The sequence below is a fragment of the Geotrypetes seraphini genome, chromosome 4, assembly GCF_902459505.1.
Source record: "Geotrypetes seraphini chromosome 4, aGeoSer1.1, whole genome shotgun sequence".
Lineage (NCBI taxonomy): Eukaryota > Metazoa > Chordata > Amphibia > Gymnophiona > Dermophiidae > Geotrypetes > Geotrypetes seraphini.
This window is the reverse complement of record NC_047087.1, coordinates 256,062,139-256,348,283: the sequence shown is the minus strand read 5'-3', so window position 1 is coordinate 256,348,283 and position 286,145 is coordinate 256,062,139. Positions and strand designations below refer to the sequence as shown.

Sequence of the window (286,145 nt, the reverse complement as noted above, 5' to 3'; positions counted from 1 at the left end):
ATTTGTACTCCCCTCTCTTTCCATCTCCACAGACCTTTTCTTATTCCCCATCCATTATCGTTCTCTCTTTGTTTTCCCCATCTCCATCCCTCCCTTTTTTTTTCTCTCCTCCGCGGTTCACCTTCAAGCCTGCCTTCAGCTGAACAGCCACAGTTATACAACTAACAGTTATACAAGCTACCTCCCACCAGCATCGCAGCATTCCCTCGGCCAAGCTACGCCCCCTTTTGATTCCACTTCCTGTTTCCGGCACAGCTGGATGTGGCATAGGCAAAGTAGTGGTGCCAGCGTGGGTTAGTGTTTGCTGTTTGCCGGTGTCCGCTAGAGGTAAAGGTTTGAAGGTGAACCGAGGGAGGAGAGAAACCGGTTCCTGCGGTGGGATGGTGGCAGCTCGGTTTGGGAAGTGGCGTTCTCGTTTATCGAGACAACACTCGTTTTGCGAGTTAAAATTTGCTGGAGTGTTTTGCTCATCTTGCAAAACACTCGCAAACCACTTTACTCGCAAACCGAGGTTTGACTGTACTAGTGTAAGTGGGCCTTGGTTAGGGTTACCAGACGTCCGGATTTCCCTGGACATGTCCTCCTTTTGAGGTCCGGACGTCTTTTCAAAACCCAGCATTTTGTCTGGGTTTTGAAAAACCTCCTCAAATCGCATCGGGCAGGGCGGAAATCTGCGCATGCATGGATGCCACATGATGATGTCATGCGCGGATTTTATTTTCTCCCTGCCTAACAAGAGCAGGCAGCAGGGGGTGGGACTGGGGGCAGGATTAGGGCATTACAGTGCGGGGATGGGTGGGCCTGGGCGGGCCTGGGGGTGGGTCTAAGGGGTCTGGATTTTCCAATTGAAAAATCCGGCAACCCTAGCCTTGATACACATAAAGTTAGGTGCCTACAGTTATACAAAGTCAATGACAGCTGTATCGGCGCATAATCATATCTTGAAATGCATGTAACTTATAGTATTCTATGTTGCATGATGAAATCGGTTAGCTCAGTGGGGTTTCATAAAGGCTTGGATATTTTCCTAAAAGAGACGTCCAAAGGCTATTATGGAGATGGCTTGGGGAAATCCACTGCTTATTCCTAGATTAAGCAGCATAAAATCTGTTTAATTACTTGGGATCTGGGTTGGCCAAGATTGAAAACAGGATACTGGGCTTGATGGACCTTCAGTCTGTCCCAGTATGGCAATTCTTATGTTCCAGGATAGGCCTGTGACCCATACTCCACTTACAGTTTGCACTCCTTCACATATGCATGATAAGTGATTATATGTGTATGTTATAGAGTAATATCTAGAACTTACATGTGTAATGGGCAATTAGTGGCACCACAAAAATGGAGTGGGGAAGGGACACAGAGTCAAACCGCTGTGAGGACAATCAGTTTATTAAAACATCATATATTCATATCATATATATATATATATATATGTCATGTACATAAACTACAGCAGGCATAAAATCATAGCATGCATAAAAATATAAATGTATAAACTGGACCTCAGCACGGTTCCTTTGTATTGTGTGATACACAATTAGTGGCACCAATCATGCTCATATGTGCTAGTTTATAGAATTGGCCTTCATGTATTTTGTGAAATAAAATGTATGCATTTATTCAGATGGATTCCATTTTTTTACATGACCTTATTAAAAATTTTAAATTGGTGGTTTTTCTCTGTCTTCCTCATTGTCCCCAGTACTCACAATCCCCATCCAGTCTTTTTCTCTTCTCTCATTCCTCCCACTTCTTTCCTCCCTTTCGTACCCATACCCTGCAGTCTCTCTTTTTAGTCCTATATCATATCTCCCCTCGGCAGTCATACTTTCATTGTCACAGATCCTCTCATCATCACTTGTGGGTAGTTTTTCTCTCCATCACCCATCCTGAAAACGCTCTCGCAGTATCGCATCGCCCCTCACTGATCCCAGAACTCTCCCCCGGTGTCTTCCTCCTGTGTGGTTGTACAGCAGCTGCTACTTCCAATTTGGCATGGCCACAGCTTTTTCTGCATCTGACCGTTGCCAGGAAGAAAGACTGGTCTCACCGATGATATTATCCAGCAAAAATGGCTAGAGCCAGATGACATCATCAGAATGCAGCAAGATAGGGAGATTTTGTATAATTTATTTTTTTAGTTTATTGGTTAGAATCAGAAAACCCAATTTCCCCATCAGGGAAGTTTTATTAGAGTTTTTTTGTTATGACTGTCAACCAGAAGCCCTATCTATAACCCTCAGAAACTAGCATATTTTTTTTTTAAACACCCTGGCTAAGGAAATAAAGACATTAGATCTGTGCCTTTATAGCAGCAGTTTAATTGTCCAGACGCATGGTAAGGTATGGAACGATGACTCTGTCAGCTACAGTAAGTCCTTTTAAGGAGAAAGGGATTTTGACTTTATTTCTACCACTGCACACTGATAATTCAGAACTGCTTTCTGGTGTTCGAGACTCGATTAGAAGCTAGAACAGAGTACTGTATTTTCAAGCAGACACAATCAGAGCTGAAGTATTCCTGCTGCAATAATCAACTCAACTCTGAAATGCCTTGATGCCAGAGTGTTTTTATAGCTGGTATCAAATATTTTTCTTATGCCCTGTGTTTTAGGAATATGCTGTACAGACCATTCCTTGCTTTGTCCTTTTGTCATAAACAAAACCCAGCTCAGCTGATCTAGGGGTTTCTATTCATAAGTAAAACACGTTTTTTTCTTGCCAAGCATTTTCTTTCCTCAGAAAAGAAAATTGGCTCAAGTCCTTTGTATTTTCAGCCAATCACTGCAACCTTACCATAAATGTAGATGTGTTTCCCTCTGAGGGTGGGTGCTGTCTTCTTGTGGCATCCTTATTTCAGTCATGGTCATGGAACTGCAGCAAGTAGAATATCGTGCTACATGCTTTATCTTGGAAAGCATTGCATTTGGAAAGTGTAGGGGAAATGGGTTTCTGATTTGATCTAAAAGCTTTTATTTATGTTGGCCAGCAGATTAATACATGGTAGTTGTGAATGTTGACTATGTCTGCAATAATAATGGCGTTCAAAGAGGGAAGGTTTGTTTTAGATTGTACTTTTTCCAACTTGTGAATGTAAAGTCAGTCCTACTCCTGCCCCTCACTGTGCTCCTGCCCCCAGTGACCCCCACTGAACCACCAGGGATAGAAGTAGACCTGGGGGGAGGCCTACCTGGATGGTTGAAGGTTTGGGGGCCAGGTGGCGTTCTGGGGGAGGGGAACTTGCTTCCTGGCCGGGGGCTGGGGGAGGGGAGGACAGGAAGGGCTTTATCAGAGGTGGGGTGGGTGGAAGCTCAAATTTGTTTTTAAAAATTATGCAGGTTCCTGCCTGATAATCAGCCGGGGCCCACATAAGCCCAGCCCACCCACATTAAGCCCCTAATATAGGGCTGATGACCGGACAAGACCTGGCATTGACTATTGGAGGTTAATTTAGCTGGTGACGGTAAGCTAAAAAAAACAAACCCATTGACCGTCGCCGGCTTAAAATGGAGAGGATTGAGCCTATTTTACAAAAACCAACATACTATCTATATGATTTTCATGCCTTAGTGTTTGTCACTAAATTCCCTTAAATTCCCTTATTCTATAATCTTTCATATCCAATTTTACGCTTAGCATGCTACGATATATGTATAACTTAATTTTCTAATTAGTTACTAATTGGCACTAAGAACCAATTATTGGTCATAATTGATGTCAATTGACACTAATTGGCCATAATTTGAAGTTAAATGCATAACTGCACTTGATATTCTATAAGCTCAGTGAGCAAATTCTATAGTGTGTAACTGCAAGGGGGAGTGAACATGAGAGAGGCATGGGCGGGTCAGGGGCATGCCTGAAATTTATGCAATAAGGTTATAGAATACCAACACTAATGCCCATAATAGTAACATTAATCGCAGATGTTTACATCAGGGATATAGCCAGACCTGTCATTTTGGGTGGGCCCAAGGTTAAGATGAGCAGGCCTTGCAAAATTCATTCTCCTTTATCCTGTATCTCTCTCTGCTTCTCCTCTGCCTTCAGATCCGGCATTTGTTCCCTACCCCTTTCCACATTCTGACAACTCCCGTCATCTCAGAACTCTTCCCCTCCCCTCTCGACACCTTCATCGGTGGCAGCAGCAGCAACGCACATCTGCTGCCTGTGCTGGCCTCGCAGGCTTCCCCCTACCACATATTCAGGTTGCAGTCAGTGCAGAGGCATTTAACACCTCCTATTTAGGAGATAGTAAGTAGTCCAGTGCTCATTTTTAGCCAGTTAGTGCATGCTACTACTACTACTACTACTACTATTTATCACTTATATAGCGCGGAAAGGCATATGCAGCGCAGTACATTTTGACATTTAATAGACGGTCCCTGCTAAGAAGAGCTTATAATCTAACTTGGACAGACAGACATGGGGCATGGGACAGACAGATATAGGGTTAAAGATGTAGAACCCAAGGAGAGGAGTTAGGAGTTGAAGGCAGTCTCGAAGAGGTGGTTTTTTTAACTGGGCCTTGAACACTGCCAGAGGCAGAGCCCTCTGTAGGGATTCAGGCAACCTGTTCCAAGCACAAGGTGGTAAAAGGGACGGAGTCTGGAGTTGGCAGAGGAAGAGAAGGGAACAGACAGGAGGGACTTATTAGCTGAGTGGAGCTCGTGAGGGGGTGGACATAGGGGGAGATAGTATAGAAGGTTAATTGCTGTACACTCTTCACACCCATTCTCTGTCCATTCTTTGCCTAGTTCCAGCCCTTAACACAAAATTCCCTTAGCATGCAACTTAGCATGCAATACCCCTAAAAATAATGCAACAGTGGATGGTGTGTTTGCGTGTTAGCTGTGAGCTAAACCACATGTTAATAGTTTAACATTCTTTAATAAAAGGACCCCTTAATGACTACCTGAATATAAATAGAGTGGAGTAGAACAGGTACAAGTGGATTGATTTTTCACTCCGTCAAAAATGACAAAGACTAGGGGGGACACTCGATGAAATACTTTTAAAACCAATAGGAGGAAATATTTTTCCACTCAGAGATGCATTGCCAGAGGTTATGGTAAAAGTAGATCACGTAGCTGTTTTAAGAAAGGTTTGGACAAATTCCTGGAGGAACAGTCCATATTCTGTTATTAAGACATGGGGGAAGCCTCTGCTTGCCCTGGATCGGTGGCATGGAATGTTGCTACTCTTTGGGTTTTGGCCAGATACTAGTGCCCTGGATTGCCCACCGTGAGAATGGGCTACTGGGCATGATGGACCATTGGTCTGACCCAGCAAGGCTATTCTTATGTTCTTATGTTCAGTGCAATGCAATAAACATAGCAGATGGGCACACCAAAATTTCCCAGAGTAATACTTTTAAAACCAATAGGAGGAAATATTTTTTTCACTCAGAGAATAGTTAAGCTCTGGAATGCGTTGCCAGAGGATGTGGTAAGAGCGGTTAATGTAGCTGGTTTAAAAAAGGTTTGGCAAGTTTCTGGAGGAGGAGTTCATGGTCTGCTTTTGAGACAGACATGGTTTGGTGGCATGGAGTCCTGCTACTGTTTTGGTTTATGCCAGGGACTTGTGACTTGGGCTGGCCTCTGTGAAGACAGGATACTAGGCTAGATTTTTGCATGTGGAACTTGGCTCTTTAGCCAGGGCAGGATTAATTCTTCGAGTGCCCCTAGGCACACAAGTACACTGGGTACCCCAGGCCCTGCCCTGCCCGACCCGCCCATACCCTGCCCTGCCTACACCTCGCCCCTGCTCTGCCCCCATTTATCTGTTTTCTTATTTACTTCCACCTGTATTTCTTTTTTAAAAAAAATTCAAAACAAAAGATTAGCATATCAATGCACAGTTTTTCTTCTATGAAACCCCAAACATCTCTGAACCCCTTCCTTACCACCTACTTACCTGGGACATTAACTCTGAACCCTTTCAATACATATATAAAAGTGTTCAAATATATTGTAAAGCAGTAATACTATCCGAAATATAAGTCTATATTAATAACCAAGTTTACAATGCCTCTCAACTGCCTCACTCTACATCAACCAACTGTAACCCATATGTATGTATAAACAACAAAATCTGTAACTCCTCTAGTACATTCCAATCCATGTATGTTAACTTGCAACGAAACAACAAGGCAAGCAGTCCACCAAAGAATCCAATATGAAACAAAAGAAGATCGGCAGACAATAAGGAGCTTCAAATCAGGTTTATTCAAGGTGCTCCCATAAACCATGCTCAATGCATTTCGCCAAACAAGGCTAGTAAACGCTAACAGAAAAACATGTCTTTCATACACACAGAACACAGATACACCCTCACCCAGTATGGAATAAGTAATCACAAACTAAAAATAGAAATATGTAAATAAAGAACAAGAAGTTGCAAAAGCATCAAAAGGTTTCAAAGGTTTTAGGAGTGTACCTCTTGATCTCAGAGCATCTTTCAAGATCACACATCTTTCACTCTTGATAGACTTTTGCCTCTCTCCTCATTATCAGTCATTCAGTTATATTCTAGCTTCTGGGCATAAACCAAGACCTAAACTCTCCTCTCACTATATTTCGAAAGCTCCAATCTCTCTCTCTCTCTTTCTCCATCTCCTCCTCATTTCCCCATTCCCCAGTGCTCCTTTTCACTTAGACTATGCACATCAGGCAGCACCCAAGACTTGGACCCCCACCTCCTCTCTCTTTCAGCAGCATCCAGTCCTTTTCCTGTAAGGACCGTAGGCCAGAAGTAGCTTTGCTCGGTTACTTTCTGTTTTCTGAAACTCAGGATCAGGTCTCCCTATTGAGCTATCCCCAATCAGTTTAGTTTCTTTGCAGACCTCTCTCCTTACTCTATACACTTTCCAGGATAGAGCCCTGTGGTGCCCAGCAAGTAGTGGAGAGGGAAGTTGATGGGCACTAGGCGGTGTGGAACCAGGTGAGAACAGCAACAGATATCCCCAAGTCCTGTAGCCTGGAGTGAAGACAGGTCACAACATCTCTCTGTCATTCAAAGTTACACGCACACACACTCATTCACTCATACTCACTCTCCTCCAGTACAGACCCTCAAACCTTTCTCATAGACACATATTAAGGATGGGTAGCCATTCACTTCATATCATTATCTGTGTCTTCTAGGGGAATGTTCATTTTGTTTGGGGAAGGTGGGGGTTATCTGCTCTTGGAAGGGGGACCCTGAAAATTATTTTTGGCAACAAAAGGGTGGGGGGGCCCTTAGTCCTGCACCCTCCACACTCCACATAGGTCCTCCAAGCCTACTTGAATCCCTAATGGTCTAGTCGGATGTTGGGACAGGAACAATGCTCATTCGCTCCTGCCTATGGCTGCAGCCACACTGAATAGGGTGGCCACAATAGTCTCATGTTACTCCCAAGACCCCTAGTGGTAAAATTTGCAGCTGCCATATTGGATGCAACTGTGGCCATAGGCAAGAGTGAATGGGCATCACTCCTGCCTCAATTATACCTTCTAGATCATCAGGAATTTAGGGAGGGAGGGGGACTGGAATAAGGGGCCTAGGATGGTCGGGGAGGGCTTTGGATTGGAGTGTGTGGATCATTGGACAGCCTCCTGTCACTGGCAAACAAAACCTTGCCCATTTTCATTTGTTGGCAGTTGCAGAAGATTGCTTTTAAGGGAAACATACCTTCCATCCCCATGATCTTTTATTTTCCCGCATCTTTCAGTTAAAGATCTTTTCCCCGCGCAGATCCGAACCGGGAGCCCCAGCAGAGCAGGAAGGCGAGTGCACTGGAGGACTGGAATCCACGAGAGCCAGTGGGGATGGGTCTCGTCTTTTCTGACCTGAGCGGGGGCACGTACAGTGGAAGCGCAGGCAGCATCGTTTGGGAGGTTCATTTTCAGAAGGGTCCGACATGGCAGCATTTCCCACAAGCTGCCGACGGCTGCTCCGAAGTTTTCTCTCTGCCACAACTTCCTGTTTCCGACAGGGCAGATCGCTGCAGAGAGGGAAAGCTTCGGTGCAGCCGCCGGCAGCTTGTGAGAACAGCTGCCGTGTTGGGCCCCTCTGAAAAGGAAAAGGTAGCGTTTTAATAAAGCACTTCAGTCCACGGGGCCCCCTGGATCTGTAGGGCCCAGGGAAGCTGCCTTGTTTGCTCCCTATAACGCTGACCCTAGGGCCCCCCTGACAATGTCAGGCCCTAGGCATGTGCCTCTTGGGCCTATCCTTTAATCCGGCCCTGTCTTTAGTTTTAATCTGCATGGTATAGGAAGGAACTCCAGCATACGTTTTGTGATACTGGAAGTCCAAAGACATGCCTTGGAATTCGTTCCTGCACCATGCAGCAGCAGAGGTAGAAGACAGTGGCAGACAGTGAGGTGCATCAATCTCTAGTTTGCAAGGAAAGGGGAATAAAAACTGTGAACATAATGTTGCCAACTGACTCCAGATTTTCAAGGCAGGCTGATCCTTTCCTGTAATTATCCCACTGCCTGATTGTACAAGATGTGGGTCGTCACCAAAGGTTAGATGCACAAAACATGGTCACTAAGACCATGCTGGTCGCTGTGGACCAATTGTTGGCCAATTCTGAAACAGTGATCGATGTTCTAACAAGTTTGCATGCAAATGATTTGCGTGGAGGTTTGCCGAAATTCCATCTAAATGGTCGCTGTGAGAGCAACTTTGACACATGCGCAGATCCGGTTTGGTGAAGCCTGAACAGCTGAGTAGCAGGGGAAGCCCCAAAGCAGCCTTCTGTCACTCAGCTGTTGGGGCTTTTTCCTTTTTTTTTTAATGGCACAGATATTGTGCGTGTGTTACACATGCACAATATCTGCCCCATTAAAAAAAAAAAAAAGCGAGACGCCCCTGACCCCCAGAACTAAAATAGATGCAGGAGGAATGCCAACTCCTTCTTGCTGCTGTGAAACCCACCAATGCCAGCTAAACTGTCCCCCCTCCATGCACTTCAATAAAAATTGACAGGAGGGATACCTACTCCCTCCTGCCAGCCGAACTGCCCCACCCGCCCTATCGGGTTTTTTTGGTCGGTATTACCAATCCGATTCTGGCATGCAATGTTAAGCCTTCTTTCAGATGGCTAGTTTTAATATTAATGACCTCATTTGCACACCAGAATTCTCCCCCCTCCCCCATCAACTTAAAAAATGCCTGGTCAAGGGAGATCGCTCTGAGGAAAGGAATGTTACCAGTGGTGTGCTTCAAGGTTCAGTTCTTGGGCCTGTTCGTTTTAACATTTTTATAAGTGATATTGTTGAAGGGCTGTCAGTAAAATTTGCCTCTTTGCAGATGAAACCCAAATCTTCAATACAGTAGACACTCCTGATGATGTGAATAATATGAGGAAGGACCTAGTGAAGCTTGAAGAATGTTCTGAAATTTGGTAGCTAAGATTTAATGATAAGAAATACAAGGCAAAAATATGAGGGAATGATACATTTTAGGGGTGAAGAGCTTTTGTGCCTGAAAGAGGAGCAGGACTTGGGTATGATAGTATGTGATGATCTTAAGGTGGTCAAGCAAGTTGAAAAAGCGATGGCAAAAGTTAGAGGGATGGCTTAGGCGCATAGGGAGAATAATAGCCAGTAAGAAAAAGGAGGTATTGATGCCCCTGTATAAGACTTTGGTGAGACCTCATTTAGATTATTGTGTACAATTCTGGAGATTGCACCTTCAAAAAGATATAAACAGGATGGAGTCGGTCCAGAGGAAAGCTACTAAAATGATTGGTGGTTTTCATCATAAGGCATATGGGGACAGACATAAAGATCTCAATATACAGTATATACCTTGGAGGAAAGGGAGATATGATAGAGCATTTAAATACCTACATGGCATAAATGAGCATGAAGCAATTAAAAGGAAGCTCTGGAATGAGAGAGGGCATAGGATGAAGTTAAGAGGTGATAGGCTCAGGAGTAATTAAAGAAATACTTTTTTACAGATACGGTGGTTGATGCGTGAAATAGTCTCCCAGTAGAGGTGGGAGCTTGGGACAGGCACATGGGATCTCTTAGGGAGAGGAAGATATAGTGGATGCTGCAGATGGGCAGGCTGGATAGGCCATGTGGCCTTTATTTGCCATCATGTTTCTATGTTTCAGTGTTTTTGGCACCACTGGGGGAGATCTTCAGCTGGCAGGGCCTGGGATCTCCACCAGCTTCTGCTAAGGGTGCACCACCCACTTGGACCTAGCCGTTGGTATACAACTGGCCTGTACTGCTAATCTAGCTGGAATAAGATAGGATCATATCACTTCTATACTGAAAGAGCTACATTGGTTGCCTTCTTGGTTTGCATTAGCTTTATGATATTGTGTATGGTTTTCAAGGCTTTCCATTGAATATCTTTCAAGTATATTAGCTAAACTAGATTAATGTTTTTTCTGCGTTCCTCTCAACAGTGCATATTGAAGCTTCTGGCTCTTCAAATGGTCAGGTTGACTTCTACCAGGAGGCAAACCTTTTGCTATTTGGGTCCTTCATTGTGGAATATGTTACCAGCTATAATATTTTATTTATTTATATTTCTATCCTGTCCTCCCGTGAGTTCAGAATGGGTTACAAAAGCACATTCATAGTAGATTACAGTAGACACACACAGTCAGTTATATTAGACATTCACAATACATTACATAGGTCAACCATGGTAGCTTAAGGACATGACAGGTTGCAGAGAGATGTTCAAAGCACTCACAGGAGATGTTCCCTGTTAGTTAAGGATATGACCGACTGTATAACAGCGTTCATTGGAAGATGAGAGTATAGGGGAACTGTTTGCTGAAAGTAGTTCAGTTGAAAAGGAAGGTTTTCACTGCTCTTCGGAAGCTCATCAATGAGTTCAGTGATCTGATCTGTGCAGGCAGTGTGTTCCATGGCCGTTGTACAAAATGGCTATAGGAGCGTTTACGGGCAGCTTCCATCTGGAGAGATCTTCCGGGGGGGGGATCCATAGCCACCTCTCTGCCTCGGAGCAGAGGGGGCAGACTGGGGTGTACTGCTGTAGTTTAGAGTTAATGTAGACTGGTGTGTAAGCAGCATTATAAACTATTTAGGCTTTGTAAACCACTAAAGGCATGGCTGTGGGTTCAAAGTGTCCAATTCTCATTGCCATCAGAAAGCCTCAGGGTGTGTCCAGGCCAACAACATTTGTAGGACTCCAGCCATTGATATATTCTTGATCCAGTTGCATCTCCTCACTGTAGCCTGCCTCAGTTTCTTTCACTCTACTCCTACTACTATCACTGGTGCTTCTGATCTTTTCCATCTGTGCCCATGGGAAAAAAAGCTTAATAGGTCAGGCTCAAGCTGAGGTGAGTTTTGTCTGTTTACGCATTGTGCTCCTGGCAATGTGCCGCCTGTATCTGTGAAGAAGACTGTTTATACCAAAGAGACATTTCCTTGTTTTATTTTCCCCATATGAAAATAGTCTGTGAGAAGAGCTGGTGTGAATGATATCTTACTGTCTTCATTTCTTATTTTTATGAGATTGCAGAAAATAGTTTTCCAGTGTGATATCTCCTGCAGTCACAGATAAACTACTTATGTTCTCTAAAGCCGGTGTTAAATCAAATGAGCAGATTCAAGTTCAACTCAGCATCAGTATTCCCTCTAAGCTGAGCGGGAGTCCTCCAACTGAATTGCTGCCAGTGGGAGGTGGTAGTTTGCTTGTGTTTTCAAATGCTAGGGAGAGGCAGGTTCTCTGGAGTCCCCGTCTCCACCCAGTCCCCACAAGCTCAGTCCCTGTCCCTGCCCTGTCCTTGCGAGCTTGGTCCCCATCCCTGTCCCGTCCCTGCGAGCTCAGTCCCCGTCCCTGCAAACCATCTAATCCCATCTGCACAAGCCTCAAATAATTTTATACTGAACTTTGGTATTATAGTATAAAAAGAAACAATATTCTGTACAATTGTCATTTTATAGAAACATAGAAACATGACGGCAGATAAAGGCCAAGTGGCCCATCTAGTCTGCTCATCTGCAGTAACCATTATCTCTTTCTCTCGCTGAGAAATCCCACATGCCTATCCCAGGCCCTCTTGAATTCAGACATAGTCTGTTTCCACCACCTCTTCTAGGAGACTATTCCATGCATATACCACCCTTTCTGTAAAAAAGTATTTCTTTAGATTACTCCAGAGCATATCACCTCTTAACTACCATTGCAGAGTTTCCTTTCAAATGAAAGAGACTTGACTCATGCGCATTTACATTATGTAGGTATTTACTGCTCGATTATCTGTCCGGCGGTCGAAGATTTTCCTGCAGACCTGGGACCCCTACATTTCCTCGCTTTCCCCTAGGGCCAGAAGTCTGGTCTTGAATTCACTCTGTTGTTGATACCTTATGCTCTCAGCTGTTTTCCCCGGGTTGGTGGGTGGATGTTTGGGAGAGTGTGAATGGTGGGTATGAGTGGTTGGACGTATGTGGAGTTCAGGGGGTAGGGTGGGATTACACATTGTGGGTGGGAGGATGGGATTTGGTTCTCTTGTTTTGTTTGATCTGTGCTGAGCGGCATAAGCAAACAGCTTGCTCAGCATAATCCTTTCTTGCTGGGGGTTTTTGGGTATGGATTGGGTCTCATGGTGTGGGTTTGGGTTGGGGTGGGGGTTTGGGCTTTGGAGTGGGTGGGGATTGGGGGGATTCTTTGGTTGGGGTGAAAATGTGTTTGATGGTACATTTGATGTTCGCGACCTTGTTGTATGGTCGTGTTGTATTGTGTATTTACTGATGATGTGCCAATAAAACATGATTTATACTACATTATGTAGGTATTTAAACTTCTCTATCATATCTCTCTTCTCCCGCCTTGACTCCAGAGTATTGCCCAGTGTCCTTATCACCATTTTCCAGTATTGCCCCCATATCCCCTTCTCCTCTTTTTCCAGGACTGTCCCCTTTTATCCCTAGCATTGCCATCACCACAATTTTCCAGCACTGCCCTCTATGTCCCCATCGGAATAAAAACGTACATACCTGCCTCCAGAACATCAGCACCTGGCATAGGAAAGCCTAGTAGAGTTGCACAAAAGTGGCTTAAGTAGTCTGGGGGTTGAGCTAGTGAACCATAGAGAGGCCCATAAGCCACTCTAACCACTGCATTCATGGCGGAACATGTACACCCACCAACCCCCAATCCCTCCCCCCAAAAAAACCCATATAGGTGCCACCTGCAGTCATAAGGGCTATTGGGGTGGTAGACAGGTGGGTATAGTAGGTTTTGAGGGTGAGGACCTATAAGGGAGTTCTGGTGAGATGTTTATGTGGCACCCTTTTTGTGAAGTTCACTGCAGTGCCTTGTAATATGCTTCACTACTCTGGGTGCCAGTCCATCACTTTGCTGGTCCCTCCCATGTCCAAAAGGTCTTTTTCTAGGTATTTGGGACTTGGACGATTTTTTTGGATGAGAATACAGTATAAAGATAGATGACTTAGTGGTCTGGATAATCAAACGGCTGGACGTAGAAGTAGACGATTCTCTAAAAAAAATATTTTAAATGTACTTTTCTAGAATGGACTTTAGACACTGCCGACTTTGGATTACTAGCGCCCTAGGCCTAAAACGGACTTAGATGTTTTTATTATGCTGCTTCACATCTTTAAGGGCCTGATGCTAGTGTTCAAATCCTTGCACAACTTGGCACCAGGTTACATGACAAACCAAGCTTCCTCTACACATGCTGAACAGGCTACTCCACTCCAAGGGAAAAACACGCCTCAAAATGCCCCTGGTTGTGTCTTCAACTGCAAACCGCCAAACGACGTTCCTACTCCCACTTCATACCAAGCCACTGGAATCAACTGCCCCCACAGATCATATCCCTTGAAGGACTTCTGAACTTTAGGAAAGCAATAAAAACTTACCTCTTCACCTAACTCCCCTGCCTACTGCCGGTGGATTACAAATAAATGTATATTAGTACTAGATTCTCAGTATGTGTCGAGATAGGATAATATTGTAAAAACTTGTATGTAACTATGGCAAGTTGTAACTTGTTAACTGTATATTATGGGGCTCATAATCAAAAGAGAAAAACATCCAAAAACTGGCCTAAGTCGGCACTTGGATGATCATCAGTCAAAAACGTCCAAGTGACGATGAAACCAGGTTTGGGATGTATTTATAAACGACCTAGGCCTTCATAGTGCCACTGAATGACCATAGCTAAACGGGGCATGTTAGGAGGAGTGTCGAGAGAGGGATTTGGGCGGGAGTTGGGCAGGCTTAGACTTAGACTTAGTCGTACTGCATGTATAACCGAAAGTTATACAGCACAGGATCGACGGAACTTGGACGTTGTGACTTAGACCATTTAAAACATGGTCTAAGTCACAAAAACCCACCTAAAGTCACCAGATAAGCACTGCAAACACATAATACAGACCCTCACATACTACCCCAGTGATCACTGGCTTCCCACCCCTATAAAAATAGTAATCACAACTTGAAAATTGTGCCTCCAGAACATCATCACCTGGCAGCCTGGCATAGGAAAGCCTAGTCGTGCTGCACAGAGGCATCTTAAGCCGTCTTGGGGATGGGTTAGGGACCCATGGAGAGGAGGACCCATGGCCTTAAGCCCCTGTAATTACTGCATTGATATTGAAACATGTGTACTCCCCTAAACACCCCCAAAATCCTTTTTTACTAGCATATAAGTGGCTCTTGCAGCCATAAGGGCTATTGGGGTGGTAGATACGTGGGTCTAGGGGATTCTGGAGGTAGTATGGGGGGGCTCACCATGACCTATATGGGAGCTGTAGTGAGATGAAGACATGGCACCCTTTTTGTGAAATTCACAGCAGTGCCCTGTAAGGTACCCCACTATTTAGGTGCCATGTCTGGGTGTTCAGTCCATCACTTTGCAGACCCCTCCCACGTCCAACAGGGCTTGTTCTAGGTGTTTTTGACTTGGCTGAAAAGTTGGATGAAAATGTGGTATAAAGATGGATGATTTAGCGACTTGGATGATCAGATTGGCAGGATGTATACTTGGATGATTTTCGAAACGAAAAAATATTTGGACGTATTTTTCGAAAATGTGTCCTAAGCTGTTTTTTACTTTGGACAACTTGTGACTTGGATGAAAACAGACTTAGACATTCCTTTCAATTATGCCCCTCAACGTATGTTAACCTGTAACCTGTTCCAAGTTCATTGGGGAGAACAGGCTAGAAAATGGATTAAATAAATAAATAGATAAATAATTTGTGCAATGCAAGATAAGACAAATCATTATGGAAAATCTCCTAGACTACATAATTTAACTGCTATTTTTTCTTTTGCTGAGCATGAGCAGCGAAGACAGTTTTAGTTTCTTTGTTTCTAGAGCTCTGAGGGGGGACCTTTCCTTTTGAGTACCTTGGAGGGGAGGGGGAGGGGGATTGCATCTTATCCCTTGCCTCAGGAATCAGATTGCCTTGAGCTGCTCCTGGGGAAGAGGAACATAAGAACATAAGAAGTCGCCTCCACTGGGTCAGACCAGAGGTCCATCGTGCCCAGCAGTCCGCTCCCACGACGGCCCATGACCTGTGAAGTGGTTTCTGACTATTTCTATAACCTAACTCTACTTTTATCTGTACCCCTCAATCCCCTTATCCTTTAGGAACCTATCTAGACCCTCCTTGAACCCCTGTATCGTGCTCTGGCCTATCACAACCTTCGGGAGCGCGTTCCATGTGTCCACCACCCTCTGAGTAAAAAAGAACTTCTTGGCATTTGTTCTAAACCTGTCCTTTTTCAATTTCTCCGAGTGCCCCTTGTACTTGTGGTTCCCCACAGTCTGAAGAATCTGTACCTGTCTACCTTCTCTATGCCCTTCAGGATTTTGAAGGTTTCTATCATGTCTCCTCTAAGTCTCTGCTTTTCCAGGGAGAATAGCCCCAGCATTTCCAACCTGTCAGCGTATGAGAAGTTTTCCATACCTTTTATCAGTTTTGTCGCTCTTCTCTGGACTCCCTCAAGTACTGCCATGTCCTTCTTGAGGTATGGCGACCAATACTGGATACAGTACTCCAGATGTGGGCGCACCATTGCCCAATACAGCGGCAAGATGACTTCCTTCGTCCTGGTCGTGATACCCTTTTTAATGATGCCCAACATTCTGTTTGCTTTCTTGGCGGCTGTCGCACACTGTGCTAATGCTTTCAATGTTGTGTTCACCAAGACCCCCAGGTCTCTTTCAAGGTTGCTCATCCCGAGCAATGATCCCCCCCATTTATAGTTGAACATTGGGTTCTTTTTCCCTACATGCATGACCTTGCATTTCTCAATGTTAAAACTCATTTGCCATTTTCTTGCCCACTCTTCCAATCTCATTAGGTCCCTTTGCAGGTCTTCACAGTCTTCCGTGGTTCTAACCCTGCTGCAGAGTTTGGTGTCGTCCGCAAATTTAATAACCTCACAGTTCGTCCCCGTCTCCAAGTCGTTAATAAATATATTGAACAGGAGCATGGCTAAGGCTTACCCAGAGCATCAGTTAACCCTGGGCTAGCCCTGATCCCAGAGCTCACAACCTTTATTAAGAACTTTATTAGAACAGTTTATAACTGGACAATACCTATGCTGCATTACACTCTACTTTTTCATTTTTGATATTGTAACCACCTTTCTGTGGTTACAATCAAAGCAGTTTATACATTATATACAGGTACTTATTTTGTACCTGGGGTAACAGAGGGTTAAGTGACTTGCCTAAGTCACAAGGAGCTGTAGTGGGAATTGAACCCAGTTCCCCAGCCCACTGTACTAACCATTAGGCTGCTCCTCCGTCTTTCAGCAAGACATAAATATAAAAATAAACAGCAGTCTTATGATGTCTTGCTTCTACATCACTTTCAACGCCTGAAGGGCACCGACCGCAACTGCATTTGAGTTTGCTCTCTCTGAAAACAAAATCAAGATACTCTCTCAATCTTAACTCAAAATTTCTTTACTAAAGTCCCCCACATTGCCTGAGATTTCTCACATTTATTGGAAAAAAAAGTCAAATATACCACTTAATATTTCTGGTGGAAAACCCCAATCATACCTCTTTGTAATTTCTTGCTTTCAGACATGTAAGCTTGGGCTTATGTATTCCCTCCTGTGAGGAATTCCCCAGTTCTAAAACTGTATAGTATAAAAACAAACATCTACTGTAGAATTTCAGCACCAAAAGGGAAAGTCTTTCTTTTAGACTTTCCTGAGTTCTTCAGTTAAGAGATACTCAATACTATACAAAATGTATTATTTTTTAGATATTTATATACTGCCTATCAGTGTTATATTAGCATCTTCCCTCACAATGTTCTTGGAGCAATGGAGGATTGAGTGACTTGCCCAGGGTCACAAGGAGCAGCTTGGGGTTTGAACCCACAACCTCAGAGTGCTGAGGCTGTAGCTCTAACTACTAGGCCACTCCTTCTTCCCCTGATACTGCAGTGTCTCAAATTATTAATAACCATTCATGTTAAACTACAGGTTAGTTTAAATGTCTCTTTCTGTTTGGGGTGGGGTTGTTTGGGGGGGGTTCCTTTTCATATCTAAGGAACAATTAAGACTTTCTTCAGAAAGATGGCAAATAAATCCTAATTAAATAAATGAATAATTTAGTAATTAACTTTGCATCTTAATTCTCTTTTTTTCCTTCGGGTCAGAAAACTCAGCAAGATGGGTGTCTTAGCTATAGCTATCCTTAAGCCAGATCTGCAAGCTGATTACTCATACTGTAAGCAGCTGCCCTCAGGCTGGCTTTCTGTTTGATTAGCAAAGACAGCAGAGAAAAGAGGTACCCACACTAACCACTGACTGGGCTAAGTGGACCATTATATTACATTATAATGTTTCCTATATAATATATAATGTTTCCTATATAATGCTACTTTCTTATTCAGGTTCTAAGAAGATTATATAGCAAGAGAACTTGGGCAATACCCAGGAAATACCCAAATATAATTAAACTAGTCTTTAAACCCGCTACATTAACGGGTGCTAGAATAGATGTGTCTGTCTGTCTTTCTTTCTGTCTCTCTCTCTCTCTCTCCTTGGCCACTGTCTGTCTTTCTTTCTGTCTCTCTCTCCTTAGCTGCTGTCTGTCTGTCTTTCTGTCTCTCTCTCTCTCCTTGGCTGCTGTCTGTGTGTCTATCTTTCTGTCTCTTTCTCTCCTTGGCCGCTGTCTGTGTGTCATTCTGTCTTTCTGTCTTTTTCTGTCTCTCTCCTTGGCCGCTGTCTGTGTGTCTTTCTGTTTTTCTGTCTCTTTCTCTCTTGGCTGCTGTCTGTCTGTCTTTCTCTCTCTCCCCTTGGCCGTTGTCTGTGTGTCTTTCTGTCTCTTTCTTTCTCTCTCTCTCTTTCCTTGGCCGCTGTCTATCTGTCTTTCTGTCTCTTTCTCTCTCTCCTTGGCCGCTGTCTGTTTCTGTCTGCCTTTCTGTCTCTTTCCCTCCCCCCCCCCCCCCCCCCGTGGCAGTGCCACCAGCCTCCAGCGCAAATAAACAAATGCTCATCCTCGACCCGCCCAACGAACAAATTCAGAGGTAAGGGGTGTTGGTTTGTCGACAGGCATGCAGAGAGCGTGGCTCCTGCGAGCTGCAACGGTGCTCTGACCTAGAGGGGAGAGTGGAGGCAGAGGAGAAGGCCGTGCGACCAGGGAGCGGCAGTGGTTGTGGCCTTTCCTCCCCTAGCTCTGTAGCTCGGTCACCGCCGCCTCCTTCTCTCCCTGATGTCAGCCCCGAATGTGCGCTTGCACCGCATCCTTTAACATTCTGCTGGCCACGGAGCTACAGACGCATGGAGCCACGAAAATTGAAGTGCGCATGCGCGCTAAGGAAATTGTTATAGCAGATGTACATATTGCAAAATGACACATTCTTACTTCCTTGTCCTTGAGACATTCACATAGGAACATATAAATAGCCGAACTGGGTCAGTCCAGTGGTCCATCTAACCCAGTATCCTGCTTCCAACATTGGCCAATTCATATCACAAATACCTGACAGAAACCCAAATATTAGCAACATTCCATGCTAACAATCCCAGGGCAAGCAGTGGCTTCTCCCATGTCGGTCTCAATAGCAGACTATGGACTTTTCCTCCAGGAAGTTGTCCAAACCTTTATAAAACTCGGAAGTCTCTCATGAGGAACTTTGTCAGAAGCTAAATCTAGATTCACTACATCAACCATTAATCCCCCATTGCCCCAGGAACATTAGATAGAGTGTGAGCTCACTTGGACAGATAGGGAAAATGCTTATGTACCTGAATGTAAACCACTTAGGCTATAAGTGATATATAAATAAATTAAAGAAAGAAAAATAAATAAACTAACTCACCTTTAACCACATGTTTATTCACGCATTCAAAATCATGACACAAATTGATGAGGTAAGACTTCTGGCTGAATCCATGCTGAATCTGCCCCATTACACCATGTTTATCTATGTGTTCTGTAATTTCCCCCTCCCCCCTTTTTTTTTTTAACAAAACTATAGTGTGTTTTATAGTGCCGACCACGGCAGTAACAGCTCTGATACTCATAGGAAATCTATGAGTGTTGGAGTTGTTACCGTCACGGCCGGCGCTAAAAACCACACTACGGTTTTGTAAAAGATTTTAAAAAAAATTTTTTTATAATAGTTTCCACCGTTTTGTCCAGCACTGAAGTCAGGTCTGCAATTTCCTGGATCCCTTTTTAAAAAATGGTGTTACATTGTCCACCCTCCAATCTTCAGGTACTATCCATGTTTTTAACAACAGATTACAGATCACTAACAGCAGATCAGTGGAGTAACGGACCCTTTCATATCTAGCTGCTAAATTTTCTATAGTCTACAGTTTCATTATGATAGAGCATCCTGGTCTGATCCAACAAAGCGCTTCTTAGATTCCTTTGATAAAACATAATTTATTGTTTGTTTCATTTATTAAAATTTTCTACACTGTCTGTTGTCTGTAAAAAAAAGTTTTCTTTCTCTATTTCCATGTTATATTGTAGGGGGGGGGGGGTTTCCTGGATTTCCATGGTTTCGTTGTAAATCACTTTATTCCCGTATTGAAAGGTGGAATATCAAGTGTTTAATAAAATGATCACAGTGCTTTACAAATGTATAATATAAAAGCAGGAAAAGAACTCCATCAAATATTGGATAGGCCTAAGCCATTCATTCAAACTTATCAACATCCTATCAAACAACTAAATATAAACAATATAGGTAAGAATCATAGGTCGTCTGTTCCTCTGATTTCTGAAAACATCAAGTACACCAAATGCATGGATGAAAAAGTGGGTCTTCAAATGTTTTCTGAATCTCCTTAGAGATTCAATAGCCCTAAGATCAGCTGGAAGTTGACTCCAGAGTGAGGGCACAACCCAAAAGGACACACTTGCACTCATAGATGTTCAATTACACTGCACAACAATTTTTTGGTTAAGTCTTGATTCCTGAAAAGTTTTTGGTGATTATGACAGGTACCAACTTGGTATGCTCAAATATGGTTTTGGTTTTACTGCATCACGTAAGAACTATGAGAAATAGACATTTTTATGTTTACTGACAATAAAATATATAGTCAAGTTTACGTTTCGCACAAGCGACTAAATGAAACAGAATTAAAAGTGTTTTGCTCCCGAGTTTCTTTTATATTCAGTGTCTGGTGCATCACGTTGTAGCATCCAACAATAGTCGGCAAGCATTGACGGATTCCAATTGCCCTGGTATCGTTTCTCCATCGTAGCTATGTCACCGTGCTCGTCACTCACAGCACCGAGATTTGCGGGGAAGAAGTCCAAGTGTGAATGGAGGAAATGAATCTTGAGTGACATATTGCACTTCATTCTCTTGTATGCTTTGAGAAGTTTGTCTACCAGCTGAATGTAGTTTGGGGCTCTGTAATTGCCCAGAAAATTGTCAACAACGTCTTTCAAGGCTTTCCAGCCAATTTTTTCCGGCCCAACTAACAGATCTTCAAATCGCTTGTCACTCATAACATGTCTGATCTGGGGGCCAACAAAAATACCCTCTTTGATCTTGGCATCAGTTATTCTTGGGAACATCTGTCTTAAATAACGAAAACCTTCCCCTTCCTTGTTCATTGCTTTCACAAAATTCTTCATGAGTCCCAGTTTAATGTGAAGAGGAGGCAAAAATATCTTTGTCGGGTCAACAAGCGATTCATGTGCTACATTTTTCTGTCCTGGAACTAACTTTTTACGGAGTGGCCAGTTCTTTCTAGAATAGTGCGACTCTCTGTCTCGGCTGTCCCATTCGCAGATGAAACAGCAGTACTTTGTATAGCCAAGCTGCAGTCCTAGTAACAGAGCAACGACTTTGAGGTCTCCACAGATATTCCAGTTATACCTGGTATACTGGACATACTTTAGTAACATTTCCATATTCTCATATGTTTCTTTCATATGTGCTGCATAGCCAACAGGTACTGAAGGATAAACGTTGCCATTGTGCAACAGAACAGCTTTCAGGCTTAACATTGACGAATCAATGAAAAGACGCCACTCTTCCGGGTTGTGATCACCACCAAAGACCGAGAACAATCCTTCAATGTCACAACAGAAACAGAGACTGTCGACTTGTGCAAAAAATTTGGTTATATCATGATGCCGGTCTCGAAACACAGAAATTTTCGTACCTGGTGATAGCAAACACCATTCCTGCAGTCTCGAACCTAGCAGCTCAGCTTTTGCTTTTGACAGACCCAAATCTCTGACCAAATCGTTCAATTCGGACTGTGTTATCAGATGTGGATCGCCTGATGAGGATGGTTCAAAATCCGGGTCAATGTCACTGTTAGAACCCTGCACTGCAGTTTCTTCATCTGGTTCGTCTAAGGTCCAATCCTCTGGTGGTTTCGGAACTGGAAGACTGTCATCATGTGGCATGGGTCTCATTGCTGAAGGCAGATTAGGATATTCAATTGACTTCTTGTTTTTGGCAGAGAAACCAGACACATTAGTCAAACAGAAATAACAGTCCGTCACATGGTCTTTCTGTTCTCGCCATATCATCGGAACAGCAAATGGCATCGTCTTTCGAGTACCTCTGAGCCAGGCTCTCAGACTAACAGCACATGTCGCACAGCAAATGTGAGGCGCCCATTGCTTGTCTTGATCACCTATTTTGCAGCCAAAATACAGATGATAGGCTTTCTTTACAAGGGCAGTCATCGAACGTCTCTGAGGCGTAAGTGTATATTCCCCACAGATATAGCAGAATGTGTCGCGGCTGTTACGACACCGACGAGACATATTGCCCGACACCAAAACGTCTATAGCATCAAGCTTACTTACTGTTATATTGCTACAGCTACTATACTACTATACTTTACTATACTGATACTATATACACACACGGACTATCTATATTAACCAAATGAGCAGGATCGGTGTATGGAAGCCACCATTATAGCATGGTGAGACAGCGCAAGCTCGTTCAGACCTGCCCAGACATGCCCAGGATGTCATCTTCCATAAAACAGCTTCCAACCTGGCTAGATTTTATGCATGGACATACCCAGGCGGCACAAACCGTTGTTGATAAGACACTTATGGGAGAAAAAATTGTTTGCATCCAAATATAAGAAAAAATCACGACAAAATTGAAGATTTCTCTGAAATGGTACGTGATGGGTAATTTTTGATGTAATATTCATGATCAGCACCCAAAATTCTATAAGAAACACCCAGCAGTGTTCAGGAAGCAAAAACTTTGTTGTGCAGTGTTATTGACAAAGATTCCTTCCTCGGCTATGCCAGTTTCTCAGGAAGCTATTGCTTGGACAGCCCGGGGAATAGGCCAAGTCCTACTACAGCTCATTTTGATCCTAAGCATGTCAGATAATCTTGCATTACCCTTGGAACAAAAAAACCAAACAAACCCAGATTGTGAGCTCACTAGAGACAGAGAAAATACAGTACTTGTATGTAATATAAAAACCACTTTGGTTTTACCACAAAAGGGCAGTATATCAAGAATCAAACAAACAAAACTAAAAAAAAAGCAACACTGACAGCAGGAAATGCTCAGAAGGAGCACTAGGAATAAAGAGACACAAATGAGACTCAAGTTGGCATAATGCATTTAAAAATGTCTCTGGGCAGAGAGAGGCAGGAACCAAGCCCCACCTGACCTGCAAATTTCCCTACTTGATGAAAATTGCAATCTTAGTAGTTCTATGGAAAGATCCAACCTGGTTAGCAAATTCAACACGAACAATTAGACAGTAGATTGCAAGGTCAGTCAATAGTTAGAATGGGAACTATCCATATAGAGAAGTGTATCTCAAACTGTGTGCCTCCTGAGATTCCAAGTGTGAAGAGAGGCGCCTGCCAGCTGACTTCCCTATGCGGTACAGCGCCAGCGCTGCCAAGGCCTGCATGTTTTCTCCTTCTCTCTAGCATCCTCCGGCTTCCCCCCGACCTCCAGGTCTCACCTTTATAGCTAATTACAGCAGCCTGCAGAGGATTGCCGGTAGGTAAAATGATTTTATTTTCAATATAGTGATTGAAATGTGTCAGTTTTGAGAATTTGTATCTGCTGTGTATATTGTGTGTATATGAAAAATGAATGGAAAAAATTGCATTGCATTAGTAAAGGGGATGGATCTGGGGCAGAGCTTGGGTGGGCTTATGGAGGTCTGTGGTTGGGGTACTCAGTTGATAGTTGTTAGACTTAGGGAGTACTTAGCTTGAAGTAGTTGAGTAGGCCCTCTTCCCTGCTGGCACCCCCTACTGGCGTCTCAGGGCTCGTCTGGAGGACCTCTGCACATGCACGGATGTCAACGTGATGATGTCACGCATCTGTGTGATGTTATCATGGCAACGTCCGCACACTTCTGGGTGCCTCAAGCCGTGGCCACTACCTTTAGTGTGCCCTGGCTTGAGAAAGTTTGAGAGACACTGATATAGAGCCATTGATAATTCACAGATAGGACACTTTTGTCCATGTACATGGCAAGTCTCTAACAGGGTGCCTACAATTAGACACTTTTTTTCCGTTATATAATACCAGTGTAAGCGAATAAATACGCAAATAAATATCACAGAACTGGTACGAGGGTTCTTCAAAAAGTTTCTGCATTTTCATATTTTCACGGCAAATGTTTGAGGTGGATGAAGTGGTAAGAGAGCATATCGTAGAGTGTCATGTCAGGCAACAGGATGATTATGTGGAAAAGCGATGTAATTTGCTTTTGAGATATTTAATAAATAGGGTTTAAAAAAATAAAAGAACGGAAAGTTTTTGAAGATCCCTCATATAAATACTTGCACTTAAGTGCCTGAGATACCGTGTTTCCCCGAAAATAAGACCTAGTGCCTTTTTTGGCCCAAAATTAATATAAAAGAGTCTTATTTTCGGGGATGTCTTATTTTTTTTTCTTGTACAATGATCATCTCTCCCTTCCTCTCCTCCACCCCAATTTTTCCTATTTCCTTTCTCTTCCCCACATATATATCTTTCCTCCCCTCTCATCCATCCCCTTGTGCAGTATCTTTCTATCCCTCCCTCCCATCCCTTGTGCAACAGAATCCTTGCAGTTTCTATCCCTCCCTTCCTTCCATCCCCCATGTAGCATCTTTCTATCCTCCTCCTCGCTGCTGCGCACCCCCCCCACCCCAACCGACCAATCTCTCTCTCTGACCACGAGACAGAAAGAAATGTACTATATAACAAACCAGCAGCGTCGGCAGCAAGCTAGACAGGCTCCTTCACGGCCTGGGCCGTTCCTCTGTTGCATCACTGATGACATCGTCAGCAACGCGGCAGAGGAACGGCCCAGGCCACGAAGGAGCCTGTCTAGCTTGCTGCCGACACTGCCAGTTTGTTAAAAGGTACATTTCTTTCTGGCTCGCGGTCGGAGGGAGAGATGGGTCGACGAGAGGGGGGGAGCGCTGCCGGCGACTTCGGCTTATTTTTGAAGTAGGTCTTATTTTTGGGGAAACACGGTAAATGCCTAACATAAGTTACATATGTAAGTGGGAGCTTCATCCATGCCCTGACCAGGCTTTGCCCCTGCTTATACTGCTTGCAAATACACAGTATCAAAAATATGCACGTACTTATTGAATAACACTTGGGAGAAGTATGTACCGTATTTTCACGCATATAACGCGCGCGCTATACACGATTTTACAAACCGAGCATAACCATGCGCGTTATATGCGTGAGCGCGTTATACAATTATTTTCTGTCTTGCTGGCGCCCTCCTTCATCTTCCTGCAGCGTTCGCTGAAAGCTGCAGCAGCAGCTTCTATGCGCCTCCTGCGGCTGGGAAGCGTTCCCTCTGACGTTGTGATGTCAGAGGAACACTTATGGGTCAGCCGCAAGAGGCACATAGGATCCGCTGCCCGTGGCTTTCAGCGAACGCTGCAGGAAGATGGAGGAGGGCGCCAGCAAGACAGAAAACACACATACAATAGAATAGGCATTACAATAGAAAAACCTGGGAAAAAAAATTACTTCATTGGTAATTTCCCTGCTGGCGGCATTTGCTGATAGTTAAAATAGCTCAGCTAATATTTCTTGTGAAGTCATTTTGCATACGAAGCAACAATTAGATAAATAGGACTTAAACGCTGGCATGGATTATGAAAGTTCAATGAGGAGCATGCGCGGTATACGCGTGGGCGCGCTATACCAAAATTTTCTTACATAAATTCCTTGTTCCCGCGCGCTATACCCGTGTGCGCGTTATATGCGTGAAAATACGGTACATGTGTATATGCTAGTATTCTAAATATTTACATGTGTAACAAACACATACATTTTAGCCCCTCTGTTATAGTATTGCCCCCCTTTCCCTAAATAGATGAGTGCTCAGGGAGAGTAGGAGAAAGCCAAGTTTCCAAGTTTATTATAAAATTTGATTTATCGCCTATTCAAAATTGTTTTAAAAAAGTAAGCGCTGGAAGGCATCGTAATCATGTCTACAGGAAGCCGTCTAACAACACATTCGTAAAATCTGGCAACTCTACTTATACACCACCACACAACTTCACCTTGCAATTGGGAGACTACACATTCTATCACCCTATGACCTCTCTTTTGCTAGGTAGACATCAGCAGCGCTGTAATTCTCACCATGCCACATGCTAATAACTGGAACAACACTAAAACACTATGGGCTCCTTTTACGAAGGCGCGTTAGCGGCTTTATCGCACGCACCTTTTTAGCGTGCACTAACCCCGACGCTGGCTGAAAAACTACCGCCTGCTCAAGAGGAGGCGGTAGCGGCTAGCGCGGCCGGCAAATTAACACGCACTATTACGCGCTTTAAACCGCTAAACCGGCTTCGTAAAAGGAGCCCTTAGCTTCCTAAACTGTCTTATATGCAGCCTTATATATATATTGTTGCTGTTGTCTTCTTACAGATCCATCAGTTCACTTAAAGCTATTCTTCGTGCTATGTGCTATGACTCATAGACGTCTTGTATGCTATGACTCAGAAACCTCTCTGCAAGCTACACATGAAAGTGAGAACATGGTTTAAGGGGCTCTTATCTCACTTCACTTCTACCGGCAAAGTTTTATATTTAGAAACAACATCAAATCGTGCAAATTTGTATTCATAATCGACAAATTTCTGATGCTATAGATCTCTGCACTTCTTCCCCAGCTTAGTATAAGAAAGGAAAATGCAAACAAATTCATCTTGGAATGGATTATATAGGATGAAGACAAAATATTCCATTACAGTGGCAGTTGATCGTTCCGTTGAAACACTTAATGGCCACAAGCTCTCAGGAATCAACGTGCACAATGCGCAGCCAAAGTATTTTCATTCGGAGCAACTCTGCAAACTGGCATCTAGAGATATGTGCCACTTACACGGTCAAAGATGCCATTATTAGAGAATGACACCGGGACAACTTTGGTCCTGTCCCCGCAGGAACTCAACTTTTCCGTCTCATGCCTGTGAGTTTCGTCGCTGTCCCTGCCTCATTCCTGTAAACTCTGCCTGAACCGCACAAGCCTTGATTTTAAAGTGTTTGAGGCTTGTGCAGATAAGGGCAGAGCTTGCAGGAATTGGGCAGGGACAGGAAAAAAAACTCACCAGGACAGAATAGGAAAATTAGTTCCTGCAGGATGGGGAAAAATCTGTCCCCGTGTCACTCTCTAGCCTTTACTACTACTATTTATTATTTCCATAGCACTACCAGATGCACGCAGTGCTATACATTAAACACACTAGAGATGGTCACTGCTCGAAAGAGCTTGCAATCTAATTATGAAAGACACACTGGATAAAAATGGTGAATTAATATATGCTGCTCATGTGGGAGAAATACAAAGGGAGAACATAAGAATAGTCTTTCTGGGTCAGACCAATAGTCCATCTAGCCCAGTATCCCATCTTTATGGAGGCCAATCCAAGTCACAAGAACCTGGCAAAACCCAAAGAGTAGCAATATTCCATGCTACCAATCCAGGGCCAGCAGTGGCTTCCCCCATGTCTTTCTCAATAACTGACTATGGACTTTTCCTCCAGGAACTTGTCCAAACCTTTCTTATAACCAGCTACGCTATCTGCTCTTTACACATCCTCTGGCAATGCGTTCCAGAGCTTAACTATTCTCTGAGTGAAAAAAAAAATTTTTCCAATTGGTTTTAAAAGTATTTCCATGTAACTTCATCGAGTGTCCCCTAGTCTTTGAAATTTTTGACGGAGCGAAAAATCAATCCACCTCAGGTAGAGAGAGTAGGGGGCTACAGAGGGAATGGTAAACAAATGTGTTGCTTTACAAATTGGTAGGGTTAACACAGTTCATTGACAGGTAGGCCCTTTTGTGTACTAAAAACATCCAAATCCTGATTTTGGAAAATCAGAATTTGGATTTTCACACTGCATTTCATCCAAATACAAAGGGGCATATTGTAGGTATGTTTTAGGTAGGGCTAAGAAGGACCCTAATGTAGGACGTCTAACATGGATTTTCAAATGGGAAGAAACATCCATGTCTAAAAAGAAGGACATTTTTATCTAGACGTATTTCAGTCATGTCCTAGTCACAAAAAGTTGCCCTAATTGAGCAACTGACCACAGGAGGGATGAAGGCATGAATCGTCCAGTGGTTGCTGTCCCCACTCCCTTTCCCCTGAAAGTGAAACTGGAAAGGAAAGCCAGGTCTATGTGGCAATATTGAAAATGATGCCAGACAGACATTCATGTTTCTGTTTTGTTTTTTCATTCAGAAGATAGAAGTTTCACTTTGGAAAATGGCTATTTATTTTGGATGTTTTCAGTATAAAAACATCCTTCTCACTGCCATAATCAAACTGGAAATCTAGACATTTCCTCATTTGATTATGGCTGAGAGATTGGCTTTTTTTTAAAAAAAAAATGTTATGAGCAGGACTTTGTTTTGTGGTGTATTTGATGACTAACATACTCTCTTCTGCTTTACAGTATATGCTCATCTATAAATTGATCTCATGTATAAGTCATGGGCATGTTTAGGACTAAAAATGGCTAAAAATGCTTTGACCTAAGTATAAGTCGAGGCTGGGTCCCACATTACTTTCTCTCTTTTCCTCCCCTCCACATCCAGGTCCAACATTACTCCCTCCTCTTCAGCATCTCCCCTGCCTTTTCTAGCTCCCTCCCTCACCATAGCCCACAGCTTCAAAGATTTCAACAGGGTCAGAACAGACTTAAACTAAGGCTGCCAACTGGATCCAGATTCGCAGGACAGGGTTGATCCAGGCCTAGGTTTACCCCAGTGCATGTTGAGACTTGTAATCTTGCTTTTCGTAAGGCATGCAAGGGGGAAATCAGAACTACAAGTCCTTGCATGTAACAGGGTAAATCCATGATTGGAACAACTCTGTTCTGTGAATCTGGATCCTGTTGGCCACCTTAGCTTAAAGCAGGTGTGTCAAAGTCCCTCCTTGAGGGCCACAATCCAGTCGGGTTTTCAGGATTTCCCCAATGAATATGCATGAGATCTATTAGCATACAATGAAAGCAGTGCATGCAAATAGATCTCATGCATATTAATTGGGGAAATCCTGGAAACCTGACTGGATTGCAGCCCTCGAGGAAGGACTTTGACACCCCTGGCTTAAAACCAGGAGGAAATAACTAATCATCAGATTTCAAAGGATTATATATTTATTCCTCACTGATAAGTCTTTCACTCTAAACTTTGGCAAGTTTACAAAAGCAAAATATATTTTCACAATTCACAAATCCTTCCTATTCAAGCAGAATGTTTTCTTCAGGAATTAGTATTTCTTAGCACCCGCACACACCTAGCTCTTTCAACACCATCTCAACTAAACTTCCTCTTTGAACCTACTGCTTGAGAAGCCAATCCTTTTAGCAGTAGCTGTCTCTCCAGGTCACCTGATAATTATGTACACTTTCCTAGAGGCGTGCCCTCTTCTCAGTGTGCATGCTCATAACGAGCTTTTAACCAGTCTCAGTTGCGCACCTCCCTCCAAACCTCTTCTCTTTAATGTGAACACTGTTCAAGCTTATCCTGACGTTCTTCCCTTACCAGGGACATATTAGATCTGGTTGTATCCTCTCAAGTAACTTCAGCACAGCCATAGTATCTTTACCATATTTGCATGAAGCTAGTACTAATGAGTGTTACTGTTTATTGAAAGCTTCTATACTGCTTCTAATGACTGGGTTGTCAATTCAGAGCGGTCCACATTCGATGACATTGATAAGCATAACCTATAGATAAGATGACCCTAGTGCTCATATATTGATGAGATTTTGAAGTCAAAATTTCTCAACTTATAAAGTATATTAGGTAATTAGGATAATTGACTATAAATTAAGAAATACAGTATGGGGCTCATAATTTAAAAAAACCCCAAAATGTCTAAAAAGTGGCCTAAATGGGTACTTGGACGATCGAAAAGCCTGATCGTCCAAGTACCCATAACCAAAGCTGGTTTTAGACATTCTAAAACCAGTTTAGGCTTTTCCCCTGCCTCTAAATGCATAGAGCGAAAAGAGGCGTTTTTAGAGGAGGGGAAAGGGCGGGAGGTGGGCTAACCTAGACATAGGCGTACAGCAGGTATAACCAAAACTTTAGGCAGGTTGCCTAGTCAGCACTTATACGTTTTGACTTAGACCAAGTCAAAACAAGTATAAGTGCCGAAAAAGGGGCTGCTGAGTTGATTGCGCTGCCACGATGAGCTCAGCAGCCCCGGCAACCTGCCTATCACCCCCCGACAACGATCGGTGCAGGAGGGAGCCCAAGCCATCCTGCCCTGCCAAAACCCCACCCACCTGACATGACCAGGGCAGGAGGGAGGCCAAGCCCTCCTTCCCCAGCGACCCACCCCCATTCGATTGGGGCAGGAGGTAGGCCAAGCCCTCCTGCCCCAGCGAAACCCTCTATCCCCCACCCCCACTAAGATATGGGCAGGAGGGGGGTTGGCGGGTGGAGCCGATCGGGGGTTCGGGGGGGGGCAATCGTGGGAGGGGGGTACGCTGAGGGCAGGAGGGCCTGGGATCTCTCCTGCCCATATCTTAGTGGGGATGGGGGATAGGGGGTTTTGCTGGAGCAGGAGGGCTTGGGCTTCCTCCTTCCCCAATCGTGTCGGGGAACGTGGCGGTTCTTCGGGCAGGAGGGCTTGGGCTCCCTCCTCCCCAGGTCGTTTCGGGGGGTGATGGATTGTGACAGGAGAGATTGGCTATCTCTCCTGCTGTGATAGCGATCCAAAGTGCCGCGGTTGATGGCACTTCGGGATCGTTATCACGGCAAGGAAGATGAGCCATCTCTCCTGCCGCCATCGTTGCTGGGGTGAGGGTAGGGGTGGATTCTGTAACCAATGTTTTTGACAGATACTAATTACAGAATCCAGCTTTTAGGTGAAGGACTGGCTCTTCCTTCGCCTAAAAGCTCTTGTGTTGAGCGTTTGGGACTTAGGCTTTTTTGAGATTCATTACATGTAATAAGTGTAGACGTAGTGGTGGTCTGGGCATTTAAACAGCTGAACGTAGAGGCAGGCAATTATTTTTTTTAAAAACCACCCTCCTTTTGGATTTTTTTTGATAATGGACATTTTCCCTGCTTCTAATTCAACGTTTAGGGCCTTAGGCCAAAAGGGGACTTAGACCTTTTTTAAAAAATTATGCCCCTCCACGTGTGTGAGGGAAGGTAGGAAAGAAGACTAAACTGATGCAATAGAATTTAAGAACCTCTAATAACCTACCCATTAATATTCTATGGCTGTAACAACTACATTACATTTTAAATGAGGCAAAAGAATTTGAGACCCTATCCCAACCAATCTAATGCTTACTTTTAATATTCTAGGGCTGTGACAATTGGAATTATGCTCAGGCAAAATAATATTAGCCTCTTTAAACAAGCTAATGACTAATTTTTACTTTTCTGAAATTAATAATTTTATCAATAACCAATAGGTTTTCTTCTATCCCAAGCTTTAAGTCACCAATGCTCCAAGTCTATGTTCATTTTTAGAATACTAGCACAATTTAAATTTATAGAATTTAGATGCAATCATTTGCCCCAGCCATAGAGCTATTATAAGTGAAAATACTTAAGCGCAGCAGCAACCCACATAACATACAGAGTATCCTGTAAGTTATGCACCTAAGTGGGAGCCCCTCCATGCACTACCCATGTTCTGCCCCTGTGTATGCCCTCCTTGCAAATAAGCGCTATATAAGTTATGCGGATACTTGCAGAATAGTGCTTAGGTGGCAAGCTAGCATGTATGCACAAAGGCAAGCACCTATGCACATAAATGCAGGAATGTCATTTATCACACACTAGCTGATGCCCCGGCGTTGCACGGGTATTTAATTATAGCAATAACACTGTAAATGGATTCAAATAAAGATACTTTATAATGGTGAATGAAATTATTTTTTTACAGTTTTATAAAAAGTACAATATTCAAATTATAATGTGAAATATTTGACAAAATGAATACAATACAACTAACACAAAACTTGATTATAAACAACATTTTTAGTTTCACCTCCAGGAGCAAGAACATATAAATTCTTGGGTGAAGAGACCCCCAGAACATATCACCCCAGTTAGTGAGGGATCTGCATACCAAGTTTCGTTCAAATCGGTCAAGCCGTTTTAGATTTACTGTGAGAATGGCAGCTGTTTACATTTTTTCCATTGACATGAATGGGTGAAATCTGATGTTCTGTTTGTAGCTCCGCCCACGTGTGCAGTTGGGCCGCGAGACCCCCAGGACATATCACCCCAGGTAGTTGGAATTACTGTGAGAATGGCAGCTGTTTACATTTTTTCCATTGACATGAATGGGTGAAATCTGATGTTCTGTTTGTAGCTCCGCCCACGTGTGCAGGTGGGCCGCGAGACCCCCAGGACATATCACCCCAGGTAGTTGGAATTACTGTGAGAATGGCAGCTTTTTACATTTTTTCCATTGACATGAATGGGTGAAATCTGATTTTCTGTTTGTAGCTCCGCCCACATGTGCAGGTGGGCCGCGAGACCCCAGAACATATCACCCCAGGTAGTGAGGGATCTGCTTACCAAGTTTCGTTCAAATCGGTCAAGCCATTTTTGAATTACTGTGAGAATGGCAGCGTTTTACATTTTTTCCATTGACATGAATGGGTGAAATCTGATGTTCTGTTTGTAGCTCCGCCCACGTGTGCAGGTGGGCCGCGAGACCCCAGAACATATCACCCCAGGTAGTTGGAATTACTGTGAGAATGGCAGCTTTTTACATTTTTTCCATTGACATGAATGGGTGAAATCTGATTTTCTGTTTGTAGCTCCGCCCACGTGTGCAGGTGGGCCGCGAAACCCCCAGAACATATCACCCCAGGTAGTGAGGGATCTGCATACCAAGTTTCGGTCAAATCGGTCAAGCCGTTTTTGAATTACTGTGAGAATGGCAGCTCTTTACATTTTTTCCATTGACATGAATGGGTGAAATCAGATTTTCTGTTTGTAGCTCCACCCACGTGTGCAGGTGGGCAGCGAGACCCCAAGTAGTGATGGATCTGCATATCAAGTTTCGTTCAAATCGGTCCCACAGCTTTTTACATTTTTCCCATTGACTTGAATGGGTGAAATCAGATTTTCTGTTTGTAGCTCCGCTCACGTGTGCAGGTGGGCCACGAGACCCGCAGAACATATCACCCCAGGTAGTGAGGATCTGCATACCAAGTTTCGTTCAAATCGGTCCCACAGCTTTTTACATTTTTTCCATTGACTTGAATGGGTGAAATCTGATTTTCTGTTTGTAGCTCCGCCCACGTGTGCAGGTGGGCCGCGAGACCCCCAGAACATATCACCCCAGGTAGTGAGGGATCTGCATACCAAGTTTCGTCCAAATTGGTCACAGTGAGAATGGCAGCTTTTTACATTTTTTCCATTGACATGAATGGGTGAAATCTGATTTTCTGTTTGTAGCTCCGCCCATGTGTGCAGGTGGGCCGCGAGACCCCCAGAACATATCACCCCAGGTAGTGAGGGATCAGCATACCAAGTTTAGTTCAAATCGGTCCCACAGCTTTTTACATTTTTCCCATTGACTTGAATAGGTGAAATCTGAAGTTATGTTTGTAGCTCCGCCCACGTGTACAGTTGGGCCGCAAGACCCCCAGAACATATCATCCCGGGTAGTGAGGGATCCGCATACCAAGTTTCGTTCAAATCGGGCAAGCCGGTTTTACAGAGGCAGTTTTTTCCATTGACATGAATGGGTGAAATCTGATTTTCTGTTTGTAGCTCCGCCCAGGTGTGCAGGTTGGCCGCGATACCCCCAGAACATATCACCCCAGGTAGTGAGGGATCTGCATACCAAGTTTTGTTCAAATCGGGCAAGCCGTTTTTGCGTTGGCAGCTGTTTTACATTTTTTCCATTGACATGAATGGGTGAAATCTGATTTTATGTTTGTAGCTCCGCCCACATGTGCAGGTTGGCTGTGAGACCCCCAGAACATATCACCCCAGGTAGTGAGGGATCCGCATACCAAGTTTTGTTCAAATCGGGCAAGCCGTTTTTGCGTTGGCAGCTGTTTTACATTTTTTCCATTGACATGAATGGGTGAAATCTGATTTTCTGTTTGTAGCTCCGCCCACATGTGCAGGTGGGCCGTGAGACCCCCAGAACATATCACCCCAGGTAGTGAGGGATCGGCATACCAAGTTTCGTTCAAATCGGGCAAGCCGTTTTTGCGTTGGCAGCTCTTTACATTTTTTCCATTGACATGAATGGGTGAAATACGATTATCTGTTTGTAGCTCCGCCCACGTGTGCAGGTGGGCCGCGAGACCCCCAGAACATATCATCCCGGGTAGTGAGGGATCTGCATACCAAGTTTCGTTCAAATCGGTCAAGCCGTTTTTGCGTGATCGCGGCACATACATACATACATCCGATTTTATATATATAGATTGGTTCTATTTTAATTTATTTTTTTTTCTAAAGCCTCTGCTTCTCCTTTGTACCTCAGAAAGCCTACCCTGCGTGGGTTTAGGACCACAGTACAATTTAGAGCCCAGTAGGGAAAAGAAGCCTGAGGGTTTAACTTTCTGGGAGGGCCTTTTATTTGTCACCATCCTCACAAAGAATACCATTGGCAGTGCAGGCAGTGGGTCCTGTGCCCTTAGGTGTGTTTACATATCTGTCTATAAGGATCAGGGCCAGTGTAAGAGTATTAAACACCCTAGGTGAACCTTTAGCTTTGTATTCCCTCAATGCACTTTTAGGCACTAAAAGGGAAAATTTTATACACAGTTGCCTTAACTTAGGTGCCGGTAAGCACCCTACGGGTGCCTAAGTTAAAGAGGGAAACAACGTTATAAATGCAACTTAAATAAAAATTCAAAGTGCCTAATGCCACTGTAGGCGTGGCTAATGCCAGAAGTGGAATTAGGCATTGTAAAGTGCCTACATAGGTGCAATTCATTTCAAAGGCAGGCCCTAGAAATGTAGACCTTGAAAACCCTGGCCTACATTTCTGGCACCTATCTTTGCCGGAGGTGCGATTCTCTAAACAGCACCATTGTGTGATTGACACAGGCTTGGCCATTGAGAATGGCGCCGTGTAGAGAATCCAGCAGCAAAGTCCTCTTCTGCTCAAGATTTTGTTAATTTAAGATTAATTTAATTTACACTGCCCCCCTCCCCCCCCCCCCATCTGCTAATCTGGAGGATTACAAATAAGATTGTCAAGTGATTAATTAATATATTTCTGAGTGATTATTGTACACTTGTTGTAATTTCTGAAAATGAATAAAGATTTTTTTTTTTAAAAAAAAGAAATTACATTAGGCTTTTTTATCACCAGCTATGGCAGTAAAAACTCCGATGCTTATAAAATTCCTACAAGCTTCAAGAATTTTTACTGTTATGGCTGATGATAAGAAAAGCCTAACATGGCTTCATAAAAGGGGGAGAGGGTTAATGTAATTTATTTCAGTAATTATACCTGTAACCCGTTCTGAGCTCTATAGGAAAAGCGGGATAGAAAAAAAAAAATTAATAAATAAATGTCCCACACCACACCCTGAATGAGCTCTTTGAAGGTTATAGACATATACAATAATACAAATAAATCACAAAATGAAACACAAAGTATCAAATATACAAATAACAAGTAAAGATAAATCTAGTAACCTCAATACCACCCCTACAAAAATGATCCTATAGAAATGCATTAAAGTATGAAAATACATGATGATTCTTTGAGTCTGTGTGGCTTCAGGATCTATTGTTTGGCTTTGACTGCAGTTGTTTTTTCTCCCCTCTCCCCCATAAGCTGTTGCCCTAGGCAACCATATATTCTGCCTAATGGCCTTGAAAAGGAGTTTTCCCCATTCTATACCTATGGAAACAATGTTTATTGAATAAGGCCCAAGTCCAGTATCTCCAGTGTACAGTTTTAAATGGTGTTTTGATTTCTTTTTAATTTTCACATTACCTTTTAAACTAGCCTTAACCTTATCCATGCACTTGCCCATATTAACAGTACAAGGGATCAGTAGTAGAAACCAGTGATGAAAGTGGCTCTGTTGACAGCGATTCTCTGAATGGGCACCGTTTCTGCTCCTCTAGGTAACTTGAAAACATATCGGGTAATAAAAAAAAGAAAGCCACAGATTCTTTGGCTTTTCAGAGTTAGATTAGTAAGTGAACTAAAACATTCCCAGGGGTTCTTAGATTTTACAATAAAGGTATAAGTCTCCTGAGAGTACTGGTGAATTGTATCCTCATGGGAGCTGGAGCGATGCCTTTTGTAATCCATCCCATACTAGCATTTTTTTTTTTTTCTAAAAATGCCACTAACTGCTCTTTTTGTGTTACTTTTTCATAACACAAGGCTTTTCTATATAAATAAATACAGCCCTTAAAGTAATTCTGCCATCAGTCAATTTGTTATATGTCACAGCAAATGGATGCGGAAATGGCTGTTTTCAGCGATTTTGGTGCACCATTAATTTTATAACAATCTTCCCTTTAAAAGTATAACGAGCAGGTCACTAAGCCTCTGGCAGATCTGTGCACGCCATACCCACAGTTGACCACTAGTCTTCATTACTGTGTACTGCATTTGCACCTTGAAATACTACCTTTTATGCTAGATCAAAAGCTCATGGGTCTTTTGCTAGAATGTGCATCCTTTGCCAAAAGACTGACTATCTGTCAGGAGTACAGTATTGTCAGTGTATTTTAGCAGCTGTCCTGAAGTTTTAATGTGTTTATGTTCCACAGTCGAAGTCTTCTCCTCCAGTTTCACGAGTACTACAGTGGAATGCAATGGAAGAGACCCAGACCCTTGTCCACCCAGAAGAGAGGTTTTTGTGCTGAGGTCCCTATATGGTTGCGTTGAAATGGGAGATGGAGTTGAAGTCTGTCTGTGCTCCTTGTTTGGGAAGCCGGTGGGAGGAGAACAGGGCAAGGGGCTATATAATCAAACAACTTGCAGATTCACGGTGCACCATCCGGAGCAGCTAACCCCAGCCAAGTGCTGTCAGGGTAAGTGAAACACAACGGCACTATAACAACAGAGATGACATGCTAGGCAAGCTAGACCACAGTGAGGAAAGCCGGATGATGCAGGATGCTATTGTAACTTTGATTTTCAGTTCTGTATGAATAATGTGTATTTGAAACTGCTATATTGAAGGCTAAAATCATGGAACTACAGGATTATCTATAATAGTCACAACAAGATTTAATGAAAATGATAAATGCAGTTCTATAGAACACATTGTTTGCTGCGAATGATTTGATATGTGGCTGTGATCATAAGTCTGTATTGTACAGGGACATTTGGCACCTTTCTGGTAGTAGATGCAGAATGATTGCTGCCCCTTGGTTTTTGTAGCTCAGATCTGAATGTTGTTAAAATGCTGCATGCAACGGATATATTTTGAGTTCCTTCCCATGCTGTTACCTGCTTTGAAATGAGTTTCACCCTGCTCCATTAAATATTCTAAAACAGGGCTAAAGTTTTGTCTGCAAGCTCTGCTGGGGAGGGACTTAGGGCTCCTTTTACGAAGCCGCGGTAGCGGTGTAATGCGCGTAATAGCGTGCGCTAAACCCCCGGACACGCTAGCCTCTACCGCCTCCTCTTGAGCAGGCGGTAGTTTTTCGGCTAGCGCAGGGGTAGCGCGTGATTAAAAGTCGCGCGCGTTGAAGCCGCTTCGTAAAAGGAGCCCTTAGTGTCCCTAAGCGTTAGCATTCTCACCTAGTACTTCTTTCTGAGCTGAATGTCTCTATAGTCTTCTTGTGAACTCTCAGGGTGATTCTAAAGAAGGTATATTTCTAAGGGGCTCTGTTAAGCAATAAAGAGGCAGGAGAGAAGAGGGGTTTGGGGTTAATCGACCCTTCCCTCAATAATCATCCAGAGGGAGCAGGATTACAATCCATGTCTCAAGCCATGTGGGGAAACTCTGCGCCTGTTTACACTAATGTATAGTGTTCATTCTGGAAAGTACAGATTACACGCTGCAGAAATCACAGCTTGGCAGCAGAGGGCTCCGCCTGACTCTTCAGACTTCAAGTTTCCTCCAGTTTTGTGGCTTATTACTAAATATGGTTCTTGTTGGAGTCCAATGAGCTTTGAACTGTGGTTTTCTTTTCACCCCTCCCCCTACCAGTCATTTTTGGCAGAGTATGAGCTTGAATTGGTGCTTGAACAAAAGCCCTGACCTAGAATTCTATTCCAAAAACAGACATTGGAGAGACTATTTCCTAATTAGGAAATGGTTTATGCCAGACCAGGCTGTTCATTCATGTTGTGAAGCAGCACAGTCCCTGTGGGGGGAATAATCACCCTAGTGCATGAAAACTCTCTCAGTGGTACTTTTAACCAAAATCAGTGTAGATGCTGAAATATTTTCTTGCATTTTACAACTTGGGACTGCATATAAAGAGACATGGGACTAAATATAAAGAGATTACAAATTTGATTTAAAAACGCACTTTTTTTTAAATCAATTTTGTTTTAGCTTCAGGAAAAATCAACTGGGTTTCAAATATAATTTCTTCTGTACACCTATGCTGGACTATTTCTGAACTAGAAAGATTAACACTGAACATTATCCTCCCTTGCAATAATTTCTTCTGAAATTAGCAGATTTGGCATACCAGACAACAGATTTCTGTCTGGTTTCTCTATCATTTATTTAATTTCTGTACCTTTTTCTTGGCAAAGCCATTCAAGATGGTTTACAAATCGAAGCAAAGCAAAAAGTCTAAACTATATTAAAACAACTGCAAAGAACATCGCATCATAGCTGTTATTACTTGATTGGTTTTAGTTGTGCTCCCAATAATTTGTCTCCCTGGATTTGGAGAATTTACCATGGAGGAGAGTGTGGTGGAGTGGGTAGAGCTACAGCACCCTGAGGTTGTGGGTTCAAACCCTGCATTGCTCCTTGTGACCCTGGGCAAGTCACTTAATCCTTCACTGCCCCAGGTATATTAGATAGACTGTGAACTCGCCAGGACAGATAGGGGGAATGTTTGAAGTACCTTTATGCAAACCGCTTTGAGTGTGGTTGTAAAACTACAAAAAGGCAATAGACAAGCCTCAATCCCTTTTCCGCACTATGGTCTGTCACAGAACAGTAGGAAAGCTCTAATTATTCCACTTTGTTCCCTTTTAGGAAGTTTTGCTTGTGAGGGGGGTTGAGGAAGTTGGACTAAGAGAAGATGTGTGACGAGGAGGACACTACTGCACTGGTGTGTGACAATGGCTCTGGTCTCTGTAAGGCTGGCTTCGCCGGGGATGATGCTCCGAGAGCCGTTTTCCCTTCCATCGTGGGACGGCCGAGGCATCAGGTGAATAACACTGAATATTTCCTGGAGTTATGCCATTGTGGCAGTTTTTTAATAGACATATTGCACAAGAATAAATTGGGCATGGGGGTAAGAAAAAAAAAAGCTGGTACAGCAGTGTGGTGCTGCAGCCAAATGTCAAAGCAAATTCTTTGCTGTAGTAACTGCAGTTGAATTCCAGTCTTCATTTGCTTAATTTGAAGAGATTATGTGTTGGCTTTTGTTAGTCTGTTCTGTATAGTAAAGACAAAAAGGGGATGGGCAATCTTGTCCTCAAGAACCACAACCCAGTCAGGTTTTCAGGATTTCCCCAGTGAATATGCATGAGATCTATTTAAATGCACTGCCTCCATTTGTCCTATTTATCTACTATATTGCAATTTATTATTTAGATGGGGGGGGTCTCATGGAGGTATGTGGTCTGCTATTTAATGTGTGGTACGAATATGCTTTGTGATATGTGATAATTTGTTATTATTACACAAGTGTGCAAATATGGAAGGAATTTAAAGTATTAATTTAATAGCTTCATGCATATTCATTGGAGAAATCCTGAAAACCTGATTGTGTTGTAGCTCTTGAGGACGAGGTTGCCCACCCCTGTGTTGCAGTGACAAGACTGCCCTTCAGTAGATTGCCTTTCCTCGCCTATAGCTCATAGCTGGTGATTGTTGCACACAGCTGGCACTTCTGCAGGGGTGTATAAATTATGATAAAACAAATATATGAAAACCAAGTTACTTACCCCCCCCCCCTCTTTTACAAAACCGCGATAGCGGTTTTTAGCACAGGCCGGCACACGGAATGCTCTGCGCTGCTCCCAACACTCATAGAGTTCCTATGAGCATCAGGAGCAGCGCAGAGCATTCAGCGTGCTGGCCTGCACTAAAAAACGCTATTGTGGTTTTGTAAAAAGGGTAGGAGGGGTTTAGAGAGTTCCAAAACCTAGATCAGAATGATCAACCATTGGGTGAAAATACTATATATACCAAAGAGGTGATAATGCCATTTTGGAAAGTACTGGGATAGAAATGCGAATACATTACTGATTTCCTATTGAGTTACTATTGAAATTTATTGAGTTGCTATTGAAATCTATTGAGGGCTTAGTGACTCTGGCCCTACCCAATTAATTTGATATTCTTTTAGTTAAGTTCACTGCTGAGTTCTCCATATTTCAATATGCATCAAATCAGTGTTTAGCTGTAAATATGTATTAGGATTTCTGAAGTGTTCAGACAAAAATTCTATTGCATCTCTTGACTAGTTAAGATTTTCATGTAGAGGTTCAGTAGATGGTGGTAGGAAACATTTGCTTTTTTAGGATATTATTAAACTATGGTACTCTGTTGCCTTGTCCATCTAATCTACGAGGGGCCGCTGAAAAGTTCTCAGCCCGACCAAGAAAAGAACGGTGTGGAGCCATGAAACTTACGAGTTATTCCACGCTTTTCTTGACACTTTTGAAATGAAACAAAAAGTGTCAAGAAAAGCGTGGAATAACTCGTAAGTTTCATGGCTCCACATCATTCTCTTCATGTACTTGAAGGTTTCTCCCTCTTTCTGTCTATACAGGAAATGTTTACTTCATAAAACCCTAGACTAGCTAACTTTCTACCCTAGTTTCACCACCACAAGTAAAAATGAATATTTCCAGTCATGGGCCTCACCTTTCTCTTTTTTTCTTCCCACCGTCCACATTATCACAGTTCCTAAAATTAATTAAGAATTTATATGTCAGGTTTTGGAGGGATTAAATCATCCAAAATGGTATACAACCACTATTTCCATAAGTTTTTCATGAAATTCTCTCTATTTCTTCCCGAATGAAAAGTATCACTAGACAGTTCTTTCTATAGAAGGTTACACTAAAGTTAGAAGGAATCTTAGACATAGTAATATTGTAAATAGTGGTAGGTATAGACCAATTGACCCATCGAGTCTGTCTAGAACTTTTAAATCACCTGCAATAATGTTCTAAACATAAAACCCTATACTTTGGTAGCAATGTCAGAAATGCTTGGATTTACTTTAGTCCAATGTCAGGACCAACTTGGCCAGTCAATATAAAGAATTTGTAGAACATCAAGAGCTCTGTACTTCATACGTTCAGTGTAAAGGCAGAAGATGCTCCCTACTTCATGTACCACTTCTGCAAACAAATCTTGATCTTTTTGGCAGCTCTTTAAATTGTGTTAGCTTGCTGCTTACAAATGTGTATCCATGTCTTTAAAATATTTCTTTATATTATAACACACATTTGTTTCTTTCAACGGAGAAGTAGCCTAGTGGTTAGAACCAGTAGGCTGAAGCCTGGTTCAAATCATGCTGCTGCTCCTTGTGACCTCGGGCAAGTCACTGATCCCTCCTTTGCCTCGGGTACAAGTTTAGACTGCATGTCCTTCTGGGATAGGATGTACTCGAATGTAGTTCATCATGACCTACATCTGATAAAACTGCGAGTCAAATCCATAAGTAAAAATAACTAACCTTACATCTGCCACTAGAATAAAGCAATGATGAATCAAAAGGGATAAGGCTCACATAGCTGGTCCTAGGATGGACTGATAATAATTATTTCCTACTGCAGATCTGGCGCTGCTAAGCTCGGTCACTTAGGATTTACAAAATGAGATAAGCGATGTCATTTCCAAGCCTTTGTTTTTCAATATCCAGCTCTATGAAACTGAGGTGAGTTTTGTTCTCTGATCCAACAGGGTGTGATGGTCGGAATGGGTCAGAAAGACAGTTACGTGGGAGATGAAGCTCAAAGCAAGAGAGGAATCCTGACCCTGAAGTATCCAATAGAACATGGCATCATCACAAACTGGGATGACATGGAGAAGGTACAGTCACAGTGCTTGCAGCCATTGGCATAGTTGGGGGGGTGGTCTTTCTGAAGGGCAAAGGCACCCGTCCTTCTCTCTGCCCCCTCCTTCCTGACCCCCTCCCCCCGCTGCACACGTGCGCCCCTTCCCTTCCCTCGTACCTCTTTCTCCCTGCGTGAGCAGCATTACGAACTTGCCGTCCGCGTCGGTGTCGCCTCTCTCTGACGTCACTTCCGGGCCCCGCACCTAGGAAGTGACGTCAGAGGGATAGCCGACATGACGCGGGCAGCAAGTTCGTAATGCTGCTCACGCAGGGAAAATTAAAGAGGTACGAGGGAAGGGAAGGGGGGGTGCATGCACATCAGGGGGGGTTGGGAAGGAACTGGGGTGGGGGTGGGGGAGGGACGCCACTGCTCTGGGTGCCACTTACCTTTGCTACGCCACTGCTTGCAGCTCTGGCCTTTGCATGCTTTTACTTCACTCACAAAATCAAAGTGTTATGTCTAATTTAGAACCTGTTTGCTGTTGTCGTTTAATTCCAGGAATGTTCACTATATTTGAAATTAATCTCTGGCAGGGCAAGAAGAGTTACTGTAGATACGAGTGCAGATGATGTAGGAATTTTTGCAAAGTTTTACATAAAAGAATGTTTGCCTCTGAGTTCATATCCTTCTCACTGTTCCCTCTTAGCTGAGCAGGAGTCCTCCAACTGCAATTGCTGCCATTTCTACCAATATGGTGTTTCAGTATTGTATTGTGTATTCAATCATTAGAGACAGGCAGGTTCCCTGGAGTCCTGCAGAGCTTCCTTGTCCTTCACTATTTCAAATGTGATAGCGAAACATCCCCCCCCCCCGCCCGCAAAGCAGAACTGTAAGTACAGGACCCCCGTTCAGCTGAGTGAACAGTGCTTCTAGGTTATATGTAAGATTATCTAAGCCCAATTACTCTAATATTTGCAAATGCTCTCTTGGGGGCCATTTAATATAAGTACCCATTGCTTCTAATGCTTTAGTACCATCTGAAAAGTATGCGGCACTGTATTATGACTTCTTATTCCTTTTGAAAGTGATAAGTAAAATCGTAGCCCTCCTGATATAGTACTAAACTTTAGAATGTAGAATGCATTAGTTCTGGGATACAAATTGCATATCCTGATGGCTGGAAGACGCAATCAAATGGTTTTTATTCTAGTCAAAGTACAGCATCATGCCCTGAGCTGACTGTATGTGGCCCAGACTTCAACTTTCATTAGAACCTATCGATCTTTTCCAGATAAGCCCCGCCACTAATGGAAAAAGTGGACGCGCCGAAAGTTAAGCCCCGCCACCTTTTGCCAGCGCACGCAACCTTAACCAGTGAAGTTCTCAGCACAACGGCCCCACAACGCGGCGCGATGTGTATAAAGTAAAGTGGGGGGGTTCCCCCCCACGCCCCCCCGTCGGAGCACCCAAAAAAGATTATAAAAAAGAGGATATGAAACTTAACATTATAAAAAAATAGGATAAACTGTCGACCATTTTTTTAAGGGCTCCGACGGGGGGGTGTGTGGGGGGAATCCCCCCCCACTTTACTTTCTACAGATCGCGCCTCTTTTTTATAATTTTTTTTGGGTGGCGGGGGTTAACTTTTTGGCGAGGCTTATCTGGAAAAGATCCTTACCTATGACAGTGGTCTCAGTCTGGTTCGATACAGCACATGCATCTCATGTACATTCATTCTGGAAATCCTGAAAAGCCAACTTGCTGGGTGGATTCTGAGGACTAAACTGAAACTGGAATAGGAGAGAGTAGGGAACATACTACTTGTTTGCTCAGCAGGAGATGCTACAGTCATAAATGCATAATCTAATCTTTAGTTTTATATACCGATTCAACAAAATATTAATAAAATATACAAGGGATTAGAACAAAACTTTATCTTCTATAGTCATTAGCTTGAAGAAGAGGAGTCAATAATAAATTTCTGAAATAAGTATATCTTCAGTCTGACTGTAGAAGGAAGATCATTCCAAATTATTACAAATAAAAAGGAAAAGGATCGACAGAAATTGGCCATAGTTTTTATTCTCTTAACAGTGGGAAAGCCAAGTTAAAATTTCTGAGAACTCCTGAGATTAGAATATTTTTCTTGAATTAAACAAGACAGGGACCAAAGAGTAAAAAAAATCCCATATAGGATTTTAAAAATTACAGTTTTCAGAATTAAATAGTAAAACACATAACCAAGGGCTTAGGTGTTTTACTGAGCTGAGCTGGGCTACAGCACACAGAGGGGCACCAACAGAAAAGAAAGGCATGGCCTGTGGAAGGAAGGATAATTCCCAAACCCCATAAGAGTCACTAAACATCAGTGGAGCTAAACACTCAAATGACATAACATGGAAGCACATACCTCCTAATTCTGCATAGAGCATCAAAAGTTAGATGCCAATTAGGTGCCTGACTTATGGCACTGAAATAAAGACTTTATGCCAAAACAGGGTAAAACAGCATTTAGGGGTCCTTTTACTAAGGCGCACTAATCGATTTAGGGTGCGCTAAATGCTAAGGCGCCCATTATATTCTATGGGTGCCTTAGCATTTAGCATGTGCTAAATCGATTAGTGCACCATAGTAAAAGGACCCCTTAGATATCTAAGTGCACTCAGTGGGTGCTTAAGTGTTCTCTGTGTGTAATTGCCATGGAAACTTTCACATGAGAGGGGCATTTGCAGGTCATGGGCATTCCAACTAATCGACTCCATGCTTTATTGAATACTGTCAGTAAACACCTAACTGCTGCATTCAGGTGCTTACATTTATACTTGCCAAAGAGCAGGGCTAATTGCCAACTTATGCTAATATTCTATAAGAGATTGGTTGCACAAATTTGCCATTACAGAATACTAGTTTAGCACCTAGATTTTTGGCATCGATCTTTTAGAATTTCCCCCCGTAATGTAGAAAGGAACTCTTCCCTAGTATTTTTTAGTCGTACATACTACTATTATTACTGCTATTAATTATTTCTATAGCGCTAGGGGACACTCGATGAAGTTACAGGGAAATACTTTTAAAACCAATAGGAGGAAATATTTTTTTTCACTCAGAGAATAGTTCAGCTCTGGAACGCATTGCCAGAGGTTGTGGTAAGAGCGGATAGCATAGCTGGTTTTAAGAAAGGTTTGGACAAGTTCCTGGAGGAAAAGTCCATAGTCTGCTATTGAGAAAGACATGGGGGAAGCCTCTGCTTGCCCTGGATCAGTAGCATGGAATATTGCTACTCCTTGGGTTTTGGCCAGGTACTAATGACCTGGACTGGCCACCGTGAGAACAGGCTACTGGGCTTGATGGACCATTGGTCTGACCCAGTAAGGCTATTTTCATGTTCTTTTTGCCACATGGCTCCGGTATCTTCTGAGTATTCTTGTGCATACTTTATATGGGTTTTGAGGTAGGCTTGTTGAATAATGGGCTTCTTTCTTGCCATCCTGCCACACAGTCCAGATTTGTGAAGTGCTTGAGATATTGTTATTACATGTGCATTTTTACTAGTCTTGCCCTTGAAAACCTGCAGCTCTTTCAAAGTTGTCATTTGCCTTTTGGTTGCTTTCCTGCTCAGCCATTCAGTTTGCAGGGATGTCCTGATCTAACGTGTCATCGATGCCATACACTTTCCACTTCTTAAAATTTATCCTAATCACGCTCTGAGGGATAATTAAAGACTCTGCAATTCTTTCATATGCATCTCCTGATCTGTTCTTTTTCACAACCTTGGTCCAAGGTTCTTATACCAGCTCTTTGATGCCCATGGTTGGATCTTTGCTTTGAAAAGCACTAGCCAACAAAGGAATTCAATGGAAACTGGTGCTCTGTCAATATAATTTAACACAAATTGAGTCCATTTGGATATTCAAAGCCAGGTCTAATCCATGTTCTGCCCCTGAATATCCAGGTCTTGCCTCGCCACCAGAACTTATCCAGGTACTAGTCAGTATCCAGCACTGGTCTTCAGATAATTATTTTGGAAGGTTGGGGCCAGTGACATAGGCATAGGTGGGCACAGACCTAGGGTTACCAGATGGCTCCAGATAAAAGAGGACTGATTGAGACATCTTGGTTGAAAGCAATGGAAGTAAAACCCGGATGTCTCAATCCATCTTCTTTTTGTGTAGCCATATGGTAACCTTTCACAGGCCCACCCATTTTTCTTCAGGCCCGCCCAATCTAATTGTTCATGAAGTCCCTGAGACACCTTAGCGGTGGTGCCTCATTCCTCTGCCCAAAACAGTATCTGCTCCTCTGGAGGGGAGGGCTGTAGCCCGGCATCTGCCTGAAACACCTCCCTCAGAGCTGTCACTGGTGGTGATTCTCTTAGGCAGCCCGCACCAGCCCTGTAGGCTTCCCTCTACTGTGTCCTGCCCTCGATGATATCACTTTGTGTTTCCACCTCCAAACCCACTCAAAAGCACTAACTAGAGAGTGTAACAGCAATCAGAACAGATATTCAGCTGCACTGTCCAGTTAAGGGCTGCCGAACATCTACCAATCCTGTCTCTTTAAATTAGTTTATATATTGGGCCTTAGGTTCTTTAGCACTTTGGTATAATTTTGCTTTAGTTGATTTCTTAGGGATTTTGTAGAAACTGTATTCATTTTGTGTTACATGTGTTGTACTTTATTAGTGTTCTGAATTGTACACTGCCCTTGTGTGACCTGGTCTGAACTAATTCAATTGAATTACTTCACGTTTCAAGGATGATGACATCATATTTAATAATAGTAGTTTATTGCATTTTTTCTCATTTGCTTTCAATTCTAGATCTGGCATCACAGTTTTTACAATGAACTCCGTGTCGCGCCTGAAGAGCATCCAACTCTACTTACAGAAGCTCCACTAAATCCTAAGGCCAACAGAGAAAAAATGACCCAGGTAGCCAAGTTCTTCCCTGAATGTAGTTTATTTTCAGGGTTTTAGAAGAATTAGACTGAAATCATAGTTTATTATTAGGCTAATTTTGTTTTACTTAGCATTTAGATGAGAATAGTTGGGTCAGTTTTCATTTCATTTTTAAAATTTGTTTATTGAAATTTTTGAAAAAAAAAAAAAGAAAACCAAAAGTAAAGAAGGAAATTGTACATCAAACATGATACATATAACAGTAATGATGCAACAAAGGAACAATAAGCATCCAAAGATAATCAATCCATACAAAATATATATATGTAGCTATATAAGTGGAGAGTAACATCAAGCACACACAGATTGACCTTCGGTGTTCATTTTCATACAGGCTTTAGTTTGTTTGCAGTCTCACTTGATTCCTTTTCCAACTTGGGACCCCTGATGAAGGCGTGTTACCGAAACACAGATTGTATTGGGTCTCTTGGTTTGCCTTTAAGGTGTTGTTTTTAACCGCACTCAATAATTTTGATATAAATAAACTTTGCCTGCATCATTGTATGTGTGTCTACAGTCTTCGTTTTGTCTTGGTGACCTTATGAATTTGACATAGCTGAGTAAAAAACAGCTATGCTAAAAGTGAGAGAAAAGAAAAATTTTTTTGTTAAGCCTTGAAGGTCAATTTTGCAAAGGAAGTTATATATTTACCTTTGGCAAATAAACTCACAACATCCCTATCCATCAAAAGACCTGGATTTAAGATGTTGGCACCCACAGAGATGTGGGGAGGGTGTAGATCAGGGGTGTTCAACCTTTTGGCTTCCCTGGGCCGCATTGGCCGAAAAAAATGTTTCTGGGGCTGCGCAAATGCTGCAGCAAGACAGAGGAGGGAGCCAGCAAGACGGTAAACACCCGGGGGAAGCAGAGGAAAACCCTGCATCGCCCTCGACCAGGGCTGCACAAAATACTTCAAGGGGCCGCATGCGGCCCTTGGGCCGCAGGTTGGACACCCCTGGTGTAGATCATTGCTTACTAAACACTCTGTAGCTGTCACTCCATTATCACAGCCACAGAAGGCACACGACTCCTAGAGGTTGTCTCTATGCAGGGCGCACCCAGGTCATGAACCCAAAAATGGATTTTGTGATCCCATTTCGGGTCATAACCCAGATTGGAAAGCTCTGGTTTAAACTATAAATGCTGAAAAAGAGATTGACTTACAAACTAGGCTAGGATAGGTGGGAGAAAAGGACTGACATGAACATGGCTGATATTTTTAAGAACATAAGCAGTGCCTCTGCTGGGTCAGACCAGAGGTCCATCACGCCCAGCAGCCCTCTCACGCAGCAGCCCATCAGGTCCAGGACCTGTATAGTAATCCTCTATCTATACCCTTCTATCCCCTTTTCCTTCAGGAAATTATCTAATCCCTTCTTGAACCCCAATACCGTACTCTGTCCTATCACACCCTCTGGAAGCGTATTCCAGGTGTCCACCACCCTTTGGATGAAGAAGAACTTCCTAGCATTGGTTCTGAATCTGTCCCCTCTGAATTTTTCCGAATGCCCTCTCGTTCTTGTAGTCCCTCTCCACTTTCTCCATGCCCTTCATGATCTTGTAAGTCTCTATCATGTCCCCTCTAAGTCTCCGCTTCTCCAGGGAAAAGAGCCCCAGTTTCTCTAATCTTTCAGCATATGAAAGGTTTTCCATACCTTTTATCAATTGTGTCACTCTTTTCTGAACCCTCTCAAGTATCGCCATATCCTTCTTAACGCACGGCGACCAATATTGAACGCAGTACTCCAGATGTGGACGCACCATTGCCCGATACAATGGTCCTATTTTTTTTTCCAGTTTACTATTTTTGATCACATCAGTTACTAATATTTTTGTCCTAGGAAAGAGCAACCGATATAAGTGAAATTTAAGTTCTTAGTGTTTAGAGCTTTGGGTGTCCTTCAGTATGTACTGTATGGAAAACTAAATATGCTGATTAACTGTCTTTGCTCATGCAATATTCCGCAAGTCTATTTCTCTGGTTTAATTGCAAAATAAATAGGGCTGCACACTAATCGCGGCAAAAAATTTAATCACAATTTAATAATTAATCATGTGCAGCCCTCCATTGTACATGGTTGATCTGGCATACCTTCTCTTGGACCAAGCACTGCTGTTCTCTCTTCCCCCCTCCCCCCCAACCTCCATTCGAAGATGGCCTGTCATTGACTGTCCAGGAATAACTCCAACAGTGGCTAAAAAAAAAAAAAAACCACTCACTGCTGCTGGCTGAATATTGACACCTGAGTATTGTACTTTTTCCTATTCTATACTTCTGAGTATAATCTTTATTAAATAATGCCACCAAGTAATTGAGAGGATACAGTATGGAACAGTTTACTGTGAATCTGGTGCCACAGATGCTTTCAGTCTCAAGTTCATTCTTATCATTACCCTTCCAGCAGCAGATTAGTAGAATTTAAAAGTAAAGGTGCATGCTCAATAAATGGCTATTTTCATAACAAATTTATGATTATATAGCTGATCTTATGGTTGTTAAATGCTATGTCTTCCTGTCCTATTCAATATTGTATTTCTCTCCTTCTACCTTCTGAATCATGCTATAATGTCTGTGCCATCATGTAATGACTATTGTTTGTATATCCCTCCATTTTTATAAATTTTACTACTGTAAGCCACTTAGAAATCTGATAAGCGGGATAACAAATTTTAATAAAACTTGGAAACTCGGTGTCCTCAGCAATATTTCTGATTACCTTTCAGATAATGTTTGAAACCTTCAATGTACCAGCTATGTACGTGGCTATTCAAGCGGTGCTCTCTCTCTATGCTTCTGGGCGAACAACTGGTAGGTCTCTTTTTGATTAAGGATTGGTAGTTGTGGAAGTGTGTGACTCAGTCATTTCTCCCACTCCTTTGGGTTTCCAGACCAATCAACATTAGGACTGGAATCTGGCGCATAAGCCTTCATTCACAGCTCTCATGGATCTTTTTACCTCTATTTTATATACCGTCCCAACTTAGTCTAGCCCAACGATTGCAACAACAGTCCCCTGTTAAAAGCCATGTACCAGGGTTCCTTCCAGATCCTGTAATCATGTACCTTAAATCCAATCAGAACTGAAGCTACTGCATAAGTAATAAGTATATAAGCACCATTAGGGTTACTATATTTGTGAAGACAAAGAAGATGGCACATGACCCCCACCCATACTCCACCCACACTCCACCCATTTCCTCGGTCCCCCTTCCCATCCTCTGTACCCTTTTAGTACTTCTCTCTCTCCCTTCCTCCAACCCTCAGAGGTGCTTTTCCATCTCTCACTCTCTCTCTATCCTTTCAACCCCCCTCTCCTGTGGGTCTTTCTTTCTTTCTCTCTCTCTCCTTCCAACTTCCCATCCCCGTGGGTGCCTCTCTCTCTCCTTCCAACCTCCCCTCCCATCCAGCACTACCCTACTCTATGGTCTTTTCTCCAGTACTCTCTCCTTTTTATAATGCTTCTCCAGCCCTCCATTCATGCTGTTTCTCCAGCCCCCTCCCCTCCCCTGAAACTGTTTCACTTCATGGCCTCTCTAGCTCCCAATTCCCCCACTTACCTCCTCCCCACACCAGCCACTGTAATTGAATCTTCAGGCAGCCGGCAACAGCAATGAAGTAAGCCTACTACAGCCGGCCTGCCCTTTAAGCTACCTCTTTGCAAGTCCTGCCTACATGGGAACAGAAAGTCGCTGCAAAGAGGCAGCTTCCAGGGCAGGCTGGCAGTAACAGGCTTTATTTCATTACTGCTACCAGCTGCCCAAAGATTAAGAACATAAGAAGTTGCCTCTGCTGGGTCAGACCAGAGGTCCATCCTGCCCAGCGGTCCGCTCCCGCGGCGGCCCATCAGGCCTATCACCTGTGCAGTGGCCCCTGACTATTCCTATAACCTACCTCTACTCCTATCTGTACCCCTCAATTCCCTTATCTTCTAAGAACCTATCCAAACCTTCTTTGAAGCCCTGTAATGTGCTCTGGCCTATCACAGCCTCCGGAAGCGCATTCCATGTGTCCACCACCCTCTGGGTAAAAAAGAACTTCCTAGTGTTTGTTCTAAACCTGCCCCCATTTAATTTCTCCGAGTGCCCCCTTGTTCCCCACAGTGTGAAGAATCTGTCCCTAACATAATGTTAGGCACCTATTTTGGAGGCGTTCAACTAGATAAGCGCCTATCTAAATTGAATAACAAGCTCAATTAAGCTTATTAATCAGCAATAATTGAAACCTAGGCGCCTGCCAAGAAAGAGCGATTCTGTAACAAGGCGCCTCTAAAAATTTAGGCGGCCTTCAAAAAAATAGGCGCTATGCATGTTAGGCGTGGGCGTGGCTTTGTGTTAGGCGCCTTCTTACCAGACACAATTACAGCGACTGACAGAATCCACCATTTTTTAAAAACCGTCTGGGCACCCGGACGGTTAACAAAAGAGAGGACATGTCTGGGTTTTCACAGACATCTGGTAATGCTAAGCACCGTCATACTGGAACAGACCAAAGGTCAATCAAGTCCAGAGGCCAATCCTAAAAGAGTAAGAGATTTTATGCTGCTTATCTAAGGAATAAGCAGTAGATTTTCTCAAATAGATCTTGATAATGGTTTATAATAATAATAATAACAGCTTATATACCGCAATACCGTGAAGTTCTAAGCGGTTTACAAAGATTAAGCAAAGGTACAAATTGATTGACTTTAAGAGGGGAGGAAGAAAGAGGGTTAATAGGACAGGAAATCCATTTTTGAGGAGAAAGTGATCAATAGAACAAGTTAATCGCTATAGAGGGGAGAGAGAAGAGAGGATCAGTTGTCTAGATACTTTAGGAACAAGTGTGTTTTCAGACGTTTCCTAAATTCCTCATAAGTAGTGGGCGAAAGCAATTGTTCTAGGTCTTTACCCCATGATGCTGCTTGGTGCGATAATGATTTATGAACTTTTCTTTTAGGAACTTGTCCAAACCTTTTTAAAACCCTGCTAAGCTAACTGACATGATGACTAACTCACTGTCTCTGAACCATTTCCAGCTCTGGCCAACCTAGGGGGATGTAAGACCTGAAATGGGAATTGAATCCCCGAGTGCTTCTGCTTGGTACAGCACAGCACTAAACTCCCTGGCTACCCCCGTGTTTCCAGTTTAAAGACCCACACAACACTGAAGATTCTTTGACTAAAATCACACTTGTTCCTTTTCCCATAAGGTATCGTGCTTGACTCTGGTGATGGTGTCACCCACAATGTGCCCATCTATGAAGGCTATGCCTTGCCCCATGCCATCATGCGTCTAGACTTAGCAGGCCGTGACTTAACTGACTACCTCATGAAGATCCTGACTGAACGTGGCTATTCTTTTGTTACTACTGGTAAGATCATTGAAACTATGAATGTGATAATAGAACACTTATGAAATGTGTCAGACGTTCTATGAAGCAATATAACGAGATAGTAGATTGAACATTCAGATTCTGATCCAATGGACTTCAACTCTGAGCTTTTGGAAGGAAGTATAAAATCCAAGTCCAAATCTTTCTTCTTTTAGAGGGAATGCAGCTAAAAGGATGTAGAGGAGCAGTAAGTGGGGAACCCCTAGGATCTTAACTACCTGCTCGAAGGACTAAGGGAAGAGTAGGAGCTGTGCCCTGGAACCCCAAGGAAGAGACTGAAGTGTTCCATGTAGCAGTAAACTGTTCAGAGAAGCCAGTTTGAGTCACAGATGTACCTCTGAGATGCAGAATGCCCTCTGGTTATGGGGGAAACTGGCTCTTATACCATAGTCAGATAAGAGCAAAGGTTGAAGCTGAAGATATCAGTAAGTCCCAACTAGAGAAAGAACTGAAGGCTGAAAGTAGTGCCAACTTCCTAACAGTGTTGGGGTTAATTCGTCTGTCCAAGGGTTTATCCTTAACTTGTTCCAGTAGTGCTGCTGGAACGGTGGTCAGCAACATGGCAGCTAGGCTTCAATGCTAAAAAGTGTAAGGTAATGCACCTGGGAAAGAGAAACCCGCACAGAACTTACATACTAAATGGTGAGACCTTGGCCAGGACCACGACGGAACGAGATCTAGGGGTGATCATTAGTGATGACATGAAGGTTGCAAATCAAGTGGAGAAGGCTTCCTCCAGGGCAAGGCAAGTGATGGGTTGTATCCGTAGAGGTTTTGTCAGCAGGAGACCTGAAGTCATGATGCCGCTATACAGGTCCATGGTGAGGCCTCATTTGGAATACTGTGTTCAATTCTGGAGACCACACTACCGGAAAGATGTGCTGAGAATCGAGTCGGTTCAGCGTATGGCCACTAGGATGGTCTTGGGACTCAAGGATCTCACGTATGAAGAAAGACTGAATAAACTGCGGCTGTACTCACTTGAGGAACGAAGAGAGAGGGGAGACATGATTGAAACGTTTAAGTATATCACGGGCCGTATCGAGTCGGAAGAAGATATCTTTTACCTCAGGGGACCCTCGACCACCAGGGGGCATCCGCTGAAAATCAGGGGAGGGAAGTTCCATAGAGACTACAGAAAATACTTCTTCACTGAAAGAGTAGTGGATCATTGGAACAAACTCCCACTGCAGGTGATTGAGGCTAACAGCGTGTCAGACTTTAAGAGAAAATGGGATATTCACATGGGATCCCTAAGGGAGTAATTTAAGGGGGGCGGGTATTTGGAATGGGCAGACTTGGTGGGCTATAGCCCTTTTCTGCCGTCTTTTTCTATGTTTCTATGTTTCTACTCAGGGAACCCATAACATCTGAAGGACAGTTAACCACTAGCACCACTGGGATAAGAGCACTAGAGGCTCAGTAATTGATGTAACTAGAATATCTCAAAGAGACTTGGAATTTTCTTATTAATGAGTAAGGAGCTCTATCTATCCCCTATTAAAGCTATGAAATATGCTGGAGCTGGGATTATGTGAAGTTTCTTCAAGGAGACTTTTTAATGAAGGGTTATGACCAATATTGCAACCAATTTACCCTAATCCTATGGGCAATTTGCCTTTTTACTTTTTATTACTATTATACTGTTTATATCTTTTAAAGAGACTTTTTAAAGTCACTCTGGTCTTTACTACTCTTTTTACATGCCTAACTCGTTTTGGCTGTTACTATAGTAATTTCACTAATTAGGGGGTGAGGGGATTTTTTAACGCTCTGTGAGCTGGAAATTGAAATTAAAAGGGAAAGAGATGTATAATATATTTGGCCATAGACACTAAAAATGGATTGTGTATCTGTTTAGTGGTGATTCTCATACTTACACAGTTCAAAATGAAGTATTATCTCCTTTAAATACTATGAAATGTTAATCTTAGCAAACAATAATGCTAAATGGGGAAATATGTATATTCTTTCTTCATATTCTGAAACCTGACTCTTGTTTCCTAACAGCTGAACGTGAAATTGTCCGTGACATTAAGGAGAAGCTGTGTTACGTGGCTTTGGACTTTGAAAATGAAATGGCCACTGCTGCCTCCTCCTCTTCTCTTGAAAAGAGTTATGAACTTCCCGATGGTCAAGTTATTACCATTGGTAATGAGCGTTTCCGTTGTCCAGAAACCCTCTTCCAACCCTCCTTTATTGGTGAGTCTGCCTTTGGTTATATTTCTCTTTTTTGTAGGAAGCTGCAGTTTGTGTGTTTCTCAAGGTGCACAAATAATAGCACATTTGCAGAGTAAGAATGTGCTGTCTATACAACTGGCTTGTAGTTTGTGAGCTAATTTTCAAAGGGAAACTTTTTAGAAAATTTGGGGGCCAGCAGGGACCACGGTACAAAAGTGTGCAGGACTTCATAAGCAAATCCTTGCATGTATTTTCCCTTCTCTACTTTAATCATGTCTTTCTTAGCTGTGGCTGTGAAACCACACAAGCACTTTTAGGTAGTGGCATAGCAAGGGAAGCTGGAGTCCAGAGAGGAGGCATCTGGCATATTGCACCATACACCTGTACCTCTTCAAATCTTCATCAGCCATGAGTAGCATCTCACAGGCCTCATCCTTCCCTCTGACATCACTTCCTGATCCCCATGAACAGGAAGTGGCATCAGAGATGGGGATGAGGCCAGTGCAAACAGCAGGTAAGAAGTGATGCTTGTGGCCAGCGAAGATTTGAAGAGATAGGGGGAGGAGGAAGAGGAGAGGTGTCAACGCCCCCCCCCCATTACTATGCCAGAGTTTGTAGGCATCAGGGGGGAAGGCAACCTTCTACCTGGAGTGTTTCCCATATAATTCCTTTTCACCCAGGCATATTCTTTGGAAATTACCATCAAAATGTGCTGCCTTTGTATTAATTTATCTGTTCATAGTGGGGAGAAATAATCTTTATGGTTTCAGTTGAAGCTGCAGGGGATCAGAACTAAACCAGATACCGTGCTTTAGCAGAGTTTACTCCTAGTGGAATTCTGTGCAAAAGAAATTAAAAATTCTACACAAAAAAATTTCAAAATTCTGCAAGTTTAGTTGTCAAAATTTAAACAATATTTTTGCTAATTATTGTCCATATTCCATTTAAAATAAAATGGGTTTCTTTTACCTCTACCTATATGCATCTCAACCACAGTGCAGCCCCCCAAGCCTCTCCCACACTTGGTTGGATTCTCCTACTCCTTCTCTTGCTCTCTGCTGGAGACATCAATCCTAATCCCGGTTCTCCCAATCATCCCTCAGCCTACTCATGGGAATCACACCACAACCTAACCAATCATTTCTGTTACTCTCCTCCCCATTCCTCCCTACACCCTGTGGAATGCCCACTCCGTCTCCAACAAACTTACTTTCATACATGACCTCTTTATCTCTAGAAAGCTCCACCTTATCTCAGGACAAGCAGGCAGGTATTCTCACTAGTGGGTGATGTCATCTGACAGAGCCCCGATACGGACGTCTCACAAGCATGTCTTGCTTGAAGAAACTTAGAAGTTTCGAGATGCCCGCACCGCGCATGCGCCAGTGCCTTCCCGCCCGATGGTCCGGGCGTGTCTCCTCAGTTCTTTTCTTTCCGCGGAGCTGAGAAGTTTTACTTCAATTCTGCGCTGACTGAATTCCCGTTTTTGCCTTCTAATTGCCGCGATTTTGGGTTTATTTTACTCTTTATCGTGTATTTTCTTTCTTTTATTCTTTTAAAAAAAAAAAAAAAAATTTTTCTTCCGGCGAGTCGGCCGGGTCGGCCACGTGGCTCAGGCCCAGCTCCTTCGATCTTGCGGCGGAGCTTTTTCAGCCTATGTCCCGGCCAATCACCGGTTTTAAAAAGTGTAGCAAGTGCCAGCGTGCAATTTCGTTGACGGACCCGTATCAATGCTGCCTGCAGTGTCTAGGTCCAGAACATTTCCCGAAATCGTGCCAGCCTTGTTCCACTCTTACAGCATGGGCGTTTAAGCGGCGCTGTCTGTTGTGGGAGTCGATGTTTAAGATGGAAGCTGCTAAAGAACCTTCGGCTTCGACATCATCGGCCGCTTCGCCTGTCCATGCGAAGCCAGCTGCTGCTCCCGCTACTCCGGGCCTTCTGAAGCCGGCTTCGTTTACTCCGGTTTCGGCCCCGAGTTCGGCGCCGGTGCCTGTCCCCGTCTCCTCGACTCAGGTACTGCCTTTCACTATCCCACCTGTGGTCATTAAGGTGCTGAAAGCTTCCAAGCAGAAGCACTCGACCACGAAGGAGCGCGAAGACCGTGCTGGGGGACCCCCTTTCGGTGCGGAACCCCCCATATCGGCTTCGCTTCGGTCTCTGCTTTAAGCTCAGTTTGTCGAGCTCATGCAAACCATGGGACCCAGGTTAATCGCCTCCATCCAGGGTGACCTCCCGGTCCCGGTCCCAGGGGGCGGACCGCCCCCTCCTCCTCCTCCTCGTCGATCGATCTCGTTGCTTGACGAGGAGGAGCGACGAAAGGCGGCCGGTCCCTCGAGGCGGGCTTCCATTAGCGACATGCCTCCTTTAGAGCCCATTACGCCTCCGCGCCAATAAAGCGCTGTCCCCCCGATTGGTAATCGAAGTCCTGGGCATAGTAAATCTCAGGAAGAGTTCTTCCGCACTCCATACCAGGCCTGGGCTGCATCACGTGAGGCGGCCTCCATCCCGCCCCTTTGCTCTACTGCTTCCAGTCCTATTCATTCACTGGAAGCTTCAGGGGACCATGCGAAGTACCGCCATTCTCGCTCTCCCTCCAGGCACCGGGAGGGGCATCGATCCAGGCACTCATCTCGGCACTCCTCGCGCCATTCTGAGGTTTCACCACAGAAGAAGCTGCCACGTCTGGGATACTCTTCCTCTGATTTGTCGCCCCCAGAGGGGCCGGAGTACGAGGAACCATCTACCTCTTATTCTCCTTGTCACTCCCAAGTCTCTATGGATCCTGAGGCTTCCACTTCATCCAGTCCGTCTCGGAGGCCGGTACTGGCAGACCAGTTGTCTTTTTCTTCCTTTCTCCGTCAAATGGCAGATGACTTGGATGTTACTTTGGACACTGGGTCTCGGTATTCGAAGGAGTATCTCGACACCATGCACTTGCCTCATCCTCCTGCTGAGTCTCTTCGGCTTCCTCTCCATAAATTGCTGGATCAGACATTTATGAGATGTTTTGAGACGCCGTACTCAATTCCTGCGGTCCCGAGCAAATTGGATGCAAGATATCACATTGTCCATCACAAGGGGTTTGAGGGGGCTCAACTCTCCCATCAATCCCTGCTGGTCGAATCCTCCCTGAAGCGTTCTCATCCCTCCCAAGTCTATGCCTCTGTGCCACCAGGACGAGAGGGCAGAACAATGGATAAGTTCGGTAGAAGAATATACCAGAACTCGATGATGGCTTCGCGAGTTCTCAATTATAATTTCTTCTTTTCTTCATATTTGGAGTTCTTCTTGCCGGTGCTCCGAAAGTTTACTCCCTTCATCGATTCTCAGGCTCGATTCGAGTTCGAGGAAGTGGTAGCCTCACTCTCCCAGCTGCGTCTTCAACTGATGCAATCCTCGTACGATGCTTTTGAACTCTCGGCACGTGCTGCCGCCTGCTCCAAGGCCATGCGTCGCTTGCCATGGCTTCGAACGATTGACATGGATCCGAACCTCCAGGACAGGCTTGCCAATGTGCCTTGTGCGGGTGCGGATCTGTTTGATGAGTCAATCGAGACTGTTACCAAAAAACTTTCAGACCATGAGAAGTCTTTCCAATCTATCCTTCGGCCTAAGCCAAAGCCTCAACAGTCTCGACCTTCTAGGCCGCCCTTGATCAATCAGCGGCACTACACTCCACGGCAGACTCCTGCTGCGAGGCAACCGGTGAAGAGACAGCCTCCCCAAAAGGCTCAGCAGAAACCCCAGACGCCGGCTGCACCGAAGGCTACTCAGCTGTTTTGACTCTATTCCAGGGAGCATAACCGACCTCGTTCTGCATCCTCCTGTTTTTCCCATCGGGGGTCGCCTCCACCATTTTTATTATCGATGGGAGGCTATTACCACCGACCTCTGGGTTCTTTCCATCATAAGAAAAGGATACTCTCTTCAATTCCATCAGGTCCCTCCAGACCACCCTCCAAGAGAGTATCCTTTCAACTTGACGCAGACCGCCCTTCTTCTTCAGGAAGCTCAGGCTTTGCTCCGGCTTCGGGCCGTTGAGCCGGTCCTGGTGGACCAGCACAACCGGGGTTTTTACTCCCGGTACTTTCTCGTCCCGAAGAAGACGGGCGACCTCCGTCCCATTCTAGACCTTCGGGTCCTCAACAAGTTCTTGGTCAGGGAGCGGTTTCGCATGCTGACCCTTGCTTCTCTATACCCCCTACTCGAGCAGAACGACTGGTTATGCTCTCTGGATCTCAAGGAGGCCTACACGCACATTCCCATTCATCCGGCCTCCCGCAAGTTCCTTAGATTTCGGGTGGGACATCTACATCTGCAGTATCGAGTGCTTCCATTCGGCCTGTCCTCGTCTCCCAGAGTCTTCACGAAGTGTCTGGTGGTGGTGGCCGCTGCACTTCGGAACAGGGGTCTTCAGGTGTTTCCCTACCTCGACGACTGGCTCATCAAGGCCCCGTCTGCCCCAGAGGTCATTTCGGCAACCTCGGCCACGATTTGCTTCCTGCAGAATTTGGGCTTCGAGATCAACTTCCCCAAATCTCATCTACAGCCTTCCCAGTCTCTCCCCTTCATCGGGGCGGTCCTGGACACCATTCAGCTTCGAACATTCCTTCCTCCTCAGCGCCTGGATGCTCTTCTTCATCTCTGCCAGTCTGTGTCTTCTCGCCAGACCATCTCAGCGAGACACATGATGGTCCTCCTGGGCCACATGGCCTCTACAGTTCATGTGACGCCCTTTGCCAGACTCCATCTCAGGATTCCTCAGTGGACCCTGGCTTCTCAATGGACTCAGGTGTCCGACTCATTGTCTCGACACATCGTAGTCACTCCTGCTCTTCGGCAGTCTCTACTTTGGTGGATGACCTCTTCGAATCTATCCAGAGGTTTGCTGTTTCACACTCCGCCCCACCAGAAGGTTCTCACAACCGATTCCTCGACCTATGCCTGGGGGGCTCATCTGGATGGGCTTCACACTCAGGGATTCTGGACCGATGCGGACCGACTCCATCAGATCAATCTTCTAGAGCTCAGGGCCATCTTCTATGCTCTTCAAGCTTTTCAACATCTGCTTCACGACATGGTGGTCCTCATTCGCACAGACAACCAGGTCGCCATGTACTATGTGAACAAGCAAGGGGGCTCGGGCTCGTCCTCCCTCTGCCAGGAAGCTCTCAGAGTCTGGGATTGGGCGGTTCGCCACAACGCCTTTCTCAAAGCTGTCTACATTCAGGGGAAGGACAACGTCTTGGCGGACAACTTGAGTCGTCTCCTCCAGCCTCACAAATAGACCCTCCATTCCAACCCCCTTCATCAGATCTTTGCACATTGGGGGACGCCTCAGATAGACCTCTTTGCGGCCCCCCACAACTTCAAACTGCCTTAGTTTTGCTCCAGGATCTACACCCCTCTTCGCCTCGAGGCAGATGCCTTTCTACTGGATTGGGGGAATCGCTTCCTGTATGCGTTTCCTCCATTTCCTCTAATTCAAAAGACTCTGGTCAAGTTGAGATCCGACCAGGCCACCATGATTCTGATAGCTCCTCGGTGGCCCAGGCAACCTTGGTTCTCCCTTCTACTTCAACTCAGCAGCAGGGAGCCGGTCCTTCTTCCAGTGTTTCCTTCACTGCTTACTCAACATCAAGGATCACTACTTCATCCCAACCTGCAGTCTCTTCACCTGACAGCTTGGTTCCTCTCAACGTAACTCCTCACCAGTTTTCCCAGGCGGTGAGGGATGTCTTGGAGGCTTCCAGGAAGCCTGCTACTCGTCAATGCTACTCCCAGAAATGGACTAGATTTTCTTCCTGGTGTGTTTCCAATTCCAAGGAGCCTCAGCGAGCCTCCCTATCCTCTGTATTGGACTATCTTCTACACCTGTCTCAGTCTGGTCTCAAGTCTACATCTATTCGAGTCCACCTGAGTGCTATTGCGGCTTTCCATCAGCCTCTACAAGGGAAACCTCTCTCTGCTCATCCTGTGGTTTCCAGATTTATGAAAGGACTTTTTCATGTCAACCCTCCTCTCAAACCTCCTCCAGTAGTTTGGGATCTCAATGTTGTCCTTTCTCTGCTTATGAAACCTCTTTTTGAGCCTCTCAACAAGTCTCCTCTTAAGTTTCTCACCTGGAAAGTGGTTTTTCTGGTGGCCCTCACTTCTACTCGCAGGGTCAGTGAGCTTCAGGCCTTAGTGGCGGATCCACCTTTCACAGTGTTCCATCATGACAAGGTAGTCCTTTGCACTCATCCTAAATTCCTGCCTAAGGTGGTCTCTGAATTTCATCTCAACCAATCTATTGTACTTCCAGTGTTTTTTCCAAAGCCTCATTCTCATTCTGGAGAATCAGCTCTTCATACTCTGGACTGTAAACGTGCTTTGGCTTTCTACCTGGATCGCACCAAACCACACAGAACTGCCCCTCAACTTTTCGTCTCCTTTGATCCAAACAAGTTGGGACGACCTGTATCGAAGCGCACCATCTCCAACTGGATGGCGGCTTATATCTCTTTCTGCTATGCCCAGGCTGGATTATCCCTTCCCTGTAAGGTCACAGCCCATAAGATCAGAGCAATGGCAACCTCTGTAGTCTTCCTCAGATCGACACCGATTGAGGAGATTTGTAAGGCTGCCACTTGGTCCTCGGTTCATACATTCACCTCTCATTATTGTCTGGATACTTTCTCCAGACGGGATGGACAGTTTGGCCAAACGGTGTTACAAAATTTATTCTCCTAAGTTGCCAACTCTCCCACCATCCCATTGAGGTTAGCTTGGAGGTCACCCACTAGTGAGAATATCTGCATGCTTGTCCTGGGATAAAGCAATGTTACTTACCGTAACAGTTGTTATCCAGGGACAGCAGGCAGCTATTCTCACGTCCCACCCACCTCCCCTGGGTTGGCTTCTCTGCTAGCTACCTGAACTGAGGAGACATGCCCGGACCATCGGGCGGGAAGGCACTGGTGCATGCGCGGTGCGGGCATCTCGAAACTTCTAAGTTTCTTCAAGCAAGACATGCTTGTGAGACGTCTGTATCGGGGCTCTGTCGGATGACATCACCCACTAGTGAGAATAGCTGCCTGCTGTCCCTGGATAACAACTGTTACGGTAAGTAACATTGCTTTCTAGCACTAACTGAAACCTGGATCTGCCCTGAAGACTCTGATTCATCTACCGCCCAATGTCATAGAGGGTACCTTTTCTCACATACACCTGCCGGGGGTGTGTCGGTTGGGATGGAGATATTGGGCATCTCTCCCGCTGCTGGGGAAGTGTGTCAGTTGGCGGCGGGAGACATTGGGCATCTCTCCTGTTGTCGGGGGGGGGGAGGTGGCAGTTGTCAGCGTGAGAGATTGGGCATCTCTCCCACTGTTGTTGTTTTGGGTTTTTTTGTTCGTTTGTTCTATGCATGTGCCCATCACAATAACCAGTGATGAGTATATGTAAATTTAGCGAGTCTTCGCTACTCTCCACCAACCTCATTTGCATGAGTGTTTTTTGGAGAATGACTCACTTTTATAAAATTGCTACTATAATTGCTGTCAGTTTTTTACACAATTTTTTGAAAATCTAGGCCTAAATCCAGTAAAAGATCCCTTTTATTAACTAGTTCACTTTTAATTCTCTAACCTTATCTTACAGGTATGGAATCTGCTGGTATTCATGAAACCACCTACAACAGCATCATGAAGTGTGACATTGATATCAGAAAGGACCTTTATGCTAATAATGTGCTATCTGGTGGCACCACTATGTACCCAGGCATTGCAGACCGGATGCAGAAGGAAATCACTGCTCTGGCCCCCAGCACTATGAAAATCAAGGTATGAGCTTGTGATTTTTGATTCTCTGAAAACGATCAATAGCCATTCTTCTTAATAACAGAAAACAAGTTGTAACCAAGGTATATGTATTAAGTAACATCCCAAGCAAATTAGAGGAATATTTGGTTTTCAGCATCCTTTTGTTCTTCTATTATCGTACATTCTGCCCAACAATTGCATCATATAATCTGACTTCCCAGCTGACAGATATCAGAAAAGAAACCTCATACAAGCGTTGTTCCCACACGGAAACAAATTTGTCCCTGTGGGATCTATCTCCATCCCTGTCCCGTCCCCTGAGTTCTGTCCCTGTTTCTGCCCCATCCCTGCAAGCTCTGACCTCATGTGCACAAGCCTCAAAGACTTTAAAATCATACATGTTCGAGGTTTGCAAAGATGAGGACAGAGCTTGCAGGGGTTGGGTAGGGGCACAGAAATGGGACGGGGATGGAGATAAGATCCCACGGGGACAGGGACATATGTGTCCCCGTGTCATTCTCTAGCCCAGTGATTCCCAACCCTGTCCTGGAGGAACACCAGGCCAATCGGGTTTTCAGGCTAGCCCTAATGAATATGCATGAGAGAGATTTGCATATGATGGAAGTGATAGGCATGCAAATTTGCTTCATGCATATTCATTAGGGCTAGCCTGAAAACCCAATTGGCCTGGTGTTCCTCCAGGACAGGGTTGGGAACCACTGCTCTAGCCCACTAAGCAGCTGGAAGCAGCACTGGAGACCTCTGCCAGCTTTCCTGCCACTGAAGCGTAGTGTTAAAATATTGTGATTGCAATCATAAAGGACAGTCAAGTCTTGATACCATCCCTACTAGGAAGGAATACCAGCAGAAGACTTCAGCATACCTTCTGGTTGCTGAGCAAAAACATTGCCTAGAACAGGGGTAGGCAATTCCGGTCCTCGAGAGCCAGAGCCAGGTCAGGTTTTCAGGATATCCACAATAAATATGCATGAGATAGATTTGCATCTCAAGGAGGCAGTGCATGCAAATTCATCTCATACATATTCATTTTGGATATCCTGAAAACCTGACCTGACTCCGGCTCTCGAGGACCGGAATTGCCTACCCCTGGCTTAGAAGGTTGAACCTCTGATCTTGGTACTCTACCATTAATATGACTCCTCCTCCATACCATTTGTATAGCACTATTTATTTATTCATTCATTCATTCATTCAGTTTTCTATACCAGAAAACTCAGAACAGTTTAAGCATTTTTCCCTGCCTGTCCCAGTGGGCTCATAATCTATCTGTATTTGAAGTTGTCAGGGTGGAGAAGATTTAAGAGTGTATTGCAATCTGCTATATGCTACATGCTGTATTTTATGGGTTGTGTAATTTTGTGCATTTATGTTCATATTATTCTGTATGGTTTGTTGTACTCCGCTTTGGAAAAAGCGGACTATAAGCAACTAAACTAAACTATCTGCTAGACAGATGCAGTGTTGTTCCCAAAACACGTAAAGCTCGTGTGTGTGACATCGCTACGTCACATCCATGCATGCTCGGAGGCCCTCCAGATGCAGTGCAGAGCTGGGACTGTGCAAAACCCATAGTGTTGTATTTGCAAAATCCATCCAGACACCTGGACAGTCCTCTAAAAGGTGGACATATCCAGGTAAATCCAGACATCTGGTAGCCCTATTAATAATGCCTGAACAAAATCAGAGCCAGCTTGGCCATCAGATGGACCAGGTACCTGCTTAGGGAAGCAAAATTTGGAATGGGAGGGGGGTGTAGCAGCTCCGTATTTTAAAGCTATTTTCAGTGCTGGGACTTTCAGCACAGGTCCATGCTCAGGTATTGACGTCTTCAACAGGAAGTTTGTATTAGAATGTAGGAGGCCTTAAGTGAGGGCCTGTGGTCAAAACCTTGTGCAGCAGCAGTGAATGATAGAAGGCAATGATAACAGGGTGACAGCAGTGGAGACAGAGGGAGGAAAGAAAGGGAGAAGATTCTGAACAGGAAAAGAAAGGACGGAGAAATAAGATTCTGGACACCTTGGCAGGGGCTAGAGAAGTGGAGATGAAAATGCTGAACACCTTGGGGGTGGGGGGGTACTAGAGAAGGGGAGATGAGATCCTGGTTAGGGTTGCCAGACGTCCGGATTTCCCCGATCATGTCCTCCTTTTGAGGACATGTTCAGGGGTCCGGATGGCTTTTCAAAACCTGGTACTTTCCATGCCCATTTCCCCCATGTCATGTCTCCTCTCAAAAATATTTTCCAAAAAATAACATGCGATTAACACACAGAAACAGGCAAAATACAGCGCAACACATTTTGAGATAGCCTATTTTGATGCACCAAAAAAGCATTAGGGCTTGAACACCCCTTAGAAAAAAAAGGCCCTCAACCTTCTTGTGCTTTCTCGGTTTCTCATGCCCAGAGGAGAAAATGCTTCTAAACCTGTAATGCTCAATAATTGCTTCAAAAAATTAGAGCACAACACAAGTAAGTATTGTCCAGTTAGCTCCATGAAAAGGCAAATACGGTGTACTGTTATTTAATAACTAGTTTTTTAGCCTGTTACATTAACAGGTGCTAGAATAGATGTGTAGACTTAGGCATTTCTTTATTTCTCTCTGCCCCCTGTCTGTCTGTATTTTTTTTCTTTCTTTCTCTCTGCCCCCTGTCTGTCTTCCCTTCTCCCTTACTTTTACTTCCCCCATGTCCAGCAGCACCCCTTCCCTGCTCCCCCTGTCCAGCAGTAGCCCTTCTCCGTTCCTTTTACCTCCCCCCTGTCCAGTAATACCCCTTCTCCCTTACCTGCTCACTGTCCAGCATTTACTAGGCCGGACAGCCTCGAGGCTGTTGCTAGGCTGGCCTGCTTCGCATTATCGAAATGGGTCGGCCTAGCAAATGCCCCGAGGCAATCCCATTCCTTAATTATGGCATCAAGTTCCCCCTCACCTTACCCCTTTTGAGTTGTAGCATCAGCCAGGACTGTACAAGCTAATGATGTCACTGTTCTACATTTTTGGTGATGTAATAGCTGGGGGGTTATTATTTCTCTCTTTCATAGGGGGTTCAGTACTCAAGCAGGTATCAGAAGGACTTACTTTACAGGTGTTTGTTTTTAATATCTTTGGCACATATAATTTTCATGTTTCTTTTTACTATAACAGATCATTGCTCCTCCTGAACGGAAGTACTCTGTCTGGATTGGTGGATCCATCCTTGCTTCCCTGTCTACCTTCCAGCAAATGTGGATCAGCAAGCCAGAATATGATGAAGCTGGCCCGTCCATCGTTCACCGCAAATGCTTTTAAACTTCCGTATATTTTATGTATATTTACATTTCAGCATATAACTGTGAATGTACTTAACAGTACTTTCCAAAAATTTCATTCCAAAATTACTAATAGCTCTAATTGGATACAATGTATTTTTAAATAAAGCTTAAATATGCTACCCATATGGTAACTTATTTAGCCAAATGGAATCCTTTTGTGTCATTCTGTTTGAAGTACTGAGCTGGTACTGCTCTATATTGGCTCTTCCTGGCCTATAATGGAGTATGTATGGTTAGGAATGAGCCTATCCACTCCCTCACTTTCTCTCTCAGGACTTCAGAATAAGCAGTAAGGCTAGGAGGCACAGCAGCAATCGAGGTTGTGTCAACTTTATGTTGAGGATGGGGAATGTTTCTGTATTTGTATCGGATTAAATATTTTGCTTTTATATTCTGTTAATACACTTTGTTAGTGTTTATTTCATCTTCATATCCTATATTTCCAGAAGTCAGTTAAGCTACAATATAAAAATCAGAGTATGCGATGGCAGAAAAAAATCCAATTACTCCATCCTTGTAACTATGCAGTGTGACTTCTTGTGAAATATTTTTCTTTATTCAAGTCGGTTCTCATCTTTTTCTTCTGTAGTCCTTTGTATGGGATGGATGAGTGTGCAAAATCCTCTGTTTAGTTCAGCACCAGCACCATGTCAACCACAAAGTTTACCATAATAAATAGCTGCCGATGCTTCTTTTTTCCCCAAAATTTCCCTGCAAATTCCTAATCAGCTAAGAGAATAACCATTATGTTTTTCTAGAGCCCAATCAACTTAAAAACCTTTTCAGTTAGTAAGCCCATTATTAAAAATAGGTTGGATGAGCGAATATTTCTTTTGTAGATGAAGATGGAATAATTTAAGTTTCTAACATACTGATTTGCCTGCCGCCTTTTTCGTTTAGATTTTATATTATTTTTCTTTCATCTTCAGATTTTAGGTTTAACATCCTCCTTGAAGTGGGCTTGAAATAATTTGAAATATCGGAATATTTTCAGTTTCATGTTTTTGCTGTACATGTATTAGTTTTTCTGTATTATTTTTTTAATATTCTAATAAATCCTAATTTTAAAAAAACAAACTTACCAATGCTAGCATCACAGTTGCCCTAGGTCCCTGTAGCCTTTCTGGATAGTTCTATCAATTCTCCCCTCCAAACACCACAAAATGACAAAGTATGTGTTATCCTGCCAAACAGACCCAGATACATGAGTGCCTCCATTTTTAGTAGGATTTATACTTATTACTGTACTTGTGTAAGGACAAATGTATTTGTCTAGCAGTTAATTCAATCACTACTGCCTGCCAGACAGCTGAATGAGTCCATGGGGTTTCAAGAGCTCATGCACAGTAACATTTCTGACCAGATCTTATATTGGTCTAATAAAAGGAACCACTGGCTGAACTACATTAATCTACATTATGGGGGCAATTCTACAACTGTGTAGTGGGAGCCGCACAGGTTGCAGGTTCATGGTGCTGCTTGCACTGGGAGAATTAGGGAGTTGCAGGGGGGAGGGAGCAGGGGTGGAGAAGAGGGCGGGGAGGGGTGCTACCGCCCTGGGTGCCACTCACCCTCACTATGTAATTATGTTTTATTTATGCTATATGTGTGTTAAATTTATCTTGTTTTACCGAGCATCATTTTTTACTATGTTAATACACAACCATGTAGCATAATTCTGCATCTCATTTTCACTCCATCAAAAATTACAAAGACTAGGGGACACTCAAAGAAGTTTCAATGGAATACTTTTAAACTAATAGGAGGAAATATTTTTTCACTCAAAGAAAGGTTGAGCTCTGGAACTTGTTGCCAAAGGGTGTGGTAACAGTGGTTAACATAGATGGGTTTCAAGAAGGTTTGGACAAGTTCCTGGAGGAAAAGTCTGTCTACTGCTATTGAGACAGACATGGGGGAAGCCAATGCTTGTCCTGGAATTGGTATCATGGAATGCTGCTGCTATTTGGGTTTCTACCATGTACTTGTAACCTGGATTGGCCACTGTGGAAACAGGATACTGGGCTAGATGGACCATTGGTCTGACCCAGTATGGCTATTCTTATGTTCAAAAGCCTCTGGGCAACCAGACTCCATTATAGAATACTAGCATAACCCATTATTGATATGCCCAAAATGTACATGCCCACAGTTTCACAAGAATCCCATAAACCTGGCATACCTGTGGACCTGTAAATGTGGCAAGGACATGTGCAACTTACAAGCTCACCCTTGCTTTGTATTTACCTACTATGTAAGTTACACAAACTGTTATAAAATGGCACTTAGGCGTCCCAAAGGCATTTTCGCCAGTTAAGTGTACATTTGCACAAGTGCTGGTATTCTATATATTTACATGCAGAAGGGGAATGTAACTGAGGACACATGGTTTATAGAATTGTCCTTTATATGAGGAATATCAGCTCCTTTTGCCATGCATTATGGGAATATATTGAGCCCCTGCAAGTCTGTGTTTGTAACCGTTGGCTAGTCATTTTTTTGTCCCTGTAATTTCCTCCAGTGCCAGTAGATTATGAACTCAACTGGACTGGTCTTCTTTGAGCACCCAAGGATTTCTTATTTTATATCCCTCCCAAAGCCATCCTTAGGTGTTTTGAATCAGGCCAATTGTCACAGGCCATCAGGGAAGGGCTGATCATGGTGGATGCCGCCTACCATGCCCTTGCTGGTATTTCTGGGTTCGCTAGCTGGCTCCACAGCTCAGTTGCAACCTTTCTTTCATTTAGCCTCCCGTTGGGTTCTTCTTTCTGGCAACGTGATACAGCCTACTGTACACTTCTGGCTTTGTAGCAGTTACTGTCCTCGCCACTGATCCTGCTTTTCTTTTAAATCTTCTCCAGCAGCCAACTGGGAATAGACATTAGGGACACCAAGGACTTGCTGTTCCAAAGATCACTATTTCCAACAATATAAATAAATAAGGGCTGGCTGGTATTGCAGCCATGGTGGTTGCCAAGGGACAGTGTATAAGGCACTGGCCATCAGTGTAAGTGTTGCCCCTATCTGCTGCTCCTTAACTTATAGAGGGCGAGGAAATTCCCCCATTCTACAATCTGCTTGAGGTAGTGTGAGGGGGTTCTACTGAAGAAGATCCACCCCAGGTCCTGTACCCCATAGTCAGTCCTGATTCCACTTCATCTAACCTAGCTACTGCAGTAACATTTCTCAGCCATATTTAACAGCTGCTCCACACAAGTCTATCCCACGCTGTTAACTGATAAATGCCAGTGCTGCACTAGCATCACACTGCCAGAAAATGAGTTGTTATACTGGGTCAGACCAAAGGATAATCAAGCCCATTATCCTGTATCCAACAGTGGCCAATCCAGCTCAGAGATACCTAGCAGAATCCCAAAATGAAGCAAGAAACCATGCTAGTAGCAGTCTCTTCCCCCCAAATTTACCTTAATAGTTTCTGGACTTTTTCTCCTTTTTATTAAAGACAGCTACATACCTGTTACACTAATTGCTTGTTTCATCCTATTATAGTTTTGGTCTCTCTTCTCTGTAACTTTTCTAATTCTGCTATATCTTTTTCAAGATGCAGTGACAGGAATTGTACACAGTGCTCAAGGTGCAGTCATACCATGGAGCAATACAGAGGCATTATAGTATTCTTTACTTCTCTATTCCTTCCTAATAAATCTTAACCATCTGCCATTTAGCTTGGAAGTAATAGGAAGGGCTGGAGGCAGTGTTATTACTTGGATTAAAGAGCCTTGGTAGGATGACTATACCTAGGGTTAACAGATGTCTGTGAAAACTCAAACATGTTCTCCTTTTAGAGGAATGTCTGGGCCTGGAAGGATTTCCAAAACCCAGCAGTTTGTCTTGAGTTTTGGAAGGCCCTGAGCTCAGGGCCACATCTGGAGGGATGCACCAGGGAAGGGCCTAAGGCACTGATTGGCCCAGGTGCTTAAGCCTCTGCTGGGGGGGAGCCTTTGTCAGGAGGGGTGGGGATCACCAGCAGCAGGAGGGAGTGGACCTGCTAGGAGTGTTGAAGGAGCTGTCAGATGGTGGTGGGGGTGGCAGCAGCAGGGGACCACAGTGGCGGCGGTAGTGACAGAAGGGAGTAGGCATCTCTCCTGCTGATCTTGATCAGTGTGTTAGGGGGGGGGGGGCCTGGGCAGAGGCAGGGGAGGGTGTCGGCATGAGGGGAGACTCTTCTTTCTGCTGCTCTCCCTGCTGGTTAATCAGCTGAGCCTCCAGGACTTGGGGAGACCTTTGGTTCTGTTGACCAGGGCAGGGAGAGCAGCTTTAATAGGAGGGAGGAGCTGTGCTTAGTGATTGCTCTTCTGAGCAATCGCTAGACACAGTTCTTCCCACTCTTTACTGGCGATTCTCCACACAAATAGTGTGCAGATAATTTGCATGCTATTATGCTGAGAATCACACATAAAATAAAAGTCGCTCCCACTATGGGCACTATATCGACTCGCTGGATTTTACCAACAAGTTTTGAGAATCTTCTTCTCAGTGTTTTAAATTCCTTATAAGTGCATTGTTATTCAGTACAATTGTGAAAAGGCGGCTTGCTTTGGCACAATGAGTTATAGTATATACAAAAAATTGATGCTGTTTTATTTTAAAATAATTTTTATTGGTATTTAAAGAAAAAAAAATCATACATATGTAAATCTCAAAACAATACAATATAATATAGATCATATGTATGAACAAAAGATAAAACCAACCAAAACAAACAAATTAAACAGTAGATTAACATTTAGGGCTCCTTTTACTAAGGTGCGCTAGCGGTTTTAGTGCGCACTTAGCGTGCGCTACAATACCACACACGCTAAATGCCAACACCTCTATGGAGCTTGCATTACTATTTTTCATTTAGCGCATGGTTAGCGCACGCTAAAAACGCTAGCACATCTTAGTAAAAGGAGCCCTTAAATTTGTTAATAATCATTAATACTTCCATAAATATATCAAAAAGGACAGTATGGATGTACACCTTAATCAAACAAATCATATGCTGTAATTCCTGAAAGGTTAACCACTTATCTTTTCTTAAATGATAAATTGACCATATGCCAGCACATTGGCACAATGACCGCTCCATCTTTCCTTGAATTCTAAAAAAGCTTATTCCATATAGGTACATGTAAAGTGGTTTCCAATGGCGTGGTGAGACATTTCTCAATTATCTTCACAGCTTGAGATGAGCTATTAATAAGTACGGTACATCTTGATTATAAATATTATTATTATTTGATAAGAACAGGAGATGATGTAATGGACAGTTGCTCGATATTGTTAGCTGTATATTCAACCATTCAGGATAATCTTTTATATTCTCACAAGTACCAAACCAACTGGAAGTTTGTTTCAAAATGTGCGCAGTATGGTATTCAAAAAAACTAGGAAAGTTAACTCCTCCAGCAGTAACATTAGCCTTCAGTTTTTTAATGGCAATGCGTGGTGGCTTATTGTTCCATAAGAAAGATGTAAGGATCTTTTCTAGCTTACTATAGACTCTGGCATTAAAATAAATGGGCAACATCTGAAGAATATAATTAATCTTGGCCATTATCATCATTTTGATGGTATCCAACCTTCCCCACCAAGAAAGTCGCAACGATGACCATTTTTTTTTTTCAAATCAAGTGTTGATTTAACAAGAGCTTCTTCGTTCAATGACATTGTTTCTTCAATAGTTGACCCAAATAACAACCAAGGTACTTTAATTTGGAGGTTGCCTTATTAAACCTATAACCCAGTATCTCAGTGTTTATCCCTGGACAGTTGAGAGGCATGATTTCCATTTTGGATCGATTTAATTTATGTCCAGAAAATTCAGAATATCCTGTAATAGTCTGAAGTATATGAGATATGGAATCCATAGTGGTGTACAGAAGGACATCATCTGTATAAGCTGAATACAGTGGTACCTTGGTTTACGAACATAATTCGTTCCAGAAGTATGCTCGTAAACCAAAATACTCGTATATCAAAGCGAGTTTCCCCATAGGAAATAATGGAAACTCGCTTTGATACGTTCCCACCCCCCAAGGCCAGCGGCGCTGCTCTATCCCCCCCCCTAGAACCGGCATTGCTCCCCCCGAAGGCCCCCCTGCGATCTGGCACCCTCCCCCCCGCAATCCAGCACCCCCTCTGCCACGATCTGAAGTCCCCCAGACCCACCCGAACACGCTTACTTTCATCTCTGCCTCGGCACCAGCATGTCCTGTGCGTTGGTGCCGGTGCCCGAAGATCGGCCTCCTCTTCTTTGCTGGGCCTTGAGCATCTGCGCATGCTCAAGGCCTGCAAGTTCACGCTCTCTCCAAGATCTCCGAGAATTTCGGAGAGAGCGTGAACTCGCAGGCCTTTAGCATGCGCAGATGCTCAAGGCCCAGCAAAGAAGAGGAGGCCGATCTTCGGGCACCGGCACCAACGCACAGGACATGCCGGTGCCGAGGCCGAGATGAAAGTAAGAAGCGGGTTAGGGTGGGTCTGGGGGAGTTTAGATCGCGACGGGGGGGGGGGGTGCCGGATCGCAGAATAGAGAGTGCCAGATCGCGGGGGGGAGGGGGAGGGGGAGGGGCTCGTAAATCAAGCCACGCTCGGTTTTCGAGGTGCCAATTTTGCAAATGTTTTGCTAGTCTTGCAAAACACTCACAAACCAGTGCACTCGTAAACCGAAGTACCACTGTATTTGGCTATGCATTCACCAATCTGAATTCCTTAAATGGATTTATGTTGTTGGATAGCTATTAACAAAGGTTCCAAGGCAATATTAAATGACAATGGCAACAAATGGCAGCCTTGCCTCATACCTCTAGATCGGGGGTCGGCAACCTGCGGCTCCAGAGCCGCATGCGGCTCTTTTCCACCTTTGCTGCGGCTCCGGTAGTGTGTCACGCAGGCATGCACCTTACAAGTCCAGCGTCACGGCGGGAAATAGCCATGCTGAGCAGTGAGCTCAGCACATACACAGATGAAAGCCTTGCTTGCTGATTGGTCCGGCGGCGCCGTGCCGCCAGACCAATCAGCAAGCAAGGCTTTCATCTGTGTAGTGCTGAGCTCACTGCTCAGCATGGCTATTTCCCGCCGCGACGCTGGACTTGTAAGGTGCCTGAAAAAGAAATCATCCTGGCCGGGGTCGGTGTCATGCTCCGGAGATCTACAGCCTTCCTATCTCCCTCTCCCTTCTACCTGCTTCCGGCCACATCCCCTGCTCCGCGGCTCTCTTCGGCAACTCAGCAGCAGCTTCTGACGTCGGGGCCTACCCTCTGCGAGTCCCGCTTGTTTCAACTTCCTTTTTCCACAAAGGCGGGACTCGTAGAGGGAAGGCCTCGATGTCGGCAGCTTGTCTTGATCACTGCTGCTGACGAGTTGCTGAAGAGAGCCGCGGAGCAGGGGGGTGTTGTCAGGTGCAGGTAGAAGGGAGAGGGCCAGATGCAGGACTCGTGGGTGAGGGAGGAGAAGAGAGAGAGAAAGAGAGAGGGGAGGGAAACAAAAGGAAATATTTCATACTGGGCTGGGCCGGAGTGGAGGGAGGGTGGAAAGATTCTAGCTACAGGGTGCAGTAACAAAGGAAAAGGGGGGAAAGCTGAAAATGGAGATAGTGACACAAAGAAGAGAAAGGGTAAGCAGGACCTACTGAATAAGGATAGAGATACAGAGGGGACATGAAGAGGAGGTGAAATAGAGACATAGAAGTAATGCTGAAAAAGTGGGGGGGGGGGATAAAGACATTGAAAGGGCAAATGGTGAACATGGGGTAAAGACAAGGATAGAGACAAATGAAGATTCTGAAAAAGTGGTGAGATAGGGATATAGGTGAGATGGACACAAAGAAGGGTGATGCTGGAAAATAGGTGGAATGGTAATTCTGACAGACACAGAAGGGAAATGCTGGATCAAGGAGAGATGGGGCTCAGGCTGGATGGAATGAGGAGAAATGCCTTGTTGGCCCGGAACTTCCTCTCCTACGTCAGAATTGACGTCAGGGAGCGGAATGCTGGTCAGCGCAACACTTCTGCAAGGAAAGCTTGGGACGGCGGTGGCTTGGGGGCTGTTCCCCGATTGCGGTGGCAGCAAACCGAGTGGCTTGGGGGAGGGCACGGAGACAGAAAGAAGGGGGAACAGGGAGACAGAAAGAAAAAGTTGGGGAGAGAATGGGGTCTGGAGGAGAGGAAACATACAGGAGGCTGAAAGGAAGAAAGATTGGATGCACAGTCAGAAGAAGAAAGTGCAACCAGAGACTCATGAAATCACCAAATAGCAAAGGTAGGAAAAATGATTTTATTTTCAATTTAGTGATCCTGTATATAGCATTAAGATAAGAAACAATATATGCAGTGTTAGATTTGTTTTATAATGGTTTTGCGGCTCCAAGTTTTTTTTTCTTTTCGAAAACGGGTCCAAGTGGCTCTTTATGTCTTAAAGGTTGCAGACCCCTGCTCTAGATGAATTAAAGACAACTGACATTTATATATAACCTGGTAGTAGGCTTGGTGTAGAGAACTTTGATCATATTAATCGCATTCTGTGAAAAACCAAACCATTTCAAAACACCAAATAAAAAAAAAGACCACTCACCTCTATCAAAAGCTTTTTCTGCATCCAAGCATATGGCCACGTGTTGATCGTTGGTCTTTGGTATATTTTGCAAGACCTCTATTAATAATCTAGTATTGTCACTCGACATTTGACCATTCATAAAAGCATTTTGATATTTAGAGAGAATGTAAAACAAATTTTCTTGTTATCTATTAGCTAATACCTTTGCATAGATCTTGGCATCAACATTGATCATTGCCAAAGGTCGATAACTTTGCACTAGCGTGGCATCCTTATTACTTTTAGGCAGAACAATTATTGTGCCCTCCGTAAAAGTGACATTAATATTTTGTGACCCCATAAAATAAGTAAAGATGCCAACTTAGGAACTAATTGAGACTGGAATGCTGCATAAAATTCAACAGTAAGCTCATCTGGCCCTGGAGTTTTATTTTTAACCATTTCCATGAGAGCCTCAGTCATAACAGATTCAGTTATTGGCATTGTGAAAATATTGTTTTCTCTATCAGTGATGACAAGATGTGAAAGTTCTTGAAGAAAAGATGTGCAGTCATCAATCCCTAGTATAATGGAAGTATAACACTCACTATAATAGTTGTAAAAACAATTCAAAATCTCCAAGTTTTCAACACAAGTAGTATTATTAGGTCCCTGAATAGTAGTTAAATATTTTCTCTCAGATCTTGCTTTGAGATAATTACTAGCTAATGTGTCCAGTTCTGTTTTGATCCATGTAATATGTTGCAGACCTTTAAAAAACAAAATTTCCATGAGATATTATGCAATGATACTATGAAATGCTTTTCCAATGGAGTATTCCAATGAAACGTAACATACATCAAATAGATTCAATTTCGTTAGAGTCAGGATTGTTGGAAGGGGCAGGTGACAAAAAGAGAAAGGAGCACACCATGCTGTCACTATTAACTAATGCTGCCCGATTCATGATTCAAATTTATTCACTGATTCAATTTGGCTGGATCGATTCGATTCAATTCATTTTGAAAAGAAAAAAAAAATTGGACTCTCATCACCAATTCAGGCCTGCCTTTGGGCTTTCCCTCTGCGGGAGTCTTTTATCCATTCACCGATTCCATTTGGGTGGATCAATTTGACTCAATTCATTTTGAAAAGAAAAAAAATTTGGACTCTTCACCAATTCAGGCCTGCCTTTGGACTTTCCCTCTGCAGGAGTCTTTAAAATTTTAAATACTAAATTGGCAAGTAGCATAACTTTTTCTGCTCCATGAAACTACAGTACTAGGAAAAGCATGCAGATCATATCTCATGGAATTAAGCAAGGGGATATGTATTTTTGTTTCTTTAACTTGAAAGTGTGAAGGGAAAGCACTTCAATGCAGTAGTACCCAAACATTTTCTTGATTTGGAAAGAATTAAACCAAGTGTGATAATGTCTCAATGGATTTCAAAGGATGGATTTTAAAATTTAGTCTGCCACTATCCCATGGCCAGAGCCATACTAGCACTATATTGAGAACTAGGCAAACATACGTTTGTGGGACCCATTAACTTCTTTTTTATCAGTCAGTCTTGGGCACTCTTTTCTTGACTTTCTTCCCCAGGTCCCAGCACATCAGGATCTTTGTTTATAACTCCCTAACACCAAAACTTCACTTCTCCAGAAGCAGCATATGAAAATTGTAGGGCTTAGTTCTAGGTGTGGGAGAAGCAGCAGGTTGTGTTTGAGCATAGGATTTTGCACAAACACATGTTTTGAATAGAGTGGCCTGGTGGCTATGGTAATGAGCTGAGAAATAGGGAAATTAGACAAGTTGTTTTCATTCCCCAATGCCTTTAAAAGCAAATGTATGCCAAGAACTGTCAACCCCAAAGAGTGAGATTAAAGGCCAAATTCAGAAATCTAGAAAAATGTGTCAAAAAGGTCAAAATGAGGGAGGGGGAACAAAAGAAAATATGGGTTTTTTTTGTTTTACTTTTCTTTGAGCCTCTGAAAGGGTATAGACAGAGTAGAGGCCATATTAGGGCATTTTTTAAAGGAAATTGCCCAAGTAATTAAAATGACTTGAATAACTGTATATTATACAACTCTCCCTTCATATTCGTGGAGGTTAGGTGCAAAGCAGGCCTGTGAATAGGGAAAATCATGAATAAGTTTTTGGGCCTGCTCTGACCTACCCCCGCCTCCCTCCCGGGACCTTACCTGGTGGTCTAGCGGTGACACGGGGCAGGATCGATCTTCCTAGGCTCCTGCTCCATGCAAAGCCATCATCTAAATGGCTGCTGTGAGTTCCTGTTGTAGTCTTAAGACTACAATGGGAACTCATGACAGCCATTTTGATGACGGCTCTGCACGGGGCAGGAGCGTAGGATGATTGATCCTGCTCTGCGTTGCCACTAGACCACCAGGTAAGGTTCAGACACCAGGGGAGGTTCAGACACAGCCTTCAAAAAGAAGAAAAAAAAATTGTGAATAATTGAATTTGCCATTAGGGAAGCCACGAATCTGGAGGGAGAGCTGTATATGTTTAACCTGTATCCTGTTCTGAGTTCTTTGGGGAAAACAGGATAGAAAAATGAATTAAATAAATAAATTCCCCAGACTTTACACTTCCTTCCACTTAGTATGCACAAGCAGTGGACTTCTCCAGCCCAAATTTTCAAAGGGATACTCATATATGGCATTGGATTTACCAGAGAAACACACATACTGCAACACTTTTGGTGTGGTGCAGCTGCCTGCTGCTTATGTGCTCACTGACTGCCCTACCCATCATCACCAGCTTTATCATCCTGTAAAGTTCTTGCAGTTGCCAACTGCTTTTTTTTCCCCTCACACTGCAGCAGCTCCTCCCCTCCCTCATTGCTCTCCCATTCATATACTTTCACAGCAGCCTCCCCCCAGCATACTCACTGACACCAACATCAGCCTTGTGCCCCACTTAGAAGAATGAGTCAGCATAAAAAGATGGTCAGAAACTCATTTGTGATCTCTAAATAGTGTAAATAAACTCTGTGGACATCCAAACAGAAACACTCTTTCAGGCATGCGTGCAGAAGGGAAAAACTACAGGTGGTGCTAGAGCTCCCAGTAAAGTAGAGGAGAGTTAAAGAAAAAAATCCGAAGAGGATTCATTCTGCATATGGCACGCGACCACTGGGAGATAACCCACATTCCTAGAATGTCTCACCTATTGCAATGGAACATGTAATAGGACGGTCCCTTCTCAGAAGAACTTACAACCTAGTTTAAACAGACAAACAGTACCATAATTTTCATTGCTCTCTGCTCAGCCATACCATGAGTAACTCGAGGATTTTGGTCAGCTCTACCTCCTTGTAAATATATACCATTCCCCCTTGTAAACCCCATTGTCACCCCTCTTACCTAGATATGTTGTAGCTCACTGACTCTGGTCAGTTTTACCTCTTTCTGTAAACCACTTAGAACCAAATGGTTTTACGATATATAAATAAAAATGTATGTTATGTTATATAGGGATTGGGGAGTTTCTCACAGGAAGAATGGTAAGATGGGCATAGGTATCTTATGGGGAGTAGAAGTTAGGAGTTTAAAGCAACCTCAAAAAAGTGAATACTGCTAGTGATGCAGCTTGATGTAAAGACTCGGGCAGTCTGTTCTAGTGTGCAATTAGTGAGGATGTGATGGCTGTTCAAAACACTGGCCTGTAGAAATTGTTTAAACTAACATATGATGATTTGTGGATTATCTGCTTTCAGGTTCTGAAAATTCAGCTAAAATACATCTGAATCAAATTTGAAACAAAGCTACATGCACGTTCTTGTTATATAATATACATAGAGCTTTGAAACAAGTCAAACACTGCACTACCACCAAAGTTCACCTGTGTAGTATAAAGGTTCATTTATTCTTAGATCACATGATCACATACATACAAATTGTGAATAGGATTAATAGCATTGCGACACCTATCTGTAAAAAAAAAAATGCAAAATGTGCAGCAATAAATATCAAACAATACATTTAAATCTATAAATATAAAATGTCAGTCATTATTTCTGTAGGAAATATGGCAGCCCCTTTCCCCTTGTGCTTGGTCTTCACTCATATCACCTTAGATCCAGTACAGTTATTTTTATGTCTTTTATAGCCACATGTGTACATATCTGCAAAAGAAATAAAGCAATTAGTTATACTAATATCTGTACACACCATTTATTCTAGCACTGCAAAAGCTGGATCTTTAAGGCTTTCAATGATAAGTTCAGCTTTGCTGAAGATATTCCTAAATCCTATGATTTGTCCAATTTCTTTACAACATGGGTTATTATGTTATCAAACAGGATAAAGTCAAATATATAACCTTTGAATCTGTTATGGGAGCTCAGCTTTAATCCTTCTGAACATTAACACTTTCTCATTAAGGCTCCCTTTTATCAAGCTGCGTTAGGGATTTTTATAGCGGGTCATTGTAGTAAAAGCTTCAGCGTTCATAGGAATTCTATGAGCATCGGAACTTTTACCGCAGTAGCCAGAGATAAAAAAAATCCTAACGCAGCTTGATAAAAGGGGGCCTAAATGTGACCAAAATAGGAAGCACACCTAAAAACACCAGACTGCTCTGTTTACCAGTAGCAAATAAATCAGGAACTACACAGAAGGGCAAAAGAGGAGACTAGATTGGCAGTCATCAGGCAGGACACGTTTACAGCAAGCAAAAATAGCAGGCACATCATAACTCCATTTCAGGATAGCAGCGCATAATAATCCAAATCTATGTTGCTTCGGTTATGCTACTGGTGACACCCGAGATGACTCGTGCTTTTGAAAGCTCATACCTCGATGATTTGGTAAGTCTATAAAGTACCACAAATCTGTCATTATTTATTAGTCTTTTTCCCCGGAAAGGCATAAGATAATGTTTCATATAGCATTTGGAAATGTTTCCCCAGAGTCCAACCCACATCTTGTTCTCTTTTATTATGCTGCTACATAATTAAATTGGAAGCCAAGGACAGGCCTCGACGATGGGACGGAAACACACAACGAGGGAGTAGTCGTGAGGGCAGGATGTCAATAGATCCGCCAAGGGTGTATTGTTCAAAATAACCACTTCATTGATGAATATGCTGCAATGGCTCAATAGACTCGACATTGGCAGTGTTTCGGCATCTGTGCCTTTATCAAGAGTCTGGCTTGAAAATGGCACTGTGCATACGTGCACTAGGGTAGACGCGCTGTGAGGAAACAGACAGGGTTTTCCATGGAGATCTTAGTTTTTATGTTAATTGGTTTCTGCTATCTTAACTGAAGAACTTGTGTTCCACCTTTTCTAATGATCAATGGTACAAAGCAGATTACTACAGTAAAAATACATGACATACATAAGAACAATAAGATTCTTCCCTGATTGGTTCTAAGAATTTTGATGTCAGGGGGGTGTATAATAAGATTGCAAAGAATGCCGCAGCCATATTTAGTTGTCTGAATGGTCGCTGGATAAGTAGAGCGGTGGAGCTTAAAATGTTGGTATGGTATGTTTGAAAAGCTTATGGAAAGAGAATAGACACTTTTGATAGATACTTTTGAGAGTGTAAGGTGATGAAATGTGGTTGTTGTTTGATTCAGTTGCAGCATTATCCCCATCATGAAGAAGAGTTGAAACGCGTTGGTGGGGAGCAGTGCAACTACACAGCTGAATGAAAGCTAAGTTTATCAATGAAAGTCTATCATTGAAAGTCATAGACTGATAAGTTAAAAATGATAAGTTAAAAAACAATAATGAATTTGAAAATATGAAGAGATTGGGAGACATAATGAATTAGAAAAAAAGAAGTATATTATATAAGTATGGAACAGATAAGAAACTTTATTTATATTTAATATAAAATAAAGAGTTGCAATAGTCTTGATATACACAGGGTGAATCAGTGAGGAGTGCTGCTACGCTGATAGAAGCTCATCAGAGTAGCGTTCTGAGAAATCCCCAGTGTTCAAATATTCTTGACTAGTTCTTTGCAAACTTGATTTTATATGGCAAGAGAGACTTATTGGGACTTTAATTGATTGCTTGCCATACAGCCCGTCGACAGTTAAATACATAAGAACAGCCATCTAGTCCAGTATCTATGATACAGTATAGACAATTCATCACAGCATCTAATCTATACATTGAGTAGTACTAATTCATATTACTGAGAGCATGGAACTTACAAATCCCAGGAGGTATGCAGCCCCCAAAAAAGTTGTTTCCCATGACATTTGCAAATTTTAAATTTTTTTCTTAAATTTTTGTTCTTGTGCAGTTTTGTAAATAGTGTGTACTACTGCTTGGTAATGTGCCTTATTTAACAATGAGTGCTTTAATTTTCAACAGATGCCTATGGAAACAATGGGTGCCTACTGAGCATGTAATAGTGCATGCTATTGCTCAACATGTGCCTATTTTTTCTTCTAGTCATTTAAGCTTATGAGGTCTGTTCAAAACAATCTTACAACTTATTCCATTGGGTCCCCTTCAAAATACTCCCCTTCCCTACATATATACTTTTCCCAACGTCATTTCCATTTCTGGAAACAGTTCTTAAACGCTTCTTCAGGACTTGCCAAAAGTTGCTGAGTCAAATTTTGCTTTGTCTTCAATGATGTTGAATCACTTTCCTTTCAGTGTAGATTTAAGTTTAGGAAACAAGAAGTAGTCAGCAGGGGCCAAGTCAGGAGAGTAAGGTGGCTGGGGAAGAACGGTCATCGCATTTTTTTGTGGTTGTTCTTCTGGTCATCGGTCATCAGCCATGGAACAAACTTTGATGCAACGCAGCATCCCTAACTTCTCTGTTGTGGCATGAACCAATGGAGATGTTGCATTCCTCTGCCAATTCTCTAACAGTTAATCACCGATTGTACAAGAGCCCTCACTTGATCAACATGATCATCATCAGTTGACATTGATGGTCTTCCAGTTTGCGAATCGTCTTCCACTGATTCATGACTATTACGACTACTATTAATTATTTCTATAGCACTACCAGATGCACGCAGGGCTGCACAGAGTCACAATGAGTAAAAAACAGTCCCTGCTCGAAAGAGCTTACAATCTAAACAGGCAAGACAGACAAACAGGATGTCATGAATACAGTTAAGGGGAACGATTAATCAGCGGGCTGGGTTAGAGGGCAGAGGAGTAGGGTTAATCACCGATTGTACAAGAACCCTCACTTGATCAACATGATCATCATCAATTGACATTGATGGCCTTCCAGTTTGCAAATCGTCTTCCACTGATTCAGGACTATTACGACTACTATTAATTATTTCTATAGCGCTACCAGACGCACGCAGTGCTGCACAGAGTCACAATGAGTAAAAAAAAGTCCCTGCTCGAAAGAGCTTACAATCTAAACAGGCAAGACAGACAAACAGGATGTCATGAATATAGTTAAGGGGAACGGTTAATTAGCGGGCTGGGTTAGAGGGCAGAAGCTATATTAGAGAATGACACAGGGAAAAAATTTGTCCCCGTCTCCGCCCTGTCCCGTCCCTGTGAGCTCATCCCTGTGAGCTCGGTCCCCGTCCCGTCCCCGCAAACCATCCAATCCCATCCACACAAGCCTTGACTAATTTTATACTGAATTTATTTTCGTAAAGTATAAAAAGAAACAATATTCTGTACAATTGTCATTTTATAAATCAAAGTTCTGGCTGCTGAACTAGAGAAAGAGATGTTCTGCTGGCAGGGCTTTGTTTATAAATTTTTATCAACACAACTAATATACTACAGAATGAATACACTTGTAGGCCAAAATTTTTAAATAGATAAATAAATATATTTTATTTTGTCCAGTTTCTAGTGGCATAAATGAAATGATCCAGCACAGCCATGTTTCGATATGAAGATGCCTGCATCCAGGTATTACAAGAACAATTAGGCATAAAAGTCCTGCCTTGCCAAAGCATACTTCCCTCCAATACTGATTGATTTGTTCTTCAACCAGCATCATAATTTTCTACACCTTGCTTCTTCATTATTCACAGTACTCTAGGGTCATGCTTTCTTTCAATTATCTAAGGTATTTTTATTTCCCAACAATTATGAAACAAAGTGTATATACTAAATTTATATATATATATATATATATATATATATAAATGATTTTGCTTATGTACTCATTGAACACAATTTTATGGCATTTTATCTTATCTGAAAATCTGTTTTCCTTTCTTGCTGCATGACACGAAATGCAAAACACACTCAGGATTTAGTAATACCATCTGAATAAAGATACATGTATAGCAAAGAGTGCAACCAAGCCAACACAAAGTATCATGTAGATTTGAAATACATGGTCATTTTCTTTTCCATTTCTACCCCAAGGGAAAGCTTAAATAAATCTAAGAAACTGTAATGACCATACAAACTGTATAGTGTTCCCTTAATATTTAGAAAATAGAAAAATTCAGATGTAATAGAAATTTTAAAAAATTAGCTTCCCCTTCTGTCTCTAGAATAACATACCCTTTCTGTGCTTACATTAAATTGCTTGGGATCCTTGCTGTGTGGATGAAATCCCTTTTTCTTGCAAGCAGAAACTTCAAGCATCCCAGCATTAGTAAGTCTGAATATCCCAGTCCTGGAAAGTGCAGACAAATAATGGCGACAATTAGAGATTTAAAGACTTCAGTCTTTATTTACTAAAGTGTGCTAAAGTTTTGTAGTTGGCATGAGATAACTGCAAAAACCTCTGTGTATGCTATTGGGGTGATCCCAGCAATTTCCCATTCAGCTAATACAGGAAGATTTTTTAGCGATGGTTAACTGAAGACAACGCAATTCAGTTAACCACTCCTATTCAGGGGGTGTTACCTACATCACTTTATCTACCATTTAAACAACACAGTAGCTTACCACACATTAACTGTAAGTCCCTAGGCAGAGGCATTCAACAATTTAAACTTTCCTTTCCTTCCAGGAAAGGAATTAAAGGAGTCAAGAACTTTAGCCTTTCTTTGGCTTTTAAGTTTTGTCAATTATGGAATGAACTCCCTTTAACTTTGAGATGCCCTAGTCCTTTCCAATTCTTCCGCAAATCATAAAAACTTTTTTTATTTGCTAAACAAGAAATTCCTGCAAACGACTTAATACTGCTAGCTCCTTCCCACTTCCCAATACCTTCCCGATTCCCCAAAGCAACCTCATCTACTCTTTATCTCCTCTAGAAATTACCAAATATCTTCTTCTTGTAATACGTTTTTTGTAATTCTTTTGTAATCCGCCTTGAACCGTAAGGCAATGGCGGAATAGAAATCTCTAATGTAATGTACTTACTGTAAGTACTCTGCAATTTGCTTTCTCTTCAGCATACCTGAAAACTGGTTTCTAACTAGTTGCACATATTGTATATTCCTTTTGGTTACATGATCTCCACATTTTAATTTACAACTAGCATGTACACAATTGGTTTAAAACTGGAAAAAATTAAATTATGATTATACTGTCAATTCTCTAAATAGATAAAATAGAAGTTAAATAATAAATATGATAAAGTACCTGAATGTAAACCACTTAGGATATAAGTGGTATATAAGTAATAAGAAAATATAGTAATAAATATAATAAATCAGTTCACACTAAGAAATGCCCTACCATTTTTAAGGGGATCTAGATACAAAAGATAGGTCTGAGAGAGGAAGAATATGTAAAAGGCAGTAACTTACTCATTATGTTTTGGTGAACACACAATAGCAATGGCTTCTGGCAGCATTAGTTGATATGAGCAATGTGTGTGAAGATCAACACTGGATAAGAACGCAGTCTGTGTGGGGTGTGTCTGCAAAAACAATGGGAAAATTTCTATAGTATGAACACATAATCAAAAGTAGGACAACAGCACAGTTCAGCAAACAGACGTGACCATTCTCCTGGAGATCAAGTTGATTCTCACTTTTTAAACTACTGTACAACAAAGAACTCAGGCTTGCTCAGCATTCAATCTACAGAGTAATAATATAAAAGGCACCTTTATAAAACAGCACACTGGAAACTTGCACACAGTCACAGCTGCTCTGAGACAAAAATTTGTGCGTATAAGCTCTTGTAGATAATTAGCGCATGTGTGCATATCTTATGATACACAAATACTGATCTTGCCCCCCACCCGCCCAATTCTGCATCACTGGGAACACCTTCACATATACTACACAGAAGATAGGCTATCTTTTCTGGGATCTTCTTAGGATCCCTTTCCTAGGCTCAGAAGGTTGAAACCTGCTCAGTAGATAAAGCTTCTTCATGTTCAAGGCAAAAGTCCACTTACAAAGTTCTAATTAATCCATTGTAGTGCCATAGGGGTAGCTGAATATTAGTGCCATTTAGCACAGTTACTTACCGTAATAGGTGTTATCCAGGTACAGCAGGCAGATATTCTCACATATGGGTGACGTCAACCACGGAGCCCCGATGTGGACAGCTTCACAAGCAGACTTGGTTGAAGAACTTTTAGCTTTTAACATGCGTGAGTGCCTTCCCACCCGATGTAGTGCGTGCATCTCCTCAGCGTCTCCTCAGTTCAAAGAGCTAGCTAAGAAGCCAACCAGGGGAGGTGGATGGGTTGTGAGAATATCTGCCTGCTGTCCCTGGATAATACCTGTTATGGTAAGTAACTGTGCTTTATCCCAGGACAAGCAGGCAGCATATTCTCACATATGGGTGACCTCCAAGCTAACCAGAATGGGATAATGGGAGTACTGGCAATTCAGGAGAATAAATTTTGTAATACTGCCTGGCCAAAGTGGCCATCCCGTCTGGAAAAAGAATCCAGCCAATAATGAGAGGTGAAGGTATGAACCGAGGACCAAGTGGCAGCTTTACAGATTTCCTCAATAGGAGTGGATCTAAGGAAAGCTACAGATGTCTCATGGCTCTAACTTTATGGGCTGTGACTCAACTTTCTAGATGCAGTCCAGCCTCAGCATAGCAGAAAAAGATGCAAGCAGCCAACTAGTTGGAGATGGTTCTCTTGGAAACTTGATGTCCCAACTTGTTTGGATCGAAGGAGACAAAAGTTGAGGAGAAGATCTCTGCAGCTTAGTCCTTTGTAAGTAGAAAGCCAAAGCACGCTTGTAGTCTAGAGTATGAAGAGCTGTTTCTCCTGGGTGAGAATGAGGCTTTGGAAAAAAACACTGGAAGTACAATGGATTGATTGAGATGAAATTCTGAAACAACTTTTAGAAGGAATTTAGGATGAGTACGGAGGACCACTTTGTTGTGATGGAATACTGTGAAAGGTAGGTCTGCTACTAAAGCTTGTAGCTCACTGACTCTGCGAACAGAGGTGAGTGTAATGAGGAAGACCACTTTCCAAGTGAGAAATTTCAGATGAGACAAAGACATTGGTTCAAATGGAGGCTTCATCAACTTAGCAATAACCACATTGAGATCCCAAATTACTGGAGGCGGTTTGACATTAAAAAGTCCTTTCATAAATCTGGAAACCACAGGTTGAGCAGATAAAGGTTTCCCCTCCAACAGCTGATGAAAAGCAGCAATTGCAGTGAGATGGACTTGAATGGATGTTGATTTGAGGCCTGATTGAGATAAATGAAACAGGAAATCCAGAACTAAAGACAAGGCAGTAGACCTCGTTTGAGGCAGATTTTTGAAGATTATGCTATAGTGTCAGGGTTTAAAATCAATTTAGACAAAACAGACAAGGAGGTAGACTAAGCTCCTTGTGATGAAGAGCGCACCAAGCAGAAAACCTAGTCCATTTCTGGTTGTAGCATTGTCTAGTAGTAGGCTTCCTGGAAGCCTCTAAAATGTCCTTAACAGATTGAGAAAACTGTAGATCGGCAGTTACGTTGAAAGGTACCATGCTGTCAGGTGCAGAGACTGCAGGTTGAGATGAAATAGAGAACCCTGACTCTGTGTAAACAGAAATGGAAAAACTGGTAGAAGTAGTGGCTCCCTGCTGCTGAGTTGAAGTAGAAGGGAGAACCAAGGTTGTCTGGGCCACCGAGGAGCAATGATAATCATGATAGCATGTTCATGTTTGAGTTTGACGAGTGTTTTGAGAATGAGGAAATGCAGGAATTTGTTCATCCATTCCAGGAGAAAAGCATCTACCTCTAGGCAGTGAGGAGAGTAGATCCTGGAGCAAAACTGAGACAGCTTGTTGCTGTGGGGAGATGCAAAGAGATCTATTTGATGGGTTCCCCACTGAGAAAAAATGTGATGGAGAGGCGATGAATTGAGTGTCCATTCGTGATGTTGTAGAAGATGACTCAATTTGTCCGCCAGGAAGTTTTTCTCTCCTTGAATGTAGACAGCTTTCAGAAAGATGTTGTGAAGAATTGCCCAATTCCAAACCTTCTGAACTTCCTTGCAAAGGGGGAGAGATCCTGTTCCTCCCTGCTTGTTGACACAGTACATGGCTACTTGATTGTCTGTACGAATAAGGACTACCTGATCATGAAGATGTTGAAAAGCTTTGAGAGCATGGAAAATTGCTTTGAGTTCCAACAGATTTATGTGACTCCAACGATCTGGACCAATGCCCTTGAGTAAGGAGACCATCAAGATGAGCCCCTCAAGCATAGGTAGAGGAATCTGTCGTGAAGACCTTCTGATGAGGGGGCGTTTGGAAAAGTAAACCTCTGGATAGATTGGAAGAGAGCATCCACCAGTGGAGAGACTGTCTCAACAAAGGAGTCACTTCCGAGTGGATCGGAAGCCTGCGCCCACTGAGATGCCAGGGTCCACTGAGGAATTCTGAGGTGAAGTTTGGCAAAAAAAGTCAAGTGAACTATAGAGGCCATGTGAACTAGGATAACCATCATGTGTCTCGCTGAGAGTGAAGTGAGGGACGACACCTTGAGACAAAGCTGAATAAGAGCATCCTAATGCTGTTGAGGAAGGAATACCCTGAGTTGTACAGTGTCCAGTACAGCTCCAATGAACTGTAGGTTTTGAGAGGGCTGTAGCTGGGATTTTGGAAAGTTTATTTCGAACCCCAAATGTTGGAGGAACCAAATAGTCCATTGAGTCGCTACAATAACCCCCTGAGATGTTGAGCCAATCGTCCAAGTAAGGGAAAACCTGAATACCATGGCTGCGCAGAGCTACTGCTACCACCTACTAGGCACTTGGTGAAAAGTCTGGGATATGATGCCAGGCCAAAAGGCAGCACTCTGTATTGAAAATGATGATTTCCCACTCAAAATCTGAGAAACTTGCGAGAAGCTGGATGAATGGGAATGCGAGTTTAAGCCTCTTTGAGATCCAGAGAGCATAACCAATCATTGTGATCCAGAAGGGGATACAAGGATGCTAGAGACAGCATCCAAAATATTTCTGACAAGAAATTTGTTGAGAGCTCTGAGATCCAAGATATGTCGCAGATCCCCCGTCTTCTTTGGGACAAGGAAGTTACGGGAGTAAAACCCTGTGCTCTGCTGTTCCAGAGGAACTGCCTCAATGGCACGGAGACAAAGCAGAGCTTGAGCTTCCTGAAGAAGAAGTATGGTCTGTGACGGATTGGAAGGATACTCTTGGGGGAAGATCTGGTGAAACCTGAAGGAAGTGAAGAGAGTAACCTTCCCTGATGATTGTGAGGATCCAGAGATCGGATGCAATTAGTTCCCATCGATGATAAAAATGATGAAGACCTCCGATGGGAAGAGGAGAAGACAGAGGCAGAACGATTGAAGTTATGCTTTGTGTTAGATCAGGGCTGCCCAAGTTCGGTCCTCGAGATCTACTGGCAGACCAGGTTTTCAGGATATCCACAATGAATATGCATGAGAGAGAGATTTGCATACCAAGAAGGCAATTCTCTCTCATGCATATTCATTGTGGAAACCTGGCCTGCCAGTAGATCTCGAGGACCGGACTTGGGCAGCCCTGTGTTAAATGGTCAAAAAGGCTGAGTAGACTTGGGCGCAGCAGGAGTCTGAGGCTTATGCTGCCATTGTTGTTGCTGCTGCTGTTTCTTAGGAGGCGGCCTTGAATAAGGTGCTGCCTTCTGAGGATAACACTTCTGATAAAATGGAGGTCTGTAACTCTTAGCAGTAGAAAGCTTCGGCTGAACCATAGAGGCAAACGATTTCTCATGCTCAGACAAGCGTTTTGTAGCTGTCTCAATCAAGTCATCAAACAGCTCATTTCCTTGACATGGGATGTTGGCCAGTCGATCCTGCAAATTTGGATCCATATATACGGTGCAGAGCCAGGCTAGATGACGCATCACCACCGAGAACGCAGTGACCTTGGAGGACATCTCAAAAGCATCATATGCAGCCTGAACCATATGCATGCGAAGTTGACCTAGAGTGGAATGCATATGCTGGAACTCTGGTAGGCGATGTTCGGGAAGATACTTGAAGAAAGTAGGCATAGTGTTGACCTAATGCTTGAGATATGATGTAAAGACAAAATTGTAGTTTAAAATCCTATTTATCATCATAGAATTTTGATGGTCCTGAATCTTGATGTCTATGGTCCTGCCCTCTCGGCCAGGTGGGACTGTGGCATAGACCTTGGCCGGATTGGTTCTTTTTAAAGATGACTCCACAAGCAGAGATTGATGGGATAGTTGAGACTTCTCAAATCCTTTACAGTGGACCATCTTATATCAAGATCCCAGTTTTGCTGGCACAGCAGGAATGGAAGATGGTGTATCAAGATTCCATTTAAAAGTTTGAGAAAGAATACCATTCATGGGTAATTTTAAGAAATCCCTAGGAGGATTAGGCATACCCAGTTCTTCCAAATACTCCTTAGAGTATTTTGAATCAGACTCCAAAGTCTTTACTCCAAAGATCTTTACTCATCTGACATAGAAACTTTGTAAAGGACACCGGATCAGAAGAGGGGTGGCCATGTTGAGGTGAAAGTGAACGAGAGCTCCTCAAAGTACCTCTCATAGCAGAGAAAGAAGGTGAAGCCTCTCTTGAATATTGATACCGCAGATCTGAATTCAAAGACAAAGAAGCAGAGGAAAGACCACATCTGGAATAAGCCGGAGAAGCAATGTTTTCGTTTAGAAGAACCAGCTGGTGAAGAAAACCTCGCAGGAGAATGCTGTGGTTTCCTCGACAAGGAAGTTGGTTTCCTCGACAAGGAAGTTGGTTGTCTCGAGGAGTCTCGATGCCTCGATAAACGAGGTCTGTCTCAAGAAGAGGACCTGGGCCTCAATGAATGTCTCGACAGATGGTGTGGAGGTGAACTGTGCCTCAGAGAACAAGGTAATGATTTTGAATCCAGCCTCAATAAGGAATGTCAAGGAGTCCTCGAAGAAGGCAATGCCTTATGTGTAGAGGTAGGACTGGAAGTTGGAGATCTAAGTCGAGACACTGATAAGGACTCAGTTCCTTGTGCAGAAGTATGTCGAGGCACTCTCAAGGACTCAACTCCTTGAATAGTGTGTGTAGATTGATCTCAAGGCACTCTTAAGGACTCGACTCCTTGTATAGAGTGTGTAGGTTTATCTTGAGGCACTCTCAAGGACTCGACTCCTTGAATAGAGTGATTAGGTTGAACTCGAGGCACTTTCGAGGACTTGACTCCTTGTATTACTGCTGAGTGCTCAGGCTGGACTGCAGCAAGCAGGGTCGAGGCAGGAGTAAATTTGGCAAGCATGTTACCAAACTCCTGATGCAGAATAATCTCCAACATAAGGACTCGACTCCTTGAATAGAGTGATCAGGTTGAACTCGAGGCACTTTCGAGGACTTGACTCCTTGTATTACTGCTGAGTGCTCAGGCTGGACTGCAGCAAGCAGGGTCGAGGCAGGAGTAAATTTGGCAAGCATGTTACCAAACTCCTGATGCAGAATAATCTCCAACATATTCTGCAAAGCCGGCACCGAGACCAAATGGCACTGGAGCCATTTGGTGTGGCTATGGACTCCAAAGAAGATGACCTCAAGGAAGAGTGTTGCCTCGATTTTGAGACACGCTTCCTAGGAAATCTCTAAGTGACCGGGTCCACCAGTGTCGCTGTTGAAATAGCCTGCAACTCCTGAGGGGTTGGCTTGGATAGCTTATCTGATGGAGACACTAAGGATAACAGCCACTCCGGAGAGGATTTAGCTGACTTCCCCGAGGATGAGGACTTCCCCATCGAGGAAGGTTTTAGCGAGGTCGAGGTTGAAGCTTTGGGCCCCACAGAACACTTCAATGGAATCGGGGTCGAGGCTTTTGTTGAAGAAAGATCCATTCCCCCAAAGACTTTTTCAATCTGAACTCGACAACGTTTAAGGGCCCAATTTTGAAGTGTAGCACAGTGGGTACATGACTCCAGACGATGGTCAGGTCCTAAACACTACGCACACTACTTATATGGGTCAGTGATGGAGATCGCACGTTGACACCGGCTACACTTCTTATATCCTGTGACCGGCTGGGACATGGAATGAAACATGGCCACAGTGAAATCGAAGCCCGCAGGCTGAGGCCATGAACCAGGATCCGCCGTGATACAATTGAAAAAATTTAAACAAACACTCTTTTTTTTTAACACGCGCAACACAGCGGCTCTATAAATATAATAGACGAGCTGCAGTGAGAGAAGGCACGAGTAGAACTAACTTTCGCACAGAGCCTTGAAACAAGGGCTTCTCAGCTCCGCGGAAAACTTAGAACTGAGGGAAGGCACTCACACATGCGTGTTGCAGCAGTCGCAAACTTTCTAAAAGTTCAAGGAAGTCTGCTTGTGAAGTTGTCTGCATCGGGGCTCCATGGTTGACATCACCCATATGTGAGAATATGCTGCCTGCTTGTCCTGGGATAATAGTGAATATTAGTGCCATAGGAGTAGTTGTATATAACATTAGATTTAATACAGATAGCCAGCCTTTTGACTATTTTAGGATGGTTTTGCTTAACTGTAGTATGACCAGATATATACACTTTAAAGAAGAAAATTGTGGTAATTACACTGGGTCACTAATAAAGCTTAGATAATTTTAACCAGACTTTCTATGAAAAGCTCCGAGGATGAGAACATGTCTATTACTGTTGAAGAAATATCAGTACATACATGGATCCAGCCTAGTGTGAGGAGATCATGTTGATCTTGAACACTGAATAATTCTTCCACATTCTCCATATCACAGTAGTCTGGTCCAGCAGACTGCTTTGGCACTATTACATGGGTAATAGTAAATTCATTATGCATCTGTAAAACAAAAACATCAGACAATTCCATCAGAGAGAACAAGGTTTGGATTATGAAGCCATAAATAAATACTGACTCTGAGTCTTCTCAAAATGTGGCAGTGTTGTACTTTTCCAGGAAGAGTTGCAAGCCTAGACTCTGATTATTTTGCCATACAGAGCCATGGATGCTGTGAAGACAGTGTTCATGGCCCAAGGGGAGGAACAGCAACATCTAATTGTCAGATATGGTTGCATGCGTACTATGCTCCAGAAAAAGCCACAGCCCCCACTATATGATCATCACTATAATGAATGGCCTAGCTAAAAACAGGGGTTTAAAATGGTGGGCAGTCCCTAAGCAATTGTAAGTAAGCAAAGGTTCCAACTGATCTGAAACCCAAAAGGTGCAGCAAGATACCCTGTCGTTACCTCCCCCCCCATAAAAAAGAAAAAAATACAACCAACAATACAGACAAAAACTATAATTTCAAAAGTATATGTAACAAAGTTGCTCTGGGATTTTCCTGTTAAAATTGTTCCATGCTTTTTGATTAAGAGCTGGATTTGTTCATGATGCATACCATGTAAACTGCCTAAAATGTTTTCAAAAGTGTGGCTATTTTATAAGGGGAAAAAGTGAAGTTATTTATTTATAACAAGAATTTTCCATAAATAGCAAAGAAATGCATCTTAATTTCTGCTGACATCTCATGTAGCCAGGGTGCCTGAACTTCTGAAGCCCTCTTCCAGATTGAATGTTTCATATTTCCCCTCTTGTTTCAGTGAGTCTACACGGAGAGTACCAAATAGCCCTCAGAAGCTTAAGGTGATTCAGAGCATAACCACAGGGGAGCCTTGGGAGGGCTGGGTACCCCATCTTTGGGCTCAGGACCCCTCCAAAATAGCAGCTCCTCCCCTTACTTCACTGTGCAGATCCAACTTCTCTCTCTGCTTCCCCCAACCCCCAGCAGTCAATCCTCCAGTTATGGTATAAGACCAGTAGAGGCAGTGAAACGGACTGCCTGCAGATGGTCCTGTTAGAGCCTTTCCCCCATCATATTTGCCCACAGAAGTTACATCACAGGAGGCAGGATGCAACAGAGGAAAGGCCCCAGCAGAGCTAGCCATGTCCAGGACTGGAGGACCACTAGAGGGAGGAAGAAGATAGGAAATACATGACCTCCCTCCAAATGGACTGCTGGTTACGCCTCTTAGGATTTGTTTGTCTGTCTGTGTGTGTTTTTAATAGGGAGAAAATGTATGGCTGAATTTCCTTGCTCTCTACAGAGAACTCCTGCTACAGATAAGCAACTCTGCTTTCTCCATAAGCAAGCAGGCAAATGCAGGCACACTTTCTGATGAATCCAAAGCTAAGAGTCAATGTGTTTTTCTATGATAATGAAGCCCACAGAATGAATGGGATGTGACAAAGAAAGGATATTAATGAATATATTGTGTAAAATAGCTTGACCAAATGCCATGTTTTGGGCTACAGACTAATCTAGACAGTGCTTTAAAAAGGTGAATGTAGAAGTCCAAGTGGCTGCCTGATGGCTGCCTGATGGCTTCTATTACTTAGAATAAGTAATAGAAGCTGCCTTAGCCCAGAGTTGATGAGGGCCGATGTGCTCAGGCAGCTGTAAACCTGACTAGCAAAGCCGGAAAAATGGTCTGAGAGTTAATGCTAAGAAATGAAAGGTCATGCATTTGGGCTACTAAAACCCAAGGAAATGAAGAACTTTAGTGCTCAAAAAAGGAGCGGGACTTGGGTGTGATAGTACATGATGATCTTAAGGTGGCCAAACAGGTTGAAAAGGCGATGGTGAAAGCTAGAAGGATGCTAGGTTGCATAGGGAGAGGTATGGCCAGTAGGAAAAAGGAGGTATTGATGCCACTGTATACGATTCTGGTGCAATTCTGGAGACTGAACCTTCAAAAAGATATAAACAGGATGGAGTTGGTTCAGAGGAAAGATCATAAATGCTTGGTGGTCTTCATCATAAAAACTAGAAGAACCAACCCCACGTGGAATCAAGCAAAGGGAGAAAAAAGTTGGGAGCGGGATAAAACACATCAAACCAACAGATTTTATTCATATAAACTTAAGTCAAAATAAATGCATGTATAAATACTATGAATACAGAGTCCTTTGCCTTTGGTGACTCGACCCGTGTTTCGGCCTCCAATCGGAAGCCTGCCTCAGGGGTGTGGGAGTTGGTCCACTAGATGGAGCTATTATGCTGGAAATACAAACTCCAAACTTGTATATGCACTTATACGGAGTAGAACTGAAAACTCAGGAGGAACAAAATATAAAGCAAACTTTTCAAGCGCTGAGCGTGAAAGGTCTCGATAAACTCGAAAAAGTAGTAGTCTATAACAAAAGTTGAAGATCCCAAGGAATATGATATCCTGATAATGCAATATTTTCTTTAGGTGTGCCACAGGATTGTAGAATAGACTGAAAGACCTTGTTTGTTGCTTGGAATACAAGTTGATGAAAAAGGTTTTGGAGATCTACTGCAAAAAAATTTTGGATATGAATACCCATCTGCCTGCTGTTCTCAATGATAGAAGCTTCTTGACACAATGGTGACTTATGTAGACTAAGAGTGTTCTCTTCTACTGGGATGGTTTCCCAACTATGAGAACAAGCATAAGGGAGAGTGAGGTTGCTCCTTTTGATGGGCAGATGTCATGCAAGCAACTGTCCCAAGGGGGAATGAGGGAAAGGGAAGGTTGAACAATACCCAACTGGGATTGAGTTACTTGTGGCTGATTTAAGGGAGTTGGGTTCGAAGTAGTAATAGAATCCCTTGCAAAAAAGCAGCAATGTCCTGCACAAACCTGCTGAGGAGCTAGATTAATGCTAACTGGTCAGGCTGTTGGACTGGGGTATCAGCCAAAGGCTGGGGTGAGAACATAGCTACTGTAAAGCCTGCATCATCTCTCCTTGTTTAGCAGGAATTTAAGTCTCGGATTTCATTAACCAAGGTCCATGTGTGTGAAGACTATTTTGCTTGAAGATAATATATGGTCTTTCATTATCTAAAATTGTATTCTGACTTGATAGTTTTTGGGCAATTCTAAAGAATTTCCAAGCTCTGTTGGCTATTATGAAGATGCAGCATTTTAATCAAACTTGTAGCCTGCAGAAGCTAGAGTCTATGAGAGAAGAACCTGCAGCGATTGTTTTCAAGCACAAGTACTCCTCAGCTTATAGTGTTAGTAGGGAAAGCAAAGAAGGAGAGTGTGGTGTAGTGGTTAGAGCTAAAGCCTCAGCATCCTGAGGTTATGGGTTCAAATCCCGCACTGCTCCTTGTGAGCAAGTCACTTAATCCTCCACTGCCCCAGGTACATTAGACAGACTGTTAGTCCACCAGGACAGATAGGGAAAATGCTTGAGTACATGATTTGTAACCTGTTCTGAACTCCTTTGAGATAGGCTAAAATATCTGAATAAATACATACTTACCTGTAGCAGGTGTTCTCCTAAGACAGCAGACATATTCTTGCATGTGAACGACATCATTCATAGAATCCAATATGAACACTACCAAGTGCACTGTCACTTTAAATCTTTAAGTAGCTCCCATACCGCGCACGTGCCAGTGCCTTCCTAACCAATGTTGGCTGAGGGGGCAAGGTCTGAGAATATATGCCTGCTGTCATCAGAGAACACCTGCTACAGGTAAGTAACTTTGCTTTCTTTGAGGATAAGTAGGCATTACATTCTCACATGTGGGGCTCCCACACTGCCAGGATCATAGCTCTGGATGAAGGTAATAAATATAAGGAGCATTCAATAATTTATCTACCTCACAAGGAAAGAAAAGATTTTTCAAAAAAATTTTGTTCCATTTTTCAATATAGTCAAGCTCTGTCCATCCAGTTTTCCGCAATGACTTTAACCCCTTTGAAAAGAATTCTTCTGTTTAACCTTCAAACTCGGATGTCACAGCTTAATGATGTCCACAGAGAGATTTCTCTTCAAAACTCAGAACAGGAAACAATCCAAGGGAGCCAGGTCAGGACTGTAGGGTGGATGGTTCAGCTGCTGAAACCCACATTCTCGGATGGCAGCCTGTGATTGTCATGACATGTGCACCGGTGCATTGTCGTGAAGAAGCAACATGCTGCTGCGAGTATTCCTCATCTTTGCTTCTTGATTGACTCCCACAAAGTGATCATTGTGTTGGCAAAATTATCCCTGGTTATGGTTCCTCATCATCCCAGAAGACAGTTGCCATGACTTTTGCCTGCAGGTTTTTCTGTCTTTGAACTTTTTTGGGGTGGGGTTGACTTGTGCTTCCACTGCATCGACTCTATTTTGGATTCAGGATCTCTGTGATAGACTCAAATCTCATCTCCTGTCACCAAAAGATGAAACAAATTCACTTTGTCTTCATGGAGCATCTCCAAGTTCTCCAGACAGCAGTGGAGCTTCATGGCCTTCTGACATGGCATCAGCATTCTTGGAACCCATCTTGTACTAACCTTAGACATGTCCTGGCTGACCTCTAAAATCTACTACTTATGTTCTTGTGCCAAATTTGCTGAACATCTTTGGCTCAAATTGCGCACTGACCTCATTCCAGTCTGCTCTTTCACTTGCCAAACAAGACTACTGCAATCATGACTAACTCTCTCAGCTCCAACCCTTGCCGTCTCTTTGCCACACTGAACTCTCTACTCAAAATGCCCTCACCCCCAATCTCGCCATCACTTTCCCCAAGCCTATGGATGAGTATTTCTATGATAAATGAAATATATCTGACCAAGTGGTCAAATTAATACTATCTGTAAATATAATCCCCACTATCAGGTTGTAAGGTGTCTTAGCTCATAAATTTTAGTAAATTCAATATATACATATTTATTTCAAAATTCTTTATTCATTTTTCATCTTACATCAAGTACACAATATTACATCATTTGAAACTTTTACACATTACTTGAAATTCATTCAATTATATTAATATATTAAAATATTAATATTTTCATGACATTGGGGAAAAAAGCCTGTTTGGAGCTCGCATAGTTTGCTGTACTACTCCATTATACAGTCATTGGCAACCCCCCCCCATTGATTTGAGCTAATTATTTTTTCTTCTTTTTTATTTCCTATTTTTAGTTAATTTTTCAATATTCTCTTAAAATCACTCTTATCTTAACTTTTCTTATAGCTTAAAGAGGCCAATACAGCCTATAGCTATCAGCAATGTTTACTGTTATTCAATACATAGTTTTAGAAAGAACATTTATCTTACAACTTTATATCCAGAAAGCTTCACTCTCTGACAGAACATGGTCTCAATTCTCCAATATACAATGGTCTGAAATGAATTCAATAAACTCTACAAAAAAGTACAGCTGACAGAACATGGTCTTCCGAGATATTTGGAGCATTGAGATTAAGCATCAAATTACTGCGTCTCAATGGCCACGAATTTGGTCTTGGAGGATGAGGTGTACAGTGTCAGTATCTATGAGACAAACTTGGTATTTAGTGTTGCATAGAGCATTCTGGACCCCGGTGCGTTTACAAAAATTAGATTGCTCCAAGTCTAATAAATGTTGGCACTGTCATCTTGAAGCTGGTACAGGATCATTTATTGTCTTTTGTCCTCTAATACATAATTTTTGGAAATCTATTTGGAGTCAAATTAATAATTTACTTGAAAATCCAGTAGCGCTTTCATATGACACGATATTATTTGGTACATCAATGAGGAAAAAGAGTCAAATATCCTCTAAAAACACTAAATTATTACTTATCATGACAGGAGTTGCCATTCAATAAATTACTAAAAACTGGAAAAATTATGATAGATTAAGTTATAATTTCTGGTGGAATTCATTGTGCCATATTTTTAAAATGGAAAAAATATTAGCTATTCAACAGGGATGGTATAAAAAATTTATTGAAGTTTGGGAGCCATTAACAAATTATTGTAAAGATTGATTATAGTTAATATATTTATAGCTTCCCCTTTTATTAATTGAAGTATAGGGGGGGTGGAAGGGTTCAATTTCAAATTATCTGAAACTATACTGATATATGGTAGGGAGGGAGGGATAAATTATATTACGATTTAATAAATGTATGATTAAAAAGTGATATTAAAGTGGATATGATTGTATTATAACTTGCTTGTTGAAAGTTTAAAAATGAATAAAGAATAAAAAACTTAAAAAAAACCATGGTCTCAATTCCCCAACATACAATTGTCTGAATTCAATAAACTCTACAAAAAGTACAGCCACGCATCCTGTGACCTTAACCACTGCCCATCATATCTCCTTACAACCTCCAGCACAAAATTCCGTACTCTACTTCTGCAATAGATACAAACCATGCTCACTGATGGCCTTTTCCCAACTGACCTCAGCGAAATCATCATCACCCCAATCCAAAAAGACCAACAGACCAACCATCCAACTACAGACCCATTGCCTCAATACCTCTGTGTGTCAAACTGACAGAAGGACTAGTAGCCAAACACCTCACCAACTATCTAGATGACCATAATATACTTCACCCCACGCAATCTGGCTTCAAATCCAATTTCAGCACAGACATTACTAGGCTCCCTCATTGACACAGCCAGGCAACACCTCAGCACAGGAAAAAAAATGCTTCTCATAAAACTAGACCTTACCGCAGCATTTGACCTGGTAGACCATAACATCCTACTGCAAATTTTGGATGCAATAGGCATCTCAGATAAAGTATACTCTTGGTTTGAAGGCTTCCTAAAATCCAGGACATACAGAGTAAAATCAGATAAAGAAAAATCTGAACCTTGGTCCAACCCTTGCGGCGTACCACAAGGATCCCCACTATCCCCTACGCTCTTCAACCTATACACTGCATCTCTCGGAACATACCTGGATAATCTAGGCATCATCACCTACAGTTATGCAGATGACATTACCATTCTCATACCTTTTGATCAACCAAAGACCACCATGACAAACACACTACACCGAACACTAGAAACAGTAGCAACCTGGATGAAAGATCACAAACTGAAACTCAACACAGACAAAACTAAATTCATCCTCCTAGACAAAACTAAATTCATCCTCCTCGAAAACGACAAAGTCCCAACCATAACCAATATAAAAATTAACACAATCAACTATCCCATTCAAACTACCATAAAACTACTAGGAATGAATACAGACCGATGCTGAACCATGCAACCGCAAATAAATAAAACAATACAAAAATCCTTTGCAGTTATGAGAAACCTAAGACAAGTTAAGAAATTCTTTGAAAAAACACAATTCCAGCTTATAGTACAATTCCTAATCCTAAATCTACTAGATTACTGCAACAACCTCTACCTCCCTTGCCCTGCTACAATGACTAAACAACTACAAACAATCCAAAATACAATTCTGAGACTCATCTACTCATTGAGAAAACACAACCATATTACAGAAGCATACATCAACTCACATTGGCTACCAATCCAAGAAAGAATACTATTTAAATTCTACTGTATGTTATTTAAAACCTTAAACGGAGACAGCCTAACCTACCTGAACAACAGCCTCATCCAAACCACCTCAATCAGACATAGAAAAACACACACCCCTCGATCAAAGAAGTAAAACAGAAAAAACTATACGATGGCCTCCTGGCCACTCAAGCAGCTAAACTAGATAACCAAATCTCCAATCTACTGATAATGACACCAGACTACAAGACATTCAGAAAAGAAATAACTATACTCTTCAAGAAATTCCTGAAACAGCCATAACTTCAAACTTAGCCTTCTTCCTCCCTCCCTCTTCCCGCCACACAGAAACTACATAACTTACTCTTTACCTCTCTAGAAAGGACAAATGTTCTTCCATTGTAACCCACCGTTTTTTCTCTCTTTTGTAATCTGCCTTGAACTGCAAGGTAATGGCGGAATAGAAATCTCTAATGTAATCTTGGACCGAGCTTCTTGTGTCGTTTTAATCAGAATGGGTTAACTGTGCCGCTCACATCAAAGGCCAATGCGGCAGTGAGTGTGTGTGTGTTTTTAAATTAAGAGTTTCGATGAGTTACATACAAAACACAACAACAAAACAATCAAATAGCAGAACCAGTAAGGTATTCCATGTTAATCCTTCACAAAGACCTAAAGGATCCAAACCCCTCACCAAAAAGACCCCCTAACCCCCTACCCCTCCACCCCAGCATTCCAATGTCAAAAGTTCAAAAGAGAACTTCTAACTCTATGGGACAGTCCCTTCCAAACACCCCTGCTTTATGGCCTAGAGGTTTTGATTATAACAAAGTATTTGCAAGGCTTAATTGCAGAATGAGGACCCTTTAACCCCCCCTCTTTTCCCTTCCCCCTCATGCACCAAAAGTGCCAGCCTTGAAGAGAATTTACAACAGTGTAGTCTAGCTCAGTGGTTCCCAACCCTGTCCTGGAAGAATACCAGGCCAGTCGGGTTTTCAGGCTAGACCTAATGAATATGCATGAGAGAGATTTGCATATAATGGAAGTGACAGGCATGCAAATCTGCTCCATGCATATTCATTAGGGCTATCCCGAAAACCCGATTGGCCTGGTGGTCCTCCAGGACAGGGTTGGGAACCACTGGTCTAGCTAATGACAGGGTAAAATTCAGCACTGGTAATTAATGCAGGGACCTGTCATCTGAGTATTTGCAGACATTTTCACCGACTTCTACCAAGCTAAGACAAAGAGGCCAAAGAAACTATTTAACCATACAGCAAAAGGAATTTTTTTGAGTAGGACAGATCAGAGACTATCACAAGTCTGTTTTTAAGTTTTTGAGTTGCTCTACTCCCTCAAAATTTCTTTATATTCATAAGAAGCATTTATGTATTATTTACCTTGAGTTTTTTTAAAATACTCATATATGCTTAAACAAGGGGGGAAAAAAGACAAAATAAAAAATTAGTGAAATTGTGAGGTTTTCTAAATTCTTGATGGGGAGAAGCACCTTATGACTAAAGAAGCATGGTGAACATGTGTTTTATAAAAGTACATTCCTACATGCTGGCACCATCCAAACACCAATGAACAGTGAAACACAGAGAAAACAGGGGAATTTAGATCCTGGAAAAAAAAAAATCATCATAGGTCAGAGTAACTTTATTGCTGCTAAACTGTTGTTTGCTCTTCAGCACCGTGATTGGCAGCCGCCCACAAAAGCAGCACCATAGAATTGCAGCTACATCACAGATAGGTGGCTGAAATGTAGGCAAGGGTTTTCAAGGCCTACATTTCTGATGCCATCTGTGACAAGAATCATAACTAAGGAGGCACCTGACAATGCCTAAGGATACGTTTGTCATTAACCACACCTATTTTATTCTTAGGCGCCAGTAGGCACCTTCATAAAGCACAGTTACTTACCGTAACAGGTGTTATCCAGGGACAGCAGGCATATATTCTCACATGTGGGTGACGTCATCTACGGAGCCCCAGCGCGGACAGCTTTTCAAGCAAACTTGCTAGAAGTTTCAAGTTTGCACACTGCACCACGCATGTGTCTGCTTCCTCGCCCACTAGAGGGCGCGTTCCACCTCGTGGTCCTCAGTTCCATCACTAGCAAAGAAGCCATCCCCGGGGAGGCGGGTGGGTTGTGAGAATATATGCCTGCTGTCCCTGGATAACACCTGTTACGGTAAGTAACTGTGCTTTATCCCAGGACAAGCAGGCATGATATTCTCACATGTGGGTGACCTCCAAGCCAACCAAAAAAGGGCAGGTGGGAGGATGGCAATTTATGAAAACAGATTACGTAACACCGACTGGCCAAACCGGCCATCGCTTCTGGACAAAGTGTCCAGGCAATAGTGGGAGGTGAACGTATGAACCGAAGACCAAGTGGCAGCTTTACAAATGTCCTCCATGGGAGTAGATCGGAGGAAAGCAACCGAAGCTGCCATCGCTCGGACCTTATGCCCCGTGACACGCCCCGAGAGCGGGAGACCAGCCTGAGCGTAGCAAAAAGAAATGCAAGCAGCCAACCAGTTGGACAAGGTGCGCTTGGAAACCGGATGTCCTAGACGATTAGGATCAAAGGACAAAAACAATTGAGGAACCTTCCGATGAGACTTGGTACGTTGGAGATAAAATGCCAACGCCCTCTTACAGTCAAGAGAATGGAGCGCCGTCTCGCCAGGATGGGAGTGGGGCTTAGGAAAAAACACAGGAAGGATAACGGACTGATTCAAGTGGAAATCCGATACAATCTTTGGCAAAAATTTCGGATGTGTGCGCAAAACCACCTTGTCATGATGGAACACCGTGAAAGGTGGATCCGCAACCAAAGCTTGCAACTCACTAACTCTTCGAGCCGATGTGAGAGCAATCAGAAAAACCACCTTCCAAGTAAGGAATTTGAGAAGGGATACGTCCATAGGCTCAAAGGGAGGTTTCATCAGTTGAGCCAGGACAACATTCAAATCCCAAACAACAGGAGGAGGCTTCAGAGGGGGACAAACATTGATTAGCCCCTTCATGAACCGTTGCACCATAGGGTGAAGCGAAAGAGCACGACCATCTAAGTGCCGGTGAAAAGCTGAAATGGCACTGAGATGTACCCGGACAGATGTCGTCTTCAGGCCTGATTTAGACAAATGTAACAAGTAGTCTAAAACCGAAGCCACCGGGACAGAATCAGGAGTCAGATGACGCGAGGAACACCAAGATGAAAATCTGGTCCACTTCTGTGAATAACAAAGCCTGGTCGAGACCTTGCGTGAGGCTTCCAAAACCTCCCTCACTGACTGAGAAACCTGGATTGAAGTGAAGGGGAAAGGAACCAAGCAGTCAGGTGTAAGGACTGAAGATTGGGATGCAACAGCGAATCCTGACTCTGAGATAGCAGAGAGGGAAACACAGGCAGAAGCAGAGGTTCCCTGACACTTAGTTGAAGAAGCAGGGAGAACCAATGCTGACGAGGCCACCGAGGCGCAATGAGAATCATCGTGGCCGTGGATGACTTGAGACGTACCAACGTTCTCATGATCAAGGGAAAAGGAGGAAACGCATACAGGAACCTTCCCTCCCAGTCCAGAAGGAAGGCATCCGCCTCCAGACGGTCCGGGGAGTACATCCTTGAACAATATAGGGGCAGTTTGCGAGTCTCCGAGGAGGCAAACAGGTCCACTTGCGGAGTCCCCCAGCGGTCGAAGACCTCGCGCAGGACTCTGGAGTGGAGAGACCACTCGTGCGGCTGAAGAAGCCGACTGAGCTTGTCTGCCAAGCAGTTTTGGTCTCCCTGAATATAGACCGCCTGTAGGAAGATGTTTCGGGAGATTGCCCACTCCCAAAGGCGAAGCGCCTCCCTGCAGAGGGGCCAAGAGCCCGTCCCACCTTGCTTGTTGACATAGTACATCGCTACCTGGTTGTCCGTGCGAACTAGGACTACCTGATCGCGAAGAAGGTGGTCGAACGCACGAACCGCCATGTAAATGGCTCGAAGTTCCAGCACATTGATGTGACATCGACGGTCCTCCGACGACCACAGACCTTGGGTCCGCAGCCCGTCTAGATGGGCCCCCCACGCATACTCCGAAGAGTCCGTGGTCAGGACCTTGCGAAAGGGAGGGGCCAGAAACAGCAACCCCCCGGAAAGATTGGAACAGTCGGTCCACCAACGGAGCGACCGTTTCAAAGAAGGAGTGACCGTAATGAGACGGGACACCGGATCGCAATCCTGACGCCACTGGGAGGCCAGGGTCCACTGAGAGATTCTCAGGTGCAGTCTGGCAAATGGGGTGACGTGGACCGTCGATGCCATGTGGCCCAGAAGCATCATCATGCGCTGGGCCGATACCACCTGCAGCTGCGAGACCCACCGCCCCAGCCGAACCAAGGCCTCCAAGCGAGGCTGCGGGAGGTACGCACGTCGGCGCACAGTGTCCAGCACTGCGCCTATAAATTGAAGGGACTGGGCCGGCTGTAACTGCGACTTGGGGAAATTCACCTCGAACCCCAGTCGTTGAAGGAAGGCGATAGACTGTCGGGTCGCTGAGATAACCCCCTCCCTGGTCGTGCTTTTGATCAGCCAATCGTCCAGGTAGGGGAAAACCTGAAGGCCCCGATTTCTCAGGGCCGCCGCGACCACGACCATGCACTTCGTGAAGACTCGAAGGGACGAAGCTAGGCCAAAAGGCAGGACCCTGTACTGAAGGTGCAAGTCCCCCACCTGGAACCTCAAGAATTTCCGGAAGGCAGGATGCACCGGAACATGAGTATATGCCTCCTTCAGATCGAGGGAGCACATCCAGTCCCCTTCCTCCAAGAGAGGGTATAGAACCGGGAGAGACAGCATTCGAAACTTCTCCCGGACCAGGAATTTGTTGAGCTTCCTGAGGTCCAGTATAGGGCGTAGGTCCCCGGTCTTTTTCGGGACCAGAAAGTAGCGGGAGTAAAACCCGGTCCCCCGCTGATCCGCGGGAACCGGTTCGACCGCCCGAAGCTTCAACAGGGCCCGGGCCTCGGCCAGCAGGATGGGAAGCTGGCTCCGATTGAAAGTGGAAGGTCCCGGAGGCATATCCGGTGGCACAGACAAGAAATTGAGAGAGTAGCCCTCGGAGACGGTCCGGAGCACCCAGGCGTCTGATGTAATTTCGGTCCAGGCTGGGTAAAAGGACCGAAGACGCCCCCCTATAGGCAGGGATTTCTGAGCGGTCGCGGAGGGGAACCTGCCCCATCCGCTCAGCCCGTCAAAAAGAAGGTGCGGGCTTGGAAGGGCCCTGCGCCGGGGCTTGCGTTTGTCCCCCTCTGCCCCTCTGAGCCTGGCGTCTAGGTGGCGGTCTGGAAAAGGCGGGAGTAGATTTTTGGGGGTACCGCCTCGGGGGAGGGCGGAAGGGTTTCTGCTGCGGGGGTCTAGGCTTGGGCCGGACCAAGGAGGCCAACGAGCGCTCCTGCTCAGACAACCGTTTGGTCGCCGCCTCTAATGACTCGTCAAACAGTTCGGACCCCACACAAGGCAAATCTGCAAGGCGATCCTGCAGGTTTGGGTCCATGTCGAGGGTGCGAAGCCAGGCCAGACGGCGCATGGCCACCGCGAAGGCCGACACCCTCGAAACCAGCTCAAAAGCGTCGTACAAGGCGTGAAACAGGTACAACCGCAGTTGAGACAGGTTGGACATGAATGTATCAAAACCTGCCTTCTGGGAGTCCGGTAGGGAGTCACGAAACTGAGGGAGGTCCTTCACCATACCCCGAAGATAGGAGGAAAAAGTGAAGGCATAATTTAGCACCCTGGTGGCCATCAGGGAATTGGAATAAAGGCGACGGCCAAACTTGTCCAGGGTTCGGCCCTCCCTACCAGGTGGGACCGCCGCAGAAACCCGGGAAGGCTGAGACTTCTTAAGGGCAGATTCCACCAGCAAAGACTGGTGGGAGAGCTGCGCCTTGTCGAACCCTTTAGCCGGCACCGTCCTGTATTTGCCCTCCATCTTGGACGGGACTGACGTGACTGTCAGAGGGTTTGACAAATTTTTTAACCAAGTCTGCAGGAGGACCTTATTGTATGGGAGCCGAGGAGCCTCCCTAGGTGGAGTTGGAAGGTCCTGCTCCTCAAGGAACTCCTTAGAATATTGGGATCCGACCGAGAGGTCCAACCCGAGGGCCTTGGCCATGTCCTGCACAAAAACCGAAAATGAGGACGGTTTAGCAGGCGGGGAAGGAGATCTCGACTTCCTCGCCGAGGAAACCGGAGAGGCCTCGTGCGAATAATACAAGGGATCTCTCCCTGACCCCGAGCCCCACGATGTCCTCTCCACAGGCCTCGAGGGGGTAGGAGAATGAGTCCGCCTCGACGAGGCCCGGGGCGAGGACCCCGGGGTCCGGGGGACGAGAGCCCCCTCCCGTTTCCTCGGTGAGGAAGAACGGGACACCCGACGCGCCGGGGAGCGGAGAAGCTTCGGATTGTCAATGCGCAACTCCGACACCCGCAACGCCTCGCCCCCGATCGGGGAAGACCGACTGCGCCCTCGAGGCGAACCCCGTGAGCGCTTCGGCTTCCTCGGCCGGCGCCTCGAGCGAGTCCGAGGCGAGGGCGAAGACCCCCGGGAGGACCTCGAGGACGACGACGAGGAAATGCGGCGGACCCGACGCATCCTGTCCCGGGGCCGCACGCTACGCTCCGGCTGATCCCCCGCGGTCGATGGTAAGACCGAAGCCGAGGCCGAGGCGGGCGGAGCCTCGACAGCCGAGACCGAGGTCGGAGGAGCCCCGGTCTCCGAGGTCGAGGGAGCCCCGGCACCCGAGGCCGAGGTCGCCGAGGCCGAGGCCACCAAGGCAACAGCCGCCGGGGTCGAAGCCCGTTGCAGCTGTTCCAGGGCCCCCGACAGCTCCGTTGATATGAGCGCTCTGAGGAGCTCCTGGAAAGCCGGGATCCCGACGAAAGTCGGGAGGTCCGAATCCGGGGCATGCTCCCTGGAGGGCGACCTCGGTCTCGAGTGTTCCCTCGGGGCTTGCACGGGCGGGGCCCGAGGCGGGGCCGAGGACGACCCACCCGCCTTGGTCGAAGCAGAGGACGGCTTCTTTGCAGACCCTGTAGGGGATGGAAAGGAGGACTTACCCGAGGTAGTCTTCGTTCCCGAGGTCGACTTGGAAGTCGAAGGGCGAGGAGAGGCCGAGGGCCCCGAGGTCGTCGAGGCCGAGGTCGAGGCCGGGGCCGAAGCCGAGGCCGACGTCGAGGCCTTCACCACGGGGTCCGCCGTAAACAACTCTGCCATTCTGGCCCTCCTGCGACGGAGAGCCCTGGGCTGAAAGGTGGAACAGCGATCGCACGAGGTGGTAGGGTGTTCCGGGCCCAGACAAATGATGCACCACCGGTGGGGGTCTGTAATAGAGAGCAGCCTCTCGCACCGGCTGCACTTTTTGAAACCCGTTACAGGACGGGACATCAACGACGAAACTGGCCGGGAACGATCGACGTCCCGCGGCCACGGCTGCCGGGAGCCCCCGGAGCCCAACGAGAAGAAAAAAATATTTTTTTTTTTTGAAAAGAAAAGAACAGAATAAAAACGACACAGAAAATCGAAAAGCACAGCGACCGAAATAATCAGACGCGGTGTCAGGAAGCAGCGACACAAAAAAGATTAGGAGCTCACAATCCACAGGGCTTACTGGCTCCGCGGAAAAAAATGAACTGAGGACCACGAGGTGGAACGCGCCCTCTAGTGGGCGAGGAAGCAGACACATGCGTGGTGCAGTGTGCAAACTTGAAACTTCTAGCAAGTTTGCTTGAAAAGCTGTCCGCGCTGGGGCTCCGTAGATGACGTCACCCACATGTGAGAATATCATGCCTGCTTGTCCTGGGATAATTCCAGTGCCATTTGTGTAGGCACCATTTTTTAAAATGACATTTTAATTGCTTTTAAATGACACAATCAATTATCATATTGATTAAAGGCAATTAAAAATGGCACTGTTTATAGAATTTGAGCCAAAATCTTCAGTCTTACAGTCACTTAATTTCTCCACATATGCTCTCTAAGCTATGTATTGTTTTAGCATATTTTTGTATGTTTATAAGCCTTAATTGATTTATGGACATTGGTAATATGGGTATTTTAAGATCCATATAACTTATGTAAACAATTGAATTTTTCTGGCCTATGATGGTAATTTTTTGCAGGGTCTCCCTGTTTTATCTGTATTTGTCACCAATGTCTTTTCTCCAACAGCACTGAGCAGAGGGAGTTTTCCTCTCTTTTTTATACCTACTGTATTTTTTGCTCCATTAGATGCACTTTTTCCCCCCAAAAAAGTGGGTGGAAATTAGGGTGCATCTTATGGAGCGAATACCCAAAGCGCGCCCCTCCTCTCTGTTACCTTATTCTAATGCGGCCGCCCTCCCTCGCTGGACGCGGCACACAAGGCAGGCCCTGGCCCTCTTCCTCCCGCACGTACCTTCTTCTTTTTTAAACTGCTGGATGCGGCGCCTCACTGAGAGTGGCACACCAGGCCGGCTGCCTCCTCTTCCATAGCGACACACCAGGTTGCCTGCCTGGTCCCGCGAGAACAGAAGAGGAGGCAGCCAGCAGTTCTCGGAGGAAGTGGTGGGAACCAGGCAGCCAGCCTGATGCGCCACTCTCAGCAAGGCGCCGCGTCCAGCAGTTAAAAAAAAAAGGTACGCGAGGAGGAGGAAGAGGGCCAGGGCCTACCTGTCACCTGCCTGGGGGGTGAAGAGGAAGAGGCCAGGGCCTTCCTGCCTGGGGGGTAGGGAGGAGGGAGAAGCTGGGACCTGCCTGCCTGCCTGCTCTGCCGAATTAAAAATAGGGAGCAGGGAGAAGCTTGGCCTGCCGGGGGGAGGCCTGCTTGCTTGCCTGGGGGGCTGCCTGGGAGAGGGGAGGCCTGCTTGTTTAGGGGGGGCTGCCTTGGAGGGGGAGTACTGCTTGCATGCCTGGGGGGATGCCTGGGAGGGGGTGAGTACTGCTTGGGGGGGGGGAGGCCTGCCTGCATGCCCTGTCCCTACCTTCCTGCCAGCCACTAGGCCTGCCTGCTCTGTCCCAGCCTACCATTAGACCACCAGAGGGGAGACAGGGTACAGAGCCTGGCAGAGAGGGGGAACAAGGTGCAGAGCTTGGCAAGGAGTGTGGGGTTGGGTGCAGAGCCTGGCAGGGAGAATTTAGTTCAGAATGGGGTTTTTTCCTTGTTTTCCTCCTCTAAATCTGGGGTGTATCTTATGGAGCAAAAAAATATGGTATATTGGACATGACATATTTCTGAAACTTTACTAAAAGCAGAGAAGCAAGCAGAGGAGATGAGAATTTTACTCTACAAACTGACTTATAACATCCACAATCTGTCTGATATTCTAATTTACCCTCTGTCTACACAAAAACAGCCAAGTACCACTGAAGATTGTAAATTAATCTGAGAGATTTATATGCTTAACTTCAAATTTAGAAGTTCATTAGTGACACTACTTATTGTAGCTCATGTTTCTTATTTTCCAGTATCAAATAATCATGATGATGAAAGGATTTTCAGATTTATATTAGCATTGTTAAACAAAGATTTAGCCCTACCAGTTTTCCACAGAGAATGCCACAAGTTTCTATTTCTTGTGCTGTGTTTACATCTGCCAGCAGCAGAAACCTGGGAGACAGATCTCTTGGCAATACTACACTTCGGAGCCCTTCGACCATCTGATCTGTTTTTTAAAATAGAAAAGATCAAGACAAAGTCAATGGCAGTTTCTTTCCAGGAAATAAAAGAAAAATCAAAGTGGAACAAGAATTGCAGACAAAAAAAAAAAAAGAGGAGGATGAGGATGTTAGGATAGGCTGAGGTGGTTTTTAAGGGGGTAATTTACAAACTCTTTGTGTGTATATAAGGACTGTAATAAAATTTACTTCAGTTGATACACAAGTCACAGTACACATGGCGATAAGGTAGAATGTTCTATGTGATCTGCATGTAAGCATATTCTGGGGAAGAATTTGGGCCATATATTTCTGATCTTTGTGCAACAATGATATCTAAGCACAGATTTAAACACAACTTGGTTTATCTAATAAGGCAGTGATTTGCAAACCTGTCCTGAGGGAACTCCGGCTAATCAGCTTTTCAGGATACCCACAATGAATAATCATGAGTTTGGGCAGAGTGCTTGAGGAGTCGCAATTTATGTGCATTTGAGTATACCTTACATCAGTATCTCGCAAACTTTATGAGCCATGTCACACTAAACTGACGGCCAAGGCTCGAGGGCACTCGGAAGTGAGGGGACGTCGCCACAATGATGAAACATGCATGTGTGATGTCATCATGTCGACATCCACGCATGCGTAGAAGCCTTCCGGATGGGTTCCTGAGCCACCAGTGGGGGTCCTGACAAAAAAGAGGCACGGAGAGGAGAGACACCAGGGAGGAGGAAAGGCGCTGACAGCAGCTGACTGCCTATAGGATGTGCCTCTCACCGTGAGAGGCATGTCTTGTAGGCAGTCAGCCGGCGCTGGTGCCTCTCCTCCTCCCCGGCGTTTTGCAGCACACAGTTTGATGATACACTACCTTACATGCTAATAATTATGCCCACTCAGGATGAGGCATAAACACCCATGGTTTCAATCTAGCCATAACTGCTGCAGGTTTACATCTGGCGTTTTACAGACACACACTGGGGCCTAGATGTCTTTGTAAAATGAACGCTGAAAGGGCAATTGTCTCTCTTGTACTAAAGATAAAAATAATGTCCTATTTCTATGCATAAAACATTGGCTTTAACTATGTAAACATCTTATAAAATTTGCCCCTACATGGAAAACCACACTTGCAAAAGAAGTAAAAAGAGATTAATTAGGTTCTTACCTTGATAATATCTTTTCCAGTAGATAAGGATGGTATGCTGAACCAAGGGTATTCCATCCATTCCTGCGAGTCCTTTGCAGGATATAGTGATCACCTTTTTCGGCACCTCCTCCTTCTCCCTGCTCTCTGCTGCCTACAGTCAGTTATGTTCAAAGCAGGAAACAAACCTACAGAAAAAAAACAGGAGGAGAACGGGGAGACTCCCCCCCCATCAAGACTGCTCACATAATAGAACACAAAGCTCATAGACATGACAAGGAGAGGACGGAAACAAAGACAAAAATACATACTAACGACACTTGTATCACCTCTTGACAAGAGGAGAAATGTCTGCACACCCTTGACCAATTACGTAGAAGATGACTAGTAGAAGTGGAAGGAGCAGGAATACTCTAGGAGTTGATGGTAGGCCAAAGGGTAGAACCAGGTTCTGAAGATGTTGTGATCCTCTGGAAGCAGAGGTATGTCCTGTCAGCCGGGAGAATGGGGACAGGTATGTGGTTTTTCTTGAGATCCAGAGAGATAAGCCAGTTGTTCTCCTCTAATTGGAGATAGAAAACGCCTAGGAATAGTATGTGAAATTTTTATTTATTTAAAAAATTTCTAACCTACCTAGACCTAAGCAATTTACAAAATTACAAACTATCATTGTATAACCAACATACAAATAAGTAAACAAACATATCTAAAACATCTTCAATCAAGATCCTAGGTCAATCAAGAGAATGCCTCCACAAACAAAGTTGTATGAAAACTTGATAAGGGCTCAGAGGTCGAGAAACAGGTGCAGTCCACCTGTCTTCTTGGAGTAGAACCCCTGGTCACTCTGCTTTGGAGGTATTGGTCGATGAAAATCAGTTGCAGAAGGTCCGAGAATTCTTATTGAAGAAGGGAGGTCTGCTGAGAATTGATACAGAATCTTCTGAGGCCTGTGCGGAGGTATTTTGCGAAGATGAAGCAGAGCTTTCATTGAAGACCTGGAAGGCCCAATTGTTGGTGGCGATTAGTGTCTAACAAGGTTAATAATGAGACAGATGATCCCCGATGGGAAGAGGAGTAGGGTGGAATGGCAAAACTGTGGCCAGACTCTGGATAAAGAAGGAATAGAAACATTGGTAACTCAGTGGCAATTTGATTGCTGGAGGTAACGATGTTTTTGTCATCAGAATTTCAAGCAGAGAAACAGATTAACTATGTAAGAGTGGAGCGGTGCAGGCAGGACAACTAAATACTGCACAACAGTTTATATGCCAAATCCAGGCCAAAAAGTAGTGCTCTATGTAGAAGGTGAGTTGGCCTACGCGGAAATCACAAGTATTGTGTGTGTCCTTCAGGAGACTAGAGAGCACTGCTCTTGAAGAAGTATAGTTATTTATGTATTTATTCTTTTCTTTTTTTTAATGGGAAGAGCATGGAGGTCGAGGATTAGCAGATGACCTCCTACCTTATTCAATATGAGAATGGAACCCCTCAATAGTGTTGATGTCAGAAATCGATACTTTCCTTGTTTGAATGGAGTTCTGGAAATGGTAGAGTATATTTTTAGTCCACCCCAGTCAAGCTGATGAGCATTAGTGGTATAAGGGGAGTGCACCACCAGTGGATGTGGATGGAGGTTGTAGGGTATTGATTAGGTATTGTAGGATGGCAAGAAACTGAATGAACTTTTACCAAGTAGGAGTTTGAGATATTTTGTAATGTTGACTTCTAGGGCATCTTGGAGCCAGAGTTGTGGAAGATATTGATGGCATAGTGCAACACCTTATTTAAACAATCTAGTCAGCTATTTATGACCATGCGACTTGGAGGCTGAGGGAGAAGCCATAAAGCATCCCTGCCTGGTGATCTTCTGCATAGTTTTTTCAATGCACCGAACCATTTGTTTGTCTTCCATGCAAGGGGAATTTGCAAGGTGGTCCTGAAGAGCAAGTTCCAAACCTGATTTATGAAGCCACGTCTGCCGTCTCTATTTTACAATAGACAAGGCTGATGCTCTGGAAGTGACATCAAATGCATCAAAGATTGATCTCAACATGAATGTCCTGTTCCCAAGGAGATCATGTGAAGTTTGCTAAAAGTCAGGAAGCTGGTCTACTGGAATGAATTGCTCAAAATGAGACAAGTGTTGAACTAAGTGGCTAAAACAGAAAGCATAGTTGAGAAAGCGGCTAGTAAGCGTCATATTTTGAAATAGCTTACGACCAAACCTGTCCAAAGTACGAGTTTCCATACTTGGAGGTGCAATGGCACATGATCTCATTCTGAAAGACTTCAAAACAGATTCAATCAGAAGAGGATGATGTTGCACTTGTGGCATATTAAAGCCAGGAAATAACTGCACCTGTTAAAGGGAATCCAATTTGGAAGGAACTACTGGTATATGTAGGGAAGTCTCCCAGTTATTCAACATGAAGTCTCTTATAAACATAGAAACATAGAAATAGACGGCAGATAAGGGCCACGGCCCATCTAGTCTGCCCACCCCAATGACCCTCCCCTACCTTTCTCTGTGAATAGATCCCACGTGTCTATCCCATTTGGCCTTAAAATCAGGCAAGCTGCTGGCCTCAATAACTTGAAGAGGAAGACTATTCCAGCGATCAACCACCCTTTCAGTGAAAAAGAATTTCCTGGTGTCCCCGTGCAGTTTCCCGCTCCTGATTTTCCACGGATGCCCCCTTGTTGCCGCGGGACCCTTGAAAAAGAAGATATCTTCTTCCACCTCGATGCGGCCCGTGAGATACTTGAATGTCTTGATCATATCACCCCTCTCTCTGCGTTCCTCGAGTGAGTACAACTGCAGGATTGGATCATGGATTGGGAGTTTAAAATATTCCCTTGGGAGCTGCTCAAAGTCAAGTGCACGAAAAAGTGCAGCTCTTGCTGTGGTTCAGATTCCATATGCACAGAAAGATCTTGACCCATTTGCCTTATGAACATGGCAAAGGAAAGGCTCTCCGGAGGCGATGTATGTCTACATGGAGGAGGAAATGTATCCAACAAAAGTCCATAGGCCTCTGGTGCAGAATATTGTGGGTCAGAGAAATCCTGAAGGAATAGATTGGAGTCCTTGTATTATAAATGGCTATGCTACCGATGATAGCACCAGGATTGACTCCTTAGTCTGTCAGTACCGGTCCGATATCGATGAGGAGGAAGTGCTCTGATGATGGGACCTGGAGTTGCATCAAGGAGACTGAGATGTGGTACAGTGAGGCCTCAAAACCATGCTCGGGCTGGGCCAGTACTGCAGGAGTCGGTGCAGCAGTTGCCTTTGATTGGCCTTGAAGCATCACTACTAGCTACAGTTGAAGAAGCTCTTGTAGTTGACCTTAATTAAAGGTTGCAATACCATGGAAGGTACCGATGGTATAGGGCAGGGGTAGGGAACTCCGGTCCTCGAGAGCCGTATTCCAGTCGGGTTTTCAAGATTTCCACAATGAATATGCATTGAAAGCAGTGCATGCAAATAGATCTCATGCATATTCATTGTGGAAATCCTGAAAACCCAACTGAAATACGGCTCTCGAGGACCGGAGTTCCCTATCTCTGGTATAGGGTGTCAAAGCGTTGGTGATCCTGATGTCGAGGTACATCTCAGAGATGTTACTTCCTGTAATGATGGAGAGTGAGACTGCTGTCAACGCCATTTGTCATGCATCGACTTACTCGATGCTATAGATGTCGGCATCGTTTGGCGAGGTGAGGCATGGGAATCCTTGTTAGCCTGTTGTCCTGATTACTTTTTATTTTATATTACGCTCTGTATAATTTTTACATATTTTACACATTGAATCCAATGTAAACTGTTTAGGTACCAGTTTGATAAACAGAATATCAAAGAATAAAGAAACTTAGAAACTCATGTTGGCGTTGGTATCGAGACAGTTGACACCGAATGTTGCGGTGACTGTGGTGCTGACTTCGACATCAGTGTCGAGGACATCCGTGATGAATCTTGGGGTCCAAAAAAAATTCTCCTGTTGCAGATGTCAAGCCTTCAAAGAATATTTTTGTAATTTTGAACAATGTTGACAAGAGTCTACCCGGTGCTCAGAACCAAGGCACCAATGTATCGTGTGTATCAGTGACTGATATGGCCCTATTGCACCGAGAATATCTTTTGAAATCAGTAGAAGCCTTTGACATCAAATGAAAAAAACCACCGATATGAGAACAAAGGAATCAATTTTTCCTCCGATGGTTGAGTAAATCTGCAACCGAAAAAGATTTGATGCTACTGGCCAAAAAATAGTCTGAAGGGGGGCTGAAGGCCAGAAAATGAAAAAGTAAAAAATTTGGAACAAAAACTCCAAGAAAATAAAATAATAGCAAAGAAAAGAACTTTGATGATGAAAATCGATATGGGAAGGCCCCAAATAAGGGAGCAAAAAAAAAAAAAAAATAGCGCACATAGAGACCGCAATGACATGTTTTTTAAACTCCGCAGAAAACTAAGAACAGATGGTCCTGCGAGCTGACATCAAGTGGGAATGCACTCACACGTGTGGTATGGGACATTTTGAAACTTCTAAGAAGTTAAAGTGACAGTACACTTTTGCTCTATCCATACTGGGCTCCGTGGATGATGTCACCCATCTGTGAGAATATGCTGCCTGCTTGTCCAGGGATAACCCCAAAACCAGAGTCTGAAAGGCCACAAACCATTCTGTTTTCAGGATTTCCAGAATGAACATGCATGTACAGCCTCTATTGAATGCAGACTACAGACATACCTTATACATATTCATTATGAAAATCTTAAAAACCCATTGGACTGCAATCTTCAGGGACCATATTTGGATAGAGCTGGTCCTATGGTTTCCTACTGCCCTTAATATTGCCCTGAAAATCCAGAACAGTAACTCACATTTTTGTCAAACCTAAGCTAACTCACCAGATGTCCTGTAATTGCTGTGTATTTCTTAACATAGAAGCAAGTCATTCTAACATTTGGATGCATTTTCAAGCCTGCAGCAGAAGTCCAAAATACAGTATCTCTTGATAAGTGGGATATATGTTAAGCCAGAACACAGTACTATATTAGTTTAGGAGAATTACATCATGGGAATTTATTCAAAGAAATCAGGTTTTTGTATTTTTCTCACTCTATATTCTCAACAGTTACTGTGTTGTGGATTTTCAGGGCAGAATGTTCTTGGATTATGTTAATGATCTTGAAATAAAATGCTGGATAGAAAGATGGTTTGTAATCATGAAGTTTTCAGCTGCTGGATTTTTCTCCAGGCCATGTCAGCAAACAACCAGCCCCAACCTATAATGGTGACAACCTAAACTATCAATGAAGAGTCAAGGTTATTAATATTTATATACTCTTTTGTAAACAACCTTGGATAGACTTTTTACACAAAGGGCAGTTAAAATGTTATTACTTACTCTGTATGGCACTTAAAGTGGCTGCAGGCTTTAAAGCTCTGTTTACTGGAGGAGACTGTCCAGCATACATAGTTGCATCTCTCTTATGGATCTGATCAGAGATTACATTAGACAAGGTGGTATTTTTAGGCATGGAAAAACAGGACATGTTCTCCTCAATCTGCTCAGATGCCTTCAAATGCCCTTTAATGTTCATCTGATCTCGGGCTAAATCTTGCCTCTTGAGCTGATCTTCAAAATAGTTAAACTGTTGCGTTTCAATCTGTTGCTGCCGCATCTGTGCAATTCGCTTCTTTTCTTCTTCAAACATTTGCTGCTGCTCAAATTTCTTTATGTATTCGGTCTGCAGTTTGTTCTAGAAATGTTTGGAAGAGAAGATGCTCATAATCCAAACATATCACAATAGACAGCTTCTGATCTATAAACTGGCCATTTTATTGGTGGTTAATTGAAGATTAGTATAGATCTCATTTGGAAAGCTGGTAAAAAGGCACATTTTAAAGCACTGGTCTCAAATTCAAACCCTTTGCAGGGCCACATTTTGGATTTGTAGGTACTTGGAGGGCCGCAGAAAAAATAGTTAATGTCTTATTAAAGAAATGACAATTTTGCACAAGGTAAAACTATCATTTATAAATCTTCCCCTCCCCCCAAAGACCTGCATGTTCCCCCCTGGTCTTAGTTTCAGCTAATTACTGCAGCCTGCAGAGACAATCGCCGGTGCTGTAGCGTTCTTTGCAGGCTGCCATCGGCCTCTGAAGCACGTTCCCTCTGCCGCAGTCCCACCCCTCCTCTGACATCAGGGGCAGGATCGTAGCAGAGGGAACATGCTGCTGAGGACGGCAGCCTGCAAGGATTGCTACAACACCAGCAATCCTCTCTGCAGGCTGTGGTAATTATCTGAAGGTAAGACCGGGAGGCCAGGGGGGAAGCTGGAAGACACTGCAAAAAAGCAGACAGCACTAGTATAGACTGCGGGCCGCAAAAAAGTATCTGGCGGGCCACGAGTTTGAGACCACTATTTTAAAGTGATTGATATACTGTAGCAATCGCTAACATTACTCTTGGGGAGAAAGAAAACACAGCAGATCACAGAAAGATCTATAACTTGCACATTTTTCTCTCTCAATAACCAAGGATGAAAAAGCTCTTATAAGGCCAACAGTCTACAATGCAATGGCTAGGTGATGCTTCAAACAAGTATCAGATATGTGTTCTGATCCTAGAAAGCCAAACATTGTATTTTATTCTTTTGCGTTAAACAGATGAAATGTGGATGTTTGCAAGTCAGGAAATACACGCTAGCACAGTGGATAAAGCCATTCCCTCCCAAAACTGGGCAACAGAATGGAGCTATGGTACTGTAGAAGCAATGCAGTTGGAATGGTTGGATGTTAAGCTGAGGAATTGTAAAGTACCTGCTCAATGTAGGAGTGTGGGGTTCTCAATGGACTGGAAGTGTGTTGAGGGTAGAAGTGAGTGAAGAATGTGAGATGGTAAAAGTATGGCTTGAGAGAACGGATACTTGGCTATTCAAAAGGATGCAGGACAGATGCTGTAAATATTAACTTTGAGCACAGTGATCTAGTTTGATTAAAGATGTGTTATACAGTTGCTGATCAAAATGCAGTTTTTAAGATCAATGTACTGATGTCTGCTGTGCATCATCAAGAGAAAGCAGACATCAAAATCAAGCTGATATTCTGCCAGGGTGGACAGCACTCCATATATATCTTTTAAGCATACTCGCCATGGCTGAATTACGAGTACATCCAAATATTAAATATTCCAAATATGATTTGGAGAAGAAAAGTCAGCCTACTATGCGGATAGATACACAGATTAAAGTTTTTTTAGCTATCATATTTCATCCAGATAGCTACCTGGTAAGACCGAATATCACTGCTAACCAGTAACTGTAAACTCTACCCCAGCTCTATCCACTGACCACCCAGCACTAACCAAGTAGTACCGAGATGGTATAAAAATATTCAGCAGCATTTTCTGGACACCAGTGGCAGTTATCCCGATAAATGGCTTTGAATACAGACTGAATAACTGTATGATCTGATAACTGTGGGGAATCATTTTTGAACTACTCATATGATCCACAGGTCTCCAAAACCTTTTTATCAACAGAAAGCAAGTTACATGTCAAAGAGAAATAATGTTGCCCTTCCCATTAAAATTAAGCCCTATAAACACTATAGAAACAAAAAATGTCCACAGACTTTGCACATGAATTACCATAAGTGCAAAGTACCCATGGAAAGCATACATGGGTGTTCCAAAATAGAAACATAGAAACATGATGGCAGATAAAGGCCAACTGGCCCATCTAGTCTGCCCATCCGCAGTAACCATTAGTCTCTTCCTCTCTCTAAGAGATCCCAGGTGCCTAACCCATGCCTTCTTTAATTCAGACACAGTTTCTCTGTCTCCACCATTTCTTCTGGGAGACTATTCCACATATCTACCACCCTTTCTGTAAAAAAGTATTTCCTTAGATTACTCCTGAGCCTATCACCTCTCAACTTCATCCCATGTTCTCTCATTCCAGAGCTTCCTTTCAAATGAAAGACTCGACTAATGCGCATTTACGCCATGCAGCTAGTTAAACATCTCTATCATATCTCCCCTCTCCTGCCTTTCCTCTAAAGTACACATATTGAGATCTTTAAGTCTGTCCCAATACGAATTATAACGAAGATCATGCACCATTTTAGTAGCCTTCCTCTGAACAGACTCCATGCTTTTTATATCTTTTTGAAGGTGTGGTCTCCAGAACTGTACACTATATTCTAAATGAGGTCTCAACAGAGTCTTATACAGGGACATCAATACCTCCTTTTTCCTACTAGCCATACCTCTTCCTATGCATCCTAGCATCTTTCTAGCTTTCACCATCACCTTTTCAACCTGTTTGGCCACCTTAAGATCATCACATACAATGACACCCAAGTCTCGTTCTTCTGTCTTCACCCCTTAAACCAGTGTTTCTCAACTTCTTCAAGCCAGGTACCCCTTAAGCCTAACAAATACCAACCTAGTACCCCTGCCCAAGCTCCAACCCAGACCCACCCAAGCTCTGAACCTGACCCCACCCTCATAATAATAGTACTAATTGTAATGTAGTTCATTCCATCCATTTTTCATATACACACAATATAATCTTAATAATACATAATGGTAACCACAACATTAAAAAAAAACAAAGCACACTGTACACAGAGAGAATGTTAATTATCATTTATATTCCGGGGTTTTTTCAAAGAGGTCAAGGCAGATGACTTTAAAATATGCAATGTCACCTCAGTAACAACCATAGAAAAATAGACAAATATAGTGCAAAATATAGGCAGCAGATATAAATTCTCAAAACTGCCACATTTTGATCACTAAATTGAAAATAAAATCATTTTTCCTACCTTTGTTGTCTGACGATTTCATGAGTTTCTGGTTGCACGTCCTTCTTACTGTGGATCCAATATTTCTTTCTCTCTGCCTCCTGCACACATCTCTGCTCCAGTCCTCATTCCCTCCCCCAACCAACATCTCTCTTTCTCCCTCCATGAGTTCAACTTTTTACTCTCTGCACTCTCCCCTTATATTTTTATAAGCGATATTGCTGAAGGGCTGTCAGGTAAGATTTGCCTCTTTGCGGATGATGCCAAAATCTGCAATAGAGTAGACACCCCGGATGGTGTGAATAACATGAAGAAAGACCTAGTGAAGCTTGAAGAATGGTCTGAAATTTGGCAGCTAAAGAACAGGCCCAAGAACAGAACCTTGAGGCACACCACTAGTAACATCCCTTTCTTCAGAGCAATCTCCATTAATCACTACCCTTTGTCATCTTCCACTCAACCAGTTCTTGACCCAGCCCTTCACTTTGGGGCCCATCCTGAGGGCATTCAATTTATTTATTAGATGTCTGTGTGGAACACTGTCAAAGGCTTTGCTAAAATCTAAAAATACACCACATCTAGCACACTCCCTCTACCCAATTTTCTGGTCACCCAGTCTAGTCCTGTAATCCACCAGATTCCAGAAACTTATTATTCTCTCATTTAAAAGTGTTTCCATTAATTTGCTTACCACAGAAGTCAGACTTACTGGCCTGTAATTCCTTACTTCTTCCTTACTTCCATTTTTGTGTAGAGGGACCACATCTGCCCTTACCCAATCCTCCAGTACCACTCTCAACTCTAGAGAAGCATTGAAAAGGTCAGTCAGCGGAGCCACCAGATCTTCCCTAAGTTCATTCAGCACCCTCAGATGTACACCATCTGGCCCCATTGCTTTGTCTACCTTTAATTTAGCTAGCTCCTCACGACCACAACCCTCTGAAAATCGATCAGGGTCTACTACTCCTCCATCCTTATTTGCATTTGTCTTCTGCGGTCCCGGTTCCGGAGCTTCAGCCATGAACACAGAACAGAAATATCTGTTAAGCAATTCAGCCTTTTCTTTATCAGCTTCTACATATTCCTCCCCTTCACTTTTGAGTCTCACAATGTACTTCTTATCACTGATATATTTAAAAAAATATCTTGCCCCTTCGTTTTACCATTTTACCTACTCAGAAAGAAAACTTTTCACCTGCAGGAATATATCAGGGTAACTTCCTTTGCTAACTATACCATAAATTTGAAAGACATTTGTCCAAAGTTCTCATGATGTCTTCAAACAAAGGACACCATATAAATAATATACTATCATTAACACAATTATTCAGAGATATTAGTGTTTATGAGATTTGACTCTCTAAACAACCTTTGACTAACTTTGCACCCGTTATCAGTCATTCATACAGCTGAACCAACTGGAGAAGTCAGACATATTGGCCTGGATTCTGTAAACAGCGCCTACATGGCTGGCGCCTCCAAAAACAGAGCCGACCACATGTCAATCACGTGTAGGAGCCTTTAAAAGAATTGTAGGTACTGTCATACTTAGGTGCTGGTAATGTAGGCCAGGATTTTAAAGGCCTATATTACCAGTGCCTATGTTTAACAGAGAATCATGTATAGCGGTGCCTAAGTTCAACTCTGCCCCTAACCATGAATATTTTGACCTTAGGTGCAATTCCGGCACCTACTTCTTTTTTAAGTAGTTTTAAACAGTGCTCAATTATTGCTCCAATTAAAGCAATTAAGTTAGGCAGTAGTAGGGTGCCTACCACCGCCCAACTTACAGCACCATTTGTAGATTCCAGGCCACTGCAACTAAGTTTGGTTACTCTGCATTCATACAGGTACAAACTTTTTATACTTTTTGCAGATAAAGTTTAATAAGCAAGGAATAGTCTAAAGACATTTAAGCTATGCATATGGTTTAAAATTTTACTTGGAGAAAAAAAAAAGATTCTTAAACATCTTAAATGCTAAATTGGATTAAAATTCGCTACCAAAACTAATCTGTGGAAGATTCAATGCAAAATAAATTTACAAATTACTTTCAGAAAATGTACTACTTTATTTTTCAGATACTCTCAACCAGGATACCCAACAAAATATTTAGATGCACATAGACTAGATAGTTATCAAACACAACAAAATTGGGAGTAATACTAACTGGATACCTCTGTGTCAGTTGAAACTTTCTCTCACAATTTTTTACAGATTACACATTATAAATCAAACATATCAATTATATTTCATAACTTAATTTTTAATGACGTGCTCAGACCAACCATCCCAGTGCTCAATAGGTTCGAGCAATGGTGGCTCACGGGACCATCATGGCACTCAAATAGTCCCGAACCACCTGATGATAGATAACTAAAAAATGCCACTTATCTTTTTCTTAATGTTGACGGAGGTGTCACTTCACTTTCTCCCACCTCTTGCTTTTCACCTGTGTGCTGTTAAAACATACTACACTTTACTGTTAGTAGTATGTTTTAACAGCACACAGGTGAAAAGCAAGAGGTGGTGGAAAGTGGAGTGACACCGCCATCAACATTAAGAAAAAGATAAAGTGGCATTTTTTAGTTGTTATCTATCATCAGGTGGTTCGGGACTATTTGAGTGCCATGATGATCCCATGAGCCACCATTGCTCGAACCTATTGAGCACTGGGATGGTTGGTCTGAGCACGTCATTAAAAATTAAGTTATGAAATATAACTTATGTTTGATTTATAATGTGTAATCTGTGAAAAATTGTGAGAGGAAGTCAAAGAATAGCTAGAACATAAGTGGCAGATGGTAAAAAAGTACCGTATTTTCGCGGATATAACGCGCGCGTTATACGTGATTTTACGTACCGCGCATACCCCTCGCGCGTTATATGCCTGAGCGCGGTATACAAAAGTTTTTAAACATAGTTCCCACCCCGCCCGACGCCCGATTCACCCCCCAGCAGGACCGCTCGCACCCCCACCCCGAACGACCGCTCGCACGCGCTCCCACCCGCACCCGCATCCACGATCGGAGCAAGAGGGAGCCCAAGCCCTCTCGCCCGGCCGACTCCCCGACGTCCGATACATCCCCCCCCCCGGCAGGACCACTCGCACCCTCACCCCGAAGGACCGCCGACTCCCCAACAATATCGGGCCAGGAGGGAGCCCAAACCCTCCTGGCCACGGCGACCCCCTAACCCCACCCCGCACTACATTACGGGCAGGAGGGATCCCAGGCCCTCCTGCCCTCGACGCAAACCCCCCTCCCTCCAACGACCGCCCCCCCCCAAGAACCTCCGACCGCCCCCCCAGCCAACCCGCGACCCCCCTGGCCGACCCCCACGACCCCCCCACCCCCCTTCCCCGTACCTTTGGAAGTTGGCCGGACAGACGGGAGCCAAACCCGCCTGTCCGGCAGGCAGCCAACGAAGGAATGAGGCCGGATTGGCCCATCCGTCCTAAAGCTCCGCCTACTGGTGGGGCCTAAGGCGCGTGGGCCAATCAGAATAGGCCCTGGAGCCTTAGGTCCCACCTGGGGGCGCGGCCTGAGGCACATGGGCCAAACCCGACCATGTGTCTCAGGCCGCGCCCCCAGGTGGGACCTAAGGCTCCAGGGCCTATTCTGATTGGCCCACGCGCCTTAGGCCCCACCAGTAGGCGGAGCTTTAGGACGGATGGGCCAATCCGGCCTCATTCCTTCGTTGGCTGCCTGCCGGACAGGCGGGTTTGGCTCCCGTCTGTCCGGCCAACTTCCAAAGGTACGGGGAAGGGGGGTGGGGGGGTCGTGGGGGTCGGCCAGGGGGGTCGCGGGTCGGCTGGGGGGGAGGGGGGTTTGCGTCGAGGGCAGGAGGGCCTGGGATCCCTCCTGCCCGTAATGTAGTGCGGGGTGGGGTTAGGGGGTCGCCGTGGCCAGGAGGATTTGGGCTCCCTCCTGGCCCAATATTGTCGGGGAGTCGGCGGTCCTTCGGGGTGGGGGTGCGAGTGGTCCTGCCGAGGGGGGAGAAGAATCGGACGTCGAGGGGGGAATCAGGCTTTCAGGATGGGGACAGGACTTCAAGGGGGGACAGGCAGATCTTCAAGGGGGACAGGCAGACCTTCAAGGGGGACAGGACTTCAAGGGGGGACAGGCAGACCTTCAAGGGGGGACAGGACTTCAAGGGGGACAGGCAGATCTTCAAGGGGGACAGGCAGATCGGGGCAACCAGAGGAGAGTCGGGGCAGTGCACCGAAAGTCAGGGTGAGTCGGGGCAACCAGATGAGAGTCGGGGAGGGCGAAAGGAGAGTTGGGGTGGCCAGAGGAGAGTCGGGCAGCATGCGCGTTATATGCCTGAGCGCGGTATAGAAAAGTTTTTGTACATATCATCGTGATTTCTGCGCGCTATACCCCTGTGCGCGTTTTACAATGGTGCGCGTTATATCCGCGAAAATACGGTAGTGGCCCCAAACAGTAAATGAACTTCCTAAATGTCAGCTCAATAAAACTGGGTCTTTATCCAGAATTAAACTTAATCCTAGATGTTAGGAAAGTTTGTTTGATACACAAAAAGAGAGAGAAGACCCAAACCAAGAGGCAACCTGATTGATGATAGGCACACAAAGAAAGCTCCATGACATGGGCTTAGATTTTGAAGGAAAGAAATAGAGAAGAACAAAATTCTAGATAAGTTGCAAACTTACCCTGCCTTGGATGTGTTCCTGGTATTCCATTCCATACTTCTTTAAAAGAGTTTTCTTTAACTCATCTGTTCGGGGAAAGGCCACATCCTTCAATTTCTTTAAATAAAAAGTGCCAGTTAGGGAGGGACAGTATTTTATGAAAACTATGAGTTTTGTAACTTTCTAGGATATTTATTGTTCTTTTAAAAGTTCTACAACTTTTCTGAATATTCAGCTACGTGCTATTGTACGTATGATTTTCTTACATTTACATTGCAGGGAGCCAGCAAAGAAACAAACCCTAACAGTGAAGGTACTGAAAATATCTTGTAAACTTTCTGTACTATATTTCAACTCAAGAAATACTGACCAACTGTTTCCCAGTGAAGCAAAAGGATGTTAGCATTGACGATCATGTTAACATGTTAGCTGCTTCATATAGTGCACACATTATTAATGTGTATATTAGTGATACTGCTAGTTCCCCGACTGTAATGCTAATATGAATATGCTAATATGAATACAAATGACCTAAATGCAAATGGTCTTTGCAGGACTTTAATAATGACAGAATTATTACCTTTGAGGCATAAGACAAACTTAATTTAGGCCTCTTGCGCCCTAACCCACTGAATCCCATTCCCTGAATCACCACAGAGGTATCTGGGACCAACCCTCTCCAAAAACATTAATGCAGCCTCCCTGATCAAAACCCTCTCCCTGAACTACCCCAAAACATCAGGCAGGTCTCCTGTCCTTGACCCTCCTTCATTCCCATCCCCCCTAAAAACTAACACAGTCCTCCAGTCTACCCTTCCCATCCCAAAACATTAAATTTTTCCAGGCTTGAATTCATCTGATCCCCACTGACACCTACGAGTTCTTCCATCTCCAAGAATTAAGGGGACATTTTTAAACTGGGCAATAGGTGCCCTGGAGCAGCATGGTATGAGCCTATTCTAGTCCAAAGGAAAAGAGCAGAGCATGCAGACAGGGGGCATTTCTTGCACTATGTTTTGGTAGAAACACTTTGCGATACAGATGCTCTCTAACCTGGACTCCTGACAGAGGCACTATAGCCGAAACATGGTCCATGTCAGTCCATAATTTGCCACGTTTTTATGACTGATGAGACTGCTCTGTACATGGATTTTATCATTGGTTGATAATGAAGAGAGTTTTGAAGACCAGGCCCGCTCTGCTCTTTTCCTTTGGAACCAAGGAGTCTTCTATACTGAACTTCCTCCATCCCTCTGAATACCAATGAGGCCTACGAGACATGAAAATTGCACCCCTCCAACAGATCTTCAGAATCATTACAGGGAGGAAGCAGCTGGCTTCCTTCCTGGTAGGAATGGTGCTACATTCATAAATGATGCTGACAAAATTGCCTCAAAGGTCAAACATTTTCATGTCACAGAAATGGAACGGGGTGGGGTGGGGGGACAGAAGACATAATCAGCCTGAATGCCTTTTGATATTCTGGGGGAGGAAAGAAGGTTTAGAAGGGCAAAGGATAAAAGTTTTTATGTTTCTCTCAAAAGGAGGGAGAGCAGGGGTTGAATTTTCTACATTACTAACTGGCTCAAAACGAAAAGGGCCAAATAAAGGCAAATCTCAGCTGACTAACATGAAGCCACACTTTAATGCATCCATGTTTCTGCATACTCCATTTTACAATTTTTGAACATCAGGTATTAGAGCCAGATATAATGTCAGTGTCAAAACTGCCAAACAGGTTAAGTTGAAATGCCTGGTTTTTTGTTTTAATAATTTTTATTAGCGTGTGCAACACAGAGTGTACAGAAATCCAACAGTACAAGGACACAAGGCCCATAAGAGGTACAAAACCGAGTGTGAATTCAAACTGGCAGTATACAGAAAAGAAATAAAGGAACAGGATATTGCCATACACTCCAGTCGCAACAGCCTAAAAGCTTAGTACACAGCCATTTATTTTTTCTTATAGGTGGATTTAAAATTTTTAAAGGTGCTCTTTTTATATGCTATCTTACTAAAATAGTTAACTATGGTAGAAAAAGCAGCTGCAGCATTTAAGGACTGTTTTATGATTTCTTTGATATTTAATGTTTTTCCCTTAGAAAACTGTGCAAAGATATTAAGGATTAGAAACACAAAGGACATATAACATTCCTTTTGCAGTAGGTAGGGACTACATTAATCTCTAATATTCTACTAATACCAATTAGTTCAAAGTGGATAACATTAAGAGAAACTGGGACAGTAGTCAGAGGTGAAACAGCATGCACTATGGCCCTGATTCTATAAGTGGTGCCTAGATCGGTAACGCCTAGCCGAGTTCCTCACAGAATCCAAGATGGCCGCATGCTAGGATGTCTGAGCTACACTCTCTCCGAAGCACCTTTTGAATTTTTCTGGTTTTGGTTTACCTGCTTGAAGTTATGCCGAAGAGGAGAGGACGCAGCGCTGTTGGAGCCTCGCAGCGTTCTAGGACGACCGTCTTCGGCAATATTGAGGAGCTGGTGAGGAGAATGCAGGATACGCCAAGATTGTCGGGGAATCCCCTGCATGAGACGCACAGTGGAGGCGAATCTGTGCCGTTCTCTATAGGGTTGGAGACATTGTTGAGCCACGACGTGAGAGCACCTCCCCCACGCCCTCAGTCCACCAGTTCCCCGCGAGCGGAGGCACTTCCGGAAGTCGGAGCTTGCCCCATCCCGGAGGCTAGAGAGAATGAGAGGGGGACTGTACTACCGATTCCCTTGCCGGTGCAGAGGAATTTGGGAGCAGAGACTGAGGAGGAAGCGGTGGGGGATGAAGGAACCCAACATGTCGTTAGAAGAGATATCTTGCCAGTGGGTGAGCCAAGTACACTTAATTTACACTCATTTCAAATTGAGAAACCCCGGGAGGTAACATTGGACTCTCTGTGGGATCTTGTGGCCAATTTGGCAAGGTCTGTAAATCCGCAATTACAACAAATGGAAAAGAAATTGAATGATCATGATACTGAGATTAAAAATTTGAAGATTGGAATTGAGGATTCTAAGACTTCAGTACAGAATGTCTATCAAGAATTAAAAGTTTCAAAGCAAATTACTGAGACTTCAATTAAAGACAATACTAACTTAAGAAGGAAGACGGAGGCAATGGAAAACTTCTCCCGCAATAACAATCTTAGACTGATCAACTTTTCTAGGGCTCCTATGGTAGCTCCTAGAGAAATGTTGAAACGTTATATGACGGAAATTTTGGAGCTCTCAGAAGAGACACTGCCTCCACTTACACAAGTTTATTATCTACCAAGTAAAATACAAGACTAGCAACAACAGGAATTAGGACAAAAACAAATGAATATATCTGATATTTTGGAAATATCTGATAAAGAAATAGTGACCCCAGCAACTTTACTTCTGACAGTAGCTCTCGCACCAGATAAAAACTGGTTGCTGAGACTTTTCTTTAAAAAGAAGCAAAAAGAATTTTTAGGCTGTTAAATACAGATGTTTCCAGATTTGGCTAAGGAAACCCAGAGGAGGAGACGTGAATTTTTGTTAAGGAAACCTGGTGTTATAGCTCTAGGGGCGACATTTTACTTGCGACATCCTTGTAAATGTGTAATTATCTATCGTTCACATAAATTTGTTTTCTTTAAGCCATCGCAACTGACAACTTTTCTCTCAACTTCATGTTTGGAGAAAGAGGGAACATGAGTGCTCAATTTAAGTAAGAAAGGTGTATTATTCTCAGTTAACTACCTATTTTTGAAATAATTTTACTTTGTTTGTTATTATTCGCCTCTTATCCATCTTGGATCTATTAGAGGACTTGAGCTGGAATTCAAGCTTATTATTGTTACCTTATATAATGTTTATCCTTATATTTTGTTTTTCTTGCTGAATTTCCTTTCTGTACAAGTTATGCTTGATTATATTGAAAATTCAATAAATATATATACAGATAATTAGCTTAATTTGGTGTGATTATTGACCATGCCATTAAAATAATTTAAAAAAAAATTTAAACACAATTACGAGTTCCGCATGGAACTCGGCATGGCACGGCACGCAAAGTAGGTATGGTTAGGGGTGAAGAATAGTTGTGGTTTGATTTAAGTGTTGATAAGTGTCTGTGTTAGTGCTGGTAAATCAGGTCAGGAAAACCCTGGCCTAACATACCGGTGACTAACATTACGACACCTACTGGTGTCTAAACTGAGTTAGGCACCGCTAGGCACGATTCTATAAACACCACCTAGCTGTTGATTGACAATCTCACTGAATGGTGCTTAGGAGTTAGGTGCTGCTAGGCACCATTTATAAAACCAGGCTCTAAGTCCCTAAATCCACTATAAATAGCTCAGACCAGTGAACTTCAAAATGGAACTCAATCCAAATGAATCATCAAATCTTCATACTTCCATTTAAAAAATCTGAGAGATTTGCATCAGTGGAAAGAATTGTGGGAGCTGGCTGAAGTCCAAAAACAAGGCAAGAAAAGCAATAGAAGGGGGATATCTCCTAGTACCTGAATGAGAAGAATACACCCTCCAGGCCCAAGCTGTACAAGACTGGCATATTGGATGCGATACATATACTATACAATATGGAAAAACGATAAAAGATACTCAAAACAGGAGGGCCATTTCAAAAGACAGTGCAGACCATAGTAGAGCACAGCGGATAAGCAGGGGTCAAAAGATATGATAGCTGCATTAGAAAATCTGGATCCAAAACAGTAGAACTTAGCGGTATCAGGAAATAACTGGATATGCTAGAGCAGTGGAGGGCCAAGCTCTGAAAAAGGTGGCAGGATGAGGCTAAGAAACCAGTTATCTGCAGTTTCATAAAAGGGTTAAATCTTAGTTGTTTCCAGCACAGAAAATTCTTTGATAGTAGTGAATAAGGCTGGTAGCAGTATCTCACAGGCATGTTGAATAATATTTATCCGTTGGCAGACTAAGCCTGTTCAAAAGCCATTCAGTGGCTCCCAGGATTCTGTCATTTAAAAACTATGAAATACTGATGACTGAAAATATACCTGAATCCTGTATTTAACCAGTCCTATGTCTCATGGCTCAAGTTTACAGAGAATCAAATTACAGAACAATAAGAGGCAGCAGCAATATCAGAGAGAGAAAAAAAAGAAGAAAAAAAAAACTAAAACTAAATCAGTAGACTTGTCTACTGACAGGTCTGTACCAGTTGGCTACAGGTTGGTAGGAGCAACCGCTATTTTGTGTGGTATTTTAAGGCATCAATTGGTGGGCTAGTTTGCATGGGATTTTATTATTAATGGAGTAATTTGCATGGCTGGATCGGAGGACAGTGTTGGAGGAAGTGAGAGAGGTCTCCTCTACTGGTTCCTAAATATTTGGATTGACTCCTAAATTTAATACAAAATTTGTCAAAGCCTATTTACCCTAAAGAAACGTTCTGCATGCAGAACTGGGGGAATAGAAACATAGAAATATGATATCAGATAAAGGCCAAATGGCCCATCCAGTCTGCTTGTATCCACAGCATCCACATTCTCCCTAGGACAGTGTCTCTCAAATTTTCTCGAGCCGGGGCACACTAAAGGTACTGGCCATGGCTTGAGGCACCCAGAAGTGTGCTAATGTCACCATGATGACATCATGTATATGCATAACATCATCACATCGACATCCACGCATGTGCAAAGGTCCTCCAGATGGGCCCTGAAACACCAGTAGGGGGTGCCAGCAAGGAAGAGGGCTGGAGAGGAGAGGTACTGGTGCCAGCTGATTGTCTACCGCAGTGTTTCTCAACTACTTCAAGCTAAGTACCCCCTAAGTCTAACAAATATCAACTGAGTACCCCAACCACAGACCTCCCTAGGCCCACCCAAGCTCAGCCTCAGATCCCATCCCCTTTACTAATTGTAATGCAATTTTTCCCATTCATTTTTCATATACACACAGCAGATATAAATTCTCAAAATTGACATATTTCAATCACTATATTGAAAATAAAATAATTTTATCTACCAGCGATTCTCTGCAGGCTGCTGTAATTAGCTTTAAAGGTGAGACCGGGAGGTCGGGGGGGTTGGGGTACTCAGTTGATATTTGTTAGACTTAGGGGGTACTTAGCTTGAAGTAGTTGAGAAATACTGCTGTAGGCAATCAGCTGGCGCCAGTGCCTCTCCTTCTCTCCAGCACTCTTTCCTGCCGGCAATCAGCTGGCGCCAGCGCTTCTCCTTCTCTACAGCACTCTTCCCTGCAGGCATCCCCTACAGCGTCTCAGTGCCCATCTGGAGGGCCTCTGCACATGTGCGGACGTCGACATGCTGATGTTATGCATATGCGTGATGTCACCACGGTGACATCCACGCACTTCTGGGTGCCTCAAGCTGCAGCCATTACCTTTAGTGTGCCCCGGCTCGAGAAAGTTTGAGACACTGCTTTAAAAATGGAAAAATGGCCTGAATTAAGAAAATAAGAAGAGACATAAGCACTGACAAGTTAGATGCAAAGCATTGATAAAGAAAGCTAAGAAAGAATATGAAGAGAAACTTGCCAAAGAGGCAAAAACTCATAGCAGAAAACTTGCAAGGGAATCCGTCAAACTTCTGGATGATCAAGGAGCAAAAGGGACACTCAGGGAGGATAAAACCATCGCGGAGAGACTGAATTAATTCTTTGCTTTGGTCTTTACAGAAGAAGATGTAAGAGATCTACCTGAACTATAAATTGTTTTCAAGGGCGATGATGCAGAGGAACTGAAAGAAATCTCAGTGAATCTGGAAGATGAACTAAGTCAAATTGACAAGTTAAAAAGTGATAAATCACCTGGACTGGATGGTATACATACCAGGGTATTAAAAGAACTCAAACATGGAATTAGTGATCTGTAACCTGTCACTGTTAGTGATCTGTGATCTGTAACCTGTCGCTAAAATCATCTGTAGTACCTTAAGATTGGAGGATGGCTAATGTTATGCCAATTTTTTAAAAAGAGGTCCAGTGGAGATCTGGAAAATTACAAACCGATAAGCCTGACTTCAGTGCCAGGCAAAATAGCAGAGAAAATTATAAAAAATAAAATTGTGGAACACGTTGACAAACATGATTTAATGAGATGGAGTCAGCATGGGTTCAGCCGAAGGAAATCTTACCTCACCAATTTGCTTGACTTCTTTGAAGGTGTGAACAAACACGTGGATATAGGTGAGTCAGTTGATGTAGTGTATCTAGATTTTCAGAAAGCTTTTGACAAAGCTCCTCATGAGAGGCTCCTTAGAAAATTAAAGAGAGTCATAAGATAGGTATCAAAGTTCAGTTGTGGATTAGGAATTGGTTATCGGATAGAAAACAGAGGGTAGGGTTAAATAGTCATTTTTCTCAATGGAGGAGAGTAAACATTGGCGTGCCACAGGGATCTGAACTGGGGCTGCCGCTATTTAATTTATTTATAAATGATCTGGAAATTGGAACGAGTGAGCTGGTTAAATTTGCAGATGACACTAAAATGTTCAAAGTATGCAGATTGTGAAAAATTGCAGGCAGACTTTAGGAAATCGGAAGACTGGGTGTTCAAGTGACATGAATTTTAATGAGGACAAATGCAAAGTGATGTACATTGGGAAGAATAACCCAAATCATAGTTACTAGATGCTAGGGTTCACTTTGGAGGTTAGTACCCAAGAAAAAGATCTAGGTGTCATTGTAGACAATATGATGAAACCTTTTGCCCAATGTGCGGCGGCAGCCAAAAAAGCAAACAAGATGCTAGGAATTATTAAAAATGGGATGGTTAACAAGACTACAAATGTTATAATGCCTCTGTATCGCTTCATGGTGTGACCTCATGTGGAGTATTGCATTCAATTCTAGTCTCCTTATCTCAAGATATAGCAGCACTAGAAAAGGTTCAAAGAAGAGCGATCAAACTCCTCTCGTATAAGGAAAGACTAAAAATGTTAGGGCTCTTCAGCTTGGAAACGAGATGGCTGAGGGGAGATATGATTGAAGTCTACAAAATTCTGAGTGGAGTGAAATGGGTACAAGTGGATTGATTTTTCACTCCATCAAAAATTACAAAGACTAGGGGACACTCGAAGTTACAAGGAAATACTTCTAAAACCAATAGGAAGAAATATTTTTTCACTCGGAGAATAGTTAAGCTCTGGAACGCATTGCCAGAGGTTGTGGTAAGAGCTGATAGTATAGCTGTTTTTAAGAAAGGTTTGGACAAGTTCCTGGAGGAAAAGTCCATAGTCTGTTATTGAGACAGACATGGGGGAAGCCACTGCTTGCCCTGGATAGGTAGGATGGAATGTTGCTACTCTTTGGCTTTATACCAGGTACTAGTGACCTGGATTGGCCACCGTGAGTATGGGCTACTGGGCTAGATGAAGCATTGGTCTGACCCAGTAAGACTATTCTTGTGTTCTTATATCTCCCCTCTCCCCCAAAGTATACATATTAAGATCTTTAAGTTTGTCCCCCATATGCCTTATGATGAAGATCACCGACTATTTTAGTAGCCTTCCTCTGGACCAACTCCATCCTGTTTATATCCTTTTGACGCTGTGGTCACCAGAATTGTACACAATATTCTAAATGAAGTCTCACCAGAGTCTTACACAGCGGCATCAATACCTCTTTTTTTCTACTGGCCATACCTCACCCTATGCACCCTAGAATCCTTCTAGCTTCCACCATCATTTTTTTACCTATATGGCTACCTTAAGATCATCAACATACTATCACTCCCAAGTTAAGAACATAAGCCGTGCCTCTGCTGGGTCAGACCAGAGGTCCTTCATGCCCAGCAGTCCGCTCATGCGGCGGCCCATCAGGTCCAGGACCTGTATAGTAACCCTCTATCTATACCCTTCTATCCCCTTTTCCTTCAGAAAATTGTCCAATCTCTTCTTGAACTCCAATACCGTACCCTGTCCTATCACACCCTCTGGAAGCACATTCCAGGTGTCCATCACTTCCTAGCATTGGTTCTAAATCTATCCTCTTTTAATTTTTCCGAATGCCCTCTTGTTCTTGTAGTTGTCGAAAGTTTGAAGAATCTGTCCCTCTCCACTTTCTCTATGCCCTTCGTGATCTTGTAAGTCTCTATCATATCCCCTCTAAGTCTCCGCTTCTCCAGCAAAAATAGCCCCAGTCTCTCTAATCTTTCAGCGTATGAAAGGTTTTCATACCTTTAATCAAATGTGTCGCTCTCTTCTGAACCCTCTCGAGTATCGCCATATCCTTCTTTAGGTATGGCGACCAATATTGGACGCAGTACTCCAGATGGGGGCGCATCATCGCCCGATACAACGGCAGGATAACTTCTTTCATTCTGCTTGTAATACCCTTCTTGATTATTCCCAGCATTCTATTCGCTTTCTTAGCGGCCGCTGCGCATTGTGCCAACGGCTTCATTGTCATGTCCACTATTACCCCCAAGTCCCTTTCTTGGGTACTCTCACTCAATAACAGCCCTCCCATCGTGTAGCTGTACCTCGGGTTTCTATTTCCTACATGTAAGACTTTACATTTCTCTACATTGAACTTCATCTGCCATCTCGTCGGCCACTCCCCTAGTTTGTTCAGGTCCCTTTGTAAATCTTCGCAGTCCTCTTTAGTCCTAGCCCCATTAAATAGCTTGGTGTCATCTGCATATTTTATTACTTCGCTCTTCGTCCCTGTTTCTAGATCGTTTATAAATACATTGAATAGCAGCGGTCCAAGCACCGACCCCTGCGGAACACCATCGTGACCCTCCTCTAGTCCGAGTAGTGGCCCTTCACTCCTACCCTCTGTTTCCTGCCCGCCAACCAATTCCTGATCCATCTGTGTACGTCTCCTTCCACCCCATGGTTCTTCAGTTTCCGAAGTAGGCGTTCATGGGGTACCTTGTCAAAGGCTTTTTGGAAGTCTAAGTATGCAATGTCTATGGGGTCCCCTTTGTTCATCCATTTGTTAATTCCTTCGAAGAAGTGCAATAAGTTCGCCAGGCACGATCTTACCTTGCAGAAGCCATGTTGGTTTGTTATCATAAGTTTATGCCTCTCCAGATGCTCTTCGATGCTATCTTTTATCAGCGCTTCCGCCATTTTCCCCGGAACTGAGGTCAGACTTACCGGTCTGTAGTTCCCCGGGTCACCTCTCGACCCCTTTTTGAAGATGGGCGTAACATTGGCTATCTTCCAATCCTCCAGGATCACGCCTGTTTTCAGGGATAGATTACAAACCTGCTGTAGTAGTTCCGCTATTTCCTCCTTTAGTTCTTTCAATACCGTCCGGGCCCGATGATTTGTCAGTTTTTAATTTTTCTATCTGCCTGTATACGTCCTCAAGGCTTGCTTCAATGGATGTTAATTTTTCTGCTTGGTCTCCTTTGAAGATATGTTCAGGTTCCGGTATGTTGGATGTGTCTTCTTTTGTAAATACTGACGAAAAGAACATGTTTAGTCTTTCCGCCACTTCCTCCTCCTCCTTCACCACTCCCTTCCATTCCTCTTTTGTGCACAAAAGTTCTTCAACTCCTAAACTGTACTATCCCTTCATGTTTTTGCAGCCCAAATGCAAAAACCTTGCATTTCTTAGCTGCCAAATTTCAGATCATTCTTCAAGCTTCATTAAGTCCTTCCTCATGTTATTCACACCATCAGGGGTGTCTACTTTATTGCAGATTTTGGTATCATCCGTAAAGAGGCAAATCTTACCTGACAGTCCTTCAGCAATATTGCTTACAAAAAATGTTAAAAAGAACAGGCCCAAGAACTGAACCTCGAGACACACCACTGGTAACATATCTTTCCTCAGAGAGATCTCCATTGACCCCCTACTCTCTGTTGTCTTCCACTTAACCAGGTCCTGGCCCAGTCTGTCACTATGGGCCCATCCTGAAGGTACCCAGTTTATTTTTCAGATGCCTGTGTGAAACACTGTCAAAGGTTTTGCTAAAATCTAAATACACCACATCTAACACACTCCCCTCTATCCAATTCTCTGGTCATAAAGCCATGGAAATAGAATGTTTCAAGTGCCGGCGCCTGAAGCAGAGAACCCAAGAGGATCGGGGGTGGACCTTGGAGTCACCCTGGAGAATGCTGGATTGCATGGCTAGTTTAAAAAAAAAAAAAAAAAAAATCAATTTTTGTGCTGTTGTATACAAGCAAGCCTGTTTTATATCACATACTCTCCATTTTTGCCATAATAAAGTTACACATTGATAGTGCACAACATAAACTCAGGAAAACGTTACCTTCATAATATCTTGTTTCTCTGGTACAGCACACTGTCGATAGTCTCGATGATTAGGGAGTTTTTCTACAAACAAGCTAAAATGAAAGTATACATAAGAAATAAAAATCTATTAGAAGGATTAAAAACTTGCAAAACTGAAAACTTACGAAGGGGTGCTGTAAAGTTCTTAGCTCAACCAAGAGAATGTTGTTTTTATGCTTCAATCAATGATCTGAAACAATGTCAAAACACAGAATTTCATTTCTGCAACTTGGCACTTAATGAAAACACAGTTACTTACCTGTAACAGATGTTATCTGGTGACAGCAGGCAGATATTCTCACATGTGGGCAACGTCATCATGGAGCCCAGTACTAACATTGTTAAAGTGTACTGTCACTTTAAAAATTTTCAAAGTCTCGAGACTGCTTGTACCACGCATGTGCCAGTGCCTTCCCACTCGTTGGCTCAATCAATTCCATAAAAAATGTAAGATGCCAATTAGGGAGATGGGAGGGTTATGAAAATATCTGCCTGTTGTCCCCACATAACACCTGTTACAGGTAAGTAACTATGTTTTATCCTAGGACAAGCAGGCAGCATATTCTCATATGTGGGGCTCCCTAGCTGGAGCCATAAGAACATAAGAATTGCCAATGCTGAGTCAGACCAGTGGTCCATCATGCCCAGCAGTCCGCTCATGTGGCGGCCCTCTGGTCTAAGACCAGCACCCTAACTGAGACTAGCCCTACCAGCGCACGTTCTTGTTCAGCAGAAACTTGTCTAACTTTGTCTTGAATCCTTGGAGGTTGTTTTCCCCTATAACAGCCTCTGGAAGAGCGTTCCAGCTTTCTACCACTCTCTGGGTGAAGAAGAACTTCCTTACGTTTGTACGGAATCTATCCCCTTTCAACTTTTAGAGAGTGCCCTCTTGTTCTCCCTACCTTGGAAAAGGTGAACAACCTGTCCTTATCTACTAAGTCTATCCCCTTCAGTACCTTGAATGTTTCGATCATGTTCTCTCTCAATCTTCTCTGTTCGAGGGAGAAGAGGCCCAGTTTCTCTAATCTTTCATGAATCTAGTGACCAGAGAATGCACTGACAAAGGCTTTTTATCCACAGCAGCATAAAATGCTGGAATAGTACCAAGGTGTGCTCTGACTGAGGAAGTGTTAAGACCAGAATCCAAGAGGTGTAATACAATAAATAATCTAGAACTGATGGGAGAGGACAGGATATTGTATCCAAAGAGCTGAGGTGACACCACATTATGAAGCGAATCAACTTAAAGTAATAGCAGCATTGTGTAGAGGATTTTATGGAAGCTTCAAGTGTACCTGATACTGGAGTCAAAAGGGCAAAAGCATCTAGCTGTTAGGAGAGATATCACACTGTAAGAGTCAATGAGTATAGATTGGGATGAAGGGAGCCCTCATTTTGAGTCAAGAGTGCTGGAAAGGTCTGAACTAGAAAGAGGTCTCATACGCCGAATTGTAGAAAAAGAGGAAACCATGGTTGCCATGGCCACCGAGGTGCTATAAGGATCATGGTGGTGTGCTGCTTGTGAAGTTTGAGTAGAGTTTTCCCGATTACAAGCAGTGGAGGGAAAGCATACAGAAACCTGTTTGTCCAGTCGAAGAGAAAGGCATTAGGCTCCAAGCGATTGGGAGTGTAGATCCTGGACCAGAAAGCTGGGAGCTTGTGATTGTGGTGGAAAACAAAAAGGTCCACTTCTGGGGTCCCCCACTGTACAAATATTTGACACAAGACAGCTGAGTTGAGTAACCATTTGTAAGGTTGTAGTAGCCTGCTTAACCTGTCCACTAGGATGTTCTGTTTTCCTGCGAGATATACCACTTTGAGGAATATGTTGTATGGGATTGCCCAGGACCAAACCATCTTCATTTCCCGACAGAGGAGGCATAGTTCATTGTCACCTAGTTGCTGTCCGAATAAGAAGATAACAATTGCCATACTGGGACAGACCAAAAGGTCCATCAAGCCCAATATCCTGTTTCCAACAGTGGTCAATCTAGATCCCAAGCTAGATTCTAGTAAAACCGATTCTATGGTGCTTATCCTAGGAATGGACTGATGGACTGTATTATTCATAGGCAGACAACTTCTGTAAGAGGGATTTCATATAAAAAGAAATGTAAAAATTATAACTCAGGATTTTGCTTGATGACATCGTGCTCTGGAAGATTCTACAACCAAACCTATCCTAGGTTTTCCCTTCTCTTCCAGGTGGATTGCTGGCATAAGTTCTGGAACTATTAGATTTCTTTAATGCTGACTCAACTAGAAGGGACTGATGTTGAAGCTGAGGTCTGTTAAACCTGGGACAGGACTGAACTCTGTAGAGAGTGCCAAATTTCCTGGGAGCTACTGGAATTAGCAGAGGTGTCGCCAAGTTCTTAAACATAGTCTCCTTCATTAGATTGTGAAATGGAAGCTTAAGACAGTCTTTTGGCTATTCTTCATAATCCAGAGCATCCATCAGTTCAGCCCTGGGCTCGGCTTCAGATTCCATCTTTATTGGCAAGGTATTACCCAACTGTCTTTCTCGTGGTGAACTCCTTCGAGGAGGAGGTGGAGATAGGTCTAAAGGGATAACATAAGAATCCCGATCCCCATGATCTGAGGAGTATCAAGACAGATCAGAGTCATAATGATCAATGGCATATCTTGGGGATTGAGATGATCATCAAGGCGACGACATGAGAATGGAAACATCGAGGATTGTTCTATAATGTACTTTGAGATGTCCTTTGTGCAAAGTGTCAGTACCAAGAACTAGAGTGCCTGCAGTGTGAAGATGAACTTTGCTCCCTGGATGATCTTCAAGGAGCTGATTGATGACGATGCAGAGTCTGAGACCTAGCCCTAGATAGCAGTTGAGAGCTCTGCTCGGACTGGGCTGGTATTGAAGGTGTAGAGACTGCCGACTTCTGCAGCATCTCAGCCAACTCCTTTTGGAAGCGTTTTCGAATTTGCTCTTGTAGGGACAGCGCTGGTACCACATCAGCTAGCAGTACCGATGGCACAGGTTGTAAACAGTGTAGAGATGTTGGTGACCTTGATTTTGAGGCATGTCTCAAGGGAGACACCAGTTGCATGGATAGAGACCTTAGTTTGGTATGTCATCACTTCAAATGTGTCGAAGATGCACATGTCAACACCGAGGTAAGTCTGAAGAGAAAAGGAGGTTTATATTTTAAGGTACTTCTCCTGATGGAGGCAATGTTGGTGAGGATGTCTGGCGAGGAGTGGGTGTCGCTGGTACCAAAGCTGACACTGAAGGTTGAACATTAGTACTGGAGTTTGAATCAGCAGACATAACTGATGTTTTCAATGTCGATCCAAACAATTTCTCAAACTGCAATTGGTGAGCTCTCGGGGACTGCTTTTGTAGGGTGGAACAGCAAGCACAGGAATCTGGTTGGTGCTTGAGACCAAGGCATTGAATACATAAATTGTGTGGATCAGTGACTAATGCGGTCTGGTTATACCAAGTGCACAGCTTAAAACTACTCAAGAGCACTAGACATAAGAGGGGAACATCGCTCCAGCTAAATCGAAGGACTCAGTGGTCCCAGGGAGGTCAAGTAAAACTGAAAAAAACTCAATGCTTCCAGCCTGAAAATAGGCGTGAGGGGGGTCAAAATGCCCAAAATGAAAACCTTGTTCAAATTAAATAAGATTTACTTGTGATAAAGGAAAATGAAAGACACTGTGGAAAAATGAAAGGGAAGGCAAAAAAGAAGGGGAAAAATTCAACGCACTTGGAGAGATTCCAAGAAAACAGATTCTTAGCACTGCAGAAAATGAAGAACCGATGGTCCCGCAAGTCAATTTTGAGTGGGAATGTATCAGCACATGCGCCGTTATGAGCAGTCTTGAGACTTTGAAAATTTTTAAAGTGACAGTACAATTTAACACTGTATGTACCAGACTCTATGGATGATATCACCCACATGTAAGAATATGCTGCCCACTTCACAGGATAAATAACACTTTTCAGCTAGAGAGGCAAAAAACACTCAGAATTTAGAAAATTAGTTGGTTAGGCCGAGAACTTTTCAGCATATCCTCTTATCAGACAATTCAGGCAAGCCTGGTGGCTGCGTTCCACATTTCACATGAGAAACCCAGGTTTGATTTCCAAGCCAGACTTCCGATAGATAGGTTAGCCAGGACTAGGGATGCTGAAGAGGCAGCATTTATAGACCTTCTCTCTTCCTGTGAAGAGTCACTTGCAATGCCACCTAATGACCAGATTCAGGCTCCAGAAGTAACCACTCAAAAAGAGGGAAAAGCATTGCAAATGAAGGTTCAGGGTGCTAGAGCTCCACAACTAGAAGCCTACAGAAGCAAAAAAACTAAACAAACCCCCCCAAAAAACCAATAGCTAACAAATATAACATTTTGTTATTTATTTTTGGATTCAGCAAGTTCTTTCTGCTCCTTTAAACTTTCAGTTCACCTTCAACCCAGGCTGGAATCTAATGCCCAGCATCTTCCTATTCCCAGATAATTGAAAAATTTTCCCTATTTCATATCCTACTCCATTTAGTCATGTTATAGCGTTGACAGTCACTGGTCAGGGTCCAACCACCAGAGGGCCTTTCAGGACCCTGAAAATCAAGGACCTTAAAACTAGCCTCTAGATGTCTTCAAAGCACAATGAGTAGGATTCCCTCTACTCCTCTAGATGGAAACATTCCCAGTCCTGACTGGGAATACAGTGCAATGCCAACACTGAACCACCAGATCAAAAAGCTTTTTGTATCTCTTCCTCTTGTAAACATACTCCACTGCTTTTAGTACTAATCACAACACAGCAACTCTATCTGGAAATAGGATATATATTCTGTGACCTATTTTAAATTCATACTTTCTCAATTTCTACTAGTAAAGGAAATATTGTATATTCACAAGTACGAAGTGTATAACAAAAGATCTTTGCCAGCTAACATAAATAGAAAAATTACCTTCCATACAAAATAACTCCTAGGTGAAGTGTGGGTATTTGTTAAACACATTATGTTTATTCATTTTAGTGAAATGAGCCATATAATTTGGATACAAGGAAGAATTCTGGCTTTATTTAAAAAATATCTTATTCCAAAATTTAGTAAGGGCTTTCTATTATATTTTCATGTAGTAAATCACGAGATGGGAAATCACTAGTCTCTGAGGGCCACAAACGGAGAAGAGTTATCAAACTAATCCTAATGAATATGCATGAGATGAAGTTTCATATCATTGTGACAGAAACAGTATGGGACATCCCCTATGCCTCCACAAACTCAAAATATAAAGCTGGAATGACTCAAGAAATGCCTTAGCAGGTTGTAAGGTCATTTTTAAATATTTTTAATCAAGTAAAAATATTTTAAATATTTTTAAATAATACAATGTGTCTCAACTGTTTAAAAGAATCATTCAAGCTTATTTCAGAGCACTTCATTATGTACAAATTCCTGCCACTGCCAGTATTCCCATAAACTAACATATCGACTCACTACCACATCATCATCGGGTCGTATACTCACTGAAGTGCTCTGGATAATCTTGACACTCCAAAAAGGCCTTAGAACATTGAATTTTACACTGTAAAATGAATGTTAATTTCCCAGTTATTCTGAGTGTAGATTGTGCTTTCACCCTGGCTTCACTTGGATTCCCTTCAAAGCTTATCGGCCAACTGTGTGCCAAACTAGAATCCTAAGAGCCAAGGTATACAGAGCCCAAAAGCGAGAATGTGTACCTGAATGGGCACAGCTGCAATAGCTTTTGAGCTTGCACTCAGATTTAAAATAAATTAACCTATGCACCCCCTGGATATCATTTCACTGAATTTTTAAAACATGCAATGTACAAATGTCTCTTTCAGCAAACACACTTAAAAACTCTCTCTCTCTCCAGGCATTTCTTCCTATACAAGTAAATACTGTCAAAGTCAAATAAGAGTCCTAAAGATACTGCTGAAATATACAACAAGTCTTTAAAATTGGCTTTTACACAGCAAAAGCTCAACAGTGGACATGAGGGGGAAGGGGCTGTTGATATGACTATATTCACTGTGCTCTGATTGCTCTAATCACAGCTTATCAGTGGGCCTGTTCCTGGATAATTCTGCACAATGCTGTATACATTTAATTGAACTTGCATTTATAGATCGCTTCTAGCTCATAAAGGACTGAAGTGAATGATAAAAAAAATTGATGTGTAATATGAGTTTTTAAAGGCTTTACTTAGTCAATATATAGTCATCCTAATTATTCTTTATTCTGAATGTCAGGGAATGCATCAAAGAAAAAACAAAGAAAAACTGTAGACAAACGTACAAGGATGCAGGCTAAATTTATTATAACAAAACTATGAATGTGGTTAATATTACCACCTTAAAAAATTAAAAAAAAAAATATTACCACCTTAAAACAAACCAAAGGACCTGACACGGTCCATGTTTCAGTTAACAAGCCTTCATCAGGGGTTCCAGGTTGATAAGGTATCAAATAAATCCACAAACAAAAACTTGGCTACGGAGTAGTTTACACAGAGACCGTTCTTCAGTTATCGACTTTTACTTGCACAGGCTAAGTTTTTTTGTTTGTGGATTTATTTGATACCTTATCAACCTGGGACCCCTGATGAAGGCGTGTTAACCGAAACATGGACCGTGTCAGGTCCTTTGGTTTGTTTTAAGGTGGTAATATTAACCGCATTCATAGTTTTGTTATAATAAATTTAGCCTGCATCCTTGTACGTTTGTCTGCAGTTTTTCTTTGTTTTACCTTGTGTTTTTGTTCACTGCAGACCTTGTTGGTTATTCCTTTGTTGTTAGGGAATGCATCAAGACATTAAGAAAAATGCATATTGTATAGTTTCTGGTCTTTAAAGCAAGTTTCACATTGTTTCTGGATGATAGCAGTAGACATAAATAGAAGAGCTTAGTCTGTGTCCTAAAGCAGTCCAAATATGTTCTCTGTTGTTCAAGCACTGAGAAGAGTCCAGACATTGCTTCCATGAGCAGAATGCTCATGGTCACACTATTCAACAAAGTCATGCCACCACCATTGCTCTGAATGCACATCAATCCAGTCTCACTGTGAGTTGTTTTAGTTCTTCTTTGAAGATTTTGGGTAAATAAATAAATTTTAAAAATTGTAATTTAAAGCTCGCCACGGTTTCGTTTACATGGGAGGCAGACTTCCATTTACAAATGTGGACTCAAACCTCCACTGGGCTAGATATCTGACTTTCCTCATAAGACATTCCCCTCAAGTGCTGAGGTTTTCCTTTCCACTGGCAGAAGCTGCTTTCTGTGTTCTCGTTTTATCACAATAACTTCCTTGTCGCATCACATTCTGTCCCTTCTCACCTGTCATTCCACTGACACACACCAAACGTGGCATTCATGACAGTCTTTAACTTAGCATAGAAGGGAAACTCAGCAAATCTATTTAGGCAGATAACATATCATCATTTAGGAAATAGTAAACAATTTCTTACATTATAAACTTGTTATAAAGAACAAATGCATTTTCCAGGTTTCCCTCCTCTAAATATACAGCTGCCATCCGTTCCATCTCTACCCCGGATCGGAAGTAGCGGCGTGGAGTAATGTCCTCGTTGATTGTGACATTGCAGCCAAGTTTACTTAAAGCGCGTACCCGCTCTTCAGGACTCAAGGATATATCTGTATGGTCAGGCATTACTGCCAGTTTCTTCTGTAAATTCAGCAAAATACAAATTAGTTTTTTTATTGAAGAAATTCAGTCTTAGCCATTGCGTTCCTTCCCAACCCTCCCCCATTCATTACATGCCTTATTGGCAACAGAAAGACTAACAGAGGCCATTCTTTCAGAAATGTATTCATGTGTAAACAGCAACACCAATACACACATTAATCACACAGATATGTCAACACAATACCAAATTTCAGAGAGCTGCTATTTACATATAGAGATCAAGTACCGTATTTTCGCGGATATAACGCGCGCGTTATACGTGATTTTACGTACCGCGCATACCCCTCGCGCGTTATATGGCTGAGCGCGGTATACAAAAATTTTTAAACATAGTTCCCACCCCGCCCGACGCCCGATTCACCCCCCCAGCAGGACCGCTCGCACCCCCACCCCGAACGACCGCTCGCACGCGCTCCCACCCGCATCCACGATCGGAGCAAGAGGGAGCCCAAGCCCTCTTGCCCGGCCGACTCCCCGACGTCCGATACATCCCCCCCCCGGCAGGACCACTCGCACCCTCACCCCGAAGGACCGCCGACTCCCCAACAATATCGGGCCAGGAGGGAGCCCAAACCCTCCTGGCCACGGCGACCCCCTAACCCCACCCCGCACTACATTACGGGCAGGAGGGATCCCAGGCCCTCCTGCCCTCGACGCAAACCCCCTCCCCCCAACGACCGCCCCCCCCCAAGAACCTCCGCCCGTCCCCCAGCCGACCCGCGACCCCCCTGGCCGACCCCCACGACACCCCCACCCGCCTTCCCCGTACCTTTGTGTAGTTGGGCCAGAAGGGAGCCAAAACCCTCCTGGCCACGGCGACCCCCTAACCCCACCCCGCACTACATTACGGGCAGGAGGGATCCCAGGCCCTCCTGCCCTCGACGCAAACCCCCCTCCCCCCCAGCCGACCCGCGACCCCCCTGGCCGACCCCCACGACCCCCCCACCCCCCTTCCCCGTACCTTTGGAAGTTGGCCGGACAGACGGGAGCCAAACCCGCCTGTCCGGCAGGCAGCCATCGAAGGAATGAGGCCGGATTGGCCCATCCGTCCTAAAGCTCCGCCTACTGGTGGGGCCTAAGGCGCGTGGGCCAATCAGAATAGGCCCTGGAGCCTTAGGTCCCACCTGGGGGCGCGGCCTGAGACACATGGTCGGGTTTGGCCCATGTGCCTCAGGCCGCGCCCCCAGGTGGGACCTAAGGCTCCAGGGCCTATTCTGATTGGCCCACGCGCCTTAGGCCCCACCAGTAGGCGGAGCTTTAGGACGGATGGGCCAATCCGGCCTCATTCCTTTGTTGGCTGCCTGCCGGACAGGCGGGTTTGGCTCCCGTCTGTCCGGCCAACTTCCAAAGGTACGGGGAAGGGGGGTGGGGGGGTCGTGGGGGTCGGCCAGGGGGGTCGCGGGTCGGCTGGGGGGGAGGGGGGTTTGCGTCGAGGGCAGGAGGGCCTGGGATCCCTCCTGCCCGTAATGTAGTGCGGGGTGGGGTTAGGGGGTCGCCGTGGCCAGGAGGGTTTGGGCTCCCTTCTGGCCCAACTACACAAAGGTACGGGGAAGGCGGGTGGGGGTGTCGTGGGGGTCGGCCAGGGGGGTCGCGGGTCGGCTGGGGGACGGGCGGAGGTTCTTGGGGGGGGGCGGTCGTTGGGGGGAGGGGGTTTGCGTCGAGGGCAGGAGGGCCTGGGATCCCTCCTGCCCGTAATGTAGTGCGGGGTGGGGTTAGGGGGTCGCCGTGGCCAGGAGGGTTTGGGCTCCCTCCTGGCCCGATATTGTTGGGGAGTCGGCGGTCCTTCGGGGTGAGGGTGCGAGTGGTCCTGCCGGGGGGGGGATGTATCGGACGTCGGGGGGGGGGGCATCAGGCTTTCAGGATGGGGACAGACCTTCAAGGGGGGACAGGACTTCAAGGGAGGACAGTGCACGGAAGTCAGGGGGGGTGAACGGAGAGTCGGGACAGCGCACGGAAAGTCAGGGCGGGCGAAAGGAGAGTCGGGCAGCATGCGCGTTATATGCCTGAGCGCGGTATAGAAAAGTTTTTGTACATATCATCGTGATTTCTGCGCGCTATACCCCTGTGCGCGTTTTACAATGGTGCGCGTTATATCCGCGAAAATACGGTAAATGGGACTAAAATCTGCACATGTATTTCCCATTTACTAAGGGAATACACGTGTATGGAGAAAAATTTTTATGTTGGGTTTTATACCTGTTCAAAAGGCAAGCGCGAATATATTTCTTTTATTTAGGGCTTTAAAAAGCGATCATCGGTACAGGGCTTTGCACAAGGGATTAAGAGAGTCATTCTCCTTTAACCCATGTAGTTAATTTCCACCTCCAAAATGAAACCAAGCTAAAATTGCACCTCACTATATTGGCGATACACATGTAAGTCTGTAAAATGGGGCAGCTATATGCTTAAGTGGTGCCACTTAACATGTGGAAATTGTAAAATCACTTTTTCCATGCCTAAGTGCTAACAAATCCATATGGAAACTGCTGGGTTTGTGCTGTTCATTCCCCCCCCCAAAAAAAAAAAAAAAAAAAAAAAAAGTTTTCTGTACAATATCTGCTTCTGCTGTAAATGCTAGTAAAATATAAATGGACTCCTGCAGGTTATTTCAGGAAAGGCTCTGCATAAGCAGATCCTTTTCTAAAAATGTCACCGGAATTGAGCATGTCCCAGCCTGGTCATCTCTATTTCAATTTTCATGTAAAATTGAGCTCAGAATGCTCACTCCCAGACTGTCCCGATATTCACAGGCAAATACAGGCACCCTAGTCCCCCACCTCAGCCTATCCTGATGAAAACCATTGAAATACCTGCCACAGGTAGCAAAGTTCACTGAAGTTTGCAGGTATGTAGGCCTGTAAATTTAAAACCTTCTAGGAGTTTCAACACCCGCACCTCTCCCTCCTTAGTAATGCTATGTTCCCCATTACCCAAGATTATGTATGCTAGCTTGTAACCCATTCTGAGCTTTCTGGCAAGGCGGAATATAAATCTAAATAAATAAAATGTTGTCTAAGCATTTGCCTCTGGTGGAGTTTGTGAAAGCATATTCTGTGTGAACTTTCTCAAAGAAAATGTCTGAAATTCAGTACAAGCTCATGGATACATAAGCAGCAGTGATAAACTAGAAATGAACTAAAAATTACTTTTAGGTTACTTTTGCAGCATGGACTTTACCGTGCTCTGAAGAAGGGGGACCAAAATGCAAAGAGAAGTAGTTTATGATTTTAAGCAGAAATACTCAAAAATTGTGTGTTGAGGTAACAACCCATTTAGTAGGATATTTAATATTTATTTGGATTGCTCCTTACGTTGTATTTTTTGAAAAAGGAGTCATTGTAATCTCTCTATCTGCCTTTATTTAAGAGAGTGAAGTCAAACAGAAGAAAGGGAAACAAAACCAGATGTATATTTAATTCCTGGGTAAGCTCTAGAGTGCAAGACTTCTAACAACATCTCAGTCAAAAAAGGAGGAGGGGTAGAGAGGAGGCAGGGCTCTGCCACATCTTTGCAGAAACCCATGCAGACCAGACTCAGGGAAGGAGGCTAACAAAAAATGGAAAAAAAAAAAAAACCACCAGGGGCCTTGCAGTGCCTTAGGTTTAAATAAGTAGATATACAGCTTAATTCTCTGAGATAGAGTTTTAGAACCTGAAACACGGCCATGTTAGGGATGCTCAGAATTTCCAAGCACGTTTTTATGCTATTTAAGAGTTACATAATAAAACAGCTGTTTAACTGTTTTAATTACTTTCTGTGCAATCATGCTTTCTAGCTAGGATTATAATTACTGAGCTATGGAAACTTTCCTTGTGCCCTCTCCCTATGTTGTATTTATAGAGTACATCACAATAAATAATGCACCAATAAAGATACAAATACACTACACAGGAAGACCAGCTCACTATGAATTTCTAGTTTTAGGAAAAAACAAACAGCATTTCAAAGGCTTGTGCTTTAGCAGATTCACAGGGCAAACCAAAGGCTGGTATAAACCTGAAAGTTTATCCAGGATGGACTGGAGTGGATGGACAGTAGTTAATAAATAGCAAGGCCAATGCCAGGCAGTCAAACAGTAAGACATCTGAAGAAGACCAAAAAGCAGAAAACAGATAATATGGTAAACAATCTAGGGATCCTTTTATTTCATTTTAAAATCTTTTCATTGAAAATTTTGTGATAATTGTTACAAACAGAAGTAGATTATTCAGCATAAATGTTACAAATAAATTCACCCCGCTGTCGGGGTGGTGTGTCAGTTGGCAGCGGGAGACATTAGGCATCTCTCCCGTTTCCAGTGGTGTCGGTTGGCAGAGGGAGAGACTGGGCATCTCTCCCGCTGTTGCGTGTGTGTGTGTGTGTATGTGTGTAGTTCGTTTATTCTGCGCATGTGCCCATCACTGTAACCAGCGATAGGCACATGCAAATTTAGCGAGTCTTCGCTATTTTCTGCCAACTTCATTTGCATGAGCGTTTTTTGGAGAATGACTCTCTTTTTTACAATAGCTAGTATAACTGCTGTGTGGTTTTTTGAAAATCTATACCTCTATATCTAGCTATAAGAATTTACTACACTATTTGTTTTAAGACATATTCTTGCTCAACTCATCACTATAATCCATAAATAGAAAACATGAATGTGCAATCCTTGCATTTTCCATTAGAGAATGACACGGTGGTTGTTACCCATGGGTAACCCGCCGAAACGGTGACAAAACGGTGACAAAAAACAAAGTCACTGTGAATACAGGAACAAGGCCATTCACCGCCCCATGGAGCGGTGAATGGTCTTGTCTCGGCAGTTAAAGGAGTGAGCACACGCGGTGAACCAACGTGCGGTCCGGCAACCCCCTCTCTCCCGCCGGCTGTCTGGCCATGCATCTCCCTCCCTACTTTCCCTTACATTCTCTTTGTGGCGATTTCTATAAGGCTATGCGTTGTATTGCAGCTGGAGCCTTGAAGTCGCGTCGCGTGTGGCTGCTATAAAAGTCTCCTCTGACGCAACTTCCTGTTTACAGTTGCATTAGAGGAGACTTTTCCAGCAGCCAACGCGACGTGACTTCAAGGCTCTGGCTGCAATACAAGGCATAGCCTTATAGAAATTGGAAGAGAAGAAAGGAGATGCACGGCTGGCCGGTGGGAGGGAGCTGCTAGACCGCGTGAAGGGTGCTGGGGGGTGGGGTATGGAGAGGAGAAGATGCTGAAGCAGCCTGAAGGGAACTGGGGAAGAGAGAGTGGGGAGATGACGCTGAAGGGAACTGGGGAACAGGGAGTGGGGAGAAGACGCTGAAAAGAACTGGGGAACAGAGAGTGGGGAGAAGACACTGAAAGGAAATGGGGACCAGAGAATGGGGAGAAGACGCTGAATGGAATGGGGAAGAGAGAGTGGGAAGAAGACGCTGGAAGGGAAGAGACAGAGATGCCAGATTATGGGGGGAGCAGAGGGAAGAAGATGGGTGCCAGACCAATTGGGGGTGTGTGTGAAGGGAGAGGCACAGTAACAGAGCAAATATGGTTTTCAGCAGGGGAGACAGGAGAGGGCAGCCAGAGCAGGAGAGAGCAGCCAGAGCGCCGGCGAGTGAAGGAAATAACTCGCGGTATGTTCTGACCGCCTCTTCCTGCACTAAAGTCGGGCCTCACCAATCAGGAGCTATGTGTCAAAACAGCTCCTGAGTGGTGAGGCCCGACTTTAGTGGAGGAAGAGGTGGTCGGAGCATACCACGAGTGATTTCCTTCACTCGCCGGCGCTCCGGCTGCCCTCTCCTGCCCGGTCATTCGCGGTCAGAAAATACCGTGAATGACTGGGACCATGATTGACCAGGGGAGCACTATATATTAATTGTGTTTATAAAAATTTATAAACAAAGCCCTGCCAGCTAAATATCTCTTTCTCTAGTTCAGCAGCCAGAACTTTGATTTATAAGGAAGAAATAAGCTAAATATTGTAGTACTGAGGCTTGTATGGATGCTGCAGGGACGGGGCAGGGACAGTGGTCATGGGGACGGGACAGGGACGGTGGTCACGGGGACGGGGCGTGGACAAATTTTTTTCTCCGTGTCATTCTCTATTTTCCATGACACATCACCTTGCCTGCTTTTAGTAAAACACATACTTAGGACATACCAGTGAGCCAACAGAAAAAGGCTGCTCCTTATTGTCTTCTCTCTGCATATTTTCATATTCACGTCGTCTTCCCAATCCTTCCATCTACACTCAAAAACAAATAAGGGGAAAAATAATTAATACATGTTCATAGCTATTAGCAAACCAGTTCTTTGCCAACAGGTTATTAGTTAATATGAAAATTCTGGGTCAGACTACACTTACACACTCATTATCAAGTAAAATCACTTGAACAGAAACATATACAAACCAAATAGCTAAGAAATTTATAAAGGAAATATGTTCCACAAGTTCCCTAAAGGCTTACCCATTGGAGGTATTTGGCTTAAATGGTGGCTTACACATACAGCAATGTTACTTACCGTAACAGTTGTTATCCAGGGACAGCAGGCAGCTATTCTCACTAGTGGGTGATGTCATCCGACAGAGCCCCGATGCGGACGTCTCACAAGCATACTTGCTTGAAGAAACTTCAGAAGTTTCGAGATGCCCGCACCGCGCATGCACGAGTGCCTTCCCGCACGATGCTCCGGGCGTGTCTCCTCAGTTCAGGTAGCTAGCAGAGAAGCCAACCCAGGGGAGGTGGGTGGGACGCGAGAATAGCTGCCTGCTGTCCCTGGATAACAACTGTTACGGTAAGTAACATTGCTTTATCCCAGGACAAGCAGGCAGGTATTCTCACTAGTGGGTGACCTCCAAGCTAACCTCAATGGGATGGAGGGAGAGTTGGCAACTTAGGAGAATAAATTTTGTAATACTGTTTGGCCAAACTGTCCATCCCATCTGGAGAAAGTATCCAGACAATAGTGTAAGGTGAAGGTATGAACCGAGGACCAAGTGGCAGCCTTACAAATCTCCTCAATCGGTGTCAATCTGAGGAAGGCTACAGAAGCCGCCATTGCTCTGACCTTATGGGCAGTGACTTTACAGGGAAGGGGTAATCCAGCCTGGGCATAGCAGAAAGAGATGCAAGCCGCCATCCAGTTGGAGATGGTGCGCTTCGATATAGGTCGTCCCAACTTGTTTGGATCAAAGGAGACGAAAAGTTGAGAAGCAGTTCTGTGCGGTTTGGTGCGATCCAAGTAGAAAGCCAAAGCACGTTTACAGTCCAGATTGTGAAGAGCTGATTCTCCAGGATGAGAATGAGGCTTTGGAAAGAACACTGGAAGCACAATGGATTGATTGAGGTGAAATTCAGAGACCACTTTAGGCAGGAATTTCGGATGAGTGCGAAGGACCACCTTGTCATGATGGAATACTGTGAAAGGTGGATCCGCCACTAAGGCCTGAAGCTCACTGACCCTGCGAGCAGAAGTGAGGGCAACCAGAAAAACCACTTTCCAAGTGAGAAACTTCAGCGGAGCCTTGTTAAGAGGCTCAAAAGGAGGTTTCATAAGTTGGGAAAGGACGTTGAGATCCCAAACCACTGGAGGAGGTTTGAGAGGAGGATTGACATGGAAAAGTCCTTTCATATATCTGGAAACCACAGGATGAGCAGAGAGAGGTTTCCCTTGCAGAGGCTGATGGAAAGCCGCAATTGCACTCAGATGGACTCGTATCGATGTAGACTTGAGGCCAGAATGAGAGAGGTGTAAAAGATAGTCCAAACAGAAGACAGGGAGGCTCGCTGAGGCTCCTTATGATTAGAAACACACCAGGTAGAAAATCTAGTCCATTTTTGGGAGTAGCACTGTCTAGTAGCAGGTTTCCGGGAAGCCTCCAACACATCCCTCACCGCCTTAGAAAACTGACGGGGAGTCACGTTGAGAGGAACCAAGCTGTCAGGTGGAGAGACTGCAGGTTGGGGTGGAGTAGAGATCCTTGTTGCTGAGTAAGCAGTGAAAGAAATACTGGAAGAAGGAACGGCTCCTGCTGCTGAGTTGAAGCAGAAGGGAGTACCAAGGCTGTCTGGGCCACCGAGGAGCTATCAGAATCATGGTGGCATGGTTGGATTTCAATTTGACCAGAGTCTTTTGAATGAGAGGAAATGGAGGAAACGCATACAGAAAGCGATTCCCCCAGTCCAGCAGAAAGGCATCTGCCTCGAGGCGATGAGGAGTGTAGATCCTGGAGCAGAATTGAGGCAGTTTGAAGTTGTAGGGGGCAGCAAAGAGGACTATCTGAGGCGTCCCCCACTGAGAGAAGATCTGATGAAGGGGCCTGGAATGGAGGGTCCATTCGTGAGGCTGGAGGAGACGACTTAAGTTGTCCGCCAAGGCATTGTCCTTCCCCTGAATGTAGACAGCTTTGAGGAAGGTGTTGTGGCGAATCGCCCAATCCCAGACTCTGAGAGCTTCCTGGCAGAGGGAGGCCGAGCCCGTGCCCTCCTGCTTGTTGACATAATACATGGCGACCTGATTGTCCGTGCGAATGAGGACCACCATGTCATGAAGCAGATGTTGAAACGCTTGAAGGGCATTGAAGATCGCCCTGAGTTCCAGAAGATTGATATGGCACAGCCGGTCCGCACTGGTCCAGAAGCCCTGAGTGCGAAGACCGTCCAGATGAGCTCCTCATGCATAGGTCGAGGAATCGGTCGTGAGAACCTTTTGGTGGAGAGGAGTGTGAAACAGCAAACCTCTGGATAGATTTGAAGAGGTCATCCACCAATGTAGAGACTGCTGAAGAGCAGGAGTGACTAAGATGTGACGAGTCAAAGGATCTGACACCTGAGTCCATTGAGAAGCCAGGGTCCACTGAGGAATTCTGAGGTGAAGTCTGGCAAAGGGTGTCACATGAACTGTAGAGGCCATGTGGCCCAGGAGAACCATCATGTGTCTCGCTGAGATGGACGGGCGAGAAGACACTGACTGGCAGAGATGAAGAAGAGCATCCAAGCGCTATGGAAGAAGGAATGCTCTGAGCTGAATAGTATCCAGAACCGCCCCAATGAAGGGAAGAGACTGGGTAGGCTGTAGATGAGAATTGGGGAAGTTGATCTCGAAGCCCAAACTCTGCAGGAAACAAATTGTTGTTAGGGTTGCCGAGATGACCCCAGGAGCCGAGGTGGCCTTGATGAGCCAGTCGTCGAGGTAGGGAAATACCTGAAGACCCTGGTTCCGGAGTGCAGCGGCCACTACCACCAGACACTTCGTGAAGACTCTGGGAGACGAGGACAGGCCGAATGGAAGCACTCGATACTGCAGATGTAGATGTCCCACCCGAAATCTGAGGAACTTGCGAAAGGCCGGATGAATGGGAATGTGAGTGTAGGCCTCCTTGAGATCCAGAGAGCATAACCAGTCGTTCTGCTCGAGGAGGGGGGGTAGAGAAAAGCAAGGGTCAGCATGCGAAATCTCTCCTTGACCAGAAACTTGTTGAGGACCCTGAGGTCCAGAATCGGACGCAGGTCGCCCGTCTTCTTCGGAACAAGAAAGTACCAGGAGTAAAACCCCCGGCTGTGTTGGTCCACAGGGACCAGCTCGACGGCTCGAAACCGGAGCAAAGCCTGAGCTTCCTGAAGAAGAAGGGCAGTCTGGGTCAAGTTGGAAGGATACTCTCTTGGAGGGTGGTCCGGGGGGACCCGATGGAACTGAAGAGAATATCCTTCCTTGATGATGGTAATAGCCGTCCATCGATGATAAAAATGATGGAGGTGACCCCCAATTGGAAAGACAGGGGACGGCAGAACGGTGTTGGTTATGCTCCCTAACAGAGAGTCATAAAGGCTGAGGAGCCTTAGGGACAGCAGAAGGCTGATGTTTTTGCTGAGCCTTCTGTGGAGGCTGTCTCTTCGCTGGTTGTCTCGCAGCAGGAGCCTGCCTGGGAGTATAGCGCCGCTGATAGATCAAGGGCGGTCGAGAAGGTCGAGACTGAGCAGGCTTAGGCTTGGGACGAAGAATGGATTGAAAGGATTTTTCATGGTCCGACAGCTTCTTCGTCACGGTCTCAATAGATTCATCAAACAAATCAGCACCCGCACAGGGAACGTTGGCAAGCCTGTCCTGGAGGTTCGGGTCCATGTCAATGGTTCGAAGCCAGGCTAAACGACGCATGGCCACAGAGCAGGCAGCAGCCCGTGCTGAGAGTTCGAAGGCATCATAGGAGGATTACATCAGTTGAAGGCGCAGCTGGGACAGCGAGGCTACCACCTCCTCAAATTCAAAACGAGCCTGAGACTCGATGTAAGGTGTAAACTTCCGAAGCACAGGCAGGAAGAACTCCAAATAAGTTGCAAAATGGAAAGTGTAATTGAGAACTCTGGATGCCATCATCGAGTTCTGGTAGATGCGTCTCCCGAATTTATCCATAGTCCGGCCCTCTCTGCCCGGTGGCACCGAGGCATACGCCTGGGACGGATGAGATCTTTTGAGGGAAGACTCGACTAAAAGGGACTGATGAGAGAGCTGGGAGCCCTCAAACCCCTTGTGATGCACCGTGCAGTACCTGGCATCCAGCTTGCCAGGGACGGCAGGAATAGAGTACGGTGTCTCAAAATATCGCATGAAGGTCTGGTCGAGGAGCTTGTGCAGAGGGAGTCGAAGAGACTCGGCAGGAGGATGAGGCAGATGCATGGTATCCAGGTATTCCTTGGAGTATCGGGACCCGGAGTCCAAGGTGATGTCGAGATCATCCGCCATCTGTCTGAGAAAAGACGAAAAAGACAATTGGTCCGCCAACACAGGCCGACGGGACGAGCTGGATGAAGTCGAAGCCTCTGGATCCAGGGAGACTTGGGATCAACAGGGTGAGAAAGAGCCATAGGGATCCTCGTACTCCGGGCCCGGAGGAGGGGAGACATCCAAAGAGGAATATCCCACACGAGGAAGTTTCTTCTGAGGCGAGACAGTAGAATGCCTAGAGGAATGCCTTGAAGAATGCCTGGAACGATGCCCCCTCCCTGTGTCTCGAAGGAGATCTGGACCGGCGATGCTTAGACTGGTCCCCAGAGGCCTCCAAGGAGTAGATAGGGCTGAAGGCCGTAGAGCGAAGAGGAGGATGGCTCGATGCTTCTCGAGCCGCATTCCATGATTGATAGGGAGTGCGGAAGAACTCTTCCTGGCGATGCCCAGGGCTTCGACTACCCGAAGGAATATCCCAAATATCCTCGCCCGGAGGGGGAATGGGTTCCAGAGGTGGCATGTCACTAAACGAAGCACGCCTCAATGAACCGGCTGCCGAGCGCCGCTCCTCCTCCCCAAGCAGCGAGCGGCGAGGGGGCGGCTCACCCCCTCAAGGAGGGACAGCTTGCCCACCCTGGATCGTGGCTAGCCACTTGGGCCCCATGGTGGTCATAATATCAATAAATTGGGCCTCCATGATCGACCGCAGCGAAGCCGACAAGGAGGGAGCCGCACTCGAAGTGGGACCTCCTGAACGGTCTTCGCGGTCCCGAGTGGTCGAGTGCTTAGGCTTAGAAGCTTTCGGCACTTTGATAACCACCGGGGGAATGGTCTGAGGAGGTACCTGATCTGAGGAGACCGAAGGAGGCACCGCAGCAGGAGGCGGGGTCGAAGTCAGGACGAAGGAGGCCGGCTTCAAGAGACCCGATGCAGCAGGAGTAGAAGACGACTTCGCAGGTACAGGCGAAGCGCTGGTCGAAGTCGAAGCCGAAGGTTCCTTAGCAGCTTCCATCTTGAACATCGACTCCCACAAGAAACAGCGACGCTTAAAAGCACTTGCTGTGAGAGTGGAACAAGGCTGGCACGATTTCAGCTGACACTTGCTGCACTTTTTAAAACCGATAATCGGCCGGGACATAGGCCGAAAAAGCTCCGCCGCGAGATCGATGGAACGGGGCCTCAGCCACGCGGCCAACCCGGTCGAATTCCTGGAAAAAAATTTTTTTTTTTTTTTTAAATAAGAAACAAAAGTAATAAACACACAATAAAGAGCAAAATAACTCAAAACCGCGGTACTAGAAGGCAAGAACACGGGTTCACTCAGCACAGAGAATTGAAGCAAAACTTCTCAGCTCCGCGGAAAGAAAAGAACTGAGGAGACACGCCCGGAGCATCGGGCGGGAAGGCACTCGCGCATGCGCGGTGCGGGCATCTCGAAACTTCTGAAGTTTCTTCAAGCAAGTATGCTTGTGAGACGTCCGCATCGGGGCTCTGTTGGATGACATCACCCACTAGTGAGAATACCTGCCTGCTTGTCCTGGGATAAAGGCAAATATGTCTAAACTTCATTTTACTTTAAAAATAAAGGGACTGAACTTAACCATTATTGGAAATCTGTGAATATTAGATGAATTATTAACTAGTTACAGTTTACATTTTAAAAGCAATGTTAATTAAAAAAGGGTGAATACTATACGAGTTCTGAAATCCAGTTTGACCTGTTTGTCAAGGGTTAGGATAAGAGCAGCAGAGGGGCGTTAACATGTAGTTTATGCCTATATAGTTTCTCTTCAAGGTCTCTTTCAGAGTAGATTGACCCCAATAACCCTTACAAACTTTCATTGGCAAATATTAAATTGTGTCTCTGCCAAAAAAAGTAATACAAGCCAATTCACCGTACCATTTTGCAATCCTATATTTACTTGATGTAACACAAGTATATAAAAAAAGAGTATAGAAACAATCAGATGGCCAACCACTTCCAAAAGGTTAAATAAGAAGCTTGACTGCCAGCTCATAATAACCAAGGTTAATCACACAATTGATAAGAACATGCATTTATTACAAACAGGCTTACACTGTATATTCTGTAAATTAAATGGCACCCATCCTGCTGCTTGACCTCTATCTGCATCTTATTATGCGATGCAGCATGACCCTGAAGTGGTCACCAGCAGTGGATTGATGACTGCGTCGGAGGATCTCCTGTGGCCTGCCCTCTCTCCCCCCCTCTTCTCGGCAGACTTGCACTCCTGCAGCTGTGTTGTTGGACACATTGAAAGGAAACTGGTCTTCACTTCAGAGGTCTGCTGTTTGCAGGGCCTGGTCTTGCCTGTCCGGTGACTGATGTCATGATGGTCTTCATTGGCATGGTTCCTGGTCCTGCAGATTGAACTTACTATCAAACTGCCTCAGAGACTTTTCTCTCTCAAAGTTATTTTATTTCATTTTAATTTTTTATCTTCTTTCATTATTTCTATTTTCTATTTCTTTGATTTTTGATCTTACAAATGTATTACATATTTTTATTTTAATCAGGTATTTTAGCTACATTGTGAGCCTTCAGGACAGATAGGATAGTTTTTCTCAAGTACCTAATTTCATTTTAGTTTGATACATTGTAAACCACTTAGGTAAGTAAAATGCAGGAGCAGTATATCAAATCTTAAATAAACAAACATTATTGAGCTGATTAATTAAACCTTATTAAGCTACTAGGAATATATTAGACTAGTAAAGAGAGCCTTAGGATTATATTATATGCTTTATTTAGTGTTTTGACAATGGAGCTAATGTTAAGGCTGCTCAACAATGGACATCATGCACTTGAATATTGTGTTGGTTCATGAACTGAAGCACAATGATGATTCTCCAGTTGCTGATATAAGTGGGCTGATAACTCTCACACATGTCACACATGTCAAGTGTTCAATAATGTATCACAAGCTTGAGACTAGCCTTAAGCAGGCTGTTCCAACAAGATGGAAGAGCATCTATAAAATGCTGGAATCATCTCAAAACCTACCATAATTTAAACAACTGGCTATTGAGTATAGTGATACTAACTGCAGAGGCTGCTTTAGGATTTGAATGAAGCACTATTTAAGTCAGGGGTGCCAAAATGGTCGACCAGTAGATCGCAAAGGCAACGCGAGTCGATCGTGTTGCCTTTGCGATCTTGTTCTTCCTGCCTCCCTGAGCCAGGCCAGGCCAGGTGCATACAAGCGCCGGACCCACAAGCTTTCATCTCAGATGTCAATTCTAACATCGGAGAGGAGGTTCTGGGCCAGCCAATCGCTGCCTGGCTGACCTAGAACTTCCTCTCTGACGTCAGAATAGACGTTGGAGGTGAAAGCTTGTGGGTCCGGCACTTGTACATGCCAGGCCTGGCTCGGGGGAGCAGGGAGAAATCGGCGTGGTGGCTTGGGGGGAGGACAGAGGAAGAGAAAAAGACAGGCAGGCAAGAGGAGAGAGAAAGAAAGACAGCTATAAAGAGGGTGCAGGGGGAGAGAGAAAGACAGGCAGGCAGGGGGGGGGGGCAGAAAGAAATGCAACCAGAGACTCATGAAATCACCAGACAGCACAGTTACTTACCGTAACAGGTGTTATCCAGGGACAGCAGGCATATATTCTCACATGTGGGTGACGTCATCTACGGAGCCCCGGCGCGGACAGCTTTTCAAGCAAACTTGATTGAAGTTTCAAGTTTGCACACTGCACCGCGCATGTGCGTGCCTTCTTGCCCACTAGAGGGCGCATCCCACCTCGTGGTCCTCAGTTCCATAACTAGCAAGGAAGCCATCCCCGGGGAGGCGGGCGGGTTGTGAGAATATATGCCTGCTGTCCCTGGATAACACCTGTTACGGTAAGTAACTGTGCTTTATCCCAGGACAAGCAGGCATGATATTCTCACATGTGGGTGACCTCCAAGCTAACCAAAAAAGGGCAGGTGGGAGGATGGCAATTTAGGAAAACAGATTTTGCAAAACTGACTGGCCAAACCGGCCGTCACTCCTGGATAAAGTGTCCAGACAGTAATGAGAGGTGAATGTATGAACCGAAGACCAAGTGGCAGCCTTACATATGTCCTCCATCGGAGTGGATCGGAGGAAAGCTATCGAAGCTGCCATCGCTCGGACCTTGTGCCCCGTGACTCGACCCGGGGGAGGAAGGCCAGCCTGAGCGTAGCAAAAGGAAATGCAAGCGGCCAACCAGTTAGACAGAGTGCGCTTGGAAACTGGATGCCCTAATCGATTGGGATCGAAGGACAAAAACAATTGAGGAACCTTCCGATGAGGCCTGGTGCGTTGAAGATAAAATGCCAACGCCCTCTTACAGTCAAGCGTGTGAAGCGCCGTCTCGCCAGGATGGGAGTGGGGCTTCGGGAAGAACACAGGAAGGACAATGGACTGATTGAGGTGGAAGTCAGAAACAACTTTAGGTAAAAACTTAGGATGGGTGCGGAGGACCACCTTGTCGTGATGAAAGACAGTGAAAGGGGGGTCCGCAACCAAGGCTTGCAACTCCCCGATCCGCCTGGCGGAGGTGAGGGCAATTAGAAACACCGCCTTCCAAGTCAGAAATTTCAAGAGGGACTTGTTGAGTGGCTCAAACGGGGGTTTCATCAGTTGAGCCAGAACCACATTCAAATTCCACACGACAGACGGAGGCTTAAGAGGGGGACAAACCCTGAGTAACCCTTTCATGAAGCGTGTCACCAAGGGATGGAGTGACAGAGGGCGTCCCTCCAGAGGTTGGTGGAAAGCAGAAATCGCACTGAGATGAACCCGCACCGAAGTGGTTTTCAAGCCGGAGCGCGACAAATGAAACAAATATTCTAAAACCGAGGATACCGGAACTGATACCGGATCCAGGTGAAAAGACGAGCACCAGGTGGAAAACCTGGTCCATTTCTGCGCATAGCAAAGCCTCGTCGAGATCTTGCGGGAGGCTTCCAACACCTCCTTCACCGATTGAGACAGGTCCGGAGGAGTCAGGGAACAAGAAACCAGGCTGTCAGGTGCAATGACTGCAGATTGGGATGTAACATGGATCCTTGACTCTGAGACAGCAGAGAAGGAGAGACAGGCAGGGGAAGAGGCTCTCTGGCACTGAGCTGGAGCAGCAGGGAGAACCAGTGCTGACGCGGCCACCGAGGTGCTATGAGAATCATCGTGGCCGTGGACGATTTTAGGTGTACCAACGTTCGCATGATCAGAGGGAACGGAGGGAATGCATACAGGAACCTCCCTTCCCAGTCGAGTAGGAAGGCATCCGCTTCCAGACGGTCCTGCGAGTACATCCGAGAACAATATAGTGGTAGTTTGTGTGTCTCCGGAGAGGCAAACAGATCCACCTGTGGCGTTCCCCAGCGAGCGAAGACCTCGCGTAGAACTGCTGAGTGTAGAGTCCACTCGTGCGGTTGCAGAAGTCGACTCAGTTTGTCCGCCAGGCAATTCCGTTCTCCTTGGATGTAGACCGCCCGGAAGATGTTCCGGGAGGCCGCCCACTCCCAGAGGCGAAGAGCTTCGGAGCAGAGGGGCCATGACCCCGTTCCTCCCTGCTTGTTCACATAATACATTGCCACCTGATTGTCCGTGCGGACGAGGACCACCTGGTCCTGCAATATGTGAACGAAGGCTCGAAGTGCTAGGAAGATGGCTCGCAGCTCTAGCAAGTTGATATGACACTGACGGTCTTCTGACGACCACAGGCCCTGCGTGCGAAGACCGTCGAGATGGGCTCCCCACGCGTACTCCGAGGAGTCCGTGGTCAGGACCTTGCGAAAAGGCGGAGTGCGAAACAATAGCCCCATGGACAGATTTGAAGAGTCTGTCCACCAACGCAGCGATTTCCGCAAGGGCGGAGTTACCGAAATGAGGCGAGACACCGGGTCGCACTCCTGGCGCCACTGGGACGCGAGGGTCCACTGAGGGATCCTCAGGTGTAGCCTCGCAAACGGCGTGACATGTACCGTCGAGGCCATATGGCCCAGCAGCATCATCATGCGCTTGGCCGACACCCTCGATAGTTGGGAGACCTGGCGGCTCATCCGTACCAAGGTTTCCCCCCGCTGGGTCGGCAGGTAGGAGCGTAGGCGCACCGTGTCCAGCACCGCACCTATGAATTGAAGAGACTGCGACGGTCTCAACTGAGACTTTGGAAAGTTTATCTCGAACCCGAGAGTTTGCAGGAAGGCAATAGACTGTCGGGTCGCTGAGATAACCCCCTCCCTGGTCGGGGCTTTGATGAGCCAATCGTCCAGGTAAGGGAACACATGGAGTCCACGTGACCTGAGGGCTGCTGCAACCACCACCATGCACTTCGTGAATACTCGTGGGGACGCGGCCAGGCCGAAGGGCAGTACCCTGTACTGGAGGTGGAGGTCCCCCACCTGGAATCGTAAGAATCTTCGACAGGCGGGGTGCACCGGAACATGGGTGTATGCTTCCTTCAGGTCGAGGGAGCACATCCAGTCCCCTTCCCCCAAGAGGGGGTACAAAACCGGGAGAGATAGCATTCGAAACTTCTCCCGGGCCAGGAATTTGTTGAGCTTCCTGAGGTCCAGTATGGGGCGCAGGTCCCCGGTCTTTTTTGGGACCAAAAAGTAGCGGGAGTAAAACCCCGTACCCCACTGGTCCTTGGGGACCGGCTCGACCGCCCGAAGCTTCAAGAGGGCTTTGGCTTCGGTTATAAGGGTCGGTAGCTGCGAACGGTTGCAGGGGACTAAACTTGGGGGACTGTCCGGCGGCGAGGACACAAAGTTGAGCGAGTAGCCCTCGGAGACGATCCGGAGCACCCAAGCGTCTGAGGTAATCCCGGTCCATGCCTCCCGGAAGAACCGAAGACGGCCCCCGATAGGAAGGGGTTCCTGAGAAAGTGCGGAGGGGAACCCGCCCCGTCCGCTCAGCCCGTCAAAAGGAAGGCGCTGGCTTAGAAGGGCCCTGCGCCGGGGCTTGGGGTTGTCCCCCTCTGCCTCGCTGAGACGGACGTCTCGGAGGCGGTCTCGAGAAAGCCGGGGTCGACTTCTGAGGGTATCGGCGCGGCGGAGGCCGAAAGGGTTTCTGCGGCGGGGGCCTAGGTTTGGGGCGGACCAGGGATGCTAGAGAGCGCTCCTGTTCCGACAAGCGCTTGGTCGCCGCATCCAATGACTCGTCGAATAACTCGGACCCCACACAAGGCAAGTCTGCCAGGCGTTCCTGCAGGTTTGGGTCCATGTCGAGGGTGCGAAGCCAGGCCAAGCGGCGCATGGCCACCGCGAGGGCCGACACCCTCGAAACCAGCTCAAAGGCGTCGTACACTGCATGGAATAGGTACAACCGCAATTGAGACAGGTTGGACATAAACTTGTCGAATCCTGCTCTTTGGGAGTCCGGTAACGAGTTTCGATATTGAGGAAGGTCCTTCACCATACCACGCAAAAAGGAGGAAAAGGTGAAGGCGTAATTTAGAACCCTGGTGGCCATCAGGGAATTTGAATAGAGGCGACGGCCAAACTTGTCCAGGGTCCGCCCCTCCCTGCCTGGTGGAACCGCCGCAGAAACCCGTGAGGGCTGTGATTTTTTAAGAGCAGACTCCACCAGAAGCGACTGGTGTGAGAGCTGCGCCTTATCGAACCCTTTAGGGGGAATCGTCCTATACTTCGATTCCATTTTTGAAGGCACAGACGTGACTGTAAGAGGGTTTGACAAGTTCTTCAGCCAGGTTTGCAGAAGGACACTGTTGAGAGGGAGTCTAGGCACCTCCCTAGGAAGAATGGGGAGGTCCTGTTCCTCCAAAAATTCTTTGGAATACCGAGAGCCTACCATCAGGTCAATCCCCAGGACTTGGGCCATGTCCTGAACGAAGGATGAAAATGAGGACGGCCTAGCCTGGGGAGAGGGGGTTCTCGACCGCCCCACCGAGGAGAGGGGGGAGGCCTCATGGGAATAATGAGGATCCCTAACCGATCCCGAATCCCAGGATCCCCTCTCGAGGGCCCTCGAGGGGGAAGGGGAAGTTATCCTCCTCGCAGAACCCTTGGGTGAGGACCCCGGGGTTCGTGGGACACTCTCCCGTTTCCTCGGCGAGGCGGCCCGGGAAGACTTCCCATGGGGTGAGCGGAGGAGCCTCGGGTTGTCGAGGCGCAACTCCGACACCTGCAACGCCTCGCCCCCGAACGACGAGGAACGGTCGCGCCGAGGCGAGCCTCGGGGCCGCTTAGACTTCCTCGATCGACGCCCCGTCCGAGGTCGCGTCGAGGGCGAGGCGTGTCTGGAAGACCCGGAGGAAGAGGAGGAAAGACGGCGCACTCTGCGCAACTTTTCTTTGGGCCTTACACTCCGCTCAGGGGGTTCCCCCGAGGTCGAGGTCCGGGGCGGGGCCGAGACCGAGGTGAACGGGGTCCCAGTACCCGAGACCGAGGTCGCCGAGGCCGGGGCTCCCGAGGGAGCCGAGGCCGGGGCCTCCGAGACCGAAGGCGTCCAGGCCGAGGTCGAGGCCGCCGGAACCGCAGCACGCTGCAACACTTCCAGGGCTCCCGACAGCTCCGATGAGATCAGAGCTCGGAGGAGATCCTGGAAGGCCGGAATCCCCACGAAGGTGGGGAGTTCCGAGTCCGGGGCACACTCCCTGGAGGGCGACCTCGGTCTCGAGTATTCCCTCGGGGTGTGCGGAGTCGAGGTCCGATGCGGGGCCGGGGTCGACCCACCCGCCTTGGCCTGACTCGAGGATGGCTTCTTTGCTGAAGGGGATGGAACAGAGGACTTACCCGAAGCTTGCTTCACTGACGACGCCTTCGAGGAAGAGGGCCGAGGCGAGGCCGAGGCCGAGGTCAAGGCCGGGGCCGAAGCCGAGGCCGACGTCGAGGCCTTAGGCGGCACGTCGACGGCGAACAATTCGGCCATTCTTGCCTTACGGCGACGGAGGGCCCTGTTTTGGAAGGTAGCACAGCGATCACACGAGTCTGTCGGATGTTCGGGCCCAAGACAGACAATGCACCACCGGTGAGGGTCAGTGATGGAAAGCAACCTCTCACACCGGCTGCACTTTTTGAATCCCGTAACAGGACGGGACATCCACGAAGAAAAAGAAGAAGGCCGGGAACGTACCGACGTCCCGCGGCCACGGCTTCCGGGAGCCCCCGGAACCCGACGAAAAACGAAAGACTTTTTTTTTTTTTTTTTTTTTTTGAAAAGAAACGAAAGGAAAACAATACCGCGAACTAATTCGAAGGGAAAAACAAACTAAACGCGGCAGCTAGAAGGCAAAAACACTGGAGCTCAGATCCACAGGGCTTTCTTGCTCCGCGGAAAAATTTGAACTGAGGACCACGAGGTGGGATGCGCCCTCTAGTGGGCGAGAAGGCACGCACATGCGTGGTGCAGTGTGCAAACTTGAAACTTCAATCAAGTTTGCTTGAAAAGCTGTCCGCGCCGGGGCTCCGTAGATGACGTCACCCACATGTGAGAATATCATGCCTGCTTGTCCTGGGATAAAAAAAGGTAGGAAAAATTATTTTATTTTCAATTTAGTGATCAAAATGTGTCAGTTTTTAAGAATTTATATCTGCTGTCTATATTTTACTAAACTGCGATAGTGATTTTTAGCGCAGGGAGCCTATGAGTGTCGGGAGCTGCGAGAGGCATTCAGCGCAGCTTCCTGTGCTAAAAACTGCTATCGAGGTTTAGTAAAAGGGGAGAGGGTATATGTGTCTATTTTTGTATAGTTGTTACTGAGGTGACATTGCATATTTTAAAGTCATCTGCCTTGACCTCTGAAAAAACCCTGAATACAAATGATAAATTAACATTTTCTCTGCATTCAGTGTGCTTTGTGTTTTTTTTTAATTTTATTGTTGGTAGATCATTTTGACTTGGTCATCTTAAAAGTAGCTTGCAAGCCAAAAAAGTGTGGGCACCCTTGATTTAGGTGATACAATTTGTGTCTTGCGCAACTCTGATGCGGAAACAACTGTCTTGTCTGCTGATAAGATGCCTACCCTCTGCAATGTCCTTCCAACATGTGATCAGTTGTTCAAACATCTGACTGTTACTGCAACAGATTCATCAATTGTTGCTGCCATAAAGAAGCATTTTGAACAGTTACTTAACACTTATTTCCTGGTTCATCCATTAGACAGCATTGCTTCCCTTTTACACCCATGTCTGAAAAATAATCCAGTTATTTTTCCGGAGGACATAAAAACATATACAATCAAATCTTTGAGGAAGTTGTACCAAGAGATTGAAATGGAAGGCTCAATTTCATATCTGGATCAACATTCCACGTTCCCAGAAAGCATTACTGTGGAAGAGTTCCCGAGGCCAGGACCCTCCAAAAGAATGAAAATGGATGCAATTGTTGGTTTCCTGAGTGATTTTTATGAAACAATGTCTCCTCAGAAGACTATTAATGAGGTGGTTAGCTCATTTTCTCAGGGATTGTGAGCCTTTTACTAAACTAATTATTTTTTAGCTTAAGTGTGAACATGTTTTGAGATTTGGGAAAAATAAGCAACAAAGCTGGTCAAAACTAGCAAAGGTTGCACGGGGGATCCTGTGCATTCTACCTATCAGCACATCTTTGAAAAGGACATTCTGTATTGTGAGAAGGACTGTGGAAAAAAGGAGAGACAGACTGAATCCAGATTGTGGATGATTTGTTGTTCATCCATGGATTTAAAAAAATCAGGACAGTTAAAAAGTACAGGTTGTGCTTGTATAGGCTGGGACAGTTAACTTGTAAAGAATGCTTTTTACATGTTAATAAAAAAGACAAGTATACAAAATCATATCTGTTTCAGGCTTGTATGGATGCTGCTGGGGTTGGAGCTCATGGGGACGGGGCGGGGACAAATTTTTTCCCGCATCATTCTCTACTTGAGGCACACCTAGCCATAATGAATATGCACGAAAGAGAAAAGCTAAGATATGGGCTAAGTTAAAAGGTAAAACAAAAGAATGAAGGAGGAGCAGCAGCATACAAAAGGGATGGAAACAGGAGAAAATGAGTAGAAGAGAACAATGAGGATGTGTGTTTGTGAAAAAGAGACAAGGGCATTTGGAGAAGAAAGAATAGGAATGTGAGCTGAAAGAGGTGATCTCCCAGCCCTGCTGGAGCTGCATAGCTATAACCTGTATTCACACTGTGCCCATTCCTGCATCAGTCAGTCTCCAGCTACTTATAAAAAAAACCCTGAATATTTCCAAGAGCTGCCTGCAAAGATCATCTTACATCTGCATCTATTCAAGAACTCAGAAAAAGTCTCTCAACTATAAAAGCACATGAGCATCACTTCCATGGAAAATCCTGGCATGTTCTTTTTACTCATCTTGAAATATTAATTTTTATAAATAAAAGTCTAACTACAAGTGGAAGAAATGAAACAAACCTTCCTGAACAAAAAAAATTACTCCATCTAAAAATAGGCTAAACATTTAATTCATGGAATTTATTAATAAAATGGAAATCCTGTAATCTCTAATGATCCACATATATCTAAGGCAGAAAATCAGAAGGGATGTAGAAAAAAACAACAACCCTATATACCATTGACAGTCACATCTATTATGATTATAGCAACAGAATGGATTTTTAGACCCTGATTCTATAAACGAGACCTAAGTTTCGCCTAACACTGAGCGGGACTTAGGCTTCCAAACTAAGTGGTTAATGAGCCATTTAAGGGTCTTAACAAGCGAAAATTGCACATTGACGTCCAAAGGATGTGGACGTCACTTTGTAAGTGCGTCCACAATTTCATGGACGCCCACTGAGAAAACTCACACCTAACGGAATAGGCGTGGGCATGGAATGGGCAAGGCTTCAATATGGGCGTCCTTTGATTCATTTGCAAAACGCTGAGCGACCTAGGGCATCCATCTTATTCCTACATTGTAGGCAAATGAAAACCAGGTCTACTTTTCAGAATAGTTTGGGCTTCAGATAGACCCAAGTTCTATGGACGGAACTTAGATACAGTTTGGACGTCCTTAATGCGATCTGCTAACTAGCTCTCTGGGTTATTTTTTATTTATTAAGCTCAAAATACATTTAATAAGACACTACAAACAGGGCACATCAAAACAGATATATCGATGCAAAACCTTCTATTTTTGTGGACAAACCGCAATGCTATTTGCTAATTAGAGGAAAAGATCCATTAACTGCTCCAATCAGCTCACTCTTGAAAGCAAAGAATGCACATGAAAAAATATATAGACTGCATACATAACTTCATTTTTAAAAGCTTAAAAACAGAAAACACAGATACAGACCTTAGCATGGCTTTTACTTCATTGCAAATGGAGATGTGCAGCTACATATTGCTGACCTCATTGTGAAATCATCAAGGTGCACCAGCAAGGTAGAATGCCCCAATTAAAATATGTGCTGGGATTTGAGCCTATGACCTCTGGAAGATGGGAACAGGGCTTTTACCCACTGAGCCACAGCCCACCATGAGAGCTTAGTGATCCTAGACATGTGAAGGTGAAAATGCCTGAGATCATACGAGATCCCTAAGCTATCATATCAGATGTGAGGAAGAAAGACTTTAGTGGAAGCTGCTGTGGCTCAAGTGTCACCAGATAAAGGCACATCTTCCATCCTCTGAAGGTCAGGGGTTCAAATCCCAACAATGGTCATATACCCCAGCACATGTTCCCTTTTTTGTGACAGTCTACCATCTAGGTGCATCTCGATGATTTCATAATGAGATCAGCATTGTGCAGCTGCACACCTCCATTTGCAATGAAGTAGAAGCCATGCTAAGGTCTGTATCTTGGGTTTTTTTCAGTTTTGTTAATGAAGTTATATATGCAATCTATATATTTTTTTCATGTGCTTTCCTTGCTTTCAGTAATGAACTGATTGGAGCACTGTTTAGTCAGAAAAAAAGGGTAGCTTTTTAGCAAGAAACCTAAAGCTGTGTTTTTTTCATATGCTTTCCTTCAGTTAATGGATGTTTTCCTCTAATTAGCAAATAGCATTGCTGTTTGTCCACAAAAATAGGTTTTGCATGCAATAGATCTGTTTTGATGTGCCCTGTTTATATAGTACCTTATTAAATGTATTTTGAACTTAATAAACCAAAAATAAAAACCCAGAAAACTATTTAGCACATCGCATTAAGGATATCCAAACTATGCTCAAAAGTAGACCTCCTTTACAATGCCTATAGGGCCTAGTTTTACAATTGCTATGCAACTTGCTAGCTCACTGTGTAGCACACTGGTTAACCCTATAGCCTTCTACCTGACTATTGCTGGTTCGAATCCCAGTCACTCTTGCTGATAGAAGAGAAATAAATAAAAGCATTAAACTGATCCAACTCCCAGTATCACAATTATAATGAAAAACACCATAAAATCACCATTCTAATAAAGTCATGATAATAAAATATTATAACATTAAGGGTATACAGAGGGAATGACAAACAATGCAGTACTTTACAAATTGGTAGGGTTAAGACAAACAATTTTGAAAAAGTGGGCATTCGGCCTGGACTTGAATGTGGAGCCCAACATACTGAGTCAGGCAGGTTGTTCCAGGTGTATGGCACAGTAAGGCAGAAGGGACAGAGTCAGGAGCTGGCTATAGAGAAGGGTACAGACAAGAGAGACTTACTCGACAAACGGAGTTCCTGGAGCAGAGTATAGGGAGACATAAGAGGAGAAATATTGAGAGTCGCAAAGTGAATACACTTGTAGTTCAGTAAAAGGAGTTTGGCTCCCTGTCAGCTTCCACATGCAGTTCAATGAAGTGACTTGAGGAGGGGGGTTATGTAAGCATAATGACCTTGGCGGAATACAAGTATGCAGCAAAATTCTGAACAGATTGAAGGGGAAAGAGATGACTTAACAGAAGACCCAAGAGAAGCACATTGATGTAATCTAGGCGAGAGGTGACGAGAGCATGGATAACGGTCTTAGCAACACGTTCAGAAAGGAAGGTTTGGATTTTAGTAATGTTGTATAGAAAGAAGCGACAAGTTTTGCCAGTCTGTGGGATATGCAAAGAAAAGAAGAGAGATAAGTCAAAGATGATCCAGAGGTTGCGAGCTGTTGAGATGGAAAAATTATGTCCTTACCTGATAATTTTCTTTTCTTTAGTCACAGCAGATGAATCCAGAGACTAGTGGGATTACATCCATCAACCAGCTGGTGGAGATAGAGAGCACCGAGTTGTCCTCAGGTATATTGGATGCACAGCCTCCTGGCCAACTAGTATAGGTCTTCCTAGAGCAGTTTAAACAAAGCACATAAAAGGCATGAAACATATAAAACTCCTTTTCCCCAAATGTGCTACATGAACCATTAAAACTTAAACCGAGAATGCAACCTGAAACTCCAGCCGAAAAAGCATGCAAAAACCACACCTAAGAGTGACAAACACTTAAACTGAAACAGGGTGGAGCTCTGGATTCATCTGCTGTGAATAAAGGAAAGAAAATTATCAGGTAAGAACATAATTTTTCCTTCCTTGTCATCAACAGCAGATGAATTCAGACACTAGTGGGATGTAACAAAGCAGTCCTAATGTAGGAAGGGAAAACACATCACTATCCCAAGCCCAACTCCATAAGTAGCCCCACCCCAAACCACTACTGTGGACACCTAGAGAACAAAAAATAAGCTATTGTGAAATCCTTCGCTTCCAGATCATGCCCTGCAGCAAATGTCCAAGGAGATACAAAAACACAGAGTGTATGTATCCCACAATTATACAGAGGCTAACCCTCAGCGCACATGTGGGCCGGAGCAATAATCGCCTGAGAGCACTATGCAGTGGAAATTACAGCTGCAGTGCTCCTCCACAAATAGAATTACTGCAGAGCACCAGACTTTCGTGACACCAAGGCTCCATACAAAACTCCTGTTGATTGAATCCGCTAAATCTGGCAATAGTCCTTAACCTATGGCAAAGCCATGATATTCAGAAAAAACACCTTATTTTACTTGAGATCTTTATTTGTACTGTACAGCATTCACACTATATGCTTCAAAAATATAATGCTCTAATGCTTCTTATTTTTTTACGCTTTCTTAATGCTCTGTATCCACAACCTTTGTTAAGTGAAAGACTCTACCATGTGCTCAGTGCTTCTCCACCCAGGTCATTAGCAAAATGCGGAAACCGTATGTGTGACTGCTGGGAACCATCACCACACATGCATGTTTCCATCCGTATATCTATCCAACTTCACAAAACAATCAGCTTTAAATTGATACTTATCTTTAGCATAGATGTTCCATGGTTATGATGTGCAATGAGGATCTGCAGTTCACAGTTTTTTGTTTATACAAAAGTGCTTGTGCAAAATCAGGAAATTCAATAGGGTAAGGGACCTGCGGGGAACAGGTGTTACCCTGAAGAGGGTGAGGTAGGGAGCTGGAAGGGTCCAGGTATTACCCCGAAGAGGGCGAGACCTTAACAACAAACAAACACTCACCCAAACTTATTTCATTACTCTTTTTCTTAGTTCTCAGGAGAATAAATGTGAAAGAAGCAGGATTTGAACTCAGGTTCTCAGTCTGCTGCTCTAATAAGTAGCAGTTCAATTTCCAGTTCTTGTGTGGTGCAGTGATCATAGCAACAGCCTCAGCCCACTTGAATTCAATTGAACATGTTTTGTGTGGGCTGACAGTTAACTTGGAAATGAATTTGCTTGGTTCAAGGGTACCGACTACCAACCCATTGCCCCTGCAAAAGTATATCCACAAATCATCAAAGATCCGGTCAGCCTACAGCCTGCAGCTGCTCGTCTATACTAGTACCAATCCAGCCGACAAAAATTCAGTTTAAGACTGGGAAGAGCAGGCAATAAGCCTCGCCTGAGATGCACCCTAATGCCATGCCTTGGGAAAATTATGAGCAATAGCAAACGCTCAGAAGCCAATTGCATGTTCTGACCCCTGCAAACAACCCAATAGAACTGATTACCAGGAAATGAAAATAACTGCTATACTGGGCAGCTCCTGCAATCCAAAATACACACCCATGCTGAAACGGTCTACCCGGACTGACACCAAGACCACCCAAATGTACCAACTGGGTATGCCCCCCAAAAAAAACCCACAGTCTGCCAGCACACAAGAGGGAAGATGTAGACAGTAACCAATTTCCCCCACTACGACCACAAACCACCGAGGCAGCTTGCAACAAGCACATACCCGCAACCATGCCATGCTCAAAAAAGTCCCTCACCTAGCCGTTTCTCAGACTCAAAAATGGTGGCAAGCAGCGGAGATGAAAACTGGCCTCAGCTGATCTGTGCGGGAAACCCCTGTTGCCGCTCTCACCGGTGCCCCCTGTAGCAGAAAGGTTACCACGAGGCTCCTTGCACCAAGTGCACTGGGGCTAGTGACTGGTGGGCTACTGAACATGCTGCACCCAGGTCATGGCCGCTCCCTCCCCCACGAAAGTGTGAACACCTAAACAGGGGAAGAAACCAACACTTACCCACAAGCAAGCAGTAACAGAGCCTAAGCTTCCTACGGAGCAAATAGTTGGTAAAATCTAGTACAGTGCGCCCGCTTCTCTTTTTTTTTCATGTGGGAAAGGAGAAGTAGAGAAGGCACCATGTTCAATAGGGTAAGGAACCTGCGGGGAACAGGTGTTACCCTGAAAAGGGTGAGGTAGGGAGCGCCCAGGTATTACCTCGAAGAGGGTGAGACCTTAACAACAAACAGACACTCACCCAAACTGCAGGAGCCGGTCTCGTGAAGCAACAGAATCTGAGCCTTCAGAAGGTGTAAGCAGCTGTGGAAATCCGCCACTCCTTACAGATAAGGTCCCATGTCAGAAAGGGAAAGGGTCCTGCAGTGAGCAGGTATTACCCTGAAGACAGTGAGGTAGGGAGCTGGGAGGGCCCAGGTGTAACCTCTAAAGCTGGCGCCATCAGCCAGAACACTCCTTTTTCCAATAGCCAGTCCTGGCCTGAAATCCACAAGCAGAAGCCAGGAGCTGTGAGGAACACATCCATTCATCCTGCTGGAGATAAGAGTATACTGGTTGGCCAGGAGGCTGTGCATCCAATATACCTGAGGACAACTCAGTGCTCTCTATCTCCACCTGCTGGTTGATGGACATAATCCCACTAGTCTCTGGATTCATCTGCTGTTGATGACAAGGAAAGGGAGGATGAGAGTGTTATTGACTGAAAAAGAGAACGGAGGAAGGGGAAGGCAGGTTTAGGAAGGAAGAAAGATAAGGCGTTCAGCCTTGGCCTTGTTTAATTTTAGATGGCAGCGAGACATCCAGGTAATAATGTGAGATAGGCGGGCCGAGACTCGGGTCTGGATTCCCGTAGAAATTTCAGGAGCAAAGAGGTAGATTTTTGCAAGTCATCAGCATAGAGATGGTACAAGAAGCCATGGGAAGAGATTAGAGCGCCAAGGCTACAATTTCAAAAGCCAGCACCAATTGGTCAAATGTCACAAAGAACCTCAAAAAGTTAGTATTTGTGCCACTTCAATCTGTAATGACCTTTCTAGACTCACACCAACCAATAAAATGATTTTAGCTCTGCAACCAGAGGCTAGAACTATCTTACACACACTATTTCAGCTCTGCCTCCTAGAACGCTTGCTTATTAATTTCCAGAAGAACACGTTAATTTTTTGTCAGGAACTCATGAATGAACTTGCCACCTTATATACTAAATTAATATGGCTTTAAAAAGCAACCTAAAAAATAACCAGACGTTCCTCCGCAGGATAGATTCTAGATTTGTCAGACATCTACACGAGTCAATATTTATTATTAATACACACCATAAAGATTTAAGGAACAACTAAAATGATAAAGTATTCAGCAATCTTATGAGAATTCATTCAAATTCCACAAACCTAAAAAGCAGCCTGTTCAGACTTTCAGAACATCACACCTACAGTGAGCCAAAATAGACGCTGACTCAAAATATTTAACTTCTTAAATATCCTCAAAAAATTGTGAAACACACAAAACAACCTAAAAAGGCTAAATCATAAGTAGAAAGGGATTCTACTCAGAGCTCAAGGAGAGTGTTTTTGAAAGGGTCTCAAGTGCTCTGTTTGAGTTAACAAGAGCGAAACGGAGATCTTCCGTAGCCACTATGACATCTTGCTATTGAAGCTAAGTAATTTAAGACCTATATATGGAAGTTATTAACTCCGACAGGTCACTTTGATATCTTGCTATTATAGCTAAGTGAAGTTCAATTCCGACAGTTCTATTTTAGAATTTCATAGAAGTATTACATTTAAATAAATAAATATAAAAAATTTTTCTGAATATTAAAATTAGCTATAGAGGGTTTCTGATACTACAGAGCATAAATTGGAGTAGTGAATAAAAGATCGATGATAGCTCACCTGAAGGTTATTAGCTTGTAAGACACATCGAGCTCTTAACCGTGAGCACTTGAGACCCTTTCAAAAACACTCTCCTTGAGCTCTGAGTAGAATCCCTTTCTACTTATGATTTAGCCTTTTTAGGTTGTTTTGTGTGTTTCAAAATATTTAACTACAAGCACTCACTAACCAATTTACCAAATAAATTCTCTCCGACACGGACAGCCGCCAACTCACATCTGTCCTGCACAAATCGTCCTTCCCAACTTCCAACACCTGCTATTTAAGAACCTTTAGAGCAGCTACTGATATCTGCCTCGAGAGCCCATGGCAGAAATCAGCTACTGAACTTCTTAAACAACCCCACTCTTTAAATAAACCTCCACTTTAAATCCCTTTACAAATAAACTATCTTTTACCAGACATCTCCTACCCTTGGAAGTATTATTTTCTGGGTTTTTCCCTTTCTTGTCAAAAGCCTGGTGTGAGGCACAGGATCCTGCACGCGACCGCAGAACAGCTTTGCCTCGAGCCGTTTTTTGGCAAACCGGGACGCTCCTTCAGCTCCCGGGCCTTCCTTCCTGGAGTGCTGACGCGACAGATGGCGCCAGCACGTTTCACGTCATCACACATGCGCCCGGACCCTCCAGGAAGGCCGTATTCTTCCCCGCACGCCCGGTGATATGAGCTAGGCCTGGTCCGGCCGGTAATTCCCGAGCCGTCTTCCGATGCTATAGCATACTGCCGCCCAGCCTCTTGCGGCACGACGTGGCTAAGTCTCCTGGCGAACTCCTCACGCGGCTGCGTGCCACCCCAACAACGGACCTGTGGCTGCCCGACACCTCCCGGGCCCCAGGTATTTTAAAATTATTTAACCTTTTAGGGGAACAAAAGTAGAAAAGGTTATTTTCCTCTCCCCAGAAGGTTTACGGTCTAAGTCTGGTACTTGAGGCAGTAGAGGGTTAAGTGACTCGCCCAGGATCACAAGGAGTGTCCTTTCTCAGTGGGATTTAAACCCTGGATCTTCGGTTCTCTTAGATCACTACTCTAGCTATACAGCTTTTCTTCCATTCATTCTTTGGTTGTTGTTTTTCTAAATCACTACTCATTTTGCCTATTGTTTCTGGGGTGTCTATTTCAGGCTTTCATGTCATCCATAAAATGGCAAATCTTTCCTTCTAACCCTTTGTCTACAGTGCTCACAAAGATATTGAATGTCTGTAACTCCAGGACTGATCCCTAGGGCAATCCACTACTCACTCTTCTCTCAATGAATTACATTTATTATTACCCTCTATTCTCCTATTAGTCAATTTCCAAGATAGTTCAACACCACCTTCTAGTGCAAAGAGTGCAGAAGTTTTGACCAGTAAGTTATTCTCTCCTAACTGTGAGTTTTGTACAAGGTATCATCTACCCTTTTGGCTCCACTTCCTTCATCACTAGGCTGTGCTTTAGCTCCTCAGTTTCTGTTGGAAGATGTCTTTCTGATCTGCTCTGGCTTTAGTTTATTGTTTTGGGTTTTTTTTTTAAAAATCTGGAATTCAAGGTTTTCAACACTGCAGAGCGGGGAAGCTCTGACTGCAAGAAGACACAGACTCTCAGAGCAGAAGTCTGTAGTGAGCAAGGCAACCCCTTTTGCAGGGCACCAGCTTAGCCAGCCTGCCAGCGGTGGTATCTGGAGCTTTAGCGCAGGTTGTTTGGCCCCATGCCAGTCCTGAGGGTTTATCTGGTGTTTCCCTCTCCCTGATGATACATGTGTTGCTGTGAGGTTCTGAGGTCTCAGCCCACCTTTTGATCTGACTGGCAGCCTGAAGATACAAGCATCTAGACTACTTATGTGCTTGTCTGGGGCAGAAGTCTTCTCTGTTTACCAGTTGCAGCAAATAACTGTGAGTACAGGCTATTGCAGTGTATGGGAGACAGGCTGTTTTTTAGCACCAAAATGTTGCTGTGATGGCCATCTTAGATTTCCTGATATTGACTAAAAAGCCTCTATCTGCCTCAACACTTTGACTTTGCTTTAAATCAACCAAGATGGACTCCTCAGGAGATTTTAACTCTGATTCATGCCAGATTTGCACTGAATGGCCAACTGAGAAGCGTCCAGGTGCTGTGGGACACATGGAGGGAGGGGGTGCTTCCTCTGATCTCTCAAGGGCAGCAAACTGCATACTGTGAGACACTGGAAAGGAGGAGAGTCGTCGGCGTCAGCTGACTGCCTACAGGATGTGCCTCTCAGGGAGAAAGGCACGTCCTGTAGAAACCGACACCTCTCCTCCTCCCTAACACGTTTACTGCTCTCCACACCTCTCCTGTTGACCCCTCCCCCCCTTTTACCGGCTGAAGGCCCCATCTGCAAGGTCTTCGCACAGACATCGACATGATGATGACATAAATGCATGACCACCTGTTTAGTATTCTGCGGCTGGAAATAGTTTGCAAGACACTGCTTAAGGGTGATGAAGTTGCAGGTTGCTCAGTTTGTGGTTCAAACCTCCCTCCCAGAGCCCTCGAAGAGCAACTCGGCATCTATGGCAAAGAGCTTCCATGCAGACGTCTCTAGGCCCATGAGGAGAGACTTGTAGAGAAGGACATGAGGACAGAATTTGTCCCCACCCCCACAGGAAACCATCCCTGTGTCATTCTTTAAGGAGAGAGGGAAGAATCAGAGTATGAATGGATACTGCCACTGACCTGCAAGCCTTGAATTGAAGAATGCTAGTGTAGAAGGACTGAGGTTGAGATAGACACTAAAGAATGACATGGGATGGTTTCCATGGGGACAGGGACAAATTCTGTCCCCGTGCCACTCTCTAAGGGCATCCTGTTCAGGGCTTTACTCCTGAGTTTGTGTGTCTGATGTTTGAAGTCTACCTGAATTATCAGGGTCTGTCTATACCAGGGGTCTCAAAGTCCCTCATTGAGGGCCACAATCCAGTCGGGTTTTCAGGATTTCCCCAATGAATGTGCATGAGATCTATGTGCATGCACTGCTTTCAATGCATATTCATTGGGGAAATCCTGAAAACCCGACTGGATTGCGGCCCTCAAGGAGGGACTTTGAGATCCCTGGTTTATACCATCTGGGGACTTGCTAGTGGTTACACATGGGGGTTTACCTTCAACGAGCACAGTTCCTCTAAAGCAGGTTCATTCACAAGAACCAGAGGTCCAGTTGGAAAAGGACTAGGAGGACTGAGGTTCAGAATCAATGCCTTTACTCTCTCACAGTGAATCCTCAGTTTTGGAGGAATTAGATTCTTAGGCAGAGGATGTCAGACAGGAATCTATAGCAGCCGTGGACTTGGGAGAAGATTTAGCCCCCAAGGCCACATTGAGCAAGCTCTCACTTAAAGGGCTGTTGCTCTTTGGCAAGGGCCTCAATGATCTAATAGTCCGTGCGGAAGATCTTAAGCCAAAGACGCTCCTAGACAGCAGACCTTGGGTCCCAAGGGGATCCGGGTGGGGAAATATTTGTGGCTTGAGGCACTTTCACCAGTTCTCAGGGGCACCGGCCAGTCAGAGGGCTTTTCAAGGCCCAAGACAGAGATTCAGGAGCACCATTCACTTAGATCTCGTCCCAATTACGCCCCCGAAAAGCAATGACGCCAGGCCAATAACCTTCCCTCCACATTTGGGGGGGGGACTGGCGGATTACTGGGAGACTTGGATAGATTTCCTCAGACAATTGGGTACTAGAAATCATTTAGGAGAGGTAAGCCAGAATTCTTTTGGTCCCTCCAGACCTGCTACTTTCCTACAGTCCAAGAAGAAGACAACCTTGGCTACCTATGCGAAGGTCTGGAAGTGCTTCCAAGGCTGGTTTGCAAAGAAGAGTGATGACCCGATTATGGCTCAGATTTAATTGGTTCTAGCATTCCTTCAAGAGGGGCCTGAGAAAGGTCTGGTGGTTGGCTCCCTCAAAGTGCAGGACTTTCATGCTTCAGGCCCCAGTCTAATAAAAAGACATTGACCTCTTCATCCAGATGTCTCCAGGTTTTTGAAGGAAGCATTATGCTTGCATCCTCCAGTACATTGACCTTTTCTAATGTGGAATCTTAATTTCATTCTATGGTCTCTTTTTAATGCTCCATATGAGCGCTTAGAGATAGTGTTGATGATGGACCTGACAGTTAAAACAGCGTTTTTAGTGGTGATCACATCTGCTCTATGGGTGTCTGAACTGCAGGCTTTATCCTGCAGAGAACCTTTTCTCAGGTTTTTATAGACTGGGGTTTAATTACATACAGTCCCCCTCCTTCTTGCCAAAAGTGGTCTCGCTTTTTCACATCAACAAGAAAGTGCAGTTGCCTGCCTTTCAACCCTTGGGATCCAAGAAGAGTGACAAAGTTCTACAATTGCTGGATGTCTGCAAGGTGTTGCTGAGTTACCTAGACATGGCAAATAAGTTTCAACTGTTAGATCATCTCTTTGTGCTGACGGGTACTAGCCATTGAGACCAGCCAGCTTCAAAAGCATGACCATTTCTTCAGCTTATATCGGAGACAGCAACCTCCTGTATCCTTAAAGGCACATTCCACTAGGAGCATAACATCCTCCTAGGTGGAATCTAGGGTGATTGCTCCTGAAGAGATTTATAGAGCAGCTACATGGTCCTCTCTCCACATTTTCACGTAGTTTTACAGGGTGAATGTAGCGTCCAAATTGGCTACCGCATTCGGATCCTCAGTGTTGTCAGCAGGCTCATCTGTCCCACCCTATCTTAAGGAGACTACTTTTCATATGTTCCTATTTGCACTAGACGGGAAGATTAGATACTTACTCAGTAATCTTCTTTTTAGTAAATAGGCACATAATTCTTAAAGTCTGCCCTGTCAGATGTACATTAGCCTGCTTTTTTGTCTCAGCCCTACCTGGATTGCCAGATATTTCGTTTCTTCCTCTGTCCTGTGAGATTGAGGGTAGGGGAGATACCTCTATTAAGAAGTAACAAGGGTTAGTGTAGGTTGTGGGTGGCTTGTTCCACCTTATTATGCGTTATAAATGGGTTCTAATAGTTTCATATTGCAATTTTATATGAGCAAAACAGACTCGTTTCTCGGGGAGTGCCCCCATGTTTTCTCTAGGGCTGACCATCTGCTTTGATACGAATTGAGGAGATACAGGACAGCTCAGAGTGATGGAAGGCGGAGCAGAAAAATGTAAATGAGTCTCTCTATACAGGATCTCGTGATCAGGGATTGACTACCCACAGGTTCAAGAATGATGTGCTTATTTACTAGAAGGAAGATTATCAAGGTAGGTACCTAATCTTCTCTAATAAGAGTTTCTGAGCAGTAAGGATTTTCTATCTTGAGATCTTTGGATGTCGTTGTATATCTCCCTTCATCAGATTCCATGTACAATAATTATGGAGCATATAAATTTTTCAGTGCATCAGGTGTTTTGTAGGGATGTCACTTTTTGTGGAGTGGGTAGGTATCTGTGTTACATTTGTACCCTACTAGAACCCATTGTGACACATCTGTTCTGGGATGTTTTAATTCTCTATGGGAGTACATTGGATGACGCATAGTCTTGGAGATTCTTTTTAATTATAGCTAATTCTTTTTTTAGTTAACTATTTCCATAGCAGAGAACTAGAGACAGATGGGGGCAAGCTCTAAGCCTTCGGAAGGACAGCCTAAGGATAATAATTTATTTGTATGATTTAAGAGAACTATAAAATGATGAAGAATAACAAATAGCAAATGACTATACCACATTGGGGGAATATTTGTTATGTATGATTGGAGTGAAGCTTTGCATGTTTTGTTAATGTGCATATTCTTTCCACTTTGCATTCCTGTTTGTAGCCATCCTTCTAGTTAAGCCCAAGCATCACTATGTAAATCATATGGCCTCTTTTACAAAGCTGCGTGGCAACATCTCCGAAGCCCTTTAAATCTCTTATGGGCTTCGGGGCTGTTAGCGCAGCGCAGCCACTAGCGCGCCTTTGTAAAAAAGGCCGATAGTGTAGGAGTATGTAAAGCATAGTGTAGGTCTGGATACATAGTTACCTTTGAAAGGATGACTTGGATTATGAAGTAGGGTGTCAGACTACCTAGTTTTCTATGATGCAACCTGATCTCTGACACCAGGTCCACAAGAAACATTGTATGTGCTGGAGTTGACAATGTGCTTTCTTTCACAGAAGGAACTGGTCGCAGGCTTTGTCTGTGATAGAGAAGTCAGCAGCTGTTTCCTGGTATTGCCTTGGACACCGAAATGACACTTTTTCATTTTGGAAACTGTTTTGCTCTGGCTTATTTTCCCTACTTCATCACTTACAAGTGCAGTGGACTGTGAGTACGGAAGACAAACTATAGGATATTTGTATTATTGCAAATAAACCTGCTTTCTTTGGGGTGGGGGGAGGGGAAAGCACAGTTACTTACATGTAACAAGTGTTATCCAGGGATAGCAAGCAGATATTCTCACATGTGGGGTGACAGTTCACTTTAGACAGTATGTGCCAGGTTCCATGGATGACGTCACCCTATATGTGAGAATATGCTGCCTGCTTTTCCTGGGATAATAAGCATTTTGTATGGCTTATCACAGCACTGGCTGACATACTTTAGATTTGTATGTTAAAATGCAAGTAAAGACCCCCAGGCCCATCTGGTCTCTTAAGTTTTTCTTCCTCCTGTGATATTACAAACTTATTTCGATCTTTGGCTTTCCTATCACTTCTTCCTACTGGTTAAGTGGAAGACAACAGAGGGTAGTGATCAATGAAGATGGCTCTGAGGAAAAGGTTGTTAATAGTGGTGTGTCTCAAGGTTTTTGTTCTTGGGCCTGTTCTTTTTAACATTTTTATAAGCGCTATTGCTGAAAGGCTGTCTGGTAAGATTTGCTCTTTGTAGATGATACCAAAATCTGCACTAGAATAGACACCCAGGATGGTGTGAATAACATGAAGAAAGACCTGGTGAAGCTTGAACAATGGTCTGAAATTTGACAGCTAAAATATAATGCTAAGAAATTCAAGGTCACGCATTTGGGCTGCAAAGACCCGAGGGAACGGTACAGTTTAGGGGGGTGAAGAACTTATATGCATGACAGAAGGGTAGGGCTTGGGTATGATTGTATATGATGATCTTAAGGTGGCCAAACAGGTTGTAAAGGTGATGGCAAGAGCTAGAAAGATGCTAGGAAACATAGGAAGAGGTATGGCTAGTAGGAAAAAGAAGGTATTGATGTCCCTGTATAAGACTCTGTTGAGACCTCATTTAGAATATTGTGTACAGTTCTGGAGACAGCACCTTCAAAAAGATATAAAAAGCATGGAGTTTGTTCAGAGGAAGGCTACTAAAATGGTACGTGGTCTTCGTTATAATTCGTATTGGGACAGACTTAAAGATCTCAATATGTGTACTTTAGAGGAAAGGCAGGAGAGGGGAGCTATGATAGAGATGTTTAAATAGCTACATAGTGTAAATGCGCATTAGTCGAGTCTTTCATTTGAAAGGAAGCTCTGGAATGAGAGGTCATAGGATGAAGTTAAGAGGTGATAGGCTCAGGAGTAATCTAAGGAAATACTTTTTTACAGAAAAGGTGGTAGATGCGTGGAACAGTCTCCCGGTAGAGGTGATGGAGACAGAGACTGTGTCTAAATTTAAGAAAGCCTGGGATAGGCACGTGGGATCTCTTAGAGAGAGGAAGAGATAATGGGCAAACTGGATGGGCCTTTCTGGCATCATGTTTCTATGTTTCTAAAAATATATCAAACCAATTTAAAGATCATAAAAAGAGGGTAAAGAAATAAAAAGAGATAAAGGCTACAATAATATATAATAATCATCAATTCTATAAAATTATTATCTCATAGCCCACATTATGAGGAAATAATCTTGACAAAGATAACCAACTTTATCCCCTATCAGGTCAGAATACAACGCCTTCTGGAGATGTGTGCAGGCTGGAGCCACCTACCTCTTTGTGCAGTTGTGCAAGGTAAGGATTAGGAGAGGATTAGCATGGGTTATGCATCTTGGGGGCCACAATTCCTTCAACATAGGCTAGAAAATCAGACATCTGTTGTGTGTAAGCCACATGCAATGTATCATTTTTCCCCTATATAAGTTACCTTTTCTACAGCTCCAGCTGCTGCTTTTGTACACTGCTATGCAGATTGCTTTTTTGGGCTGCTACAGATGTTCATTATAGTTCCGCAGATGTTACTCTGTATATCATTGCAGGTGTTGCTTTTTAGTGATTCTTTTTTTTGTTATCTTTCTACATACTTTTTAATACTAAATTCTTGTTTTACTGTTCTAGATGTTGTTTTTAGCCACTTTTTTTCCCACATGGGAAGGCGGAGTTGGGGTGTATGATTTTGTTGGGGTAAGTTAACTAACTATATTTACTTATGAATTTGCCAATCAAAGCTATCTAGTCTAGGGTAATCTATCTTTCCTTGCAGTAAAACATGACTGAGGTAAAAATTTTCTCAACTGTACAAAATAAATATTTAATACATTATCACTTTATAAAGAGGTAGATATATTAAATGATATATGTACTACATATGAATTAGTAGGGTTGGGAGGGAGGCTTTAAATATTATGATTTAAGTTAAATTGATAGAGAATCAAGAGAATATGTATAAGTTTAAATGTTATTTTATGATACTCTTGTTGTAAGATGTAAAATGAATAAAGAATTAAAAAAAAAGATGTAGATATGTTTTTAAAAGCTCATGTCCATCAATGTCTTGGTGATTAAATATTAACATTATTATTTATTTAGATTTTGCTCACACTTTTTTTTTCCAATAATAGCTCAAGCTAAGTTACATTCAGGTACAGTGAGTGTTTCCTTGTTCTTGGAGCGCTTAAAATCTAATTTTGTATCTGAGATAATGGAGGGTAAGGTGACTTGCCCAAGATCACGAGGACCAGCAGTTGGATTTGAACCGAGCTCCCCTGGATGTCAAGCCCAGTGCTGTAACCACCAGGCTATTACTCCACTCCATACTGGACATATGGCACAAACTTTTAAAGGAGATTATAGTAGCCAAAACAGTGGCAGAACTTGAACCTGCATGGTTCATAATTTAAAAGGAGCTTAGTAGCAGAGAGGCAAGGAGGGAGATGGGATCTGTGGCTGAACTGTGGGCTCAGTTAAATCAAGCTGTCCTTATCTGATGACACCTTTCTCATTTTTAAAGAGTCTAATACCTTAATCATGTCAAAAGAATCAAAGAAATAACAGCTTTGTCCAGGGCCGCTACAGCTTCCAGAAGCCTGCATCAATGTATTTAAAAGTGAGAAATAACTTGAAGCCCCTTTTATTTTGCTACGTTTTTAGCACCATGAGGACCCTGTAGTTACCACTCTTGTCATTCCTGCTCAGGGACATTTAGGACCTGATGTTACAAAACAATTTACCTGGTCAGGAGCAACTCCTGGCTTGTTAAATCGTTTATGCATGGCTATCCACAGATATTCAGCTACACTTAAACAGTTAGTGACACTGAATACCAGGACTAACTGCCAAACACAATGCCAACTATTTTTGTGGGTGGTCCAGTTAATAAACAGCAATATTCAGCAATTAACCACATAAGTGAACCACATAAAGCACAGTCCTGTCTTTATGCGATTAAGTGCTGAATATTGCACTTAACAGGATAGCCGGCCACATAAACCCGCATATTCAATGCTGGAATCGGGACATGACCTAGCACTGAATATCTAGGAATAAGGCCAATAGCAGTTATAAAATAGTGACTGCCACGGCTGAATATTGGGCCCTTAGTTTCCAGAGTTCATAAACTTGTATATTAAACTGTGGTACTCTCACTAGCCTGCAAACCACAGATTCACACATATTTGTTGTACTTATCTCATTGCAGGAATTCATGAAGGCCACAGTGGACCTGGCAGACTTAGTGGGACTTCACCTGGTGATGTCGAGGAATGCTGGCAAGGGTGAATACAAAATCATGGTGGCAGCCACAGGCTGGGCCACGGCAGAACTTGTCATGTCTCGGTGAGACTTGAGAGGGGATGGATTATTGAATCATTATGTTCTAGTGAGATTGAAGACTAATGGCCTCTTTTACAAAGCTGTGCTGCAATAGCCCCGAAGCCCTTTAAATCTCTATGGGCTTCGGGGCCGTCAGTGCAGCCACTAGCGCAGCTTTGTAAAAGAGGCCGTAAATGATGAGGTGCAGGAATTGATATGTTCACCTGAGAAGATTTGGTACTATGGGGAGAGGGATGCAAGAATAACATTCCCTAATGAGACTGGGAGTAGCTGGGGGGTAAGATGCCAGGTCTAAGGTGGCACTGGAAATTCTTAGAAGCCTTTCTGTATCCAGAGATGAAATCACTTCTTCGATATGAATATAATGTAAAGCTGTGGTCTCTGCATGATTAGCAGAATAAAACATGGAGATGCATTCTACGAGATAAAGTGCCTTCAGGAAGGTTAAGCTAGTGTTAATAAAACATGTGGAGGAATAGGTTTATGTATGTTTATGTAGAGAAAAAATAATATCACAAAAATCCAAAAACTCAAGAAAAGGATGTCCAAACAAATCACAAAATCACAACACCCTCAAAAGCACAGGACTATAAATCACATCACATCACATCCATCCAAAAAGGAGAAAAGACCTCAGTGTCCAATAGGGGCTCTATAAGCTACCCACATAGGCAAGCTAGTTTCAAACAAAATTTGATACAAGCAGACACATCCTTGGTCAAAAACTCCAAAACTATGAAATTCTATTTTTTCTTTTATCTTCTATTTTCAAAAATAGTCTCTTTCACTTATCAGTATAATTTATAATATTTTCTCAATAGAAGTCACTTATCTGAATATTGTAGTTAAAATGTAGTCCTGGGGTTTAGAAAGCAGGAAAAACTGCTCCGTGGAGAAAAAGCTGAAAGTCATTCAAGCTAAACATTCTTCCACATAATCCAACAGGGCTCCCTGTTTCGCTAATATGCTTCTTCGGGGATTTGAGCGATCGTTCACCCGCTTCAACTCCTGTCATTAAGTGACTTCTATTGAGAAAATATTATAAATTATACTGATAAGTGAGACTATTTTTGAAAATAAAAGATAAAAGAAAAAATAGAATTTCATAGTTTTGGAGTTTTTGACCAAGGATGTGTCTGCTAGTATCAAATTTTGTTTGAAACTAGCTTGTCTATGTGGGTAGCTTATAGAGCCCCTATTGGACACTGAGGTCTTTTCTCCTTTTTGGATGGATGTGATGTGATGTGATTTATAGTCCTGTGCTTTTGAGGGTGTTGTTATTTTGAGAAAAATTAATAGCCATTGAGATACCAAGTTACATAAAAAGAATTGGGTTATATGTTTTACATGCAGATTGATGATAATGAGGGTTATGGGCCATGGAAGGTAGTAAGGTGTCTCCAGAACTGTTTTCGTGAATGCTGTATTTTTAAAATGTGGTTGTTAAATAGGTTGAGATATTACATGCTATCTGCAAATTTTCATTTGGTGTTGGAGGTCCTGGTTCTAGATGGCCTCAGTATAAGAGGTTGTATATTCCTACAGTTAGTGTTAACAAATTTGCTAGGTTTTCACCAGAATTAAATCCTTACATTGACTACCAAATTTCTTGTCCACACCTTTATCACCTCTTGCCTAGACCACTGCAACTTGCTTTTCAAAGGTCTTGTAACCATCTCTCCCCTGCAATCCATTCAAAATTCTGCTGCATGACTTATATTCCACCAGAGTCGCTATGCTCACATTACCCCTCTCCTCAAGTCACTTCATTGGCTCCTTATCCATTTCTGCATACAGTTCAAACAAACTCTTCTTATTGACTTACAGGTGCATTCACTCTACAGCTCCTCAATATCTCTTCTCTCTTATCTCTCCCTATACTCCTCCCCAGTAACTCAGTTAATCAGGCAAATCTCTCTTATCTGTACCCTTCTCTACTGCCAACTCCAGACTTTATTCGTTTTGTCTTGCTACACCATATGCCTGGAACAGACAGCTTGGATCAGTACGTCAAGTTCCGTCTCTAGAAGTATTCAAATCCAGACTAAAAGCCCACTTTTTCAAGCTTGCTTTTAACTCCTAACTCCCACTCGCTTGTAAAGCACCCATGTCGGAGAAACTCCCTAACCCCCTACTTGTCCTGTTTGTCTGTTTGATTAGTTTGTAAGCTCTACAGAGCAGGGATTCTCTTGAATGTTTTAATGTACAGTGTTGTGTACATCTAGCAGTAGAAATGATTATTAGTAGTAGTACCGGTGCAACAAAGAATCCTGTTAATAAATATGGATATAGTTTAAGGTTTTTCTTTGGGGGAGGGGAGCAAACAGGCAATTTATCTTGGAGGTGCTAGAATAATACATTCCTGTTTGAAAATTCCAGGTTCCAATTAGTTGATAGTCCTTGGGTATCTAGGAATAAGGCCAATAGCGGTTATAAAATAGTTACTGCCACGGCTGAATATTAGCTAGATCAGTGAGTAAGTGTATGGGCCACCAAATTTTTATTCTTGGTCCAACGTTTTGGAATTCAATGTGAAAGGGCTTTCATTTGAAGGATAACTATACTTTTGAAGAAGGCTTAAAACACATTTGTTTAGCACAGTGTTACTCATTTTTAGGAAAACAAATGGGTAGGAGGATATGCTGAATTTATAAGTTTGTCTGTGGGGTAGTTATTTGGAGTTTGACAATAATGGTTTTCCTGAATGTTTAAAAGAAGTTGCGGTGAATGTTTTTATTGGTGTTGATATCATATGTGTGTGTGTTATGCATGCTTTGACTGGAAATTGCCTTGAATGTTTTTTTTATTTATTAGAATGTAGATATTCAACACTTTCTTCAGGGCAATACAGAGCCACACAGCTGCTCCTTGCTCACTCTATGTAATCTACAACCCACCATCACATAGAGAAGAAGCAAATACTGACATGATAATCACCTAGACCAGGGGTGCCCAACGCGTCGATCGCGATCGACCAGTAGCTCAGGAAGGCAACTCAAGTCGATCGCACTCATGTTGCCGTCCTGATCTATGGGCCGATCAGCCTTCCTCTCCAGTGTTCTCCCTAGGGCCTTTTAGCTGGGCGGTCCGCCCAGCTGTCATCTGCCGCTGCTGAACATTAAAAAAAAACCCCATAAAAACCGGCTTGGAGATTTCAGCCCCTAGCGAACTTATGCTCCGGGCTCTAACGTGTGCGTGCCGGCTTCTCTTCTCTTCCCTCCGAAACCGGAAGTTATGTCCGGGGGGGGGGGGGGGGGGAGGCCGGCACGCACATGTTGAGAGCCCTGAAGCAAGCGTTCGCTACGGGCTAAGGCGGGAGACAGGTTAGTGAAGCATTTCCTCTTCTTGCTGCCGGGTCCTGCCTACTTTCTGTTTCCGCGAAGGCAGGACCCGGCAGCATTTCCCCCAACAGTTCCTCGCGATGCTGGTCGGCCGAAGCAGGGAGAGGTTGGGGCGGCGTCGGCTTTTGGGCGTGTTATTGGCGTCGGCTTTCGGGCCTGTTATTGGTGGCGGTTTGGGTCCTGGTCCCCGATGGCAGTTTGGGTCCCCGATGGCAGTGGCAGTGTCTTGGGGGAGGGCAGGGAGAAAGAAAGAAAGAAAAAGGGCAGGCAGGGAGACAGAAGGAAAGAAGAGAAACAGAAAAAAAGGAAAGGGAGGCAGAGAGAAAGAAAGGGCAGGGAGAGAGGAAGGAAAAGTTGGGGGAGGGAATGAGGTGTGGAGGAGAGGAAGCATACAGGCTGAAAGAAGGGAAGAAAGACTGGATGCACAGTCAGAAGAAGAAAGTGCAACCAGAGACTCATGAAATCACCAGACAAGGTAGGAAAAATGATTTTATTTTAAATTTAGTGATCGAAATGTGTCTCAATTTATATCTGCTGTCTATATTTTACACTAAGGTCCCCTTTTACTAAACCGCAATAGAGTTTTTTTAGCGCAGGGAGCCTATGAGCATCGAGAGCAGCGCTGGGCATTCAGCGCAGCTCCCTGCGCTCTAAAAACTGCTATCGTGGTTTAGTAAAAAGGGAGGGGGGTATATTTGTCTATTTTTGTATGGTTGTTACTGAGGTGATAGTGCAGAGTCATCTGCTTTGACCTCTTTGAAAAACCCTGGAATAGGAATGATAATTAACATTTTCTATGCGTACAGTGTGCGTTGTGTTTTTTTTAAATTTTATTGTTGGTAGATCATTTTGACTTGGTCATTTTAAAAGTAGCTCGCAAGCCCAAAAAGTGTGGGCACCCCTGACCTAGACAGTATGGGAAACTGAGGTGTTCCTAATTTAGATTTCAAGATAAGCTAGAAGTAGAAGGATCCTGGAATTCTTGCAAGAAGTGTTCTTAAGCAACTAGTTAGGAGTCCACTCACGGAGCTGATGCTCAAAAGTTTGTGATAGAGTCCCAATATGATCTTCTTTGCTTATCAAGCTCCAGGGAAGACCTGCTGGAAGCAATATTTTCAACTTTGTTCATTATCCCAGGACAAGCAGGCAGCATATTCTTAACGCATGGGTGACGTCACCGACGGAGCCCTCGGTATGGACCTTTTTAACTAGAAGTTTCTAGTTGGCCGCACCGCGCGTGCGCGAGTGCCTTCCCGCCCGACGGAGGAGTGCGTGGTCCCCAGTTTCTTCGTTTCCGCGGAGCGAAGAAGACGCGTGTGTTTTTTCAACGGCTGTTGAAACCACTTTTTTGCCTTCCCGCTCGCGCTTTTTTCCCTATTTTTTCTTCTTTTGCCTTCGGGTTTCTTTTTCCTTTCAATTGTAAAAAAAAAAAAAAAAAACTTTGCTTTTTTCCCCTTTTTTCGATTTTGCCCCGGCGGGGCCTGTTGCCATTATACAGGCCTCGGGGTTCGATTTTGCGGAGGCTGTTTTCCCCTTCATGCCCCCGCAGGTCGGTTTTAAAAAGTGCCAGCGGTGTGCACGCCCGATCTCCCTCACTGACCCACACAATTGGTGTTTGCAGTGTTTGGGTCCGGAGCATCGGGCGGACTCCTGCACCCGCTGTGCCACTCTTAAAAAGAGAACTCTTAAAAACCGACAAATTCAACAAACTCTTTTGTTCGGCACCGGGTCGGCGATGGATTCCTCGACATCGACAGCGGTACCACAGAAATCGGCACCGTCTACTTCGACACCGCCCGACCCCGCATCGGCGTCTCTGGCGCCAGGTAAGCCGGCTAAGAAGCCTTCCTCTTCCCTCGAGCGCCCTCCAACTACGGTGGCGACACCGACCTTGCCGGCCTCGCGCCGACCCCGCAAGCGCTCCGCCCCGATTTCGGTGAGTGCCTCTTCATCGGCCTCCTCATCGCCGGGGCGTGGAGCGGCATCTAAGGAACCGAAGCAAAAGAAAGCGGTTCCGATGCCACCCCTAGATGACCGTATTTCGGCCATCTTAAAAGTTCAACTCCAGGAACAGTTACAGCGACAGCTCGAGCACCTGTTGCCCACTATCCTGGCACCGCTCCTTCCGGTACCAGACCGGCCCGAGCCCCGTACCGAGCCCCCGGTATCCACCCCATCGGTACCTATCAACACCTCCATGCCGATACTTTCGGCTGAGCAACTTCATACCCATCCGGTGGTTCACTCCCATACCACGACGGATCCTCCTCGGGACCAGGCAGGGCGTCATACTTCCCGGGACCGGGATCGACGCCGGTCCTCTTCTCCTGGTACCGTTTCGGTGCGCTCTGGAAAATCTTTATCCAAGACTCACCATACCGCACCTTCCACCCCGGTGTCTCGACATGCACCAGAGGTCCGGGACCCTGACTTATGGGAGGAGTCCCCTCCCGGTACTGAGGAGGATCCCTCCTCATCTGATGAGGACCCGTCGGCACCCGATGCCACCTCCAAACCGGAGCAGTCCTCCTTTTCGAAGTTCCTCAGGGAGATGTCTGCAGCCCTATCCCTTCCTCTGGAATCTGACTCAAAAAAATCTCAAGCCTTCCTGGAGGCTTTAGATTTTGAACAACCCCCTAAGGAGTTCCTCAAGCTTCCCGTACATGATATCCTACGGGAGACTTTTTACAAAAATTGGGAGAACCCCCTTACGGTACCGGGGGCCCCCCGTAAACTGGACAACCTCTATCGGGTCATCCCTATCCCAGGGTTCGACAAGTCTCAATTGCCCCATGAGTCCCTTCTTGTTGAATCCACCTTAAAAAAGACTCAGGGCTCCAGTGTCTATGCCTCTACCCCTCCTGGCAGAGAGGGTAAGACCATGGACAAGTTTGGCAAGAGGCTCTACCAGAATGCCATGCTGGCCAACAGGGCGAACAACTATTCATTCCATTTTTCTTTTTATATGAAACATTTGGTCCAACAGCTGTCCGCCCTCCAAAAGTACCTGCCGGAGCGCAAGGTTCCACTTTTCCAACAGCACATCTCTGGCCTTCTTCAATTGCGCAAGTTTATGGTCCGCTCGATATACGATTCCTTCGAGCTCACCTCCCGTGCCTCTGCCATGGCCGTAGCCATGCGCCGCCTGGCCTGGCTGAGAGTCTCCGACCTGGACATCAATCACCAGGATCGTCTAGCCAACGCCCCCTGTCTCGGGGATGAACTTTTTGGAGAGTCACTGGATTCCACCACCCAGAAACTCTCCGCCCATGAAACCAGGTGGGACACCCTGATCAAGCCGAAGAAGAAGGCTCCACCTGCCCGACCTTATCGGCCTCAGTCGTCTTATCAGCGCAGGTTCTCAGCCAGGCCACTCAATCCGCCTCCTCAACAACCTCGGCGGCCCCGTCAACAACAGCACCATGCCCAGGCTCGTTCTCAGGCCAATCAACCCTCCAAGCCTCTTCAGCCTGCAAAGCAGTCTCAGCCCTTTTGACTCTTCTCTCCAGGGCATAGCCAGTCTTCCACCTTCGCTACCTCTTCCACAACCAATCGGAGGTCGTCTCAGCATATTCTCCAGCCGTTGGGAGGTCATCACATCGGACCAGTGGGTCCTCAACATCATCCGCCACGGCTACTCTCTCAACTTCCAGACTCTTCCATCAGACAACCCTCCCGTCGAGTCTGCTTCACACTCATCTCAAACCCCCCTCCTCTTGAGGGAGGTTCAATCCCTCCTCCTTCTCAATGCCATCGAAGAAGTACCTCCAGAACAAAGGGGTCAGGGATTCTACTCCCGCTACTTCCTGGTACCCAAAAAGACGGGAGACCTCCGTCCCATTCTCGATCTCAGGGACCTCAACAAGTGTCTGGTCAAGGAGAAGTTCAGAATGCTCTCCCTTGCCACGCTCTACCCTCTTCTTTCTCAGCACGACTGGCTATGTTCCCTAGACCTCAAAGAGGCCTACACTCACATCTCCATCAATCCGACTTCTCGCCGCTATCTGCGGTTCCAGGTACTGCACCGTCACTACCAGTACAAGGTGCTACCGTTTGGCCTCGCTTCCTCACCCAGGGTCTTCACCAAATGCCTCATAGTAGTGGCGGCCTTCCTCAGGTCTCACAACCTCCAGGTGTTCCCCTACTTGGACGATTGGTTGGTGAAAGCACCTTCATCTCTACTTGTGCTACAGGCTACTCATCACACCATCTCTCTCCTCCACCTCCTGGGGTTCGAGATCAACTACCCCAAGTCGCATTTACTTCCCACCCAGCGACTTCAATTCATCGGAGCTGTTCTGGACACCACTCTAATGAGGGCTTTTCTTCCCTCCGGTCGTCAGTGGACTCTGCTCCATCTCTGTCGTCAGGTGCTCACACATCCCTCCATTCCCGCTCGACAGATGATGGTCCTCCTGGGACACATGGCCTCGACAATACATGTCCTTCCTCTAGCACGTCTCCACCTCCGCATACCTCAATGGACTCTCGCCAACCAATGGTCACAGACTACGGATCTTCTTTCTCATCCCATCTCTGTGACATCATCTCTTCAGCAATCTCTCCAATGGTGGTTGAACTCCTCAAATCTTTCCAGGGGTCTGCTCTTTCATCTGCCCCCTCACTCTATGATCATCACCACGGATGCGTCCCCCTATGCGTGGGGAGCTCACCTTGGAGATCTGCGCACCCAGGGACTTTGGACCCCACAGGAGCGTCGACATCACATCAATTTCCTGGAACTCAGGGCCATGTTCTACGCCCTCAAGGCTTTCCAACATCTTCTCTGCCCTCAGGTTCTCCTCCTGTGCACAGACAATCAAGTTGTCATGTACTACATAAACAAGCAAGGCGGCACCGGATCTCGCCCCCTTTGTTTGGAGGCTCTACGCATCTGGACCTGGGCCACAGCCCACAATCTCTTCCTCAAGGCGGTCTATATCCAGGGCGAACAGAACTCCCTGGCCGACAATCTCAGCCGCATCCTTCAACCTCACGAGTGGACGTTGGACCCTCCAACTCTTCTCTCCATCTTTGCTCGCTGGGGCACTCCGCAGGTGGACATCTTTGCAGCACCTCACAATCATCAGCTGCCCCAATTCTGCTCCAGACTCTTCTCTCCTCACCGTCTGGCCCCGGATGCATTCCTACTCGACTGGAGGGATCGATTCCTGTATGCCTTCCCTCCACTTCCTCTGATGTTGCGGACCTTGTCCAAGCTCCACAAGGACAAAGCCACCATGATTCTCATCGCCCCTCGGTGGCCTCGTCAACACTGGTTCTCCCTCCTGCTCCAACTCAGCTCCAGGGAGCCCATTCCTCTTCCTGTGTTTCCTACTCTACTTACACAGCAGCATCAGTCTCTACTGCATCCCAATCTGTCTTCGCTCCACCTGACAGCTTGGTTTCTCTCGGGCTGACCTCTCCGGAGAATCTATCTCTCCCGGTCCGCCTCATATTGGACGCCTCCAGGAAACCGGCCACCCTCCAATGTTACCATCAGAAGTGGACCAGATTTTCCTCGTGGTGTCTCCGGCATCATCATGAGCCCACCTCTTTATCGGTGGAACTTATATTGGAATATTTGCTCTCGCTGTCCAATGCTGGCCTCAAGTCTACCTCCATCAGAGTCCACCTCAGTGCCATCACTGCGTTTCATGAGCCTATCCTCGGAAAACCCCTCACGGCTCATCCTCTGGTCTCCAGATTTATGAGAGGTCTCTTCAATATCAAGCCGCCTCTAAAGCCTCCTCCTGTCGTCTGGGACCTGAATGTGGTTTTATCAGCACTCATGAAACCTCCGTTTGAGCCTCTTGCCACAACTTCGCTCAAGCTTCTTACCTGGAAGGTGCTTTTCCTAATTGCCATCACCTCTGCCAGGAGAGTTAGCGAACTGCATGCACTGGTTGCTGACCCACCGTTCACTGTTTTTCACCATGACAAGGTCGTCCTGCGTACACATCCTAAGTTCCTTCCCAAGGTGGTCTCGGCTTTTCACCTCAACCAGTCCATTGTGTTGCCCGTCTTCTTCCCTAAACCTCACTCGCATCCTGGGGAACAGGCGTTGCACACGCTGGATTGTAAGCGTGCCCTTGCTTACTACCTTGATCGCACCAGAGCTCACCGAGCATCCCCTCAGCTCTTTTTGTCTTTCGACCCTAACCGTTTAGGTCGCCCTGTCTCCAAACGGACGCTTTCTAATTGGCTTGCTGCCTGTATTGCGTTCTGCTATGCTCGGGCCGGTCTCTCACTGGAAGGAGCTGTCACGGCCCACAGAGTCCGAGCTATGGCTGCTTCTGTAGCTTTCCTCCGTTCCACGCCCATCGAGGAAATTTGCAAGGCAGCCACTTGGTCCTCAGTTCACACGTTCACTACTCACTACTGTCTGGATGCTTTCTCCAGACGGGATGGACACTTCGGCCAATCTGTGTTACAAAATTTATTTTCATAATGGCCAACCATCCCTCCTCCCTCTTTGTTAGCTTGGAGGTCACCCATGCGTTAAGAATATGCTGCCTGCTTGTCCTGGGATAAAGCACAGTTACTTACCGTAACAGGTGTTATCCAGGGACAGCAGGCAGATATTCTTACGTCCCACCCACCTCCCCGGGTTGGCTTCTTAGCTGGCTTATCCTAACTGGGGACCACGCACTCCTCCGTCGGGCGGGAAGGCACTCGCGCACGCGCGGTGCGGCCAACTAGAAACTTCTAGTTAAAAAGGTCCGTACCGAGGGCTCCGTCGGTGACGTCACCCATGCGTTAAGAATATCTGCCTGCTGTCCCTGGATAACACCTGTTACGGTAAGTAACTGTGCTTTTTGTGCATACTAAGGAACCTCATTCCTAAGATAGGGTATGTGAAGTGTGATCTATCTCTCATATTTACTGCCAACGCTCATTGTAGTACTTGCATCATGTCAGAGCTTCTGTCTGGAGTTCACATGCTGTTGTAAAAGTTATGCTTGAAAATTCTTTTTTAATCAAACTTGAGGCACCAAAATTGAAGGAAATATTTCTCACATTTTCTTGGCCGGACTACATCTTCTTGGTATCAATACAGTTCTCCTTTACCTGTTTTGGTTTTTAAGGGGGGGTTGGGGAGGGGGTGCAAAAAAAACCCCAATAAGTAGGCAAGTGGTCTGCAAAATCCAGACTGGAGGAAATGGTGAGTGGACCACAAAAAGACTGCAAAAATTAATACAAAAACACCTTTATTATGCATTAAGAGTGGAGGGTTTTGAACACAGAACCCTTTTGTATTTCATATCTTGGGCTTCTGCAGTCTTTTTGTGGTCTGCTCACCCTTTCGTTAATTTTTTTGTGCATCCAGCTTTTTATTAGTTGGAATTGGAATATCCCAAGAGACCATAACATTTTTATTCTCCATAATTCTCTTTTGAGTCATGACTCCTGGTGCTTTTCTTATGCAGCAATATTGTAATGTGGATGAGATGTCCGCTTATTGTGCTTTTTTGCAGTTAGAACTTTGCAGTCAGCTACAAGATGAGCAACAGTTTTCAAATCTTTCTTACAGAATCTACAGATACCGTTTTTTAACAGATTTTCCTATACTTGTTAAACATCTCATCCATAATCTGTTGTCCTAGGCTGCAACTATTCAATCAATTCATCTCTCCTTAAACATGCAGATGAAATTGGTCGGTTGTCTACTGTGCTCATAAATTATTCACAATGTGATAGTTGTCTGTAGGGGATTACATTTACCTTTTAATATTCTTTACAGATCTTTTCTTTGAATAATTTATGCATGATTATTTCTCCTTCCTCTACTACTAGATATTTATATATACACTTCTCCTTCCCTATTCGCGGGGGTTAGGGGCAGAGCCAGCCCGCGAATAGGGAAAATTGCAAATAACGTTTGGCCGGCTCTGACCCACCCATGGACCTTACCTGGTGATCTAGCGGTGATGCGGGGCAGGAGCGATCTCCCTACACTCCTGCCCCGCGCAGAGCTGTGCTACTGAGTTCTTGTGGTCTCACAAGACTACAACAGGAACTCCATGGGTGCTTTAGTCCCAGTCTTTGCCCACTCGATCATCATTTTTCTCAACTGTTTAGAAATTGAGAGAGCATCGGACAGCTAGTACTCTAAAAATCCACAAGCCATCTACCAGTGTGCAACTGGCACTAACACTTGTGTAGCTCTCTAACCAAAGAGGCTGATTACAAAACATTCTTAAATTTTGTTTCTTTATTATATGGACACTTCTTGACCACCATTGGATAAGCTTCTAGAGACACCTATGTCTGAGGCCAAAATCTAACAGGATGAGGCTTCAGGAATCATATGCTGTTCTACAGAAAAGAGGAATATCCCATTAAGAACCTATTTCTTCCTGTGCAAACAGCCTACGATTAAAGCAGGCCCCTGAGTCTTGGGTGGGACAGATGAGCCTGTGACTAGCACTGAGGACCCAAAAGCGGTGTCCATTTGTGCTGTTATGTCCACTCTGTAATACTTAGTAAAGGAACAGAGGATGGCCCAGCAAATCTCATCAGGCGGCACTGCCCTGGACTCTGCCCATGATGCAGCCACACTTCTGGTAGAATGGACTTTCAGATGGATCTGCGGCTGTTTACCACAACCAGTGTAAGCCAATGAGATTGCCATGCAAATCCACCAAGAGATAGACGCTTTAGAGGCTGGTCTTCCCCAACAGCTATGATTGGTTAACGCAAAAAGATGATCTGAGAGACAAAACTCATTTGTCACATCAGGATAATGAAGAAAAACTCCTTACATCCAGCAACACTAAGACTTTGTCCTGTTTAAACGCCAGTAGTCAAACTTTCTGGTTTACATGGAATGCCAAAACTATTTTCAGCAGAAACTAAGGCACTGTGTGCAAAGATACGCCAGCTTCTGTAAATCTGAAAAAAGATTTTATGCATGACAGAGCCTAAAGTTTTGAGACTCTCCTCACTGAGGCAATCCATCTCTTCCTGTTAAGGGTTAGTATGGAGCTTTATAGAGAGTTTGTAACACTGTGTTAAGATTCCACATAGGAAATGGATGTTTTACTGAAGGGTGTAGCCACAAAGCTCCCTTCAGGAATCTGGCTACAGACTTCTTTTTGTATGCCTGCTCTGTAACAGGAGAGGCTAGCCATTTGCACCTTGAAAGAACCCACTGCTAGGCCTTTCTAAATTTTGTCCTGAAAAATGACAGGACTCTAGAAATTAGTGCCCTGAAAGGATCTACCCTGTTTCCCCGAAAATAAGACCTAGCATGATTTTTAAAGATGCTCCTAATATAAGCCCTACCCCAAAATAAGCCTTAGTTAAGGTCTTATTTTTGGGTAAATACGTTAGCTTTTTTTTCCGCACACCAGTGCTGGAAAGCATTCTAAACCTTAGCATAGGCTGACACAGTCGCTGGCTTCTTAGATCATAAGAGGGTTGCAATAGCCACTTCCAAATATCCTTTTCGCACTGAAGCCATGCTGTAAGATCAAAGCATTCTGGACTGTCTAGGTATATTGGACCCTGCAACAGATCTCGTGATGCAGCTGTCCCATTGCAAACACATTAGGTCCGCATATCATGGGTATCACGGCCAATCAGGAGCTACAAGGATTACTAATCCGTGGTGGGTTGCTATTCTTCTGATAACCTGGCCTATCATTGGTCATGGGGAAAATACATACAGTTCCTTTGTAGGCCACGGTGGGACTAGAGCATCCACGCTGGTGCTTCCCCGCTCAAATCTTTAGCTAAAGAAACATGAGGCCTTCTGATGTGTGCAGATGCCATCAGATTGAACAACGGCTGTCCCCAGCATTTCACAATGCAAGAGAAGGCTCTCTGTGATACCCCCAGATCCAAGTCTGACGACTGAGACAGTCAGCTTGTACATTGTCCACTTCCGCTACGTAAGCCACTGTTAAGGCCTTCAGATGTATTTCTGATCAGCGAAACAACCACTGGGCCTCCATTTGTAATGGTGGATTCTTAGTGTCCCTTTGCCTGTTAACATACTTCACAGCTGTGGCATTCTCTGAGAATACTCTGACTGCTTTGCCTTCCAGAGGGATTAAAACGCCAACTGAATGACCCTCAGGTTCATTCTGTTGATGGACCATTTCCTCTGCACAGGCAACCAACGTCCCTAAAACACAATGATATGTGAGAGGTAGGACATTGTCTAACATCTCTGGATGGAACCACCAGCACAAACTCTGGCGTGCTGCCATTGTCCAGGATAACTGCGCCTGGAGAGAGTCCTTCTGTGGATATCAGCACGACAGGAACGCATACTGGAGAGGGCGTAGGTGATCTCTTGCCCACAGAATCACCTCTACGGTCGCTACCATTGACCCTAGCACTTGCAGGTAATGCCAAGCCATTGGAGTCTTCATCGCCAGAATATCCATGATCTGGCATCTGAATTTCAGCCTGCTTGGCTCGGAAAGAAAAACAAGGCCCTCTTTAGTGTTGAACAGGATTCCCAAGTACTCCAGGCATTGTGTTGGTTCCAGGTGGCTCGTCCTGAAATTGGCAATCCACCCCAGATCCTACAGCAGTTCAACCACTTGTGTCTGGGTTATCCCGGAGTGGCTCTCAGCTTTCAAACTCACAGACCATATTTCATTTGAAGTTGAATTGGAACTATCTTTTAACGGGGTTTTCTGAGGCAGCAGCCGCGAAACGCGTCAGGACCCTAAAGCAGCAACCTATTTTTATATCTACAATTATAAGATAAGTGCTTTAAAGATGGAGATCATTTTTGATATGGAAAATATGCAATGATTGGGAGTTTTGCTACGGCCTTTTAAACACTTAGGTTCGTCCTACTGATTTGGTCTGACATATAAGAATAACTCTGATTACTGTTCTGAACATAACTGAATTTCTTTGGCTACTCATTATGAGTGAATAAGTGTTACTCTAATAATCATTTCATACAGGTGTCTGGAGAGAGCCCTCCTTGAGGTAATATATTGGTTACAAAAGGACATTGATAAGGCAGGAGCAGTTTAAAGGAGGTTAATGCATGGCCTGCCCTTTAAGTTGTAAATAGAATAAAGATGAAAAACTATTCTTGGAAAAAGACTTGATTAAGGTAAAGGGATAGCAAAATTTCCATAGAATGAAAAACACAGTCAAGAGGTGTTATGAAGCTGAAAGGAGGGATGCTTAGAATATGAGAAAATGCCAGCAGAGATGTTAGAAACTAAAACTGACAGGCAGGGAGCTCAGTGCCAAAGGGGGAAGAGAGTGCTGCAGATGGAGTAAGGCCTGTGGCAAAATAAGCAGGCACACAAGTAGGCAGACTAGATGGACCAAACATTCCTTTACAGCCATTTTTTCCACACTTCAGCTATCCTGCTTTCTTATCTCTCTCAGGTGTATCCCTCTCTGGGTTGGAGCCCGTGGGATCGAGTTTGATTGGAAATATATCCAGATGAGCATTGATTCCAACATCAGCCTGGTATAAAATCCTTTTTTGCTTTGCCACTTTGCATTTGTGCTCTTGAGCAGTGGGGTCTTAACTGTCATGGCTCTTTCCACAGGTTCATTATATTGTTATGGCTGCATTGGTGTGGATGTTTACCAGATACGACCTCCCCAAACACTACAGGCTGCCGGTGACGTTCCTGCTGGGACTCAGCACCTACAAAGCTTTCCTCATGGAGTGAGTCCCTGTATTTATTTCCTTGTCTCACACTGGTAGAATCTCTTTTTCTCCTTTAATCTGCCTATCACCCTTTCTACGTCTCCTTTGTGTTTTTCCCTCTCGTCCTTGCTGTTTTTACTGGGCAAGGGAATGTGATGACCTAGCGCTAGATTCACTAAGCCCACCGATCAACTTCCGACCATTTAGCTACCCCTTTACGACCCGATTTCCCTCCGACTCGATTCACTAACCTTTGTCCCGATCATCCTCCAATCCGCGCATGCAAATGAGGGGGAACGGCATTCAAATGCAGGCAGGAAGCAATTTATTAAAATAAAAAAGCAACACCGACTGGGCTGGTCGATCCAAAAATAAGCGACTGCTGAGGACCAGTCGCTGAGGTCCTTTCCGATTGCCCTGCCTCTCTGCTCTCAGCCCCAATCTCCTGTTCTTCTCCTGCCTGCCCCGAATACCTTCTCCTGCCTGTCCTAAATCTCTCTTGCCCTTCCCCGCACTACGAGCCCGTAGTTTTAACCCACGGGTTTAAAGTGGGTTAACACCACAGGCTCGCGAAGAAAAAAAGAAACAAAAGTAAAGTTTTTTTAAAGTTTTTTTTTAAAAAGGTCACTGCTCTTAAGCCCTTCCGGATCCCGGTCTGCTGACTCTGCCTTCCTACTGCCGCCAGAATGACTGGAGCTTGAGAACAGATGTCACTGCAGACACCTCAGTGATTGGCAGAACTATCTGATTTTATTAGGCAAGTTCTTCCTCCCATGTGCTTTTTTGTTCTTTTTCCTTCTCAGAAATGGGAAGTGGCTGCGGGGATCTAGGCTCAAGCTTACTACCGAGGGTGGAGATCTTGGGTTTAATAAAACTGTGTCTCCGGTTTTGTGCACTAGACCGAAATTAGGGAAATGGGTAATGGACGGTTTCCAGGATCCTCAGGATTCCCCCCTGCCCTCTGCGGTGAGCCCCAGTGCTGACTTGAGATGCCGGTTTTGCCTCACTGGGGGATGGGGGGGGGGGTTGACTCATGACACCTGCCCTTCCCCGCACCGAGCCTGCTGTTAAGCGTGTGCCGATCATCTACAGATGGTCTGCGTATGCGTCGGGATCACTAGAGAGCGATCCCGACAGTTGGATGGGGGTGTGATTCCGATCGCCCTCATTTGCATGAGGGTGATTGGTGAATCAGCCCCGGACACGGATCGGATCTGTGCTCTTTGTGAATCTAGCCCTAGTCTACAATCGTGTAGGCCAGTGTTTCCTAATCTTGTGTTCAGAACTGTATAATGCATGAGAGAAATTTGCATAATCTGAATTTACAATTTATACAAATCTATCATAAGCAGCTTCAGTGTGGCAGTCTTGAAAACCCATCTGAATAGATGTATTCACAACTGCATTAGGAAATATTGTGGGGTGGGCCCAATAGCCTTTGCTGGCATCTACAGTATGTGTGTGATTAGGCCACAAAGTCCCTGTCTCTCAAGATAAAGCATTAAGATATTATTTTGAGTTGCAATTCTCAGCTCTTGCCACCATAGTGTGCTCATCAACTGTTTTAATTGCTGGAGAAGAACTAGCCCTCTTTCAGTCTACCTTACCTTTGAAGACATTACAGCTTTTTAATATTTTATAAAAGATTAACAGTGTATTTACCACCATTGAGGAATTTTTAAATTCAACACTGAGCACCCTTGTTATGGGGAAGAGGGCCCGTAATTATTTGTGCCCTAGACTCATCAGTGAATCATAAATGGGCAGTTAAATTGATGGTGATGGTAAACAATTTGACAAGCCAAAGCCTTAGCAACCAAGATTTTGCTGGGACTCCAGGTTCAGCTTTGATGAGAAGGGTACATGCTACAATACACTAAATTATTTGCAGAACAAAGGTTTGGTTTTTTGTAAGAGTGGGAGAGTTGCACACAAACCTTTAAAGGGCAATTCTATAACTAGGTGCTCACAAGTATACACCCCTTCATGTGCTTAAGTGCAGAGAAAAGAAATACTTAATGCACGTAAATGCCCTAAACACTATTCTATGAGAGCATGCATAAATGCTGTATTGTACAGCTGCAAGGAGGGGTGTATATGTGGGTGGGGCATGGACAGGACTCCTAGCGTTGCATGAAATGCACAGCATACAGTAAGCTCTGTACACCCTTGTGTTTAAATGTAAGGCATGCTGATACCAGGTTATGCTAGTCTTCTGTAATGGTAGCTTGACAACCAGATGCCAATATAGAATAAGTGCTCATGGCATCTACACTTACAGAATTGTTACCTTAATGGTTAAACTAGGTGTCTCATTTTTCTTCCCAGATCCTTTGGTCACCTCTTCCTCCTAGGCAGTTGGACTGCCCTCCTGGTGAAGGCCCTGATCACTGGACTCCTCTCCCTCAGCTCCCTCACACTCTTCGTGACACTTGTCCATATCAACTGACTTGTTTTGCTCACTCCCCCCCCCCCCACACCTTTTCAATTGCTCTGTGAAGCCTTTCCCCAAGTGGCTCTGTCTGGTACCCGGAGTGTGTGTCACTCAGGCCTTAGAAAATGGACAGTAACAGGAGGTCCACTTCTGTTGCAGCTGGTAGCCATTTATAGGCTCAAGGAAGCAGGAGAATTTCCTTCAGGTGTTTTATAGAGAATTGTTTATTTTTTCACAGTATGCTGAATTCTCTATGTAATAAATCCGCTTGGGCTTTTTTCACTGCCTGAGTTGTGAGCATAATGTACTTACACTGTGGTAGCCCAAATATTGACACGAACTTCTTGCAGAGAAAAGGGGTAGGGTTGACTCAGAAGGTAGTAAGTACCCTGCTGGAGAGTGACTGGGAAGGTGATTTGACTGAAGGAAGAGGAACTGGTCTTGTATTTGAGACAATAATATGAACCTGATGCTGAAAGCTATGGAGGTAGATCCAGGAGAAGAGTATAAGTTAGAAGGGGGATGGAGGATGTGAAAAAATGACTGGGAATATTGCAGTTTTCTTAGACATGTCTACCTCAGCCCTTTAAGTGCTGTTCTCCTGCTTTGCTAGAAACAGGCCATTATTATTTGTTGACTTTCTTTCATTACTATCTACAGCCCTTGCATTGTTCATTAAAAAAAGGTCAACAATTCTTTAAAAAATTGTTTATTTTCCAAAGTTGATTTGACACATGATCCATAATACTAAAGAGGAAGCAAATAACAGTTTATATGACAGGTATATATTCTTCATCGAGTATATGTAATGTAATGTAATGTAATTTATTTCTTATATACCGCTACATCCGTTAGGTTCTAAGCGGTTTACAGAAAATATACATTAAGATTAGAAATAAGAAAGGTACTTGAAAAATTCCCTTACTGTCCCGAAGGCTCACAATCTAACTAAAGTACCTGGAGGGTAATAGAGAAGTGAAAAGTAGAGTTAGAGGAAAAATAAAAATAAAATAAACATTTTAACAAGTATCATTAATGTTGATTTTTAATATACAATGTGCTGGTGTTTACTGCAAGGCTTTGAATAAGTTAGCTTCTGCACAAAACCCTTTTCCGCACACATGTTGGGACCCCATAAGGTAGGAGTTGGAACCAGTCCAACATTTCTTCTTATCTTACTGAGAAATGTTGTGCGCTAATATGCCTAATGCTGTATATCCAGCAAGACTCACCCATCAAGCTGTCAGCAGCGAGCAAGAGAGAAGAGGAATCCCAATAACTATGAGAAGGGTGCACGTCTCCCTGGATTATACAGGACATCTTCATAGACAACAAAGTGACTCCCAGTTAGCTGCTGCTGAGAATGTCTGTTTGCTGCTGTCTCCATACACATCTCTGCATAAACTTCTTGTAGCTATTGACTGGTTCAAGAAGGTGTGCTCAATAGTAAAGTTCTTTGTCCCACCAGCCTGCAGATGGAAGGAAGAAAGAAAGATCTTGAGAAAATATAACTATTCTAATCAAACTTAGCCACTCCCTAACTTGTTTGTTAAAATTTTGTAATTCCTTTCTCACAAAAGCACATGTAAAAAGAACTCCAGTTGTGATAGGACAGATTCAGATATTTAATCCTCAACATTAACGATAAAATAAACAAATGACAGAAACAATTCTCACATAGTCGTGTAGGTATATCTTGGTGCAGTCACAATAGCCTTTCTCACCATGTCCAGGTCAAATCGTTTGTACAAGCTGATTCTATTAAATCTTTAAGACTGAATAAATTTCTTAACTGTTTTTAGTACAAAAGGCATATGAGTCTTGAATCGGTGGGTTATTTACTTCTACTCATAAGTTTGTGTAGAAGGCATCATCTACATTTTTCAGCTCCACCTCTTCTAACACTGCTCTATGCCCCTCAGTTTCTCCTACATGCAGATTGAATGTGTCTTTCTGATATGCTCTGTTGTAATTTTATATATATATATTTTTTTTTTTATTTTTTTTTTTTATTTTTTTAAATTATCAACTTTCAGAGGCTTTTCAGTGCTACAGAGGTAGCCAGGCTGCATGGGTCAGCTCTGCCTGGGTGGAGACAGACTCTCGCTGTCTGAAATCTGTAGCTGGTAGGAATACCCTGTTGCAGGGCACTTACCTAACCAGCCTGCACTAACACCTATGTGACTCGGAGATAGTTCCCTATGTAGTGGAGCTTGCTCCTGGTCAATACTGGAGCTTGAGTGCTGGCTGTTTTAGCATCCATGTTGGTCCCTGGGACATTTTGGAGGTTGGCTGCCTCCCGAGGACTGACAACCTGAAGATACAAGCATCTGGAGGACTTCTTGTATGCTTGTCTGAGGTATAAAGTTTTCACCATCTTCCAGTTTCTGTTTAAGCTGAAGCAGGCACAGCACCAGCAGCAGTGAGTACTAGCCATTGTTGCCTATGGGGGAGAATCTTTAATTGCTGTTTTGAGGGTTTCGGGGTTTTTTTTGCACTTTTATTGAGCTGTCCTAGGCAGTTTTCTGGCACCAAAACACTGCCACCATGGCCATCTTGGATTTTGATTAAAATTGATAGATATGAATTTCTTAGGCTGTTTACCTGATAACTGCCAGATTTGGCTGGACGGCCATCTGAGGAAGTGCCCTTGTTCTTCATGATTTAGAGCAGTGGTTCCCAACCCTGTCCTGGAGGACCACTAGGCCAGTCAGGTTTTCAGGATAGCCCTAATGAATATACATGGAGCAGATTTGCATGCCTGGCACCTCCATTATATGCAGATCTCTCTCATGCATATTCGTTAGGGCTATCCTGAAAACCCGACTGGCCTGGTAGTCCTCCAGGACAGGGTTGGGACCCACTGAACATAGCCCCCTCTGGACCCTCTAGGGTGGTGGGGATGCAGGTGGCTCAGGTTTTGGGGAAAACCTTATCACTGGAGCCTTGGACAGCGACTCGGCATCATCTGTGAAGCACAGGCATACAGAAGGGGTGTTCTCAGACAATCCCAAGGAGGTGGCATACATCAACAGGCATGGAAGCATCAACAGTGCTCTATTGGCACAGGAAGCCAGATTGTTGCTTCATTGGGCCGAAGTCTACCTGCAAGCACTGTCTGCAGTACACGTGACAGGAGTGAAGAATATGCAGGCAGACACTGGATCTAAGGAAGTGGTTTCTCTCCCGTCTGACATTCGATCTCATAGCATTGGTGTCCAATAAGAAAGTTTGTTACCTCTTTAGCCAAAGATCCAAGCCCGGAAGAGCCAGCGTGGACGTACCAGTACAACCTTGGCCCTAGAAGGAGATGTAAGTTTTTCCCCCATGGTAGGCAGTCATTTGAAGAATAGAACATAAGAATTGCCGCTGCTGGGTCAGACCAGTGGTCAATCGCACCCAGCAGTCCGCTCATGCGGTGACCCCCAGGTCAAAGACCAATGCTCTAAAATGAGTCCAGCCTCACCTGTGTACGTCCCAGTTTAATAGGAACTTGTCCAGCTTAGTCTTGAAACCCTGAAGGGTGTTTTCACCTACAACAGACTCCAGAAGAGCATTCCAGCTCTCCACCACTCTCTGGGTGAAGAAGTACTTCCTTACGTTTGTACAGAATCTATCCCCTTTAAACTTTAGAGAGTACCCTCTCTTTCTCCCTACCTTGGAGAGTGTGAACAGTCTGTCTTTATTCCCTTCAGTATTTTGAATGTTTCGATCATGTCTCCTCTAAGTCTCCTCTTTTCAAGGGAGAAGAGGCCCAGTTTCTCCAATCTCTCACTGTACGGAAACTCCTCCAGTCCCTTGACCATTTTAGTCGCTCTTCTCTGGACCCTTTCGAGTAGTACCATATCTTTCTTCATGTACGGCAACCAGTGCTGGACACAGTACTCCAGGTGAGGGCACACCATGGCCCGGTACAGCGGCATGATAACCTTCTACGATCTGTTTGTGATCCCCTTATCATTCCTAGCATTCTGTTCGCCCTTTTTGCCACCGCATTGTGCAGACTGCTTCATTGACTTGTTGATCAGAACTCTCAAGTCTCTTTCCTGGGAGGTCTCTCCAAGTACCGCCCCGAACATCCTGTATTCATGCATGAGATTTTTGTTACTGATATGCATCACTTTGCACTTATCCACGTTGAACCTCATTTGCCATGTCGCTGTCATTTTTTGAGCTTGATTATGTCACTTTGTAGATCTTCGCAATCCCCCTGTGTCTTCACTACTCTGAATAACTTTGTATTGTCTGCAAACTTAATCACCTCACTTGTCGTACCAATGTCCAGATCGTTTATAAAGATATTGAAGAGCACGGGTTGGTGATCGTGGTCACCCCAGACAGCCACATTGTTCGTGGTACGTGGATCTGGTGTTTCTACATAGCTCAAACTGCCCCTTTATGCAAATCTTTTCTTGCAGGACCCAGTGGCCTGGGGGATCTGGCATGCTTTGGACTTACAGCATGGTGCTTGAGCATGCGGCCTTAGCGCACAAGGGCTGTTCAGAAGTGGTCGTAGCCACTCTCCTAAGATCTAAGAAGCTTTCAACAGTTCCTATCTATGCTAAAGAACATAAGAATAGCTTTACTGGGTCAGACCAATGGTCTATGAATCCCAGTAGCCTGTTCTCAAGGTGGCCAAAACCCAAGGAGTAGCAATATTCCATGCTACCGATCCAGGGCAAATAGTGGCTTCCCCCATGTCTTTCATTTCAGCGCTGGTGTGCAAAGGAGAGTGTGGAGCCATTTCAGGCCCTGCTTTCAGTGGTCTTGGCTTTTCTTCAGGATAGGCTAGTGAAAGGTCTAGCATGTGGTTTCCTTAAGGTACAGGTAGCAGGCCACTCATGTTTTAGGGCTCAAGTGGAGGAAGTCTTTCTGGCTTCCCATCCTGATATCAGATTTTTGAAGGGAGAGATGTAGCTTCATCCACAAGTGCAGTAGCCTTTTCCATCTTGGAATCACAGCATTGTCCTGCATTCTCTGAGTAAAGCTTTGCATGAGCCATCACTGATGGATATTACTATCAAGACAGTATTTTGGGTGGCTATCACATTGGTGAGGAGGGTTTCAGATTTTTGGACTCTGTCATGCAGCAAACTCTTCCTCAGATTCATGGAGGTTGGGGTCTCCCTGCACCCAGTTCCATCTTTCCTGCCAAAGGTAGTCTCAGCTTTCCACGTGAATCAGGAAGTTTGGCTCCCAGCATTCCATCCCATGGGTTCAAAGGAAAAGGACAACTTGGCATTGCTGGATGTTTGAAGAGCTCTTCTCTATTACCTCAAAGTGATAAATGATTTTCGAATATCAGATTATCTCTTTGTGTTAATGAATCCCGGCTTCTAAGGCTTCCTTTGCACGATGGATGTGTAAGGCCATTTTTTCAGCATACATTAAGCATACATTGAGTGCGGTAAGTAGCCATCAGTTACATTGAGGGCACACTCTACCATAGGTATGGCTTCATGGACAGTGTCTCGGGCAATGCCGCCTGAGGAGATTAGTAGGGCGTCCATGTGGTCCACCCTGCATACCTTCACAAAGTTCTACAGGGTAGACAGATGCTGCCTTTGGCTGTTCTGTGTTAGCAGCAGGCTCATTTCTTCCACCCTAGGCTAGAGGGATTGCTTTGGTACATTCTACTGGCGGCAGTGCCACCTGAGGAGATTAGTAGGGTGGCCATGTCCACCCTGCATACCTTCACAAAGTTCTACAGGGTAGACATGGTGGCGCATACAGATGCTGCCTTTGGTTGCTCTGTGTTAGCAGCAGGCTCATTTCTCCCACCCTAGGCTAAAGGAATTGCTTTGATATGCTTACACTAGAAGGGAAGATAATCTTTCTAGTAGAAATTCATATGAATTTTGACGGCCTACCCCATCAGATGTTGTTTTTGCTTACTTACTGTATCAGATGTGTGTGTGGGGGGGGGGGGGGGTCCTACGCTTGACCTTCTATTGTCAAAAAATCTGAAGAGTGATGAATATCCGGACATTTTCCAAAGTGCCTAGGATGAGCCTTCTTGAGGGGAGGCACCATGTAGACGGCTCTCTTCCAATTTGGGAGTCGCAACATTGTTGGTGCCAGTTGCACTTAGGTAGGTGGCGTGTTGGGTTCCATTTTGGTTTTTTCAGTTCTTATTTGCCATGTTTGCTAATAGTTTAATTTGCAGTCAGAGCAGACTTGAGCTGAGCGGAGAGTACCCATTCCCCTCCTTATTTTTTTCTTTGTAATTCTTCTTAACTGTGGGGCACAGAGCAGTATCAGAGGAGGCGGAGCTGAAAATGTAGATGACACATTCTCTACAAAGTCACGAGTAGAGGTGAATAACCCACTGGTTCAAGACTCATGCCTTTCTACTAGAAAGAAAATAGATAAGACAAGGAGAGAGATGAAGAGATGCTGCTGGACCTGAAGGTGAAAGGGAGAAGTACTGCTGAACTGGAGGCAGAAAAGGAGAAGCAATGCTGGACTGAGCAGAGAAAGGAGAAAGGTGCTGCTGGACATGGATCGGGGAGGGAGTGAGGGATAGGTGCTGCTGGTTTGGGAGTGGCAGAGGGAGAAGGAGAGATGCTGCTGAATTGGGGCATGGGACCTGAGGGAGAGGTGCTACTAGACAGCGGCAAAGGGAGAAGGAGAGGTGCTCAACTGGGGGCAGATGAGGGAGAAGGAGAGATTCTGCTGGACTTGGAGTGGAAGAGAAAAAGGTGGTGTTGATCTGTGGGAAGGGCAGTAGAGAAGGAGAGCGAGAGACTGGATTGGCAGAAGAGGGGAAAGACACCGAACTCAGAGGAGGAGATGTGGATTGCAGTGGGAGAGCAAGGAATTGAAAGGAAGTTATGCAAGTCACAGGGTGGAGGTAGAAAAGTTATGCAGAAGGATGTCATCTACATTTATCTGCTCCACCTCCTTCCGCAGTGGGCTGTGCTCTAGCGCCTCAGTTCGTACAAAAGCAGTCATTCAAGCAAGGGCACAGAAAAACTCCCCGACAAACAAATTCTGTTCTGCTCTGTAATGATTATGGCTAAACAACTCAACATCAATGGCAAGCATAACAGAAAACAAGGTGGAATGAATGAGCCACCTACCTGAGTACAAATTGTACCAACACTGTGGAGGTTTTTGGTTTGTTTTAAAACTTTTGTTTCATTACAATAGATCTGTTTCACTATTCTTTGAACCTGTTTGACAGGAAAAAAAAATCCAAGCCTCTGGCAATACGAATTTGTCTGAGACAGTAAGCAGGTTATATTGACATCTGACAGGGTGGGTTTTCAGGACTCCTGTAGGTTTCAGGTTTTATTTAAAATTTGATTATATCACTTATAGTACTTCTAAGTGATGTACATTTTAAAAGTAGGACTACAATATTACAAATTAACAACATATAATAAACCAAACAGACTAACATGGTACAATAGGGAGAGGAGGTTGGAATTACAATAATTATAGGAAAGAGGACGAACAGGGGAAGCACAATAGTGGGCTAGTAGGGAAAATGTCTGTAGCCTATTGTGGTTCATGTTTCTTTAGAAAGAAACATCATACATTTAATATTTAAGTTTGAAAAGCATCTTTATATAAAAAGCACTTTAGGGCATTCTTAAAGCAATCAAGATTTTGTTCTCTGAGACTGGATGGTAATGTATTCCATAGCTGTGGAACATAAGATGTAAAAATTATTTTATACGAGTGTTAATTATTTTTAAGGAGGGGATTACTAACAGATTTTGGTCTGCAGATCGTAGGGTCCTAAGAGATGCATATGGGATTAAAAGTTTATCAAGGAATGCTGGCAAGTTTGATTGACGCATTTTAAAACAGAGTAACAAGTGATGTGATAAGAATCTGGCAAGCAGTGAGCATTTTGTAAAAGGGGCGTTACATGATCAGATTTTTTTGAGTTTGTGATGAGTTTTATAGATGCATTTTGAATTAACTGTAGATGTCTTAATTGAATCTGGGTGACATTTTTATATAGTGAGTTACAATAATCTAATCTGGAGATAATGAGAGAATGAGTGAGGGTGTTTAGTGCAGTGTACCCTTATATCAGAAAGATTATCAAGGTAAGAACCTAACTTTCCCTTCTGATGCAAAAGGTAAAGGAGTCCTGAACCAATGGGAAGTACCAAAGCAGTCCCAGAAGGCTAGGTGCCACCACCTCCACCCTTGTAAAAGTTTGTGAAAATATGTAGGGTGAGCTTTGCAGCTGCTCTACAACTCTCCTTGGGTGGGCCTGCCTGGGACTCCGCCCATGAAGAAGCCACACTCCTCGTATTGTGTGCTCTCATACAAATTGGGGAGCTGGCGCACAGCCCACGGGAGAAGGAGGTGGAGTAGAAAAATGTAGATGACATCCTTTTGCATGGGCTTATGGATAGAGGTACCCATCAGTTCAGGACTCCTTTACCCCTTGCACTAGAATGTAACATTCTTAAACATATGTTTTCCAAATTCTTTCCTCTTACCCAGTAGTAACAACTTGAGCAGACTTGCCCCAGGTACATTAGACAGATTGTGAGCCCATTGGGCATTGGAAAATGCGTGCCTGTATATAAACTGCTTTGAATGTGGTTGTATAACTACAAAAAGGCTGTATCCAAGTTCCTATTCCTTCTCTCTGGTTCTGAGGGAGAGGGTCTTCAAACTCCTCAGTCCTAAACAAGATGTTTTAGATATACGGTCCATAAAGAGCTGCTAAGAAGCTATGCAGCAAGAGACCAGTGTGTTATAAAATATTTTCCCCAAAGAGAATCATAATGCAAAACACCTCTCACCAGGAATACTTAGAGCTTCTGGATCTCTTGAGAGTAGATTTGACTACCACAGAATGATGTGATCTGGATTAGTTTTTATACTGAATCTAGGTAGTAAAGCAATAGCCTGATTATTAGATCACTATGATCTGAACCAGTGCAACTGGGTGTCAAATTTCACTGCTCTGTTTAGTAATGTTGGTTGGTTCATTTACCCTTCCTATCTCAGGTGCACTCTTATAGCCTTATAGATTGGGTGTACATCCAATTTTTTTTTTTTTTTTTTCAAGATGGCGCTGGGTTAGGTTGCAGTTATAGTACCTCCCGCCATTTTTCTTTGTTTATGTTTTGTTTTTGTTTTTTGTTCTTTTATTATTTTAATTTGGTTTTATTATTTTTAATTTACTATTACATCTGCTGTCCATCTGTTCACTCGCCCGCCTAGTGACATGTCGCTGGCGGTGCCCGAGAAGCAGCAGGTGCGACTGGTGTTCCTGGGGGCGGCCGGGGTGGGCAAGACGTCCCTAATCCGTCGCTTCCTGCTCGACTCCTTCGATCCCGAGCACCGGAGGACGGTGGAGGAGCTTCACTGCCTGGAGTACGAGGAGCGCGGGGGCCCGAAGGTCCGCCTGGAGATCCTGGACACCAGCGGCAGTTACTCATTCCCGGCCATGCGGAAGCTCTCCATCCGCCGCGGCGACGCCTTCGCCCTAGTCTACTCGATCGAGGACGCCGAGTCCATGGAGAGCGTCCGGAGCTTGAGGGCAGAGATCGCGGCCCTGCGAGAGGACCGGCTGCCCCCCGTCATGGTGGTGGACAATAATGGTGGACCGGGAGGCGGAGAGGAAGGTCTCGGCCTAGCAAGCATTGGCCACAGAGGATGGGGAGTGGGGCGGCCTCCACGTGGAAGCCTCAGCCAAGGAGAACCGGCAGGTGTTGGAGGTCTTCCGGCAGCTCCTGCAGCAGATCGATGTGCCCGGCCGCTGGAGCCCGGCCCTGCGCAGGAGAAGAGAGACCATCCCCAAGGAGAAGGGCCCCTCCAAACCCCCCCCTGAATAAAACCAACAGCTCTAGCATCTGCTAAAAAAGGGGGGTGGGCGAAGCGCACTGAAAACCCCCAAGACAGATTTACATGTCTATTTATATAGTTTTCATTTAAAATTTCTTAGAATTCTATTGTTTAACTGTTTCTCTTTCCATTCTATTCATATGCCTTCCTCTACCTTTTCTTTTTTCCTCATTTCTAATGCTTATTTTTCTTTTTACATTTCTATATTTGATTTAATTCTTAAAATTATTTTCTATTTAATTAGTTTCTTTCCATTACATTATTATTTTGGAATGTACGTTTTGTTTAACAGTATGGTATTGAGAGTTCAATGTATTCTTGTTAGGATGCTTCATATCTCATTTTTTCCTCTATCTTTATTTTCCTCTCTATTATTTTGCTAATTTGTTTGTTCTTTGGTACTTTAGTTAGATTGTGAGCCTTCGGGACAGTAAGGGAATTTCAAAGTACCTATTCTTTATTTATTTATCTTATTTTTATTGTCTATTTTCTGTAAACCGCTTAGAATCCTAACGGAATTTAGCGGTATATAAGAAATAAATTACATTACATTACATTACATTACATTACATCCATCTACCAGCAAGTGGAGATAGAGTAATTATTATTATTTTTTTTTTTTTACCGTACATAAATGACTATGTTGCTGTTTTACAGATATCTGAAGTAGATACTGCATTATACTCTGCCAAATAAGTTACCACTTTAATCTGGGAGCATTTTGGACTCCATACAAAAAGGCAGCCTTCTGAACACCTTTAAGGATTCTGGGAATGGGCAGGCATAGAATTTCAAACTTTGCATGTACAACACCATAGAACTAGAAAGAGATGCATTTCTCCCTGTATTGTGCAAAATGTAAAGCTAGCAGATGTTAGGGATGGTGTTAGGGGATGTAGCCTGTGGCCTAATCAATAGGCCAAGTAGGCACGTGCCTAGGGCCTGAAATGGTCAGGGGGGCCCGATGAAGGACAGCATCAACATTGTTTTTCCCAAATGGCGATGGGCCCCTCCAGCATCGATCAGCAACACGGGCCCCCCCATTGACAGAAAGTAAGACAAGCAAGCAACGCAGGTAAGAAAGGCAACGGTAACTAATTTTGCAAACGGTGCTGCTTGCCCAAAGCTTCCCTCTGAAGTAGCTTCCTGTTTCCGCCTGGGCGCATGGTGGGGTGGGGTGGGGCAGGGGGGCCCAGTGTACTTGTATGCCTAGGGGCCCTCAATGAATTAATCCTGTCCTGCCCCCATGCCTGCCTGAAACTAAAGAAAGCACAACCTGGCAGTGGGGCCCCAGCGATGTCTAATACCAGCCCTAGCAGATGTACAAACTGACATATTCTAATCACTAAATATAAAACAAAATTATTTTCTTCTACCTTTGTTGTTTGGATCATTTTATTTTTCTGATCATGTTGGTCTCAATCTTTGGTTTTTAATATCTTCTGTCTTCTCTTAAAACTCTTGCCATATTTCTTGCCTATTTGAAGTTATGCAGAAGAGTGCTTTTTATTTTCTGGCCCCCTTCCTTTGGAATCACTATACTATTAGGCACTCTATAATATCAATCCACTCAAAGATTTTTCAAACTATTGTTTAAATTTATATCATGCTTTATGAAGCAGCTTATAATACTTTTAAAAGACACAAGGGGAATCTCAGAATGCCACTTGTCTGCCTGTTGGTTCTTGCAGTACAATGTGGCAGCACTCGTCACTGGCTCACCCAAATGTGCCCTCTATTCTATTCTAATCTCTTTTTTTCTTTTTTTTATATTCTTCACACTGTTTCTAATTCTAATTTTTCATACTGTTTCTGTGCTCTTTAATAAATACATAAGCTAATATCTTTAAAGTCATTTCCAGAATCTCCATTCATTGAATTTTTATCTCTTCCATATGTTTTTTTAGTCATTTCAATAATTTATCATTCTTTCTGATTCATTTTCAGGTAATATACTAAACATTTCTTATCCCCTAGATAACTTAGCTTTGTTAGTGCAATGTTGCTGTTACACTACGCCCCACCAACACATTTTGTATCTTCCTCAGGACGGGGGAAGTGCCTTAACTACAACAAAGCAAACAGAGCAACATAAGAGTTATTGGGAGGGGAATGTCAATGAATAATTATCAGTATTATATCATTCCCTTCAAGTACTCACCAACTACATTTCATTCAATCGCTTTCTCACGCTGCTTACAATATGTCATCCAAATATGGCCGCGGCATTCAGTTACTGCATGATATACACCCCCCTGATGACATCATCCATAGGATACCCAATCATACACTACTCTTCAAACAGTCTTCAAAGAACTTATCCAATCATCACAATCCACATACCAGACCAGTTTTTCAAATAACTTTATCAATCATCACAATCCGCACACCAGGCAAGTTCTTCAAAGAACTTTATCAATCATCACAATCCACAGACCAAACCTACCATATCCACCTATATTTATTCAGCTAGAGTTAGCCAATCACTGGTTTCATTCAATCCTAAAGGCTGCATAGTTTGTAATTCATGCATCCAACGGAGCTCTTTTAAATTTAGCGTCTGCATGAGGTTACCTTCTTCACACCCTACCTCCACCATGTCTAACACCCGCCATTTCAGATCTTTCATTGAATGTTTAAATAGCTTCCAATGGCGTACTAGAGGGGCAGTCTCATTCCGGGTATGGACCCGTGACATATGCTCTGTTAATCTCACTGTTACAGGGCAAATGGTCTGCCCCACATACAATTTAGGACCGGGACATTGGATGACATATATTACGTGAGATAATCTACATGTTGTCACATGTTTTGCTCTATATAGTTTGCCTGTCTCTGGATGGGTCCAACTCTCCCCTTCCATGGTATAGGGGCACCATTGACAGTTATTACATGCCCTGTGATAACCTGGCGGGGCGTCCCTCTTTCTTTTCTATTTAGGAATTCTCCCAAATTTCTAGCTCTTCTGTACGCACAAATAGGAGCCTCAACTATCGCAGGATTGATCAATTGGACTACATGCCAATGATTATGTATTATGTGGTTAATTCTGGTGGCAAGGAGGGAATGAGGTTGTACAAATATCAACTGTTGGTCCTCTTGCTGATATTGTAACAACAAAGAACGCTGTGCAAATTTGGCTCTTAAGTATGCATGATGGACCACTGTTTTGGGGTATCCCCTCTGATAAAAGCGTTGCTTCATTAACCGAGCTTGATGTATAAACTCAGGCAATGAACAACAAATCCGACAAATCCATAAAAATTGACTGATGGGTAAACTCTCCTTAAGTTTATGAGGGTGGAAGCTATGATACCTCAATAGGCTATTACGATCTGTTGGTTTACGGAAAATGGTAGTGGTGAATTGATTTTGAGATTTAATTATTTTAATATCTAAAAATGCAATTTCTTTCTCATGTGTGAATTGAATATTATTGTCCATTTGGTTGAGCCATATTATAAACTCATTCAGGCTCTCTTTAGTAAATGTCCAGATACATAGTATATCATCAAGGAAGCGTTTCCACAACTTGATATTTGTAAAATATGAGGATGTACATAAAAATTTTTCTAGTTCTGCCATGGTAAAAAATACACCCTGGTGCCAAAAGTAATTTTGAGTTAATACTATTCTGGCTAAGTCCATAAGAAACTGAGTTGATATTTGCATACAGTGTTGTTGTTGTTCAAAAATGTTGTGTAACAGTTCCAGCGCTCCTTGTATCAGTATCATTGTATAGAGTGCCTTAACATCTAAAGTTACTAACAACTAATCTTCCTGGACCTCCTGAATTTCTGATAAAAATCGCAGCACATGTGTTGTGTCCTTCACATAAGATTTTACTTTAACCACTTCCTTACGTAAAAAGACATCCAAAGTCTCCCTTTGAGCATTAGGTCCAAGCCATTTAAAACAAAGTCCACCTTAAAACCCATTTCTTTACTGAAGCATTCTCTGAAAGGAGCAACAATTTCCAGGTGCATTATCTGTCTTATAAAGAGGTTAAATGTTTCTTGATGTGACTGATGACTTTTCTATACAGGCAGTCCCCAGGTTAAGAATGAGTTACGTTTTTAAAACCGGTCTTAAGTCAGATTTGTATGTAACTCAGAACTCGTAGATTTTAAGATTCTTGCTGCTTACCTCTGCTCCCAGCTGACAAAAGGGCCAACTGTCCCTACCAGTGTTGTCTAAGGTAGTGTTTCTCAACTTCTTCAAGCCAAGTAACTCCTAAGTCTAATAAATATCATCTGAGTACCCCTGCCCAAGCTCCGCCCCAGACCCCACCCCCATAATAATAGTACTAACTAATGCAATGTCTTCCATTCATTTTTCATACACACAATATAATCTTATTAATACATAATAGTAACTACAAAATAAAAAAAATTTAAAAACCCACAAAGCACACTATGCAAAGAAAATGTTAATTATCATTTATATTCAGAGGGGTTCAAAGAGGTCAAGACAGATGACTAAAATATGCAATGTCACTTCAGTAAAAATTTGAGAAAAATAGACAATTATAGTTTAAAATATGGACAGCAGATAAGTATAATTTCTCAAAACTGACACATTTCGATTACGGAGAGGGTAGTGGATGCCTGGAATGCGCTCACGAGAGAGGTGGTGGAGAGTAAAACTGTGACTGAGTTCAAAGAAGCGTGGGATGAACACAGAGGATTTAGAATCAGAAAATAATATTAAATATTGAACTAAGGCCAGTACTGGGCAGACTTGCAAGGTCTGTGTCTATATATGGCCGTTTGGTAGAGGATGGGCTGGGGAGGGCTTCAATGGCTGGGAGGGTGTAGATGGGCTGGAGTAAGTCTTAACAGAGATTTCGGCAGTTGGAACCCAAGCACAGTACCAGATAAAGGTTTGGATTCTTGCCCAGAAATAGCTAAGAAGAAAAAATAAAAAAAATTTAATTGAATCAGGTTGGGCAGACTGGATGGACCATTAGGGTCTTTATCTGCCGTCATCTACTAAGTTACTATGTAAATTGAAAATGAAATAATTTTTCCTATTTTTATGTCTGGTGATTTCATGAGTCTCTGGATGCACTTCCTTCTGACTCTGCATCCAATATTTCTTTTTTCTGCCTCCTGTATGCTTTCTCTCCTCCAGACCTCATTCCTTTCCCCAACCAACATCTCTCTCTGCCCTACAACTTTTCTTCCTCTCTCCTCCACCCTTATTGGCAACATTTCTCCCTCTCATTCCCCGGATCATGTGCAGCATTTTTCACCACTGCCCACTAGCCCCATGCCCTTTTCTTCTATCACCCCTCTTCAGCATCATGCCATATCTCTCCCTCCATCACTATGTCCAACATTCCTTGCATCCCCTTCAGTCTGTCTTGTCTGATCCCTCTCCACCACCATATCCAACATTTCTTCCTCTCATCTTTCTATTCCCTATGTATCTCTACCTCACTTCTCTCTCTCTGCCCAATTTTCTTCCTTTCCCCTTGTGCACCATCTTTCTCTCTCACTCACACACTCATGCCCAACAATTCTCCCTTTCTATTCCCTCCTTCCCTCCTATGTCCCAAGTTAGTGCTCCCTTCCTCCCTCTCTTGTGTTCCAAGTTTGTGCCTTCCCTCCCTGCCTTCCAGCTTTTGTCCCAAAATAATGACCCCCCCCTTTCTCCCAGATCATGTCCCCACTTTCTACTTGCTCGCTCCAGGGCCACACTTGCTTCCTTCAGGGCCATCCAGCTGGGCTGCTCCTTCTGCCTTCAGTGGCACTTGTTGCAGGGACGTGGGCAGCTGCTGCATGTGGCTGACCCACAAGCCTTCTCTCCAACGTCAGCTCTGACATCAGAGAGAAGGCTTCCATGTCAGTCACATGCAGCGGCTGCCTGCACCCCTGCAACAAATGCTGCTGAAGGCAGGAAGGAGCAGCAGCTCACCTGGAAGGATCCGCCACTGACCCAGAAGGCTTCCCTATGATGTCAGAGCTGATGTCAGAGGGAAGCCTGGGTCAGCTTCGGAGGAGGGGAGCAGGCAGGAAAGAGGGCATGGGATCCCTGGCGGCCATTAAGGCTAAGGGAGACAGCGACATTCCCGCGAGAACAGTATAGAAAATTGAATAAATAAATATGTTCTTAATCTGGAAACAGATTATTTGTCCAGTACTTTTGTGCACTCTGCATATATATGCCTCTTTGGGTTTGGCATATGCTAATAGATTACTTTTTGATGACCTGACGTGGGTGATTGTTTTGGTGCTTAGCCTAATTTTACTACTACTTATTTCTATAGCGCTACTACATGTACACAGCACTGTACTTTAAACATTCAAGAGACAGTCCCTGCTCAGTAGCTCTTACAATCTAATCAAGTAGAGAAGCAGGACAAGTAGGGGGTTAGGGAGTTTCTCAGCAAGAGAATGATAAAACAGGCATGGGTGCTTTACAAGGGAGTGGGAGTTAGGGGGTTCATTTTATACATAACCTCGTTTATTGTTATTCCCTTGAGGTTTCATCATGTTGTAGTCTGAATCTGAAATAATAAATGATGAAGTCAGAAAGAGACCACCCCATTCAATTTGCCTAGTCATGAATATTTACTAGAGGATTCAGAAAGCTCTCTCTGTTGCAGCTTGTACTAGTTTTTCATGGTGTTGCGTAAGTTGTTGCTTACCTCACTAGGGCAGGGCTTTGCAAGCTACATTTCTTTCACTCTCAGCCTGCTTCAAGAGCTTGATATCTGTGCTGTGTAAGAAGTTTTCTCGGACAACCTGTTTGAATTTTGAGCAGTGGGCAAACTTAAGTGAACCAATTGGTCAGGTGTCATAAGCTTTTAGCCACCAGCCTCACAAGGAAGAACAGTTATGGGAATATTTTATTCAGAGGTATGTGTGATTATAAAATATAGAATGGAAAAGTCAGTTGAATTGATATTTTGTCATTTGATTTCTTCACAGATACTTATGTGTAGAATATTAAACAATCCAACATCTAACATTTTAATGAATTTCTTAAGGTGACTACAGCACCATCAACGAGTTAGATAAATTCATTACAGAATACTTTAAATGATATTGTAATGAAGAAGCAAGAATAAATGAGTCTGTGTCCCATCTCCTAATTGCATTTTACTCATTCATCAGGTTAAACCAGATTCTATATGAAAGCAGCAAACCGACTTGTTTAAGACTGATCACTTGCTTTCGTAGCTAAGAATTGAGAGTAACTTGTTAAATCTTGGTGTACATGAAATAACATTTGATTGAAGTCAAACAAAATAGGGCTGGGGAAAAGAGCAGTGATGTAATTTATGCTGGATTGTCTCATATTTTGATGACATAGATCATTTTCTTTGCTACTTCTGATTCTAAAGGATAAAAATAAGCTGCTGTATGAGTCTATGGAATGGCATATTGAATGCTGAGATTAATCCGTACCCTGGCACTGTAGCAACTGCGGGAGAAGGTATGGGATGAAATTAAAAGGTGATTGCTTCAGGAGTAATCTAAGGAAATACCTTTTTACAGAAAGGATGGTGGGTGGGTGGAATAGTCTCTCAGAATGTAAGGTAGTCCAGAACATAAGGCAGTGCAGCTTGTGCATGTGTACATACGTAATCTTGTGAATTCTCGCAAAATTCAGCACCTCTCCTGGCGGTGACTGCTTGATGTAAGATGGCGGTTGGGTCTGCTGCTGGAGGAGGTAAGAGCTGAAGGTGGTTGTAGACGCGACTACTGGACAATTAAGGATTCTCCTCTCTACAAAAAAGCCTAGAGGACTTCACCAAAATCTTGTTTCTTGCAGTTGATACTTTAGAATCTAAATTACAATTTTGCATGAAGTAAAACTCTTTATAGTTGATAAATCTTTCCTTAATTGCTTCTGATAATTTCAGCTATACACAGCTGAAAGCAGTGCAACATGCAGAAAGTGGAAAAACTATCTAAACTTAACTTTCTGCATGTTGCACTGCTTTCAGCTGGGTATAGCTGAAATTATCAGAAGCAATTAAGGAAAGATTTATAAACTATAATGAGTTTTACCTCATGCAAAGTTGTCATTTCTTTAATAAGTCATTAACTATTTTTTCTGCGGCCCTCCAAGTACCTACAAATTCAAAATGTGGCCCTGCAAAGTGTTTGAGTTTGAGACCGCTGCTGTAAAGTGTGTGGCTGTGCACCTCTTTTCAGAACCCCGCACAGCAAATCTAGACTGCTGCCCACCAAGAACAGCACTTTCCCACATCCCTCCTGCTGCCACTTCGGGTGCTGCTACTTTTCCAAACAATAGTGGCAAAAAAGCCTGCCTGACTCTCTTGCATTGGGACTGCACTTATAGCGTCTGTCTGCTTGGCTGCTGGTTCTGGCCTGGAATCAGAATAGGACTTTGAGAGTGTGTCCACGTGCGAGAGTGAAGCGAGCTGTTTTGCCAGATGGAAAGCTGCAAGTAGAGCCAGTAAAAAAGAGGGAACTTTAAGACTAGATAGTAAGAATGAGTTAAATGTGGACATAGAGGCAGAAAAAATAAATTGAAAAAAGGAAAAGGAGAAGAAAAACTGTCAAATGGACAGGAAATCCTGGCAAGAGACTTAAGACAGAGGAAAACAGAAACCATAGAAGTAAAATGACCAGAAAACAAAGGTAGAAAAAAATAATTTTATTTTAAATTCAGGATAAAGTAGTGTGGCACTCATGTTTATAAAGGGCTGGTACAGTAAATGCTACAAAGACCATAGCGATTGAATGGGCTTCAGTTCATTTGCCATGCAGCACTCACTACCACAACTTGATAAAAGAGGGCTAGAATTAAGATGATTTCTTGTATAACTCCTATCTATTCCTGAACCCTTAGGTAGACAATCATTTCTTGTGAGATCTTTTGCTTCTCCTTTCATACTTCTGGATTACCCTTCAATTCCTCAGTTGTCTTCCTACAAGCAAGACAGTAGGAACTTGTCTTATCAGCTCATGTTTATTTTTCTTGAATTCATTTTTTTCCAGCAAATTTGTATGCTGCAGAGAATCCCTTCAGGGGGCAGCTCTGGTTGCAGGAGACCACAGACTGAGGCAGAGGATATGCTTCCAAGGGGTTAGTTGCTTAGCAGTGCATCCCTTGGACAGCCTACATTTACAGATCAGGAGCTCAGGGACCGTTCCCTTGGGAGCATAGCTCATCCCAGGTTCATCAGCTAGTGGGTTTGATGAAATCAGCATTTCAGGGTTTAAAAAAGGTTTGGATAATTTTCTAAAAGAGAAATCCATAGACCATTATTGAAATGGCTTGGGGAAATCTACTGCTTATTCCTAGGAGAAGCAGCATTAATCTTGTATTCTACTCCTTGGAATCTTGCTAGGTACCTGCGACCTGGGATGGCCACTGTTTGAAACAGGATACTGAGCTTGATGGACCTTCAGTCTGTCCCAGTATGCCAATTCTTATGTGAATTGCTTGTTTATGCTTTCCAAAAATACAAGGATTAGGGGGGCAGATGACACTAAACTGTTCAAAGTTGTTAAAACGCATGTGGACTGTGAAAAATTGCAGGTGGATCTTAGGAAATTGGAAGACTTGGTGTCCAAATAGCAGATTAAATTTAATGTGGACAAATGCAAAGTGATGCACATTGGGAAGAATAACCTGAATCACAGTTACCAGATGCTAGGGTCCACCTTGGGGGTTAGCGCCCAAGAAAAGGATCTGGGTATCATCGTAGACAATATGATGAAACCTTCTGCCCAATGTGTGGCAGTGGCCAAAAAAACAAACAGGATGCTAGGAATTATTAAAAAAGGGATGGTTAACAAGACTAAGAATGCTATAATGTCTCTGTATTGCTCCATAGTGTGACCTTATCTGGAGTATTACATTCAGTTCTGGTCTCCTTATCTCAAGAAAGATATAGTGGCACTTGAAAAGGTTCAAAGAAGAATGACCAAGATGATAAAGGGGATGGAACTCCTCTCGTATGCGGAAAAACTAAAATGGTTAGGGCTCTTCAACTTGGAAAAGAGATGGCTGAGGGGTGTCTACAAAATCCTGAGTGGAGTAGAATGGGTACAAGTGGATCGATTTTTCACTCCGTCAAAAATTACAAAGATTAGGGGACACTTTATGAAGTTACAGGGAAATACTTTTAAAACCAATAGGAGGAAATATTTTTTCACTCAAAGAATAGTTAAGCTCTGGAACGCATTGCCAGAGGTTGTGGTAAGAGCAGATAGCATAGCTGATTTTAAGAAAGTTTTAGACAAGTTCCTGGAGGAAAAGTCCATAGTCTGTTATTGAGAGAGACATTGGGGAAGCCACTGCTTGCCCTGAATCGGTAGCATGGAATATTGCTACTCCTTGGGTTTTGGCCAGGTACTAATGACCTGGATTGGCCACCGTGAGAACAGGCTACTGGGATTGATGGGCCATTGGTCTGACCCAGTAAGGCTATTTGTATGTTCTTAAGCTACTAATGAGAAATATTTTATCTGATTTGTTTTAAATTTACTTCACTCAGTGTGTAATTAAACTCAGGAATCCATTACCAGAGAATGTAATGAAAACACCTTAGCAGGGCTTAAAAAAGGTTTGGATAATTTCCTAAAAGAAAAGTCCATAAACCATTATTAAGATGAGAACATCCACTACCTTTTTTTAGGATAAGCAACATAAAATCTGCTTTACTTTTTTAGTATATTGACAGTTTTTTCTTCTCCTTTTCCTTTTGGCTTTTTTCAATTTATTTTTTCTGCCTCTATGTCCACATTTAACTCATTCTTACTATCTAGTCTTAAAGTGGATGTACTGGTGGGTTGTCCTCTTTTGCTCGCCTGCTAGCAGTTTGCATACCCCAGGGTTCTGTCTTAGGATCTCTCTTTACACCTCTTTCCTCAGTGCCTTTATCACCTTCCATGGCTTCCAATATCACCTATATACTGATGATTCCCAGATCTACCTCTCTACACCTGAGATTTCACCTAAAATCCAAGAAAAAGTCATAAAAACATAAGAATTACCATACTGGGACAGACTGAAGGTCCATCAAGCCTACTATCCTGTTTCCAACATTGGCCAACCCAAGTCCCAAGTACTACCTAACTAGATCCCAAGCAGTAAAATAGATTTTATGCTGCTTAACCTAGGAATAAGCAGTGAATTTCCCAAAGCCATTTCAATAATGGCCTATGGACTTCTCTTTTAGGAAATTATCCAAACCCTGCTAAGTTAATTGATATCACTATATTCTCCGGCAATGGATTCCAGAGTTTAATTACAAGTTGTGTGAAGAAATATTTTCTCTAGTTTGTTTTAAATCTACTACTTAGTAGTTTCATTGCATGCCCTCTAGTCCTAGTATTTTTGGAAAGAGTAAACAAGTGATTCACATCTACCCTTTCCACGCCATTCAGTATTTTATATAAAATGATCTCTATCATATCATCCTGAGCCATCTTCTCCAAGCTGAAGAGCCCTAGCTGCTTTAACCTTTCATCATAGTGAAGCTGTCCCATCCTTTTTATGATTTTCATCGCCCTTCTCTGTACCTTTTCTAATTCTTCTATGTCTTTCTTGAGATATGGCAACCAGAACTCCACACAGTATTCGAGGTGCAGCCATACCATAGAGCGATACAAGGTCATTATAACATTTTAATCTTTTGTTTTCCATTCCTTTTCTGATAATTTCTAACATTCTATTTGTTTTCTTAGCCGCCGCCACTGCACATTGAGCTGAGGGTTTCAACATTTCCTCAATGACACCTAGATCCTAATGTGGAATCTTGCATTATATAGCTATAGTTTGGGTTCCTCTTTCCCACATGCATTACTTTGCACTTGGGGGGGCAAACAAAACAAAACTGCAGATCTGTACAAGACATAGGCAAAATTTATTGTGACAAAATAAATATATGCAAACCCTTTTACCAATCAAGGGACCCGACTTTGCACTTGCTCACATTAAAAGTCATCCACCATTTTCATGTTCAGTGTCCCAGTCTCACGAGATCTTCTTGCAATTTTTCACAATCCTCTTGCAATTTAACAGCTTTGAGCAACTTTGTCATCAGCAAATTTAATTATCTCATCAGCTATTCCCATCTCTAGATCATTGATAATAAATGAGTTAAAAAGCAGCAATCTCAGCATAGACCCCTGGGGAATCCCACTATTTAACATACAAGAAAACAAATGAATGTGAAAACATAAACACAAGCAATGATTTGATGAATGCGGAGAAAAAGCCTCAACCCTGTCAGGGAAACGCTCCTCTAACTAGAGAGGATAAAGTAACTTCATCCACATACAAACCTCCAGTGGCAATGTAAACCAAAGTGCTTTTTTAAGTTCAATAAATAGCCATGAATTAATTAGCTTTATAAAAAGATTGTGAACTTATCTTTAGCTTATGAAACGGTTGTATGTGAAACGTTGCAAGCTCCCAGCCCAGCTGATGTTAGCCAGCGTCTCACCTCATGGCTGCATTAGGGCTTAACTGGGATAGAGCCTGCAAAAAAATAAAACATTCTTTAAAACATTGTCAACCACTCCAAATGCTTAAAAAAAAAAAAAAAAAAAAAAGGAAAACCTGTGTTTAAGCTTAGAGTCATTTATTTGAAATCAGCATAAACTAATATGCTCACATTCACCCATGTAAAGATGACTGCTGCATAAGGAACTTTTGAAACAAGACCGCCCACTCATTAGTGACATCAAACATAGGGGAGTCAGTCACAACCCCCTCATATATTAATGAATGGAAAAACAAAATGTCATAGGGTGGCGACTGGGGTTTTAGCGGCGGGTCGTTCTCCGCAGCAACAGCAGAAGCCGAAGGACTTCGGTCGCCTGAACCGTGGCGAGCTGAGGCTGAGACCCGAACACAGCGGTGAGCCGAGGCTGAACAGACCTGGCGGGATGCTGTCGCATATGACAGACGGGCTCTCCGGCATGGAGGCCATTATGGTCTTGCCGCCGTCATCGTCCGCCGCCATTGCCTATTTGCAAGCCACAACCAGGATCTTTCTGAAGCTCACTGGGAATCACCTGCCGAGCTGCGGCAGCGGGGGCTTAGGAAGCGCTGGCTTCAGCGAACTGCCTGAGACAGGAAATGGCCAGCCCCTTGGCCCGGGGAGGCTCCACCTCACCCCCAATATCCGGCTTCAGCACCCCGTGGTCGGTGCAGTGCTTTTCGCCACCTCCGCCTATCTCCTGCGCACCTGGCTTCGGCGGCAACGGTCTGATCATCGCTTGCCCGGCCCAAAATCTGGGAACTTCTGCCCCGGAGTCCCAATCGTCCATCAGCCCGGCTTCTATCCAGAGCTTCTTGCCGGTGAACGCAGGAACAACAGGGCAGGGGTCCCCTGTCAGCCCCAGCTCCAGCGGCGCCAGCACACACCAACTATCAGCACCGGGTGGCTTTCCCGCAGAGGAGGAAATCTTGCAGTCACCGTGGGCCTCATCTGGGGCAGCCTTCTTGGAGTGGCAGTTCAGGATGGCGGTTGGGACACGGGCAGTGTGTCGTGTGAAGGAATACTTGGATAGGAGACCATCGCAAGGGAGGAGACATGGGCATCCTGGGACTGTCAGCCAAGTCTCTTCCCTGAAGAAGCCCTTTCTGGGAACGTCATCGCTCCTCCTAAACTTACTTGCTCCACTTCATCAATGACGCTGAAACCGTGGATTGAAGACAAAGTTTTATTTTTATTTTTTCTTTCCAGCTTATGAATTATCTTTAATCTTATCTATTGTTTTGCCTTTTGTCTTTGTTTTGTTCTATTTCTATCATTTAAATCTCTCCAGAATTCTATTGTTCAACGGTTCCCCCTTCTGCATCTATTCCTTTCTCTCCTCTCTTCTACCTTCCAAAGTATTTAGATCAATGCTGTCTTGATAAAATATTTATTTTTATTTTTTCCTCTATCTCTACTTTCCACTTCTCTATTACCCTCCAGGTACTTTAGTTAGATTGTGAGCCTTCGGGACAGTAAGGGAATTTTTTAAGTATCTTTCTTAGTTATAATCTTAATGTATATTTTCTGTAAACCGCTTAGAACCTAACGGATGTAGCGGTATATAAGAAATAAATTACATTACATTACAAATTACATAGGGTTACTCAATAAAGTTATTTTCATGTCTTTATTTCTCTTGTTATAATACACACACATCCAGAGGGGGAGGGTATATCTTTTGTGTGGTTTATTCCCTGATTAAAATGTTGGCTGGAAGTTTGTTTGTTTGGTGAACCCCACCTTCTCCATTGAGAATATTGACCATTTAAACCTACTCTCTGTTTTCTGTCTTTCAACTAGTGCTTAATCCATAATAGGACATTACCCCTATCCCATGACTCTCTAATTTCCTCAGAAGTCTTTCATGAGGTACTTCTAAAGCCTCTTGCTTCTATCTCTACAACATCACCAAAATTTGTCCCTTCCTCACTAATCACACTGCCTAAGCCCTTGTCCACACTCTCGTAACCTCACGCTTAGACTATTGCAATCTACTTCTAACAGGTTTCCTGCTGAACTGCCTCTCCTCCCTGCAAGCTGTACAACACTCTGTTGCCGACTTATCTTCTGCCAGCCTCGCTACACTCACCTCAACTCTCTCCTCAAATCACTTCACTGGCTGTACGCCTGTGCTACAGTTCAAACTCCTATTACTAACCTACACAAGTGTTCATTCTACAGCCCCTCAGTATTGCTCGTCTCTCCTTATACACATCCCTGAAAACTCCATTCCTCAGAGAAATTTCTTTTATCTGTATCCTTCTCCTCCACTTCCAATTTCAGACTTTGTTCCTCTCATCTCGCCGCCCTGTATGTCTGGAATAAACTACCTGAATCTGTCTGCCGCTCCCCTTCCCTTGTTCAAAAGTAGGCTGAAAACCCACCTTTTTGAGACAGCCTTCAACTCATAACCCTACTCCCTACTCCCTTCTCCCATCTAACTGTAACCCCTACCCTGACACCCTATTTGTCTGTCTTGATTGTTTAGATTGTAAGCTCATTTGAGCAGGGACTGTCTCCTTTGTGACTTTGTACGTCTGATAGCGCTCTATTGTAGTAGTTCTGAAATATTTGCTTTCCAAACTTAAGGCAGAATGATGGAATTAGTACAACTATTACCGTACTTAGGATTTATATAGTACCACTGTATATGTACAGAATAATGCTTTTAGACATAAATGACAGCCTCTGCTCAGTGGATCTGTGATATTAGCTCAATCCAGGTTGCAATATGCATCACACACTTGGTATATATGAGATGGGATGCAAATTACTTGAATTTGTTTCAATAAGACTTGTTCATGGCATATCAGATAGCAGCAAGCGGATTGCACGTTGAGAAATTGGATCTATATAATAAGATAAGTTAAATCTCTTTAAGCTTTCCACTAGATGCATATGAATGTATTGAAACTGTTACAGCATTGGACTTCTGACCCTGATTAGACTATTTATTTAGCAGTACGACAAAATTCCTTTAGGGAAAAAAAGTCTTTTGGTGCTAGGCAAAATAAGAAAGAATTTCTTTGAAAGAAAAAGGTGTTAATTTTTATTAATAAAAGTACTAATTGCCTTTTTTAAGAAAATAAAATAATGAAATAAAATAAAGATAATAATCCTAAGGGGTTTTGCCTCTGACCGTACAAAAGAGCTGGGTGAAGATATCACCTTTTATGACCTGGTTCATAAGGGAGATTACATAAAGGCCGCATTATCGCAAGGATGTGCTGAGACTGGAGTCGGTGCAAAGAATGGCCACCCGGATGGTCTCGGGACTCAAGGATCTACCATACGAAAAACGGCTTGACAAATTACAGCTATACTCGCTCGAGGAGCGCAGAGAAAGGGGGGACATGATCGAGACTTCAAGTATCTTACGGGCCGCATCGAGGCGGAGGAAGATATCTTCTTTTTCAAGGGTCCCACGACAACAAGAGGGCATCCATTGAAAATCAGGGGCGGGAAACTACGAGGTGACACCAGGAAATTCTTTTTCACTGAAAGAGTGGTTGATCGCTGGAATAGTCTTCCACTACAGGTGATTGAGGCCAGCAGCGTGCCTGATTTTAAGGCCAAATGGGATCGGCACATGGGATCTATTCACAGGGCAAAGGTAGGAGAGGGACATTAAGGTGGGCAGACTAGATGGGCCGTGGGCCCTTATCTGCCGTTTATTTCTATGTTTCTATGTTTCTATAGATTGCTGAATAAATAAATTAATATAGTGGATTATACCTCTGTTATTAATATAAACTGAACCACTACATCCGTTTTCTTACTTATATCATATCCATAACATGAACATTATTTTTTTTCCTTTCTTTATTAAAATTTAGCCTATCTGCCAGGCTGCATACACTAATGACTTAAATGAAGTTGAGATGTTGGTGGAGCAGGACATGAAAAATTTAAACATTCAGGACAGTTATGGTGGAGATACTCCTTTGATCTGTGCCTGTAAACAAGGACACATTAGAATCATCCATTACCTTTTGGACAGGAAGGCTGATGTGAACATCAGAAACAAGGTGAGGTTACAGCATGATAGCCGATAGAAAGTACTTTATAACAGTAAGATCTTCTTTATATGATTTGTGAAAATATTATTGAAAAAAACTTGGCATGTTTCTAGATCAGTGGTTCTCAATCCAGTTCTCAGGATACCTGTTTGTCAGGTTTTCAAAATATCCACAAAGAATATGCATAAAATTGTACATGCAAATTTATCTCATGCATATCCACATTGAGTATGCTGAAAACCTGACTGGGTGTGTCCCAAGCATTGCGTTGAGAACCCCTGTACTAGATGTATATTATATATTTTAAAATCATATATCAAAAACCATATCTTCATATACCAAACCCCAATTTTGTTGTGATCAACAGGGAATAAACTATTGTATATTCCATTGTTTTCAAATTGGACATTTAGAGCAGGCACTGCTCCTGGAAGTTTTTAGAGGCTAGCCCACATCATGGAACTCCCTTACAGAAGAATTGCAAGCAATCTTTCATATTGTTATGTTCAAAAACCACCATAAGCCTTATCCATTCAAGCAAGTATTTGATGTATCTTGAGTCAAAACCTAGGCATATTCACAGTAATACTGAATTTTTATATGATGTCATGTAGGGGAGTCTGGAATATTTTGGGGCCTGCTGTAATTTTGAGATCCATTTGTATAAAATTTTACTGGGTTTGGAATGGTCACTGGTCACAAAATATTAGTGGACACATTTTGAAGCAATTCAAATTACAATAGTCATGTTTATTATGTTTAGTTTAACATAGTTTAGTTTGTCGGGCGGTTGTGTCCATATGCACACTGACGCTCATAACAGTGACAGACTCTTGCATTCGTGATGTACATGTCATCTATTCTAGTGTATGCTTCAAGAGCAATGAAGTAAAGCTAGGACCAGAACAATGGGGCATTGTGAAGCCTTGGTTTTCCCCTGAGGTCTCAACTGGAACCTTTAACTGTCCAGAAATATCCAGTATGGTCATATGAAAACAATTACATGTACAGTGCTTGAGAGCCAGGTGATCTTCCAGTGAAACAAAAACTCGGAGAGGAGGATCAAGGGATGTCTGGCAAGACCAGAAAGTCACAGGTTGAGAAGCTGAGACATGTAGAGACCAAAATGGTGGCATTTTAGAGGTATCCTTGCATCACTCTTTGGAGGCTTGAGGCCTTGCTAGGCCATGAACCATCTTTTATGAACAAATATATCATGGATGCTGCATGCTCTTAGTAAACAAGCTGTTAGCTGCTATCCAAGGTCAGCTATCAGTACTGGGCTCCAGTCTAGCTCCTGAGAAATTGTGTCGGAGCAAGCTTCACAGGAATATTGGAATGAAGTTCATCTCGCTTGCTATCTTCTTGGCAAGACTTTCTGTACTAGTCCTGATTGAGAGGGACCATGTAGAAGCCCATCCGACATCCTTATATGTGTCCAGTCATAACCTGCTAGACAAGTCCTGATTGGCTCATGTTTCTCACTTGGGCACAATTGGGGAGAAACAACATCAGGCTGGGTTTGGTTTGTGGAGAAGAAGGAAGAAAAGAAAGAAAGAGAAGATTCATGATTGGTGTACATATCTCTGTGAAGGGAAGGACTGGATTGTCTGTGCCACTTAAGGACTGTCTTTATGTGCCAAAGAAGGAACGGAGTCAGGAGTTGAGGGTGGAGGAGAAGGGTACAGGTTAGAGGGACTTACCCGATGAAGATAAGAGGGATTTACCCCAATAGTTGCTGCATCACCTACTGTGCCCATGTGCCTAAGGCCCCGCCCACAGGAGGAGCCTAAGGCTCCCGGGCCTATTCTGATTGGCCCAGGCGCCTTAGGCCCCCCACCTGTGGGCGGGGCTTTGGGACGGCTGGGCCAATCTGGCCCCATTCTGGCGTCGGCTGCCTGCCAGACGGACGGGTTTGGCACCCGTTTGTCCGGCCAACTTTAAAAAAGGTACGGGGAAGGGGGGTGAGGGTAGAGGGGGTCATGGGGTCGGCTGGGGGGGTCACGAGTCAGCTGGGGGGGCGGTCGTTGGGGGGGAGGGGGGGGTTGCGTCGAGGGCAGGAGGGCCTGGAATCCCTTCTGCCCATATTGTAGTGGGGGGTGGGGTAGGGGGTCGCTGGGGCCAGGGGGCTTGGCCTCCCTCCTGGCCCAATCCAGACGGGGGTCGCCGGGGCCAGGAGAGCTTGGGCTCTCTCCTGGCTCACTCAAGTCAGGGGTCGCCGCGGGCCAGGAGAGCTTGGGCTCTCTCCTGGCCCGATGTTAATTGCGAGGGGGGGTGATGGATTGCAGCAGGAGAGATGTCTCATCTCCCCTACCGTGATGCCATCACTCCTCTACCAGAACTGCTGTGACCCGCGGCAGGAGAGATATGGCATCTCTCCTGCTGCGGGTCACGGCAGTTCGGGTAGAGGAGTGATGGCATCACGGTAGGGGAGATGAGGCATCTCTCCTGCTGTGATGGTTGTGGTGGGTAGGTTGCCGGGCCACTGAACTGATGGCGCCAGCGGCCATCAGCTCAGCGGCCCCTTTTTCAGCACTTAGACCTGGTTTGACTACGTCTAAGTCAAAAAGGTCTAAGTGCCAACTAGGCAACCTGTAAATGTTTTGGTTATACCTGTTGTACGCCTAGGTGTAGGTTGTCCCACCTCCCACCCACTGCCCGCCCTTTCCCCTCCTCTAAACACACCTCTTTTCTCTCTGTGCGTCTAGAGGCAGGGGAAAGGCCTAAGCTGTTTTTAGATACGTCTAAAAACCAGCTTTGGTTATGGGTACTTGGACGATCAGGTTTTTTGATCATCCAAGTAGCCATTTAGGACACTTTTTAGACTTTTTTTTTTTTTGATTATTAACCCCATAGTTTTTATGCGGTATATAAATTTTTAAATAAATAAATATATAATCCCACACTGACATTATTTCTTCTTAAAAGGCAGCAATTCTAGAATCACAGGGACACCTTAAGTAATATCATATTCCTAGCAGACGAGTCCAGAATAATTACTGTCTGAGTGACTTTCTGTTTTGTAATTGCACCTACAGCATGATGCTAATTATGTACCTAGCCCAGTAGGATAATCTGATGCAAGTTCAATCTTTTTCTCAAAGCATGAAGATAGTGGAAAATGGGCAACATATAGTGGCACAAGACATCACCAAAGATAACCTCACAGCTTAAAAACCCGTGAGGGAGTTGTTTGGACTGCTGGATGATCAAGAGATAAAGGAATGCTCAGGGAAAATAAAGTACTAGCAGAAAAAATTAATAATCTATTTGTCTCAGTGTTTACTGAGGAGGATATTGGGGTCATATCAACCCAAGAAATCTTCTTTGATAGTGATTATTTGGAGCAACTAATCACTGTGACTCTCAAACTGTATGCCATGGCACCTTGGTGTGCCCCAAAAAGATTCCAGAATTTTGCTTTATTATTAAAAATTCCCTTCATATGTATACACTAGAAAGCACAGTTACTTACCGTAACAGTTGTTATCCAGGGACAGCAAGCAGCTATTCTCATATATGGGTGATGTCATCCACGGAGCCCGGAAGCGGACAACCTCGCAAGCAGACTTGCTTGTAGAAACGTAGAAGTTTTGAGTCAGTCACACCACGCATGCACGAGTGCCTTCCCGCCCAGCACAGGGCGAGTCTCCTCAGTTCAGATAGCTAGCAGAGAAGACAAATAGGGGAAGTGGGTGGGTTGTGAGAATAGCTGCTTGCTGTCCCTGGATAACAACTGTTATGGTAAGTAACTGTGCTTTATCCCAGGACAAGCAGGCAGCCTATTCTCACATATGAGTGACCTCCAAGCTAACCAAAATGGGATGGTGGGAGTGTTGGCAACTTAGGAGAATAAATTTTGTAATACTCTCTGGCCAAAATGGCCATCCCGTCTGGAGAAAACATCCAGACAATAGTGAGAGGTGAAAGTATGAACCGAGGACCAGGTAGCAGCTTTGCAAATTTCCTCAATAGGAGTGGATCTGAGGAAAGCTACTGAAGCTGCCATGGCTCTTACTTTGTGGGCTGTAACTCGACTCTGTAGTTGTAGTCTAGCCTGGGCATAGCAGAAAGAGATACAAGCAGCCATCCAGTTGGAGATGGTAAGCTTAGAAATTGGATGTCCTAACTTGTTTGGATTGAAGGAGACAAAAAGTTGAGGAGCAGTTCTGTGTGGTTTGGTGCGTTCCAAGTAGAAGGCCAAAGTACATTTACAGTCCAGAGTATGAAGAGTTGATTCTCCAGGATGTGAATGAGGTCTTGGAAAAAAACACTGGAAGTACAATAGATTGGTTGAGATGAAATTCTGAAACCACTTTAGGTAAGAATTTAGGATGAGTACAAAGGACCACCTTGTCATGATGGAAAACTGTGAAAGGTGGATCAGCAACTAAAGCTTGCAGCTCACTGACTCGTTGAGCAGATGTGAGGGCAATGAGAAAGACCACTTTCCAAGTAAGATACTTCAGATGAGCCGTAGACATTGGTTCAAATGGAGGCTTCATCAATTGAACAAGAACAACATTGAGATCCCAAAACACTGGAGGCGGTTTGAGAGGTTTGACATTAAAAAGACCTTTCATAAATCTGGAAACCACCGGATGAGCAGAGAAGGGTTTACCTTCAATAGGCTGATGGAAAGCAGCAATTGCACTGAGATGGACTCAGATCAATGTAAACTTGAGGCCAAAGGAGGATAAGTGCAAAAGATAATCTAAAACAGAAGATAAGGAGGAATCTTGAGGCTCCTTATCATGAGAAATGCACTACATAGAAAATCTAGTCCATTTTTGGTGGTAGCATTGTCTAGTGGTAGGCTTTCTAGAAGCCTCTATAACGTCTCGTACAGGTTGAGAAAACTGAAGAGGAGTTATGTTGAGAGGTACCAAGCTGTCAGGTGTAGAGATTGCAGGTTGGGATGAAGTATAGATCCTTGATTCTGTGCAAGCAGAGACGGAGAAACTGGTAGAAGGTATGGCTCCCTGCTGCTGAGTAGAAGGGAGTACCAAGGTTGTCTCAGCCACCGAGGAGCTAGCAGAATCATGGTGTAATGTGTCAAGAGATTGGTTCTCAAGCCTGCATCCACTGAGATGCCAGGGTCCACTGAGGAATTCTGAGTTGAAGTACGGCAAAAGGAGTTACGTGTACTGTGGAGGTCATGTGACCAAGTAGTACTATCATATGTCTTGCTGAAATTGAAGAGCGGGAAGACACTGCATGACAAAGTTGAAGAAGAGCCTCCAGACGTTGTTGTGGAAGGAATGGTCTTAGTTGGATAGTGTCCAGAACAGCTCCAATAACTGTAGATTCTGAGAGGGCTGAAGTTGGGATTTGGGAAAGTTGATTTCGAATCCCAAGCTTTGTAGGAACCACGTAGTCCATTGGGTCGCTACAATATCCCCCTGAGATGTTGAATCTTTGAGCCAGTCATCTAGGTAGGGAAATACCTGAAGACCATGTTTCCTTAGAACTGCTGCTACCACCACCAAGCACTTGGTGAACACTCTGGGAGATGAAGCCAGGCCAAAGGGTAGCACTCTGTATTGATAATGCAGATTCCCCACCCGAAATCTGAGGCACTGACGGGAGGTCGGATGAATGGTGATGTGAGTATAGGCCTCCTTGAGATCCAGAGAACATAACCAATCATTCTGATCTAGAAGGGGGTAAAGGGACGCCAGAGACAACATGCAAAATTTTTCTTTGACTAAAAATATGTTGAGAGCCCTGAGATCCAAAATGGGTCTCAGATCGCCCGTCTTCTTCGGAACTAGGAAGTAACGGGAGTAAAACCCCCTGCTCTGCTGTTCCAAAGGAACTTCATCGATGGCACGGACACGAAGCAGAGCTTGAGCTTCCTGAAGAAGAAGGGCGATCTGGGATGGATTGGAAGGATACTCTCTTGGAGGAAGCTCTGGTGGAACCTGAGTGAAATGAAGAGAGTATCCTTCCCGGATTATTGACAGCACCTAGAGGTCAGATGTAATGGTCTCCCATCGGTGGTAAAAAAAGATGGAGGTGACCTCCTATAGGGGGAAGGGAGGACAGAGGCAGAACTATGGAGGTTATGCTCTGTTTTAGACAGTCAAAAAGGTTGTGCAGCCTTAGGTGCAGCAAAAGGCTGAAGTTTCTGTTGCTTCTGCCACTGTGGTTTCTTAGGAGGTGCTCGAGTGTAAGGAGCTGCCCTTGGAGTATAATGCCTCTGGAAAACCGGAGTAGGGCATTGAAGGTTTTGCAGGAGCTGGCTTTGACTTTGGTCTGACAATGGAAACAAAAGATTTTTCATGTTCAGACAACTTCTTAGTGGTAGCTTCTATGGATTCATCAAAAGGTTATTGCCCTGACAAGGAATGTTAGCCAGATGGTCCTGAAGATTAGGATCCATGTCAATGGTACGAAACCAGGCCAAGCAGCGCATTGCTACAGAGAAAGCAGTGGCCCTGGACGACAGCTCAAAGGCATCATAAGATGACTGGAGAAGATGCAATCTGAGTTGTGACAGAGTCACAGTGACTTCTTGGAACTCGAAATGTCTATGTTGATCCAGGTTCTTCAGAAAACCTGGGAGAAGATCAATGAGGAACTTGAGATAAGTAACAAAGACAAAGTTGTAATTGAGGACTTTGGAGGACATCATAGCATTTTGATATAGACGGTGTCCAAACTTGTCCATGGTCTTACCCTCCCTTCCAGGAGGAATTGTAGCATAGACCATGGAAGGATGGGTTCTTTTCAAAGAGGACTCTACAAGGAGGGATTGGTGAGATAACTGTGAATTCTCAAATCCTTTGCAATGTAGAGTTCTATACCTTGAGTCCAACTTGCCTGGAACAGCAGGTATAGCATAAGGAGTCTCCAGACATCATTTGAAAGTTTGAAACAAAAGCTTATGAAGAGGAAGCTTAAGTGACTCTGCAGGAGGTTGAGACAGATGCATGACCTCAAGATACTCCTTAGAGTATTTAGAACCAGCATCTAATTGAATTTCCAGGTCATCAGCCATCTGATGAAGGAAGGAAGAGAAAGACAGCTGATCTGCCAGGGCCCTGCCTCGAGAGGGACTTGATGACCTTGAGGCACCTCGAGTGGAGAACGAAGGTGAAACCTCTCTGGAGAAGTGGCAATCCAAAGAATATGGAGACTTGGAGGAGGCAATGGAAGCAGCTGATTCCTCAGGGTTCGGAAGCGGAGGAGTTGGAGGCCTCGAAGAGCTGGAAGGTCTGGAATGAGGCCTAGACGAAGAAGGCTGCTCTTTAGAGGAAGATCTGTGCCTCGATGGGTGTCTCAATGAAGGCCTCAATCGACAACGAGAGTGGTGTCTGGAAACAAGTCTCAAGGATTGAGGAGATTTCACCCTATGTATGGAAACAGGCAATGCTCCTGGTGAATGGATAGGGCTAGAAGCTGTAGATCAAAACACAGTGGATTGGATCAAGGAATCTCGAAGCACTCCCTAAGACTCTGCTCCTTGTATGGAGTGTGAAAATTCATGTCGAGACACTCGCAAATAATTTACTCCTTGCATAGAGTGGATAGATGCCAGACCAGACACTCGCAAAGACTCTGCTCCTTGCATAGAGTGTGAAGCTTCAGCTCGAGGCACAGGCATGGAAGATTGCTGATTGCCCAGGCTGGATTACAGGAGGCAGCGTCGAGGCAGGTCCATGTTTGCTCAGTAACTGAACAAATTGCTGCTCCAACATGGTTTGGAGAGAAGCCTGCAAAGGTGTATCCGTGTCTGAAACCGGACCATTTGCTGAGGCTAAAGGCTCCAAGGTGGCAGTGGAGATGTGCTTGGACTTGGAGGTCTTGGAAGGCTTAAGGACCACCGCAGGAACCTTCTGTGTAGGTATCTGACCTGAGGGAAGCTCAGGGGAAGATAAAGCAGGTGTACTCGAGGCTAAAGATGATCCAAACAAGGACAGTCTGATGAGACTCGAGGTCGGAGTCGTGGAAGCAGGAGGACCCTCGCTGGAAGGTGGGACTGAGGCAGCACTCGAGGTCGAGGGTGTCACTGAAGAGTCCATCCTGAAGAGTTTCTTCACTAAAACCCGACAACGTTTAAGGGCTCAAGGTTGAAGAGTAGCACAGCGCTCGCATGACTTAGGATTATGGTCAGGCCCAAACACTTGAGGCACCAGCGGTGTGGATCCGTGAGAGAAATCGCACACTGGCACTGGCTACACTTCTTGAAGCCTGTGGCTCGCCGGGACATAGGAGGGAAGATAGCCGCTGTGAAGTCAAAGCCCGCAGGCTTGCAGCCGCAAGGCCTGGCCCCGCCAGTCAGTCAACGAAGAAAAATAAAATCTTTAAAAAAAAATTTTTTTTAAAAGAAAATATAGAAAGTAACACTGTGATTCGCGACTAAAAAGAACACAAACCGCGGTGAGAGAAGGCACGAAGTGAACGAAGTTAGACGCAAAGTGTCAAAGTACAGAGTTCTCAGCTCCGTGGAAAACTGAGAACTGAGGAGACTTGCCCTGTGCTGGGTGAGAAGGTACTTGCGCATGCGCGGTGCGGCTGACTTGAAACTTCTACGTTTCTACAAGCAAGTCTGTTTGCGAGGCTGTCCGCTTCCGGGCTCCGTGGATGAAGTCACCCATATGTGAGAATAGCTGCCTGCTTGTCCTGGGATAATAGATGACATGTATATCACGAATGCAAGAGTCTGTCAATGTTATGAGTTTCTGTGTGCATAAGAATACAACTGCCCCAACAAGCATCATTCTTTGACATGATTGGTCCTTGAAAACTAATGGCAAGTAATTTTATTTGTATTTTTTATGCAGTAGTTATTCTAATGAGCAACAAAGCTATCGAGACTGTTACCATTTGGATCTTCCTATCTTTGTGAACTTGGATTTTCAGCTCTGACCAGAAATCTTTTTAAAAAAGAGAACGACTGTGGACAATGAATTTCGTGTTTGCTTGTCAACTATCGAGCCACATTTTGAGTTAATTTGCACTCAAAAACAAGCATATCCATCGCATTGATTAGCAATTCTATTCTATCTACTTTAGTTTCCCCATTATTATAATTACCCATATATAACTTAAAGAACTTTAAATAAATAACTCTCAAATTTAATTTTTTGTTGGTTTTGTAATGCCATCATTTCAATTATAGTGTGCCGCAAAACAAAATTTGCTCCATTTAGTGTGCCGGAGCTGAGAAAGTTTGAGAGACACTGGTCTAGAAGATATTATAAAACAAATTGACAAATTCAAGAGCGATGAATTACCAGGACTGGATGGCATTTCCCCAGACTCATGAAAAAGCTCAAACATGAAATTGCTCACTTGTTTCTAATAATCTGTAATTTATCATTCAAAATGGCCACAATACCTTAAGATTGGAGGGTGGTCAATGTAAAGCCAATTTTTATATAGGGGTCCTGGGGTGATCTGAGAAACTATAAACCTATGAGCCTTACATTGTTGCCAGGCAAAATGTCTGAAGGTATATTAAAAACAAAATTACTGACCAAATAAATAGACACAGCATAAAGGGACTGAGTCAACATAGCTTCAGCAAAGGCAAATCGTGCCCTACCAATTTATGGACAGATACAACAAACAGAACTATCAGGTGACTATTTCATACCAACAATTTAATCTACAAAATTGGGGCCCTTTTATTAAGGCATGTTAAATTTTCCTCTCACCTCACCTTAACACAAAATCTTAACGTGCAGTAGGTGATGCCGCAACTATTGGGGTAAGTCCCTCTTATCTTCATCGGGTAAGTCCCTCTTACCTGTACCCTTCTCCTCCACCGCCAACTCCTGACTCCGTCCCTTCTTTCTTGCCATGCCGTATACCTAGAACAAGTTGCCAGGGTCAATACGTCATGTTCCATCTCTAGCAGTATTCAAATCCAAGCTAAAAGCCCACTTTTGTTGAAGCTGCTTTCAATTCTTAACTCCCAATCACTGTCCGATACCTATACCCAGAAACTCCCCAACCTGAAATGTCCTGTCTGCCAGGCCAAATTAGATTGTAAGCTCTTTTGAGCAGGGACCGCCTATCGAATGTTAAATGTACAGTGCTATAGAAATGATAAGTAGTAGTAGTATGCCCAGTATGCCAATTTTGCTGTTCTCACATTAGAATGCTCATTAACAGGAGGTACTCTAAACACAATTAACGCAGAGGCGCTAAGTGGATCTGTTTTAACTGCACAAGTGCTGTGCTCTACCTGCATTTGCTCTCTATTCCCACTCTCTGGCTATGTCCTGCCTAGTTACTACCCACTAACATAAAATGCTCTTAAGGACAGATTCTGTATAGGTTGCCGGTCTCAGTAGCCGCATCCGGGCAAGAGGGATGCCTATTCCCTCCTGCCTCTGAACCCTTTCCGAAAAGGCCAGGCAGGAGAGATGTCCACTCCCTCATGCTCCCGAACCTTTGCACCTCCCCTGTTGAAGACCAGCAGGAGGGATGCCCAGTTCGTCTTGCCACCTCCCGAACCTGCCTGGAACACCTGTGAACAAGAAATCCCCTGATACCCCTCTAAGGCTGCAGGCACCCTACCCCTAACTCTACCAAAACCCCTCAACCCCCTGTACCTTGTATTTGAAAGTCCAGCTGAAGGGAGGCTCACACCCTCTGGCCATTAGACCCACCAAAATAACGGGCCCTCCCCTTCCTGGTGCATTCTGGGATATACTGGGAGGGGCCTAAGGCTCTGATTGACTCAGATGCCTAAGGCCCCTCCCATAGGAGGGGCCTTAGGCAACTTGGCCAACTGGAATATTATGCCTCCCACCCCACCATTCTGTTTATGTTCAAACAATTTTTATTGAAGGAAAAGACATATACAACAGGTACCCACAGAGTAAGACATGCCATTCACAAATAAGAGTTTGCAATACGCAGGGCCAGAACTCTGAAGGCTCCATTTCTTCAAGCTCTACATACAACATCATTCCTTCAAAATTTATATCTTATTATCAAATAACCTATGTCAAACCCACAAACAAATAAACCATAATAACAGGAGAAAATAATCAGGTACAGGTCATCAAATCCCACAGTCCCACCCAAACCACCCCCACCCCAAAACCCCCTGGTCCAAAACAGACACAAGAACTCCTTGCCTAAACAGAAGTAAATGCCCCCAGGGATAGAAGAAGGAAAAGAGATAAGAAAAGAAAAGAGAAGAAAGAGAAAGGAAAGAACACCTGGTGCCTCCTCAAAGATGGAACATGCCCGGGCCTCAGAAAGAATTACAAAGAATTCAAAATGTCACTTCGAGCCCTCGGAGATAATGAAAAAAGGTAAGAATTCCAGACTCGAAGGAAGAGACGCTTTCTGTGTAAACTGAAAGACGCATCCTTCCGCTCCAGCAGCAGCAGAGCATGCAAGCGATTCCTCCAAGCCCAAAAAGAGGGCAAAGTATCTCCAATCCAAACAGATAGAATTACCTTCTTCCCCAGCACCCCCACCCGTCTCATAAACTGCCGCTGCCCCGAATCAGGTAAACAAAAGGCCTCATATTTATCCAGCAGGAGACCGGCTGCCGAAAAGGGAAGCGTCAATCCCAAAACACGCTCCACATAAGATAGAACCTGCCTCCAAAAACGCTTGATTTTCACACAAGACCAAAAGGCATGAATAAACGAGTGAGGTTGCTGGAGACATTTGGGGCACAAAGGAGAATCCGTAAAACCTGAATAATACAACTGACTCTTCGTGAAATAGCCTCGATGTATAACCCTAAACTGACACTCCCGAAGATCAGCATTGACAGACACTCCTGGTAGTCTAGCAATCAAGGAAGAAAGATCCAAAGCGTCCTGAGCTATCCCTAGATCTCGACACCAATGATCCTGTAATACGGTACGATCAGTCGTTCCCAACCAACGCCTGAAATCTCTATAAAGGCCAGAAACCGTAAATCCATTTTCCAAATAAGGATCTAAAAGTGTTGTAAATTTGTCCTCAATAGGAAATGCTAGCGCAGCTCGGGGGAGAGAATGAATATAATGATGAAGTTGTCGAAACGCAAAGAAGTCACCCACAGCAAAAACCCCAGACCGGACCAAAGCATCCCAAGACATTAAAGAACCATCAACTTGAAGCACATGGGTAAGTAACGTAAAATCCCGGGACGCCATCTCACGAAAACTAGCATTCTCCATGCCGGGGCTAAATTGCAGATTTCCCTGAATAGGTAAGTATCTAGTAATCGTGGGAGTCCCTTTCCAGGAGTCCAGCACAAAAGACCAGACGATGCGTAGAGAATGCAACAACAAACTTCCCCGAAGTGACACCGGTAATTGAGAGCGAGGGGCCTGTACCAAGGACAAGATGTGCCAAGGGGCAAAAAATTCCTTCTCATAGGGTTTCGGAGTAAAATCCTGGCGGTCCGAAAGCCACTCACCCAAATAACGCATCAAACAAGCAGCATTGTATAACCGAAAATGCGGTAGCCCCAAGCCCCCACCCTTCCAGTCACCAAACAGGTAACGCAACGCCACCCGCGGACGCCGTCCCCCCCAACAGAATCGAGAAAGCATAGAATGCAATTTAGTAATATCCCGTTTCAAAAGCCATAACGGGAGTAACTGCAAAGTATAAAGCCATTTAGGAAAAAGAACCATATTAAACAAATGAATCCTGCCCGACAGGGACAAAGGATATGGAGCCCACCGAGCAAAACACTCAGCCGAAAAATTTAACAGGGAGTCGATGTTAACACGATATAACCCAGAGGTACACGGTGTCAGTATTATCCCTAAGTACCGAAACGAAGAGGAAGCCCATTGAAGGGGAAAGGACCCAGGCCAAGAGTCCCGTATTGATGAAGACGTGGCCAACGCTAAAGATTTGTCAAGATTAAGCTTAAACCCTGAATAATCTCCATATTCCTGAAAAGTGGCCATCAAATTGGACAGAGAGACAACGGGGTTCGAGATATGAACCAGGAGGTCATCCGCAAAAGCCGAGATTTTAAATTCAGAGGAACCAATGCGAATACCGGAAATAGTTTTATTAATCTGAATATCCCGAATCAAAGGGTCCAACGACAGAGCAAAAAGCAATGGGGAAAGAGGACAGCCCTGACGCGTACCACGACATATGGGGAATGAAGAAGAACAATGTCCATTAGCCCAAACAAAGGCTGTAGGGGAATGATAAAGTACCCGAACCGCATCCTGAAAAAAACCCGTTATGCCATACCTAGTCAAAACCTCAAATAAAAAGTTCCAAGAGACCCGATCGAAGGCCTTCTCAGCATCAAAGCTGACCAAAAGGGAAGATATATTGGTTCTTTCCACAAATTCCAAAGAGGCCAATATGGATCTAATGTTTTTCACACTAGTACGCCCCTGCACAAACCCCACCTGCGGGGAAGCAATCAAATCAGGGAGAACACAGGCCAGCCTGTTAGCCAAAACCTTGGCGAACAATTTAGCCTCCACATTCAGCAGCGAAATAGGGCGATAAGAGGAAGAAAGGGTAGCATCTTTCTGGGGCTTCAAGAGCACTATTATTTGAGCAGAAGTGAGAGAATCCGGGAGAGCACCCCGATGAATGGCGGCTGTGAAAGTATCCGCCAAGACTGATGCTATCGAAGGGTGTAGGAGTTTATAAAATTCCATCCTGAAACCATCCGGTCCAGGGGCCTTCAGCAAAGAACCCTTCTGTATGACACCGGACACCTCCTCAGCCGTAATAGGGGTATTGAGGTTAGCCACCGCCTGAGCGGATATACACGGAAGGGTAATACCGTCCAAATACATAGAGCCCTCCATTAAATCAGATGGTTGAGAATAGAGCTTCCTATAATAATCATAAAACACTGCATTAATCTCGGCATCCGTCCTGACCATATCCCCCCTTGCCGAGCGGAGCTGTAAGATATGAGTACGGCCCGTAGATCGACGGACCACCCTAGCCAAGAGTGCCCCCCTTTGATTCCCATGTCTGAAAAATTGATACTTATAATAAGCAAGCGACTTGACTGCCCTAGCATGCAACAGCTCCTGAAGTTGACTCTGGGTGGCTAAAAGCCGAGAACGCAATGAAGAAGTGTGAGATTGACTGTAAAGCCGACGGAGGTCACCAACCCTACGTTCCAATTGCAAAATTTCCCTATCTCGAGCCCGACGTTGATGACTGGAATAAGCCAAGATCTCACCGCGGAGCACTGCCTTCGCTGCCTCCCAGAAGAGAGTAGAATCATTCCGATGTTCAATATTATGGAATTGATAGTCAGACCATTTCTGAAGTAAGAACTCCTGAAACTTCGGGTCCTTGTACAATCGAAGCGGAAATCGCCAACGGAAGGAGCCCGGGGAAGAGATATCCAAATGTAGGGTTAACAAAAGCATGGTATGATCAGAGACGTCAAAGGAGCCAATTGTAGCCGATTCAATTTGAGAAAACAAAGAGCTAGAAGTCAGCCAGTAATCAATCCGTGATAAAGAGGCATGAGCCCTAGATATGTGAGTATAGTCACGCTCACCTGGATGAAGCGTCCGCCAAACGTCAAGAACATCTAAAGAAGAACAAAGTAAAGAAATACCCCTCGTAGGCTGCATCCGGTCCTGAGGAGCCGGGAGCGACTTATCCAGCAAAGGATCATGAACACAATTGAAATCCCCTCCCACAAGTAATGGTATATCAGAATGTTGGCCAAGAAGACGAATAAGTGAGGAGAAAAATCGAGATTCATAATTGTTAGGCGCATAAACATTACAAAGAATCAGGGGTTGACGATGAAGAAGCACCTTAGCAATGATATACCTACCCCCCGGGTCTGCCCACTGCTCTTGGATGACAAAGGGTAACCCCTTCCGAATCAGAATCAGAACCCCCGCCTTCCGATCGATCGCCGGTGCTCCCAAATGCTGACCGACCCACCAAGTTTGAAGCTTAGCATGCTCTGCCGCTGACAGATGTGTCTCTTGCAAGAAGGCTAAATCAGCCTTCTGACGGTTCAAGGCTCGTAAAATTTTTTGTCGTTTAATAGGTGAAGTGACACCATTTATATTCCAGGAAATACATCTAAGAGGCTTCATGAGAAAATGTAGAAGGATAATGAGCCGGTACAGAACCAGAAATAAAACCGAGAGCAAGGCCGTCCCAGCCAGCGACCCGCTCCCAGCTCCTCAATCCAGACCCGAGTTTCCACCAATGGACAGAAGGCCAAATACCAGGTTTCAAGAACACGAAAGAAGAAGAAGAAGAAAGAAGGAGGAAAAAGAGAAAGAGAAAAGAAGAAGAGGTAAGAACAAGAGGAGAGCCCAGCACACCCTCCCCCCCACTATCCCTCCCCCCCACCACCATCCCCACCCCGTCCCTCATATGACCCACTAGTGGTCTAAGGGCCCTGTGCAGCAACTCCCAACCCCCTCCCTCCGCAGACTATATCTGCCAACCTCCAAAGCGGGAGAGAGAAGGAGTCACGCACAAATGTGAACAGGGCCCCGAGTCCCCCCAGTCCCAAACCTTCTATCCCCATACTCCTCCCGCCCAGATCACAATCCACATAAAGAATCCCCGGAATAGTTCACACCTGACCATCCCACTGTACCCATCCAGAACCAACCATGAGCATATGATGGATATAACATCTCAAGTAACAAGCAGAAGCATAACCCAACCCAAGTAGCGCCACCAGACATCCAGTAATAGAAATGCGTCTCTCAAGGTACGCAGAAAGAAGTCCCTGAGAGTCCCCTACAGACACCCACTGAGACACACATACTCCTTCAATGGCACTGTTTTCACCATCCACTCCCAAAAGGTCAAATCCAATGTAGACATTCGTACCATAACCCCAGCCCAACACCCATCGTCCATCCATACCCCCAACACACAGGACCAAACCGCATCCATACAAAACATAATAAAGGATTGTTCATCCAGAGAGTCCTGCGATTCAAAAGAACGAAGAGCCAAAGTCTCGAATTTAACCACCGGACCCAGCTCCACAGGTGGATCCACGCCAGGTGAAGTTTGCATCAACCCAATCTGAAGCAGCACAAGTCCTGGCCAACGACTAATCGCCAAGCGTTCAGATTATGCAGCAATAGGGGGCCATCCGGAACTACCCCGGTTATTCAACAGCAGCAGAGGCCAGAGGGGCAAAAGCCCGGACCCCATAAACTGGACTTCAAGTGCATGCAGAACCATCAAACTGGCCCTCAAACAAGGATCCACAGGATAGAACAAGCAACAAGCCAACAAGGAACAATTGTGAATCCATGTCTAAAAGGAGAAAGCCGCTCAGCATCCCGCCCTCTGGTCAGCCAGGAAAAATCTAAGGTCCTTGCTCAAGCAGCGCCAGGACACCACCTCAGTAGCAGAAATACCAGCACAGAAAGGAAAGTTTCAGGGGACCGAGGAAGGTCCAGCCTCCCCAGGCAAAGAATCCAAATATGCCTGAGCATCGTCCGCTGATGTGTAACTTTTCCATCCTGTAGCAGTCCAGATCCGCAATTGTGCCGGATAGAGCAGCTGGAACCTTTGCTGACGATCAAAGAGAGCGGAGCAGACTCTAGAAAACCGCTTCCTTCGCTCCTGCAGTGCTGGAGAGTAATCCTGGAAAAGACGAATCTGTGTTCCTTCAAAGGTAAGATGGTTGCGCTTTTGACGGTACTGTTTCATCAGTTCCACTTTATGCGCAGAGTTATGGACTTTGAAAATAGTGACCCGTGCTCTGGTGTGGTCTTCACTGCGCCTCCCCAGGCGGTGGGCCCGATCCAGCCGCAAGATGCCCATACCTTCAGGAAGAGGTAATGCTGTGCGAAGCCAGGATTCCAATGTAGTGTGCAGCCGGGAGTCAGACACTGTCTCAGGTAGACCTATTAGACGAAGATTATCCCGTCTCGAGCGGTTCTCGAGGTCTTCGATTTTATCTGCCTGTCGAGCAATTAGCGTTTTAAGTGAGGTCAGATCTGCCGACGAAGCAGAGTGGGCCTCCTCCACGTGCGCCACCCTGGTTTCCAGTTCTCCGGTCCGGCGCGTTGTTTCCGTGACCAGGGACTCCAAAGAGGAGAGTTGACCCGACAGCTGCTCAAACCTGGCATCCAGAGCCCGCACCACCGAAGCGGAAAGAGCAGCGATATGCGCCTCCGACAGCGGGAGCTCAGGACCCGCGTCTGGTGTCCCGGTCGCCATCTTAAGTTCAGCGCGGTGCAGTCGCGCCTCCCGATCCTTCGCTCCCCGGGTCACTTTGCCGCTCATTACAGGGCTTACAGGCTGGGCAAAACGGTCCATGAACTACTCCCACCAAGACACAGCGAAATCGCAAGAAAATTTGCACTCGTTGGGACAAAAGAGGACCCGGGACCCCGGAGCTCGAGCAGAGCACGTCTTGCTCGGCTCAACACATCACGTGACCTCCCCACCATTCTGTTTATATCTTTTTGAAGGTGCTGTCTCTAAATGAGGTCTCACCAGAGTCTTATACAGGGGCATCAATACCTCTTTTTTCCTACTGGTCATTCCTCTACATTTGCACCCAAGCATCCTTCTAGCTTTTATCATTGCCTTTTCAACCTGTTTGGCCACCTTAAGATCATCATATACTATCACATCCAAGTCCTACTCCTCTTTTGTGCCCAAAAGTTCTTCACCCCCTAAACTGTACCGTTTCCTTGGGTTTTTGCAGCCCAAATGTATGACCTTGCATTTCTTAGCACCAGATCATAGCTGCCAAATTTCAGACCATTCCTCAAGCTTTGCTAGGTCCTTCTTCATGTTATCCACCCCATCAGAGGTATCTATTCTATTGCAGACTTTGTTTATTGTTTATGTAAAGCTTTTATACCCCTAATGACTATAATGTAAATTCAGAGCGGTTTACATGAGAAACTTTGGAAAAGGCACCAGCAGGGCAGGAGCAGTTAGGGATTGCTATTGCCCTAAGACTACTGGACCACCAGGAAAAGGTCTTGTAGGCCCACAATAATGGTAGAGGACCTTTGTGGGTGGGGAGATGGGGGAGTAGAGGTTTGAATGGGGGATGGGAGAGGGAACAGCACCAGCTCCTTTAGGCTCCAACCCAGGAGCATCAGACCACAGCCTTGAGGCTTGATGCTCCTGGCACAGTAAAATAGCCCCATCTTTTGGCAGGGGTTATTTTATCATCATTTTATGCCCATAATGCACACCACAAGTTACAATATGATTCTTATATAATAATGAGCTGTTTTACATGCATTTGCATGTTTTATATCTCATTCTATGGTGACCTATCAATCACCATAGTTGGGCAAGTTGTGTTAGAACCCTTTAAAACAGGTTAAGGGCAAATGACACTACTGAAAGCCCACTGTATTATAAGTATGGCAAACTGTAACCTATTTTTGACTATATAACTGTAACCTATTCTGAGCTCGTTGGGGAGAACAGGATATAAAAGGAAGTAAATAAAATAAATAAAGTAGCTTGATAACTTCCCCTAATACTGTCAAAATCATGTGATGTGAGTTCAAATAGTTGACCAAAAAACCCCCCACAAAACCTCTGTGGAGTGACGATGTTCCTAAATGGACTTTATTTGAAAGTGTCAAAGTTCCAAAGGTACACTGAAATCATCCACATAAAATAATTCCATCCACATAAAAATAAATCATCCACATAAGAGCCTTAAAGGACCTAGTCCGCTAGGGATACAGGACCCAACACGGTCCGCGTTTCAACAAAAAGTCTTCTTCAGGGGTCCCTGGGGGTTCTATAAAGGTGAGTACGTGGGAAACAATTGTGTGGTGAGTCGGAAGAGAGACACTGCTTGCATGTGGATGATTTTAGTGTACCTTTGGAATTTTGACACTTTCGAATAAAGTCCATTTAGGAACATCGTCACTCCACAGAGTTTTTTTGTTTTGTTTTCTTTTCTCTGGATTTTCTTCTTTGTGGATATTTTGGGATCAATTCCTTTTGTTTTTTCCAAATAGTTGACAATAGGGTTGGTGCAAGGATACCGGATACTCTATGCAAACCTTTCCCACCCTTGCTACTGCCACAACCTGCCTCTTAGCATTTTAAGATTCTGGGTGTGGCCAAAGGACCAACAGTGGGGCAGGTAGTTTAAATTACCTTCTTCCCCTTGGATACCTTACTCAAATGCTTCTTTTAGAGCTCAGTCACTGTGCTTAATGTCATATCAGATTCCTCTGGCACATGGGGCCAGTCTGACAGTATGAGCCAGGAGGTTATGGGATTTCATAGCTCATATTGTAAGACTGACCCACTAAAGCTAGTAAGTTCCCTCCTACCTAGAAGCCACAGAGTGAAATGTTGGGGTAGGAGGAGGGAATTTAAACTACCTGCTTTGCTGCTCACTATCTTTACACCACCCCCAGAATTTGCACTTTAGGCAACCACCTAATTCAGCTGATGGAAGCACTGGCCCTGGGAAATATCTCTCCTAAATGTGAATACAAATGTTCTTTATCTTAATTACAGAAAGAAAGAACGTGTTTACATTATGCTGTGAGAAGAAGGTTTACTTTCCTTGACTACCTGTTGATTATCATCCTAATGCCAGTTATGCTAATTGGATACCTTATCATGGTAAGTGCAGCATGTGTTAGAAAGCAGATACCCATCAGTTCTCTAATCATGTGCTCCTTTGAAAATACAGATCAAGTAGTGCTAAAAAAAATTATGCAAATAAATGATTTTTAAGGGGAAAAATAGCAATACTTTAATCATGGAAATTAGAATGAGGCAGAAATTCTTCTAACATTCACACCCCACCACACACAGACACATCGGAGCCCTTTTATTAAAGCTGCAGCAAAAGTGGCCTTAGCATGCCCTTACCACAATGCACCATGGCAGTGGCGTACCAAGGGGGGGCGGGAGGGGCGGTCCGCTCCGGGTGCGAGCCCTAAGGGGGTGCTCTGGCGTCCGTTCCCCCCCCACCCGATGTCTGGTTCTTCCTCTCTGGCTTCCCTGCACCATTAAGAGTACCGAAGCAGCCTGTAGCAAGATCGCGATGTCAGCGATCTTGCGCTGCTTCATGCTGTCCTCCGCCGCGGTCCTGCCCCCTCCACTGATGTCAGAGGAAGGGGCGGATCTGCGGCGGAGGACAGCACAAGCAGCTCAAGATCGCTGACATCGCGACCTTGCTGCAGGCTGCTTCTACTCTAAATGGTGCGGGGAGGCCAGAGGGGAAGAACCAGACGTCTGGATTGGGGGTGGGAGGGGGGGGCGAGCGATCCTTCGGGGTGGGGCGGGCAGGCAGGCCTTCAGGGGAAGATGCAGGCCTTAAAGGGGGGGATAAGCCTTTATGGGGGGAGACAGGCTTTGGGGGGGGGACAGGCAGGCAGGCCTTCAAGGGGGGAACAGGCAGGCAGGCCTTTAAGGGGGGGGGACAGGGAGGGGACAGGCCTTCAAGTGGGAGACAGGCCTTCAAAGAGGAGCAGGCCTTTTGGGGGGGTGCAGCCTTCGGGGGAAGTGCAGGTCTTCAAGGGGAGGGACAAGCCTTCAGGGGGAGATGCAGGCCTTAAAGGGGGGGGACAAGCCTTCATGGGGGGAGACAGGCTTTTGGGGGGGGACAGGCAGGCAGGCCTTTAAGGGGGGTGGCAGGGGGTGGGACAGGCCTTCAAGGGGGGTGCAGGCCTTAAAAGGGGGGGACATGCGTTTCATGGGGAGAGACAGGCTTTCGGGGGGGACAGGCAGGCAGGCCTTTAAGGGGGGGGACAGGCCTACAAGGGGGTGGGGACAGGTCTTCAAGGGGGTGCAGGCCTTCAAGGGGGGGGACAGGCCTTTGGGGGGGGACCCTGGTGTAGAAGTACACAGAGGGAAGGGGGTGTTCAAAGAGATGTGCATATGCCAGACTTTGGGGGGGGAAGAAATAATGGGTCTGAAAATAGAGGAGAGGGAGAGAGATGATTGACCATGGGATTTAGGGAGGGAAGGAACAGAAAGGGAGAGAAATTGGACACAAGGGATGGTTTGGAGGAGGGAAAGAGATACTGGTTAGGAGGGTAATTGGGAAAAGAAAGGGAGAGATGGTGGGCCCTGGGGTGGTGGGGAAGGAGGGAGAGATGCCGGATGAAAGGGTAGTTAAGAAAAGGTGGATCTGTGGAGGGAGATGAAAAAAAGGAAAGATACCAGACTTCCTGGGGAGGGAAGGGAAATGGAAAGGGAGGACAGAGATGGCAGATGGATGGTTAGCATGAAGAAAGAAGGAGACCCTGGCAAGCAAGTTATCAGAAGACAACCAGAGCCTGGGACCAACAAGATTTGAAAAATAACCAGACAACAAAAGGTAGCAAAATTAATTTTATTTTCTGTTTTGTGATTACAATATGTCAGATTTGAAATGTGTATCCTGCCAGAGCTGGTGTTAGACCGCAAACGTGAGCTAGGATTTAACAGAGAGAGGAAAAGTCCTTTTTGTTTCTTTATTTTATTTACACCACAGCGCCAGTGTGGTTAGGAGAAGCCAAAGGGGGTGAAAAAGCTATAAAACTCACCAGGATTTTTGAAAAAAATCACTCAACTGGGCAGAAAAATCGAATTGATAAACCAATTCAATAGGCTGAATCGAATCGAAATTTTTTTTCCTGAATCTGGCAGCACTAGTTTGCGCTACTGTCTTAGACTTTAGGACCTGGGATTGGGGAGAGATGGCATCCTCAGTACTTTATAATGCAAGTGAAATGAGGATTTGGTCAGACTTTTGAAGGGTCTGCAGAAGAAAAATATTGTATAGGCCGGGGACATGAGACAGCAGGAAATGGGAACTTTTCTTCCTTCTATTTTTGTGAATGGAAAGGCTGAGGATGTCAGAGAGTTCAGTTAAAATATGTGCTTTATAAAAAATATATAATAATGTGTTTTATAAAGTTTATAAGCATTGCTGGCCTACCCAGTGAGGTGTTCCTAGTGGTGGTGGTGGTGGTGGTGGCGGCAGTGTGTCAATGTGTTGAGAGTAAGAGGTGGTCTGGGAAATTCTCCTGAGCAAACTCCGGGCCCATTTCCACCCCCCAGTTAGTCCACTCCACTCAACTGGTTCACACACTGAGTGGGTCTTTGGGTATTGTGCCTAGGTAGTTGTTTTTTTATCTCTTCCAGTGGTTTGTCAGTATCTCCTTGTGGTCCAAGGAAGGAAACTTTGTTAACCTTAGCATTGACCTTTTGTAACAGTGCTGCTTGTGTGGCATTAGGCTATCTAGTGATTGAAAGAAAAAAAAAAAACAGACCTTTGCACATTTTTGCACTATAGGTGGGTGTATGAGGAGATTCACATTTCCTGCACAGCTAAGTCCGTGTGAAGTTCCCTTGTGTTGTATTTGACATCTAGCAAGGTCTCTGTTTGGAAGGAAAGATCTAAGCTTAAAAATGAAGTGGCCAGAAGTTATGGTAAAAGCAGATAGCTTAGCTGGTTTTAAGAAAGATTTGGACAAATTCCTGGAGGAAAAGTCCATAGTCTGTTATTAAGACATGGGGAAGTGTCTGCTTGCCCTGGATCGGTAGCATGGAATGTTGCTACTCTTTGGGTTTTGACCAGGTATTAGTGACCTGGATTGGCTACATTGAGAATGGGCTACTGGGCATGATGGACCATTGGTCTGACCCAGTTAGGCTATTCTTATGTTATGTTCTCATCTGTAGGGGCCTTTGGTTTCACTTCTTATTTTAATGTATTTTTTTTCTGGGAACTTATCAGTGTTTTTTATAATGGGAACAAAAATGGAAGAGAATTAATGTGTGTGGAATGGGGGTGGGGGGGGGGGTAACTAATTTCTTCAGCTAAATAATTAAATCCACCTCAACCAGACATAGGAGAACTCGCACACCATTCACACACCCTCCAACCAAAAACGTCAAAAGAAAAAAACTGTTCGACAACCTCCTAACACTCGACCCCCAACTCTACAACCTATTGACCTCGACCACAGACTACAAAACCTTCAAAAAAGAAATAAAAACCCTTCTATTCAAAAAACACATAAAACCGAACTAACACAATCAGAACTGTCCCAAGCATCACCTGCAACTACTCCATATGTACTTCTGATGTCATGACAATTCAGACATAATTTATGTTATGTTTGGATTAATGGTTACATATATGAGGTTCAATAAAAGAATATTTTCACTCCCTGTTTCTATTCTGACCATTTATACCGTTTCATGGTTATTACAAAAAATATTTTTTACATGGAGGGTGGGTGGGGGGGGGGGTGGTGGTGTCAAAAAATGATGTGCCCCGGGTGCCACATACCCTAGGTACGCCACTGCACCATGGCACTTTTGCTGTGGCTGCAAATAGGCTGATTTTCCCTTTTTTTTTTCTTTTTTTTTAAATTAATGGCCACATGCTAATTTGCCATTATGTGGTCATTAGAACAAATTATCACCTAAGCCCTACTGCCACTTCTTTTGTGGGCAGTAAGGTCCCCTGCGCTAGGTTAACCAGATTTTATGTAAAATCTGGACCCATAGACCCACCGCCCAGGCCCACCCAGTTCCACTCATCCCCGCCTGTCCCTAGCCCCCCCCCCCCCCTCAGCCTGCTCATCTCGGTCGGGAGGGCATCCGCGATCTGCTTTTCAAAACCCAGTCAAAGACCAGTGCCCTAACTTAGTCTAGCCTTACCTGCGTACGTTCTGGTTCAGCAGGAACTTGTCTAACTTTGTCTTGAATCCCTGGAGGGTGTTTTCCCCTATAACAGCCTACGGAAGTGCTTTCAAGATTTCTATCACTCTCTGGGTGAAGAAGAACTTCCTTACGTTTGTACGGAATCTATCCCCTTTTAACTTTAGAGAGTGCCCTCTCGTTCTCCCTACCTTGGAGAGGGTGAACAACCTGTCTTTATCTACTAAGTCTATTCCCTTCATTATCTTGAATGTTTCGATCATGTCCCATCTCAGTTTCCTCTTTTCAAGGGAGAAGAGGCCCAGTTTCTCTAACTTCTCACTGTACGGCAATATTACAAACTGTGACGAGGTTTGATGCTTGTAAGATGTAGCATCAGAGAAATGGTAAAGATGGGTTTTTTAATGAAAAAAACTGATATAGATAGATGCCTTGCACCTTCCCCACCCTCGTCTCTGCCCCCTCCCCTGCTCCTTCCCGATCCCTTCCCCTGCCACACGCATGCCCCTTCCCTTCCCCTGCACCTTTAGCTAGCAACAAGAACTTCAACGTGCTCCTCGCGACCCCATCAGTTCTCCCTCTGACGCTGCTTCCTATGCACAGCACCCAGAAGTGATGTTGGCAGGAGGGATGACGCAGTAACGGGGAGCACGTTGATGTTGTCGCTTTTGGCGGTGAACATCTAGAAGTAGTGGGAAGGGAATGGGGGCACGCGCATGACAAGGGGAAGGGGGGAGTGGGAAGAGGCGGGGGAGCAGAGATGAAGAGGGGTGATGGCACCCCCACCAACATGGTGCCCAGGGTGGACTGCCCCCCCTTACTATGCCACTGATGCCTTGTTTTCGTCTGGTTAACAGATAAAGTGACAATTTATTCATATTTCTAGGGCTGCAGCAAGCTATATGTGGGCAGTCCAGCTGCATAGGGGAGGCAGGGGCTCCAAAATTGTGTCCTATTCCTTGCCTTCCCTACATGGCTGTGATGCAGTGGGCAGGACAGGAACTTTATGGATTGAGATGGTCTTGCATATACCTAGCAGTCATAGTGCCTTTCAGATTATTATAAATTTTCATCTTTTGCTTTTGCAGTTGGTAAAGGGCTGTCTTAAACTTTGTTCCTGGGATTTATCCTCTATTACACTTCCTACTTTCCTCTTTTCCCAGCGTTTCTGCATGTAAACTGTAGAAATAATTGTGGCAGATTTGTTAACTTTGGTGATGCCCATCTCATATTTTTAATAGTTGTACAAGGATGTTTTCTTTACTGGTGTATGAGATTTAGGGGCTCATTGGTGGATTCTTTATAAATTAATAAATGTTTTTTAAAAAATTGTTTACTGGCCATTTTCAGCCTTTTCTCTTGAAGGCTTAATTTTCAATATATCTGGTAATATACTTAAAACTGTCTGGAACATATTTAAGAAACATGTCATCACTTCCGCTAGAGACCACTTAAGTTACATGTGCTTCACATTATGCTTTTTTACAGATATCAAAGAGTAAGCAAAATGAAAAAATAATCAGAATGTTACTTCAAGCAGGTACTGATGTCAATGCTACAGATTATGTAAGTACTTTGTGCTTATGGTTCTTTAAAATTACACTAACACTTTCATGCCTGGATAGCTGGGGGGAGGTAGTACTTTTACAAAATATTTAAGATTTGTAGAAAGGTCAGAGCTGGGACCAATTTTCACTGGTAGGCCATTGGCAAACAACATTCATTCATGCCTCTCTCCTCTTTTCACACAATAATTTGTGTTTACGAAAGGATTTGGATCAGCCACAAGTGCAGTTTTCTTGGAATGACCCTTCATTATATAAACAAGAGACACTTGCACAATTCCCGTGCTTTGACTGTTTGAACATTTAAACATTTCCACATTGAGGAGAAGATTACTCAAATGATGGCTGAACTGTTTGCAGAATTCAGCATAGCAACTAAAATAATCTGCTGTGTTACTACTGTGTTTCCCCCAAAATAAGACGAGATTACTCAGCTATCACTCGACTGGTTACAATTGGAATGGAGAAGACACAAGAAATAGGACTATAACCAGTGGGTGTAGTAAGGTGGGGGAGGGGGGAAGTCTGCCCTGGGCGCCATCTTCCTAACAGCACAGCACCCTCCTCCTCTCTGCCCCCTACTCCTCTCTGGTTAATGTCAGAGGGAAGGCTTCTGGCTCAGCAGCAGGATGCACGTAGGAGCTGCTGTCTGCGGCTTTGTGCAGAGAAATGACAGAGGAGGGAGCCAGCCAGAAGAAGGTAAACAGCCGCTGGAGGGAGGCAAGCACTTGGGGCACAGAATGGAGGGAGGGATGGAGGGAGCACAAACTTCGGACAAAGGATGGAAGGAAGGAGGAAGGGGGCATGAACTTGGAACACAGAATGGAGGGAGGGGAGCATAAGCCATAGGATAGAAGAATGGAGGGAGAGAAAGAGATGCTGAGGTGGGGGAGGGAATAGAAAGGGAGAATTGGGTATCTGAGTGAGAGAGAAAGAGAGATGAGATGATGAAAGAGGAGAATTGTTGGGCATAGGGAGGGAGAGAGAATTATTGGACATGGTGGTGAAGAGGGAACAGTTGGATGGATGGAAAGAGATGAAAGAGGGGCCTCAAGGAAGTGGAGAAGGTGGGAAGAATACTAGGATCCGAGTTACATACAAATTCAACTTAAGAACAGTTTTAAAAAAGGAATCCCTTCTTAACCCAGGGTTTGCCTGTACACAGTTATAGCGGAAAACAGTCAGTAGGGGAATACACATTTTGGTATAGCATGCTACTTACAATGTCAATACAATACACATCCCTTCAGGCTTCTTGTAAGACTTGGTGAGAGCTATAAGAAAAAGGAATGGACTAAAAAGACTTCAGTGGCTGCACGTGTCAATATATTTGGGTTTTCCTCACCATGCATTTAGTTAAACAGCCTTCAGATACTCCATTATTCTAATTACACGCAATCAGAATTTGTTTCCAGATAACAGTTTACTATACTAAGGGCCTGTTTTACAAAGCCATGCTAGCGGCTGCCGCACAGCAACAGCCCCGAAGCCCTTTAAATCTCCATGGGCTTCAGGGCCGTTACCGTGCGGAGCCATTAGCACGGCTTTATAAAACAGGCCCTAAGTTTTGGTTTGTTTATCTAGAAATCGTGCATAGAAATAATTGATCCCTCATGCCAGGCTTCTTGCAGCTGTCTATTCAGTGATATACTATTACTGCTGTATTCATCTGAATGACAGCAAAAATAACTGCAGTGCAGCAACATGTTGCGTTTAATATGGCCTTTGAAAAGCTGAAATCCAGGCATTTCAAAAAGATGTTTAATTCAAAGGTTTCATATTGATTGGTGCTAATATTAATTTTTTTCATTAAGAATTAATATTAGCCCCAATCATCATGACACCTTTGCATTAAACATCTTTTTGAAATGCTATTCAAAGGCCAAAATAAATGCAACAGCAATGTAGAGCTTATCTGTTTGCTGCCAGAAGTAGTAAAGGAGACAATGCATTTAAAAATTTACTGAAAAGAGATGATAAAAGTGCTTGTATTTGTTTTCGGTTTTTTTTTAATTGTAGTATGGTAACACTGCTCTTCATTATGCTTGTAAAATGAAGAATCAAGGAATCATTTCTATTCTTCTTGAAGCCCACGCTGACCCTTCAATAAAGAATATGGTAAGCCAACAGAACGACAACCCAGCTAAACGAAAGATTCAGCTGAGTGCAGGACCTGCATAAGAGGGCAAGGAAAAGGAGGCATAATGAATTATCTGAAATTTGAGATAAGCACAATCATAAGACTAAGGCCTCCTTTTACGAAACTGCGATAGCAGTTTCTAGTGCGGGGAGCCGCGCTAAATGGCCTGCGCTGCTCCCAACGTTCATTGAGTTCCTATGAGCGTCGGGAGCAGTGCGGGCCATTCAGCGTGGCTCCCCACGCTAAAAACTGCTATCGCAGTTTCATAAAAGAGGGGGAAGTGTTTGAGGTTGGCAGTGAAGTAATACGTTATTGAGCCAATCAGGGCCTTAGGCCCCTCCCACTACATCTCAAGATGCAATGGAAGGGGGAAGGCTCATCATTCTCAGCACGCGGCTCTGTAGGCAAGAGGGGGTGGGCTTCCCTCCTACCAATTTTGCAGTGGAAGGTACGGGAGTGTCAGGTGATGGGGGGGGGTCCAGAAATGTCAAGGGGATGTTGGGGGTGAGGGGGAGGGGTGTAGGGGTGTAGGGATCCGCAGCTCAACTGATCTTGGCAGGGGGAATCCCTATCAACTGACCTAGCAGAAATCTCTGAAACTGGCTCAGCTGATGGGGATTCCCCTACCTTGATGAGAAAAGGTAGTTGGATACATCTACAAAACTTGCTTTTGTGTATTTTTCATGGGGATGTTTTTATTTTTGAAAATGGACAAAAAAGATAGACATCCTAAGGACAAAATCTTATACCTAGGTCATTTTTTTTTTTTTTTAAAGATAGACGTCTGGCAGCTTTGAAAATGGACATTTTGTTCCCTGGGTTTGTAGACATCCTGCCCCAAACTTCCAACCTCAGACTTATGCATCCTATCGAAAATGCCCCTCCACATTTCTATGAACAGAGAAGTATTCTATGGAGAGCAAAGAGCATAATTAAAAATATTAAGGAATCTATTTCTCTGCTTACCTTACAGCCCAATAGCTTATATTCCCTTTTTTGTGAAAATCATGGAAGGTGTGGTTCATAATTCATATCCAATTGACCAAACATCTTGAGCAACACACTCTACTCAATGATTCACAATCAGGATTTAGATCCTACTTTAGCACTGAAACGGTGATAGCTGCATTATTGGATTATTTAATAAGCCTTCTAAGTAAAGGCAAAAGCACCACTAGTGCTTCAATTCGATCTTAATAGTGCCTTTGATCATCCTACTTTATTAATTTGTTTGGATACTCTGGGCCTTCAAGGAAATGTTTACTTCTGGTTCAAAGGTTTTCTGGAGTCCAGATTGTACTAAGTTAGGTTTAGGACCCACCTCTCTTCAATCTGGAATAACCCATGTGGTGTTCCTCAGGGTTCTCCACTTTCACCTACACTGTTCAATGTTTATCTTTCATCATTGGGCTCATGTTTAAGCAACCTGGATGTAGAACTGTTTAGTTACGCTGACGACATTACTATTGTCATACCTTTTACTTCAGCCCTATCCCAGATTACCACTAAAGTTGAAATTGTAATGAAACAGATGGATTCCTGGATGCAAAAATTTAAACTCAAACTAAACTCTGGCAAAACAAAGTTTTTTGTGGCGACTGCTAGTAATATTTCTTCTGAACCTTCTATTAGTATAAATTCAACTCAGTATATAATTCATCCAACGATTAAAATTTTGGGAGTTATTTTAGACCAGCATCTTACAATGCATGCTCAGATAGATGCCGTAGTGCGAAAATGCCACTTCACATTATTGAAATTGCAAACAATTAGATCTTATTTTGAATTTACTGCTTTTTGATTACTGGTTCAATCGTTATTACCAGGGCCGGATTAATCACTAGGCCAACTAGGCACGTGCCTAGGGCCTGAAACTGTGAGGGGGGCCCGGTGAAGGAGGGCAACTCACCTTGCTATTTTTCCATGGCAACGGGCCCCCCCACAGTAACGGCAATGCCCCCCCACGCAGTAACGGCAACGGACCGCTTGCCCGCAGCAACGGCAATGTGGCCGGATGTGTTACTGGAAGGTCCCGCGATGACTACTTCTGCCGGTCCAGCCTCCTCTGACATCACTTACTTGCTCTGGAAGAAGTAATGTCGGAGGGGGGATGGACCAGCAGAAGCAGTCATCGTGGGACTTTCCTGTAATACATTCGGCCGCGTTGGTATTGCTGCTGTTGCTGCGGGCGGGCGGGCCCGTTGCCGTTACTGCAGGGGGGGGACCCATTGCGTTGCTGCGGGGGGGGGGGGCCCGTTGCCGTTGCTGGGGGGGGGGGGGCGATGCTGTTGATTCAGGGGAGAGGTGTTGACGTGGAGGAGAGAGAAAGGAGGATGGAAGGGTGGTGAAGGGAGAGAAAGGGAGCAGGGTGGTATGGAAGGGTGGTGGAGGAAGAGAAAGGGGGCAGGGTGGTATGGAAGGGTGTTGGAAGGAGAGAAAGGGGCTGATGGAATTGGTGTATAGGGGAAGGGGAGAGATATAAGGGGAAGGATACTGGATGGAATTGGGTTGAAGGGAGAGAAAGGGGGCAGATGCTGATGGAAGTGGGAGGAAGGGAGAGAAGAGCGTGAAATGCCCGACCATGGGGATGTGGGAGAGGGAAGGAGAGGAGAGAGATGCCAGACCATTGGAGAAGGGAAGAGAAGATGATGGAAGGGAGAGGCAGACAATTTCTGGAAGAGGCACAGAAGGAGAGAAGATGAAAAGAAGAGAGTGACAAGAAGATGAGGAGAGCAGAAACCAGAGAAAACAAAGGTAGAAAAAGAATTTCTATTTATTTATTTTTTTGCTTTAGGGGACATCGCTGTTTCTGTGGTGTTGCATTGCATGCAGAGTCCAGCTTCTTGGTGGTTTTATTTAACCTTTGTCTACGTATTTATATTTTATCCCCCCTTTTACAAAACTGTAGAGCATTTTTTAGCGCTGGCTGTGGCTAAAAACCATACTACAGTTTTGTAAAAGGGGGAGCGGTTAGTTTGTGATTACATATTCCATACTAGGCAAAGGTGTTTTTTGTGTTCTGTTTGTATGAAAGACATGGTTTTTTTGTTAGCCTTGTTTGGTGAAATGCATCAGGCATGGTTCTTGGGAGCACCTTGAATTAACCTGATTTGAATCTCCTTATTTTTCTGCCAATCTTCTTTTGTTTCATGTTGGATTCTTTAGTGGACTGCTTGCCTTGTTGTTTCGTTGCAAGTTAACATACATGGAGTGGAACGTGCTAGAGGAGTTACAGATTTGGTTGTTTATACATAGTAGCATAGTAGATGATGGCAGATGAAGACCCGAATGGTCCATCCAGTCTGCCCAACCTGATTTAATTTAAATTTTTTTTAAAAAATTTTCTTTTTAGCTATTTCTGGGCAAGAATCCAAAGCTCTACCCGGTACTGTGCTTTTATCGTGAATTGCATTGGCTGCCAATGGAGGGCCGGGTATTGTTTCAACTAGGCTGTTTCTGTTACAATGCTGTTTATGGTACGGCTCCTTCTTACTTAGACAATGGATTTTCTTTAGCATCATACAGACATAGTAGAAAAACTCATTCTTTGTTTAATTATCCATCTGTCCAGGGTTGTAGGCGTAAGAAATTTGTGAATCATACTTTGGCATCTCAGGCAGCTCTTCATGACAAAGAATTCCGAATATTGTTGCTTACTACCCATTCCTATGGCCATTTTAGAAAACAATTGAAGACCTATCTTTTTTCTAAATATTTGACTGTTTAACGAATCATCTTATTTCATGTAACATGTTTACTTTTATAACTTTTTGTAAACCGCGTTGAACTTCTGGTTATGAGGTCAATAAGCACAGTGCTATGTTATTACATTACATTACATTACATTACATTAGGGATTTCTATTCCGCCATTACCTTGCGGTTCAAGGCGGATTACAAAAGGTTAATTTAAAAAGAACAGAGTTACAATGATTAGCTAGAGAGGTAGATTGTAGATTTTATAAACATTTTGCGGGTTGTTGAGGGTGAGGTGGTTTGTAAGAGAGTTCATAGGTGGTCATAGTGGAGATTCTTTTGTTATAATTAGTGTAGTAATGGGTAGATCAAATGTCAGTTTTAGAGTTACTAAGAGGTCGTGGTGTTATTGTTGTTTCAGGAATTTCTTGAAAAGTGTGGTTTTTATTTCTTTTCTGAACGTCCTATAGTCTGGGGTGGTCATCAGAAGGTTGGAGATCTGGTTGTCCAGCCTTGCGGCTTGAGTGGCTAGGAGGCCGTCGTGTAGTTTTGTTCTTTTTACTTCCTTGATTGGGGGGGGTATGAATGGGGAGTGCGTTTTTCTGTGTCTGGTGGTGGGTGCTTGGATGAGGCGATTGTTCAAATATGATGGGCTGTCTCCGTGTAGGGTTTTAAATAGTATGCAGTAGAATTTGAATTGGATTCTTTCTTGGATTGGAAGCCAATGTGAGTTGATGAAGGCTTCAGTGATGTGGTCATGTTTTTTCAATGAGTATATGAGTCTCAGAGCTGTATTTTGGATTGTTTGGAGTTGTCTTATCGTAGTTGCAGGGCAGGGGAGGAAGAGGATGTTACAGTAGTCCAATATACCTAGTATTAGGGATTGTACTATAAGTTGGAATTGTGTTCTTTCAAAGAATTTTCGGACTTGTCTCAGATTTCTCATGATTGCAAATGATTTCTGAATTGTTTTATTTATTTGCGGTTGCATAGTGCAGCATCTGTCTATGGTCATTCCAAGTAGTTTTATAGTGGTTTGGATGGGATATTTGATTGTGTTTATATCTAAGTTGGTTGTGGTTTGGACCTTGTCATTTTCGAGGAGGATGAATTTGGTTTTTTCTTGGTTGAGTTTAAGTTTGTGTTATGTTATATTTTTGTGTCTTGATAAAAGCTGCTCTTTGCTTTCCATAGAATACTTCTCTGTTTCTAAGAAACAAACAGTATTCCTGAGAGAGCTGCCAAGATAATGTGTTGTTTCAATTACAAGGGAGGGGTCCATAAGAGTCAAGACCGTATATTTCAATGAATTGGTTGAAGTGCTTGGAGCCTCATAGCTTAATCTTGTGCGAGGTGCCCTTTGACTTATCATGCACTCCTATTTCCAGCAGATACAGTCTTGTACACTGGAGTTGCTGGCACCCTTTTAGTGCCCTTTCCATATGTTACTTGTGCATTATGTTTTGGACAACATTTGCCCCTTTTTTGCTGGTGCCCTAAGAATGTGCTTTCCTTGCTTATAGGGTAATCCATCCCTGGAAGAGAATCTTTTGTTACAAATAAATTGAATTATTGAGACAATATGGGGCTCATAATCAAAATGGAAATACGTCTAAAAACCAGCCTAAATCGGCACTTAGACGATCAGTGAGACAAGTCATCCAAGTGCCAATAATCAAACCGGGTTTTAGACGTATCTAAAAAGGACTTAGGCCTTCCCAGTGCTGCAGTATGCCCAGAACTAAAAGGGGCGTTTTAGGAGGAGTGGTGAGGGCGGGATTTGGGCGGGAGGTGGGCCGTCCTAGACTTAGTCGTACTGCATATATAACCGAAAGTTTAACAGCACTGTCTAGATGGAACTTGGACGTTGTGACTTAGGCTATCTAAAACCAGATCTTAGTCACAAGAAGACATCCAAAGTGACCAGATAACCACTGCAGGGACAAAGTACAGACTCCTACACACTCCCCCAGTGATCACTGATCCCCCCCCCCCCCCACTGCCATAAAATTCATAATAAAAACGTCACATATCTGCCTCCAGAACATCAGCACCTGGCAGCCTGGCATAGGAAAGCCTAGTAGAGCTGCACAGAGGTGGCTTAAGTGTTCTGGAGGGTGGGCTAGTGAACCATGGAGAGGAGGACCCAGGCCCATAAGCCACTCTAACCACTGCATGCATGGTGAAACATGTGCACCCCCCAAAACCCTTATGTACTGCCATATAAGTGGCACCTGCAGCCATAAGGGCTATTGGGGTGGTAGACAGGTGGGTCTAGTAGGTTCTGGGGGGTGTTTTGGGGGGCTCACCATGACCTATAAGGTTGTTGTGGTGAGATGTGTATGTGGCACCCTTTTTGTGAAGTTCACAGCAGTGCCCTGTAAGGTACCCCACTACTCTGGTGCAATGTTTGGGTGTCCAGTCCATCACTTTGCTGACCCCACCCACATCGAAAAGGTCTTTTTCTAAGCGTTTTTGACTTGGATGAATTTTTGGATGAAAATGGGATATAAAGATAGATGATTTAGCGGTCTAGACGATCAGACGGCTGGATGTACAGTTAGACGATTTTCAAAAAAAAAAAAAAAAAATTTTGGATGTATTTTTTGAAAATGGACCTTTTCCATATCCGACTTTGGACGACTAGTGACTTAGGCCCAAAACAGACTTGGACGTATCTTTTGATTATGCCCCTCCATGTTTTTTATTATGTACAGATTTTTTTTTTTAAAGCATTTTATTTATTTTCTTCATTTTTTTTCTTACTATAAAGTTTTTCTCACCTCTTATAGATATTTATGGCCAAATCAGATTTTTCATGACTATGATGTTTTAATAAAATATATGTTTGGATGCACTTTTGGCTTTCTTTTTATGCCTTAATTCAGAAAATTTCCCTAAACTGTATAAATTGGCATTTTCTATGAACACAACTTAATCCAGCAAAATTCCTAAGTTACATAATGAACATCTGACTTGTGGCATTATTTCTCTTTACTACAGAAAAGATATTCAGGCTGGCTCTTGGATTACTCACCAGTGTTTCAATTTGTCGGTCATTCCCTCACTCTTTCTATGCTGTGTTCTGCTCCTGTTGCTCACCAAGTCATTATTATAATTTCTCTTCATTCTCCAGCTGGAATAAAAGTTGTATTCAGCACTGGAATTGAATAATCCACCTCTAACTTTTATTTCTTTCAGGATGGGGAGACTGCAGTGGATATAGCAAGAAGGCTAAAATTTATCAAGATTCTACAATCACTAAAGAAGTCATCCTAATCTGTAACTTTTAAGAACTCTTATTCATTATTTCAGGTCAGCAATATTTTTTTAAAATCATTAAAAAAACCATGGTAAGGCTCTTGAATGAGGCCCTTCTTTTCAGAAGACAAATACTGTGTATAGAAGTTTGTATTTTCAAAATATAAAACAAGCTCTTCTCACAGTAGAAATTGTAATCACCTGGAATATTCCCACTCATGGTTTGAGGAGTGACACTCATTGCATTATGGTATGTGCATAACTAACCCAAGTAGATCCAGTAACAGTAAATGTTGGCAGACAAAGATCAAAACAAGCGAAAAAAACAACAACACTTACAGCAAAAAGACAGCAAAAGCAAACAAAAACAGTACTGCAAGAAGATGTACAGGGTACAGGAATTTATTGAAATGACAAAAATATAAAATCAAATTGCACAAACTGCATAAAAACAACTAGTCCCAATATTCCTGTGTACATCTTCTGGCAGAAAAAGATCTGCATGGCCCATCCAGGCTGCTCAACAAGGTGGCCAGAGCTGAATCTGGTACTCAGCACAGGTTCCACATCTTCAAACACTGGTATATTTAATCTCTCTGTCTCCCTGCCAGTTTTGGAGCATAGACCATAGATGTCTGCTGAGCCCTGGTTCTACTTCTTAACTATTGAAGTTGCCATCGAAGCCCCTTCCAGCCTTGATCCTGATCTGTATTGGCCATTTATGGGACCCAGAATCCAGAAGTTTGCCTGGCTATGGTCTAACTTTCCAGTAGAAATGCACCAAAAGGAAGGACACAAAAATTAACATTTTTTCCCCCTTGATTTAAAATCACGGGGAAACAAATGAGTTAACACTAGCTAGTATTATGCAATGCATTACAAGTTCACTGGGTACAGAGTGAGATGAATTCACTACCTAAGGGCTCCTTTTTCTAAACCACAGTAGCAGTGACGTACCAAGGGGGGGCTTGGGGGGCGGTCCGCCCCGGGTGCCAAACCCTGAGGGGGTGCTCCCGGTCTGGTCCGGTTCCCCCCCCCCTGCGCCGGGTGTCGCATCTGGAAACAGCCTGCAGCAAGATCGCAATGCCAGCGATCTTTGCCTGCTTCGGCTGTTTCCTCCGCCACGGTCCCGCCCCTCCTCTGACGTCAGAGGAGGAGCGGGACCACGGCGGAGGAAACAGCCGAAGCAAGCAAAGATCGCTGGCATTGCGCGATCTTGCTGCAGGCTGTTTCCCCAGGGAAATGAAGAGGGGAGGCTGGGGGAATGAGCAGTGCTTCGTGGTGGTGGTGGTGGGGCCGAGCGGTCCTTCGAGGTAGTGAGGGGGGGCAGCAGGCCTTCAGAGTGGGGTGGGCAGGCAGACCTTGTTGAGGGGGGGGAGACAGGCCTTCAAGGGGGACAGGCAGGCCTTCGGGGGGGGGGTGACAGGCCGTCGGTGGTGGGTGCAGGCCTTCGGGGGGACAGGCCTTCAAGGGAGGGCACAGGCCTTCAAGGGGGGGACAGGCAGGCAGGCCTTCAAGGGGGGGGACAGGCCTTCGAGGGGGGGGTAGGTCTTCGGGGGTGCAGGCCTTTCAAGGGGGGTCAGGCCTTCAGGGGGGGCAGGCCTTCGGGGGGGCAGGCTTCAGGGGGGTGCAGGCCTTTGGGGGGGAAAGGCCTTCAGGGGGGGCAGGCCTTCAAGGGGAACAGGCAGGCAGGCCTTCAATGGGGGGAAGGCCTTCAGGGGGGGCATGCCTTCGAAGGGGTTGTAGGCCTTTGGGGGGGTGCTGGCCTTCAGGGGGGGGCAGGCCTTCAAGGAGGGGGGAAAGGCCTTCGGGGGGCAGGCCTTCAAGGGGGGGACAGGCCTTCAAGGGGAGCAAGCAGGCAGGCCTTCAAGGGAGGGACAGGCCTTCAGGGGTGGGATGCAGACCTTTAAGGGGGGGGACAGGCGTTCAGGGGAGGGGGACCCTGGTGTAGAAGTACACGGAGTGAAGGGGGAGGGGTTCAAAGAGACGTGCATATGCCGGACTTTGGGTGGGAAGAAATAATGGGTCTGAAAATAGAGGAGAGAGAGAGAGAGGGGATGGACATGGGTTTTAGGGAGGGAAGGAACAGAAAGGGAGAGAAGTTGGACACAAGGGATGGTATGGAGGGGGGGGGATTAGGAGGGTAGTTGGGAAAAGAAAGGGAGAGATGGTGGACCCTGGGGTGGTGGGGAAGGAGGGAGAGCTGCTGGATGAAAGGGTAGTTAAGAAAAGGTGGATCTGTGGAGGGAGACAAAAAAAGGAAAGATGCCAAACATCCGGGGGAGGGAAGGGAAACGGAAGGGGAGGACAGAGATGGCAGATGGATGGTTAGCACGGAGAAAGAAGGAGACCCTGGCAAGCAAGTTATCAGAAGACAACCAGAGCCTTGGACCAACAAGATTTGAAAAATAACCAGACAATAAAAAGGTAGAAAAACTAATTTTATTTTCTGTTTTGTGATTACAATATGTCAGATTTGAAATGTGTATCCTGCCAGAGCTGGTGTTAGCCCGCAAACGTGAGCTAGGATTTAACAGAGAGAGGAAAAGTCCTTTTTGTTTCTTTATTTTATTTACACCACAGCACCAGTGTGGTTAGGAGAAGCCAAAGGGGGGTGAAAAAGCTATAAAATAAACCCACCAGGATGTTTGAAAAAAAACACCCAATTGGGCAGGAAAATCGAATCGATAAACCAATTCAATAGGCTGAATCGAATCAAAATTTTTTTTCCTGAATCTGGCAGCACTAGTTTGCGCTACTGTCTTTGACTTTAGGACCTGGGATTGGGGAGAGATGGCATCCTCAGTACTTTATAATGCAAGTGAAATGAGGATTTGGTCAGACTTTTGAAGGGTCTGCAGAAGAAAAATATTGTATAGGCCGGGGACATGAGACAGCAGGAAATGGGAACTTTTCTTCCTTCTATTTTTGTGAATGGAAAGGCTGAGGATGTCAGAGAGTTCAGTTAAAATATGTGCTTTATAAAAAAAATATAATAATGTGTTTTATAAAGTTTATAAGCATTGCTGGCCTACCCAGTGAGGTGTTCCTAGTAGTGGTGGTGGTGGTGGCGGCAGTGTGTCAATGTGTTGAGAGGAAGAGGTGGTCTGGGAAATTCTCCTGAGCAAACTCCGGGCCCATTTCCACCCCCCAGTTAGTCCACTCCACTCAACTGGTTCACACACTGAGTGGGTCTTTGGGTATTGTGCCTAGGTAGTTGTTTTTTGATCTCTTCCAGTGGTTTGTCAGTATCTCCTTGTGGTCCAAGGAAGGAAACTTTGTTAACCTTAGCACTGACCTACAGAATATGTTTGTAACAGCGCTGCTTGTGTGGCATTAGTCTATGTAGTGATCGAAAGAAAAAACCAGATCTTTACACATTTTTGCACTATATGGTGGGTGTATGAGGAGATTCACATTTCCTGCACAGCTAAGTCCGTGTGAAGTTACCTTGTGCTGTATTTGACATCTAGCAAAGTCTCTGTTTGGAAGGAAAGATCTCAGCTTAAAAATGAAGTGGCCAGAAGTTATGGTAAAAGCAGATAGCGTAGCTGGTTTTAAGAAAGGTTTGGACAAATTCCTAGAGGAAAAGTCCAAAGTCTGTTATTAAGACATGGGGGAAACATCTGCTTGCCCTGGATCGGTAGCATGGAATGTTGCTACTCTTTGGGTTTTGACCAAGTACTAGTGACCTGGATTGGCTTCCATGAGAATGGGTTACTGGGCATGATGGACCATTGGTCTGACCCAGTTAGGCTATTCTTATGTTATGTTCTCATCTGTAGGGGCCTTTGTTTTCACTTCTTATTTTAATGTATTTTTTTTCTGAGAACTTATCAGTGTTTTTTTATAATGGGAACAAAAATGGAAGAGAATTAATGTGTGTGGAATGTGGGGGGGGGGGGGGGGGAACTAATTTCTTCAGCTAAATAATTCAATCCACCTCAACCAGACATAGGAGAACTCACACACCATTCACACACCCTCCAACCAAAAAGTCAAAAGAAAAAAACAGTTTGACAACCTCCTAGCCATTCGAGCCAACACTCGAACCCCAACTCTACAACCTATTGACCTCGACCACAAACTACAAAACCTTCAAAAACACATAAAACCGAACTAACACAATCAGAACTGTCCCAAGCATCACCTGCAACTACTCCATATGTACTTCTGATGTCATAACAATTCAGACATAATTTATGTTATGTTATGGTATGTTTGGAATAATGGTTACATATGAGGTTCAATAAAAGAAAATTTTCACTGCATGTTTCTATTATGACCATTTATTCAGTTTCATGGTTATTACAAAAAATATTTTTTTACATGGGGGGGGTGTCAAAAAATTATGGGCCCCGGGTGCCACATATCCTAGGTACGCCACTGCACAGTAGAGCTTTTTCACCGCAGGCTGGTGAGGTGGTAAATGCTCCGATGCTCATTCAGTTGCTATGACCATCAGAGCATTTACCTCGCCAGCCCACGGCAAGAAGCTCTACCGCAGTTTAGTAAACCCAGCGTAAATTAGCAGAATCGGCTTTATAAGTGGCAGCACTGAACCAGTTGGAATCTTATTAAATCCCAATAAACAAATAAAAAGTGATATGGAGCAATCTATACATTGTAGTACCATGTCTGGGAAACTGGCAAGGCTATATACTACAAGACAGCATCTGAAATGAAGTCCAGCTGTGTTCTACATTTGATAAAGAGTAGTGAAGGATGGCTGAAACTCTTCAGTGAAAACTATATGTACCTTTTTCTGAATGACATGTGGTAGCACTGGCAGGCCTGGATTTAGATATGGGCCTTTATCCCAGGACAAGCAGGCATGATATTCTCACATGTGGGTGACGTCATCTACGGAGCCCCGACGCGGACAGCTTTTCAAGCAAACTTGATTGAAGATTCAAGTTTGCTGTGCTGCACCACGCATGTGTGCCTTCCTGCTCCACTAGAGGGCGCATCCCCTCCTCGTAGTCTCCAGTTCGTTTTTTTTCTGCGGAGCCAAGAAGTCTTGTATTTTTTAGGATCTGCCCCAAGTGCCTTCTAGCACCTTCTAGCAAAGCTCCTGCCCTCCCAGATCGTGGATCTATTTTTTATCTACTTTGCTCACAGGCTTCTGGTCTCTAGCAGCGGTGTCAGGAGAAGATAGTGAACATGGGGACTCACTCAGTCCACATTCCCTCTAGGAAGTAAGAGTTGCAAGTGCAGCTGACTCAGTCCCCATGCACACTGCCCCCTGAGATGTGTTGTGGGGCAGGGGAATGGCAGACAACACAAGCTACATATGCCAAGTACTGCTATAGATGTGATTATTCTTCTAAATACACCACTCTCCTAAGAACATAAGAATTGCCGCTGCTGGGTCAGACCAGTGGTCCATCGTGCCCAGCAGTCCGCTCCCACAGCGGCCCCTAGGTCAAACACCAGTGCCCAAACTGAGACCAGTCCTACCTGCGTATGTTCCGGTTCAGCAGAAACTTGTCTAACTTTGTCTTGAATCCCTGGAGGGTGTTTTCCCCTATAACAGCCTTCGGAAGAGCATTCCAGTTTTCCATCACTCTCTCAGTGAAGAAGAACTTTCTTACGTTTGTACGGAATCTATCCCCTTTGAACTTCAGAGAATGCCCTCTCATTCTCCCTACCTTGGAGAGGGTGAACAACCTGTCTTTATATACTAAGTCTATTCCCTTCAGTATGTTGAATGTTTCGATCATGTCCCCTCTCAGTCTCCTCTTTTCAAGGGAAAAGAGGCCCAGTTTCTATAATCTCTCGCTGTATGGCAACTCCTCTAGCCCCTTAACCATTTTAGTCACTCTTCTCTGGACTCTTTTGAGTAGTACTGTGTCCTTCTTCATGTACGATGACCAGTGCTGGCTTACCGTGGCCCGGTACAGCGGCATGATAACCTTCTCCGATCTGTTTGTGATCCCCTTCTTAAACTTTTATTAGCTTGGGAATTAGATAGGAATCAATTATAAAGGTAAAGGGTTGAAAAGTTACCTGGGTGATAATATAATCATTTGCTAATCAGGGATTATTATTATAAGGAATAGTGTGTGTGTTTAACAAGAAGTTTTACTTAGTTGTCTAACCATTAGATTGTGACAATCATGTACTGAGTTTCATTTGTGTAATTAGATATTTTGGACAATATTTAGATCTAAAGCGGTGAATGCCATTGAGTCTTCATCTTTGCAAGAACAGATTGAAGACCAAGTGGAAATCTCTTCCAACCAACCTTTTTCTAAGTTTGATGCTAAGGTAAAGGAACAAGTGGACCTAGCTGATGCGTGCTCTTCTGATGAAGAAAAGGCTCAGTTCACACAGTTGTTGTACAAGTATCGAGACCTTTTTGCAGTGGATTCTTATGACACTGGACTGACTGATCTACATGTGACCAAGATTCCTACGGATCTCCACAGTAAGCCCGTCTTCGTACGTCAGTATAAGATTCCTTTGGCCTCATATGAGTCCGTGCAAGAGATACTTGATGCCCTGGAAACTAGGGGTATCATTAGGCTTTGCAACAGTACATACAACTCACCCTTATGGCCAATCCTGAAGAAGAATAACAGTTGGAGAATTGCCTTGGACTACCGACAGCTAAACAAGCGGGTACCCTTGTCTAGGTGGCCTATGGCCCATCTTGACCAGAGCTTGACTACCATCAAAGGAGCTAAGTATTTTACCAGTTTGGATTTAGCTTCTGGATTTTGGACAGTTCCTGTACATCCACCGGATCAATACAAACTAGCATTTACCTTTGGGAAGAAACAGTACACGTGGAATAGAACACCTTTTGGTTTTCTGAACTCTCCAGCTGAGTTCAACATATTTCTCCATAAAGCCCTTCCAGATGCGGAAGCTCGAGGAACTCTAGTCTATGTGGATGACATCCTGATCAAGAGTCCCACCTTTCAGAAACACCTGGAAGAGGTAGAACATGTGTTCCAACAATTGCAAAATGCAGGAGCTAAATTGACCCTTGCCAAAGGTCAATGGTGCCGAACATCTCTGAATTATTTAGGGTATGACATTTCCTCTGAAGGTCTTCGACCACAGAAGAAAAGGATACAGGCCCTACAACAGTTGAGGAAACCTACCAATTTGACGGAACTTCGTTCATTTTTAGGAATATGCAACTATTCTCGACAGTTCATAGATCAGTATGCAGAGATCTCTAGACCCTTGGTTGCCTTACTAAAGAAGGATGTACCTTGGACGTGGGGTCCTGAACAGGAAGATGCTATGCAAGAGATGAAAGAGCAGCTTAGTCGCTTTCCTTGCTTGGCCTACCCTGAGAGTGGTCGTGAATTCTTCATCGACCTAGGATTCTCCAAACACTCTATGAGTGCTGTCCTGTACCAGAAATACGACTCTGACAAGCGTGTGGTGGCCTATGCAAGCAAAGGCTTCACCGATGTAGAGAAGAAGTATTCTGAATGTGAGAAAGCTCTACTGTCAACTGTTTGGGCTCTTCAACATTTTCGGAGTTATATCCAAGGAGAAAAACTCATTGTAGAGACTTGTCATCAACCCATTAGTTTCTTGGGTAGTGACAAGATCAAGACTGGTCGTGTCTCCAATAGCCGAATAGTCTCATGGACTTTGGCTCTCCAAGGATGGCCTTTACAGGTAAAGTATGCACTGAAACATCGAAATACAGTAGCCCAAGGGATAGCAGAATTGCATGATTGTACAGAACAAGATTCTCTTACAGGTATACCGGAACCTGATGTTCCACCAGAAGAGGAGGAACCCCATCGTCATCATCTTTACGATGAACACCTATGTGCCAATATACCTCAAGTCTACGTAGATGGCTGTGCCTTCCACCAGACCTCGACCCATACTCTGGTCGCAGGAGTAGGTGTAGTGTGGAATGCCGACACACCTATGGAAACCTTGAAGTATAGATTGGGTGCTAAAACCAACCAATATGCAGAGATTGTAGCAGCTCTGGTCGCTGTACAGTCTGCGGTACAGAAGGGGATCCCAGAACTGATTATCTGTACAGATTCTGATTATGTGCGTCAATACTTTGTGTCTCACTTACCCGTGTGGAAAAAGAAGGACATGTTAAATTCCAAAGGAAAGCCTGTCCATCATGGCGACTTGATTCTAGCCTTAGATCAATTGGTACGAGACAATGACATGACCATCTACTGGAAGAAAGTGAAAGGTCATGCTAAAGTTAATAGTTCTGACAAGATTGGAAATGACCTTGCGGATCAACTGGCCAAAGAAGGTGCTTTGTCAGGTGAACTATGGCAATGCCCTGAAGAGTTGTTCTCGATGGTACATGCTATTACTCGACGCCAAGCGAAACAGGTAGCTGAAACACCTGTAGTGCAGTGGGGTAATGATATCCCTTCCTTTGATCTTGTAACCGCTCAGAAGACCGATCTTATCCTGGGAAAGTTCTATAACTTCATACAGAATCCACAGGATCATCCATTGTCTGAAGACGATCGGAAGGATGAAGAACTGAGGATACTCTACACCTCCAGAGAGAAATTTTCGATTCACCAGAACCTGCTCACTCGGACGAGTAAGCATGGTATTGTGCAGTGGGTTGTACCCCGTGCATATCGAGGAATCATGTTGCAACATGCCCATGATGAACCTTGTGCAGGACATAGAGGTGAAGAAGTTACCTATGAGACACTGAAGCAAGTGGCCTATTGGCCTCATATGCGGCAAGATGTGCAGTTATATACGAGAGGTTGCTTGACTTGTTGTCAATTTCAACCCTCTACACCACTTCACCGAGCACCCTTGAGAAAGAAGGGTTTGGTCATGCCCTGGTCCGACATCCAGATTGACTGGATTGGCCCAGTGGTCCGTTCCTCCCGAGGTAATAAGTATATGTTGACTGTCACTTGTTTGTTTACAAAGTGGATTGAGTGCTTGCCTGCACCCAATTGTACGGCAGAGACTACCGCTACCTTGTTACTGAATCATGTGTTCAGTAGGTGGGGTTTGCCCATGAGAGTGGACTCAGACCAAGGATCACATTTCACTGCATATGTGATGCGACATATGTGGAAGATGCTCGGAGTGAAAAGTAAATTGCACATAGCTTACCACCCTCAATCATCAGGACAAGTGGAAAGAGCGAATCGTACCATCATCACGATCCTGAAGAAGTACGTGTCTACCTCTGGTAAGAATTGGGACATGAAGTTACCTTTGGTACTGATGGCTATTCGTGCCACGCCTCACCGTTCTACGGGGGTGACGCCTTTTGAAATGATGACAGGTAGAGAAATGATATTACCAATTCATTTGTTGTATAGAACTAATGATGTAAATCTTTCTAGTGCTACTACTGCTCATGAATATGTCACCCATTTACGTAACCATTTACAGGGTGCATTTTCTTTTGCCCAGAAAAATCTGGAAATTGCTGCTAAAGGTAGAAAAGCCTATTATGATCATAGGACTACCACAAAGGAATACCAAATTGGCGACAAGGTATTTTATTACAATTTTGGCAAAACCAAGACCAAAGAAAGTAAATTTTTGCCAAGTTGGCATGGTCCATTCCCTATAGTGGAAAAAGCTTCACCTGTGGCCTATCAAATTCGCATCAAATCAAATTCTCCAGGTGCAGATGTCCTTAAATGGGTCCACATTAATCAACTGAGACCATGTCATCCCAGTATATTTGCCCAGGATGAAACCATTGTTGTGATGAAGACATTAACCTAGCAACAGCCTAGGCTGTTCTCTCTCTTTTCTGTTTTTCAGATGGCGAAACGAGTTCTGCCGATGCTGTTCCTGGTTGTCCTGCTGATTGGCGTTGGTACCAAAGTAATCGATCCTGGTCCGCAGTCCCGTGTTGTCCTTCAAGATTCTCCTGGTTTCTTGTTCTTCCCGTTCCAGATCTTGCTCCAGACCATCTTCTTTCGATGTTTCTCTTTTCCATTTGGACTCTACTCCTACTGAAACTGAATTGGAAATCCTGGATGTTTTCCGTGGACATCCCATCAACTTTACCCTTGAAGTGGAACAATATTTGATGACAAAACCTTCCCACACCATTGAACTGAAAGTTGATAATGATAAGCTTCATATTGAGGACTTTCATATTGGCTCCTCCAATGTACATGAAGTTGTTGATACCCGCAGTATTGATTTTTTTTATCACTGTTGTTATTCCAATTTTTGCCATCTTGTGGGTTCTCTTATTTGGGTTCTCTGTTTTTGCACTCTATGAGACCATCCGGATTAAACGTCTTATTCAACAGAAACCATCACATACTGACTTAAGAATGCATGATTTCATTGCGGCTATGAAAGAGTAATTTTGCTAGCCGTATTTTTGATTATGATCTTCCTGTCTTAACTTTTGCTTTGGCATACCTTTTGTGCCTTGCTAAGTAGTTATGATTTTTGATTTTATCATATATTGCCATTATTCAGTGATTTTATTATCATTTATTTGGCTGGGTTCACATATTTTGCCCTTGCCTTTATGATTATTATCCATTGATTATTGATATCTTTGATTTATTGCTGATTTATATGGTATTGCTTATGTTTATGCATTTTTATATCACCTTGGGTCTTGTCGATCCTTTCCTACTTAGTTAGGTTGAAGGTGAAATAGACTCCGTTGAAGTTATTTCTCCTCCAAAAGGGGGGACTGTAGGGATATTTCCGTATTCACACCTGAAGGTTAGGCCTCCATGATGTCATCAAGCCTGAACCATTGTTTCAAGAATCTCTCTCTGCAAGCAACTTTCCAGCATGAATTTTGCAAGAAGTAAGAAGAATGATGCATTATGGGGATGTACCCGAATGTTGCTATTCAAGGGCATTCATCTGTGCTTTAATAATGGGACAGTGTGAATCTTGAAGAAATTATTCTGTTCTTATCTGTCTAACGGCCCTGGGTCTTCCAGCATATATGATACTTTATACAGAAAGGCTATTCATCAAGTTCTGTGTCTGGATTGGTCCGAGGAAGTCATCTGATGAGATTCAAGAAAAGAAAGGTGCTAATTAATTAATAATTAGTTAGTCTGTGATAAGGTCCGGGGAAGCTCAGATCTGCTCACAGATGTTCTAATTGTAAACTTTTTCTTTCAATAATTAGACCTGTAAGTTACCTCGTGTGATTCTCTGCCTAAGAGATAGAAATTCGGACATTTAAAAACTGTTCTGAACTTAGCACAGATAAACGGAACTTATTGCTGATGATTTATAGCCTCATCAAGGATCTTCAACACGTGTAACTTTTACAACGGTATTCCTGACGTCTTCCAGCTGACACAAAGTTTTCTCTTCTACCTAATTGTGCCGGAGAGGCTAATTAAGGGTGAGCATACGGAAATTACTTTTATTAGCTTGGGAATTAGATAGGAATCAATTATAAAGGTAAAGGGTTGAAAAGTTACCTGGGTGATAATATAATCATTTGCTAATCAGGGATTATTATTATAAGGAATAGTGTGTGTGTTTAACAAGAAGTTTTACTTAGTTGTCTAACCATTAGATTGTGACAATCATGTACTGAGTTTCATTTGTGTAATTAGATATTTTGGACAATATTTAGATTCTGCAGCTGGCTTGTGAATTATATTTTTCTATTTTCATAATAAAGATATTTCTCATTAGCCTGGGTTTGTGTCGTATAATTAGACCATGATATTTGAACTTGATTAAAAGGTTATGGTTTTCTCTAGACCACTTAACAGAAACGTAACGTGTTTATAATACTGCTAAGTGAACCATAAATCCTTCTACAATTCCTAGCATCCTATACGCCATTTTCACCACCACCGCTCATTGCGCGTTTGGCTTCATCGACCTGTCTACCAGTCTCTTTCCTGGGGGGGTCTCTCCAAGTAACGCCCTGAACATCTTGTATTAATGTATAAGATTTTTGTTACACATATCCACGTTGAACCTCATTTGCTATGTCGTGGCTTATTTCACGTTGCAAAACTTTGCAATCCTCCTGTGTCTTCACTGTGTCTTCGTCTGCAAATTTAATCACCTCACTCGTCGTACCAATTTCTAGATCATTTATAAATATGTTGAAGAGCACGGGTCCAAGCACCAAACCCTGTGGCACTCCACTGGTGACACTTTTCCAGTCCGAGTATTGTCCATTTACCCCCTACTCTCTGTTTCCTATCCTCCAGCCAGTTTTTAATCCACATGAGTATTTCACCCTCGATTCCATGGCTCACAATTTTTCAAAGTAGTCGTTCATGTGGAATCTTGTCGAACGCCTTATGAAAATCCAGATATACAATGTTAACCAGGTCGCCCTTGTCTATCTGCCTGTTTACTCCCTAGTGAAAGACACCATGTGAAGTAACACAAATATTGCAAGCAGACATTGAGAACCTTATTATATCATACCACCATCAAGAACTCAAACCATGAAGCTGATAGATCCAAGATGGCCACGGACACGGTTTGCTGAGCAAGTGCCCGCAAGTCTCATCTCTTGAATTTACTTACCGGCGGTTTTTTCCTTTGGCGATTAGCAGCTATGCCAAAAAGGAGAGGAAAAGGTGCCACTGGAACCCCGCGGCGCTCTGGAGTGCTCTCCTCTGGCAATATTGAAGACTTGTTGAGGCGGATGCAGGGCGCCATGGGAACGTCGGTATTGCCACAGCCTCAGACGCTTCCGGGAGACGGAATGGAGGTGTCGTTTCAGGCGCACGAGATCTCGTTGAGCCCCGACGTGAGAGTTCCTCCTCCTAATCCCTGTGCCGCTAGTTCCCCGGGGGTAGAGAGGCAGTCGGAAGTCGGCATGCGCTCTCTCCCCCAGGTTCCCAGGGACAGCGAGAGAATCAACGACTCAGGTTCTTCTGATTTACAGCAGAGCCTGAATGCCCACGGGGATACAACAGCATTGGACCTAGTACCGACCCAGGAGGAACAAGGAAGAGAGAAGCCTTTGATTGGTGAGCTAAACTTTTCATTACCAGATTTGCAGACTTAACATTGTAAAGCCCCAGGAAGTGACTTTGGAGGCTCTGTGGGATCTGACTGCCAATTTAGTCAGAACAGTGAACACTAACTATTTTCAAATTGATGCTAAAATAAAATCTCAGGATAAAGAAGTTTTCTAGATAAAACAAGATCTGGGTGAATCAAAATTAGATATCCAGGATATTAAGGACCAACTTAAGTCTTCCAAATTACTTCAAGAGACTTTAATTAAAGATAATGTTAATTTAAGAAGGAAAATAGAGACACTTGAAAATTTCTCTAGGAATAATAATCTTAGATTGATTAACTTTCCTCGAATCCTAACAGTTACTCCAAGAGAAATGTTAAAACGTTATTTGCTGGAGATATTAGAAGTTCCGAAAGATTCAATGCCTCCTTTCACCCAGGTCTATTATTTGCCGAATAAAAATCAACTTCATCAGGAAAAGAATCAAGATCCAATCGATGTGTCTGCTTTACTTGAAATGTCAGATAAAGAAAGCGCAACACCTGCAACATTGATTGTGACTTTAGCTATTGCATTGGACAAAAATTGGCTTCTGAGATTATTCTTTAAAAATAAGGAGAAAAAGTTTCTTGATCTCAAAATACAAATGTTCCCAGATTTGGCAAAGGACACACAGAGGCGCAGAAGAGAGTTCTTACTACTAAAACCTGGAGTCTTAGCTCTTGGAGGCACTTTTTATCTTCGCCATCCTTGCAAATGTATAGTACAATATAATTCTCAGAAATATGTTTTCTTTGAGCCATTTCAGCTAACGGCTTTTCTATCTATGTCCCCCCTGGAAAGGGAAAAGAAATGAGGACCTTAATATATTAGACGCCTGATTATCAGTTAACCATGTTCCACGTATCCTAAGTTTAATATTCTTCTTGTATTCCGTTTGTGTTATATCATGGATCTTATTGTGGACTTGAGTGGTTTAGTAATATTTGTTCTTCAAAATGGATTAAATGTTAAATTTTCTTTTGCTGTAATCACTTTCTGTACAAGTATATCTTGATTTGTTATTTGAAATTATAAATAAATAAAAAAAAAAAAGAACTCAAACCATGTATACTGTACTATCTATGAAAAATACAAATATTTCAGTACACCTCTAGTTGGTAAGAGAGAATATATTGGACTACTATAGAAGACTTCTACACAGGACTTATATATTATCACAATCTCTCACTATGTTAGCATATGGAAAAAACAGGCCATCACCTATTAAAAAAAAAAAAAAAGAGACTGCAAATAAAAATTAAAGAGCTGGACAAAAACAAATTGAAACCCCAAGCACCCAGATTCTATGGCACTAGAACTGTGAAGAAAGAAACAAATGTATTTCCTCCATAGAATAAAATATTAAAAAATGCAAAATTTCAAAACTAATATATTTAAACACTGAATTTTTTTTTAGGCAGGGGATACATAGCAACAGAAGCAGACACCCAAAAAGTTAGCTTCAAAAATAACCATTAAATAAGAAGATACCTTCCCCATACTAGCTAGATAAGGTACAATACAGAACTGCACTGGAAGCACCACCCCCCTCAAGTAATATAAAATAATGTCACTACTACTACTATTAATTATTTCAATAGTGCTACCAGACGCATGCAGTACTGTACAGAGTCACAAAGAGTAAGAAAACAGTCCCTGCTCGAAAGAGCTTACAATCTAAACAGGCAAGACAGACAAACAAGATGTCATGGATATAATTAAGGGGAATGGTTAATCAGCTGACTGGGTTAGAGGGCAGAGGAGTAGGGTTAAGGATTGAAAGCTATATCAAAAAGGTGGGTTTTCAGTCTGCTTTTAAACAAGGGAAGGGGCTTGATGGACAAACTCGGGTAATTTATTCCAGGCATAGGTGGCAGCTAGATGAAAGGAACGAAGTCTGGAATTGGTATGGAGGAGAAGGGTAATGTTAAGAGTGACTTATCTGAGGAATGGAATTCTCTGGGAGGTCTATAAGGAGAGAGAAGTGAGGAGAGATAGTGAGGGACAGCAGAATGAACACACTTGTAGGTCCGCAATAAGATCTTGAACTGTATGCGATGGCAGATAGGGAGCTAGTGAAGTGACTTAAGGAGAGAGGTGACAGCTATTAAGATCATTTCTGGTGCAAAAAAATACGATCACATTTCACCCCTTTTGTTCAATGCACATTGGTTACCAGTTGAACATAGAATTAGCTATAAAATTTTACTTTTAACACTCACAACAAAATTAAATAATCAACCGGATTTCATCAACAGACTTTTAATTGCTTATAGCACATCAAAATCTCTCCGTTCAACTTCTCAGAATCTCCTTGTCATACCTTCTTTAAAATCAATTAATACGTTGCGTTCCAATAACTTTGCGGTTACTGCCCTTACCCTATGGAATTCGCTGCCTAACCACTTGCGCTGTGAATCCAATTTAAAACAATTTAAAGCAAAACTAAAAACATTCTTGTTCCAAGACGCTTTTGGATAATAATTGTTCTTTTAAGGGCAAAATTTAAAACAACTGCTACTTTTTACCCTAACCTATTGTTTTTTCCTTTTATGTTGCACCTTTTCTATAATAATTGTAGTTCTTCCCCACTACCCTATTGTTTGAAGTAGTTCCATATGTTTCATCAAAACCTTTTGTTACGCTCGGATGTTATCTAGTATCCCTTGTTTTTATGTGTTTTTATGTAATTTTATATTGTAAACCACTTAGAAACCTGAATAAGCGGTCTAAAAATTTTTTTAATAAACTTGAAACACGAGAGTAGCGAGGTTGGTAGAAGATGAATCGCACAGACTGCAAGGGGGAAAGGCAACACTGAAGGATACCAGTTAGGAGTAGACTGCAGTAATCTAAGCATGAGGTTATGAGAGCTTGGACAAGGGTCCGGGTAGTGTACTCAGAGAGGAAGAGGCAAATTTTTGGTGAGATAGAAATGACAGGTCTTAGCAGCATGTTGGTTATATGTAGAAAATGAGAGGTCAGAATTGAAGATGACTCCAAGGTTGCGAGCAGAGGAGATTGGAACAATGACAGCATTATTTACAGAGATGGAGAAAGAAGGAGGAGGAGAAGAAGGTTTAGGAGGAAAGAGGAGCAGCTTAGTCTTGGACATATTTAGTTTCAGATGACAGTAGGACAAGGGTAAGATGGGCAGGATGGTACAGTGGACTGCCACAGATTAGGGGCATCAGCTAGAAGACAAGATGGCAGCTGAAATGAGTGTGCCGATCTTCATGCTTCAGGAAGATGCTGTCCAGGAGCCGAGAAAAAAAACATCCCGGTGGTACTAGAGGTCCAGTTGTCCACATTAAACATAGGTAGATAAAATAAAGGGCAGTTTGGAGTGCCAGGTCACCAGGATCCAGCAGGCACAAGAGCTCATTACTCATGCTGAAGACCAGGTAGACAGTACTGAGGCCCTGCTATGTAGCATGGAGGAGAAACATAAGATATTGCCAACTGGATTAGAAGATGAGGAAAGTAGACAGTGAAACAGACATAATGAAAATATTAAAAATCTTTATTATAGAATCTAAAATAAGAGTGACCGACGCAGCCATATTTTGCCCACCAGGGGTTGCTTTTGGGGCAATATATGTACTGATAAAACAAAAATGGTTAGCATAATAAATAATAATAAATCTAAACCATACATATCACACAGATGCTGATAAAATATAAAACATGAACAAATACCATACTCAAATATGCATTAGCATAATAAATATTTACTCATATGATTTGCTATTTAGGATTTATGTTTTATAATTAACACAAAATATTTACTTACATCAAATGCATGGTATCCAAATGAGAAATCATAAATACATAAAACCACAAAATCATATATAGTGAGAACATAAAAGTACTACAATTAGAGGGGCATTTTTGATAGAATGTCGAAGTTTGGATATTTTGGGAAAGATGTCCAGAAATCCAGTAGGTGCATCTAGATGTTTTGGCCCTTAGTTCATCTATCTTTTTTTGGCTATTTTCAAATACAAAAATGTCCAAATGAAAAATGCACAAAAGCAAGCCCTAGGGATGTCTAAGGAGCCAGCATTCTTAGCAAACTGGCCACAGACAGCTGAGCACAGCAGATCAGAGGGGCACTATGGGAGGTACTGTTGTAAACGTCACATTAAAAAGTCCCAGGTACACGTCACTATAACCTGCTTATATTGTATGGTGAGCCCTCCAAAACCCATCCAAAACTTACAGTACCCACCTGTACACTATAACAATAGCATCTATGCCTGCAGGTGTCATCTTTATGCAGATATGATGCAGTGGCATACAAAAGGGGAGGGAGTTCCACCATGGGTGCATGCGAAAAGGGGGTGCACCAACATTCACTTTAAGATGTGCGGTTGCCTCATCACACAGCTGGCATACCAGGACCTCCTGCCCTATTGTGCCGTCTGCCACCACTACTACTGCTGCTATCCCAAACCAGCAGCAGCAGTAGTAAACTGATATCTAGCCATCACACAACCTTCCTCCACCTACTTGCTGCTGCCTATCAACCCCTTCCATCATTTCTTTATTCGGGAGAGCAAGCAGCTGTGGATAGGTGCAGGAAGGTTTACACAATGGATAGATATCAATTTACTGCTGCTTTTGGTTCAGGAAAGCAGCAGTAGTGGTGGGGAGGTGTGGGGGTAGGAAAATAGATAGAAGTGGGATGGAAGAGAGAGAGAGAGAGATGGGGCAGTATATTGGATGGAAGTGGGGTGGAGGGGGGAGAGAAGAGAGCAGATGCTGATGGAAGTGGGGTGGAGGGAGAGAGAGAGAAGGGAGAAGATGCTGATAGAAGTGAAGTGAAGGGAGAGAGAAGGGGGCAGATGCTGATGAAAGAGTGGATGGAGAGAGTGGTCAAACATTGAATTGTGGAGAGGAGAGCGAGGGGGAGCAGATGGTAGTGGGGAGGAGAGAGGGGCAGACACTGAATGGAAGTGGAGATGAGAGAGAGAGGGGAGGAAAGGGGAAAGAGACAGATATCAGATATGGAGGAACAAAGAGGAGAGAGATGCTGAAAACCAAGGGAGAAGGGAGGGAGAGATGGATGGGAAGGAGGCAGATTCAAGACCCTGGGGGGGGGGGGGGAAGGAGGGGGAGAGATGTAAGGGGGGACATTTTCTGGAAGGGGCATAGAAAGAGGGCAGATTCCATATAGAAGGGGCAGAGAGAGGGCAGACAGTGGATGGAAGGAGTATACTTTATTGACATGAGGAAAGAGGTTTTTGTATCTGAAAGCTAATTGAAAAATGTATTAGTGCAATAAAATAATACTTTATTTTTCAATTTTTATTAATGTGTAATGATTGCTTTTTCTCTATTTTTTTCAAATATACATCTGCTATCTTTATATTTTGCACAATATTAGGAGACATGCGCCACTTTCCCTCTGGTATGGCATATGTCTCCTTCCCTTCCCTCCCACCATATCCAAAAAGCGAGCCCACCTGCAACTCCATCACCCTAGAGGACCATAAAGAGCAAAGCTCAGTGCTCATGCACAACATGTGGAACAAGGATGCTCCTCAGCTGGCCATCAAGCACAAATCTGGCATGAATCAGGGGTAAAACAGCCCGAGGAGTCCAAAGTGTTTTTGAGGTTAATGGATTTTTTAAATCCATTTTTAAAAGCTTCTAAGATGGCTGCAGTGGCATTTTAGTGCATAAAAAACAGCCTGGTAGAGCTAGAAAAGGGACTTTTGCAGGTAGGGAACCTAAATCTGAGACCCAGAACCCTCCACCCCCCAAAAAAAACAATTAAGGACACCCCCCAATGTCTCCCATAGACTACAACAGGCAATACTCATTGTGCTGCTGGTACTGTGCCTGCTTTAGCTTAAACAGAAGCTGAAAGATAGTGAAGATTTACTGTCTCAAACATACATAAAATTCCTCAGATGCTTGTTTCCTCAGGCTGCCAGTCAGACTGTGTTAGAGCCTGAAGATCCAGACCCACACAGCTCATCACAATTCTTCGTGGAGAGGAGGGAAGCAGCCGGCAATCGAAGTTCCAGGGACTGACACAGATGCCAAACAGCCTGCGCTCAAGCTCCGGTAACAATCAAGAGTGAGCGTCGCTACAAGGGAATGGTCCCCAAGCCACAAACATGTTAGTGCAGGCTGGCTAGGTAGGTGTCCTGAACCAGGCTGACACTTCCAGCTGTAGACCTCTTACACTGAAGGTCTGTGTCTCCATCTAGGCAGAGCTGTCCCAGGCAACCTGCGAATTGCTGTAGCACTGACAAGACACTGAAAGTGGATAACATCCCCCCCCCCCCCCCCAAGAAAATAAAATAAACCGAACACTTTCAACTCATGTGTAGGAGAAACTGAGGAGCACAGAGCAGTGGTAGAGGAGGCAGAGCCGAAAAAAAGTAGATGCCTTCTACACAACTCACAATTAAAGGTGAGTAACCCATTGGTCTAGATATGTATACCTTTTGCATTAGAAACAAAAGTTATGAACTGGTTATGTACGTTCAAGCAGTCATATACTATATTGTTTGCCATTTTTTTGGAAAGGTCTGTATCACAATTTGTTGAATAAAATTTTGGTATATTAGTTGTTTGGTCATTTTATTTTTCTAATTCAGTGATCCTGATCTTGCTCTACCACTTTCGTGTTGGTTATCTCCTATGTCTTTCTTTAGCATTTCTTGTCCCCCCCCTTCCCCTCCCCTCCTACTTCTCCGACATTGATAATTCTGCTTCATCTTTGTTCTCCATTGCTCTGATCTTTTCGTTTATAGCTAGATTATTTCCTCCTCCTCTCCCCTCCAGTCCTTCTTCTTTTCATATACGTACCAACTGTTTCCTACTCTTTAGATCCCATTCTCTACCTGTCTCCTTCCTCACCCAGACTCCTAATCTCCCACATCCTTCATCCATTTTCTAGTTACATCCATTGTGTTTATCCCTGACCCAGCTTCATCCACCTTCTGCCTCATCTTTCACCAGTCCCAGTTCTGTCACTCGTCTTCCCTTTTTCTTGTTTTATATTTTATTTATTTAAAAAAATCTCTTACCCACCTATTCCTAGGCATTTTACAAAATACAATCATAAAATGGATACAGATATACAAGTTTCATACAAACAAGCAACACATACTCAAAAAGACATACCTGACATCGGTATCTAAATATATATATATCAGTGACAGTATCCAGATGAATCTTGAATAAACAATCATTTAAATGCTTCCATAAATAGTAGTTTTTAATACTTTCTTACATTTTTGAAGATCCAAAAGTGCTCTCAATGGTCCTGTTAAATTGTTCCATAAAGTTACTCCAGCTAAAGAAATTGCAGATGTTCTTATACTTTTATAATGTGCTTTTGAAAAATCTGTCGACAGTCATATCGCCCCCTCAAACCTTAAGGTTCTGAATGGCCGATAAGAGTGTCATTACCTGTGTTAGATACTAAGGAATGCCTTGATGAATAACCTTGAACACCAACACTAGTGCTTTAAAGAGATTCAAAACCTTACAGGCAGCCAATGACGTTTTTTTTTTAACCACGGTGTTATAAGATCAAATTTTTTCACACCACAGATTAAACGTTCTGCAGAATTTTGGATATCTGTAGGACCTTACTTTGTGTTGATGCAATCCTCAAGTATAATCTAATTTAGCAATGATTATTGTCTGCACCACTATTCGAAAATCATACACTGACATCATCGACTTTAATCTATTCAGTAATCGCATGAGGAATGCAGATTTCACCATGGCTAGTACCTGATCTTTCATATCCAGTGTACAATTTAACCAAACTCCTAGGGATTTTCAACTTTTTATGCACCATGAGCACCTGGTTATTCACCACAATATTCTTAGGCCACTGTGGATCTTCCCTCCTCCCTATTAACATCAAATACAGACTTTGCTAGATTCAGGACTAATTTATAAGCCATTATCCATTCATTCATGGCCTTCATACATAAAGATAACCTCTCTTGCAATTCACTTCCCCAGTCCTTCATAAAAAAATTGTATGTTGTTAGGTGGTAGTCCACACCTACTTTCCAAAAGATAGTACCCAAATGAAGACGTGTAAAAATTAAAAGATTTCCAGTCTCCATTTACCTCCCCTATTTCTGTTCCCATTTTGAAAAACTGGTCTTCCTTTCTCTCTCACTCTCTCCAAAGCCTGCTGTCCCTTTCAATTGCCTCCCAAACTCTTCAAATTAGTCAAACTGCTCTTCTCCTGCCACTAGGCAGATGTCTAGGGCAACAGAGGGTCAGGAGTGCTGTCTCCTACCTCCTCTTTTCTTTTTCTCCTGCCACTGCCTCATCCCACTGGAGCCAAATTTGATTTCAGAGTTGGCACTGGGGCTTGAAGCACAGGCCTACACTCAAGCGCCATCATGTCCTACCTCCCTCTCACACAGAGTTTCCTTTCAAAGGTGGTGGGGCTAGACACAACAGTAATGGCCTGTACTTCAAGGCTCCATGCTGACACTGAATTCAATTTTCTGTTCAGCTCCACAAGTGAGCGCAGTGGCATTAGCAGCAGAAAAAAATGGAGGGGAGATATGATGAATAAGCAGGTGCTAGGAAAGGGAAGATGCTGGATTATGGGTGGGAGGGGAAAAGGGGAGATTCTGGACTGCTGGATAGCGGAGGATAGGGGAGTTGGTAAACTGTTTGGTGGTGAGATGCTGGGCCATGGGGGGGGGGAGTGAAGGGGAGATGCTGGACTAAGGGGTGGTATAAGGCCTCGAGATGCCTCTAAGGTAGAGGGGGCAGGGCACATGGCTGAAGGTTTGCCTTGGTCTCTACCTTTTCTGTATCCATCTTACAGTCCAATCTGTACCCTTCACCAATACATCTAGTCCCTGTTGCCCTTCATATTCTTGGTCAACTTATTAGTTTCTACTTTCCCCTCACCTATCCAAAGATCCCATTCTCCCACCTTACTGAATCCCTGAGTCCTCACTCAATCCCACCAGACACCCCAAGTTCCTCTTTGCATTCCAAATTTTTCATGCAATCCTAAAGCTTATCTTCTGGCCTCCAACCCAGTCCCAGAGTCTTTGCCTATGACTGAGTCCCTGTTCTCCCGCACCCCCATGTAAGTTATTTTCCTTCCTGGCTCTGCCTCCCCTTCCCAAGAACCTGTCTTCTTCCTTCTCCTATATTTAATTGATCCTACCTTTTTTATTTCTTACCCTAACATCCATCCCTATGCCCTTTTCTTTACAAAATCTCCCCTGAATATAATTTTGCTTCTTCCTCTTGTCCATTGTATCTTTTCTCTACCTTATTACCCCCAATATCTACCAGCATCAGCTTGTTTTGTCACAGCTCAAGCATCAGCCTCCTTCCAGCTCTAGCCTGAGTGCCTCCCAAGCACCAGCTCCCTTCTGGTTTGAGCCCCCTGCCAAGAATTGGCTTCTACCAATCTCAGACCCTCAAGTGTTAGCCCCTTCCAATCCTAGAGCCCCTCCCCCTCAGCATCAGTCACTTACCATCAGCCTCTTCCAGTCCCAGCCATCCCTACCTCAGCATTAGCCACTTACCTTGTCCTCTTACAGCCTGTCTTCTCCCTCTCAAATTACTCCTTCAGACAGCAGCAGGAGTGTGCACCTTCAGTTCCACTGCTCTGCTGTTTTCCCATTGCTGCATCTGGCACCACCAGAAGTTTTAACTGTGTGAACTGGAAGTGTCTGTTCTTGTGTTTAAAATCTGTGGTTGCATTGGTGCTGAGACTGATTTATAAAAGTCATCATAACATGATCAGATTTGAGATAATCCCTGGAATAAATTCACACAGGAAATTCAATACACCATCATTTAACTTTAAAAAAGGAGATTGTAATAATATGAAGAGATAGGTTAAAAAAAAAGAAAAGAAACTTAGAGGTGGAGCTGCAAAGGTCAAAAATTTACATCAGGCATAGATGCTATTCAAAAATGCCATCTTGGATGCCCAAACTAGTTATATTCCATGTATTTAAAAAAGGAGGAAGACAACCAAACGACAAGTGGCATGGTTAAGTGAGGTGAAGGAAGCTATTAGAGTCAAAAGATAATCCTTCAGAAAGTGGAAAGCAGATCAGACTGAAAATAAATGTAAACAGCTCAAGGAATGGCAAGTCAAATGGAAGGCGCTAATAAGGAAGGCAAAGATACCTTGAAAAGAAGATTGTGCTAGAAGCAAAACACACAGTAAAAACTTTTTTTTAGATATACTAAAAGCAAGAAGCCAGGAAAAGAATCTTTTGGACCACTAGACAACTGAGGGATAAAGGGTTCTCAGGGATGACAAGGCCATAGCGGAGAGATTAAATTAATTCTTTACTTCAGTCTTAACCAAAGAAGATGTGGGGGGAGTTACCAGTGCCAAAAATGGAATTCATTTATTTTGAACCAGAGTGACATGGTATGGTGGCTGTGTTAGTTCACTTTCCAAGGTAATATAAAGAAATAAAACAAAAAATAAAGGAAATAAGATGGTACCTTTTTTATTAGACTAACAATGCATTTTATGATGAAATTTCAAAGATAACCCTTCAGAAAAAAGCAAATGTTGACAAATAGTAAATATAAGGAAAACATGAAAGCATTTCAGGGATAGAAGAGAGAGGGGTGGGTGCTCACCTTAAAACTTAGCTTTATGTGTCTATAACAGAATAGACTTAACACATTGATTGTAACACACATCATTCAGTTTTAATAGAAATCTTGTACAACTTTGCAATGATTTACAAATACTGTTAAAAATGAAGTCTTTCCATACATAGTACAGCTGTTTGTTTTGGAGCAGACAGCATAGCTCTGTCTTTCAATTACAGTATATCACCATAGAAGCGGTAATGCTTTATTATGCATCCTGAGTCGTCATGTCTTTTTTTTTTTAATCAATCAATTTTAGATTAAACATATCAAGTATAAACTTGTACAGAAAGCAGGATCTAAACATAGGAGCAAAGAAAAATAATTATTCCATATAATATACTGAAAAGAACAAATTATTAGCTTAGTCCCCCAGCTCAAGTCCACCTTTGGTTAGATTCAAGATGTATTTAACAAACTAAAGGAAAATTTAAATAAAACATAGGCTAGATTAAGCTGAGTCATCATGTCTAAATTGAAATGCACCATAAACCAGAGAAATGTTAAACCAGTTTCACAAATTTTGCTAGCTAGGAAATCATTATAAAATTTGATACTGAGACATAGAATTGGGACTGGGTGTTGGATTGTCAATTTTGTGAGAATCAAAGATAAAGACTCGAATGCCTGATATGGCCTAACAGTGCAGATGGTGAGGGCCCTTAATGTAACAGATTTCAGGTATGTATAGAAACAGAGAAAAATAAAGGCAGATAAAGATCTTATGGCCTATCTAGTTTGCCTATCCATGAAAAGAGTTGAGAGGACAAGAAAAAAAAAAAAAAAAAAAAAAAAAAAGACTTGGGAGGAGGCAGCAGCTGGTTATTGAGTTGTATATGGAAATGTACATGCTCTTTACAACTTGTAGGATCTCAGTTGGGTAGATTGTATATACAGTATATCAGTATCAAAGGCTACCAAATAGAAACGGACTTCTTTTAAACAGGTTCTTTTCCTAGAGGCCTAATATATACAATAGAAGAAAATATTTGGGTTTTTTAAAAAATAGACTAATTAGGTCAATATTCAGCTGGGGGTCAGGAGTTTCTTTAAGTGTTGATCATTGTCAGCTAAATTAAACCCAGATATTCAATACTGGGCCATATCCAGGCACCAGCATTGACTATCTGGTCATCAATGGTGCTCAGAAGATAAGCATGTATGGCTGATATTCAGTGCCACACTGTAGCTAAGTGGTCAAATCAGGACTGGTTTATATGTGCTCCAACTTGCTAGGGTAGCTAAGTAGGCAAAAGTACTAAATAAAATGCATAACTCCCAGTTTTGCCCTCACTCTGGCCTGGCACTAACCATACAGTGCCATTAAACATCAGATGAAGAAAATAAATTGAGAATGAAGACCAGAGAAAAAAAGGAAAGGGAGAGGAAAGAGAGATGCCAGACCCCGGGGGGGAGGAGGGAAGGAGAGGACAGGGATGCCAGAGCATGGGAGGAGGGGGAAGGAGACAGAGATAACAGATCTGGGAGGAAGAGAGAAGAGAAAAATGCTAAAAAACACTTGGGAGGGAGAAATGGAAGGAAAGGAGACAAATGCCAGACCAATGGGGGGAGGGGGAGGGAAATGGAAGGGGGCGGTAAACAGTTTCTGGAAGGGACATAGAAAGAGAGCAAAAACCAGAGACAAGAAAGGTAGAAAAAAATGTTCTAGTTTTTGCTTTAGGATGAAGTAGTATTGTAGCTGTGTTGATAAACAAAAAATGGAAATAAAGGTGATCCTTTTATTGGACTAATTTTAATATATGTTTTTACTACCTTTCAAAGACTAAGGGCTCCTTTTACAAAGCCGCTTTAGCGGTTTAATGCACGTATTAGCGTGCACTAATTTGCCGGTCACACTAGCTGCTACCGCCTCCTCTTGAGCAGGTGATAGTTTTTCAGCTAGCGTGGGGGTTAGCATGTGCTAAAAAGGTGTTGCAATAAAGCCGCTAATGCGGCTTTCTTAAAAGGAGCCCTAAAGCCCCCTTCCTCAGATTAGAACAGGATACCATAACAGCAATATACTTTACTGACCTGACGAAAGATGTTTTTGCTTCTGAAATCTAATTGAAAAATAGTATCATTTTATTGGACCAATATCTTATTTTCTATTTTTTGATTTATTTTTGTTAATTTGTAAAGTGATGATTGCTATTTCTCATTTTTTTTTCTTTATATTTTGCACAATATTAGGGGACATGGATCACTGTTTTTTTCTGTGGTGTTGCATTGTTTGCAGAGTCCGGCTACTTAGAAATGGGAGAATTTATTTCCATTTAGGAACTAGCATTCCCAATAAAACCTTATAAAAGCTGCTTTGAGGAAAAAAGAGTAGGAAATGCCAAAAATTTGGATAATGGACAGGGCGTGATTAACCTGTACATATAATTAACTGGGCTGTAAAGACATAATGTTCTGTACACAGAAGTGAATTAGATGAGTAGAGAGTCAGCTCTGGAGATGAAGACCTTAGGAAAACAAAATTAGTTCCTTAATCTATAAATGTTCACAAATTTCCTTTAACATTACTTAAGTGAGGTCCTACTAGCATTTAAAGAATGTTTAGGTTGCAATCGGAGGTGAAGCTATATCTTCTGACAAAGTAAAGAAAGTCTCTGTGGACAATCTGATCTGATTAAATTCCTAGAGTTCCTCTAGGAACTTCTTGGTGCTTCAGTTTAACTTTTTGTCTACATATTTCTATTTTGTGCTTACTTATTCCATACTGGGTGAGGGTGTTTGTGTGTAGTTTTCTGCGAGCACTGACTGTACAGGATCATCTGTATAATCAGGCTTGCTTAGTTTTACAATAGATATATTGATGTTCTAGTGCTTGCTGCAGTGTGTAAGATGCTGTCTTTTCTTCTTCTTGTATGACTTGTAGATTACTATTAAAAATCATGTTTTACATATACAGGAGGGGGTGTTAAAAAATGATTGGCCCAGTTTGTCATATATGCTAGGTATGCCACTGATTTTAGTATAAAATGGAAATAACTGGTTGCTTGCATTGCTGTCCACTTTTCCCACTGGCTTCCAGCCCACAGATAAACAACAAAGAAAACTAGACTGGGGTTCAGTCCTATTATAGGTCAGGCCTTCTTTGGTAGGATACAGTATAAAAATCTGTGTTGAGCACATGGCCTTTTGGGAAGGGGGAATTGGAAGTGAAGGCACTTGAGATGTAAACATAGCATCATACACTAACATTAATGGCTTCTTGGTTAGACTTCAAATATAACAAAAAAATATATTGCTACCTTATTATTGATTTGTATTAACATATACCAGATCTACACACACACGAAATAATTCCTGCTTCTTGGAGCTTACAATCTAGTCAAGGTCAGCACTGAAGAAACCCAACAAAAACTTGGAAAGAATAATCTGGGTCAGGTGTGTCAAACTAATTTTGATGATAGGCTGCA

At 44.1% G+C, this 286,145-nt stretch overlaps 4 protein-coding genes and 1 pseudogene across 14 annotated transcripts; 4 read left to right on the top strand and 1 right to left on the bottom strand.

The window, feature by feature from the left end:
- The first annotated feature begins 36,837 nt into the window (after positions 1-36,837).
- ACTA2 (actin alpha 2, smooth muscle) lies at positions 36,838-66,126 on the top strand. Its single transcript, XM_033943663.1, has 9 exons — positions 36,838-36,965; positions 39,104-39,278; positions 41,993-42,121; positions 46,907-47,017; positions 49,769-49,853; positions 52,234-52,395; positions 54,427-54,618; positions 62,236-62,417; positions 65,560-66,126. Exons 2-9 carry the CDS (start codon positions 39,150-39,152, stop codon positions 65,701-65,703), a joined length of 1,134 nt encoding a protein of 377 aa, XP_033799554.1. The 5' UTR covers positions 36,838-36,965; positions 39,104-39,149; the 3' UTR covers positions 65,704-66,126.
- An 11,996-nt stretch (positions 66,127-78,122) lies between these two features.
- STAMBPL1 (STAM binding protein like 1) lies at positions 78,123-172,066 on the bottom strand. 9 transcript variants are annotated; one of them, XM_033940220.1, is made up of 11 exons: positions 172,011-172,066; positions 148,259-148,342; positions 141,896-142,113; positions 134,394-134,469; positions 123,196-123,291; positions 115,114-115,468; positions 108,435-108,559; positions 91,275-91,412; positions 83,953-84,065; positions 82,754-82,868; positions 78,123-78,407 (listed from the first exon to the last, which is right to left on the bottom strand). In XM_033940220.1, exons 2-11 carry the CDS (start codon positions 148,340-148,342, stop codon positions 78,351-78,353), a joined length of 1,377 nt encoding a protein of 458 aa, XP_033796111.1. In that variant the 5' UTR covers positions 172,011-172,066; the 3' UTR covers positions 78,123-78,350. The 9 variants fall into 9 exon arrangements, with proteins under 9 accessions (XP_033796111.1, XP_033796106.1, XP_033796105.1 ...); XM_033940215.1 differs by lacking the exon at positions 172,011-172,066 and adding an exon at positions 171,568-171,693; XM_033940214.1 differs by lacking the exon at positions 172,011-172,066 and adding an exon at positions 171,554-171,679.
- TMEM147 (transmembrane protein 147) lies at positions 171,774-199,333 on the top strand. The gene is made up of 8 exons (XM_033940228.1): positions 171,774-171,990; positions 177,292-177,442; positions 179,027-179,096; positions 179,421-179,486; positions 181,000-181,136; positions 195,845-195,929; positions 196,012-196,133; positions 198,444-199,333. The coding sequence occupies exons 2-8, from the start codon at positions 177,366-177,368 to the stop codon at positions 198,562-198,564; spliced, it is 678 nt and encodes a 225-aa protein (XP_033796119.1). The 5' UTR covers positions 171,774-171,990; positions 177,292-177,365; the 3' UTR covers positions 198,565-199,333.
- Positions 199,334-207,424: 8,091 nt separating this feature from the next.
- LOC117358697 lies at positions 207,425-208,375 on the top strand (annotated as a pseudogene).
- Positions 208,376-215,067: 6,692 nt separating this feature from the next.
- On the top strand, positions 215,068-278,322 carry ANKRD22 (ankyrin repeat domain 22). Of its 3 annotated transcripts, none has more exons than XM_033940231.1 (7): positions 215,068-215,234; positions 224,686-224,877; positions 244,294-244,401; positions 249,931-250,008; positions 252,027-252,125; positions 259,044-259,157; positions 278,014-278,322. In XM_033940231.1, exons 1-6 carry the CDS (start codon positions 215,214-215,216, stop codon positions 259,119-259,121), a joined length of 576 nt encoding a protein of 191 aa, XP_033796122.1. In that variant the 5' UTR covers positions 215,068-215,213; the 3' UTR covers positions 259,122-259,157; positions 278,014-278,322. The 3 variants fall into 3 exon arrangements, with proteins under 3 accessions (XP_033796122.1, XP_033796123.1, XP_033796121.1); XM_033940232.1 differs by lacking the exon at positions 278,014-278,322 and adding an exon at positions 272,477-273,037; XM_033940230.1 differs by lacking the exon at positions 278,014-278,322 and having other exon boundaries at positions 259,044-259,203.
- The last annotated feature ends 7,823 nt before the right edge of the window (positions 278,323-286,145 follow it).

Coding starts and splice junctions, on each gene's coding strand:
- ANKRD22 (XM_033940231.1), top strand. CDS start 215,214: ATGGGAATATTTTATTCAGAG. Junction 224,878..244,293: donor ATGTGAACATCAGAAACAAG/GTGAGGTTACAG, acceptor TCTTAATTACAG/AAAGAAAGAACGTGTTTACA. Junction 244,402..249,930: donor TAATTGGATACCTTATCATG/GTAAGTGCAGCA, acceptor GCTTTTTTACAG/ATATCAAAGAGTAAGCAAAA.
- ACTA2 (XM_033943663.1), top strand. CDS start 39,150: ATGTGTGACGAGGAGGACACTACTGCACTGGTGTGTGACAATGGCTCT. Junction 52,396..54,426: donor CTATTCTTTTGTTACTACTG/GTAAGATCATTG, acceptor GTTTCCTAACAG/CTGAACGTGAAATTGTCCGT. Junction 54,619..62,235: donor CTTCCAACCCTCCTTTATTG/GTGAGTCTGCCT, acceptor CTTATCTTACAG/GTATGGAATCTGCTGGTATT.
- STAMBPL1 (XM_033940212.1), bottom strand. CDS start 154,954: ATGCAGATAGAGGTCAAGCAGCAGGATGGGTGCCATTTAATTTACAGA. Junction 134,470..141,895: donor CTTTATAACAAGTTTATAAT/GTAAGAAATTGT, acceptor CTTTCATTTTAG/CTTGTTTGTAGAAAAACTCC. Junction 82,869..83,952: donor TGTTCACCAAAACATAATGA/GTAAGTTACTGC, acceptor TGCACTTTCCAG/GACTGGGATATTCAGACTTA.
- TMEM147 (XM_033940228.1), top strand. CDS start 177,366: ATGACACTTTTTCATTTTGGAAACTGTTTTGCTCTGGCTTATTTTCCC. Junction 179,487..180,999: donor GGGTGTATGATTTTGTTGGG/GTAAGTTAACTA, acceptor ATCTCATTGCAG/GAATTCATGAAGGCCACAGT. Junction 195,930..196,011: donor TTGATTCCAACATCAGCCTG/GTATAAAATCCT, acceptor CTCTTTCCACAG/GTTCATTATATTGTTATGGC.